The following is a 230,822-nucleotide window of genomic DNA, read 5'->3' as shown; positions in this document are numbered from 1 at the left end:
GAAACGCGTTAGGAATTTCATGGTTTTTCGTATCAAAGGATTATTAACTCTTTCATGTTCTAAAATACACCCGTACAGGGACGGCTCTATAGGGCTGTGCGACCCATGCGGCCGCAAAGGTCACCACGATAGGAGGAACACCAAATTAGAGGTAAAGGGAAAAAATAATTGCAGAAAAAAAATTGGGAAACAAATGTTTTGTGGGTAAAAAATTCAAATTACGATGCAAATTATGATTAGATGGAATTAGATTCGTAGAGAAAATTAATTTGTGATGCATTCCATCTAGCTGGGAACACAGCTGCGAGTTTTGGTGGTTGTTTTACTGGTGTGATTTATACACCAGAGGGGTGCTAAAAAAAATGGACCTCGAGCGGGTGAAAATTCTGTCTCGAGCCGTCATTGATCCCGTGGATTTATTTAATTAAAAACAAACATACCACTACTAAACCACATGTGCACCTCGTCCATATATTTTTTTCAATAAACTTCACAACGCCTCCTTAAGTTTTCTAACTTCGAACAGGCCTTTCCTTCAAAAAGTCTCTCAACAGAAAGCAGGTAGATCCGATAAGTACTAAAATTATTTCACTCGATATTCAATCGATTCATACACCTGCCACTTTCACTTCTGATTTGGAAGATGAATAGTTGCACTTCTCAAACACTTTACACGCCTCCGACACTCCAAAATAAGCATGCAATTTTAAAAATTAAAAAAAAAAAAGCCCTAGTAGATCATTGAAAAATTTCCAATCGCGGAAAATGTAGCACTGCTGCAAATTTCAGTAGGTTGAAATGAATTCCATGAGATAGAACGTTCAAACATGACAAATATGTGAGATGAATATTCTTATTTATAGTTGTAATAACCATAATTAAATTTATAAATGGGGAAGATAATTTTAATCCTTGATCTCAATAAAGAATAAAAATTCAAGTCAGCTTCGTTGAAAATACGTGTCGGATAGCTAAAATTTGGAGAAAATATGGGATGTATGGTCACCTCTGTTATGAAGATGTTTCGTTCAAAACGGGACTTGTGGTCAAACTGAAGCATGTATGATTGCAATCAGATATGCAAAACTCATCAGTAGGGCTCGGATTTCTATGTCTGCATATTTTTTAATTTTTTGCATATTTAGCTATTTTTACGCGATACATACAGCATATTTTAAAACTTTTAAGGCATATTTCATAATTTTCGATAAAAATTAAATTTTTTAGGACATATCTTTCGTTTTATAGGACATATCTTTCGTTTTATAGGACATATCTTTCGTTTTATAGGACATATCTTTCGTTTTATGGGGCATGTTTACTGTTTTTAAGGGCATAAATGCATTTTTTCTAGAGCATTTTTAGAAGTTTTTCGGGCATAAAAATCCTAGCCCTCCTTATCAGATAAAAACTTGATGCATTTCGACACACAGTGAGTGTCTTCTTCAGATGAAAACGATACAACCACTATTCATGCTGACGGAGGATCCCACTTAGGTTGGTTACCAAATCCTAACTCTCGATTGAAAAAAGTTCGTCTGTCGTTGAAAATACGTAATCATTGAAAAATTGCCAATCGCGGAAGACGATGAAAGTCACGTGAAATAACGGGACATTTTTACAAAAAAGTCAGGATGCCCAAAATTTCATAAAAAAGTCCGGGACGTATGGTCACTATAGTCATGAAAATGCTTGTTCAAATGGGTGACCGTACGTCCCGTATTTCCCGGTTTTGTCTGTTTTTTGGTTGTCCCGTCTTTTTGCAAAAATGTCCCGGTTGTTCACGTAAAGGCAACTTGACTTTTTATGCTTGATTGAAATTATCTTTCCAACTCAGAAATTACATTACGATAATTACGACCACAAATACGAATATTCATCTCACATATTTGTCATAATTTTTTAATTCATTGGAATCAGAAGTGGCGCTTCATTTCCCGCGATTGGAAACTTTTCTGTGATTTTAGCATGAGCTTCATTTTGGCACCATTTTTGGCGATGATTGGCATTATCCTGTATATCGAAGCCGCGCACCTCCGACACGCGCGTTCGAAGTTCTTTTTTAATATGAACGTGGACAGGGCCGCCACTGCGGGGGAGCAGGCGGGTCTTGTGCCCCGGGCGCTGGACGGAAGGGGGTCGCAGAATGCAACCTTTAACTGCTTCTTCTTTCATTTGATCATTTTTGTCGTACCACGGTCATTTTTTCTGCACACGAGGGCTAATTATACCGGGACCTACAATTTATTGCCGATTCCGAACGGCCGGCTTGTTTTTTATACTCATCGAGAGGTTGGTGCGCTAATCCCTCGATGGGTCGATGGTGGACTTCCTACGGTAGCAATTTTTTGCTGCGGTCAAGTCGCCGTTTTTTGTTGTACCCCTGTGTCACAGGAAAGTTTTCTGACAAGGACGAACCGGGTATCGAACTGCTTCTTCTATATTACATGTGGGCGCCAAAATGCGTTCTTGCCCCGGCTGAAAAAGTATCTAGTTGCGGAATGGCCCCCACATGGGGGGGGGGGAGTCAGGGGGGCCTGTGGAAAGGTCTTTTTGATTTTTTTTTCTTTCAGATATGTCCCATAGGAAAATAGACAGGACTCTTTAATATCAATCATATCAATTTGTACTCGTATGGATGGATATCTTGAACTACGTACCTTCTATTCTCATTGAAATTGTTTTTAACTATACACATGTACAAGTAAACGAAAAAAAAAACGGAAACGAAGAAAATAACATTGTACAAGGCCCCCCCCCCTCCCACTCTCGGATGGCAGTTGTTCTCCTAGGAAGGAAAAAAAGACATTGTGATGGTCATGACTACTGACGTCAAGGACACCAGCATTTTGTGTGTGTCCTCAGGGCTACCGCGCGACCCCTGCTGTTTCAGTTCATAGAAGGCCATAATGTCTGGATAGAATGAAAACAGACATCGTATTCCACAGTGAAATTGTCTTTGGGTGCCGATAAAGCACATGATTCCCCCCCCTCAACATCCTGGAATAGGGGCCCCCGTAGGCTGCGTTCTTCAGCGGACCCCCTCTATAGTGAACTAATAGTGTGAAAAAAAGACAAAAAATGACAAGAATGGTCCAGGCCCCAGGCCTGAAGCTCCACCAGCCCCACTCTCGTGGGCGGGTTATGATACTGAGACAGCTTTGCTGCAAGCCCTGCAAGCTTTTACAAAATACAGTGGATCCCGCATATAACGTTTTCCTCCTTAGTGCGACTTATTTTGCGCCTCTGTGGTGCCAACTCTTATTACTGATACTCATCGAGATTTCTCGTTTAAAGCGTTTTCCCGCAAAAAGTATTGTACGAAATGGCTGTAATGACGTGTGTACTGAATCACGTGATTTCGCTCACGGCCTCTCTAATAATTCCCTCCTTCTCCCACTCCGAACAAATCAAGGGGTTTTTTCCTTGCTTCTGAAAAAAAAGGCTACATTCCGCATCGGCCTTTTTTATTCGCTGTTTTGTCTTGAGGACACATCTCCCCTCAAAACTTCTATTCACAGACGACATTTTGTTGGAACGGTTGAACAGAAAAATATTTATGGTTCGCGTCTGCAAAAATACAGTTGTTCGAAATCTTTTAGTAAAATAGTTGAACGAGTTTGCGTACATAAAGAATTAAATTTTTTCCCACGTCGATGAATCCTACGGTTCTAGCCCAAAAGAACGGTAAGCAAAGCTAAAAATGTAAATTTTTGTTACATTTTTATTTTGAGCATTAAGAGTTAACTATAATAAATCTATGTCCGAAGAGTTTGGCCTTGCCTCGAGACCAGTTGCGATGTTTGTTGAATTGTGTTTCATAAAGTTTAAAAACGCTTATTTTTAATAGGGCATATCTACAAATTACAGAGTAACCTCGTTCATACGTCACTCAGTTATACAACTTTCATGTTTATACGATGTTTAACTTTGGTACCAATTGGTAACAATACAACAAATACATTTTAATGTTAAAATATTTCATTCATTTAGTTAACGTAAAACCTCAATTATTCGACGTTTTCACTTCGACTCAAACTCGGAAACTTTTGAAAAAAAGAAAAACGTAATTTATATCCATCAAATGTGCACAAAATTTTTGTATGCAGTGAAAAAGCGTTGCTCCAACAGTTCTTGCATATTGTCACCGCAAAAGACATAAATTTTAGGGTGATTGCTGACGTATACGAAAATTGCCACTGAGATGGCTGATGACCATTTAGAGTGGACACTTAGGTGATTTGTTTATTGCCTCTTTCTGAGAATACGTAGATGTGGAGAGTCCCGAAGAAATGGGTTTCAATTGTTTTGACGGCCATATGACCTTTCAGAATTTTTTCTCTCCCTATGTTTTCAACGTTATCCCGGGGAGGATGAGAATGTCTAATGTAAGCATTTGGGGGTTACAGGTCTGCCGAAAATAGACAGATACGGTACACATGCACAATAACTTCTTTCGATCATTTCCTGTAGAACTTTCTTTCGATGTGGTGCTTTGCTTGCTGACAGGGCCGTCTTAAGGGGCCCCCGGGCCAATTGATTTTTCCGCGACCCAACCTAGAGAATTCTCGAAAATTTCAATTAGTTCCCATTTTTGTGAGGCCCCCGGGCCGTGCTCGGGTGGGGACATGCGTTCAGACGGCACTGCTTGCTGACTGTGTCAAATCCGCCGTTCGCAATGTCGAAAAAACAAAAAAACGCTCTCTCTAAAAAAATTGGAAATTTTGGAAGAATTCAGCAAGAATTTTAAATTGATAACGAAAGTTCATCTTGCAAACCAGTTGAATATCGTCGTTTCAACTTTTTAAAACGATTATAAAGCAGAGGGAAAAAAACCAAAGAGCAAGCTCCTGATTGAAGTCCAATATGGCGAAATTTTCCCAAGTCGAGAAGAGATTTTGTTGCAATTCTGTACCCAATGTCGTGCCCCAAAGGTAATGTTGTGCTAAATTTTACTTCTTTAAATGATTTGAAATGTGATTTAATTTCCTCTCTCAAGTATGAAATGATATTTTTTAAAAGGTAATGTTGTGCTAAATTTTATTTCTTTAAATGATTTGAATTGTGATTTAATTTCCTCTCAAGTATGAAATGATATTTTTTAGAACAGAATTGGGATGCAATTAAACACATAAAATTTTATAACATTTTATATGTATGGGAGGGGGATAATTTTTTAAAAAGGCTCAGTTATATATATATATATATATTCACACTTCGACTTAAGCATAAAACGTTTTGACTCCATAGGCGTAAACTTATTGAAAATGTTGGGGGGGCTCAGGCTCTAATGGAACCTCGTTTATACGACGCGTCGTATAAATGCGAAAGCAGTACTGCAAAACGAACTTTTTCCGAAAATTACCCCCCCCCCCACCTTTTTTTTACAGACGTTTCCGAAAAAAAAATTTGTGAAAATCTGTCGTTTTGATTCAAAATCTTATGCTTGAGAAGAAATATACTTATAATACTATCATAACATTACTGTTGCTCAAGCAATTCTTCAATTCAATAAGTCTCAAGCAATTTTACGGTATTCATTTCAAGATTTAACCGAAAAAAAAAGTGTTATTTAAACGTTATATAAAACGTCCTTTACTTGACAGAGAACACCGTTACAAAATTATCGAATGTGGGGGCGACAAAAATCCCAGTTACAGCCCTGGCTATCAGCATACCGTAGCCCGTTCAATAATTATTTCAGTACATGTCAAAAGCCATTGAACACAGGGCCACAACTAGGGAGGAGCAGGCGGGTCTCGTGCCCCGGGCGCTAGACCGGATGGGGTGTAAATTTCATTCTAAAACCTCTCCTTCAACATTACAAGGGGGGTTACCCCGGGTAACCAAGCATCTAGTTGCAGCCCTGATTGAACCAGTCAATCATCTTAAATTTTATTACTTTTTCAGTAAAAAATATGCATGAGAAACTACAGTCGATCCCGCTTAGTTTTTCCGCTTACAACGTTTCTTCATGATGGGTTTTTGAAAACCGTAAAACACTGTATTTCAGTGACACGTTTTCACCAATTGAAAAATTATGTGATTCGATTGATAGAAAAGGTGTTTTCCAAAGACTTGGGAGTTCGAATCGAAGTGAAAACGTCGATTAATTGAAGTGTATACAGGCAGGGCCCTGGGTAAAGCAGGAATTAGGAGGCTCTTGCGACAAGAGTCAAAGATGTTAATTGGTCAGTGAATGTATGTTGTTTGAATTTCGGGGGTCAAAGTTATAAAGGCTTCATTTGCCCATGAAGAAATTAGGCCCTGTATACAGGGATAATGTATAGAAATGTATAGCAACTGAAGCAAAACCTCGTACAAATAAGTAAGGTCAGAAACGTAATAGGGAGATAAAGGAAAAAGATAAATAGGGAGACAAAGGGTTCCATTACATTTTCCTAAATACAGTAAAATCTCCACAAATGATCACCTGTACTCAAACACAAATATGCATCAGTGGCCGCCTCTATTCGGCGTAAAATTTCTATGGTGGAGCCCCGTACGCTCTCCTCTTATATTCATTTATCGAATTTACTGATTTATTTTCTTCGAGTGGGTGCGGAGCCCCCGGGAAGTGTACACGGAGCACCGGTTGAGAACCGCTGCTTCAGTGAAAAGTTTCCCAAACTTTTTGTGTTCCATAGCTCTTCTTTAAAAAAAATTTCTTTCTCATTTCTCCCAACTCAAGCCCACCCATAGGATCCTATACTAAACCCATAGCTTCTATCGACCCTTTGGACAATTGCATCGACCCCTTTCCCCAGGGGTCGATATTTCACACTTTGGAAAGCACAGCTTCAGTGGCCATTCTTGGTTATTATACAACTTAATTTAATGAAAGGTCACGGGAAATTGACCTTTTTATTTTTGATTTATTCATTTTTTTTTTTTTTGCACTATTTATAAATTTGTTATGATTAGTCCTGTTTGTAGCATTTATATAAATTAACCTCTTTTTAGCATTAATATGTGTATAAATGTATGTAATTGAAGAATTTTCAGAATAAGTGCAAATTTTCAAGTTGTGCGGAAGATTAATTAAATTTTTGTAATTTTTCAAATTAATATTGCTCATAAATACAATAAAAGTTCGTTATAACAACAGCTCACAACCACAAGAAAAGTTTTCGCTGTAACGTAGTTCTCATTATAAACGAATTTTCACGTTTCGCTCTGTAAGAACATAAAATTATTGAAAATTGCTGCTTTATCTGCATTGGGACGTCTTTGAGATCATTTCGTTCTAATATTAACGATTGAACGGAACTCTAGTCATGTGAAATTGATTTTTGATCTCAAATCAGTTGATTCTCTAAGAGTATAAGACGTTTTCCATAGAATTTCGTATCATCAAAGCGGTTTAGATGACCAACTGAACAATTAAAAGTCTGAACTTATTACATTCATGCTCACTTCCATGGATTTATGGATCAGGAAAATCGTCTATCGAATCGGAAATTCGACATTTTCAAATAGTTTGGTTGTTCAACTCCAAGGACCTTCTAGCTGCAATGGACCATACCCGAAGCCCGGGTGCTTTATTTGCTTGTCATTTCTTTTTTTTCAAGTAAAAAGAAGTAAAATCTCAGGAGAAAAATCCGCCCATTTTTGACATTATTCATGTTTTGTTACTTGTGTGCACGTGTAGTTTGCTTCTTTTTCGAGCAACTTTTTCTTTCTATTAGTGAGCAGCTACGGTACTAATAACTAGAAATTCCTAAATAAAATACATGTAGAAATCATTTGCATGAGAATGTTTTTGCAAATGAATATGCACCGAGATAAATAGAAAAGATGCATTTAAAAACGCATTTGCGTTTTTTGCTTGGTTATTTGTTCTTTAGCACATATTTTCTCAGTTTTAGTTCATATTTAGCCATTTTTTTTAAGTGGAAAATTCGGGCTCTAATTACAGGCGAATCCCGTTTTAACGAATACCGTTACAGCGAAAATATCGTTTTAACGAATGGTTTTCTAATCCCTCTAATAAGTATACATAGGAACAATGCAAACAATCTGAAATTTCTTTATAACGAAGTGTTTTCTCCGGTTTCTTGGACTTCGTTATAACAGGATATTCGACTGTATAACAATCATTTAATGTATTGTTACCAAAGTGAATGTGACAAGGGCGTAGCCAGAAATTTCGTTCGGCAGGGGGGACCAAAGTGATAGAACAATAGATTTGGTCATCTTTTCCCCTTTTTTCGGTCATTTTCTCACATTTCGGACGAGGGGACCAGACCCCCAAGTCTTCCTCTTCGCTACGCCCTTGGAATGGGACTACCCCTGAGCATGAGCGTACCCAAGAAAACCAATCTATTGGGGGGGGGGGGCACGGAATTTCTTCCAGAGAATTTTTGAGTTGGTGCCAATTTTCCAAAAGCATTTAATTAACAAAAATTTATTTGATTGTTGGGGGCGTAGCCTTTGCCCTTGAGCCCCATTCTAGTTTGATCACGGTCCAAGTAAAAATATACTTTCATTCTCTCTCTCTCATTGAAACGAGCACAACTCCGGTCTATCGCCATAGGCAATTTATTCAGATCTAGTCATGCCGTAAATCTGTGTATATCCTCCCAGGATCCCCCAGATCTCATGAATCCCGAAATCCCCTGGGCGGGGTCATGAAAATGACTATATACAAAAAATATATTCAGAACAGTATATGCATCTTTATTTATTCCAAGGTTGGACAAACCCCAAGTGCCAGGTCACCATGGTGACTGGAAAATCTGTATTCGCGCCTAAAATTTTGTATATGTGATTGCTAAATCAGAATCTAGTGATGGCTCAAAATTTTCCGATTTCATAATTGTCTTCCAACATAGAAAGGAGCAGAGCCACAACTAGAGAAAGCAGGTAGGTCTGGTGCTCCGGACGCTGGACCAGAATGTGAGTCGAATTCACCCTTTAACTGCTTCTTCTACATGCAAGGGGCGCCAAAATTCCGAATTGCCCCAGATGACAAAGTATCTAGTTGCGGCCCTGGGAAGGGGGTCATCAATTCCCAGAAAGGTTGAAAAAAGATTATTTAAGATACTTTTCTCGTGAAAAAACCATGCTTGGCTCTTACAAAATTTGGCTGGTGCCTAAATTTTTTAATGATTTTTGTCGAGCCCTGTATTTATTTATATTTTATGATACAGTGTATATTTCCCCCAAAATCAAATTACATGTCACTTATTTAAGATTTATTTTACTCTCATATATTGAGTCATATATCAGGTTTTAAATTAGAAAAATAATAATTTTTTTAGTTGCATAAATTTCTTATTAAAAACTCGATTCAAATATTGTCACTTTTACAAGTATGCAAGCCAAATGGAGTTTAAATTTTTCTTAAATAAATTTTAAATATGATTGAAAAAAATAAAACATGGTAAGTTTTATTAATTTATTGATATGTCTAACAGAAAAAAAATATTTTATACTACGCTTTATTGATTATAAGTATTAGAGGGCTGCAAAATCTAGATTGTTTTTGAAGATTCTGAATAAATTATCATTAAAGAAAATGTTTAAAATGCATGGATTTATCAAAAATGTGTAGCTATATTTAATATTGCTTACTTTTTCTGTCAGGAAACTGCGCGGAATCACGAGGAACTTTTCCGTTTTCTTGTAATACAACATGTTTTACTAACAGAAGGTTATACTGTACGTGCACAACCGAATGTGGTCCACACAAACCATCAAATACTGTGGAACTGTCCATCTCAACATTTGTGGGGGGGGGGTTCAGTGGAAAAACAAGGAGTTTACTTCAAGTGGCTCCAAACACAGCTATTCTTATATTCTTATTTTGCAGAATCACAAACTTCGTCTAGATTTTTCTTCACCACCGTAATTTCTTTATATTCCAATTAGGATCATCTATGTCGGCGTCCTTCACGGATGGCCATCCATTAAGCACAAAAGCTTTTAAAGCCTTGACCGGCGGCGTCAAGAAGAATGTAGTTTTCAGGATCAGAAGGGGGGTCCCCATATGGACGGATGCCTCCAGGTGACATATTCCCCACATAAGCGACACGCTATACACTCCCTGTCCTTCTAATTAGGAAATGGTGATTGTATTCAGTAAACCTGCATTGAAGCAGCCGAAACTGAACCCTATTGAAATGCTCTTTGTCAGCTGCAGAAGGTGCGGCCCCTTGATCATGAAAAAAAAAAAAAATACATGGAATAAAAAGCCTGCCAAAGATCCCAGGCTAGAAGCCCTTCTCCAGTATGTGGGAGTCCATGGCCGTGCTTATAGCTCGCTGAGTGCCCCCCCCCCCCCGGGAAACACGGCACTAGATGCCACGGACGGGCTGTAACTAGGAGTGAAGATCATTTTATTGTCGGGAAGGGGGGGGGGGGAAGCATCGAAATGCCTCCTTGAGATCGACTGTGATGCCGCAAGATATTTAAAATTTCTAACAGTGCTGCGAACGTAAACAGGGTATTTAAAACCCCCTCTTTGCGGTCACCGGCTGGACAAATAGAAATTCGTCCGTAAAAAAGAATTGATCGGGAAAGGAGGAACCCTATTAAAACCTTGAGAATAATTCTTCATTTTGAAATAAACACAATTTTTTGAATAACATAAGTAAGAAATACTACATCCTTTTTAGAAAAATTCCCCAATTTAATTTGCAATGGAACATAGAAAAAATTACAGTATTTTCCGATAAATAGAGGTCGCATCCTGTAAAATGGCCGGAAAAAAGTGTTTGTGGAAAAATCGCCACTTTTTTTTTTACATGTCACAGCTTCGTGTAAGGCCGAAACTCACTGTACTGACGTGACGTGATTATTCCGAGTCTAGGTGTGGAAAACGTATCCATGCGATTTTTTTGTGGGGAAGAGGGGAAGATTGAGCCAGCTCTCCAAAATTAATAAGAGGGGGGTGGGGGAGTCTCGATCCCATTGGCTTAAAACAAGTTACGATTTAATGCACTTAACATACGACTTAATACAAGTTACGCTTACGACAGGTCCAAGCACTTCCCTGTGAAAAATCGGGGTCCTCGCGAAAGATCTGTCCAAAAGCCCGGTCCAACGGAGACAGGATCATTTTAGTCGTGGAGGGAGGGAAGAGTATGTAATTTTTTCACCCTCTCCCCACTAAAAAAAACGATCGAAACGATATTTTTCGTTCTTCCACCCCCCCCCCCCCCAGAATTAGCAGTCCCCACAAGAATTCCGCCTGTGAAAACTGCCTTCTTCCCTAGTTCCGGCCCTGGCTACCTAAGTGTTGGAGTACTGGAAACAGGGCTGGGGGGAGGGGTCAAATGTCTAGGGTGCCGGACCAGAGGGGGGACGCAAATTTCACCTTTTAACCTCTCTTCAACATTTATTGAAATACCGTATTTAAAATTTCTATATAAGAGTGCTGCTAACGTAGATAGTTTGAGAATCCCTGATTTATAAGGAGGAAATTTCATATTCCTAGTATTAGAATGCAATGGTACCCGGCTCAGGGGGCTTTGAAATTTTCCATTCATTTCTTATTTTCTTTTTTTTTTGTGTGTTAATTTTATTTTACTATTATTTATTTGATTCCCCTCAAAGGCACCGGAACCTAGGAGTGGAGGATATTTGAGCCCAAAAAATTTTGTAAGGTGGTTGAGCCCCCCCCCCCCCCAATAGTTTTCAGAAGAACAATGCAGTGCGTCCTCTGTTTCCTGCGTATGTGCTTCATTTCAGTGCAAGCAAGAGAAAGGACCCCCCCCCCCCCAAGTTATCTACACTGGTGCCTTCAGGCACCACTCTGGGAGGACGCAATTTAGGATGAATGTATGCTGGATTGATTGGGAGATAAGACTACTATTGTCACAGAACAAGTGCGTTGAGATTCTGAAGAAAAGTAAAAAAATAAAATTTCGAGCAGATGGATTTCTACTATTTAAAGAAATTTTTTGTCAAAAAGTTTTTTCTGAGCCAAGTGTGAGAAACATATCCACGCGAATTTTTGGGGGGGCCGAGCCGGCTCTTCTAAAATGTTGGGGGGGGGGGCTCGGCTCGGGCCCACGGGCCGGATACAAGTTTACGCCTATGTTCTACCCCCACCCCCAATCAAATTTTGTTGTAAAGGGGCTCGAAAAATGTTTCGGCATCGATCCTCAAGATCTGTTATGAATGGGCATTTAGAATGTGCTTTTTTCCCCAATATTTTTCAAAAAAACATTGGGGGGGGGGGGGCCTAACTGTTATTGGTCCTCCCGCATATACGGAACTCATGCGTGTACGAAGGAGAGGGAGAATGCATTGCACAATGGTTTTTTTCAGTAATTACTGGGAGGCTCAGTCCCCTTACAAAATTTATTGCGGGGGGGGGGGGCTCAAATGGCCTCAGCCTCTAGGTTCTGGCACCTATTCTTTATAGAGTGTAATTTATTTCGGTTTCAATATCATTGCTTCCCAATTTTCAACCTTCCCCCTCCCCCCACCATGCATCTTTGGGCTTATTTTCATGTTGGCGCCATGGCCGTCCTCCGGTGCCTCCGGTCGCAGTGAACAAAAGAAGAGACACTCAGTTTTTGCCACAGGCAAAGAAGAAAGAGCCCCCTCAACACCTCAAAGAATCTTCCTCTCAGCCGTGCCTTCTGGCAGTAAGGATTGGAACCGATGGAGGGTGCAATTGGGGATTGAACGGCAGGGAAGAAATGAGATAAACGTATTGTCATGGAACAAGAAAGCCAAAGACCATCCAGATTTTTTAAAAGAACTAAAATTTTGAGCAGATTGTTTCCATTAACTAATTCATAATTAGGACAACTTTTGGTTAAAAAAAAATTTTTCATCATTGCAAAATGAATAAGCCATATTCATACGAATTTTTGGGGGGGCTGAGCCGCGTCTTCAAAAATGTTGGGGGGGCTCGGGCCCATGGGCCCTATAGAAGTTTACGCCTATGCGACTCGGCCTCTTGAACGTCGTATAAACGACTGTAACAGAATTGTGAAGTTGCTCAGTTGAATAGATAAAGTGAACATAAATATTTGCAGTATTTCAGTTCACACACACAATTTTTCAGGCCGGTACTTCAACCAAGGCCAATGAAAATGTTTTCAGTATTATTACTTTCATTAACTCTTTAATTCACTAAAAATTCATTTATTCTTTTTGGACGCCTGTAGTGAATCGCCTGGCATAACGGAATCGCTTCGTTTTGTCAAAAAAATCATTGCATGGAATAACTTCACGTTAGAGCAGGGGCGTCTTAAACTTTTTCCACCTGAGGCGCCATTTTCACCTATTAAATGGTTATTGAACGATAGGCTACTTTAAAGTTCGCCAGAGAAGGGCAGATGCCCAAAATGGACGAAAAACAGTCGGGCAACAATGGTTTCTGGGCATCAACAATCACTTTCGGAATGTTTACTTTGGTTACCGTGGTTCTCTAGTAATGCGTTTTACACGTGCATATGCCTTTACAATGGTTTGTCACTTCTTTAATCCTGCCAGTATTATATATTTATTCCTTTGTAATGGTTTTGTCACTTTTCCAATCCTCCCAATAAATGAAGAAAACACGGGCAGCACGGGTATTATAGCTAGTATTATGCATGATAAAACTCCAGTGAAATCTCGATATAACGATATTCTGCGGACGAAGCAAAATAACATAATAGAGGTATTATCGTTAATCGAGAGACTTTGACATTGAACACTAGCCATCAGGGCCGCAACTAAATGCTTGATAAGCTGAGGTAAGCACATATTTTGACATTCCCCCGCCCCCCCCCCCCGTAATTTTGAAGAAGAGTCTATAAAAGGTGAATTTTGCTCACACTTCTGGTCCTGGGCAAGATACCTGCTTGTCCCCTCCCCCCAGTTGCGGCCCTGCCGACCATGGATCACGATCACCATTGGCGTATGCAAAGGGGGTTTAGGGTTCTGACCCCTCCCCAGAGCTAAGATTATAGGGTTGTTTTGCAGGAAAAAAGAACGTAACCCCCCCCCCCCACCTCGTAAAAATTCTGTGTACGCCTATGCAATCACAAGTTTCTATGGGAAAACCATATCGCCTAACCAATTTGTTCTCTTAACTGGCCCATAGGGGAGCTCTATTGTATTGCGTAAAATTGTATACAAATCACATAATCATATCTCGAAATGTAATAATATTTATCACACACACAATTATATTTTATTATTTACTTTAAATATACAGTGAAACCTCGATATAGCAGTATTCTACGGACCAAAAAAAAAATATTGTGGTAGAAGGATTAAAGAAGTAACATTATCCTCACGTGTGATCAAATTTATGCTATTGTTGTCATTTTTTCTATATCGGCATTGTTAATATCATCGGAAAATGCGCTCTTATTTATTTATTCGTTACAAAAAATTTTGATTGATTAGTTTATAAAATTCACTTAGATGTGTATTGTGCGTGTAAAGAAGCTTACCGCATAGTGCTTTTGTGTCGTACACAGAGTGCAGCAATACAAATAACTTTAGCTTTCGGTGATCATTTAGTGCAAAATATTGATGTCATCAGACGCCTTCAGAAGAACGAGAACAAGTGGCGAAGTTAAAATTAAATTCAAAACGATTTTGAACAAAATATAAAAAAAAGTGTTGTAGCGATTTCAAAAAACTAAAAATATCGTGTTATAGAGGGGTTTATCATAGTAGATGATGTCGTTGTACCGAGAGTTTAGCATTAAGCCAGGCAATTCCAAACAAGATTTGAAAAAAATATCATTGTAGATGTATTTATTATCGATTGTCGTTGTAGCGATGTTTTGCTGCATATACAAATGCCGTATCGTATGCAATATTTTCTCATTTTATTCAAAATTTTTTTTCAATCCGAAAGGGGTTTCTTTTTTTTTTACTGGAAAAATGCACTATAATCTTTTCTCAAGGGAGGTGCATAAAATTTTTCGGGGGGGGGGGGGGGTAGGACGGGGCCACGAAAAATCCTGGCCTGGGGGCCCGGCACTAGCATGTGGGCGCCATGAGTTGCGGCCCTGAACGTGGAGGTGCGTCTGGTTTTTCTGTATATCGAAGCCCAATTTCCCGTATTTTTCTTGAGCAAATATGGTCAGTTTAGTTCAAAACGTTTCATTCAACATTGCAATCAGATATGCAAAATTCAATTCTAGTTTCCAAAATAATTTTGGCAACACCAAACTTATAAACAAGTGTAATGCGGTACATTTAAAGAAAGCCAAAAGCGATCCTTATGCCGATAACTTTTGATTAATTTCTTTTTCCTGGCTGGGAGATTTTTTAAACAATAATAATCATCAGCAATGGCGGATGATAACAACGCCACGGTCATAAAACCACCGAACATCTTGGTCTATACCGGCGAAGACGATTGTCAATGTCCTCATTACCTGAACGTCGTCAGCGGACTAAAATTCTGCCTGGACGCGGATTGTTACACGATCAACCTTCTGTCGAATTCCCAGGTCACCAGCGATCCTTGGCAAGAAAACTGCGTTGCTCTGGTCGTGTCCGGCGTCCGCCGGGATGGCCGTCTCCTCCCGAAAGGCGTCTCTGAAAAATTCCAGTCTTTCGCAACAGAAAAAGGAAGTGGCTCTTTCCTGTTGAATTTCTGTACGAATCTAGAGCTGCCATCTCTTGGCATTGGATGCGGCGTTCCGGCGAAGAACATCCGGGGACTCGTCCGCGTTAACTACAAGGAATGGAAAGACGTGGCCGTCATGAGGGAAGACTTGTCCTTCACTCTTGCTGGTATCAGCCAGGTTCTGGTGAGTGATGGTGGAGGGTCGCCAGTCGTTTACAAGTCCAACAACGTCCTTGTTTCTGAAGTCCATTTGGACCTCGATCCCGTCGTCGTCGTTAGTGGCGATGGAAGTGACTTTGAGTCGTTGAGCTCGACTAATAATGATAGACTGAGTATCCTGAGGGGTATACTTTCGGAATATTTTGGTTTAATCTGTGGTGCGAGTAAATTGCCAGAACTTAGTCCTTGTTTCACATTCACCAAAAATAAACTCCAAGAATCCCTTGACGACGTGTCTATTATGAACATTAAGAAGCCTGAATTGTATCTAGTGAAATATAACAAGTCTGGTAAATTACCCGAAGCGACCAGCAATTCATTACCCATATACATGGATGCTCCGGATGATGTGGTAAAGAAGCATTTCAATCGAGATAAGTTTTTTGAAGCTTTAAAAACGCAGCATTTTGGTCACCGTGTATTCTTTGTAGATGTTGTAACGTGCCGATGATCCCCCGGCGTAAAAGTCCGTAGTCACCGTCACGTTATCTTTGTCATAAATGTTACTAGTCTGCAGCTGTGATCGTATGGCGACGATCAAGGCCGATCGTGATGTTCGCCTGCGATCGCATGCAGATGAGGTGACCTTGAAGCCGATTGGCTTGATCAGACACGTGCGGTCGGATGTTTTTCCTTTAAATACCGGCCGTACGTTGTAACAGGTCTGATTCCGCGTTCGTCTAATCTTGTTCTGTTCAACTGAAGCCCTCTAGTAGGACGGTTCACCGTCTTACTACCGTATCTATTGGCCTTAGGCTGAATTGTTAAAATGCAATAATCTACATTATTTGAATCCGTTTTCCGGCAGGTCCGGAATCAAAATATAAAACAATCTTCACAGTCAAAGTTCTTCATTGCTGATCGAGGTGGTCCGGCCCTCAACCGAGAGGCCCCCGGAGCTGATCAAGGTGGTTCGGCCCTCAACCGAGAGGCCCCTGGAGCTGATCAAGGTGGTTCGGCCCTCAACCAAGAGGCCCCCCGGAGCTGAGCAAGGTGGTCCGGCCCTCAACCGAGAGGCCCCCAGGAACTGATCAAGGTGTTCCGGTTCTCAACTGAGAAAACTCCTCTGGTATTTACGGAAAAGCTAACAACATCGGATGTCCGATCGCTGCACAGGTTGACTGTTGTTGATCATCAATTGGTGAGCCAGTATCTTTACTGCTAACGTCAAATAGAGGGCTCCAAGATATACTAATCCATTGTTAAAATTAACTAACCCATATAATTGAATAAATAATAATATTTCATGCGAAAGTTTGTTTCTAATCATTTTCCACTTGTCGTTTGCCACTTTATTGCTGGATATTTCGAACCGGGCAAGCAACTCCCATAAGGGACGTTGCAATGTTGTTAGCACAACCATGGATGTACTCGACAATCTACAGAAATTTGAGGGTTCCATCATAATCGCCTCTTTGCAAACAAAGGGTAAAGGCCGCGGTAAAAATCAATGGCTCAGTCCACGTGGTTGTGCGATGTTTTCAATGTGTTTTTCTTTGTCATTGGCATCCAAACTTGGTCAGAGGCTTTCAGTCATGCAACAGATTATAACGCTAGCGAATGTACTTGCTGTACGTGGGCTAAGTGGGTATGAAAATATAGATATAAGACTGAAATGGCCTAATGATATATACTTCGGAAACAAATGTAAAATTGGCGGAGTCTTAGTTTCTTCATCGATCCAAGGCGACGAGGCTAAAGTATTCTTAGGATGTGGTGTCAACGTGTCTAATAATAAGCCGACGCTGTGTCTAAATGATATAATACAGTTTCATAATTCTACTTCGGGTTCAAATTTACCTGCGTTATCGAGAGAAGAGTTCATAGCAAGTTTTCTGAATGAGTTCGAGACTTTGGTCGATGATTTCCAGGCCAATGGTTCATGTCTGTTTGTGTCGCTGATGTATAAGTATTGGCTTCATTCCGATCAGAAAGTAACTGTGGATTTCTTGAAGGCAGATGCAACTATCACTGCCATTGACGATTATGGATTTCTTATTGTTGAAACTGAGAAAGGGGAAAAACTAAGGTTGCAACCTGATGGTAACAGTTTTGATCTTCTCAGAAATCTGATTTATTTAAAAAATTGATAGAGCAACTGAAATAGTTATTTTTTTAAATTGTTGCTGCATCACTGTGATAAGATGCGATGCCAATGAACATGTACCTTTGGACGATCTTGTGGTGAGTGTTTATAATGCATTTAAAAAAACTGAATTGCTGGTTCAGTTTGGTTATCTATTTCCTAATGCATGTGCTGTTATATCTCTATTTGGAAGCAAGAAGAGATAATGTTTCGCCTGAATTCTATGTAAATGATCCGTTATCACTGTGTTGAGATTTCTCCCACGAACTGTCTAAAGATTTGCAAGTAGCGTGTTTCCAAAGTTCCATTGCACAAAATAAGTGATGTGTATTATAACCATGCAGTTCAATTCATGCCTAGTGGGCAATTCAATTTTGTTTGATATTGTAGACATGCAGCGGGAAGAGTTGGCACTTCAAGAATGTTTTGAAATAGTGCCAATATGCCTTGTTGAAAATTTTTTTCATAAATGCTCGCATTGTAATAAGAGTGCTGCAATGACAATTATTGTAAAAACTGAACTTCTTTCTTAGTTTCCCCTCATTTACGAATGCTGGCTGTTTTTTGATTTTAAGTTGCACCTGATATTGTTATAGATATGTGATATTGTTAATGGTTTATTTGTTTTGTACAGTGCTACAATGGTTTATTTGTGTTGAAAAGCCAAAAAATATATAAATTTTATGTTTTCAGCCGAGACGAGTGTTCAGTTAATAAATTTTTTGCATTAATTTTTCTTGGATTAATTATTGATAGGTCTGAATATTTACAAGCGATATTGACAGCATTTGAAGTGACCAGAACTATTTCAAAATCAAATTAATTCTTTTTCATATATGTAAATTTTTAACTTGAGCACATCTAACTCTATGACCACCGTGTGGGGAAAGGCTGGCCTGGCTTATAAGGAGTACTGTGGTTTTTCTTTCATGGAATGAAAACGTCTTATACAGAGGCTTTCTTGAACTTTATATAATAAGTTTTCGTGATTTCACTGCCTCTTTTACTAAACTGGGAACTAAACGGGAAGATAATTTTAATCGTTGATTTCAATAAAAATTGAATTTGAAGTTGACTTCATTGAAAAAAAAGTTTCTTGTGAAAAGATATTACCTCAAGAAAAATACAAGATATATTAGGATATCAAATATGGGCGATAATTGGCCACCCAACCACAATTATTGTTAAAATTGAACAGAGTTGCCAACTATTATTAAAATCGCCAATGGCGGGAAATGAACTGCGAATCCCAGTAGAGATTACAATGCATACTATGAAATAAAGTATTTAACATGAAATTCAAAATATTACTTATTTGTAATTATCAAAATATTAGTTAAAAAATTTTTTGGTGAATCATTAATCAAGTGTTCGTTTAAAATACTTGAAAAAACTGCAATTTACAAAAAAAAATCGGTACGGCCAAAACTACATGAAAATACAGAAGTCTTCCTCCAAATACTGGACGTATGGTCGCCAATTATGAAATTTATTACATGTTACAACATACAATACAGACTCTATATATAAAAAACACATTCCCATTTATATATTAGCCCAAGGGATTACATAATCCGTCCAGGGCATATTGATAGTGTAGTATATATTGGGGTTGGCAACAGACCAATGGTGTATATAATTAAGATATAATATTCAGTCCTCACATTACATTCGTAAAGAGAGAAAAAAAGATGCATGTATAAAGGATTATTATTCAATTGTGTTGATTTTGTTTATGAGTAGTTTTTTGAATTAGTGTAGTGATTTTTCCGTTTTTATTTAGTTATTTAATCTATTATATACTTTAGGTGCTATGTATATGAAATGTTTTTGTATTATGGTTTTGTTTGGTTTGATTATGGCGTATTGAATTCCGTGTTGTCTTGTTTGTCTCTGCTGGTGTTTAATTTTGAACCAATCAGGATTTTTCTGAAACTTGGAGAATTTAAAGGAAGTTATTCGACTCCTGATGCGATTCAAGAAAGATCTTCGCAAAACATTAATGCATATGGCTGAAAGTAAGTGATTAAATAATACCATGGCCACCTGAGGGGGCAGGACGATTCGCGTATTATTTTTTTTCTTTTTATACTATAAATTCATTATTGGGGCCCACTAAAGATCCTAACCTAGGGTGCTCTGCTGCAGGAGGTGAGAGCCATGTATATTACATGACCATAAAGTTAAAGCAACCACGAAAGCGTGCTGTAATACGCGCGGATGGTGGTTTTAGAGCGCAACAATTTTTGTTTTTTGTCTGACGATAGGTGGAATAGGGAGCGGTAGGAACGACCCCCCATTCCCCCAAAAAATTGAATTAGCGTAGTCGGATGCGAGGTAGGCCGAGCCGTCTTAACGCATGGGCTTACCCGAACACGCCCTGAGGGCCTCGGAAAAACAAGGGGTAGAATTTTCCAGGTAGAGCCTCAGAGAGAGAGAGAGAAAAATCACTTTGCTCTGGAGGTGAGGTAGGTGGAAAATTGCCCTCCCGAAGAACCTGCAGATATATCCGCATATTAATGCTAAAATTCTTCACAAACTTCAGCTTCCGTCATTTGGGGGGTCGTTGCGCACCCCCCCCCCCCTCCTGTATTTTGAAAATACGCTAAAAGGGGTATTTTGCCCCCCTGGAAAAATTTGAAATGACGGCCCTGCCTGGCTTCAGTAAAAATTTGAATGATAAACTTGCAAATACAAGAAATAATCTGTTACATATTCTAATAGATGGCAGCAGTTATTATGAGAATACCTGGTTTTACCATTCTCTTTTCTATAGTTCGGGTTACCATCCGTCCTCTTTTTTGGTGTCAAAAGCGTCCTTTTGTCCTCCTTTTCAGGTTTCTAGAATCACTTTTTTTTCAGGGAAATTTTTTCTTTCACTCTGAAACTTATATCTCTTCATTGGCATGAGTGTTTGCGTGTGTATTTTTTCTCGCACAACATTTTTACACGCTTTGATCAATGTCCTCGAAATTTCCAGACAAATCCAAGTTGCCTCCAAGCAAGTCAGATGCTATTCTAACCATTAGACTGACAATATTTGCTCGAAAAAAATGCGTGAAGTTGGGCTTCTCTCGAAATGCGGGAAAATACGGGACATTGCTAATTATTGCCAAAATTGGCGATATACGTCAATAAAAACGTTTTTTGGCAAAGTTACTAACTGATGCTGAAATAACAGAAAATTCACCAATCTAGGGAAATGAAGTGCCACTTCAAATTGCAGTGAATTAAAAAAAAAATGTAAATATGTGAAATAAACATTCTTATTTGTAAGAATAATCATCTCATACATTTGTCATGGTTTTTTTTTTTAATTCACTGCAATTTGAAGTGAAGCTTCATTCATCGTGATGTATTTCATCATGAATTTGTGACTTGTGACATTTTTTACTTTTGGCATCATTTTTGGCGATAATTGTCCCGTATTTTTCAGCATTTCGAAGCCCAATTTCCTTTATTTTTCTCGAACGAATATGGTCAGTCAACCTATTTCATTCAGAAATAAAATATGATGCAAACAACACATGCTGCTCCCTCTGGCAAAAAAAAAAAAAAAAAAACCACTCCCAAAAGATTTAAAAAAGACTTCTGCGGGTATGGAAAGAAAACCCCCTCCTTGCTTTAAGTGAAGTAATAAAACTGACCAGAAAGTGAGCACAATTCATTAAATGCTAGGGGAGACGGACCGTTATTTTTTTCTATTTTGCTCGAACTCATAATGTGTGTGCTAGATACAGTTCAACCTCCCCTAACGGATACTCCCTGTTAACGGATACCTCCCCTTAGCGGACACTTTTCTGATACCCGGTCCCGTGGAATAGGGCTTTAATGTATTTCACTCCCCGTTAGTGGACACACTCGATAGCGGGCAGTAAAATCAAACTTCAATTTTTTCAAAACTCTAATTCATTATTTTTTTTTCCATTAATCGAGAATTTATCATATTCAACGGTGATAATGCATAATTCCAAGCTTGTATTGGTAAATATGATAATCCAGTAATCAATTACTTGATTAACGGAACATAACAGGAGTCCAGGATGGTGAATTCGAATGGTAATGTGTGTGTTGGTTTTGTTTGTTAATGCGTGTGAAGAAAACCAACATTACAAGTTTGATAATGTTGTTATGAATATGTTTTCATTTTCTCTTCACTTATTTTAATTTAATTCAATTTTTATTGTAAAATGCGTGTAGTGTACGTATGTACGGGTAAAAATAATTAATTGGTTTAATGAAGAAAGAATATAAATTTTTCCATATTTATCACATTTTCCATTTTTATTTGGGATTTATGCATAATCGCAGGTGAAGTGATAAATGTAGTGAAATTTCAAATCAAGCTTTCTTTATTGAGACAACTGGTGATTATGCATAACCACCGCACACACACCGATGTTCACTTTTACATACATACACACACAATGACATATACATTTTAACATTATAATTTATTGGAACTAATTGCGACCGAAGCCAAACGTCGTATAAATGTGAAAGTCGTATAAACGAGGTTCTACTGTACATCGTACCTCCCCATTAGCGAACACTCCCTGTTAGCGGACAAAATTTTTGTTCCCATGGGTGTCCGTTATCGAGAGGTTCTACTGTATATGTCAAAATGGGGAGACGTTTCAAGTCCAAGACTCAGGGCCTTAACTAGGTTGGGGCAACCCTGGGCCCCGAGTTGAATGTGGGGACCCCCAAAAGTTTACATTTGTTATTTTGTTTTGCGTAATAATTACCCTTTCAAGAGGGGCCCCAAGGAAAATCTGCCCCGGGGCCCTGAGAGGCACACTACGGCCCTGCCAAGACGATTGTATAGCTTTTAGGCCGTCATCGTCCTACTTCCCTTCCCCCTTTCAACCTGGTCTGAAATTCTAAAGGGGGGAAAAAATTAACCAATGGATGGTAATAAGCTCAATTATGCATAACTACCAATCGTTTCGGTAAGTTCGATACATTTTTCTAAATCTGTCACTTTTACCGGTAATTATGCATGATACCCGATTGAAGTTGGTAAGTATGAAGTATAATGTATAAATATGGAAGAAATCATGCGAAAATATCACTTAAATTCAACCACTAAGCAGTTCAAGGCCCCCCCCCCCGAAATGTGAGAAAATGACCGAAAAAAGGGGAAAAGATGGCCAAATCTATTGTTCTATCACTTTGGTCCCCCCAGGGCCGCAACTAGGGGCGGGGTGCAGGCGGGTCTGGTGCCCCGAGCACCGTACTAGAGGGGGCGCAAATTTCACTCTTTAATCTCTCCTTCAACATTATGAGGGGGCGCCAAAATGCATGCTTGCCCCGGCTGACCAAACATCTAGTTGCGGCCCTGGTCCTCCCCGAAGGAAATTTCTGGCTATGGGCCTGAATAAGTTAATGATGGGTACCTATATTTTGCCATAAAAACTAAATTGCAGTATTTTAACGTGTAAAAGGAACCCCTCGTATTTTTGAGACCCAATTTTCGGCAAAAAGGGTTCCTTATACACGTTAAAATACGGTAAATAAAAATAAATGTTATGAGAATAAGAAACATATAAATTATTATCAGCATTGTAATGTTAGCTTTCTCTACATTTATCAACATTCTTAAATATAAGTAACATCACTCATCGAATTTATCATCCTAGACTGAAATTTGAGCAAAATTCCTTGTAAATTTAAATAATTTATTGACGATTTATCATATTTACCAATTCGAGCTGGGGATTACACATATGTAATCACCGGTAAATGTGAAAAACAAAATTTATTAAACTTATAAAAATGCTTGGTAACTATGCATAATATCCGGTGATTATGCATAATATCCGGTGATTATGCATAATAGCCGGATTTATTAACCAATTTTTTTTCACCAGGTTTTCTAACCAATCCGTAACGGTGCCGATTTGCAGAATCAGAAACCAGCGTGCACTATGTTCGCACCCTAATACCAGACAAAGCCCGGGCTCTGTCCCGTTGAAGATATAAGCCCTTTACCCTGGTGGGTTGGGCCATGCTGGGGAGGATCGAGTAAGCTGGACCGAGTGCATATTTCGCAAGTGCACGGCGATTGTACGATTTTTTTCAGTGAAGAGCCCTATTCAGCCAATCACGAAGCTTCTTGGCTTAGGGTAATTCCCACTATCGTAATATCGAACGATCTGTTGCGCTTTCGGTCACAAAGCTTCGTTGTTAACATTATAACTTCGATTAACACGCTCATGGCCCCAAAAGGGTGGGCTGACAGGGTTCCAATCAGGGGACAAATACCATCATTTTTTGTTTTTTCATGCTATAAATTCACTATGGAAGGGCCCGTGAAAAGTCTGGCTTCTGGGCCTACCAAAGATCCCAGCCTAGGGGCCCTGTCCCAGGATGTGGCGGGGGGGGGGGTCAATCCGTAATCGGTGCAATGGTAAGAGCAAGACTTGCATAACGAAGGTTGTGGGTTCGATTTCCTCAAAGACGCGCTCTGTATTTTGTCCGAGTGGCGTGGTGGTAAGATGCCGTAAGATGGTGGTCTACCGCCGTGAAGGTTGCTGTCACGGTCCTGGGTTCGAACCCGAGGGAGGATATAGATAAGATATTTTCCCTAACGAACTTTAGGCGACCACCAATAGACAGCGCCTTCATTTATATCAAATACTGAAGCTTAGCTGCATCGCCATGTGCGAAGCATCTTAACCTTAAACATAACTATAATTGTTTCGACTTTCTGAGAAGCTTAGCTCTGCAGAAAGATGTTAAGTTTGGACAGAATATCAACCGATAGAATCCAATAACTTCCAAGCCAATAAAATAAAGCAGAACATCTTGACAACAACAACAAGGAATCTTGACAACTTAATGTAACCGAAAGCTTGAAAATACTTCTGTGATTGAAAAATTTAATTTAATCGGCGAGAGGAAGAACAGTGCTAATTCCAATTCCGCCTTCTTTATTTTTTTTTATCAATCGGTTCGATAAATTTAGATCTAAATATTGAATGTAAGAGCAGTACTATACCAGCCTCCCTTCATTGGTTGCAGGCATGTTAAGAACATTAAAGTTTCGAAACTTAAAACTTTATTATCTCAAATTGAAAATTTTGGATAAATACCGTTCTTCTAACCAATTTAGTTATACAGCTAGTGACCATTGTTCAAATTTTTGCCTTGCCCGAGAAGAGATTTGAAAAGATTCCCCCAATCGGTTAGCAACATGTGTTTAGCAAATTCTATAGCAATTTTAATTTTTTTTTTAAATTTTACCTACTTCTGTAACCATGACTTAAACGCTACTAAAAATGAATGAAAAAGAATGGAGGATTCCTTTAAACAGGGCAAACATTATTAGCTCTTAAAGTTTGATTTTTCTTGAGATTCACGGGGTTTCTAAAGCCCAAAGAAAAAAAAAACTTTTCAAAGATAAAAAGAAATCAAATGCTTTTACTATGCCTTCTTGATCATTTTGAGAGTTTTCCGTAACAGCTTATATAATTCCTTAGAAAATGAACGCAATGAAATAGCAAAACAGAAAAGACACTAATGCTGGATGACAGGTACAAATTGTAAAAGTCTCGGGAGAGGAACTTTTTCTGTTCATACTATCAACGGAGGAGAAGGAACTTTCAAAGAACATTGGTATATGTGCCTCTACTAACGGTACTGACAAATGTTCGAAGATAAGAAAGGACCAGAGGGAATCCCCAAGGATATAAAAAAGTCATTCCCCCTGATCGTTGTACAAGGGATTTGCTGTAGCTTAGTGATAATCTCCGGCATCCAACCAAGCTCTTTATAGAAGCAGTTGCGCTGAAAATAACTTCTGAGTCAACTTGGAATCTTGGACTGATCCGAAGTCACAAAATATCCCAACAAATAACCAAAATAAACAATCTTAGAAACCTAGCAATAGCTCAGAACACCTAACTATAGCCAAAAAACTGAACTCACATAAAAAAGATGAGATATGTATGCCATAAAAATATAGGGGTTAACATGGCATCACACTAACAATATAATACTTTGATTAAACCACTTAAAACGCCATTATTTCGTATGATGAGAGATTAAAGAGGATGCTATCATTTTAAACAAACACGGAAGTACTGTACTATATCACAGACAAAAACAGGGCCGCAACTATGGGGGAAGCAGGCGGGTCTGATGCTATGGATGCTGGACCAATGGGGGCGCCGAATTCACCCTTTAACTGCTCCTTCTGCATTATACGAGAGCTCCAAAATGCATACTTGCCCCGGCTGACAAAGTATCTAGTTGCGACCCTGATTGAAAATTTGCTGGATGAGAATATATTTACAAATTCTTCAAAATCCCGTTAACTAAAATTCACAGCTATGGCTTTAATCTGATAGAGAGAGAGAGCAAACAAAAATTTAAAAAATTGTTGAGATCTATTGATATACATCACGACTTTAAATTAAATTCTACAACTATTGTTTAAAATTTCAGTAGATGGAAAAATATTATAATTACAGGAATTATTTGATGCCATTAAGAGGAAGGTGAGAGACTTTTTCCATTTTATTTCAACTGTCTGTTTTAGTGCTGATTCCTCAATTGCTGAAGATTTTTTAAGCCTTTCAGCGTTCAAGTACCGCATAAAAAAACATTACCGGTATAGGCTTGCGTACGCCTCGAAATGCGCAAGAGTGTGCAATATTTTGCACTTTTTATAGCTTACTTTGCTCGTTATTTACCACCATTGCTGATTTTTTCCCCGCATACTTGGGAACTACTGTTCTGATGTTACAGTTGATCCGGGTGTTCTTTTTTGGAGTTCTGCGCTGAAATTTTTCATTGGTTATGTAATAAAAATTATCTGTATTTGAGAAATACACCTGTTAATTTGGATTCTGTGCCATCAAGTGTTTCGTACGGATAAAAAAGTTGGAAATTTCTGCTCCAGAAAGATAAGGAAGCAAACCCAAGACCATCTATTTTTTAAATTACTATTCAAGTAAAGAACTATGTATGTAACGTATACTTGAAGACTCGAGATGGTGGATATATTTAACAAGTACATAACCTAACACGTACGTCTTGCATGAAGATAATTGTTTTTGAAGTGTAAAATTTTTGTCGTTGTTTTTCTCGGCCCAGATGGAAACCATGGCAATCACTAAGAAAAACTAAATTCATGATAAAAGAGTCACACCGCAGCTAACGAAGATAATTAGTTTCGCAATCGCTTTCGTTAGCCCAAACGCGATTTCCCATAGATTTCTATGTAAAATCGCTTAATTCGTTCCAGGTACGGCACAAATTAGAAGATAAGTTATCATAAAGCATCACTTTAAAAAGGAAAAACTCACCAAAGGCTGAAATGCACAGCTGCAAAATGAATGATGAAGAAGAATTTACAAGAAGAGATGACAAACTGAAAATCTTTTTATTTTGCACCATGTTCACAACCCATTCGGGTCGGTACCCAGTCGTAGATGTCCTCTTATAAGTACAAGTACAACGCCACAACAGGCAAATTGCCCAACGAGGTGGCTGACTTAAGACCCTCATAGATCCCCGAGCCATTTCCCCCCCCCCCCCGGAACCCCCAATGAATCGGTACATGCGGGAATGTGCGTGTACGTGTAGTGCAACCTGACGTAAAGTTTTTTTTTGTTTCTGTGTAATGCTTGTGATGTGTAGTGCTGCCATCTGCCATCAGTTTTTCTAACTATGAGTGAAGTGTTATGATTGAATGATTTATCGTTGTAGGACTGTTGCTCTCTGTGGCGAGACTTTTTAACGGGGAGATCGGCTCGCATTTGCGCCTTGAAGTTGGGAACCACAGAAAACCAACTTCAGCCGACCGCCACTGTGGGGTTCGAAGCCGGATCCTCTCATCGCGAGTCCGTCACTATATGATGTATAGTGCCGTTTTAACGCATGGGCCCACCCGGGCACGGCCCGGGGGCCTCAAATAGAAGAGGGACCTCACAAAAACGAGATCTGGTTGAAAATTTATAGGATTTACCTGGTAGGGCCTCCGAAAAACCATTTGGCCCGGGGGCCTATGATACTCTTAAGACGGCCCTGATGATGTGATGTGGTCAGCTCATTTCTGTGTTTCAGATGCAGACGGGAAAAGATATACAGTGGAACTCCCATAACTGACACTCCCCGTTAACGCATCATCGGATACTTTTTTTTTTAATTACGTCGAACGAACGAACACCCTTCGTCAGCGGAAAAAAAGCTTCGGTCCCAAGGGCGTCTGTTATCGGGAGGTTCTACTGTAATAAAGACGTAAAAGATTTTGTACCAAAGTGTCCCGACCGATCAGTTTGATGCTAAGATTCTAGCACCGAAAGACCATGTGCAATGAAAACATTCAAGTCTAGGTTCTTATTTCTTAATACATTTTTTGTTCTGCTGAGTCATTTTTTTTCTCACACGAAATGAGAAATGACTCGATCAAAAGCTTTCTGGAGGAGAAATAGAGGCGGCATATATGGATGGAAAATGATTCTGAGGCGGACATAAATTAATCGGGCTTTAAAGACTGTAATTCATGAAATGATTATGCTCATATTCAGTTCACAACGCTGCTGTGTTATATGAGCGCGCGCGCATCCATGTAAACTAAAATGCCCGTTAGCCGAATCCGTATTCGGTTGAGGTAGATATTCGTTATATTTTCGTTAGCCGAGGTAAAAACATCGCGAAAAAAAATCTTCGTTAAACGAAAAATTCGTAAGCCGAGGTATGTCATTGTGCAAATTAACGTATGGTAAGTATTCTTAGAAGTTCGGATATAACACACTTGCGTATAACCCGTTTTATTCTTTTTTTCAAGCCAGCAGAATCACCGTTAGATGACACTCGTTCATGAAGTTTGCTTTAAAAATAAAGAAATCTGAAATCTCTGACTTTTTTTTTGGAAGCGAAACAACAGCTGTTCGGCTCGTTTTTTTAAATTTCTGTTCGGCTTCATTTTCCACGCTATTGCATATTGTTGCGCCATTTTTTTTTTCCGATTGATATGTCACAGAAGATCGCTGCAGTAACGAACTGCGTGTGTATGCCAGTGCATCCACGTGCTTCGCGCTCTAATTCTAAAGCGTGGGCGAAACGGAACCAGTCTGCAAGTCGTCGGCTCTAGAGAGACGGTAATAATTTTCCTTTCCTTTCATCCGAAGCATTACATATAATGCTGTGTGGTTCGTGTTTCTTTATTTTTCGTTTTCATGAGCAAGAATGACAGCATGAATGTCTGTGTGACGTCCTAAATAGAGTTTCGTACCAACGACAGAATGAAATGATCTCTTGTTACGTGATTAAACTCATAATGTAGCTTCCTCCAAATGAAATGAATTCTATGTCTCATAAGATATCACGTCTCTTATGTGAAATATAATCAAAAGAAAGCGATCTTTTTTTTTAAGAATCACTCATCGTCATACGAGGAATAATTTTGCTAATTCACTGAAAATTTTGTTCCTCGGTCATGGTTTTTAACTCCGTTAATGAAGTTTTAGTAGATGGGGTTGTAAATGCGAGAGATTCACTTTCATAAAAAATAAGGAAAAGACGCGGAATGATGTTAGCTACGAGATATTTTTACAAATAAAAGGAAAACCGCTCGCGCGTTCCACCGTATAAAGACAATTAGCTTTCTAAGAAAAAGCATGTTCATTCGTTGTTGGTGTTACTAGATCGAGTATAATGTTTCGAAAGCACATCCGACCATTAAAAATAATATAAGAAATACTTGAATCACAAAATGAAACATATAAATAATTAAATGGGTTTTCTTTCCAGTTTAAAACCAATCGCCGAAATTTAAACATATACATTTATACTTTCTTTCGAATATATATTATCACTGCGCAACACTGATTTTGCTGCCGGGGTTTTTTAACTGACTTTATGTGTATTTCATGTGCTGAAAACAAGTATGACATTAGTTTTCGCCCATCAGCTCTTGTTTGTGAGATATGAAAATATCGTTATTCACGTTAACACGTTAAATTAGGCTTTGGGTATATGTGTTAAATTTAAAAAAAATTATTAAATTAATTTTTATCATTTCAATTGATTGAAAAAACACAGCAACACTCCTGTAAATCTTAATAGCTCAATTGAAAATTAGAAATGAAAGGAATCAGTAAAAAAATAAATAAAAGTTATTCTTTTCCACTTCGAAGGCTTTTTTTGTTTGGAATTCTTAAGTGAACTTTGTTTACACGGTCTCTTTGCAGATTCCTCCCATCATATGAGTATCCCATCTGCCCTAGTATCAATTCTCCATCGTTTTTGTGTGCTGGTGAAATCGTTCAACTTGCTCCTCACTAGAATCGCCTGGATTTTCATGAAACGGTCTAAGACTGTGCAAGTAATTAGTCTTTATGCTCATATTACAACCAAGGCCTCTAAAGTTGTTGAGCATGCTGTTAACTAGTTCAACATAGTTTTCAGCCTTGGTGGTTGATAAGAGATTTCTTGACAACAAGGACAAATGAGATCCATACTGTCTCATTCATGGAATCTACGAAATGAGGATCATTTTATAAGCTGTCTGATTTGAGGACCATCAAAAATTCCAGCTTTAAGTTTTTATGTAATTATTCCATGCATGTTTTGTCCTATGTTTGCAAAGCAAGGACTGACGGCCACATACAATCAGCTGATAGCATTATGGAGAAGGAAGTAAAAAGCAGAGGGGAGAGAGAGAGAGAAAACGAATCCACATAACAAACTTTACTACTCAATGTTAAAATATTGCATGATTGAGCTACGCTGAATCTCAAAAACTAGAGCTGATAGAGAAAAACCGTTTTCATATTTGAAACCAGCGCACCAAATATAGTCAACATCAGTTAGAAAATTAAAGGCACAATTTTTTTTTTTTGTAAAAAAAAAAAAAAAAAAAAAAAAAAGCTATGTTATTATAATTTTTACGATTGGGAATGCACCAGAGCAATTTGAGTTGGCAAACTAACTCATCATCACTTTTGCTTTCGTATTTGTATTTACAACACTCATTAAATATTCCAGTAATGATAGTTATGTAAGGGAATGAATTCACACGTGTGACATAAATAGATAATATCACAGACTAAACAAAATTTTATTTTTAACGCCTAGCCTAGCGATTATAAAACTCTTGGGCATTGCTGTGGCAACAAGAACTACCCTAGATTTAAAAGTTGTTGCTACAGTGAGTACATGTGTATTAATTGATAAATTCTTTCTCGTATATACATATTTTGTATTTAATTATTTTAAAATACGATTGATTTCTTTTGAAATAACATGGACCATTTTCACAGATTAAAATTGAATTACAAGTTTTTATATAATTAAACACTTTGCAGTAAGTGAATCTGTCCTTTATACTCAGAAAATAGACATGGTTTGTCGCATTTTGTACCAGTTTTGAAATATACCTCCGTACAATTCAACAATTATGTAATAAGGTACTTCGTTCGGTTACAATATAGTTTGAAGCTACACCCCCAATAAAGCAAACAGAGAATTACTTATCACATAATTCATCTACTCCCATGCTTAAAAAGTGGGTGGTAGCGAAAACACATCGGAGAAAAAACACCAACTCTTCCTTATTATTTTAACCATTCGCCTCTTCAGTGTTGTTTAATGCTTTTATTGCTGTTTAAACCAACGAGACTTTGAGCATAGGCGTTGTCATTGATGAGATCAAACCACGGGTCGAAATCCTGCTCAAGCTGAAACACCTATAAAAGCACACAGTAGAAATTGTATTACTCCCCTCTCTCTTCTTTCTGTCCATTCCTCCTATACATAACCACGATGGACATTGACGTTATAACCGTATGTCGGCGTCGTTTGCACGTCCCACTGAAGTCATAAGAAAGATAGTTTGTGAGGTAAAAAACGTTTTCGCCTACGCGTGTTTCTAGACGAATTGGCTGCACGTGGGTCATACATTGTAACCAGTCCTCACCTGTTAACAAGTTATGAACAAATATGGTTTTATTTTCACCAGAGGATCCCAGAATAGAACGTACGTGACTTTATTTAGTGATAAAATTAATAATATACTATCTAGGCATCAACACTAAAATTATATTACGAGATCTGGAGAAAAAGTTTGCAGTTCAACGACTGGCAATGATTTATCGTGACATGCTATCTGGCTGGAAGCTACCGTATTTTCCTGCATATAACTACGGATTTTGTGTTAAGAAAACGGCAGAATTTCTTAGCGTGGATTGTACAGGGTGTCCTATAAGTCCTAATGAGACCTTTATCTCATCAACCGTTTGTCGTAGAGGTATGGTTCTAATTTAAAAAATTCACAAAATGTGTTCAGTAATTACTTTGTACCAGTTTCGAGAGTGAAGGTACAGTGCGTCATAAAATAAAAAATCCAAATTTTTATGCCGTCCCCCTTTCCTCTAGCATTCAATTAAGAAATTCTTGTCTTGTCTCTCCTGCGTCCAATAAAAAAATTCCATGTTTCTAAGTGCAATGTTAGCTGAGCTATTTGAACTCAAAAATCGGAGAAGAGTCGGGAAAGAACAGCAAAAAAAGGACAATGCTTCTTCCATTCGTTTATGCTCTTCTTTCCTTACTTTTCACCGATTTTGAATTGAAATATCTCAGTGAATATTGCACTTACAACAGTTATTTTCTGCGGAGAGATGGGGCAACAAATTTCTAATTGGAAGTTAGAGAACAGGGGCAACAGTATTAAAATTTGGATTTTTAATTTTGTGGCACACTGTATTTTTACTCTGAAAGCTGGTACAAGGTGATTTTCGAACACATATTGTGTTTTTTTTTTAAATTGAATCATACCTCTACGACAAACTGTTTATGAGATAGAGACCGAATTAGGACTTACAGGACATTTTTGTGATAGGATTTTTGTAAAAAAAGTCCCGTTTTTTTCATGAAGCTAACTTTCATTCACATCACCTTCACTAACTTGCATTCACATCACCTTCACTAAAATTGTAAAAAATTGAATTTTATATCATTATTATAAAATTAATTTTATGTAAATAAATACTTGAATGTGTTGATAATTTTTAATATAATATATTCTAATCCACTGGAGATATGCTCTGTTTTTTTGCTGCAGAAGGGTTCTGTTATTTTCTGCTCTGTTCTTGTTTCTTGCTGTTTTTTTCCTGCTTCAATTTAAATGAGAGTCGTCCCTTTAATTCCCACTCAGGCCGGGATTACACTAGAAAAGTCGTGTAAAAATTATTTTATAACACTTCAAAAATGCAACCGATAAAAGCTTATTGGTTTCTTTTTTCTAGTACTATAAAATTTTTATAAAAATTTTGTAGTGTAATTACACTCCCCTTATGGCAATTTTAGGACGGAACTAGGAGGGAGACATTTGCCTGGATGATAATCTTGGGAGGAGGGTAGGAAAAACTTTAGGAGGAACAAAAAAATGGTTATAAAATCATCAATGTTTACAGTGGAGAGGGCGCCAAAATAATTATTTTTCTACCCCTTCCTCTTCACCTTCAAAAGTGTCACTGACTCCTAGTTATGGCCCTGGCTATTGGACAACGAAAAGAGTGAACATCCTGTATAACGATGCAAAATTCAATTATGTTCATCCCGAAACACTTAAGATCCCTGAGATAAGCATTTGATCAATTTGTCGCATCACAATAATTTATGAGTACAGGATTCGAAGTAAAACATTGTATATACAGGTACATAGCTAACAGGGCGTATGATATTCTACTGGTGAACCGTTGATCCTAGAGTAGGCATCTTCAACTCGTTGATGGCGAGCACCACAGTGCTCCCTGAAGTACCCACAGAGTGCCCGATGCTCTTGTCCGATTTCATGCTCGCAAGCACTTGACCAACGTTCCAATTAAGCACCTTGTACAAATTGCATTTAAGGATTGAAACATCCTGAGATTGCATGTATTCGTATATCTTGCCGTAAGGGTTGCTCTTCTTTTGATGATGAGCACAGGCAGTGCTCGCGACTGCAAAAAGGTTGGAAACCTTTGTCCTAGAGGCATACTGATACTTCCAATTAGAAAAAGTATCCAAATAATGTGTGGTACTCAGATATGTCATCCATGTTGCATGATGTGTTTTTTTTGTCGAGTTATTAAAATAAAAATGTTAACTTTTTATGTGGACACCCTGTGCTCAAGAATCATATTATAAAGTTGTTACCCTGTCTTTCCTGATTCCAACAAAAAAAAGTTCCATGTTTCTAAGCGCAATATTCACTGAGATATTCGAATTCAAAAAACGGAGGAAGGTTAGAAAAAAATGGTTAAATGCGGATAAAACGGTTTACCCGTATTTAACACTGTTTTTTTCCCAAACTTTTCTCCGTTTTTCGAACTCAAATATCTCAGCGAACTGGGAAATGGTTTTCTTAGCAATTTATCTCAGCATATTTTCATTAGACTCAATAATGAATATGGAGCCAGTCCGCCTTAGGGGTGTGCGACAAGAATGTGGAATTTTCTGCACTTTCATCATTTTTGGAATTCTGAATACTCATCGATTTCTGGAATTATTTACGGTGCTAGAATTATTTCTTGCATTTATTCCGAATTTCAATGGACGCTGGAATTGTTTTTGCATTTATTTTGAATTTTAGAACGTTGGAATTAATTTTTGCATTTATTCTGAATTTCAATGAACGCGAACTATTTCTTACATTTATTTCTTGTATTCATTCTCTAAAGCTTTTCGTTTGTACATTCAGTAAAACTGATCAAATACTACAACGCCAAATCCTGTAATCGAATTGCTTTTCGTTTCTACTGATCGATGGGAATCACCCATGGTTTTAACCGATGAACTAGTTCAAATATTGGTGTAGCCTTAAACATGCCACCCTGACATCGCGTCGTTCTTCAAATACTGTACTTTCTTTTCTTTTCACCAAATGGCATCGTTATGAGAGGCATCGCAGACAATTCTTTCACTTTAGCGAAAGTTTAACACGCACTCAAAAAAATGTTTTTTACACATTTATGCTAAACTATGTTAATATGACGTAAACATTGAATACGGTGACGTAAAAATTATTTTCATTATCATTGTATGTGCTTACATCCATTGAAAAGATTTTCATCACTTGTCTGAGTTGCAGGACATTTTAACTGGTTAAGATTTCAGTAAGTTGTATGAAGAAAAAAGGAAAATTTAAAGATGCATTGACAAATGAGTTGGTGAAAGTCGACTATTTTCAGTCACACAAGTAACTGAACGCCAAAAATAACACCCTCTCTATCTCCTCAGAGAAACTGCACACTTTCTTATATCTTATATTTCTCTTCAAACAGCATAACTTTCGATGCAAGTAGCTAAAACTAAAATGACGCTATAAATACAAGAATGTTTAATCCATGTATCGAATTTATGGAATCAAACGAAATCATCATCGAGAGCAAAATTTGTGTTTGAGCATGTTTAAGGTTTTATTGTAATTGTTTTTGAAAATTATTTTTCAGCCATTATTTGCGGGAATTGATTTGTGACGGTTGCGAAAAATCCTCGTGTTCCTTACAGTTGACAGTCACTATATGGCCATTACAAGTGGCAGTTTTTGTTTGATCGTTATAAATGACAGTTGTTTGATCGTTATAAATGCCTGTTGTTTGACCGTCATAAATGTCAGTTGTTTGACCGTAATAAATGGCAGTTGTTTGACCGGCATAACTGACAATTGTTTGACCGTAATAAATGGCAGTTGTTTGACCGGCATAACTGACAATTGTTTGATCGCTATGAATGACTGTTGTTTGACCGTCACTCATAAACGTCAGTTGTTTGACCGCTATAAATGTCTGTTGTTTGATAGTTATAAATGTCTGTTGTTTGATAGTTATAAATGTCTGTTGTTTGATCGTTATAAATGGTAGTTAGTGCATTTGTTTTCCTAAGTAATGGTTATTAAGAAAACAATCATATATATCAAATAAATAAATCAAGTATCTCAAAGCATCGGATATTTGTCTCTTACGCACAATTATATTCTGCATATTCCGAATCTGTTGGTAGAATGTTTTTTCTCTAATTTCGATTCTGTGCACCATAGTAACCACGGAAAATGTTTGCCTGTATCCTTGAGTAGGAGGTCTCCCCGAGCAAAAAGGAATTTCTCACCACGAAGCAGATCACCGCCATAAAATATGCTGTCCTACCAAAAAAAAAAACTGTTTAAAAGAGATCGAGGAAAGGAGAGGAAAGAGAGAGAGAGTGTGTGTGTAGAGAGTTTTCTATTGTGCCCTGCTGACCCCTCCTCCTTTAGTAAACCCATCAATTCACCAACAGAGGCCTACACGAGGAGCCACACCAGCGAAAATTGGGAGTAGTCACGTTTCTCAAAATACTGTATTCCTCCCCACATCTTACTCCCTATTTACACCCGTTTGAGTTGACGCCAATGAAAAACTGTATAGGAAAAAAAAAATGAGTGTAAGGACATGTACATGAAGTTAGTGATTTCTAAGTCTAGTCTCCAAATTGTTTCTTGGAAAGTAAGTGAAGCAGTTCATAAGAATCCAAAATTTTATGTAGATCTCATTCTCCGCTGATCTACAAACGCTTTCGTATTAACATAAATTGTCATGTTAGCTGAAAGAAGAACCAGAAATTTTTCAATAAAAGTTCCATAATAAGAAAAAAAATCCGATTTCAGCTCCCAATAAGCTCCATAATTTCTACTTATTGAGCAGTATTCAGCTAAATGTCTGTCTTTAGTCGATTTCTCTCTACAATTTAAGGGTCACCTTAAATTGTAGAAATATATATACAGATGTTTTTAATCTATATTTTATCATATCTCCCAAAAAAAATCCAATAAATCGATAAATCTCCCAAATAGTCCAATCGAAATAATGTTACAGAAATATCCAGAAGTGTATTTACAGGAGGCCTTAGCGGGCGGCAAGTTCAGAGGGGCGGAAAATTTGAGGAATGAGAGGTCAAGAAAATTAATAAAATGGCAAAATTTGTATAGCCTACTTGTGGTAAAATAATGCATCCGTTTTTGCCTAAAGAACGAGTGACTAAGACAGTAAGTCACCTAGAGAGTTTGAACATTGAAGGGCAGGACACACACCCCGCTTAACGACCATATATCTAGAGAGTTTGCAACATGTGAGTGAAGAAAAGAATGGCCTAAAGAGTGAGGAACCAGGTCAACGTGTGATCAAAAGAGTGACCTGGAGAGGAAGGAACCAGGTCAGGGAAGTGACTGAAATATTGTGTAAGCTCGTGAATGGCAAAAGAGTGACCTAGAGAGTGAAGTAGAAGGTCGTTGAACAACCAAAATAGTGATCAAGATATTGTGTAAGTAAGGGGAGTGACCAAAACAATGTGCAAGCGCGTGAGTGACCAAAATATTAACCTGGAGAGCAAGGATGATTAGGTCATAGTGAATGACCTAAATAACTTGCAAGCATGTGAGCTTCCATAAAAATGTACAAGCACGTAAATTACGAAAAGTGACCTAGATATTTTAAGCATTGGAGTGACCAAAAGAGTGCGCAAGCATGTGAGTGGCCAAAAAATTTGCGCAAGCGAGTGACCAAAAGGGTGTGCAAGCGAGTCATGAAAAGGGTGATCTTAAGAGCAAGGGTCAGTAAGCGACTAAAAGAGCGACCTAAAGAGTTTTCAAGCATGTGAGTGACAAAAACAGCGTGCAAGCACGTGAATGACGAAAAAGTGACCTAGAGAGTGGGTGTGACCAAAAGAGTGACCTACAGAGCAAAGGACCGGGTAAGTGAGCGATTAAGAAAGTGTTCAAGCACGTGAGTCAACAAAACAGTAACTTAAAGACAGAGGCGTATTTTACAGGCCGACAAATTTGAGGAACGAGTGGTCAAGTAAATTAGACTAGAATGGGAGAAGAGTGGCAAATTAAATTATGTGTAGCGCTCCCACAGCCATAAATCCAATCAATTGCAAAGCCATAAATCCGCCCCTGGAAATATCAAAACCGTCGAATGGAAATTTTGTCATTAACTCTTTTTGTTGACATTTCACTAGAACTAAAAATAGTTAGTTCGGTATTTTTTTCAAGGAATCGACACTATATTTATGTTCTTTGTAGGAAGAAAATATTAATATCACGTTAAATCAAGTATTTATCATTCAATATTTACCAACATCTGTTTCTCTTATCCTAAAATCTCCCCGCCTTTCTACAATATCTATTGCCGCAAACGAAACCACATTTTTTCGGAATGTGTACACTTTTTTTTTTCTTTCTTTTAGTGTAAAAAATGAAACAAAAATTAATTACAAATCCGTGAAAAAAAAAAAAGGAATTGGCGTATTTGGCGCGTAGGCGGGCATGGAGCTCTTCCTTATAGAAAAGAAGAGTGAGTGTTTGTGATGGAGGGGGGTTTTTGGCGCCAACGCTAATTCTCAACAAGGAAAATGTGAGGATTCGGTTTTTTTGTCAGGTGTTGCGTATTCGCGGTTGCGTTAAGTTGTTGTTGGAGGAATGTCGAGAAGCCACCTGTGCCTCATCATGACTAGAATGTAGCACGTGCTGGTACGGAAACTACATCAGGTATTTATATGCTTGGTTTTAATGATGAATATTTTCGTTTACATTTATTATATTGCAGCTTGTGTGGTCGATAATGATAATTTTTTTTTCTAATGTCTCGTCTAAAAATATAATTTCAGATGTGAAAAATTGATTTAAAATGTAAAAACTAAATTAATTCAGAAAAAATTAAATTCGTAGTACATGCGTCGTATAAATTTAAAATTATTACGTGAATATATGTATAAATTTTCGAAAACATAAATAAGTTGTATTTTATTGATTAAAACTGGTACCCGGAGGAGTAGTAATTTGCAATTGCGAAATAAAAATTAATAACAAATGTTTAGATGCTTTTCGTCCGTGGCTGACAATGTTAGCAGTTAGATTTGGAGAGAACTGCCTTGTAATAGAGAAATCCAAAAAAAACTTATTTGATGCGATTAATCAATTCAATTACTGTTTTTAAAATTTTCCTTCAAGTTATTTTTTGTTTGCAATGTAGTTCGTACTATCTTTTAATCCAGTGGTTATGAAAGTGTGCGTCGAGGCTCCTAGGAGCACGTCGTGGTGAGTTGGCAATATTGCTGTGTGCACTATTTGGTGCTTAAGAGGGTTCTTTGTGAGAATATCTCGAGGAGCCGCGGTGACTATTGACCATGACAAGGGAGCCTCGGTTGACAAAAGTTTGAGAACCATTGTTTTAATCGATTAGAAGATAAATTCGATATGTTTCTGTCGTTCTGAGTTTGTTGTTTGTATAGTTTCATTGGTTGATCTTGTAATAATTTCATTCTGGAATATGGACATATCCAAAAAACTCATTGCAGAGAAAATATTTCTAGAATTTATCGCTCAAAAACAGAGCCTTGAACGAACTAAAAAAAACAACTGTAACTATGAGAAATTTCACTTGCCAAATGGGTTTGTTATTTAGAGGAAAACAATAACTTATCATCACCAGACACCTCATTTATCAGTCGCGTAATGAGAGATTTTCTAGAGAAGTGAATAATTCAACTAGCGGTACTTGCTTATTTATTGCTTTCCCTTCTCTCTCACTAGATTATGAAATGAGTTATTAGTGTGGTCGTTTGATTGACTTGGTGGTTTCCCGGAAGTCCCAAGAAGCTCGTTATTCTTAAATGCTCATAAATAAACCAATCAGTTTTGGTGGAAGTCGGAAATGGGAAAAGGTGTAGAACAAATACCAAAATTAGTTCCTCGTACTTTGATTGCGAAATTCATTGGTCTATGAATCTTGCTTATGAACGAAATAACCATCGGTCAAAAAAAAATGATGATTAAAGAAGTTCTATTATTTTCTACAAATTTGAATTTTCTTAAATGTATTCACAACGTTTCAATTTTTTTTTCTGTGTCAGAAATTTATTGCATTGTGTTGAGTTTTTTCTGAATATATTTGTTGAAAATATAGACCACCACGTAAAAGGAAAAAAACCATTCGACATAAATTAGTGCATCATATGATAAATTAAAAAAAAATGTTTTGAATCACTTCTACGGAAACGTCTAACCCATAGTCTCCCAAACCTTTTGTTCCATCGCCCCCTTCATCAGAAATTTTTTCCTCTTATCGCCCCCCAACTCAAGTAAACTTATAGGATCCTATGTTAAATCAGTATGTTCTATCGCCCCCTTGGACCATACCATCGCCCACCAGGGGGTGATATTGCCCACTTTGGGAAACACTGGTCTAACCCTACCTTTTTGATGGTCGACAAAATCCCAATTTCGAGAGTAAGATATTTGACAATGTACATAAGAAGAGAAGAAAATGGTATTGTTATGGCATTAAAAGGATTTTGTGACGTTCACGTTGACCCAAGAATGAATATTATCTAAATTCGTGAATTGCCTCTTCTCCATCAGAAACTTCGAAAACAGCTTCTTCATCTATACAGCCTCTTAAAGTTGTCTATTCAGTCAAGTTCCATAGTGACGGATACAAGAAAAGCAACGCGGATAAATATCACCGCTCTCAAACAACACATAACGAACATAAAAGTTTTTACTACTTGACTTCATAGATGATGAAAATTGAGCCCAGCATTGTTCCCGGGAAAAAAAAAGAAAGAAAAGAACGTGAAACTCCGTCAAAACTTAAAGTCGCAGAGTATAAAAGTTGGACTTTATGTCAAGGACGGGTGTCGAGTTGCAGTCGTTAACGGGAGTTATTTCTCTTCAAGACCCGAGCCTAGAGTGTTGAGCTCCAGGCCTTTCGATTCTATTTGTTCATTCTTATCTTTTCAAATATTCTTTGTGTTCGGGAACAAGTTACACCCGCACCATCTTTTTCATATGGTGGAGTTACAGAAATGCACTGCAGTGACAAATAATTCTCTTGGAGTACCTAATTCAATTTTCACCTAATTCGATTTTTTTGTCAGTTGGTGTTTACTTGAATTTCTTGTGAAACTCTTTTTTGGATATGGAACTTCATCAAAACAATCCATTGAATTTATTGGCTTTTCTTCATTCGGCAATACAGGTGAAACTATTCCATGCAATGCGCAGATATTATGTTTTTCAGGAAGCTATTCACGAAGATGAAACCACATTAAAAGTTCATTCCTGTAGATATACAGGATGTGCATAGCTAATAGGTCGTATGGCATTTTACTGTTGAACCGTTGATCCTGAAGCCATACTTCTAATTAGAAAAAGTATCCAAATAACGTGGGGACCTAAGATACGTCATTCATATTGCAAGGGGTTGTATAGTTATGAAAGGACATCCTGTGCTCAAAAACCCGATTAGAAAGTTATTGCCCTGTCTCTCCTGAGGTCAAAAAAGGAATTCCATGTTTTTTCGTTCCACGTTAACATGTTTTCCATTCGCTGAGATATTTGAATTTAAAAAGAATGGAGAAACATTGTGGGAAAAACAGCACAAACTAACGGAAAATGCTGTGCCCCTTATTTATGCTGCCCTCCCCCCAATTTTTCCATATTTAAGAATTCACACATCTCAGCGAATGGAAAACATGGAAACGTGGAAATTCTTTTGTTGACCTCAGAAGAGAGAGGGCAATAACTTTCTAATTGGGGTTTTCAGCACAGGGTGTCCATATAGAAAGTTAATATTTTTATTTTAATAATTGTACAACCCCTTACAATATAAATGACGTATCTGAGGTCGACACGTTACTTGGATATTTTTTCTAATTGAAAGTATGCCTAAAGGATGAATGTTTCGAAAGTAAATTGTTGTGCCAGCTGTTAGATATGGACACCCGAGAGGCGTGGTGGTAAGATGCTCGTCTACCACTGTGAAGGTTGCCGTGATTCAAACCCGAGGGAGGATATAGAAACGATATATTCCTTAGCGAGCTTGAGGCGACCACCGATAGATACCGCCTTCATTTCCAACGCATCTCATTAATAGCAGTAATTTGCATCTCATTAATGGCAATAATGGCGATATGGCCAGAGTTGGTGTTTGGTGAAGTAGTTTGTAGACCCAGTTTCACTGGGGTCAATCTCATTAGAGTTCGTGTGTCACCCTATCCATTTGTGATTTGGTCAGCTATTAGATATGAACCCTGTATAAGTTTACCGGAGTCTTGAGATGATAAAAGCACTTTTCGATTTGAAGCTGGCTAAATTTGTTTCCCTCCAATTTTTAAAATTTGGGGCCATTTGAGTATTACGTGAACAAAATTCTTGTCATTTAACGCTCCCCCCCTCACCGTCAGCAAAATTAAGTGGAGCTGACACGACCCCTTTCCCCCTCCAACGTTATTTGATGTGAAGCAAGTAAGAAAAGTTAGACTTCCCAGCATCATCACACTTTGCATGAAGTGGACAACCATTAATTGCACCCCACCTAACATCTAGCTAGCACAGACTAAAAATTTACTTTCTCGATTCTTCATCGACAGTAATGCCACGGTCACCCCAATAAGAGCCAAAGCGGTCATGAGGGAATACCAGACCAGTCATTTTCCGATTAGGGGCCGTTCAAGTAATACGTAAGCAAATTTTTAGCCATTTTTGACCCCCCTCCCCCCCTCTTGTCAGCAAAAGTCAGCAAAACGCTGACCCCCCTTCCCCCCCCCGTCAGCAAAATTTCGTCATCAGCTCTGCCTCCCTGAATCCTAACTCATATTATCCGTATTATCCATATATCTCGCATTATCCAAACCCCCCTCCCCCCCCCCCTTGTCATCAAGAGTCAGCAAATCGGAACCCCCCCCCCCCATCGATGATGACGTAATACTTGAACGGCCCCTTAGTGTGGAGCCATTCTGCACTACTCTGTTCACCACACTTCGTTTAGGAATGAATGATGCATCCAGATTATATATTTTTCAGTGTTGTATAACGAATGCCATTACCACAGTACAGAGACGTGATATTGAAAATATATTGGTTGAGCTTGAAAACAAAAAGCGCCATAAGCTTATTGTAGGAGTTTGCTATAACCCACCGAATCGGGATCCAAACTATATTTCCAAGCTTCAAGAAGAAATTTCGTACATGCTTAAACATAAGAGGGTAGTAATATTAGGGGATATTAATTATCCGGGCATCGATTGGGAGAGCCTATCGGCTAGGGATCAATATGAGAGAGATTTTCTTAAGTTGGTGCTTGATAATTTCTTGTATCAGCAGGCATCAGAAGCTACTATAGGGACACTTCTATTTTGGATTTTATTCTCACTAGTTCCGAGGATCTTGTTGAACATGTTTCGGTTGGCGACGACTTTTCTTCTAGTGATCATCGGGTTATTAACTTTTGTTTGAAGCTCCTTCGGGGATAAACCGCACAATAAAAGAATGGTTAATTTTTCCTGACACAGGGGTACAACAAAAAAAAAACGGCGACTTGACCGCAGCAAAAAATTGCTACCGCAGGGAGTTCCCCCGTCGAGGGGTTAGCGCACCAACCTCTCGATGAGTATAAAAAACGAGCCTGCCGTTCGGAATCGGCAAAAAATTGTAGGTCCCGGTCTGATTAGCCCTTGTGTGCAGAAAATGACCGTGGTGCGACAAAAATGATCAAAATGATCAAATGATCAAACTTTTGAAGGAAAGTTTAGGGTTAATTTTTTAAAAACGTGTTGGTATCAATGGGTGTGGTAGGTCAGTGGGAAGGATTCAGAACGAAACTCTCCTCTGTTTTCCATGTGTGGTCATACTTTTTTCTTAAAAAGCGGGTTTGTTCATCGCACCCCCTCTGGTTCACGGATAATCTTTATCTTGAAAAAAGAAAAGCGAATATAATGCTCGGTTTCGTTCTTAAAAAGGTTGTTCGCGTTCTTCTAAAGTCATTCTTTCACTTTTCTGAGACCTAGTTCGTCCTGGACTGGAGTATGTCAAAGTTTTGCATACCATACCTATATAGGGACATTGACTTGGTTGAAGGTGTGCAGAGAAGAACTGTGCGTTCTCTTATTGGTACACAAGGCTTGAGCTATGAAGAGAGACTTGAATTTGTTTACATTGGAAGAACGCAGGTGTCGGGGGGATATGATTGAAGTGTTCAAATTTTCAACAGGATGAATAAAATGGAGCATGAGTTATCAATACATCGTCAATCAACTGCTTAGACAAGGGGACACCATAGGATTGTGAATAAATGGAACAGCTTACCTCTGGGGGTCGTGAATTCTAACACAATTGATAGGTTTAAAAAGTAGTACGATAGACGCAGTGGGATAAATCTAGAAGCTATCCATACTTAGATAAGGCAACCATAATCTTTTTTATGGGCATTGAATTTTTTTATATTTGTGATATATGCTTTTATATTGGGTTGCTGTGTTTTGCTTATATTTGAAATTCATATTTTTTAATGGCACAATTTTTTCAGCCACCTCGTTCGGCAATTTGCCTTTTGCGGCCATTGTATTACTATCTGGTATCTTGGATTTTCGTTTGGTCTTCCACCAACTGTAATAATCATTGCGGGCTTAACCAACACCATCTATAGCAGAAAGCCTCCGCGCGAAGCTCGTGACGTCACTGAAGAAGGTCATCTCACCTATAGCCATTGGGTATAGCAGGCCGACCGCATGCACCATCTTTACCGGTTTTTTTTTGTATATCCAATAGCTGAAGGTGAGACGACCTTCTTCAGTGACGTCACGAGCTGCGCGGAGGCCTTCTGCTATAGATGGTGCTGGCTTAACCCACCTATGATGGGTTTTAGTTAATGATTGAAACTCTTAGAAATCGAGGAGTGTTTACAAGTCTTGAGCATGAGTATTTAAAGCAGATGAACTATATGTTTTTCACTTCCAATAACGATGAATGTCTACCAAGAAAATATAAAAACAGCTTGCAGATATCTTAGTGCAACTGGATCTGATTTAATATGTAAGAGCCTTTAATGAGGGAATCAATTTATGAGGCTTGGCAATAACCCAATCAAAATAAGACAATTTCATCGGTATTCCACGTGCATTAGCAAGGAAACTTGTTTACTTGCTGCTGTTAATAAAATAGGAACATGATTCTTATCATCTAGGGCAGGGATTCTCAAACATTTTCCACCCTTGGCGACACTGTAGAGAACCCCTGATCTAGAGATAGAAAAAGTATTTGATCTAATCCAATAGTATTGATGCTAGATTTTCCGAGTAACTAATCGATGCTGTATCGGAACGGCTGTCAGTATGATAATATGATGTCGGAGATCAGTCTATGCGAGAGTGAGATTAACAGTCTGATTTCCTTATTTGATATTTTCATACTGCTGTTGCTGACCCCCACCCCCACATGTCATCAGATATAAGCAAAGATGAAACATCCCCCCTCCACTTTCCCGTTAGATACTTACGCAGGGGGAGCTCTAGGGCTGTGCAACCTATGAGGCCGCACCATTAAAGGGGGGACGCCAAATTAGGGGTGAAGAAAATTGCAGAAAACGTTGGCACAGAAATGTTTTGTCTGTTTAATTTTTTAAATCATGGATGTACTGGATGGAATGATTCTCAGAAAAACGATATTTTTTTATGCATTTTATCTAGCTGGGAGCACAGTTGTGAGTTTTTTGGGCTCTTTTTATTGGCGTGGCTTATACACTGAACTGAAAAGAGGAACACCGAAACGAAATCTCGCACGGGTGGGAATTTTGTCTGCAGCTGCCCCTGTGATTACGTAATATTTGAATGACCCTTTTGTATAATGATCGTGAACTTGTTCTCATTCAAAAAAAAACTCTTGAGATTGAAAGACTCTTCTCAGACTATACACAACATAAACTCATATGTAAATCAAGAATATTGAAGTATAAAAAATATTTTTTTCGATGTTTTTAATTGTTACCAAAATATTTTTAATAAAATTAAATTTTAGGTTAATTTGGGGGGGGGGGAGAGCACAAGTTCCTTATGGCCTCTTCCCTGCGTACACCTCTGGTTTACGATAATCGTAGAATATTTTGGAATAATCAAGTTGAAGTGATACCATTTACCAAAGTCTTAAAGTTAAAGAAATGAAACAATGTGGATCGTAAAACTCTAATTTACAAAAAGGAATTACATTAATTTATAAGCAAAATCACCTTATATTGTCAGTTATCTGAATATAAGTGAAGTAAAATTGATATTTAGAGGGCTTCTTCTTTCTTCTTCTCTTGTATAAGATTTAAAAACATTTATGATTTTAATTCACATCATCAATTGCATCTTATGTGAAAGCAATTTACTTCAGATTCTGAGAACCTTGCGCATCACCTACCGATAAGCATGAAGTCTTCGCTATATAAAGGTTGCAGATAATAATTTCTCTTTGTTTAGTGATGATAAAATATTGATGAAATAACGATAAAGGTTTTTTTTTATCAGAAAAATTTCTTTTCATTTCTACATTCAAATCGGTATTACCGAAATACTGACGACGAACATGTAATGACAAATGTTCACATCCAGAGATAAGTAACGTTCAATTTTTGTGATATAATTTTCTTTCGTGCAAACATTACATTAATTTTATCTGATCGCCGTAAAAAAAAAAAAAAGTTATCAATGAGATTCGATTACGATCAGTTTCGTTATTTTGATGAAGATGAAAGATCGAAACAAAATTTTATGGGAAAACGCATGAATGAAAGCACGTCATCGTATCCAAATCTACTCGTTTCAAGGTGAGCAACTAATTGAACAATGTATAGGAAAAGTAACACGTATTTCTTTTTTTCTTGTATGTTATGTCTACTTGAGCCACGCCACTCGGGCACTAGCGAAAATGAGACAAAACTATATCGTATCCTCCGAAACTAATTTCAAAACAGGTTGAAAAGGGATTAACGTGCTTTTTTTCATTGAAAAATTACGTTTTATTTTTTGGGAACGAATGATGAGGCGTGGAGTTTTTTAAATATATTTTTTAATGTATTAGTTTTCGGTTTTTTTCCGCTTTTAGAATTGGGTGTCGATGCAGTCACTCAGTGGAAGATCCTCGAATTGCGTCGCTGAATATGCTCTCATTGTTCTTTGTTGTTGTTTTATTTCTCGATTTCTGAGACAGCCAGAGACAAGCGAAGAAACGTTTTCCACCGGGACGTCCTCATTCTTCTGTTCGAATCCCTAGAATAGAGTAGAAGCTATTTTTGAAGTTTACATTTTCCGTGCTACCAGGCATCCCATGAAATGTTTTTTTTTTATCCAGAAAGACTTATCTTTAGTTCGTCTGATGTATGTCTTTCACGAACTTGATAATTTAATCCATTTTTTTCTCACTTATTTTTCACATTTTTAATTCTCATGTATTCTACTAAAAATGAGTCAAGTTACAAAACTTTTTTTTTATCTGAAATTTTTTGAACCTCTTCCAGTCTCGATTTATCATGGGTTTGATGGTGAAATAATGTCAATTTCATTTAATTATTGTTTTTATACTCATATCAGCACAATTAACATGCATGGCTACCATCTTAAATTTATCTATGCCCAAGCTACATTCTTATTTGGCCGAAAAGGCGGATCACTCGTTCCTTTTGCCCGGGATGGGTTGAAATTAAAAAACATCATAATCATAACTCTAGCATATTTTCTTACCATTGCAATTTTTTTGTTATAATGTAGTTGCCCCGAATGAACGCCAGGAGCTCTGCCACGGACTTATCCCGTTGCCGAGATCTCTTCCAGCCCAGCTTCGTGTCAGAGTCTGGAACAAAGTGAATGCACCTAACAGTCTGAGTGTGTAGCTAGAGTTGTGTCTGATATTTCAGTGCTGCCAACTGTGAGTGAAGTGTAATTATTGAATATTTGTAACGTTGTAGGGGCCTGTTGCTCTCTGTGGCGAGACTTCTTAATGGGGAGATCGGCTCGCATTCGCTCCTTGAAGTTGGGAACCCCAGAATGTAGTTGCCCCTGTCAGTGAGCTTTTGAACATAAATGAGTTTCATACAAGTTATATATATATTAGTCAAATGTTACTATATTTGCGAGTAACACTGAATAAATAATAATGGTAATATCCATCCAATGACACTCATGTGATCAGATTAATGAATTAGTTATTATATATAGTTTACTTAAGATCATGTTAGTTTTTAAAAACAAGAATCGAAAATAGATTCGGCCAAAAATGGCAGTCACATCGGGAAACTTCCTGAGTGACCATCACTCGTAGTTTCTCTCCAATCATCCCCATGTGTGGATAACAAAATGAAACCTCTTCCTGTACTTTAAAGATTATATAGTTATGTTTTTACATTTTTATTTATAGTATGAATTTTCGCTCTTGTCATCCGCTACCATTTCCTTCTATGTGATGTGGAAAGGAGATCGAATGACCTCATGTACATGTGCAGTTAGTTCAGTTGGTTATTAGCTCTCTCCCATCCGATCTGAATGAATTTTTTTTTTCTTTCCTCTCCATACTAGTGAGTCATTTTTAATGTCTATATGGTGGCGGGTATTGAAGCGCATGCGTTACTCAAAGCACCATGTTTTTCTTTTCACCGATGTTTAGCTTCTGTTTGAATGATAAAAAGGAAAAAAAGATTTTATATTGCTCTTTCGTTGTTGTATCAATACTCAGAGTAATGCCCATAAGCACGGAAAACAATCACGAGCTCTTCAAATTATAATGACGTTAATGATGTTGATTTTCCAGCTGTTTTCCAAGAAGTTTCAACTTGATATTGAACATTAATGATTTCTTTCAAATTAAATGCTACTGTTGTGCAAGGGGAGACAACAAAATTGAGAACGAAATTTTCTATTTATTGAAAGACCACCTTATTTATTTATTTTTTTAACATTTTTATTCATTTATTTGTATTTGTAAATCTGTGTCTGCAGAGACGTTTTGTTTGAATGCCTTTGAATGAGATACTTTAAACGTATCCAAATATATAAATACAAAGGCCACAACAAGAAAAATGCCCAGCGAGGTGGCTGAAAAAAAATGCCCATGAAGATATGGATGTCAAATATATCTAAACTATATTAAAAAGTAAAGCATCACAATAAGCGAAATAAATGATTATGTTAAAAAAAGAAAAATACACTATAAAAAAAATTTATGTAGTTGTCTTATCTAAGTATGGTTGTCTTATCTTATCGATTTATCCCAATATACTTATCGTATTTCTTTTTAAACGTGACAATTAGGTTAGAATTCACGACCCCCGGAGATAAGCTATTCCATTTCATCAACCCTGTCAGAGAGAAATTCTCTGTGACACCACAACTTGGAATTGTCATCGCACTTGTTGAAGCAGTCGATTGACGGTGCATTAGGAACCCATGGTCCCCCTTACCCATCCCGTTGAAAATTTTGGACACTTCAATCACCTGACGTATATTCGATTTTTTGAAAACAGCACAGAAAACCTAAGCCGCTCGTCAAATTCCCAATCCTTGGAGAATTCCCAAATTGGTGACCCTAGTTGCATCCGGGATAATAATATCATTGAATTCGTTGCAAAATGTGTTTTTTTTTTTCGAATCAAAACGAGCGACCATGCACTTGTCAAAGCTGGGAAGTCATGCTTCAATCGTTAGTCCATGCTGCAATCATGTTCAAGTTCGTCTGGAGACTATATCGCTTAGATTCCCAACTACTCCCATAAGCTCACGTCCTCTGCGACTTTGCTGACAATCCTATCGATACCCTGATCGAACTTATCAATAAAAAGTGAAAAAAAAATTGGACCAAAGACACTTCCTTGAGAGACTCCATTTTTTACACCTGTCCAATCAGAAAAACTTCCGTTCATCATAACCTTCTGTGACCTATCTCGCAACCACGATTTTATTCACTTCAACCCACGTCTCGAACCAAAAAAACTATTTGTTGAAATATCGATCCGGTCGTCTAATAGAGTTAAGCACAATTACGTAAAGGATTCCCTGACATAGCATTGAAGAAATAAAATGCAGTACGTTCTGTTTTTTTCTTCCTAATTTTGAAGTCATATTATTAAATGTGGATTTACATATTGTACAAAACTCTTATTTTCAAAGTTATTTTCGTTAAGAGAAACAAAGTTCACGAATAACTTATATTAAAGCATCCATTACTGGGTGGAGTCGTCTAGTTCTAGTTTTGAGAGAAGTGCTTCATCTTCTTTGCGAGAGTTCTATTCCATTTCCAACTTTTTTTTTTGCAATTAGTATTTCTGGAATGGAAGTAAAGATCAACATACATTAACCTCTCTGATTGCACCCACCTGCAATGACTCTCCTTTCGTCATTTAATTCAAGAAAAGGGAAAGCCTTTAAGCATCTGAAAAAAAAATAACCACCAGATCTTTAATGGTAACTGAAAGGGGCCCATCAAAAGGATACCACTAGTTGTTCGGGCACTGACCTCAGCTCTTAAATTTAATCTCCACGAAACATTTTCGAAGTTCCCGCGCACTTCAATTTTTTTTTAAATACCTTACATATTAGACGTATGTTCAGTGCGATAAAATTGTTTATTTTGATGAAGATTTAATGAGATGTATCCGATTTTTTTTCCGATAGACAGACAATATGGAATCTCAAGGAGTCGAACTCAGACTTTTGCCATCTGGGCAAGATCGGAATAATCACATCATCAGAAATTCCTATCCGGCTGCTGGTCAGCCACCTAAATTGGAATCTGTTGTTCCTGTGTTTGATGTAAAAGAAAACGCCAATGATAGACCAACAATGCGACTGCATAGTGATGAAGAAAGTGATTGGGAAAAAAACAGTGCGTCTGGTACGAAATGGTGAGTGATTGAATACTAATGATGAATGGATACTGGTGAAAATATCTTACATTTCATTTGCATTACAACAGCAATGAGCAGCAATTATTCTAAAGTACTAAATATTGAATTTGAGTTTGAGAACCGAGTGAAAGAAGTTGAAGTAAAGATGTTTTATAGCCTTATTGCGAAACATCACCCAGGGAAGTTTCATATCAACTCAGGAAATGTAACAATGAACTTTTCATAATTACAAAGACTTTTTACGAATTCTGGATTTGCACAGTATAAAAAAAATTCTAAACAGTTGCAAAAATTTCCTAATCCTAAAGATTAGCGTTCTAATCTTCAGATCGAAGGATTATAGATTCAAGTCTATTTGAGAACATTTTTATTTTAAACACAGGCATAAGCTATAATCGTTCATTCTCTCTCATAGAAATATAGTTTGATTCTAAACATTCAGCTGTTTTCGATGTACATAACCATTTCATTTATCAGATTTCGGCTTAACTGAAAATTACTGGTTCTTCAAGAATTATTTTATATTTCTTGTATTAGTTAATAAATTCTATCATCAAATACGGTATACAATAATATATTTGATGACAATAATTGAATATTTCAGGTGTCATAACAGTGGAGCTTTTCACCTTCTCAGCAGTTACTACGCGAAGTTTCTGGTAGCCTTAGCTTCTGTTTTGATGTTTACTGAGCTTCTACATGACCCAGTACCACTTTTATTTTTTCATGTATGTATTCACTATAATGACATTACTTCATTAATGAATTACTCAAGTTCAGGGCCGTAACTAGGATTGTTGGGGGGGGGGGGGGGAGAAGCAAAATAATGTTTGCCCCCCCCCCACCACCACTGCAAAATTTTATCATTTTATAACGTTGCTGCCAGGGCAGTTGGCCCCTTTTAGTTCCGTCTCCGCTTAAGTTCACCATTTGATTCACTATTTTATCTGGAAACTGGGGGTTGCTTTTTCTATTCAACTGCAATAGTGCCATGGAACCTCTCGGTAACGGACACCCCTGGGACCAAACATTTTATCCGTCAACGAAGAGTGTCCGATAATGGATAGTAAAATACATTGAGACCCGTCGACATCATTCAAAAAAAGTCTACGTTAACAGGAGGTGTTCGCTAACGGGGAGAGTCCGTTATGGGAGATTCCACGGTATAGATAACGGAAAAACATTTTAAGGTCTATAATAAGCGAGATATTATCTGAAATGAAATTGTAAATTCAATCGGGAGCGATTTAATTTGTATTGCTTTGTTCTCTCTCAGGGTTATTTGTTCACATATCTAGTTGGAGGTGGCATAGTCTGTTTTATCGGCCTGTACGTCAGCATCCTGGCCGACAAGTGTTCACGCTACCCAAACGATTCTGAGAAGTCCGTAACGACAAAAAAATCTGATGGAAGTCATTTTTCATTACTTGAAGTCAGCTTTTATCTAAGGGTTGGAACCGCTGGTGAGCTCTGTTATCAAATTAAATTCCAAAATACAGTCGAACTTGGTTAATTGGAAGCTCAAGGGGGAGACAGCATAAATGTTAATTCATAAATATAAGATAACTATAATTTCAAAAAAAATCAAAAACCCACAATAATAATAAAAATGTAGTAAATGCTATGATTTACTATACGATCAAGAAAACTATTTAATTTGTAAATTTGTAATTTCAATTTTCTCTTTCTTTTAGACGCTCTTAAACAGTGCACAAATTCTTCAAGTTGATTTAAAGAATGAAAGCTGCGATTTTTTCAAGCTTCTCAACAGCTTTATTTTTTCTAATATGTCCGTAGCTTCTGAAAGTGTTGGAGTGAGGATCTCTCTGTTACTTTCTTATATTCGTTTTCATCCTCTTCATGAGAAGATTCAATACAAATACAAAGGCCACAACAGGTAAAATGCCCAACGAAGGGGGATCTAGATTGGGATTTAGATGGGTTCAGATGGATTTTGATTCCCATCAAAAAAATACGGATGTCAAATATAACTAAAATACAGCAAATCAAAACGAGAGCAATTATTACGAAAAAAAGAATACAATTTCATTTTTGTAACTTTATTCTCTCTACCTCTTCACCAATATCCGCATCCGTAAAGCAACCACACTTTTTTCCCCAGTTGAACAAGCGTATGTGTGAGCCTTGGTTAGGGGCCGTTCAAGTATTACGTCAGCAGATTTTTACCCATTTTTGACCCCTCCTGCCGTCAGCAAATGTCAGTAAAACTCTGACAACCCCCCCCCCCCCATCTTTGTCATCAAAATTTCGTCAGCTCTGCCCCCTAAAGAAGATGGTTGTGTGTTGGCTCGGCCCCTCCCCACCTTCTAATGCATATTGTGATCAGAGACGTACGGGCAGCATAGGGGGCTCGTGACCCCCCCCCCCCCAACGATGAAAAATTTATTTTTTTGATACAAAAAATATTTTTTTAATTAAAATTTCATAAGAAAATGCCTTTATATCTTATTATAATCAATTTCTGTTAATTTCAATGATATTTGTAGGCTAAGAACTCAAAATTTCTTTTCAAGAAATTCATTGTGACCCATCCTCTAAGCCACAATTTCCCAAACTCTTAACTCTTAGTTCCATCGCCCCCTTCACCAGAAATTTTTTTCTCCAATCACCCCCCAACTCAAGTAAGCCCATAGGATCCTATGTTAAATCCGTAGGTTCTCTCTCGCCCCCTTGGACCATTCCATCGCTCATCGGGGTGATATTACCACTTTGGGAAACACTGCTCTAAGCCATATATCCTAAACCCATGACCCGCGGACCAAATGTGGCCTTCACGGTTATCTGATGTGGCCCACCACCTCAAACCTAATTTTGTAAAAATGAACTAAGCGGCACATTTACAGATCGCTTAAGTGACTCGTGGCACATTTTCAGATCACTCAAGTGACCCATGGCAAATTTTCAGATCACTCAAGTAAGCCCTGGCACATTCACAGATAACTTAAGTGACCCCACGACACAGTTCCAGAACACTTGAGCAGTCCTGTGGCACATTTAGAGATCCCTTGAGTGACATGTGGCACAGTTTTAGAGCACTTAATAGGCCTCCAGTGCAGTTTTACATCACTCAAGTTACCCGCGGCACATTCCCAGATTATTTAAGTGATCCGCGGCATAATTACGAATCACTTGAGTGACGCGCGGCACAGTTCCAGAGCGTTCACGCGGCCCGCGACACATTTCCAGATCACTTGTAGGATCCGCGGAACATTTAGAGATCACTAAAGTGGCTCTGTAGAGGACTTATCAATAGAGAATGTTAGTTCAGGTGCCCACAAACTAGCGAAAGGTTTTTGGAACACCGAGTAAGAATATTTCATTTTTCCATTAAGAATATTTCATATTTTTATAAAGGGTGGTTGATGACGTAAGCATCGTCCAAACCCCCCCCCCCCCACTTCCCCCTTGTCATCAAAAGTCAGCAAATCCGAACCCACCTCCCCTATCGATGCTGACGTAACGCTTGAATGAACCCTTACACATGGCAAAAATTTTGCTAAGGTACATGGATATTTGAAAACAAGCAAACAATAACGTTACTACTGCTAAACTGCACATTCAGCTCGTCCATATTCCTCTACGGAATTTCTAACGAATGGGTACCTGTCAAAATGTGCATGTGTGTGTGTTGTGATCCTAACGTGAAGTTCCTTTATGTGGAATGCTTGTTATGTGTTGCTTGTCAACTGCTGTCACCTGCCTTCCGGAAATTCGGAAGCAGGCAAAATGGTTGGATGTTTTTTGCTTGTGTTATGCGTGAATTTTTTAAATGTTGTAAGCCTGATTGTTCTCTGTGGAGAAACTTTTTTAAATTGGAGATCAAATCGCATTCAAGCATCGAAGTCTGAAAACCACAGAAAAGCAACTTCGCCCAACCACCACTAAGCGAAGAATAACGGTAGAGAGGCATTAATTCTCCAACGCATTTTACCAGACGAGCGACTGGTATTTCAACACTTCAGCATTTAAACTTTCCGTCTGTGTAGAGATGGCCCATCTCACACACACACAAACTTTCATATTTCTTGAGTAGTGGCATTTGCATCTCGCTTGGTAGGTGTTAATGAAGTCATCCAACAACGGGGAAAACTCCAACTGCCCACGGAAAGACGAAGGATGGTGCGGGGAACTATTAATGAAAACATTGCTTTTTACTTATTGCTTAATAGCCACAACAAAAAAGTTTAGACTTGTTGGTTGTAATTTTTTTCAATGTTGGCTACGTGTTATATTCTGGAAACGATCAGTAAACCATGGAATAAAGAAATGAATGACCAAATTTAGCCAGAAGTTCTGAGAAAATAAACATACATATCTGTATCAAACTTCGAATTTTCCGAAACATGAGGAAAAAGATCGAATTAAACAGGTAATTTCGAATTTTCCGAAACATGAGGAAAAAAGATCGAATTAAACAGGTAATTTCGAATTTTCCGAAACATGAGGAAAAAAGATCGAATTAAACAGGTAATTTTTAACATCAAATTGAATAGGACACTAAAATTCGAATAAAGCAAGTTCGAATTAGCCAAGTTCACCTGTATGTACTTTACATATTTTATTTAATTTTTTTTCCTATATTTGAACTAGAATATGATTATCAGGTTCCTAGTTAGCGCGACGAAGGTTCCTCTTTTTAACCTTCTATATAAATTTAAAAGAAATAATTTTTCAATTCTATAATTTTTTGTTATTTTTTTTTAAGTTCTTGGAGTCGTGGTATTGATTGGCAATGCATTTGAAATCGCTTCAATATTCACTATGCCACATAATTGCATGGACGAATTGAATTTGGCCCAGCCAGTACTTCACGGTCTCTTCTCGTTGCTCCAACTTCACTTCTTATTCATGGATGTTAGAGTAAGTAACGTTTCATTTTCTAGAAATCTAGACTATCAGATTCAAATTTTTCTTTTACTGCACGCAGATTAATCGTAATTTTAACCACATAGAGAGACATAAGATATTTTACTTTACTTTAAGATAATTTTTATCGATTATTTTACAAATACAAATACAACGCCACAACAGGCAAAATGCCCAACGAGGTGGCTGATAAAAAGATGCCCATAAAAATATGGATGTCATATATTTCAAAAATACAGCAACCCAATTAAAAATGCAATTAACACAAATTATAAATTTACGCATGAGAGAGATAATTAAAACGGAGCCCACGGTTTAAAAAGACAGATCCGAATGGCTATGCTTCCATGCAAAGACGCCTTTAGGAACTGTGGTCTCTTCGGGCCCCGCACGTAGGGTAACAATAATTTTTTTCATAAATTTTGAATTTTCATGAATTCTGGAATTCTCGCCTTTTTTTTCATAAATTCTGAATTTTCATGAATTCTGGAATTCCCGCCAATTCTAGAATTGTTTTTCAAATAAATTTTAGAATTTGCATCTTTTTTTAAATTCTTAATTTCCATCACTTTCTGGAATTCTGAATTATTTCTTTCATGAATTCTGAAATTATTATTTTTTCATTTATTCTGAAATTATTATTTTTTCATTTATTCTGAAATTATTATTTTTTCATTTATTCTGAAATTATTATTTTTTCATTTATTCTGAAATTATTATTTTTTCATTTATTCTGAAATTATTATTTTTTCATTTATTCTGAAATTATTATTTTTTCATTTATTCTGAAATTATTATTTTTTCATTTATTCTGAATTTTCATCAATTGCGATATTATTTCTTTCATTTTTTCTGAATTTTCATGATTTTCATTTTCTGAATTTTCATGATTTTCATTTTCTGAATTTTCATGATTTTCATTTTCTGAATTTTTGATTCTCCTCTCCCACCGAATATAATAAAATCGGAGATAAGGGGCACCGAAATTATTAAGATGCTTCCGGCACCGCTATTATTTTCTCACCGGGCTCCTCGTCAGGTAAGGACGGCGCTTCTGCTTCCATGCCTACACGTCGGTATACAATCTTTATCTTACGCCTCCGTATGATGGGCGGAGATGTGGGGGGAAAGGGGACATTGCCCCCCAGCATCAAAGGTGGAGTCGACTGATCTAATGTATACATGTATATATGAATTGACATCATCATCATCATCATCGTGCCCCCCCCCCAGCAATAATGACCGCCCCCCCCCCCAGACTTCCAAGTCTATCTCCGCCTATGCTCCGTATACAGAGTGATTCAAAATAATAGGCCAAACAGGATGGCCTACACCAAACTAAACATTTATCGTCGTAGTTTACCATGTCAGAAACTAAACGTAAAGGCACTCTACAGCAGTGTTTTTCAACCTTTCCTTTGTTGAACCTGCAGTTGAACTTTCGCGGCACACTTGAATTGAGATTTTGAAAAGTACGGTTTTAATGATTTAATTACTAACCCAACAAAAACAGTTTATTGCTATTGTAATAAAAAGGCAACTAAGATTCCGAAAAAAAACTCAGGTTATGAAATTATGTTTGGACTTCTTAAATTGTTTAAACAAAAAAAATTTGTTTTAAAATTTTTCACGGTATACCTACGATCCTCTCGCGGAGGATCGTAGGGATCCGTGAGCATCCATACAAGACGCTTATGATTCGTTGGGAAGTGACTACTTTACAAACTTAAGGGGTGTCACTACCATTGAAGTCGAATTTTCAAAAATGACTTCAAAAAATATTTCATTCCATTGCAAATGAAACTAAAAATTTTGTGTCAATTGGTTTAATTTCGTGTTAATTTGTTCTTTCATAATTAAAGAGAAAGAAATACTGAATATTATAGTGTAAACATATACTAGAAAAAACACTTTGAACGCGATTTTCTCAGATTGCAGTTTTTGAGCTCATCCGTAAGATTTAAAGAAAATTACTGCCCCAAAAATTCTGAAGTTTTGCAGAAAAGTTTAGTCGATATGTGTTAGTGAAATAGACTTCAGATTTAGCAATTGACTAATGGAAGGATTTTTAAAAAATGTGAAATTTAGATTTTTAAAATTTATATATATTTTTTTTTCAAACTTTAAAAATTCATAAAATTCTAACGAATGGTCAGATATCAAAGTCCGAAATCTATTTTACTAACACATATCGACTAAACTTTTCTGCAAAAATTCAGAATTTTTGAGGCAGTAGTTTTCTTTAAATCTTACGGATGAGCTCAAAAACTACAATCTGTGAAAATCGCGTTCGAAGTGTTTTTTCTCTCTCTAGTATACGTTTACACTATAATTCATATTTCTTTCTCTTTAATTATGAAAGAAGCCGATTATTAGGATTATTAACCAATTGACACGAAATTTTTAGTATTTTATTTTCAATCGAATGAAACATTTTTGAAGTCATTTTTGAAAATTCGACTTAAAGGGTCATGACACCCCTTAAAAGTATCATTCTTGTTGTGAGTGTGGGGTTGAAGAAAACAACCACGTATGCAAATTTCAAAAAGTGAAACAAGAAGAACCCTGATGCAAATTTTTGTAACGAAATACTATTGTATATTATATACTATATATTTATACTATTTTACTAATGTAAGGCCTTTATTTCCACATTGTTGGGCAATTCGCCTATTGTGGCTTCAGATTTTGTTTGTGTATATGTTACTGCCAAAGCCCGAAGTTGTCCAGTTTGCGAACTAGCCAGCCCAGTTGATCCAGTCAATGTCCGAATTTCGAGCTTCCGCTGGGCTTTGGTCGGTTCCTTTAAATCCCTAGATCATTAGGGCTGCCATAACTAACCATAATAATTATGGTTAGCTACGGCTGATTATAAATGGCCCTAATTATCACAAAAAATACGCCAAAGTAGCGATGACCCCGAATCATAGGGATCGATATATAGGGCCGGCCATAGCCTGTCGAAAGCCCGAATTTCGGACATTGGCCGGGTGAACTGGCCAACTTTGGGCTTTGGCAGTGCTCATTAGAAAAAAGTCTCGTTCAGTGTTTCAGAGAGGGGCATTTCGCCAATCCTTCCATTGCTTCTGTGAGATGTATACTCAGGTTGGCGGTCGGTATTTTGAGCCATTCCTGTAAATATTGTTTATTAATGCCATTTTATAACTTCTAAGTATTATTTGGTTGGGTGTGTACTACCACGTCGTAAGTTTGGCCTATCTTTTTTGAATCACATTGTAGAGATACTTTTTTAAGTAGTACGGTCATATTTTTATTACAGAGTGACCTCAAGTATAAAATGATGCTTACAATTCAAATGCAAATGTAAACCGTACTTGACAGCCACACCAACTTCTTCGGCAACTAGTTGTATATGCATTTGAAATAGGCTATGTAGTAAAAATATGTTAGTATCAAAAAAAAGTTGCTGGTTATAAAACTATTTTAATTTTTCAGAACGTTTCTCACTATCTTGGAATATTTCGTCACGCTGCTCTCATGCACCTCTTAGCTACAAATATCATAATTGCATTAAGGCTAATACTATGGAAATCTACTGAAGATTGGTTGGATGCTGTTCACGTAAAGCACAACTCAAGCCAAGTATGGCCATCGAAAGAGTTCTCTTTGAGCATGCATACTTTAGAATCTGACCCCGACTCACCAGACATCAGCAAACATGGACCTATGCACAAAGTATATTGTATGTATAAAAATCCTTTTATCAATAAAATTTATGTTGCATATTTTTATTTAAAAAAACAAAAATATTAATTTTTTCTAGAGGATCAATCAGCTATCCATTTTTATGACTCGGGGATCTATTCCTACTTTAGGAATATTCTCATTTGATTTTTATGCACAGATGTTTGAGCTAAACAAAAATTTGCGTCTTCCTAAAAGAATTCCCAAAAAAATTAAATAAGCAAACAGATCAACGCAAAAACTAATTTTTCTGTAACTATAACAGATATTTCTACACTGTTCAAAACTGAAGTCTGAAAGCTATTTTGAATCTAAAAAAGAAACATACAGTACTTACTAGAACAGGAAAAAAACATATGCAGAATAAGTGCAGCAGTGAATCCTGCCCTGATCCGCCTCTACCATACGTGGTGCAGTACCCCTTGGTTGCGGCCCTGATACCCACAGGCTCATAGGAAACACATAGGAATGCAGAATCTCGTGTCAATAGCTCATATAGCAGTGATCCTTAAACCATATTCCGTAGGTCCCCAGTCAGGGCCGTACCCAGGAATTTATTTTGAGAGGACTACTGGCATTTCCGTGGTGGAGGCAAAGTGATAGGACAGTAGACTTGAACATGTTAATCCACATACAGGGTGAATCCGACCAGGGTTGGTCTTAGACCTAGTGGCGCCCCCTCTCCCTCAGGCGCGGACCCAGAGTGATGTGTCGGAAGAGGCGATTTATTTCTATAGTCTGTTTCAGGTTAACTTTGCAGTGAAGAGAAAGGTAGAGAGTGTATTCCTTCGCCGCAAAATATAGTTCTCATATATCGGAGGTATAAGATGAGCATTTATACAGAATATTTCAATTTTTTCTATGATTTTGAAAAAAATACTGAAAAAACATCGTTTTGAACCGATGTTTACTTGTTTAAAATTTTTAAATTATAAAAAATATTGGTTACCATTATCAAAAATCCATAGCAACGGCAACGACACTCTGGCGCGATATCCTAGAAATTTTCCCCGCCAATATCACTCGTGTTTTTTCCATTGCGCAATTGTATACTGTATATATTTTTTTCCGTTATTTGGTTTAATTTTCCATAACGATACAATTTTTCATTGTTTTACATGCAGTTATAGGCTTACATAAAAACGAATATTCAATCAGTTTTATTTTCTCCCAAAAATAGGCTTCAGTGAGTTCAGATATTCACTCATAGATTACAAGAAGTGTTTTTCTTCCACGAGAGCACCGATATTGTTATGAGAGGCCCTCTATGGGTGCAGAAGTTTTGGTTTTATGTCCTCCTTTTTTTTAATTATTTATTTTTTGCCATGTTTATGAGATAGTTTTAGTTTCCGATCACGGAGAGTGTTGACAGAGTCGCGACTTACACTCACACGAACGGAAGCCATCTTCCACCCACCTGTTTCTCTCGATGCCCCTCGCTTTTAGTGTCTCTTCAGATAAAATAAATGAGAGTTGGGGGGGGGGGGTCCACAGTGGTTTGGGCTTTCATCTTTTATGTGACAGTTGTGTCTTTATTTTCACCAGAGATAGCCACGCACCACATCAACCGTAACAAAAGACTAAAGCTGTCGTGAAAATAAGTGGCATCGACGTATACCGTTCGGGGAAGGGGGGAGGTCGAGCGACGAAAATTTCGGCAAGAAAAGTGAGTAGAAAATAATGATACGGAAAAGTTTAGAATTTATTATTTGGTGCTATTCCTGCATTTACACGTGAAAACAGAGTTAATCTGCTTCTTCTTATTTTTTTTTTTTTTTTGATTGGCTTCAAAAATTTTATTTAACATTAATTTTTTCCATATGAATTGAAGAAAAAATTAAAAATCCCCAAGTTTTTGAGAGCCATGGTTAATATACAGTATTTTAAAATTATACGTTGCTTTCATAATATTTCGTTTGGATTTTTTTTTGTAAATAAATTTCAGCTAAGGGAAGGGAAATATTGCAGAAACATATGGCTGTTTTTTGAAATTTTTAGTGTTACTTACGGCACATCAATGAAGAGTAAGTGACACGCTGATAGAAGATAATTATTTTTTCTAAATTTCAAAACACTTTCTAATCAAAAAACAAAACAAATGATTTCAAAAACCTCACTTTAATTTCTGCAAGTATCGGCAATGGTTTTCTTTTAATTATATAATTATTACTAATTTAACTGCGCAATTACGTTACACGTAAAAAATATTTTTCTCAGTGAGATTGGCGAGAATCGGCCATACTTTACCGAGGCCGCGCATCGATACATTGGTTAAGAGGCTTTCGTTCCCATAGCAACGAGTGATGCGGTTCCCTCGTAGCTTCCCCTTCACTGCAAAGTTAACCTGAAACGGACTATAGTCATATTACTGTACCGTAAAATACGGGACAGATTCATTCTCCCATATCATCAAGCTCTTGGTGGGGTGATCGTCCCCATTGCGCCCGCACCTGCACCCTCGACCTCCTGCTTGGATATAAAGGGACGAAGAAGTCAGAAAAACTTCCTAGAATGGGGTTACTGTTATTAAACTTGTTAACAAGCATAAAAACCAATTTGTTTGATTTAATTAAGAGATTTTAAAAACATTTAAAAAAAACATCACACATTTACGCAGGATACTCATCACAAAAAGAGAAGAGGATCTATCTTCTTCACTTATTTTAATTTCATTTGTATGGTAAAATACGTGTAGTGCAAGGATCACGTAAGGGCTAAACTGATAATAAAAGTAGTTAAAGTGATATATTTCCCTATATATATGATTTTTTTCATATTTATAAAACTTATGAACTTCATTTGAAATTATCCCTTTTAGACCCAGTACTGTGAATCGGACGGGGCAGGCTCATGGGCGGAGATATGGGGGGTGCATTGCCCCCCCCCCCGCCAGCGTCAAAGGTGGAGTTGGCTGATCTAATGTATATATGTATATATGAATTGACATCATCATCATCATCATCGTGCCCCCCCAGACTTCCAAGTCTATCTCCGCCCATGGGCAGGCCCGTAACCAGGCTGAGGCAACTTGCGGTGCATCAGGCCCCCGAGCCGAATGAGAGCCCTTATAACTCCATTGTTTTTTCTCTCTCTAGATTTTTTGAACCTCGGGAACTTCGGCTTTAATTCCAACAATAACGCACAATTCTTGAAGTTTGGGCTGAACATCCCTGAGGTTAAAAAAAGAATATCTATAAAGTGAAAATAGCAACCCGCACGTTTGTGCATATAGGGTCCAAAAGGATTATGCATAATCACCGGTAAAAGTGATAAATGTTGAGAAATTTATCAAACTTACCGAGACGATTGGTGCATTACCGATATGCTTTACCGATTCAACACACACAAATTTACCGTAACATACATTTAATTTTCTTTATTTCATCAGCTTCAAAAAACCTCATTTCAAATATACAAAGATACATATCCGAAATTTTTCTTATTCTAATTCAATTTGGCACGCCCCCTCTTTGTTTTGGATATGTGAGGTGTGCTACTTTATTTCCTTATTTTTCTATGTATATAGAAATCCCAATTTACTTACCCTATTGCGTGTAATCCGTGGATTATACGTTTAAAAAAAATTACGTTGAAATAAAAGCAAAACGTTGGAAATGTGTTTCTTAGTGTGGATCAAAGTTGCATGAAGAGTTTTAACTTTGAAGCGGCTTTAGATAGTGTAGATAAACCACCGTGAGCGCGGTAGCCCAGGTCGACAAGATACTCGCCTAAAGTACCAAAGGATGTTTAGAGGTGTCACGAGTTCGATACCCGGTTCGTGCTTATCAGAAAACTTTCCTGACACAGGGGTACAACAGAAACGGCGACATGACCGCAGAAAAAATTGCTACCGCAGGGAGACCCCCATCGAGAGGTTAGCACACCAACCTCTCAATGAGTATAAAAAAAACAAGTCCGCCGTTCGGAATCGGCAATAAATTGTGGGTCCCGGTCTTAAAAAAAATTAGCCCTCGTGTGTAGAAAATGATCGCGGTGCGACGAAAAGTATCAAATGATAAACCACCTCGTCTTATCTACAGCTTTTTTTTCTTAGAGAGGTTTGATTAGTTATAATTATGTTAAAAATTTTATTTACAAAAAACAAATTATTTTAAATTTATAGATGGGTTAGATAATAATACAAAAATGTATGGGTTACATACTAGTACATTTTCTCCTCAAAACCGTGTTTAACAGCCCCCCCCCCCTCCTTGAGAGATTGATAAATGAAATTTTCTCATGCGGGTTATACACCGCTGCGGACTATATCAACACCTTCTAGAGCAGCTTTAAATGATGTTGACTATACATATGGTGCCTTTTTTCTCAAACTAGCGAAGTTTGCATCTGTGGATTATAAGCAGGAAAATTCGATAGGTTTTGTTTAATTCTTATTCAAGATTCACATCAAGAACAGAGAAAACCAGAATGAAATGACTTATACCCCTTCAAAATGACTTTCTTTTAAGATGATTAAAATTCTTAAAACTTATAGAAAACGAATATAACAAAAATTAAAATTGAACAGAAGGATCAAAATTTCACTAGGATCACCAGATTTTCATTTCGATCAAATTTATATTGAGGTTTTTGATTCTTGAAAGTCGGTTTGCATATGTTGTCAAGCAAGCTATCTCGACATTGATTTGTGATTACGACCTTCCTGCAACCTTCATTGACTGACCGACCGAAGAAAGTCTGTCACCAAAATATCCCCTCGACCATGGTCCCTTACCAAGGTGCAAAAGATGTCTTTTTAGAGTCCCGTTGTAGCCACACCTTACCAAGGCCTCTTAGATAGAGATACTGTCTAGGAGCCTCATAGGACGCTTTACCATTGCTCACCGAGTATCTGGAACAAGATCCATGAAACTCCGAAAAGATGTTCAGTTGTGTATGTGTATGGTTTGTTACAATTTTTGTCTACGCACATACGTTGCACTCAGGGGCGGCTCGAGACAAAATCTCTACCCGAGCGGGACCTATTTTTGGTCCACCTCCTCCCCCCACCAATTAAAAAAAAAATTGTTTCAGTCGCTTCGTTTTGATGCGTTCAAAGAAACAGCAATATTTTATGTCATAGCATATCATGTCGAATTTTTTTTGTCCTTTTACCCTGGATTTTTCGCTCCTCCTAGAGCGTGCAGAAATCATTTTCCCATTTTTTCGCCCTTTTACCTCGGACTTGACGCCCCATCCTATCCTATATATGGAGAGGGCACAAATATATTTATTTAATATACATATTTTTTGAAAAATACTGTAGTGTTGGCGATTCGATTCCGCATTTTTAATACAAGTCAGGAAAAAAGAGGCATGAAAGGCCCCTGTCTCATAATCTCGCCCACATAAAACAAAAAAAAACCACATTAAATTTCTGTAATGCTCTCCACAACCCAGGAAAACACTCGTTAGCAGAAAAATCAAGTGACAGAGGGAGATTCCTTCCTTTTTATTTTTTACAGCACAACAAAAGAGAAAGAAGGTTGTCTTCCCCCAAAATCTCCAGCAGGGGTAAACGAAAAGAAAAGAGCTCAAAGGCGCGTATACATTAGCGCGCGGATCATGCAATGAAAACATTCGCAATTGGTTGTTCAGTAATTTGTACGGTATTGTAAACGATTCTTGAGCTGTTTTCACTGGACCTACCTGGAATCCGTTTTTTTCAACGAACACAAAGGAAAGAACGCAACAAAAAGGAAATTTGTGTACCGACGAGCAGATTAGAACCGCTGCAGGGGGTCGTGGGTTGCAAGATCGGCGTGCTAGTGTATACGTGCCTTAATATTACGTACACTCAAACCCAGTGCCATCATAACGCATGGGCCCAGCCAGGCACGGCCCGGGGGCCTCAGAAATACGAGAAGTAGGTGAATTTTTCGAGAATTGGCCAGGTAGGGCCTCAGAAAAATCACCTGGCCCGGGGGCCCATTGTGCTCTTAAGACGGCCCTTCTTAAACTTTCAATTTTTTTCTCATCTCGGTCATTTTTCATGTATATTGTACAGTTATTTTTCTAGTAATGTATATCTAACGTGTTTCGGCGCCCCTCATCACTTTGCGTCCTGTGGAATTGCACTGGTCGCATCACCATAAGACCGCCCCTGAATCCGACCTATTCTGCCATATGAAAGGGGTGATAGACGAGCCCAAGTGGATCATGAAACACCACCCTGTCCTATATCGAACCGTTTTCGAGTTATGGTGGATAATCGATTATAGGAAAAAAATGCGTGAAGTCTAAAAAAACCCGGATTTCTGAAGTTTCTGAGAGACCTACGCGCAAACTAAGCACATACTTGGAAAGTAGGGGAAAAATCCTATAAGGTCACACCAATTTCATTGAAATATTTGGATTTAATCAGCGCCTACAAGTGCTAAAAGATTGGCGAAGTTCAAAATCGAATTGTCGCCAAAATTTTTAATTGAAAATTTCGCAAACACCCTTCCAGCTACAATCGGTCAAATTTGCAAAAAAATTGTCCATTGCACCAGTTTTCGAAAGAGGCTAGAATAAACCATATTGGTCATCTAGTTCAGGAGAAATTTAGTTTGTTCGCAAAACATTACTAAAATCTGCGTTCGTCGAAGTAATTTTAGTAGGTTTTGGCGACAATTCCCCATTTTTCACTTCACCGCGCGATCTCTCTCAACGATTGTAACTCACCATTAAATACGTATATCCTGTAGATAGAGGTAATGTCACCTCATAGGATTTTTTGTGCTAAATCAAATTGTTGCCAAAATCTGTAACCGCCAATTCCGAATTTTCGTTGAATATTTACTTCGACAAACGCTGATTTCAGTGATGTATATATATATATTTTGCGAACAAAAAACTAACGGCCGTATTCACCAACACAGTTTCAACTGCAATCGCAAGTGAAAGGATTGAAGATCAAAACGGATTGGTTAAATGAAGGATTTTAACCAATCCGTGTCGATCGCTGATCGTTTAACCTGCGTTGCAGTTGGAACTGTGTTGGTGAATACGGCCGTAAATATCTCCTGAACCAGGAAACCGATATGGTTTATTGTAAGTTCTTTCGGAAGCTGGTGGAGTGGACAAGTTGTTGGCAAATTTGACCGATTGTAGCTAGAAGGGTGCTTGGAGAATTGGCGATTAAAAATTTTAGCGACAATGCAATTTTGAACTTTGCCAATCTTTCAGCGGTTGTAGCTCACCATTAAAACCAGATATTTCGATGAAATTGGTGTCACCTTATAGCATTTTTATGCTCTTTTCAAGTGTGTGCTTAGTTTTCATATAGGTGTTTCAAAAACTTCACAAATTCTGGTTTTTTCAGACTTGACGCATTTTTTTCTTCTAAAATCGATTATTCACCATAACTCGAGAACGGTTTGAGATTGGACAGGGTTGGTGGGGTGTTTCATGATCCACTTTGGCTCGTCTATCACCCCCTTTCGTTTGGCAGAATAGGTCGGATCCACCCTGTATATCAGTCATTTTCTAACATTTCGGGGGAGGGGAAACGGACCCTTTCGCCCCCAGTGGTCTTCGAAGTCATTCTTGGGTTGAATGAGGTCTTGTATTCAATGTTATGAAGAATATGAACCACTAATACGTCTTCTTTTTTGCGCCGATTAACGTAAATGCATTCATTATCAGTGGAGAAGGTTCAAAATAAAAGTTTGCCAACGAAGAGGGACGGGTGTAAACATCCTGTTTCAAGCAATCATAGGCTAGCCATAGGATAACCATCGGGATAGGAGGAAACTATCGTAAGCAGGACATTGTAAAGGCTCGCAGTGGTGTCGGAGCCAGGGTGCTCAAGCACCTACGGTAATTTACGGCATGGATCTAAGCATCAACTGAATTAATTCACAAATTGCGTAAGTAAAGATTAAGAGGAGCCCCCGCCCCCTAGTTCTAAACACTTTTGAAGCTCCTGCAGGCTCGTCTACACTGCGTATGATGTACCTTTAAGTGATTTGCTCAACTTCCAATTGAAGTGTGCGGGATGTGTCGGTACGATTTATTTATTACAATCAACGGGCATCAGACGAACGAAAAGATTGTAGGTATCCGATCGGTGTCGATCATCCCCCCCCCCCAACTAAAAAAAGTGAAGGTGAACTATCGCCCTCACCCCCCCCCCCCCCCTTTCGAAGAACTTGTATCTGCATTGACAGATACGTGCTCTTTGAAAAGGAGGGGTGCTTCCGTCTTACAAGGCTGGGGCGATGCACTTGCAACTGGTTTATGTGTGGGTGAGGGAAAAAAAAAACAAAAGTCAGGAGTATTTATTTATTAGCTCCAGAAAAACTGAACTACTCGCTGTGCTGCCGCTCTTTCAGGCAGGGCCGTCTTAAGAGCATCACGGGCCCCCAGGCCGCCAAGTGAATTTTCTGAGGCCCTACCAGACAAATTCTTTAAAATTTCCCACCAGATGTCTTTTTTGTGAGGCCCTCTCTTCTCTTGCGGCCCCCCGGTGGGCCCATGCCTTAAGACGACACTGCTTTCAGGCATATGTGGTATGTACAGGTGAGAGGAATGGACAGATAGGTATTGTGCCCCCCACACACAGAATGACAATTAATAGTCTCTTTAGATATCAAAAAGAAATACATGTTGTTATGTACTTTTGTGACAGGAGAAGAGTACAGCAATGCCCACACTTTTATGTAAAAAATGCTCAGCCATATGAATTAAAGCATGGGTAAGTGAGGCGTATTTATGAGGACGAGTTTATGATGAGGACAAGTATGGCGATGTAACACCATACGGTGACCTTGTAAAGTTACTTGAGTAAGGGGGAAGGTCATGCAACCTAACCCCCACGTTTCCATGGGGTGCTATTATTTTAATGACGTTTTTATTTAAAACAAATTCAAATTTAAAAAAATTTCAAGTGATCATATTGAACTTTGTTGTCCAGACGAGGACCCACCCTCCATTAGGTAAAGCTCAACTTTCACCACTACTGGGAGGTTTCATGCCAATGTTGGCATGTCTGTATAATAAATACTTAATTACTTTTTCAATTTACAGTTACTACTAATTGCTGGTGGCGAAGACCTCAAGATGAGAAGACAGAAGATCTTTTGCAACTCCAGTTATGCCTTCAGAACTCAACAGTTGGTTCTTTATGGAAGCTAGCAACACCATATTTTTATCCATTTGTTGTACAATATTGCATCGCTGCTGCTGCAATTATAAGTGCCATGTGGTCAACTCTTAAATATTCTCATTTAAAAACAAATCATATTCGTAATCCTGCCATCCTATCTGAAGACATAAAGGATTCCTTTCACAAAGACTCATCTTGTTGTCATCGTTCCATCAAAGGACTTTCCCTGGGTTTTATATTAGTTTTTTCTAGCATCATTATTGTGATTCTATCCTTAATCTCACCAGAAAAATACAGTACAGTTTTTAATATATCAACACTACACTGTATTATCTTAGGGACATCCGTTTTATCTCCAATTATGGGTTTATTGCAGATAAAGAATGTAAAATGTAAAATCTTCCACCTCAGCAAACTTACAGAAACATTGCAAAATATAGGAATGTGTGCAATCTATCTTTATGGTGGTTTTACCATAGTAGTTGGTGCAATGGGAGTTGACACATCAGAGCATCTTTTACTTTTTCTAGATGGCTCCTTGATGGTTCTTCAGGCTTGTTTGCAGTCACTCTTTATACATCAGGTAGCTAAAAAATGCTTGAAATTGTCTATCCAAGATGAAAACCCTGGCAGAAATGTTGTTGTGTTTCTTGCATGCAGCTGCTTATCTTTGTGGCTATTGGAGTCAATGACTGTGCAGCAAGGTTCTAACAGCGGTTTGCAGAGGAGATTTTATGGCGATATTGTGTGGTCTATAATAAGCAGAATTTTTGTGCCACTTATTACATTCTATAGGTTTCACTCTGCTATTTCATTAATGGAAATATGGAACAGATCTTACAGAATCCGTAAAAATTGAAAATTTAATCAGCAGTGTATAAAAAGTAGGAACACATACAAAAGACATGCATACACATACAACACTATTTGTGAATTACTATTGAATGTACAACCTTTAATTTATATTGTTTAATAATACTAAGAAAAACAGAACATGAAAAAAAAATTGACAAATGTTTCATTTCTTGAAGATGGACTTGGTTCTCTTTTTTATTGTATAAAAAAGATATACCCCTTTCTCTTACTGAGTAAAAAATTTGAACAAATATTGAGAAAAAAAGTCATGTTCGGCAGTCGTAATGTTTTCTTTGTCATACCTCAAGGAGTCATTAAGTTTCAAAAAAAAAACTGAAACATTGTTACTCATGTGTAAAAAAAAGCTATCCCCTGAATCCTTGGAAATCTATATCAGTACTAAATTCTAGAAAAGTGAGATGCTTAATTGATGTTTTTGTTATTTCATGTTCCTGCTATGTCAGAGGCTTAATAAGCAATTACCATTTTATTACCACTCTTATTGTGTACTTCGAATAAAATTCGTGTGAATAAGATTTTCTTTTGAAAACCTAGTAATTTTTTTTGTTCAATTGTATTAAATCCACCAGAATAATGGAATTGTTTTTTATTGATCTCACGATGTTGATACCTTCATTGTTCAATGTGGAATTTATCATTAATATTTTTTAGTGATATATTTGCAGGATTCTTAATAATTTATACATATATTTTGATTATGTGTACATTAAAACAACTGCAGTCAAAGATGTTTTTTTCTTTTGGTAAACTACAATTACCTGTATATTTTAATTTTTGTGTAAAAAGTTTTTTCAGACTGGCTGAAAGATGTGATTAGTTTCTTAAGAAAACAACTTTTAGCCTGAAGTAGGAGAAATTTACTAGATCATAATGATCTCATACACATACTTATGAAAAATGTCTATTTAAAGTTTTTTATTTGAAAACAAAAGTAATTCATTACATATTAAATGCCCTCTTTCTATAGGCTGGGAATATGACATACAATAATCAAATACATTTCCACATGTGCTTTCATGTTTCCACGTGTTCTTGATGAAACCTGTATATGTATATATAATGATTCATGTGCCTTGTCTCACTTATGTTAATAAGTATGTCCCAGCATGCTGGTTCATATGCTGTTATGTAATTTTAGTTGATATGATGTTGCATTTTTTTCAATAAATCATTGTGCAATTTCTATTATTTTTTGTGAATGCAATGAAAGATGTTATTTCTGGGATTTATATAAGTCCAATGTATGAAGGAAAGAGACTTTTTCCTGGATATTGGAAAAGCCTTCTGGTCTCTGCCAGGAATCGAACTCGGGTCTCTAGTGGTATACATTGTAGCACATTTATCTCGATTGTAAGAAAACCAGTGTTTGATTCCCAGCAGGGACCAGAAGACTTTTCTGAGTTCACCTCTGCATAATATCAAGAAACTAGTCTCTTTCTTTGGTATATTGGGCTGAGAAAAACCATAGTGCTCTCTCTACTGTCCCACCTGGGGGGTCTACTAAGTCTCAACTTCAGCATGTCACACCAAAGTGTGTGAAATAAGGAAAGCAAGGTCGGGTCTCTGGTGATGTATATGGATTGAATGGTCCGAAGCTTACAGGAATTCCTCTCTTGAAACTGAAATAGATAAGTTGTGTATATGGGAGCACACTTGCCTGGATTGCAAGAGGACTGGGGTTCGATTCCTGGCAGAGACAAGAAGACTTTTCTTTCTGAGTTGACCTCAGCTTAATATCTAGAAAAAAGTATCTTTTCTTTCGTTAGAGGATATTTAGTATCTAAATTAAAAATAAACATAAATTTTTTGATAAATTTGGAATAAAACAAAAATATTTGAATTTTTGAGTTGGGTTTTAACAAGATTCGAAAGAAACAAAATTACATTTGTGTTTGAGTAGGCTATCTACTAGATGTAGCAGTTTAGCAATAACATTCCCAGACTTCGACAACATATATTGTGTTCCAAGAAAGACATCAAAATGTTTAAATTGATAGAACAAAAGAATTGTATGAACACTGGAACATTTCACTTGACAAAGTGTATATGCAGGTTTTCAAATGGGAATAACAAAACAGCACAATTTCCCACAGGCAAACAAGGTGGCAAATGTACATGTGACATAGTACAAGGCGATGGGTGTCCATCCGTAACTTCTGTTCACATACAAAGTTTTCTAACAACTGCAGCCGGTCATCATACTACAAGTTGACTTCATAGGAGTAATACTAATGATTATGTGTTTCATGAATTTTCTACTATGCATCAACATACAGTGCAGTAGGGGAAAGTGATTAGACAGCTGTATGAGGAATGACACCCTAACCACTGAATACAGCAACATCAAACATTTGCTTGTATATATTGACAACAGTGCAAAACGATCATTTGCCAGTAATAATGAGAACACAAATTACATTTGACTTTCCACTTGCTTCTACTGTATCCTTTTCTTCACATTCTGGGTATACTTTGCCCTTCTACATGATGTTTGTGACCATACTTACCATCCTCAAAGCAGAATGTTTTGCATTGTTCAGCAACAAGCCCTTGGCTGACTGGAAATGTTCTGTGGTAAAAATCCCCATAATAACATTTTCTGCACTTTCTCTTAAAATTCTTCCAGATTGTTCTGCAGTAGCACTAATTTGTTTACGATATACGTCACAGATTTTGGCATATTCTGCTTTGGGGGCTTACCATGTGAAATTGTGTTTGTTTGCTATATTCTCTACCTCCCCACCAATCTGAACGATCAATTCTGAATCCCACCACAATTACACAAACTGTTTCCCATCAATAAAGAAATTGAAGATAACTTTTAAAAAAGGCATGAGTGAATTCTTTATAAATCTTACAGTATTTAACCTATATTTTAAAATCGAAAGTAATATGACATGAGATAAAAATCAGATGAAAAGCTGATATATCAGCATCTACCAGAGGGGCCAATATAAAGAAAACATTGGGGGGGGGGCACTGAAAGCTGCTACTTGTCTCGTATATGTGGGACTCAAGCACGTACGCAGGAGAGAAGGGTGTGTTGCATTGTATATTCATGTATTCCCCACCTAATGGTGGGGGAGCTTAGTCCCCCTCACAAAATTTATTGGGGGTTCAAATAGCTTCAGCCCTTCCCCCCAGGTTCCAACACCCATAACATCTTCATTTATATACTGTAGTTGTGTTTGGACGAAGTCCCATCACTACATACTCATATTGGCAAATATGAGTATTCAGTGTTCATTGTAGATCTTGACGATCCTTAGCTAGATATTATGATTGTAAAATATATTGATACATAGTTTTTAACGCCTATAAACCACAAAAAGAATCAGTTATCTAGCCACAACTGACCCTTTTCTAATCTGCTTCAAACCCTCCAGCATTAAATTTTCTTTTCTTTTTCTTTGGCCAATCAAAATCTAAGATTAAATTATTTATATCCTTCTAAATTTCTATGTGGTCGTATGATCTTGATCCATAATGTGAAAAACAGTACCATCCTTTAAATTTCTGTAGCATAACATAGATAGAGATACACAGATAGTCTTATCAACACATATTCAAATTTGGGAAACACAATTACTTTATTTTATATGAATTTCATATTTCCATCAAAATGTAAAACAAGATAAAAAGAAAAGAATTCGTTTAATTTGGCACACCACATGAAAATAAGCATTTATAAAGCACTAAACTTTTATTGTAGATATCTTCATTATGAACAAACAATAAAAAAATCTAACACAAGAAAGAATTTAAAAACACTTGGAAAGCATAAAACCTTGTTCTTACAATCAGATACATAAGACATTTGGAAATGTTTTTAAAATAAAAATTAGCATCAGGAAAGTTTTTGGCATTTACTCATAATCTGGATAGATCTTCACTCCACTCAGTAATGGTGTCTCTATGTTTCTCAATGCTTTTTGATAACTTGTAGCAAAACAAAATATACAAAATGTCCAATAAGTGTTCACACCTACAAATGTTGATGCTGCATAAAATCCATTTTTCAAAGAATATTCTGAATTAATAAAGAAATTTTATAAAAAAAGATATGAGTAATAAAATTTACATAAGAAAAAAAACTGATTTGCAAATTTGTGTTAAACACAAATGCATATTAAAAATTATGTATTTCCCAATAGTTTATTTCAGTGATTTTCAAAGTGGAGTCACCAACCTCTGTTAGGGTTTTTGCAAGTGACAGCCATATTACAGCAGTGTATTTGCAATTTCTTTAACAAAAAATGGTTTGGAGGCATTTTTTGAAGTAAGCAAGTGGATTTTAGGGGTTTTTTTTTTTTTAAATGTAATTTAACTGCTAAGATATGTCTTGATAAAATATAGCACACTGAAACTACATTTTTTCTGAGGAGTTTACAGTCAGTTGAAGTAAAAAAATCCCAATTAGTTCAAACCACCTGATCTTTTAGCCCAGTCAGCTTTTTTGAACATCTTGGTAGACTTTACATTAATATTGATCTCTCCAAGAAGTACGGGCATCCCTCGCTTTATGTGATTAATTGGTTCCACAAAATAGTCACATAAGGTGAGTTGAATTTAACATGGGAAAAATAGGGATAAGGGGTTTCTTCAGAAGGATTAAAAAATTTAACTCAACAGCAAAGAAACTTTGGCTAAATCCCATGAATTTAGCCAATATGAATGAATTAATACTTTTTCTGTCTTCACTACTTCTGATTGATTCTAGTGAGTGTGGATGTTTTCTTTCCTGAAGAGCCTGGTATGATAGGCTGATAACGTTTTTTTAATGAGACAGTAGAGATTCAACTGACAAGCAGCATTTTTCATTTCCTTATAAAAGCTTTAGTAGCAAAGACATGAAAACTCTAGTTTCACTGAAACAGTTTTTTTCAATTAAATTTCTCATGGCATTACCAATGTGTTATGAAACATTGTTCATCAGTGAGATCTAATGCAAGATCGGATCTTGAATCCTATGAACTATGCGGTCGCAGAAGGCATCAACCGAAGATGGGCAATTTTTTATCACCAAAATATTATTCACTTGCACTTGAAAAATGTCCAGAACTGGCCCTGATCGGGTGAGTTGTATCTGAGAATTTCTCTCATATTTGTTTTAGCCACATCATCAAATCCAGTATATTTCATCCTCAAAGGAAAATATGTTCTATATATCTTCAATTCACATGTCCATTTCCAGAACTAAAATCAACTTTTAAAAACCATGTTATAGCGAAATCGCGTAAAGCGATGGATACCTGTATAGCTAAAGAGAAAAGCAATAACTAAACACAGACGGAATATTTTTATAGGGTCTTTTTGTTTTCTATTAAAGAGATTCAACTGTATTGATATTTAGCCTGTAAAAATTCTTTACATAAGCAGAATGGTGACTCTACTCTGGGCCCAGGAATTGAATTCTTTCTCTTTCTATGCTAGAAATTTAGTAGAAAATCAATGTATGGTTGCCAATCCGCAATATTAGCCTAGAAATTATGGGCATACAAATTAGTAGCAATTTAAAATTTAAATTTCTTCAGAGATATTACAAAACGCACTTTTAGTAGTAACTTGACTTATATCTTTCATGACTAAGTTTGAATGGTGTTATGAAGCAATACCATTCATAAGACTAATATTGCTTAACCTTATCAGACAGGTTCCGGCGTCCTTGCAACTATGAAACAACTTTGTATTCTTTCATCAAGCCTAACCGATATTTTAAAATTCATACTTATACTGCAAACCAACTCTGGCCATTTATTGCCATATAGCAATTTCCAACCAGTGGAATTTGGTGGGAAATGTAGGAGCAGGGCCGGATCTTGAATCCTGAGAACTATGCTGCCGCAGAAGATGCCAACTGAAAGGGGGTAATTTTTTAGGGCACCAACTGAAAGGAGGCGATTTTTCAGGGCGCCAACTGAAGGAGAGGGGCAATTTTTTATCACCAAAATATCATTCGCTTACTCTTGAAAAATGTCCAGAACCGGCCCTGTGTAGGCACCATCTATTGGTGGTCACCCCAGGCTCAGTAGGTAAAGAACTTGTTTCTGATGTTCTATGCCCAGATTCAAACCTGTGGACTTTGACAGTAATCTTCATGGTTAAGATGAGCATCTTACCACTGCACCACTCGGGCACATAAAATTCATATTGGAAGAGATAGAAATAACTGTTTTTATTAGTAAAAGCTTACCTTCTTTTTTTACTATTGCTAATGATAGATATATTCCCAATGCAACAATAGATGCCAAAAATACAACTAAGCTAAATGACTTGATCCCTTCTAAATTCTTTATGCTGTACCAGTTCTTCAACTTCTTCACGAGATACAAAATGTTGAGATGTAAACAACAGGCTGCAAATATAGCTGAAATAAAATAAATAAGAAAAATATGTATAATTATACATAAATAAAAGGTGTCAAGGCTAAAGTTCCAAAAACTAATGGCTTTTACGATAGAACCCCACATACTTAGTTATGAAAGTACTGCGCCATTGATAGTGGATTCCTCCGAGATTTTTATCAAAAATTTCTACCAAGGTTGAGAATGTGCACTGTCAACAGCTACTTGAGATGTTTTCAAAAGCAGTCAGCGTGTGGTTCTCCCATTTAAAAAAAATCTCTCAGCAGAGAGCAGGCAGATACTTTAACACAATACTTACACAATATGAAAATACAGGCATCTACCATTTTTACTTCAAAATATGGAAGACAGATGATGGCACTGCTAAAACACAAACCATACATAACTCAGACAATATAAATAAACAGAGCCACCCATACACTCAGATTCATATTCTCTAGCATGAACCAATTTGTAAAATATTCAGCAGAGGAATGTGTATGAAATACATGTGCAAGTAAGTAGCACTAAGGAGAGGGGACTAGTAGCACTAGTTGGCATGCAGATGCTACAACGTAAGTTTAGGAGTGTGCTTTGGCTAGCTGAATTTAAATCAGTGACTCTGTTAAACGTTGTGTACAAACAGAGTGGAATGTGGAGCCTGCATTAACCGTATTAACAGTGCAGGAGTTGATTTAATAACACCTCAAATGTTGCTAAATGCTTGAAAAGAGATTGAATACCATTTGAGTATCTCTAAAACCACTAATAGTGCACACACTGAATTTTATTGACCTACAAATAAAAACGAGGCAAAAAAATTCCCCACTTTATTGCCACTAAAGTTTATTAAATCATGGGTGGTTTTCTCACTATCAGCAAGGGCTAGACAAATCAAAAAAAAAAAATTAAGCACCAACAAAATTTCTTAGGAGCCAAGCTTGGTTTTTTTCACCCAAAGAAAAACAGTCCTAAATAATGTAGTTTTTTTTCTTCTTTCAACTTTTTTTTCTTAATGACGCCTTGACAATGTTAGAAGACGCATTACAATGAAATCAGAAAAATTTTATGTCATCCTCACACTCCAATTTAGCAATCATACATAGAAAATTTTGGGCACCAATACCGATTTTCTCATCGCCATACCAATCTGGGATTTATCAAATCCTGAAATAAGCCATTACTTTAGAAAACCTTCAGCCTGAACGGACACCCTGTCTAAGGATATAGAAAAGAAATGTATGCGGGTATACCTTTCAACAAGCGAAATCAAATTGTTTATCAAATTACTTAAAAAAATAAGAAGGAATGAAGGTTACACTTGCCTGAAAGTAGGCTCCAAACACCGGCATTGTAATTCGAATAAACAAATATCGCTAGAAAAAACCCAGCGAGTCCCCCACTTACACAACCAACTGCAAGAACTGAATTCAAAAAATTAAAAAAACTGTTACGACACATGGTTCTTTGAAGCTATTGTTCATAATGCATTTCATTATACTCAAAAAGAATAAGAATCACATTGAATGCATTAATTAAAATTTAACGGACATAATAAAAATTGATGTCCGCTTTTAATGGGGCATATATATATATATATAACACACTTGACATTAATTTTATTACTAATCTTATCTAGCGCACAACTGATTGTAACCATGGAGATACAGTACTCAAAAACTTCATTTGTTTGTTGATAAACAAAGAATCACGTGCAACAATTTTAGTGATGCCAAATAAGCAAGATCATTTTGTTATTCAATCTCATTTCAAATTATACAGTGTTCTCAGCAGTCAAGATCTTTTTAGACACACATTTGAAATCCAATTCCCACTTACGTATTCAGAGCTGTCGGCTGCAGTGACTATTTCCTGCACACTTATTTGAACTTATTGCGAAATTCGTTCAGTCAAGTCGAGTCGTTGTTTATACCGGTCGGTTTTCTTTATTTAAAATCACTCATACGTATCCTGGCTTGAAAAATGGACAGACAGAATATCGCTCAGGTGCATATGCGTGTTTTTTATACACAATTCGCCAATAATGTATTTTTATATGATATCATTATCTTGCCATTTGTCTACATTTATGCAAATACATGTTTGTTGATACTGTTGCTATAGCAACTGGGATTTGTTGTTTCCCTTATAATGTAATTGGTGATACACGGTTTTCACACTGCTTAATAGAAAGAACACCGAGATTGAACATCATGAATTTAAAACGAAAAAAATTCTTAAATTTTTTTTTTTATTTAAATTAATTTGATACCATGGTTTGGTTTAGAAAAACTATTGTACACTAACATATGATCATGTCCCCCTATTTGGGAATGTGGTCTCAGATAATTGATATAAAGGTTTTTTATTGAAATATTGATTGATAATGTCATTCATATAATACATGAAAACACAAGATGCAGAATTTTTTTTTTACACCAAAACAAAAAATGGAACACAACCACAGAAAAATTTGTCTCAAACATATTTTTCTAATTAAAAAAAGAAATGGAATAGATAAATACAGATCTATATATATATAAACCATTATTTTTTCATTAAACCAGATTTTTTTCTGCTATTTTAAAATATGTGATATCACATCATATATGAATATTTGATATTTATATACACATGAATATCAAATATTGATTATTCCATAGAAATCTAACTTGAAAGTGCTTTAAACAGCAGTTATATTTCTCTTTTGTAAGCGATTAAAGTGGTCTTCATTATCATTTGCAAATTCATTGTATATTTTTCAATCATTTTCATTGATAAAATCGCTCCTAACATCACTCACAACTTGAGGGGGAGGAAAGCAAACAGATCTGGTGCCCAGCCCCAGTGCCGTCTTAACGCATGGGTCCACCCGGGCACAGCCTGGGGGCCTCAAGAGAAAAAGGGCCCCACAAAAATGAGATCCGGTAAAACTTTTCAAGAATTTATCAGGTAGGGCCTCAGAAAAACCACTTGGCCCAGGCCCATGATGCTCTTAAGATGGCCCCAAGAAGGGGTGCTGAATTCAACCTTTAACTGCTCCTTCTATGTTACATGGGGTGCCAAAATGCTTTCTTGCCTGTGGCTGATATCTAAAAATATCTAGTTGCGGCCCTGATTATCAAGTTTTTGATTTGCTGCTGCTAATGTAAATCATACAGATTGATGTATGATCTCTTTTCTTTCAAGATTCTTCATTGGTAACTGTGAGCAGGAAATGTTTTTTCTCTTCACTTCAGCATTTTTTTTTTCTTTTAGAAAAATGGTGTTACTGTTGTATCATTCAGTATACCGTATCATCATTTGCGATTATCTATAAATTTGCATGCAGCAAATGACTGACAGTTAGGCCTATGTGTTCTGGAGAAGTGTTACTTCTACAGCAGAGCAAATGACGACAGAAGTGAGGACTTGTGCTTGTTGGACAGGTTTCCAGTTTTCGTTTTTCTGAAATTCTGAGTAGATTGTGGCCATAGGTTCCTTTTTAAATATTGTTCATTTTAATGGGTACTATCATTTCTCTAATTTTTTAAAGTTTTTTTATTGGTTTTCTTAACGAGTTAAGAATTTATGCATTTTCCATTTAGCATTTATTTTATTATATTATATACATCACTACATCATTCATTATATTATCATAATTTACTCTCAGAATCATAGTCAGGTTTCATTTTAGGCACAAGTGCTCTATAACTGTAGAGAAGGATTTTACCATGCTATGCAACTTTCAGCAATTGATGGGTTAAAAAACAGTCCTGGTGATGGAGTTTATAGATTCTACTACGGTTTGTCTTTGATTTTAGAAGGTAAAAATAGTTTTATAAGTTGTATTATCCGCCTTCTTGGGCTATATAGTTCACAGGATTTAACATTTGGTCCTGCTAGGGAGAGAGACATTAAAATTTGTCTATAGCTCCCACTTTAAGAAATATCAGCTTGTAAAATGTGTGTACTCTCTATTATACTGAAAGATATTTTGCCCATAATATTTAGATGAAAATTTTACAAAATATCAGCTATTGAAATTCTTGAATTTTGCTGTTTTTAAAGTGTTAAAATAACAAAATCTTTAAAAAAAATATGGAAATAGTTTTAAAAAGTGTCAAAATTGAAAATTTTAGTCATCAATATCTCTGTGAATTTAATGAGGAAAATATACTTTATTGTCATTAAACTTTTAAAAAAGGGAAATTAATTGTCTGAATAACTGGTTAATATTGATTAGTGCTTCGTATTGATGAACAAACAAGCCTATTTTTGCTAGTTTTTTCTTTTAACTCTGAAAGTACTTTTTTCAGGTCGTATTGAAGCAGGCATGCGAGAGTTACATACTGTTGAGGACCATCCTGATGTATCTATAGGAAGCATATTGGCTTTGACATATGCTTATAAGAAAGAGAAGCAGCAAAGTAAGAAAATAGATGTCATTAACTTACTCATCAAACTACTCAGATTTATATTAATTACATAAGCATATTAGAATTTTAGACAATATAATTCTCTTCTGTAAATATTGCTTTTATTTTTTAATTTTGCTTTTATTTTCTGAATGAAATTTTACTTCAGATCAGGAAGCATTGAAAGATTTGGAAGTAAAACTGTCACAGCACAGTAAAAATGTTACGGATAAGGTATGCTTCTCTTTCACCTTTTTTTTTCATTTCCTACAAAATTTATTTGATACATAAATTTATTCAATATATTTATTTGTTGATATCAAAAAGTATATGTTCTCAATAATTTAGAGAATGAATTTTCAGCACAAAATTGAAAGCAAGGAAGAGGCTGAGGCCCTAAAGCAGAATATGCCAAAATCTGCTGTGTTCGTCGCAGAAGAATCTGGAAAAATGTATAAAACACTATTGTGAAAATATTTACTGCAGAACATTTCCAGTCAGCCGAGGACTCATTGCAGACCAGTGCAAAATATTCTGCTTTGAGGGGTAGAGGATCGAAAAATATTTAAGAAAAATTTATGCGGGAATACAATTTTTTTAAATATTTAGCAGTGTTTTTTAAACTGTATAGGTACACACTTAAAATACTCCAGCGCACACAAATCTCAATATGCATGCACCATTAATGTATATAATGTCACCTCACCATATTGTCTGACCATTCAGCTAAACAACAAGTCTGTGCAGGTGAGAAAAAATTGAATGGAACCACTTGCTTATGGATAATTTTAAAATAGGTGTGAATTCATATTATTAGAAAGTGTTATCTTTTGTAAAAATAAATAAAGGGTGATAAGGAATTCTTCACTTTTCCCTGCACACAAATAAAATCAAATAGCTAAAAAGAAAATGAATACCAATCACATTATAAAATTTACATTTAATAAACTCAGCAGCACCACTTGAAAAAATAGTAAAATTTAAATTCTAAAAGAAAGTTAGCCTTGTGAATCTTTCTGCCTCATTTCTGTGATGTAGAATTTGTTTGCGAATGTTTTCATTGATTCAAAAGAGACGTAGGGGTAAAAAGGTGATAAAACATACTGGTGACTCAAAACAAACCACATTAAACTTCTTTCTTATATTTAAAAACACTGCAAGAGGATACTAGTGCTTTGACTAGTAAAGGTTAAATATCCCTGAACATTATCCTGCTAACTTGTAATGTGATCATATGGATATAACACAGAAGTAAATCAAATGCATATATTTCTTATTTATGAGTTCAAACTTGACCACAATGCAGCATAGCCAGCCAGGAGTAAGTACAGTGGAATTTCGGTTAACAAGCTTGATTCATTTCGCCAATGTACTTGTTATTCGAATCGCTCGTATATTGAATCAAATTTACTCATAGGATATAATGGAAAACTGGAATTTGGTCCACAGTTATTCATTCACATAAAAATTACTAATAAAACCCTTCAATCACCACAATACAACACAATAATAATGTAATAAATAATACAACAAAATACAGTCGAACCCAGATTTAACACCACCGTCCATCCCTAAGAATTTTGGCGCTATAACAAGTTTGGCATTATATTGGATTATGGTTGGAATAGTGTTTCAGAGAAGCACCATTACATAAATTCACATGTTTATTACAAACTACTGTATCTCTCACTGTCTTATTAATGTTACTCAATGAATGAAATAATCTATTTATACCCATTCAATTTTAAGTTGAGAAAATTGGTAAAACTGTAAACACTGTACAATTACTTGAAGGGCAAAAACAAAATAAACAAAGGGAAATAATGGTGGTATTACTATTAGTCCATATTGGTTTTGTAATAAAAAATTTCCTGTTTTTCAGATATTTAAAGAACAACTCCTTTCAACATGATTGAATGGAGCAAATCAAGGGAGATGATTTCTGAATGACCAGGGTCGCAACTGGGGGCAAGCAGGCGAGTGTGGGTCTCTGGATCAAATGGGGGGATGCAAATTTCAACCTTTAACCTCTCTTTCAACATTACAAGGGTGAACCAAGATGCGTGCTTGCCCCGGCCAAAGCCACTTGGAAGTTAACTCTCAATGCAGCTTTGGCCCTGGCTAAAAAAGCATCTAGTTGTGACCCTGTTAATGACTACCACTTGAAATGTAATGACCAAAAAATAGAAAACATGGGTTGTTAAAAATGCTCAAAGTACACTTTCCCTTATCAATAAATCTGTTTCTTGGAATAGGTTGGTTATTTAGCTTTAAGGTCCCTATACACATTCAGGTATTCATGAGAAATGTGCTTTCTATACCCCCCCCCCTCCCTGACCACACCATTCTTTATTTTTCAAGTAATTTGCTCTAAACGGTTATGTTAATCAATAATAACAGTGGAATGAAAAAGATAAATCCCCTCAACTCCTTTTGAGAAAAAGAGCAAAATTTTGGGAGAAGAAATGTTGTGGAAATTCTCAGAAAATGACACATAGACTTTGTATACCTTGAAACAATAATTGGTGTTATAACGAGTTGGTGTTAAAACAGGTTTTTATATTATTATCCCTATATGGAAGATTTGTTCGCTACAATACGATAATGTATGCCAATTAAGTTACTCTAAATGGCAGGAAAGAGAAGACTATTTTTAGGATGATTTATACAGACTCTGTCATTTGCAAACATTCCTTTTCGTGTGACTTTGAAAAAGAATATATCAAATGACACACACTTTGGTCTCCTTTTTAGGATTTCTCAGAAATTGTAAATTCAGGACTGTAGCGTGCCTTCTCAGAGCCCTGGGGCAGACTTTTTCCTGGAGGCCTCCTTAAAAGGGTTATTATTATGCAAAATAAGTGTATATTTTTTTGTAGGCCCCCATTTGGCTCGGAGCCCTATGGCAGTGCCCCAGCCTAGTTACGGCCCTGGGTAAATTGTATTATCATTAGACAAATTTATTACTTGCTTTGCTAGTTTTATTTGATTGGTTCTTTTCTACAAAATTTTTCACAGCAAATTTCCCACATTCTATACATCTGTCTAATCTTATTTGAGAAGCGAGAGAGGGACTTCTCTCTTTCTCAGATGAGATGCCATCCATAAATTCTTACTGTTGTGTGCAAAGGAGATTCATCAGTTCATCTACGGTCAACTCCTGGCTATGTGTTCTACCACTAGTTATTGAATATCATCCTCATGCACCTCCAGTCAACTAGTTTCATCCGTGTGTGTGTGTGTGTGTGTGTGTGTGGACACAATCTCTTCAACAAATGTTGGCTCCTCTTCATGAGCTAGCCCCCTCAAAGTCATGTTCAATAAGGTAATCAGCCCACAGTTTTCTCCAAGCAAAATTTAAAAAAACCTCAGGAGCACATACACGTGTTAACAATGCTATAACTATTTTTGTATTGTAAACAGGCACACTCGCACGTGTGTTAATTTTTTGAATGAGGCATGCTGACCGGAAACTGTAGGAGTGAATATTACCCACAATTCCACAGTACGTGTGTGAACGAAAGCAAAAAAACCAACTCAATTGTGATAACATGAAAATAAATAAGCAAAACGTAAAATTTTTGCTCATAATGCGCATCATTGCTCATTAACAGACTCAAAATTCTTGCTCGTTATGCGAATTGCTCAATAGCCAAAGTTCCACTGTATTTGGAAATGACACAGTGAATGAGCAAACTATTCAGTGATGGTACGGAAAATTCCAATTCAAACTCTTGAAAATGGATTGCTTGAACTCAGAACAAGCCATCTCTAAAGTTTTGCAAAGCATGTGATGTTATTTTGTTATTTATGAAAAGAATTTCATTAACAATGTTTGGTCTAGCAAAGATAGCATTAACTTAAGAAGTTGTTCTTTATAAATGAAATAAAAAAATTTCTCAGCAATCAATTCTTCTATATTCATCTCCGTTGCTTTATTTCATTGAGACAAATGTATGCTAGAGCATTTTGTGGATCACTTTTAAAATTTTTTGAATTTTTTTTAAATTTGAATAGATCTTTTATGATATTACACTGGGATATTTTAAAATAATTCCACAACTTCATAATATTATTGTATTCAGAAAATTGTTTTTTTATAAAATTCATTCTTCCATTTCTATTTTCATCACACACATTTGTTGGAACTTTTGCCATTTGATTTTAGGCACTTTATTCAGCGGGACTTTTCTACTTCTTTGTGAAAAACATTGATAAAACAAAGGAGTATACAGATAAATTGATGAAAATGTCACCACATAATAGAGAAGTATATTTTAATTACTTTTTTTTCTATATGGAAGGATTTGTTAGTGTGCATGAGCATTTAGTTACTACAGTACCAGTGCCATCTTAACACATGGGCCCCACTTGGGCCTCAAAAAAAAGGGGCCTTACAAAAATGAAATGTGGTTGAAATTTCCGAGAATTCCCCACGTAGGGCTTCAGAAAAATCATTTGGCCCGGAGGCAAACCATGCTCTTAAGACGGCCCTGGTTACTACTCATTTTCTTTTAGATTTTTTTCTATAGAAAACAAACTGATAATAATAGAAGATTAATTTATAATGTGACATATTTTTTGTTTCTTTTTTCATCAATAGAACGCATGTTCTAACAGGAAAGAATCTATAATTATAATTTTTATTATTTAATATTCTTCAATCTTTTTCTCTAGCTAGAGGCATTTAGAAATTTTCTTTGTGTTTTTTAAAGTTAAAAAAATGTTTTTTTGAGTAACTTTTGAGCTATAAGTAATTTTTTTTTAATTTAATTTTTGAAAAAAAAATTTTTTTCATGATGTGAGAAAAAAGACAATTAATTTAGATCAGACTTTATATAATAATTTTTATTATTTTCAAAATTTTTGTGAATTTTTTAATGCATGTAAAATGATTGAAGCTGAGCTTGTATTACCATAGTGCTTCTTAGAGATGTGAGTCGAGAATATTCTCTTTTATGTAAAAATTTTGGAGAATAATCGGGAATATTCAGTTTTCTTTTAAATAATTTAAAAAATTTACTAATTTTGTTTATATTATGAAACATAATTCAGGTTTTATACAAATACAAGGCCACAACATGCAAAACACCCAATGAGTTGGCTGAGAAAAAGATGCCCATAACAAATATGGATGTCATACATTTGGAAAATACAGCCAGCCAATTAAAAATGCAATCATAAAAACTAAAAACTATGTATACTTGATAAAATATTATGCGATGCCCATATATAAAAAATATTTAGGGTTGTCTTATTCTAAGAATGGATAGCTTCTCGATTTACATCAACATGTTTATGATATTTTTTTTAAACTTGTCAATTGTGTTTGAATTTACTACCTCTGGGTGTAAGCTATTCCATTTACTAACAATCCTATTCAGGTTTCCCTTTGACTTTTTATCAATTGTAGCAATTTGGCTAAACAACTTATACCAAGTTCAAGATGGAAAAATAAATTGAAATGCAAATCATGGGCAAATAAAAATTTTTTAAATATAAAATACAAATTCCTGTACAAACAGTATTTTAATTCTCAAAAATTCATCGGCATTTTTTTGCTGCCCACAATTCAAAATCATTTTCAAAATTGAATTGTTACCTGCTGGGTCAATTAACAGAAACAGAAATACTGCTATTTGTATTTCATACATCCATTCTCTGTTCCGGGATGGTGTTTTAATAAGGTTCATGATACTGAAGCAAAGATGCTGCAGTACTCTGATTTACCTGGGTCATGGATTATAATGAGAGTGAAAGTGGGTCCCTCTCGAAAAAAAGTTGAAGTATGGTCTTCCTCCCCTCATCATTCAGTGCTATACCTGTGAATCAAAGTTTGATTCAAATATGTCCAATTCAAAGGTTCATTGAAAAAAAAGGTTAATTTACCAGCTTATATAACAAAGTTCTTTTACTTTCACTGTCTACTAGTAAAGAAAGCTTGCAAAGAAACCCATAAACACTGAGAATTTAACATATGGAATTTAACACGTGTAATATAAATCTAAAACAAATATAATTAAATTAGGCACATATATTTACTTATAAAAATCTATTTATGAATTTTTTTCTGATTGATTTTCCAATTCAAAAAAACTTAGCCCTTTCAATAATATATTCTGATTGAATTTAAAGCAAATGAGGTTCTGAAAATAGGTTTTCTTGATTCTCTAATCATATAAATATTTTCGAAGCAGTTTCTTGGTGGAATAATTTTCTTTTCTCTCCTTGATGGTTAACAACTCTGATCTACCACCATTTAACTCTCACAATATTTTCACACCTAAATATAGGGAGCTATGTCAGTTTTCTGTTGGTGAAAATTAACTGTGTGCTAGTGTGTGTGCGTCCAGCGTTTGACATGTTTTGTGCTCAGTAAGGTGCCATCTATCCCCCAAATCGCTAATGTGTGGATTTGAAATGTAATATATACATATTTGTGTTGTAGGTCTATGTGATCGTTGTGGCAACAGAGCTTTTTTTTCAAAGGGATGGCTAACTCAAGCTTGGAAAACCTTAGAAAATCGTATTTAGCCAATTACCAATGTGCAGTCACAGGTTGCAATCCCGGATTTTGCCGAAGTCTAAATCCGAGGAGGGCATGGGGGCCCGTACTCACCCCCAAGGAGATTGAAAATTGAAAATATAAATATTTTTGCAGAAAATTAAAATATTTAACAAATATATACATTCTTATGCAATCTCTTAATTTGAAATTCTTTTTGAGGGTTGGTGACCTAAAATTTTTGTGGAAGAAATCCTTGTGCCCGTCCAAGGAATGATTCTGCATATACACCTTGGATTTCCACGATGCAAAATGGTGATGACCACATATCGGCTAGGTGACAAAACTGTAGATATTCAATGTAGAGTTTTTACAGATTTGGTCCCCCCTCAATAACAATCACTGAAAAATTTTTACAATTTGAATGGGTGTTCAAAAACTTTACGAATTTTCAAAAAACATGCATCCACAATTTTGTAGGAACAAAGCGAACAGATATAGGAAATTTTGTCATGAAGATTGCCAATGTAGCTTGGATCCCTATTTGGTGGATTAAAACAAGCCCCTACAGTAAGTTTATGACACCTTTTGTTTTCGAGCTCAACCCATATAGTTTCAATATCACTTCTATGCACGTCACACTCTCTAGCCTTCAAACATGATTTCAAATATATCAATACTCCACCCCCTTTCCTATGTAAATGGTAAGTAGCTGTTCAGTTGAGTTGAGACATTTTTTAGTTTTGACATATTTTTACTCGCATTGCAAAAAATGAATTTCTTATTCAGACATTTTCATTTAGGAGAATCTCTCGTGATCCCCCCCTACCCCGGCTGGTCATGACCCACACTGTGGGGACCACTGTCATAGAGGCACATCACAATTGATATTGATTGTAAACAGCACCAAACCTCAGGAAAATTTGTAAAGCCATATCCATTTTTACCCCAACAGTGCCATTGCAGCTTATTTTGTGAAGTGAATCAACAATGGCGCTAACTAGTTAACTGACTTTCTTCCATGTAGATAAAAAATTCAATAACAGCTATTTATCCAGTTTTTTCTCATATTTGCTTAGTTGTTGAGCCATGCCTCAAGGCACGTGGATTCTTCTTCAGCAATTTTCCACCAGTAGACAAAAAAAATCCCAAAAAAAGTCTTCCACATTTTTAATTCTACAACCCAATGCCAGATACATACATTGAACTTTAGGATATTGCTCTTCAGTAACTTTTGTGTTTCAACCAAATCTGGATATTTACTGAATGCCTCCCATATCAGGACTATTTTCGAAATACCATAACATTATTTGATTTCTTTGTCTCTCAGGCTTCAGTTTTGAAGGGATGGGTGGAGCTAATGCTGAACAAGGATAAAAGCAGTGGAGATGTTTTGAAATATTTTGAATCTTCTGACAAGTAATTGAATTTTTTAGGTTCTGTAATTTTTTCTTATTTGGAATTGAACATTTTCTGTATTTTTGAGGAAATAAGAAGAGCTCGCAATCACTGGAAAAACTCATTATAACAGGCTTCTAGTTTCTAGCAAATTTTAATTTTTTGCTCTCTAAAGAAATAAATTCCATAACATTCTTACTTTATCTGCATTATAATCATGTTTTAGATTGTCTAGTTTCAATATTTGTGAATAACATTATTTGAATCAAGAAATTGTTTTTTTTTCTCACAGCTAAAAGTTATTTTGATAGGATTTTGTGTTCTCGAAACAATCTACCCACCAGACTGAAAAGTGGTCGGCTGAAGTTGGTTTTCTGTGGTTCCCAACTTCAAAGCGCGAATGCGAGCCGATCTCCCCGTTAAAAAGTCTCGCCACAGAGAGCAACAGGCCTACACCGTTACAAATATTCAATCATTACACTTCACTCACAGTTTGAAGTATAGATGGCAGCACTGAAATATCATACACAACACTAGCTACGCACTCAGACTGTTAGGTGCACTCACTTTGTTCCAGACTCTGTCACAAAGCTGGGCTGGAAGAGATCTCGGCAACGGGATAAGACCCTGGCATTCATTCATTCATTCATTCAGCAGACTGAAAAATCGAAATTCTCAATTGTTATCTCATTGCTCAATTTCATGGTTTTATGAGCTTGCACCATCTCTTTCTGCTAATCAGAACATTTTTTTCAGCATGATTTGTTCATCCAATGATAAACTGTTTTAATTTGTACTTTAATCTGTAAATTGTGGTTGAATAAAAAGTGAAAAATGGCAGTTGTCTTTACAGGGCCGTCTTAAGAGCATCATGGGTCCCTGGGCCAAGTGATTTTTCTGAGGCCTTACCAGGCGAATTCTTGGAAAATTCAACCACTTCTCATTTTTCTGAGGCCCTCTTCTGTTGAGGCTCCCGTGCCATGCCCAGGTGGGCCCATGCATTAAGACAGCGCTGGTTGTCTGCCAGTCACTGGAAATGACAAAGTCATGTGATGCCATCATTATCCTTTATGTATATTGAAAAAGCCCAAGAATAGGAAGATGCTATAAAAACTTTGGGGTTAGATAAGATATTTCTTCCTTGCTGCTGTAAGGGTTAAAATAACATAAAAGAAATCAAGTTTCAGAAATTAAGTACTTATTTCATGTATAATGCTATTTTTGTATTTGACCTGCTTATGATTGTTTGAATAATATAGTGTGTGATTAATGAAATTTCGTAACTATGTTAAACACATAATATGTGTAAATATAATACAGTAACTAAATATGTGGTGGTCAAAGAAAAACTCGCATACCTTCAGAGTAAGAGTTATCTCCAAAAATTCTTATGATTAATTCTGATCAGCCATCATGGCCAACATGAACCCACCATCCACCCACATGGGGGGGGGGGGCTGGTGGTGGCTGACAAGCTGTTAGCCTGGGGGCACAGTATCTTTATTTTTATTTCTTTACACTGTGTAAATTTACGAGATATGACTCTGGAAAACCCTGACTTAGGGACAAAATTTGATTTGGAGACTGTTGACAATAATTGTGATACTGATTGACCAAAATTTTGGTTGGTCAATCGCTTATGTACACTGTCCTGCTCTCGTTTCTCCTTTTTCTGGGCAAAGTGCTGTTTGTTCCTCAGCTGACAAGAACAGTTAAAGTGTGAGAGGTTTTTTGTTGACCATTTGGCATACATTCACCCCAGCTCATGATGTGGCATTTTCTAAAAATAAGTGATTTAGGACGAGAAAAAAAACTTTTACGCTTTTTCCTGTTTGAATTGCACTGCCTCAGCAAGATTGATCAGCTAAACAGAAGTTTTTAATCAACTGATATTGTTACCATGAAATCTGAACAGAATGGAGATGTTGTCTCAGATTATTTATTACTGGTGATTAGCATTACCCGAAAAAATAATTCTGAGGAGTAATTTCACTCCTGTGTAAAATTTCAAGGGGTAATTTTATAAAATGAAGGATATTGTGAGAAATAACTTGATTTAAAAAAATTACCTCAAATTCAGGGGAGTATTTTCACTCCTCAACAAAATTTGGAGGAGTAAAATTGAATTTTGATACATGAATCATGCATCTAGATTCATATTGGTGAAAACTACTGGTGACCAAACACTGCTGATTCTCATTCTATCTTCTTTTCTTATTGAAACAGTTTTTATGTTTTTGTATTTCAATTGCTTCCCTGAAAATATATTGCTAGTGTTTGTCGTCACCGGATAATGTTTGATTGTTGCTTAAGATAGCATGATCCTTGATCCAGGCATGCTCTGCTCTGGCTGATTTGTCAACTTAATTCCATGGGCGGAGATATGCGGGGCAGAGATGGGCATCAGTGACGGAGTCGACTGATATAATGTATATGCATGTAATGAATTCGCATCAGCATCATACCCCTCCCCACTTTCATTATCATGCCCCCATAGCCTTTCATGTCTATCTCCACCTATGCTTAGCTCTGTCTATAAATTATTTTGTACTCATGTAATCTGACAGATACTGATCTTTTTGTAGTGCCCATATAAACTTTTCCATAACTGCATAGAATCCTACATACCACAGCTGTTTTTGAACTGTTGCCATTTGTGCTAATGAAATGTGAAATAAGAAAACTTTCATCCATGTTGACCTAATATCTTGAAAGCTATGAATTGTTCATTAAATAATGACCACAAAAGGCTTGTTTGTTTCGATTGGCAATGTTTTGATTACCTGATTCAATACTTAATTTTATACATGATTTCAAACTATGTAAAGTGCTTTTTCATATTTTTCAGTTCTGATCCTGAGGCTGTTTTTGGACGTGCAAAATATTATGAACTAAAAGGAAATTATACCAAAGCATCTGAAATTTTGAATCAAGCTGTTGTTTTATTTCCCCATTATGCACCTGCTTTCATTGAAAAAGCCAAAATGCAGCTTGCTCAAAATGACTGGGGTCCTGCCTTAGATACTTGTCAAAGGTAAATTATCACTCTTGACTTCTTTCAATGCATGTCTGACTGAGAGCCTTTTAAAAAAGGGGGATAGATTGAAATATAATGCAAGATAAAAATATAACTTTTATTTTTAAAACATAATAAGCCAAAGACTTCCAACAAAAACAAAAATTACTCAAAAGTTTAACTGCTTGCACACACACACACAGCATGACTCTATATTTAAAAAAATCACTTAAAGACAAAATGATGTTGAAGAAAATATCAAATTCTGTATATAGTTATTTATTCTCTTACTAATATAGGTTTAGCACATATGACGACAGTGAAATTTCTGGTGTCTTGAACAAGTGTCAATTTCCTTGAATATATTCATATTTAAATGAAAGAAAATAAATTTTCAAGGATTATTAGAATCATCTCAAGAATAATACAAGGTAACGAGCGACATTAGTTCACCCAAAATTGCAAAAAGGAACCACGGCTATACATGTTTTGGAACTATATGAAGTTCCTTCACCAGTAGCAGAAATAGTGAAAAAGAACTCCTTATAGTGGGAGTTACTTGCTGTTGTAGACAAAAGAGTCAAAATGAACCGGCAACAAGAGCAAAGGAGGACAGAAAAAAGAAAAATGGTGGAGCCAATCACAAATGAGAAAGTGATAGTGATGCTGATTAGAGAAAAATAATTATTGTAGAAACTGTTGCCAGATTTTTGAGAAGGGTGGTGTGCTAGTTAGGTTGTTGACCAACTGGTTTGAGTTTTGTTGATGTGGAATGATTCGAAGTCCAAGTCAGACGCCAAGGGGCATTTTTGAATGATTTTGGCAGAAGACAAGTCAAATTTATGACCAAAGGACCAGCAGTGTTGGGCTATGGATGAGCGGTTAAAGTTTTGGTTGGTTACATATCTTCTATGCTCATTTAAACAGTATTTTAGGGCACGTTTAGTTTGACCTATATATGATAATCCGCATTGAAATGCTGTAGATACCCCAGTTGTTGAGTGGGTCAATGGGACCTTTTAGTTTATAGAAGCTCTTACCCCATCGGTTGTGTTTTGCTCCAGGTTTTACACACTGCCCAAAGTCCACAAACCCGACATTCTACACCGACCCATAGTCTCAAATATCGGCACTGTCTCATACAAGCTTGCAAACCACCTCGTCTCAATATTTTCACCACTCTCTTGCAATAACACACACACTATGAAAAATTCAGTTGAATTCGCACAGAAACTCCATGCCTTCAACCCCCTCAACACAAAAATGGCCTCTTTTGACGTAAAATCTTTTTTCATGAATGTCCCTGTAGAAGGCCCTCTTCAAGGTCTGGAGACTAGACTAACCAAATTTCATTTTTCCCAATTTGAAATCTCTGAACTGTTAGACCTTACTCAGGTTTGTCTCAACCAAAATATGTTCTCTTTCAACAAACAATTCTATCACATAACTGAAGGTTTTGCCATGAGAAATCCTCTCATCCCTGTACTTAGTGACATCTATATGCACTATTTTGAAACAAAACTGTGAAATTTGTTTTCCTTTTTACGTCAGATATGTTGATGATTGCTTCGTCCTTCTCGACCGTAACGCTAACATTGACCATATTCTAAATTCCATTCTAAATTCCATATTCCCCCAATTCCATTGACCCCTGCATCCAATTCACTATTGAGAAAGAAAACAATAACCTAGCTTACATTCCTGGACGTATTGGTCACTCCCCACGAACAAACTGTCTCTACCACTGCCTTTCGCAAACCATTTGCTGTTTCTCTACCCCCACACAACCTCTCTGCGCATCCTCCGGCACAAAATTATGCCTCTTTCTATACATATGTGAAAAGCGAGCGATTAATATCTGCTCTTCACCGATGCTACTTGTAGCTGAACTCAATATCCAAAAAGCAATAGCAGTCTATCGTGGCTACCACAGTTCTTTCATTGATAATCTACACAGCAAACTTATTAAAAATACTTCCACAACCAAGCCTAAACCTGAACACAAAACTTCATCATTTTGCCTTTCTTCCCAAAAACCAGCCAACGCATCGCTAAAATCCTTCGAAAATATAATTTTTCTGTAGTTTTCACCCCCATCAATAAACTTTTCTTCTCTAAACTAAAAGATCCTATTGACCCACTCAACAACTGGGGTACCTACAGCATTTCATGCCAATGCGGATTATCATATAGGTCAAACTAAACGTGCCCTAAAATACTGTTTAAATGAGCATAGAAGATATGTAACCAACCAAAACTTTAACCGCTCATCCATAGCCCAACACTGCTGGTCCTTTGGTCATAAATTTGACTTCTCTTCTGCCAAAATCATTCAAAAATGCCCCTCAGCATCTGACTTGGAATTCTTCGAATCATTCCACATCAACAAAAACTCAAATCAGTTGGTCAATGACCTAACTAGCACACCACCCTTCTCAAAAATGTGGCAACAGTTTCTACAATAATTATTCTTCTCCATCAGCATCACTATCACGTTCCCATTTGTGATTGGTTCCATCATTTTTCTTTTTTCTGTCCTCCTCCTTTGCTCTTGTTGCCGGTTCATTTTGAATTTGACTCTTTTGTTTACAACAGCAAGTTACTCCGCTATAAAGAGTATTTTACAGTATTTTTCACTATTTCTGCTACCGATGAAGGAACTTCATATAGTTCCAAAACATTTATAGCTGTGGTTCCTTTTTGCAATTTTAGGGTCAACTAACGTTGGTTATTACCTTGTATTATCTAACCCAAAAATTAATTCATTTCCATCTCAAGAATGTTTCATAAAGAAAAAACAGTGGCAGCATTTGATGTTCTTTATTACCAATATTTTCAGTCAACTTATATATATAGGCTGTAGTAAAAATGCTTATGGTACAGTTTATGAAGAATTGAAGGATAAAAATGATAAATGCTGTAATTGCCAAAAAAATTCCAACACCTTTTTTTACGTTAGTGTCAAACAAACAATTTTTCTTTATAAGGTTGTGAACATGAAAAGTGCCTAGTAGTCCTCTAAGTGGTTCAAAAGAGCATGTAAAGAGGTTGCAAAGAGCTGTAAGTGCCAAAAAAATTCAAACACTGTTTTTCACATTAAAGTGTCAAATAAGCAATGTTTTATAATGTTGTCAACGTGAAAAATGCCTGGTAGTCGTCTAAGTGGTTCAAAAGAGGTAGCAAATGTGAACGTCACTACATGCTGCAAAAACAGTTTTTTGCAATTTCCCAACATTTTCCTTTTTGGTACTTGCAGCGTTTTCCAATTTTACCTTTCAATTTTAGTAATGTTCTTTATCTGATATGGTCTATTATGAAATAATCCATTTACAAATTCATTTCATTCTCTCTTACAACCATTCATTACTCTGCTTACAATTTTCAACACTCTGCAATTTCCACTCTGCAATTTCTTAAATGCTGTGTATAACTATCAGCACAATATAAATTATTCCAAATACAATGAAAGGGTTTGAGAAAAAAAATGTCTTGTAAGTATAGTCAATGTGATACTTAGAATGTGTGCCATGAAAGATAATATGTTAAAGCTGTGCAACTTGTCCTCACTCATGCACATGGTATTTGTATGTTCTTTTGTCTGAATTTTGTTGAAGTTTTTATCTATTATACTAGTATCAGCCTTACCTGCAAATGTTTTGAAACTCAAATATATTTTTGAATTTTTCAAGTTTTTATGTATGAATTTATTTTCTTTTATTTCAATGTTTTATAGAGCCCTCATTGTTGATAAGAACTGTTTAGAAGCTCAAAGAATTATGATATTGAATTTATTATGCAAAGAAGGAGACTATATGAAGGTATAGATTTCTGATTGTAATTTATGAATTTAACTTTGCCGATAAATAATCAATATTTTTATATCAAAAGTTTCACATTTTAAAACATATATCCTTTTGTATGTTGCATGCTGAATATAGCCTAATTATTTCTTGTACAATAGAGTCTCTATTACTGCAAACTTCTATTACTGAATTTTTCTGTATAGCAAATTGTTCACACAAATTGTTCACTGATATTTTTGTAAAGTTACTCAAAATTAAAAATTTCTGATTATTATTATTACTATAATTAAAAATTCTCTATAAAGAATTTTGAGATGCAAGGATTGTTCCAGGACCCCAACAAATTCACCAAAAGCACACTTTTTGTTTTGTTCCAAAAACACAGGTGCCATTATCATGGGCAGAGATATGGGCTGGGGGGGGGGGCCCATACGTCAAAGTTAAAGCCAACTGATCTAATGTATTTGCATATATATAAATTAATATCATCATCATCATGCCCCCCCCCCAAGTCTATCTCCGCCTATGGCCATGATCATTTGAAATTAGGTTGGTGTGAATTTTATTTATTTGTGTTATAACAGAATTTTCAAATAATGAGAATACTTAAAATTATTTACATCAATGTTCCCTGTCATATAAGCGAATGATAATAAAATAGAGCAGCGGTTCTCAACCTTTTTTTGACTAACGGAGTCCTGTTTAATAAAACATTTCTTTGCCGGAGCCCAGTAGGCCTATTTTTTATTTATTCATCAAAGCTACTGATTTATTTTTATTATTTAAAAATATTTATGTATATTTTTAAAATTTACTGTTGTTTTTTATTTTCCTCGAGCGGCCACAGAGCCCCTGGAGAGTGCACACGGGGTCCCAAGGGCTCTGTGGAGCACCGGTTGAGAACCGCTGCAACAGAGCAATCGTATTTACATGACCAAAGGACCAGTTGAAATTGCTGCAAATGCCTGACTTGGTTTTATTTGTGATTCTTTTTTTATCGCCAAACAGACCATACTTTTGAAATGTCCCTTTTAATAGATAACTGCAGTCAAGCCTTCATAACACAAAGTTGCTTTGTTGCATCAAAAAAATTCATAATAGGGGAAATTCGTTATAGAGAAGGAAATTTTCTGTACAAATTTTTGTAAGCGTAAACATAGAGAAAGAATTATTGATGTAATATGAATTATATACGAAAGAATTATGTAAGTTAACTGAAAAATAAGTGTTTAAGCTTACAAAAATTTGTATAGAAAATTTATTGTATCAAAGTTTGTTATATACCGAGTATTTTTTCAAAATTCATGGTAAAAATGTTAGGAACCGATAGAACAAAACCAGACACACACAATACAATGCCTGCTGGGAATTCAAACCCTGAAGCGTTAGAGGGCACTTCCCAGCAAATATCATAAATGCACTGTTGGCAGCAGCCTTCATCATTTTTTGCTGTCAATTACTGATGAGTGGATGTGCACATAAATCAGGAGAAGATGGATATGAATTAGGTCCACATGTACAGAGTTGCAGATGAAAATGAAACCCAACGGCAACAGCACTAGCAACTCTGCAAAAGGAGCCTTTGCTAGGGGGAGGTGCAATGATGGGGAATGTAAAAGGAGTATAATGATTCTATATGTAATGGAAGACGTTTTGCAAAAAATCAGAAATAACTCTGAATGGTAGTAAATAACCAAAATCTTATATGTTTCCTATGACAGTATAGCCAATGTATGGCAGTGACTACATCCATGGTGTGAAGCCTACATCACCTGTTGTCAGTCACACTTTTGAGCAGTTGCTGTAATAATCGTTTCATGACACAGCAAGTATATCCCCCTCTGGTACTTGAATTTTTAGCATGTATTGTAGGAAGATTTTTGCTGGTTTAGTTATGTTATATCACCACCTAATGCTTATACCATGAATTCTGAAACACTCTGTGTAGAGACTTTATTGTACATGGCTTTATTTCTGCATAGTAATATTCTATAATTTTTTACTCAAATAATGAATAATGTATAAATTTTAAGTAACAGTTTTTTTTATTTCTATTAAATCATTATAAAAAATGAATGAAGTACAAATTTATTTATTTTAATAATTATCATAAGTTAAAACCCTTTCTATTACTAGCATTCATTTAAATGCTATTAATTTATGATTATCACACATTGTTTTATTCTGTTGTAGCAATATCTTATACTGTTCCTTTTCTACACTCTATTTAGGGGCACAATTATGTTGTTGACTTTATAAAATTATTACATGATGCAGAGCCAAGAAATGCTTATCTGTATTATCAAACTTCCCAGCTTCTTGCTCGTGTGGTATGAGTTTTTTTAATTGGAAATAAATATGGAGACTATATCAAACTGATTAAAATATAATTTTTTTTTCTGGCAATCAAGAATAAAGAAGTGACAGTGATACAAACTTTTCACTTTTAAATTCCTTGTTATCTTATAAGTTGTATTTTTATGATGCCAAAAATATTTAGACTATTTTCCAAGCATACAAAAATAGACAAACTTGAATAAGTGCATGAAGATGCATAATTATAAGCTTTTTTTACATTAAGGACAAAATATAAATGAATGACACATTGACACATGCATGGAAAATAACACTAGCTCAGTTGCAGTTAAGAATCACATATATAATTATTACTGTTAAGAATTCCATACAGACTCGCTGAATGAAAACACCCCCCTCCCTTCCCCCTTTTCTGCCTATGTTGGGATGTCAAACTTGAAATTTTCAAAGAAGTATGATTGTAAGATGTGCTACTTGTGAACACACAGCCTTTTTAGTATAATTTCTGGTTTACCATGCATCATGATAACAACTGTGGTAGATGTCATTTGAAGATGAAAGGCTGATGACACTACTACAGCAAAACCTTAACTTAGAAAGCTGCAGAAAAAAATAAAAGATCAAAAGATCAGAATAAGGGATGCTTAGTGAAAGGTGTGAAGGAAAACCATTTTTGTACCTCAACATAGGCTTCATAGGTATCCTTAGCCACAGGAGCTGATATATGTTGCCTTATAATTTATAGCAGTGTTTCTCAACTGCTGGGACCACAACCCAGTACTGGGCCTTAACAATAGTCACACCAGGCCTTGAGTGATTCACAGTTTCATTTTTCTCATTAGTTTTTTGTTAGTTGTGTGTGACCGGGCCTTTCACTTACACAAAAGAAATTAACTGTACAACGGGCTTCTGAAGGTAGAGAACCACTGATTTATATAGATCTTTTTTATATAAGATAGCATAGCAAATTTTTAGAATATTTTCAATAAATTAGCTGCAAGCATACAAGTTTTCACATTGTACAGATTAATGTCCAAAAGAGACTGCATGGGGTTTAAAGTTTTAGAAGTGTCTCTCGACAGTAAATCATCTGTCTGAATGCACATTAGTATGAGGTTGCTTTGAATGTCGATAGACATCTGGTAACTGTCAATTGGTGACAACATTTTTGTTGCCAATCAGAAAATATTTAACAATTGATATATTTAATCATGACTAAAACTGGTGTTTGTGGTGGGTGCAGAGGTTAACGTGTGGGACTCTCTCTGTGAAGGTTGATTTGCAATTCCCTCTCATGCATTGAAGTTTTTTCTCCCTTCCATCTTTGTTTCTTGATGATTTTAAATTTATTTTCTTCACTTTAATTCTTTTTTTAACTTTCGTACAAATTAAATGCAGTTCATTCTTAATGCTAACACATTACCAAGTTTAGATTCACTTGTTCCCAAATTTAAGCAGAACGTAGGATTTTCAATTTAAAAGTTGATGGTTTGTATCCCACTCATAACGGTAGTTATTTTTATTTTTTACCTTATATTAAAAACTTTTCAAAAGAATTACAAGCTGTTTTTAATATACTCTATTATATTTCATCAATCACGAGGTGTACAGAGTTAAGGGCTTGTTCCCCACACTGTGAACATGATGAGACACAGGGTATGGCCCTTGTAGGGAGCAGACCCATTTCGTGGTTATAGATTCATAATGAAAATAGATTCACTAGGAAAATAAATATATAATTTTTGTTGCTGAAAGCAACTACATTTATTCCATGTCAGTATCATTATTTGCACTAATGAGCAAACCGTCATGACAAAATAAAAGCGAAATCATTAATCTCTTGTGAATTCTTGGCTTCAAACTTAAAAAAACCAACAAACTGAATATTTGGCAATAAGTCACTATTTTTCATTTGAAGAAATAGCCTCTTCAACTTTGCACATGCCCATTGTCACAGACATGGGCGGAGATACAGAGTATCCTTACAGGGACGGGGCTGACTGATCTAATGTATTTGCGTATATATGAATTGACATCATCATCGTCATGCCGCCTCACCCCAAGACTCTGAAGTCTATCTCTGCCTATGGTCACAGATGAGTTACTGTTGTGAAACTCTTGTAAAATTTTATTCTTGCATCAAAATTTAATCAATCCAAAAATGTTTAAGTTCATGCAAAGAATTTTTATCCAGAAAATAGTTGTCAGACTTTAGAAAGCAAATCACCAGACACATATTTCTCTGAGAGCTGTGAAGGGAAAAGAAGGAAATAGGAGAGAAAGAAAAAGGTTATCTGTAGAGATGAGCAATCATATAGGCGGAGATAGACTTGAAAGTCTGGGGGCACGATGATTGCTGGGGGGGGGGGTGGGTTATGATGATAATGATAATGTCAATTTATATATAGACATATACATTAGATTATATATATATAGTCAGCTTTACCTTTGATGCTGGGGGCAAGAGCATCTTCCCCCTCCCCGTATCTTCGCCCATGTGAACAATGCTTCAAACTTTCTTGTTGGTTGGATAGGCCCATGAGTATTATAGCATTTATGGGCAGAGAATTTTATCCAGGATTTTCTGTTCCAACTTATAAATTTGGAAAGGGTTTTTTGAGATTGTGGGCATGTTTCTTGCAGAAAAAACTGTGTTTTTCAATCATTTGTTTTGCTATGAGCTCTCAAGGGTGACTAAACTTTTGGATGATTGCATTCTTCCAAGTAGTGGTGCTTCAGAACTGACCCTTATTTTTTCCACCATGATGTCACTCAAGGATATACTTTGAAACCGGTTTAGGCTTGGTTTAAAGAAAAAGGCAAACAAAACATGTATTTGTCGGTTCACATTATTTACCTCAATCCAATTGAGCAGTTGTTGAATGATCTGGAACAGTCTTCCAAACTTGTTTGTTTTGTCGCCTCCTTCAGAAATTTTTTTCCCATCACTTTCCTTGCTAAGCTAATCCATGGGATTCTATGTTGTATCTGTAGCCTTTATTGCCCTTTTGGTGTGCAATATTACCCACTTTGAGAAACACTGATCTAGAATGCAGAATTTCCGTCTCACTGGAAACACCCTCTCATGACAGTTCTCTGGCATAGACTTGAATCAAAGAATGGCAAATCTCAGCGGATATGTAACCCGAATTGGTTGAATAAGCATAAATAGAATTAGTCTTTTAAGCCAAAGTTGACTCAACTGCATATTGATACTTTTTTAAATAAATACACTTGGCTTTTGATCTGTGTGTCCAATTACTTTTGACAATGCAATTTACATAGACAAAAAAAGGTTTCATGCAAATCAGTGTTTTCAAAAGTTGGCAATATTGCCTCTGGGGGGCAATGGAAAAGTCCAGCGGGTGATAGAAGCTATGGGTATAACATAGAATCCTATGTGTTTGCTTGAGTTGGGGGGTGGGGGAAAATTTTTTTTGAGAACGAGGTGAGATGGAACAAAAATTTTGGGAAACTGACGTAAATTAATATGTGGCCCGGGTGATTGCATGCTGAAATTACAGAAAATCATCTGTGCTTTTCTGCTTTTTTAGCTACCATACAAACGCTGTTGCAAATACATATTGTTTTTTTCATTTACCCATTGTCATTCTTTATGAACAGATTCTTGTTGTACTGTTGTATTGCTGTTCTGTTCTAATTGAAAAATTAGTGAAATGAAATTGTGCAATGACTCTCCGTATTTACCTGTTTTGGCTTTTTAAGACACAAAATATGAAAATGAAATTAGTTTTTGTTGAAATATTTTTTTTCAAAAGAAGTAATGTAATTTTTCTAAGTTTCAGCTGTTTACATTAGCAACTTCAAAACAGTTAAAATAGTTAACTAATAAGGTAACTAACAGCTTATATTTGCTACAGTTAGTTGTATTCGTCGTTTATATTAATTATTATCATCATTAATTTTTAGTTTTATGACTATATAGAATAGAAAGTTATTTTTTTCTAATAACATTAAAAGAAAGACATTGCATGGTGTTATGCATATGAAATCCTTTCAGTGTGGACGAGATACCAATCTTCTGCAGTCAGCTTATTCTTTGGCCCAAGAAGCAGCTGGCTTAGAACCAACAGAAGTGAAGTTCATAAATGAGATAGGATATCAATGTCTCTTACAAGGTAACTTAAAAGAAGCCGTAAGATACTATAGGAAAGCTGCAAAAACTGATGAAAGCAGTGTTGAAGCTCTTGCTGGTAAGTCTATTTTCTACTGTAACTTTTGAAAAAATCATCAATTCTCATGCACAGTTAATCCTTGCTACAATGGTACTTGATATAATGATAAATTTCTACTATACAGTATTTTTTCTTATCTTGTGTTGAATTGTCTTTTACCCTCAGCATGCTCAATCATCCAGGCAAGATTATAATTTTTTCTTTAAAGATGAAATTCTTTAAATGGCGTACACACATATACTAGTTTTTTATTATTATTTCTCTATTTTCTGACAGGTTTGCTTGCACCATATCGGATGCATGGGCGGAGATATGAGGGGCGTGGGGGGCATTGCCCCCCTCAGCATTAAAGGTGGAATTGACTGATCTAATGTATATATGTATATAATGAATTGACATCATCATCGTGCCCCCAGACTTCCAAGTCTATCTCCGCCTATGATTGGATGGGTGTGCATTGTTGAGCAGTGGTAGAGTGTTTGCCTACCCCAATAGCTATTCTGTCAGTGATTGTGGGGTTTGAATTCAGATTCTCTGTTTTAAGAACCACACTGTTTTTTTTTTATTATATTCAATTTACAAGTTCAAGTTTGATTGTCATTTTGTCTTTCACAGTGCACCAATATATACGGAGACAGCAAGGTTTTAATTATAATATAAAAGGTTTATTTATATTTAGCCGTGAGCAAAAGAGCAACTGGCTCGAGCCAATTCAAACAAACAACTGCATCAAAAGACAGGAAAATTAACATAGATAATATTTGAGACAGCAGTGCCATATCTAGTGACAATAACAGAGAAATAAAGGATATAATATGAAATTTACATACTCAAACATACTCCCACTCTGTTATCACTGTAAATATGGTTGGTAACACTTCCATATGAACAAAATCATTGAAGAGCTGCAATAAATGCTCTGTATATAAGATCACTTACAACTTCGATATGAGCAGCCTTTGGGACAAAACATACAAAAAACAGTGATATATCCCTTTGTCGAACAAGATCCGCAACCTCTGTGTTGTTTTATGTTGGCAGGCTCTATAAAGTTAACTTCACAAGCTGAAAGAGAACGATTCGAAGAGGAATGTTGCAAACATCCTCCCATCCTTAAGATACCATCACCACAACTTTCAACAGATGCATTTTCAGAAGAGACGTCCCAAGAAATATGTTCACTTGGTTCCGATGAATTAGAATGCCACTTCATCAAATGAAAGCCACGCTCTTTGAAAAGATCAATAAGATGTGACTGCAAACAACCATTTATAGTGCTTTCAAATCATCACAATCAGATAATATATCAACATACATGTTGTTCATAATGCCGTCAGCAACAGCTGATAAGCTCTTCTCACAGTTCAAGGCCTTCTGATGCTATGATCTAGTAGCAAGGAAGGGGGCCGATGATGTCCCATAAGTTACCGTGCACAGTTGATATTCCCTTGTCTTTGCACTCTTATAACCTCTCCAAACTATTCAGTGATACCTTTGGTCAGCAGGATCAACTAGGATTTGATGATATATTTTTTTATGTTCAATGCATAAGCAATTTTGTGAATAAGAAAATTGAGAAGAATAGAGAAAATTTCACGTTGCATAATGCTTCCTACTCCGAGAATAGCCTTCAAAGATACCGATGTGGATGACTGACAAGAGTTATCAAAGACTACTCTTAATTTAGTAGTTGTGCTGGAAGGTTTCACACAGGGCATCATGGAGATGCAGGTAAAATACCTTTGTACCATCCGCAGCAAGATTTCTCAACGATACCTTCACCCAAAAGCTTCATATTCCTCCATGAAATACTTATTTTGAATACCCCTTTCTGGATTTTTCTCACAATACATTTCCTTACTGTACATTAAAAATATATAATTTTTCTACAACAAATTTTTGTTGGAATGAACCAATTTTGTTATTTGAAAACAACGTTATTAACATTTTTTTCAAATTGTTCAATGCATGTTTGTCATATTTTTTGAAAATATGTGAAGAAAGAGGTGAAGTCACATTTTATGTTTCTCTCACTATCAGTAATCTTTTGAAGCATATGAACGTGGATCCTCTACTATATGTGAGCTCATTCTTGTCCTTGAGTGATTTGCTGATCTCTTGATTATGTAGACAGGATGACAAATTATGAGATGACAATGATTCAGTGACTTGAGAGGATCCATCCAATGTTGCTACTACATCAAAGAGACATTCCCCACACTTCCTGAATCATGTATGATGACACAAAAGCTGTCATGCTGTGCTCATGACCAGTTAGGATGCTGGTGAAGAAGAAAAAGCCAGACATGTTCCCTGATGAATGCAAACCTGGGAAGCTAGAGTCCAGAGCAGGTGTAGTGTGGACCCACCATGAAAGTTTCACACAATACCTAGACATAAATATCAGGTATCATCATTTGCATGGGGGGTGGGAATCTAAGATTATAGTGGTATTTTTTCAGTGAAAAACTAAAAAGAACTCTTGAGAGAATATAAAAATAATGACCCCCCTTCGCCTAGAATATCCAGTGCACACTATTGAACATCATACATATTTTTCTATGTTGTTAAAAAAAATACTTCTACTAGTCTTTCTTGCAATTTGTTTATTCACGCACACATATATATATTTTAAAATATAGGTATTATATTCTGCCAAATTCTGGAAGGTGATTTGGAATCAGCACAGCAACAGTTAGAACTATTTCAGGAGCTTAATAACCACAGTGATATGTCATCTGTAAGTAATTTTAATCTCAGTATTTTAAAAGTTATACTTTCATACATTTGTTTTTTGTATAAAAATACATAGTTGTGACGAAAATGTAAAATTGATGCTGTTATGTGAAGATATGCGTGCAAAATCTGGTTTAACTGTTTTCAGTGCTTTGCGTAGTTGTAGAAATTTAATAATAAATGGGTGTTTACGTATAAGTATCTTATGCAATAAGTGATCACAGGAAAACTTTGAAGCTGAAGAAAACAAAATAGTGTGGCTAGCAGGGGAATGGTGAATCTTATTTGCTTTAAATACTAAATTTACACATGTGGCATTTACAGATGATGGCATTTGTAACATGTTCATGATCTGAGATAAATTTAGAACCAATAAATCATGTTCCAAATTCATGCTGTGAGAGTATCCTTGCTCTACTGTCCAACTTGCTGATAACGAAGGCAGATAAAACAGCAAAACTGTTTGTTATATGTGAACTTTGTTATATCCATACCAGCTTAATCACACATTTGAGAAAAATGAAACATAATTTAAATTCACAATAACATTTTCGAATAATCTGAGCATTCTTAAAAGAAATACAGATTAAGCTAATCAAAAAGTGGTTAAAATTTTAATTAAAAGATTTTTTTAATTTATCTAAAGATTGGCAAATGCACACTAAAATTGTTTTGAAGGCTAGATTGTTGGGAATATAACCTTAGTTTTTCTTCCCAATAAGATTTTGTTAACAGCATAGAATTTAACAGACAAAAATAAAAAAAAGTAAAGCAAAAGAGGATTTCACAGTGCTTAAGAGATCCATATTTTAATCTCTTAACTCACCATACTCTTTTTGAGTCTTTCAGAGAAATAAAGGGGGGCATTATTAATTGTACCTACACATTGCAGAAAGGTAAATATACAGATAAGAAAATTTAGGTAAGATTACAAAGGAATTTGTGTTTGAAAACCGGTTGAAATACTTTATAGGCATACTTTGCTGAAATCGGTGTTCATTATAAGCAATCAAAATAGCATAAATAAGCAATAAAAAATTCATGGGATATAGGAAAACTTTGTTATATGTAAAAATTCATTATATCCATGTTTGTTTCAGCAAACCTGACTGTATTTTTAAAAATAATTTATGGGAAGCAAAACATATATTTATGAAACATCATGAATTGACACAAATTTTTTTCAGGAAATGCTTTATCTTTATGCTTTACTGGGACAAAAGCAAGGACAAAGCCCTCATTTATCAGTGAATTATTTGAACAAATGTACAGCAGAACATTTTTCCAACTTAGAGGTATTTTTTTGTTTTTATATTTCATAAAATTAAATGTCACATATTCATTGATATTTTGCAATAAAGTAAAAGCTGAATAAAATAGTGACAACTGTTTAGAGTTTGAGTACTACGAGTTGGAAACCTTGTTGAAAACCAATAGATCATATTGTAGTCTGAATGGAGATAATGATTTTTGTTTTCTTAAATCTAGAGTTGAATTGATTGGAATTGGCTAGTGAATGAATGGGTGATTCACAAAACTCCATCTTAGAAATGTAATTTTGTCTGATTAGCTCTAAAGAGCACAAAATTATAAAGCTGCAAAATAAAATGAAATTAAACTTTTTTTTAACCGGACTACTAAGAAATTTTTTATTGAATATCAATTTGCAATGACTCCAACACAGGAATGCAAATTTCAAATTACAAAAAGTTGTCTGGAATCTAGTAACTGTTTTTGATGTATTTTTCACCACTGATCTCAAATATCATTTCTATTCTCCTCTATATCGTGAAGATTTTTCACAGAAATGGATTCCAGTTTTATAGGAAAATAACTTGTTGTTAAGAACCATCGAGTCGACACAGAGTCTCTATAGATCATGGCTCTCTGACCCGGTCTGTCATTCACAGCATGTCTGAGTTGTGCTAGCTTCATTCCGATGCTTTGCAACACCTCCTCTATCCATCTGGTGCTTGGTCTGCCTCTTCTTTTTTCCTTCCATTCTTTCAAGCATTTTCAGGGAACAACTTTCATCGAGAACTTTCAGGGGGTTTTTAAGATGGCTTCCGGTGGGGGGGAAAGAGAAAGTGTCTCCAGGAAAAGTGTGATTTATTACATAAAATTTAGCAATAAAATTCTGGGAAAAATTGTATGTGAAGATGAATATGCCCTGCATCATCTTGGCTGAAAAAATTTAAAAAAAGTGAATTATTTCTTTGCAAAAAAAAAATTATAAAAAATTACAAATAAAAAAATAAAGAAAAAAAGATTTATTGATATTTATGTTTTAATGCATTTTTTTTTTTAGTATCAAAAATGCAAAAATATTTTGAGAATTCCAAAAAACTAATACTCGGGTCTGAAATGGCTAAAGATTACTATTACTTATTGTTATTATTGCAAGCTTGTGTCATTTATAAAAACAAATCTGCTGTGTGATGTAGGGGATTAAACTCATTCAAACAAAAAATTCACAAAAAGAGAGAGAGAAAAAAACATCTTTCAATTATATATTAAGAGAGCAACAATCTGAAAAGTTTTTTTTACCAATGAAGTGAATCTGTATGACATGAAGGAATTCAATGTTAGTGTTTTTATACATCTTGTTACCAATATTTAGTTTAACTGATCATATGCTTTTATTGCTGAGCAATCAAACAATAAGATATTTCTAATTAAATTGAAATTGTTCATCAGAATAATACTTATATACAATCTGAATTAAAATGAAAAATGTGTGGTAAATATATAAATTTTTTTCTTATTTTACAGGGAAATCCAGATTATACGCCACATGCTGTAAATTATTACATACTATTGAATCCAGACTTTTTACTGTTAGTGTGTAAACTCTTCATGCACTATGTCCCTGATCAAGTAAGTATGCATGACGGTGCGACAAAAATGATCAAATATTCATGAGCGAGTATGTTTTATATATATGATAAGATACTGTACATAAGACAATTCTAAATTCATGAGACAAACTTTAAGAGGCAATAAAATACACCACATAAGCAGGCACCTGTGATCATAGAACATGTAGTCAAATTACAATTGCAAAAGTTTTAGTGTGTGCGGATGACCCCGTTGTTTTATTCCCTTTATTGTTGTCAATTTATTGATGCGACAACTTCTCTGAAACTTGAAACTCTATCAAATTGATTTTTCTTGATCAGTATATTTTACTGTGCCAAATATTGCAAAATATAACCATTTGGTGGTTTCAGTTTATTCAAATAATTGATCACTCATTTTTAGCCCATTGCTGCTGGACAACCATTTCCTCCTGGATTGAGTAAATGCCAAGTTATTGCCAAGACTCTCACTCGAGCTTGCCCAGGCCTTTTAGAAGCCATGTTCTTGATGGCAAAGTTGAAATATCTCATTGGTATCCATGATTTTCTTTTGAAATGCTGTTTATATTTTATTTTATGTGATGAAATAGAATACTAATTATGATACTCTTTCGATGTGTTCTTGAAATTTAAAATTTACATTTGTATAGATGACAGCTCTTTTTGTTTATTTGTTTGATGTACGTAAAATATTCTTCCTGTATTAAAATTTATCAAAAATTTGTTTATTCATTTCAAAGGAGAAGCAGCTGAAGCAAAATCAATGTTAGAGTATTGTTTAGAGCGAGATGTTGCTTATGCTGATGCACGTCTATTATTGGCAAGAATATTGTTTGATGAAGAAAACCATCGTGCAGCAAGTCAAGCTTTAGAAGTTGCTCTCAGCTATGATTTCAAAGTATAGTTTTATATCTTTACAAAAGACAGTTTTTCAAATGCCTTACGTTTGTAAAATATAGCAAGAGAATTATACTGCTAGTTTTATACCTTATAGTTTTGAATAAAACTTACACAAATGTCTTATGTTTGCCTAGAAAAATAGTGATGTTTAATTAAATTGCATCTTTGTTAAGGTACTCAAGTAATAAGCGTTAGAATAGATTGCCCTCAAAATACTTTTTTTTGCCAATAAAGTTAGTTGGCTGGAAATATGTTTGTTGGTATGCCCATTTACCTTACTGCAAATCTTCTGCATGCCACTTTGCTTAAAAAGCATTCAGCCAGAGAGTGTGTTCTACCAGCAGAGAATATTATGAATCTGGGACATGAACACTTACGAATTAAACCATAAAAAGACTAGAGGAAGCATTGAAAGTTGAGCATAACAATATTTTTCTATTCAAATCTGTATTGCCATAAACATAACTATTTAATCCTCAACAATTGTGTGAACATAAATTTTAATCAAATGGTAATTACATATTAAATAAGTCTTTTACATATTAATAAGTATAGAAAAGAAACACTTTTCCTTCATTAACTCCATATGAAGAAAATTATTTCATTCAGGTTCGAGAAAGACCTCTGTTTCAACTTCTTAAAGCCAAGATACAAAAACACCATGGACTGATAGAAGAATGCATAAAAACTTTACAAACAGGCATGAACTTAGCTGGTTTAAATATGTCAGGTGAGTGTGAAAAACAATTGTTTGTTCTTTTTTGTTATTCTCTCTTCTCTATTTCAAATTTTTTTTGCTTCTGTTTGCATATCTTTCTTGAATGAATTGTTCAGACAAAGTTAAAAAATAAGAAAAACATAAAAAGTAAAGATTTTCCAAAGATCAAATAATTTATTTCATTAACTTAATGTAAGAAATGATATCACCTACCTAGTTCAAAACAGCAACAACCTAAAAATTCCCTGTTTTGAGATATCTGCATTTTAAAGATTCACTTTCTGTGGAGCTCAATGGGAGTCGGCTCAGATTTAATTGCAGTAAGGAGCGTATAAGCAGAGTTCAGTGTCTGGAGAATACGTAGAGATGTTTTCCACCATTCTCATGGTGTCCATTACTGGAAAAATGTAATTTTTTTGAGTTTTTGCCATTGTGAACTAAGCCGTTGATATGTGTATGCATATTAATGCATCAAAGAGACTCAACTTTATTCTTATCTTTTGCTTTACAGAGTATTCTAAATTGAAAGGTCATTTATCTGCTCATGATCAACTTTCATTATTTCTGGAACTTGCTGACTGTTATAGAGCATCAGATAAACAGGTTCTTACATTTATTTTTCCCACACATATCTTGTATAGCCTAAATGCTGCTGTCACCATGCATATTTATACATTTACATATCTATTACCATCAGGATGAATATGATCTTTCTTTTCAGTCAGAGGCATTAAAGCTCCTCCATGATGCAGCTGAAATGTTTAAAGGTAATCCAGAGGAAGGTCGAATTACTGTTTACAGTGCAGAAATGGAACTGGCTAAAGGAGACATAGATGAAGCTTTGAATATTTTGAGATCTATTGGACCAGAGCAACCATATTATCTTCAAGCTCGTGACAAGATGGCCAACATATATTTGAATTATCGGAAGAATAAGAAATTTTTTGCCAGTTGTTACAAGTAATCTTTCTATTTTCCTGCTTTCCTTTTCTTTCCTTCAGTAAAAGACCATTTTAATCTTTATAAACAAAGAGGAATTTGCTGGATTCAGTAAGCTAATGACACAACTTCCAACAGTTGTATGTAACTTATTGCCTGAGCTATAGGAAATTTATGCAAAAAAAATTTAGACCATGTTAGCTGGGTTGCAATCTTGTAAGACAATGCCCTCAGCATTTCTTATATCTGTACAACTAGGGAAAAAAGATTTTCCATCAATTTTTATTGTCCAAAGAAAAAATATTATCAAGACCTATGTTCACTGATAAATTGCTTAGAAGTTGCAGGACTTCTTCAATTTGAATTTCATGGAATTCTATATCATTCTGTGATTTCCCCTCCACACCCACAAGGAATATTGTTACCTTTGTTAAAAAATGATGTTGAAAAAGGTCATTTGAATGCTTTGCATGTTTTTCTTGCACTTCACATCAAACCTTTCAATAAATGGAGGGCCTATAGTAACCTTGCATCAATCGTTGACGTACAAGAAAAAAAAGCAATATTATATAGAATAAACTTTTTTTTCCAAAGGAAATTGCTTTCTCCAGCTTCCATCTTATTCTATCAAATACTAACATATTACTCTCTTCCCCCATTTATAATATCTCTAAATGCCCTTTTCTGATGCATACAATTCTGAGAATAACAGGTTTCGTATTTGTGAATAAAATGTACTGAATGTATTTGTTTCATCTCAATAAAGGTTATGCCTTATAATACACCATACATGGTAAAGCAGGAAAAACTTCTGTCTCAACTCCTTTGTGTTGGTTGAGAGACAATCCTAATTGATTCTAACCAGTCTTTGAAAGTAACTGTTATGGTTAATTGAAAAGTTCAAAATTGCTTTGAAAACATGGAACTAGTCTTTTAATTATCAGACTTATCAGTATAACAGTTACAAACTAACAACAGGATAATTAGTTAAAGAAAAATTATCTCCTGCCATAATGTTTTGTACAAATAACCAGAATTTGCAAGCATCAAATATAATTTTCAACTACCTCTAGCAGTTTGCAAAACAATTTCACAGGGGAAATCCAATTCCTTTTTTGATCTACAGCTGAAAAAGTTCTCCCAGCTATACCCTGATAACTGAGCTCTCTTAAGATGATACAACTTGCTTAAGCTTATTGGAAATTTCGTATAAAATTTAAGAACATAATTTTGATTCTCCTTTTTGGGATGGTAAAACAAACACCTGTAATAAGTTTGTTATTTTTTTCATCTTCCAGTTTAATCTACATGTCTCCAAATAATTAGTTAGGATATTATATTCTAGTATTTTAGTATGATGATGACCGCTTTCCGTTCTTTTTAGGCAGTTCAAAATTTCTGTCATTTTAGTGGTAATTCCTTTTGCAATACAGTCGAATCCCATTATAACGAACTCCAAGAGACTGGAGAAATCACTTCATTATAAAGGAATTATAAATAATTATTATAAAGGAAGCCATAAATCTTTTTTGTAGTGATACTTGTGTTCAGCAGGTCAAAACCATTCAGAATTGTATGTTTTTATGTCGGACAAGATTTTTCATTGTTGTCGAGTGTAATTAATGAACATATAGACATACATATATTAAAGTATATTTAACTTTTATTAGGGAAGTTGTTGAGCAGTATCCTACCCCACGATCTTATATTTTACTTGGTGATGCATATATGCGTATTCAAGAGGTGAGTTCAAGTTTTAAGTAATTTATTTTGTTATGAGACAATTTACAGAAATACAGTCGACACTCATTTATATGAACTTGAATGGTCTTGAATAATAGTTTTCTGAAATAGAAAGAGAGAGAGAGAAAGTTTGAAATGAGGAAGACACTAAAATGAAAATTACAGAGTAAAAATGGGTGATTAACTTATTTTTATTGATGGGTTTTAATCACTTCTTTTGTTTATTTGATTGTGGCATTTTGGTATAGACAATTATCCATAGGATTAATGATGAAAAAAATTTCAACAATGTTATATAGTTCAACAAATTATAATATCATAATATTACTGTTATTAACAGGCATGCAGTTGCCTATCTTGGCTTAGATCTACTGATGCTCTCTTGGGACTGACTATTTTTCTCTTCACATAATTGAATGGATTGATGAATGCTTTCTTAATCCATAGCTCAACAAGACTTTTCTGTACATTATTCAATTGATAATTTTATTGTAAGCTCTGCAACGCCAGTTATATGGGAGTCTCAAAAATTTATTCATTTAGGGACTTCTTGAAAATAATTTCTTAAAGAACAAAATAAGTTCATAAATATAGATTGAATGGACAGAATGGTTCATAACATGGAACATATTTAAACATTAGTTCTCTATAACATGGAACATATTTAAACATTAGTTCTCTATAACATGGAACATATTTAAACATTAGTTCTATAACATGGAACATATTTAAACATTAGTTCTATAACATGGAACATATTTAAACATTAGTTCTATAACATGCTGTTTGGACTAGAGGACTAGTACGTAAAAATGTGTTGATTCACAAAATCAAGCTGCGACTATACTTTCATTATATGACTTATTTCATAAAGAAATTGGAATCTTGCCTGATACTAACAGAAAAATACTATACTATACAGAAAAATCAATCGGCTTTTTGTCAGGATTTTCATGCTTTCATAAATTTATTTCAGACTGAAAAAGCAATAGAAGTTTATGAAGAGGCTTTAAAAAGAAACCCTAGGGATAGTATCTTGGCAAGAAAAATTGGGCTAGCTCTTATTAGGACTCACAGTTTCGAACGGGTATGCATTTAATATACATATCAATAACAGTTTCTGTTAATTTTTTTTTGGAAAAAAGAAAACTAAAACTGTTTACTTAGTTTAGAGATCAGTGGTTCTTAACCAGAGGTGCAAGAAGGCACTTTTAGCTGTTCAAACGAAAAGATTCCATGATTCAAGTTATTGATTCTGTGCCTGTTCACCAAAGCAGAGTATATCAAAAACTGTGATGTAAATCACTGAAAAATTTCCAGAGAAAATTGGATAAAAACTCTTTGGTGTAAAAAAACTATTGTGATAATTTTTACTGCAGAACATTTTCTACCAACTGAGGGCTTGTTGCTGAACAATGCAAACCATTCTGCTTTGGGTTATATATAATTGATGGGAGTTGCAGAATTAGAATTGAAGTTCATTGGGTAGGGGGGTGACCTAGTTAAAAAAATGATTTAACAACCACTGTTTTAGATTATTAGAATTGAGAAAATATTCAGAAACAGAATGACTGCTTACTAGCCAGGGATAATTTACAATGATAATACAGTAAATTTTCACATTTCTACTACCTTCCAGATAAGGTTAAATGATTCGCATTACTACATTTTTGGTCAAACTAGTATTTTTGCATCATCATTGATTGATCAATAATCATTCTTCCAGTTAGCCAAAGTGATAAAATCTGCATTAGAAAAAATCTGATGCCACAATTCGACAAAATATTTGTTGTGCATGCAATGAAAGTATTCTATAATGTTGCCAGTCAAATTGACCAGTCATGGTCCTTTTTAGTTGGAACTAAAAATATCTGGATCGATTTTTTTTAAGAATTGATGATAGTTGGATAGTATAATGTTTCAGTATTTTTAGGAAAAGTAATTAAATTTCAACATTCTAAACAATTTGGTTCATTATAAAAATGAAGTGAGAAGATCGAAAATGGTCAAAATGACCAACAAGGTCCTTCTAGTATTAAGACTTCATATGATTTCCAATAAGAAAATCACATGTAAGAGATGACTTTGCCAATTGAAGGATTTGTCACTTCCTCTCGTAGTTCTGTCTTTTACCCATTACTTGTATTTCTTGTTAATCAAAAAGTAAACTCCTATTGATTTTGTGGGAGCCAAAAAGGCTGTTTACTCAATCAAAAGTAGGGATTCTTAACCAGGGTTCTTTAGAGAGACTTCAGGATGTTGGTGAGCTTTGTTGAGGAAACAACGCATATCATTTTTATTTTTCTTCATTTTATTGTCACTGGAATCCATGGACTTCACCTTACCAAGCATCTCTCTGAAAGAAAACACCGAAAAAAAAGAAAAGAAACTAGTCATCAAGAAATTGTTTGAGAAATATAAATATAAAATTTAATGGGAGTTCTGAAGAGTTCCAAGCCTTAATAGAAAAACTCATTCTAAAATTGTTCCCCTTAAAAATTGAATTGCCCTCTTGTGAAACATGGGCCTCATGTTAGGAATCACTGCTCTAGATGAAGAGAAACAGAAATGAATATTTTGAGTGAAAATTTTGTATTTTATTTTATAAATTATTTTATTTGGTGTTCCAGCAATAGCAGCAAAGGTGTAGTGTTTTTATTTCTTCCATAAACACCTGCCAACATATGGTACATTGAAAATAGCTGAGAGGTTTTGATAGATGATTAAATTTAGTTTTTTTTAATGTATCATAAAACTGTCTAATATTATAACTTTCTAATTTTGATATGCATATTTTAGCCTGGCAATGATGTCTGATTCTGAAAGTTGCAACTTATCATTGTTATAGTGGATTTGCTGTGTTATCATAAATGAGGGAATTGGTCTCGCAACTTATCTTGTTGCTACTTATGCATTAAAAAAAAAAAATCAAGTTTTTTACACTCTGAATATTATTAGAATTGAGCTATTAAACTCCATGATTTACTTATCCATCATAGATCATTATTTGGCTTAAATTATTTTTAAGATTGTTTTGTTTTTTGTTTAAAAGCAATATGTTATAGACAGGAATGGTTATGCTTATATTAATGGATAACCATTTATAAATTTTTACTCATGCTTACAAGAGTTACATACCATGCATGCTTGTATATAAGCCGACAACTTTACTTAAGCCAAAAATGGCTAAACATTTGGAACCAAATTAGACACATTTAAAAATTGTAGATTTCTCTAAGATGTAGGCCTAGAAGTAATAATGAAAAATAATCAAAACATTCAGAAATTTTTCTTCTACCATTTATTCAGATGGCAATTTACAATATAGCAATAGTATGTTTTTCCATCAGATCAATGGCTACCATGTTGGTAAGAAGGCATGGTGTGGCATATTTCAGTCTGTGCTGATCAGATATGTGAGATTAATATAGTTCACTGGCCACAAACGGGTGTAGTTATCATGTTGTGGGAATTGATACTTTTTTTTGTAACTCCTTTCATACGTAGTGTTATCTTAATGCATGGGCCCACCTAGCTACTGCTCCAAGGCCTCTTCGTGCATGAGGGCCTTCGATGACCTCTTACATGGCAATTAACATACTACCATCAATTGTTACTAAATTGTAGGGGGGGTCTCAGAATATTTGCTAGGCCCAGGGACCCCTATGTGCTACAAAGATGGCTTTGTTTTTATGGGCTGGTTGGGGTCCAGTTTGCTGGTCAGAAGTAGTGCATTCATGTTATAGAAAGAGGGAGGTGTTTTAAATCTTAGGTTAAATTTTTTCTTCTCAAAACCTGACTCATGTATAAAATCTGATTCCCCTCAATATAGGAACAAATTTTTGGACAAAAAAAATTGCTGTATGCCCAGTAATTAATACTATTGTATTGCTATATCAAATATATTTGTCAATTGAGGATTTAAAATGGAAAATCATGCGAGTGCCAAAAATAACATTTTTCACTAAAAGAGGGAAAATTATTTATCCAAAAAGCCAAATTTTGGCAATTACATGGTTTTCTATTTTCTATCCCTTCAATGTCATTTATCTCTGCAGGCTGTAACTTACTATAAAGCTGCAATAAGAACTGGTGGGCAGCTTGCTTTAAGGTAAGTACTTTTTTTTCATAATTTATATATCTTTTCCTCATGTATATACACCCACAAAAACAAACCAATGAACAAAAAATCAGCAGTGTTCAACTAGATCCATTCTCTAGATCCATTCATTTCCATTCAACCAGTCAGTACTGATTTTATAGAAATGGTGTCAACATGAAGATTTGATGGGTTACGGCATAAAAAAATATTGTGCTCAGCACAATGGAAGAGCAGTTTCAACATTATTGGATTAACAAGTATTAGGAAAATTGACAAAAACGATGAAATCATGTAAGCAGCAGAATTATACCAGCTTTTGAACTTTATGAGTGAAATTTATTCAAGTAAAGTTGAGTTTGTTCCTTTACACTGATATTAATTGATTATATGAAAATTTTTGTAAAAATTTTTTAAAACTTTCTTTGATAATTTTTTTTATCACACTCAAAAATTTCCTGTAAACTGTTTTGTATATGACAAGACTAGCAGATCCACCATTGTTATACAGTATATTTGTGAATTATGCTGGAAATTAATTATTTTTTGCCAAATTGATGCATTTATGTCCAAACTTATTTTATTGTGTTTCAAGATTTTTTTTAGGTTTTGAGATTTTGTGGCTACTCCAGCCTTATTGCATTGTTTAAATTAGCATGTATAATAGCTTTGTTTTGCTATCTCTTTATATTGTATCTAGGCAATTTTAGTTTGTATAATTAGCAGAAAAGTTCATCTTTTCGTTGTATGCCACCATCTGGGAACTAATGTTCTTATGAGCTGTTGCTAAGTTATGAGGCTGTCTACAGTGCAGTCCCATTCAGCTTAAACATAGGTTCTGAGGGTAGAAAATGCCTGCCTTCTGTAGCTTAATTTTAGAGTACTTGCCCAGACAGTGAGAGGTTGGGGGTTCGATTCCCCTCAAAGGAATGTGAATTTTCTTTCAAAAACTCATCTTCGCTTGGAATCCAGGCAATTATACTTAGTAAGGTTTCATCTGTTTATAGACAACATTAAAATCAAGACAAACTATATATTTAAATAAATAATGTGATCCTTATGTATTCCCAAGAGATGATCCATATGATCTATCCAGGGAACTTGTTAGTAAGTAGACATCAATGCCCGAACTGGTATTCAAACCCAGACCTACACAGCCAGAAGCTAGTTCCCTAACCAAAATATTGTTTTATCTCTAGGCCTATACAAGAAAATGCGATTGAACGAGACAGATATTTTTGATATTGTGCAAAAAACTAGTGACAGTGGGGAAGTTGACAATAAAACTGGGGAGTTTGTTCCATTCACCAATGGTATGAGAAAAGAAGCTGTATTCAAAACAGTCAGTGGAAGTGAAAATTGGTTTTATTTTAAGGGAATTGTCAAGTCTTCTGGAGATGTAGGATGGTTTGGCTAGAATACCGGAAGTATCTAAGTTAAGATGACCATAATAGATCTTATAAAACAGGGTTAATCAAGAAATAAGACAAAGAGTAGCATGGGGGAGGAGATTGAGTACATTTTTAAGTTTGGACACGGAGACAAAGGATGACCAGCAGTCATGGATGAAAAGGGTGGATTTATTTTGGATTGATTCAAGTTTTTCTATGTTAGTGGAGGCATAGGGATCCCAGATTTCAGTGGTGTAGGAGAGTACAGGAAAGATGTAAGTTTGGTAGCAGAGTAGTCTGATATCCTGAGTGGAATGTTTGAGGTTGCAGCAGAGGAAGAAAAGTTTGTTGAGACATTTCTAGAAGATGTAATCAGCATGTTTGTTCCAACGTAGGTCAGCTGAGATCATGACACCAAGGTATTTAATTTCAGAAACTTGGAATGTGGTTAAATTATTGATTGAGTAAAAGTATTCAAGAGGAAGTAATTTATGGATAACTCTCTGGAAAACTGTTTTTGAAATATTGATAGGCATCTGCCATAGTGAACACCAGTCAGAGATAGAAGCCAGATTATTTTGGAGAAGTTCTCGATCAAACTGTTGGTGATTAATGCAGTAGATAATGCAGTCATCAGCAAAGAATCTAGTGGTGCAGTTGAGGGTTTGAGGGAGGTCATTAATGTATACCAAGAATAATAACGGGGAGAAAGAGGACTGATCCCTGAGGGGTACCAGACATTATGGAGACTGATGGGGAGTTATGATGTTTAAATGGACTTGAGAGTTTAAGAAGTTTGTCATGGGAAACTTTATCGTAAGCTTTAGAGAAATCAAAGAAAATCGCATCAGTTGGAAGTTTTTTATCGATGGCTCCCAAGAGGTCATGGAGGAAGAGGGCCAGTTGAGAGTTAGTAGAAAGGGCTTTTCTGAAGCCGTGTTGATTGGGGAAAAGAAAGTTGATAGAGTCTAAGTGGGTACAGATTTCTTTTGATATAGTGAGTTCAAAAATTTGAACTCACTATAAGTGAGAACCTAGAGAGGTCACCTCAGAAGAGGTGATTGCTATTGGCCCTTAATTACCTACTAAACATTGATTAAATATTTTAGGTAATTAAAAATGCAAAAATTCTAACTAATTAAATTGCTGTGTTGATTGTATTGTTTCAATTAAAAACTAACCACCAATTTATATCTGTATTTGTAAAAAAAAAATGCAATACTTTTTGATAGGGGTGAAGTAGAGGGTTAAATGATTGAATCAGAGCAATGCAGCAATTGTACACAAGCAAACAATACATAACAGGAACGGGTGCTTAATGGCAGATGATTGCTGTCTCAATGTGTGACTAATACTAAAATGATTACTTAGACAACATTAGTAGAGAAGACCAAGAATTTTTAGTGTAATTAGTGGGCAACATTTATTATGCTGCCTGAGCAGAACACATCTTTACAGTGATTGCAGTGGTGTAGAGCCTGATCAATAAAGAAATGGCAGAATCAGGGTAGATTCACATCTACAGATGCTCACAGTGTCGTGTCAGTCATGGCAAACATTCTTTAGGATAAAACCAATGAACATATTCATGTCTATCGTATGGGATGGCTGCACAGGTAGAGACAGAGATTTTTATGTTAAAGAATGTTTGCTGTGTGTCTGACAAAACACTCTGATGTCTGCAGATGTAAATCCGCCCTTCCTCCATCCCCTCTGAGTCTCCTTGTTTGTGTAGTTTTACAGCTGTTCATTTGCTTCTGTTGACAAATCTAGGTCAGTAGCAGTAAAATGATCTCCAGATATATACATAAAGCAACACATTCTAGCTTCTATTTGTTGTTTAAATTATTTTAATGTTGCATATACCAGTTGAAAACAAAATGAGAAGAAAAACCTTGTCTCTTATGTTAGAGCTTCCAAATTAATATTGGATCTTGATATTGATATTAAATGCTTATGATGATCAAAGAGGATTGTACAGTTTGACTACACAAAGTTGGTATGTGCTTACATCACACCATATTACACTGAACAATTTAATTCATCTGTTTTGGGTAACACAATTGTAAGATGTCAATCTCTGCATGTGCAGTATCACATTCATCGTTGATGTCTTTAGCACTATTTTGACGATTTTGCTTTGCTTGTTTGCATTTGTAAAATGTCTTGGTGAAAATGAATTGGCACCAAATCATATGCTAAGGCAGCATGCCAGCAACCCTGAAGGATTTTTTCTTTTTTTTCCTGGTTTCTCCCCAGTGAAGAATCAACCATCTCTTTAATTGATGACGTCATGTGCCATTTCTCCCGTTTTCAGACAATATCAAGTATTGCAACTCTTTGATGCAGCCATCTCAAACATTGGTATAGCACTGCCATTTTTAAAGTAAGATTCAGAGTTTTGTATGATTTTATCAAGGGAGCAAATTACACATATTTTCCACCCATTTGCAGTTAGGAAATGGGCTTTTACATATTATACAAGGAGATTATTCCATGCTTAGTGATAAGGGGCTCTCACCATTTGCAAGCTATTTTGTTTATGGATGTGAATGGGTTAAAAAGTTTTGATTTATATATTTTCAGGTATGACTTATCTGATCTGCTTTTTCGGATGAAGCGTTACAGAGAAGCTGAAGATGTGATTGCTTCTGCTTTGGATTCAGAAAAACAAGGTGATTTTATTATCATTTTTATATTTTCAATTAATCACAGGCGCATGATTTAAAGTTGATTTTTTTTCATTACAGTGTTTCTGTATTGGTCACAGTATGTCAGGGTTGTATCCCAGCCACTTGGGGCTGGTCAGCTGAAGTTAGTTATTTGTGGTTCCCAATTATGATCCTTGAATATTAGCCATTCTCCTTGGAAAACTCAAACAACGAGCAAACAACATTACAAACATTTATTGATTTCAAAATTACATTCACTCACGGCTTATTCAATAATTTGAAAGTGGGTAGCACACACATTTCCAAACATGCCCTTCTAGGTAGCATCCATTAATATAGCATGATGCAATTCCTTTCAGGCTAAAATTGAAGTGAATTGTCCTATCCTAAACCAGGATTATGCCCAGTTCATAAACATTGATTGATAACCTGTGTCAACTAAAATAGTATTCTGGGAAGATAACCTCTGTCAACCAAGATATTATTCTGGGAAGATAACCTCTGTCAACCAAGATATTATTCTGGGAAGATAACCTCTGTCAACCAAGATATTATTCTGGGAGAATAACCTCTGCCAATTCTATAATACTATTCTGAAAAGAGCATGGAAAGCATTAGCTGCTTTGGTTTTCCTATGAACTGGTGATAGAATAACTATGCCTCCTGTACTCAAAAAATGGCCTGTGCAAAAAGAAAAGGGTTGATCAATTGAATGTTTTGGCATTTTGGCACATAAGAATAATTTTTTATTCCCTTTCTTCTTTACTCAGCAAATGACTTAACTTGGCTTCAATGGGAATCAAAATTACTTCTTCTGTTGTCAAAAGTTTACAGATGTATGCAAGAAGAAGACAGAGCTAGCATATATCTTCGCAAAGCATGGGACGTACAAACCAGGTTATAAACTTTGAATTAACATGCATCCGAATTGAACATAAAAGTGTTTTATGTTTGAAAATTTAGAAGGGGAAAGAGACTTGTTAAGATATTTTTTTTATTTTCAGAGTAATGAGAAGAGTTCATTTAGAAGAGCCTGATTCATTTCCTGAACAAAGAAAAATTGCTATAAGGTGAGTATAATTTTAATGGCCTCAAAAAACAAAGAAAATGATAAGAATTTTAGCTTTTAGCAAATGCTATCCATTTGTATTTGTTCAACTATTTATTTTAGCCGGCAAAATATTTTTTTCCATGTTCGTAAAAGTGATTAGAATCAAGTTTACGATAAGTGAATAAGAAATAAATGTAAGTTTAAGTTGGATTTATATTAACTACTGAATAGTTATTCACACTGATGACTGAAAAAATGACTAGAGAAAAATTTATAACATTAATAGAGTTTGAATAACTTCTTTTTTTACATTTCTTAGCATCTGCAGACAACTTGCAGAACATGCTTCAAGCAAAAAAGATTATGGCCCAGCTATACAGTTTTATAAGGAATCTCTTACATTTGATGATAACAATCCAGAGGTGCGCAGATTCTTATGATTTCACATTATTTTTTCTCAATATGCATTATCATTGTAACACTCATTTTTAATTTTTCCATCTACAATGAATTTGTACTACTAAATTTATATGATTAACAAGTAACACTTATACGCTTTCTAGTTAACACACTTTTCCTACCTGATTTTCAAAATTTTTAGCTGAAAAAATGAACTACTAATCAATCAACTATATTAGCGCTATTTCGTAGTTGTTGAGATTCTTTGATATCAAAATATTGCAAAATTAGAAGAGCGTTTTATTATTCTCGTTTAAAAAGCATTTTGGTTAGTTTCAACTAAGACTTTCAGATCATAGGCGGAGATAGACTTGAAAGTCTGGGGGGCGGGGGGCATGATGATGATGTCAATTCATATATGCATGTATACATTAGATCAGTGAACTTCACTTTTGATGCTGGGGGCAATGCCCCCTATGCCCCCTCCCGTATCTCTGCCCATGTTTCAGATCTGCCAGAGATTTCTGAATAATTTCATTTGTTTTTAAAACTTGTATGCACAAATAAGTGGTTTTATTGTTAGTGAATTTTTGCTGCCAACACTCACCCCTTACATTAATCGCACTTTGTGCTCTGCTGTCTGTGCAGGCTTAACAGCCAACCATTATGAAAATCTGATTATCGCTTGTTTATCTGCACCAGTAATGCAAGCTGATTTCCCCCATTAAAATGTCTCACCACAGAAAGCAACAGACCTACAATGGTACAAATATTCAATCATTACACTTCACTCTTAGTTTGAAAAATATATGGCAGTACATTATAATTCACGTACACTAAAATTTCACGTACAACACTGGACACTCACTCAGACTGTTAGGTGCATATGTACACTTTTGACACATTTCATTCGGCAGTAAATTGCCCCTAGCAATAGACCGGAGTGGTGCTCAGATTGAATGAATGTGACAGTAATGACTGATGGATTTTCAAATGCTTTCATCTCTCTTAATGTTTGTACCAAATCAGCTAGTGACTCTTGTTTATTTCATTAGCTGCATGCAGTTGACATAAAAACACAGCAGGCTTTTACAACAATTTGATAATACAGTCTAATCCCGTTATAACGAATACCGTTATAGCGAAAATCTCGTTTTAACGAACACTTTTCTAATCCCCAAAATAAGTTTACATAGGGACAATGCTAGGTAACCTGGAATTCCTTTATAACGAAATTTCGTTTTAACGTAGTGATTCCTCCGGTCTCTTGGAGTTTGTTATAACAGGATTCAACTGTAGTGCAGGGGAAAAAAAATTTGTAAGACTTTTAGGTTAGGTATTTGTGTACAGAAAATGTAGAACACACTTCTGAAATATGAATTTAAGATAGGATAAGAAAACCTGCTTGAAATTCCAAGAAATAAAAGAAAAAATTCCAGAAAAGTATCACTATATTTAAGGTCATTGCATTTTTGTTGATATCAAAAATTGGGTTCCTTGATATTATTTTCCATGGAAATTTGCCAGGACCATTGCTTATGTATAACTGTGAAAACCAAGTTTGACTGTATTTTTATCTTTTCAGAAGACACGACAATTTTTGATTTATCCACCTTAGATGTTTTTTAAATTAAAATTATGGAAAATTTATTCTTCTCCCTTTAATCAGATATTATTAGCTCTTGCAAAGTTGGAGACTGAGGCAAATAACTTGGATGCTGCACGCCAGTACTGCCAAACTGTTTTGAAGTCAGACAGTGAAAATGATTCTGCTACTTTGGTAATATGTAATTTTTTTAATTCACATTATTTTATAAATATTTATTTTTATTTAATTCTTAATTTTTCTGTTAATTTTTTTGTACCATCATTTTAAATATTATATTTCATAAAATAGCATTAAGTTTAAAAGTTTTCAGGTTTTTTGGCCGACATGAAGTACAGTTTTTGTCTTTCGACATTTTGTTTGCAAGAGTGGCGAACATTTTCAAGAAATTTATGTAACGGCAGGCAAAAGGCTAATACTTACGCCGATGTGTATCCGATGCAACTGATACTTCATCAGATGAACTGGCTCATTAAATCATCCTCTCTTATAGAAGACATCAAGAAGACTGTGTGTAAATCAGAGGCAGTTCCGCCATGCATTTATGGATTGCCAAAAGTGCACAAGCCAGAAGTTCTTCTACGGCCTATAGTGAGCAGCATTGGATCTCCTACCTATTCGCTTGCAAAACACCTGGCAACGATGCTGAGGACACACATCGGTGGAGCGAAAAACTTCATCAGGGGACTCCAACATTTTATAGAAAAGATTAGTGATATAGTGCTTCAGCCCAATGAAATATTGGTCAGTTTTGATGTCACATTACTCTTCACAAATGTACGGCTAAGAGATGTCATGGATTAGATCAGCCAACTGTTCATGAAAAATATTGTGGACGTTTTCCACGCCTGTCTCACAACTACATATTTCAGTTGGAATGGTGAATATTATGAACAAACTGAAGGGGTGGCGATGGGCAGCCTAATCAGCCCGATCATGGCCAACTTTTATATGGAAAGATTTGAGGCCCAAGCTTTGGCGACAGCACAATACCAGCCCTCAACCTAGTTTCAGTATGTGGACGACACATTTGTTATATGGGGTCATGGAGAGGAAAAACTTTAAGAGTTCCTAGTTCATCTGAGCAGTATACATCATAACATCAAATTCACAATGGAGAAAGAAGAGGGGACCCTTCCATTTCTAGATGTTCTGGTCACGAGGAAATGTAACAGACTGGGCCATACGATTTACCGTAAAAAGACGCACGCGGACAGATACCTGGACGGGAAGTCTAATCGCCATCCTTCCCAGAAGCAAGATATGATCAAAGCTCTGGTGGAAAGGGCAAGAAGAATCTGTGAGCCAGAACATTTTGATGAAGAAAAATTACACCTGATTGAAACTTTCCAGGCCAATGGATACTCTATGGGGATGTAACACAACCATAAGTATTCTTTATGGGCATTGTATAATATTTTACCATGTGTATATATTGATTATAATTTTTGTTAATTGCATTTTTAATTGGGTTGCTATATTTTTGAAATATATGACATCCATATTTTTATGGGCATCTTTTTCTCAGCCACCTCATTGGGCATTTTGCCTGTTGTGGCGTTGTATTTGTATTTGTAATGAGGGCCATACATCCAAAAAACGCCTCATGGAAAGAACCAATGACCAGAAAAGCATTTCTCCCTTATAATTCCTCGAGTTATTGACAGAATTGGACAACACCTGAGAAAATTTTTCATCAAGACCATCTTCAAGCCAACCAAAAAAGCTAAGTGAATGCCTCAGGTTGGCCAAAGATCAACGGGATGAACTAAAAACAGCTGGGGTTTACTGTATCTTGTGCAGTTGTGGAGAAGTGTATATAAGCACTACAAAAAGATCGATATCGACCAGATTAGTCGAGCAGAAATGAAAGTAGACTGGGTCAGGTTGAAAAGTCAGCCATAGCAGAGCATGTCCTGACCAAGGGCCACAAAATTCTCTTCACAAACACCCAGGTGTTATCCAACGACATGAGATATTTTCCACGTATTTTTAGAAAAGCAATCGAAATTCAAAAACACAAGAACTGCTTCAACAGGAAGGAAGAGAGGATGAAAATCAACAGTGCTTGGTTTCCCGATTTAAAAATTATGAGATTGAAACCCAAGCATTATCCAGAGCCCTTAGGAACAACTTCGGTCAATGCGGAAAAACAGACTTTCTCAACAGACCAATCCCGACGAGGCAGTGTGACTCAAGCAGAGAAAAGGCGTAAGTAGTAGCCTTTTGCCCGCTGTTACATAGATTTCTTGAAAATGTTCGCCACTCCTGTGAACGAAACGCCAAAAGATGAAAACTGTACTTCATGTCGGCCAAAAAAAATCCGTAAAACTTTTAAGCTTAATTCTAATTTATACGATGGCCACAAAAGTCTTTTTTGTTTCATTACATCTCATATTTAACAGTTAATATGTGAATAAAAATATATGTACGCACACACATACTTTATGTTGCTTTTGCATTCATCCATTGCAGAAATTTGAAAATGAAAACTTATCAGCAGTCTCTTCTACGTATATTCAATAAAAACTGAGCTTCCAAGGGATATTAGCAGACTTTTAACATGATACAAATAAAAATCATATAATGAATAGTTATTAAGGTTATTGAATATTAAGGAAATGAAACTTTTTAAAAATTAAAATTAATTATTTCAGTTAGAAGCTGTATTGGTACAAGAAGACTTCACACAATTAACCCTTTAAGTGCCCAAATTGTCAAAAATATTCCTTTGTATACACAAGGAAATTAAAAATATATATCTTTTTCTGTATCGCAAATCATCAGAGAGTGAGTGATTCAGCTGTCCACGATGCTCATCATCTGTTTATAATGAGAGTGGTTCAGGAGCGAGGGTGAAAGGGGTGTAGTGTGTCTTTGTTGCAGACCTGGCTTTTGTTAGATACTTAATTTTTTTTAAATTTCCAATAATAAAAGTTTACATGATATCACATGTGTTCACTCTTTTGACAACAAAGTTTGCTTAGAAAACTTGAGAGAACAAACAAAGCCTGGGTCATAATACCAGGAAAGAAGAATGTACTCTTATTGCATAGAACAAGTGTGTATTTTGGTATCCCCACGCAGTAATTTTTACAAGTGGTCAATAAAGGCAAAGGAAAACTTCAGCTTCTTACTTGTCCAGTTCCTGGGGCACAAGAATCACTCATCCTTTTCTAGTTTCTGCTTTGGGAATCTTGGAGTAGGTATTTTGTACATCTTCTATTGTCTATAATCACCCTTCCAAGCTGAAATTAGATGGGGACAACTTCTTTTGCCAATAAAATCATAGCCCCTCCCCCAGGGTGTACAATAGCTGTGATCACACAGGACCAAGAAGCAGGTTTATAGCTTTTGTTATATAGATCAGGGGTTTTTGAACTTTTTGCTTTTATATGGGATTAGATTTTTATATATCTCTTGCGCTAAACCTGCCCGATCTCTCGGCCCTCTTCTGTAGCATCCCAAGAGCTTATGCATTAGTTTGAAATGGTTATAACACTCAATAAAATATTATCTACAAAATATCTCGTGACATCCTAATCAATCTCAAGGCACTTAATAGTTTATATTTGAATGCCTTTGAAAAAATTTCTTTATAAATGTCACCTCTATGTACTTGCTATTATAGTATAAGTGAAGATGGCTCATCATTAACAACTTTAATCTATACCAAGTTATCTGGATGACAAGGACAAAATAATTCTGGATCAAAAAATGGGCCGATTTCTTTTAAAGTGGAACGTATGGAAAGTCATATACACTTTGCACTGTAAACACTGGTGACATGCAGCTTTGGACTAAAAAAAACAGGTTTATCCCAGGGTCCCATAGAAAAAAAAGATGTCAAAAAAAGAGAGGCGATAGCCCTTTCTACCTCCCTCTAAGGCCATCTTTAGTGGCAACCGTGAGGCTTTGCACTTGGGCAGTAAGTAAGCTCAAGCCAGCCCTGGATCAGTTTAAAGAATATCTTTCAACTGACTGTTTATTTATTTCAATGAGTAACAATGCATGTGCCAAAAATTTGGATTTAAACATTTGTGGATTTATAACAGCTTTACTTTTTACAATAAAAAATAATAGCTACCAAAAAATTAAACACAATTTAACCCTCCAACCATGGATGGTTTCTGAACTTTTATGTACAAAATTGTGGGGTATTTTTTATCCGCTATGTAAATGGAATGCGATAGTAATATACCCTGCAAAACTTTGTAGCATACGTGAAACACAATATTTGCATTGCCCATGGTTAGAGGGTTAAAGCCACATCTTGAAATGGAATCCCTTGATTGGGGACTCTAAATAGCTCCCACACCGGAGTTTTTCATGGGGGGGCTCTTTCCAATGAATTTATAGTGTAAAAAATTTAAAATAATGAGGGTGATCTGGAAATAAATCCTTGTCAGTCCTGATGAGCCCCATGTTTGAAGCAATTTTCATACAACAGTTACTATGAAAAATTAAGGGATACATTTCTTTAAATTATATTTTGTGTGATTTTTATAGATGATGGCTGATATAATGTTCAGAAAGACAGATTTAGAATCTGCCGTTTTCCACTTCCAACACCTTTTGGCACGAAAACCTGGTATGTGTGAAATGTATCCTGTGTGTTGCTATGCTTTAGCTAAGCCTAAAAAAAAAAGAGCCCATTGGAATTTTTTGCCATAGTTTTAAATACTTTGAGAAAATTAAAAAAAATTAATTTTCATATGGGCAATGTGCAGAAATAATTAATAATATAGAATAATTATGATGTAGAACTGAATTATGAAAACACATAGATGAAAACATATTGCATAATATAATACAGTGTTCCCTGAAAATAATCCCTCGCATGATTTTTCAGGATTCTCCAAATATAAGTCGTAGCTGAAATCGTCAATGAGACGCATTTAGTATGTTGGTGCAACACATGGCAGATGTATTGAACCATACAAAATGATTATGGTTTTATTATTATTTATTTTCAAATAAAAATATAATTTAAATTTATACTTGATATTTAAATTTAGATATCATTTAAATTTATACTTGATATTTAAATTTAAATATCATTTAAATTTATACTTGATATTTAAATTTAAATATCATTTAAATTTATAATTGAAATAAGTTATGAACAAAAATTAAATTTTTGTTAACAGCCAAGTAGACTAGTCTCCTTGGATGAGAGGTGAATGCCTCTCAAACTTTTTATTAAAATTTTTATCAAAGAAAACGAAGATAATTGCTACTCACAGCATTTCTGATGATAAATAAAAAACAGCATATGGCCAGTATTACACTATAAAAATTTTAGAAACGTTCTTTTATAAAACTTGAAAATGCAACCAATAAGCATATTGGTTACATTAGACCAAGTGTAACTGAATAGGCTTATTAGTTGTTTTTTCAAGCATTATAAAAGAACTTCTCGGAAACTTTTATAGTGTTATCCCAGCCTATATGACATATTCTGGCTACCCAATGAATGTCGTCATAGACTGGGACACTATAAAAGTTTTGTTAAAGCTCTTTAACTTCAAAAATCGGTTACATTCAAGTGAATGTGATCAATAGCCTTATTGGTTGTTTTTTCAAGTTGTGTAAAATATCTTTTATCAAACTTTTATAGTGTAATCCCGGCCATAAGTAAACAACCTATACGGTCTGATGCTGAGGACTGATTGAAGCGACGAGTATTTCCGGTGGGGGCATGGACACATTGCCTAGCCATGATCATTTCACATTGGTTGATAACATTGTTTGCTCATGAAAATCTAAACCAAACTTTCTGCTTACTTTAAACGATGACAGCCAGAAAAAAATGTTTTATGAAGTTGCAGTTTTTTTGTTGATTTTTGGTGTAACCGTCATTCAAAAATTTCTTCAAAAACATAGTTATTGTACCAAAAAATAAGCTTTAGCATGATTTTTCAAAATGCTTTTAATCTAAGCCCTACTCTGAAAATAAGCCCTAATGTATTTTTTAAGTAAAAATTAATATAAGACTGGGTCTTATTTTCGGGGAAACACTGTAATAATTTTTTCAATATGTTAGATTCTTTGTAGGTTTATATTGCTACAATGCAAAATGAATTTGGAAATTAAGTATTAATGTACGGAAAATATCAGTAGAATGAAGTTAATTTTCATAGTTTTAAAAATTATTTAACTATAATTTTATTTTTCATTCTGTGCATAAAAACTTGTAGTATTTATTATTGATATAAAAATATTTATTTGTCCATTATTACCCATAAAGATTTGGCACACTAATGTTTTGAAAACCTATTTTTCAAGTTGCAATCCGGTGATCTCATCTTTTGTTATGATTTCTGGCTCCATTGTTTAGTACAGTGGTTCTTAACCTTTTTTCCATCCCGCACCCCCACTGCAATATGACTTAACTGTCGCACTGTGTTGGACGATGCATTTTTTATTTGTTAGAAAATTTAGTTTTTCTGTAATTACATTAATTATCCATTAATTAATTTAAACTGTTTTATTTATTATTTAATGTCATTTTCAGCTATGGTTGGTGCTTAATTTTGGTTTTTTTAAAATTAATTCAACAAAACTAAACCAGAAAAAAATTACTATTTCCACTTTTTGAAACTGGGGAAAAAGATTCAATGAATAAATAGTTCTTTGCTTATTGATTCCAGCTGGAAAAACAACACAGAAGTGTTTATTTAAAACTTGATTAAATTTTTTGACATTTTTTTTTCAGTCATGCTCACGCAATATCAAATCTAAGTGCAGAATGCTAATAATATGAAAATACAAATGTGTGTAAACAAACCACAAAATATTTTATTTATTGATGGCATTGTTTTTTTAATCAAAACAGAAAATAAATATGATTGCATATGGAAAAATAAACTTTTTCAATGCAAATTTCATGTGACACATTTTTTTTTTAAAACAAAAGCTAAAATATAAGGTGTCAAAATGTTAGTATGGCTCATATTAAAGAATAGAAAAATTCAATTTTTTTTTTGTCATCATTTTAATTTTCCTCAATCAGTCAACATGTTGTAATTTTTTTTAAATCTCACACCCCCCAAAAATGCTCTCCTGCACCCCTGGTCAAGAACCACTGGTTTAGTATAAAGAACACATACACACACAATGATTTTCAGCCTTTTTCATCTCATTTATACACAGAAACATATTGCTAAAATTCTTCAACGTACCTAATAATCTACCTTTTACATATTTTATACTTTTTATATTTAAATTATGATTACAGATAATTACTCAGTTACCAGGTAGCTTTGCATATTGATTGAGTATAATTAAAGTATATCGTGGATAGAAATTGTCTATTCGGGTTCGAAGTCCGTCATCTGTTTGAGGACTAGTTCAAATGAACAATGGTCTTTGAACCCAAATACACAATTTTGATCAAATAATGGCCATAAAAACCTTATCAATTATTTGTATCTTGGATTTTAATAATAAATTTGAAATATTATGTGCTTTATAGAAAGTTTTTTTTACTATAGATTATTTTGGAGCTCTTGCTCGATTCATTGAAGCTTCCCGTCGCTTAGGTAAATTGGATGATGTTCCACCCTATCTTCAGCGAGCTGAAGAACAATCTTTAAGAACTTCTGTGGAAGCAGGTTATAATTACTGCAAAGGCCTTTACGAGTGGTAATTTACCAGATATAACTTAAACTACATACTTAACACAATTTCTCAAAACTGTTATATGTATCTAAGCTAGTGTATTTTGATAAGTATTCAACTGAGGGTCCCTCTGCATCTATTGCAGAATGTACCAAGAACTTTTTACACTATAAAATGGGTCCTTTTGAGTGTGGCATGTTTATAGATAGATTTGTTTTATAAATTTCTTTTGATTTACTCTCTGTTCTAAACCATATCCCCTGGACTAGCAACCTCTTGCAAACTACTTGGTTAAGCATTCAATCTTTAGGAAAGAAACAACCCTTCATATAATATTAGGTGGTGCACTGGTGAAGATGTTATTGGAAAACTACCTATGCCTTTTAATAAGAATTGAAAAAGTATACAGAAAATAATGTATATATAGGGTGTCTTTGTCCAATGGCTATTTCCTTAACCCAGCGGTTCTCAACCTTTTCTGACTAGCGGAGCTCTTTTCAGTGTATAATTTCTATGGCAGAGCCCTCGAGGAGCCCTTTTTAGTATATTATTTTTTATGGCGGTACCCTTTTGGTTTGTTTATCAAATTTATTGATTTATTTTATTATCCTGGAGTGGCCGCAAAGCTCCTGGGAAGTGCACACAGAGCACCGGTTGAGAACCGCTGCCTTAACCATTGGTTTTAGAGACAACTTTCAATTAGAAAGAATGTTTCAAATGATGTAGCCTATTATCCCTCTTAAATGCTGTTGTAGGCACACCCTGTAAGACAAGAAATTTATTTACACAAAAAATAAAAATTACATCGTAGAGGAAACAGCGTCTACAACACAATACACACTCAAACTCCACTGGACATGAGAGCCAATCTTGGCTACCACATTTTTCTTGGGTGCCACATATGTTCGAAAAAATATGTTAATTAATCTCTGGTTTTTGTTTCCTTCATTAAAAAAGGGTATTCTTATATTATTGATATTATTGCAGCTAACATTCAATTATTAATATCTTTATTTCCTTGGTTTCCAGGTATACTGGTAACACCAGTGGAGCTATGAAATGTTTCAACAAGGCCCGTAGTGATGCTGAATGGGGACAGATTGCAACTTATCATATGATTGAGATATGTGTGAATCCTGATAATGAAGCAGTGAGCTCAGAAACTTTTGATACAAATGGTGATGTCATGTATGTTAGCAGAATTTTTTTTCTTTGGGTACATACAGGGCTGCAACTAGATGCTTGGCCACCCGGGGCAAGCGTGCATTTTGACGCCCCCTTGTAATGTTGAAGGAAAGGTTTCAGAATGAAATTCACGCCCCCTTGGGTCTAGCGCCACCTGCTCCTCCCCTAGTTGCAGCCCTGGATACATATTACAAAAGGCACCAATCCTATGCTTGCAATAATAAATTTTGTTCATTTTAGTACCAACTTTTAAATTACACTATGATCACAGAGTAAAGACATAAAAGTCCATAAAATTCTAAATGTTTAGTGAGCGGAAAAGATGAAATGTATATTTTGGAAATTTCACACTTTCTTATAATCAGTGATTTCCAAATTAATTCAAATTAAAACAAACAAACTGAGACCTAACAAATAAAATGTTAATTCTTGTTATTCCTGAATTTTCACTACTCATAGATATCTTTTGAAAGTGATAAATGCTATGACACTGTAAAACATGCATTTTTGATGCTAAGAGATATTTAGAGATATACAAATATATATATATATATATAGAAAAGACTCAATAATCTGGTTGTACACTAGTCCAGCCCATCCAGTAATCTGGCGTTTTTCAGGTAGGTTCTCTTAGAGCATAGAAGAGGAAAATATGTCCCTGGATGTCTTTGCACAGAAGTTTATACTATTTAGTTTGATTTTTCAATTGACTTCCAGTAATCTGGTACCTCTGGTCTGATATGCGCTGGATTAGCAAGAATATACCGTATTTAATGAAATTTTTCATTGTTTATAGTCTTTTTTTGGCTTCTTATATCGATGTAAATTCAAAATTTTTTGGCTTTTAAGCATGAGAATACTATAATGTAGCATAAATGAGAAGTACTGCATATAAAATTGTTGAAAGTACAGTATCTTGAAAATTCTTGCGTATCCTTTACTAGATTTGAAAAACAACCTTTGTTTTTTAGTGAGAGAAGGCATAGATTACAATAATTTATCTTTTTGAAGGAGTTTTTTACAGTAATTTAAGTCAGACTTCTGTATAACTTCACCCCTGGAAACCAAATAAAAATTCCTTCATAAGCGGGCTGACTTTATAACAAGTGGACCAAGTATGCTATTTATGTTGAAAGGAAGCTTTGAAAACTGATGTTTTTTTGGGGCTGGGGAATGATGTTAAAAGTGATCAACATTATATCAAGGTCTCTTACTGTGTGAATTTAAAATAGCATAAAATATGAAGATTTTTGACAGTTGGCTGATGTAAAGATATATTTAGGAAAGAAAATTCAACTGCCCTTGCGGGGAATTGAATGTAGTCCTCTCATATGGACGGTCAGATCTAATTCAGGCCAAAGCTCACAATTGCTTACACTGCCACCAGATGGCCAAAATTCAGAGAGCTGAATTTTCTCGCTTTCCTAAATATATCTTCACATCAGCTAGTTGTTAAAAGCCTTCATTTGGATAACAGAGTGACATCATCCTCAGATGAGTCGCTATCTGGTGGCAATGTCAGCAATTGTGAGCTTTGGCCTGAATTAGGTCTGACTGTCCATGTATGGTCCCATTCGGTGCAATTGTCCTGTAAGAAAAGATTAAGATACTCTTTGCCTTTGTTATCTAAGGTGCTCACCCGGCAAGTGAGAGGATGTGGGTTCGATTCCCCACAAGGGCAATTGAATTTTCTTTTTCCTAAATATATCTTTGTATCAGCCAGCTGTTAGAAACCTTCATACTAACCTCATACCACACATTTTTGTGAATTTTGCATATCCCTTCTCATTTGCCTCATATAATGCAAATATTTAGGAGGGTGCAGTATTTTTACAATGTGTGTTTTCTACATTCCAAAGTTATTAGTTAACATTGTGAGTTTTCTGGATACTAAAGTTGAAATTAGCTTTTTGTACCAAAATAATTAAATGTTTGGGCTTTTTTATAGTTTAAATGAATTTTTCCATTTGTTTAAATGTCTTTCATTTATGAATCATAATTTTATGAATGATTTCAAAGCACAATCAGTGTCAGATTCCACTTTCTGCCTTGAGGAGGCTGTGTTACACAAAAATTATGTATAAAACAATGTGTACAAACTACATGAGATTACCTCACATTTGTTTGTAATGATCTAAACCATTATTTTTATGAAATCAACTCATCTTATTAATTTTCAGTTCCAGTGAAAGAGCTCATTCTCAAGAATCTGCTGTCCGAACTGCAGAAAAACTTTTGAGTGTAAGTCAGATTTTAGCAATGAAATATTGTTATGTGTGAATTAGCAATGTTCAGGTACGTTTTTAATATTTGCATCTTAATTTTCAACAATGTATGATATAGGCATATCAGCAGTTATGCAATTTCATATCCGATGATGTGAGAAATAAAATTTTGATTAATTTTTTAATACCATGAACATATTTTTCTAGTTTTAAAAGCATGATATCATTGAAGTGTCTTCAAGAAAAATTTAAATCATAAATACTTCACTAAAAATCAAAGAGATATATTTTACCTTGAGTAATATTGTTACAATTCCAAACAGGAGTAACATCAACACTTAACTAAGTGAATCAAAATATAAAAGTACAGTAGACTTTCAATAATCTGGCTGTGTGTTAATTCAGCCCGTTCAGCAATCTGACAGTTTCTTGCCAGTTCTTTTGTCTTCTCGCAGTACCACTTTTTTTTACAGGAAAAACATGCACATAAACATGTTCCACAAGTGTGGTGACAAGATAAAGAGGCGAAGTCAAACAACAAATAAAAAGAAACCAGCATAGCTGTTGTGTGCGTGTGTAGCCTCAAGGGAACTCAATAGGCTACTATATGCCCCTATAAAGATCTTATCTATGAAGGGTGGCTTCTTGTGGATGTGGAGAAATGAAAAATGTCACCATACGTCTCTGCATGTGTCTGCTGTTTAAAGGAAAATAATACCAAACAATGTTTTGTATTGTAACCCGCCCACCGTGTCTATACAGTTCAGTCTTTTCTTTGATTTGATTCTCTGTCTCCTTCATTTGTGATAGTGTCTTGTCTGCATCTCTGTAGTTTCTCTTGTGTGTGCAGTGTGGTTGCTGTTGGAATGAAAGCATAAAACATTAACTCTTGCTCAAAAAATGTGATTATTAAAAGCTTGAGAAGGGGGGGGGGGGGGAGTCGGTTTTCCTTGCCAAAGAATATGCCCCTCGTGCAACCCCATTTTTTTACTCTAATGGAATAATACACTTACCAGATGTAGTTGTTTTTTTTTCTTACAAAGAAAGAAAATTTACTGATTCATTATGCAAACTTATTTCCATAAAATATACAATATTCTGAATTCATATTTAAAGTTGAATTCATTTTTGGCTTCATACAGTGTTTTATTAATAAGAATCTTGTGTGCGCGCGCGTATACATTAGCTTAAATAATTTGAATGCATTATTTTTTCAAAGACCTTCCAGTACAATCTGGTGTATCCCTGATCTGATATGTGCCAGATTACTGACAGTATGAAACATTAAGGTAATTCTACATTATAAAAGTCTCAATGGACAATATATTAAAAACTATTGTGAGAAGAATATTATACTCAATAAAAAAATTAATTAGTAAGTTTATTTTTTCTGCAAATTTGTCTTCTTAAGTAAGCAAAGAAATTCAATGCAAAGGAAACATATATGTTTTGTATTTATAATAAATAAGAGCCTTCTCTCTCTCTATTAGAATTTCAAAGACAAACATTTTAATATGAATTTTTATTAATTTGTTGTAGCTTCAATTGTGAAGTAGCAACCTAATAATTCTTAAAAATAACTCCTGCTAATTTATTTTGTCTTCAATTAATCTTTTGGATGTTAAGTGATTTTTAATGAGTAATGGACAACATCCAGTTTATCACATTTTCCAAAAGAGTCTCCTTTCTCATCTCTCTCTGCAAAAAAATGAATTCCAAAACAAAGCAAAAAAAAATCCCAACAGCTCCTCACTGATAAATTTCTTGAGTACAATAGGCAGTCGTGATCTATGCTGACAAAAAAATGAGTATAAAATTAAAAGTTCCATTCTTAACAAGTTTTCACTATCAGTTTATTTTTATTCTCTCTCAATATATAGAGTATATATTGGAGCATAGCATTGAAAAGTTAAGAACTCACAGAGGAAGTTTGATTTTTTGATAATTTTGCTCTTCTATTCTTCGAAGGAGTTGAAATCTAAAGTAGGCCCTGACTTGGACATGAGGATAATGGGAAATTTTATTCTTCTGGCAAAGCAGAGTAAAACTGATGCAGAAGATGCGCTGACAGATTTTTTACAAATTGTATCTGATGAGCGTCATGTGAGTATCAAAAGTTTTTGTTTATTTTATGGAATCTAATAAGCTAATTAGACCAGGACTCACAGCAGTGGTAGAGTAACTTTACCTTAGTGTCATCGACTCTAATGTGTTTCAAAATTTTGCACCTGGTCTAAGGTTTTTTTCATTGGTGATCAGCTGAAAGAGATGGGGGAATGCTGAACATCAGCTAAACTGTGATTGTTTTATTAAAAAAAGGTGTCAACTTATCATTGCAAGGTTTTCAAGAGTGGGAAAATTCACTCACCAGAATCAGTCTATTTATCATTCGATTGAGAATAGACAAGAGTATAAAATATTAATTAAATTCATGTTCATATAACAGAAATTCTTGAGATTTATTTATAAGTTTGAACAAAATTTATTCATTCACAAAAATGAAATATGTTTCTAAAGTCAACAGTTGTACAGAGAGATAGTCCACTTGACAAGCAATTTAGAACAGTTTATGTAATATGTAAACAATAAATATGAGCATTGATTTCATATGCAAATGAACAAATATTTTTTTTTGTTTTATGCTTTCAGAAAGACCATGTTGGTGTGATTCTTGGAATTGCGACTGCTTATATGGTTTTGAAGCAAACACCAAGAGCTAGAAACCAGTTAAAGAAAATAGCAAACAGTACTTGGAATTTCTGTGTTAGTTTTTTTTAAATATCAAACTATTTTATTACATCATCACTAATTTAAAAAAAATCTTGCTATTATTAAATGCCCATCATCCTATTTACCTTAGTAATTCAGTAATTTGAAACGATCAGTTTTGATTAACTGTAATTCCTTTATTATTTTACATCATCATCAACCATTTTCAATCGACTGCCAGATGTAGGTTTCCTCTAAAAAAAATTTCCATTTTACTCCATCTGATGGTTTTGCCATCCAGTTGAATCCAGCCCACCTTTCGGATCTCATCACTCCATCTTGTTTGGGGATGCCTTCTTGGACATTTAATACCGCAGGGTACTAAACCAGAACACTTGTGGGTCATCTGCTATACAAATGCAGAAACCAAAACATGCAAATTGCCCATCAAGGTGGCTGGAAAAAAGAAGAAAATAAAAATATATAAAAATAAATGCAATTTATTAAACAGGACTGTTGTCTTGTCTTGTAATATGTCCAGCCCATTTTCATTTTAAACATTTTTAAATCTTGTATTTATTATTATTATTAATTTTTTCACAATTATAACATCATTAAAAAAATTTGTAAAACTATTATATCTTCTCAACTTTCTCGTATTAAAAATATAATTTTGTAATTTTTATAATTTGTAATGACACAAACGATTATTTAAATGAATTATTAAATCTTAAAAAAATTTTAGTTGGCAACAATTTCCTTGCAACCTTTATGCATTTGTTGGTAGGCCACATGCATGGCTCCCTAAGCTGGAATCTTCGGCATGCCCCCAGGTCAGACTTTTCACGGGCTCTTCAATAGTGAATTTAGAGTGTGAAGAAACAAAAAAAATGACAAGAATTTTCCCAGGCCCCAGGGTTAGTCAGCCCCACCCTTGTGAGGGCCATGCTCACATGGTTTTTGCTTTTTGCATCTCTTTATTATTTTGAATGCATTGCATAATTTTGATAATTGTTTATTTGCTTTATGTGAAGTGTCTGAATTTTTTGTGTTGGACTTCTGTATGGCAGAACATAGGGCGTTCAAGAACTTTGTTTGTTTGGGTATTGCCCAAGTACTCTCAGAAATGTTTCGACTCTAACATCATCTGGGTGTACCCTCCTGATGGAGAGCCCAAGCTCTATCTTTGATTATCTTAAATTTTGAAAATTCTTGCTTAAAATTTTTGCTTCAATTTCTTGTTTCTAAATTTTGTATACACTCAGTAGCCAAAAAATTAGTAACACTTCTCTTTTAAACTTCTACTCATCTGTTCAGCACATGTGCTGACATAATGAACCAGATTTGCTGCTAAAAAGCTTTCTCCTGGTCAGAAGCACCAGTTAACATTGCAATTTGCTTGTTCATGGGTAAAACAAGAGATTTGAGTGACTTTGAATGCATCATGACTGTGGGTGTCAGAAGGGGGCTCTAGTATATCGGAAACTGCTAACCTTCTTGGCTTTTCTGGCACAACAGTATCTGGAGTCTTCGAAGAATAGCAGCTAAGCCAAAACAGTTCGAGTGAAAAGTGGAATAGTGGGCGGAAATTGCTTGTGAATGAAAGAGATACCAGGAAACACTCACACGCATTGCATGCAGCAGCAGAAGAGCTACAGTGCAATAAATTACACTGCAATACAACTGAGGATCATTGCAAAGCATATCCGTAGGCTCTACAAGACAGATCTTAAAACGAGTTGGTTTCAATATCCATCGACCAATAAGACTTCCTTTGATTTCGCTGCAAAACCAAAGAAAACTTTTGTGGGGTAGAGAATGCCAAAACTGGACACTCTTAATGAATGGAAGAAGGTTGTCTGGTCTGATGAATCAAGATTTCTTCTTCATGACATTGATGGTAGGATAAGTGTGGCGCAAGCAGCACAAAGCCATGGGTCCAGCATGCGACATGACAACTGTTCAAGCAGGTGGTGGCGTAATCACAGTCTGCGGAGCATTTTCCTGGTATACTCTTGGTCCCTTATTTCCATTAGAAACACCAGTCAATGCTAGCGTCTACCTCCACATCATTGCTGACCACGTGCGCCCATTTATTGCAATAATGTTTTCCGATGATGATGGCTGTTTCCAGCAGGGACAATGCACCCTCCCATGGGACTGGAATTATATCATATTGGTTTGAGGAACATGATTTAGAGTTTTCATTGCTTCAATGGCCCTCTTAGTCACCCAAACTCAATCCAATTGAGTATGTGTGGGAAGAGGTTGAAAGGTCTGTTAAAAGCTCTGAAACACCACCTTCTAATCTGAGGCAATTAAGAGCTGCCATTTCGTTATCATGGGTTAATATTTTTCCTCAATGGTTTCAGTAACTTGTAGAGTCCATGCCTAGAAGAATATCTGCTGTCATCAAAGCCAGAGGAGGTTTTACACAATATCAGTGGTAAGTAGCAGGGTGTTCCCAATTTTTACGCCACCATTTGTATATATCACATAAGAAGGTGGTGTCTAAGCTTTGTTCTCTAGCAATTTTTTTTGAAACACTATGAAAATTAGAATGAGCATGATTCTCGCTGGATCAGCGGCTTTTAAAATGTGGTTGCTGTCAAAGTGTGAAACCCCTAAAATATAGTGAGTGGTTATGGCATAGCACTGGGGGTCTCTGGTTTCTTCTGTATTTTACCGGGAAGGGGCATCCTTGAATAAGTGTGAAAACACTGCTCTATATAACAAACGAACAATAGCTGGATGTATCTGAGGATGAGTACTGTCTCCTGAAGTATGCAAGTGGAAACAAGGATGGTAGTATTGTAGTTGTTCATGACATTGTCATGTTTTTTGCCAAGACAAGTTGCGTTTCATATCTATTAGCTTTGTCTACTCTTTCTAATGAATTTAAAATGTTTTCCGTGTTTAAATGGCACGTATGCTAAAAAATTATTTTTTTAAATTAATGACAACATGGATCATAATTTTTTATACTGAATGACATAATAATAATTTTGCATGTAATAAACACCTTCACCTTGCATGTTAGGACAATAAATATAAATACCAATGTACTCTTTTTAGATCTAAATACTGCAAATGGAAAATTTTTAATCGGAAATTGGAAGATATTGATGGGTAATGGAGATTTTTTTAATGGTTTTTCCTAAACTTCAACACCTAAAAATTTATAAGAACAAAGTGTTACTGCTCAAGCAACTTTTCCATCGGAGGCCTGTGTAATTAGTAGTAATAGCCAACAGTATAGACATATGTTTAATACCTATTATGCAATGACTATATTTGTTTTATGTGATTCAATATAGTTATATATTATGCTTTTAATTGAAATGGTTTTTCCCAAACAGGATGCTGAATACTTGGAAAGATCTTGGTTGTTACTGGCTGACATATGCATAAAAGTAATTAAATTTGTCTTCCCTCAACTCTAATAGATAATACATCTATTACAGTAATATATCTCAATTCACACTACCCCAAATTGTACAATTTCAGAGTTATGTGATTTTATGTGAAAAATGCACATTTTTGAAATTAAAGCACAATCACAAGATTATTGTTGAAATAGTAGAGCTTATTAAGTGATAATCAAATGAATTTTTTTATTTGACTGGAGCATCATATGTAGTGAACTATATACTGACTTTTGATAGGCTACTGCTTATAAAGAAGAAAACTATGTCCTGATTTAGAAATGAAATCTCAAAGCTTGAATGGTATTTGACCTTTTTTAAAGAGAAGGACACAATTTCATAACTTGAAGTCCAACATTGATTCCTGTTTTAGAAAAAATTGTCTAATCTGATGCTCTCTCTCTTTGATGACAATGCACTTAGCCTGCAACTCTCAATTAATTTCAACCCAGTGGGTAAAAGTTTTTTCTTGTTTCCAAACACAAGCATCTCATTTTTTTTATGAACTAATTTTTGTTATCAAAATATTCAGAGCGTTTAACGTGAGACTTAGGTTTAAGGGAATACAGCCTTTTTGACTGGACCGGATTGCAGTCACAAGAAGTGTGAAGTTACAGGAAAGTACTATAGTAGTGTAAAGAGAGAACATAAATATTAAAAAGGGGGAAAAATGTGTTTTTCCTAAATTTTGATCCCAACTAACTTATATCTATATGTATTTGTGTTCAAAATTATACCCCAACATTTACACGTCTGTACCACCTATCACATAACTTCAAGGTATTGCTACATTTATTTATTAGTCATTGTATTTATTAGTCATTGTATTTATGGAAATCATTATATTTATTCATTGTATTATTATTTCTGTTGCCCTTATTTTGATGATTTCCTAACTAGCAGTAAGACAAAAAATTTTCATGGTATCATAGAAATCTGTATTTTATGAAATTGAAAATGAAATATATTTAAAAAATTTCCAGAATGTCATATACTTCGGAGATTGGATAGCTCATTCATATGGAATTTTTGATAAATTGATAAAAAAACAAAAATTTAATGTTTGAACTAGAGTTTAGTTAATAAAATTTTTACATAAGTGTGTATAATTTATGTATAGACTTATGTATAATCTTATGTATAAATAATAATTGGTTTTTGTAGTTTATTAAATTTATGTAAAAGTTTTGTTGTTTCATTGTTATATAAATTCATCAAATGTATATTTTATGTATTTTCTAAAATGTACTCACTGTTAACTAAATTTAGTTTTTTTTGTATTTAATTAAAACTATGAAGCTCTGCTAAGATATTTGATGGCTAAATTTAAGATTTTAATTTTATTATGGTAATTATTAAACAAAATTGTTTAATTTTTAGCTGCAATATGAATATATATACATTTTTATTTTTGTAATTTGTTAAATGAGTACATTTCATATTACAATATGAATTGCATTTTAAATTTTGTGAAAATGGACATATTTTTAAAAATTTTAAAAATAAAATTAAAATGTAAAAATACTTTGATTTAATTTGCTTTTTCACAATTTATGAACCATGCCTTCAGTCATTTGTGATAAATGCCCTAAACTGTAAAGTTGAACCAAAAAACATGATTAGCATTTAAAAATATTGAATTTTTAAATTTCTGTATATAAGTTTCTGCGAATTAGTATTTAAATTTCTCTAAAATCACTTGGAGAAATAAGTAAACAAATTTTTTGTGAATACGTTGCACTCAGAAAAATGACCAATTTTTTTTTTTTTTTGTAGAAATGTTGTGGTTTTTTACATGCCACAGTTTTGTATGTAATTTGTAATTTTTATTCAAGAACTGAAACCAACACTAAAACAATTTAATAAAATTAAATGTTGTACTTTCACATGCCTTTCATGTGTTTTTTGAGACATAATAATATTGATTAAATCAACATTAGCCCTGTAAAAAAAATTGAATAAAATTTTAAATTTCAATTGAGATTAAAAAGAAATGATTGAAAATGAATGATGAGAATAGATTGATAAAAATTCATTAGCTTCCTTCAAAGTGAGAATGTCAGAAAAAAAATTAAAAGCCCTCTGCTTTAAATTAACTGTTACAATGGAAAACTAACTTTTAGTATTATGTAAGGTGTTACTTTACGGGGGAAAAAAATTACAATCCTTTTAAAGATATTTGAATGCCAGTAAATGTCTGAGTTTTATGAATGTTTATGACTGCTTTTGTATGTGAATAATAAGTTTCTATACAGATTGTGCTGTTTTTTGCTTTAAACATGCAAATGCTTTGGTTTTGATGAAAATAAGATCATGCTACAGCATTGTTGCAGCAGATAGGTTTTAATTTAGATTAATTTTTAATTTAATTCTGATTTTTTTTGTGGAACCTCTCTACACGTGTACTCATCCAAATATTTCAAAGTTGAACCGTAAAAAACAAATAAGAAATGATAAGAAAATTGTAGAGAAGTGTTGAGTACCCATGTTTAAGCATCAAATTAATTTTTTCCCCTTTTCTTTCAGTCTGGAAAATTTGATATGGCCTCAGAACTTCTTAAGAATGTATTGCAACATAACAAGGCAAGAATATAAATGATATATATTTAATTTTAGTTTCATTAAAATTTTTGTTGATAATAACTGTAGGATCGATTGCTTTCTTTCATGGCAATCTGATTTTGTTACAGTGAAACCTGTGTGTGATGGAACGTCATAGAACTGAAATAATTTTCTGTTTTATGCAGGTTTTTATTTTATAAAGGTAAATATTGATTCCGTTCAAGACAGGTTTCAGTCTCATAAAGTGTTTGTCCCAGACAGGTTTCACTGTATAAGTCAAAGAACAAAGCTGCAGATGATAGCACAGCGGTAAATAATATGCAATTAGGAATGCAGATGTTTCTTAAACATATAATCAGTGGACTATCACTTATCTGGCACATATTGGATTAATCTGTGCCTGATTATAAAAATTGGTAAATTACTGGAAGGCAGTTGGAAAAAGCCCATTTTTATAATACAGTAGAGTCTCGTTTATTTGACCTTCGCTTACCCGACGTTATGTATTATCCGACGTTCCACAGCAAAAAAAAAGATCAAGCACCAACTGTCAAGCCTATCAGAATTTCACATAATGACGGAGTTAAGGCTCTAGAAACTGCAATTAAATATATTGAGTAACAAGAAGAAGCTACAGGAATTGACATAATGTTGCTGCAGAGATTGCAAGACTTTGCAGTGAAGAAACAACATTTGTCAGGAAACAGACTACGATCAAAAGTTTCTTTAAATCATCACAAGATTGAACTTTTTAAGCACTGTATTTCACTTCAGAATATTCTGTAACTCCAAGTTAATCTTTTCTATTGTTTTCTTGTAAAACATGATTATTAAGTTTGTAATGTGTAAAATTATAACATAGTTTGACGTTTAATAGGCTTTTTCTTACACCTCCCTATTATCTAACATTTTCGATTATCTGACGTTCTGCTGGCCTGTTTATGTTGGATAAGCGAGACTCTACTATGTACAGTTTTTCACTCGAACATGCAATAACATTTTTTCCTCTTCTATGCTGAAAGGAAGCCTGCCTAAAAACACTGGATTATGAAGAATCTACTGTATACTCAAGTATGAACAATAATATGAGTTTTGATTGTTAATACATCAATAAAATTTCACTGCACAGTTGAATTTTGTTCTGATGTCTAAAAAGGCTGATTGATACTGAAATTCTTCGTAAAATACTATCTTTATTTATATCCTCTTAAATGAGCGAATTGATCTATTTGTTTATTTCTATTGCATCACAGTAATTTTATTCACACAAAAGCTTACTGGGTCCTAGAGTCTATATCCGGTCTATTGCTATTTTACGGATAGCTTTTCCTACTTGTCTCTCACAGAATGGTCAGCATGCTAACTACTTGTGTGGTGACTTCTTGCGGTAGCCATGTGATTATGCTTTTTGCTCTGTGTTATGAGATGTGAAGTGGGGTGTGTTTGTTCCTTCAGTGTTCAATGTCTGCTTTGTGCCATCTCTCTTCCACAAGTGTATGGAAGGGAAATCTCTGTATCAAAGATTCTATCATGGACTGAGCTGGTATTAAACTCATGAAACCTCAAAATATCCTTTGTTGCTTTTGACATAACTAATGACAAATGTCTTATTGATGTAGGTTATCATGCCTGGTATTGATTTATTCAGTTGAATGTTACATAGATGTATGCTTTACTATTTCTTAATATTTGACTATTTGTATTTATATGTATGCTCTCACTTTTATGAAAATGGTCTTTATTACAAGTATTTCTGCTCTCATTTAGTCTTGCACAAAAGCTTATGACTATATGGGTCACATCATGGAAAAAGAACAGAATCACAAGGATGCTGCCACATTTTACGAACTTGCATGGAAACAGACAAACAGAACAAATCCTGTGATAGGTATGACTATAGACATATATTAGAGAAAGGGAGAAAATGCAAATGTTTTTTCTTCACATAACTGACCAACAAAAAGTTGAATCAATCCAAACACCAGCAAAATAGTCTGTAGATCAGAGTGAAAAAAATTGCTGCTAAATTCATTACCAAGTCAAATGAATAAGATATAAAACAAAATGTTCAGCTAAATGAGCAGTGATTAATGAATAATTAATCATGTCTTAGCAGATATTGTTTAAAAGACTGCTGTTGTTAGAAAAGAATATGAGTGAATCTGATAATTAAACCATTGATGTTCAGATCACCCCTCTTGAATCAGACTGTAAAAGAGGATATTCTCAAGTAGTCTGTGAACTGCAGGAAGAAACGAATAAACAAATAAATACATGTTACAGATATTCTACTATTCAATAATGATTTCATATGGTGTATGTTGACAGTAATATTTACTTAAATTAATATTTTTTCAAGAAATAATCCTTTACCAAGATAATGCTTATCATTGATTTGGTTGTTTGATTGGATTCAATTGGTGTGTTTGTGAAGATAGTTGATTAACATCAACCTTTGACTGTTGGCGAAAGAAAATGACCAAATCTCAGTGACAGCAGGGATATCTACGTATTTACCCAAAATTTCCTTCCAGATTTTGAGTACATGAAATGGCACTGATACGGCAAAATATAGAAAAGAGCAAATTACTGATTCAAGAAGAAGAATATAAATTTTCTATGTTTTACATGAAATGTATGGTATAACTTATATTAAATTAGTAATATATTAGTTTTAAAATAATTTAAATGCTTTTTGTTTTTTTTTCAAATTATTTATTCAAAATAGGATTCAAGCTTGCATTTAATTACATGAAAGCAAAAAGATATGTTGACGCAATTGATGTATGTCATGTGGTAAGCAAATTATTCTGTAATATAGTGGTTTTCTTATAAACACTGTTCCTCTAAGCTGCCTAGCTGCATACAGTGAAAGTGCTTGCAAAATCAAGGAATACATCATAGGTAGATATGGCATGAAGCTATTCCACGTATGTAAAGTTAAAATTAGAGGGAACCTAGCTCATAAATACACTTATCATTCACAATACCAAGAAATTATTGAAAAATATCGAAACAATTAAGGAACATGGGAATAATTGTAGAAAATGTCCCTCCCCCCCTGCTTCATGTCAGAAGCATGAATTTGCAATGTCCTTGGCATAAAACAACAGGGGAAATAAAGTTTGAATTGTTACTCTATGGGAAGTTATTTTCCCAAAATATTTTGTAACGTGTTTCAATAGGGATACACATTCACATTTCAGGCAAAACTTAGATAGCAAAATAAGGTATCAAACCAGCTGATTCAAAAAAAAAAAAAATTTACACATTCATGCTGCTGCCATGCTGGGGAACATTGTCTTATCGGTAGCAATTACTGGGACTTTCAAACCACAAGTGGTATGTATTTTCATTTTGAAAGTATCCCCACTTATCTCTTCTAAAAAACACCAGACATTTTTGATCATGCTTCCTGGTAATTTTGTTTTAGTTTTTCTGTTCAAAAAATTAAAAAAAACCCTCATTTTTTTATTCTCTTTTCCTCCTTTTTATTTATGATCAATATTAATATTTATGTAGTAATTTTACAAATTACAAATATTTATTGCTATTAAAAATGTGTAGAGGGTTGTGTCTACCAACATTTATACATTTAATGACAATTCGTCATTTTTTTTTTGAATAAAAGTTATTCAAAAAACGTAGTCCTAAAAAAAGTAGTCTATTCAGTCGAAAAAACTTAGATAACTTTTATTATCAAAAGAACAGTATTTTCAGTTTCCTAATTAAAGTGATTTCCAAACATTGTGCTGTAGCACTCTAGAGTGACATGAGGTCAGTCTGAAGAGATGTGTTAAAATCATATTCAAAGTTTCATTAAGGCTGCAATTTCACACCAGTATAACAGAAGTACCTCAAAAGCAGGCATGGATGTTGTAAAATATTTAAGGTTCTAATTCCAAGGGCACCACTAACAAAAAGCTTAAGAATCTTTGATCTATTATATTGATCTAATTTTTAGCAAGCATTTTTAGCCTTAGTGCGAAGCTAAAACCATTTGTTTTTCAAATTTTACGCATTGAATTAATCTTATTTAATTGCAGAAGAAATTGTTGAATGATAAATATTTTTAGAAATCTTATTGGAGAGAATTTTTTTTGCTATTGTTTAGATTGTTATGATCTTCACTATTTTGTTCTTGATTTACATTCCTTGTAAATGATTATTACATTGTTGATGTTGTTTGAGGCTATGAATGATTAGAGAATTTTTTCACACTAGTAATATATCTGATAAAACTTATTTTTCTTATATACAGGTGATGAACAAGTGCCCAAATTATCCAAAGATCAGGAAAGAAATATTAGACAAATCTAGATCCAACTTAAGGACGTGACAGGATATAATAGGTTAAAGAATAGGTTGTATAGTAGGTTAAAGATAATGCATAATGTGGTTCATTGTAAATATATGTTAAATACTTCAAAGTAACTTTTCTGAATGTATGATATAAGTTATACACAAAAAACACAAAATGGTCATGATGGAAGTCGATATAGTCAGAGTTCTCTGCAGTTTTCAGTAATAAGGTGATTGATATTAAAGTTTGTGAATAGAGTATTCAAAAGATACAGAAAATGATTTTCTAAATAAATACAAAGAATGTTAATAAATAGTAATAAGCTCTGAAAAATTTAAATTTCTCAAGTATGTTACAAAACAGTTTCACTAGCAAAGAATATTTTTGTACAATAATGGCCAATGCCAGTTGATAAGAAGTAAACTTAATTTTTCTTATCATGGGATTGCTAAAAAAAAATTGTGTTTATGTGCAGTAGATCACACATTTTCATTTTTTTTAGCATTGAAATGGTTTTTACACTGTATGTACTGTATTTGTACTAATATATTATAGCAGTTTTTGAAAAATGAGACTAATCTTTCTAGGATCTATAAGATACATGGAATCTGATCTATCACTACTTGTCTTTGGGAAGACTGGCAACCTTCCACCATGGCAAGCCACTGTTTTAGAGAAACCCTTGACTTCCCATAAGGAGAAATAGACTTGCCCAACACAGATATATGTGCTTGGGTGTACTTAACAGGGCTTCCAGTGAACATTCTGCCATGGACGAGCCACATTTTTGGAGATTTTCAGTCCCTCCCTGGTGTGGAAAAGCCCTGAACACACTTTCCATTAGTTTTGTATGTTTGCAGTAGAGGTTAGACTTCCACACAGATGCGAGTCTAGTGATACCATAGGTTGCATACTCAGATAGTTCCATCACAGTTTATGGCTTCACAGTATGTATTCCATGTGTGCCAACTGCTTGCATTGTGAGAGGGTATAGGTTGGACTGAACATCTCTCAATGGTGATCTCCCCCCACTTCATACTATCACACCACCACTATACCACCACATCTATTGGAAGATGATAGCGATCAAAGAAACACAAACAGCAAAGAAACCGTCCCACAAAACTATGCAGAAGTAAATACTCCTCCTAATACCATACTAAACCTATGTTATTGAAGGGCTCGATCTACACACATCACATTATTTTACACCATCTTGGTGCATATGTTATGGTAAATGTGATAAATCAGAGATTATGCTGATCTTCAGATTTTTATCACATTTACTGTAACATATATTTTATTTATTTTGATTTGTAATATTCTGTTTCTTTGAAGAATGGCCATGTTGAAAAAAATAGTGATTAAAAATTATTTTGACTAAATAAGCCAGACTTTTATAAGCCAGTAAGAATGTAATTAAGTTTCTTTATATTAAATGAATATTTTTGTAAATTCCTTCCCTTTGCTTTTATTATAAATGAGCCTGTTTGTAACATGGTTATTTTATTCACCCCTAAATCTAATAAAATTAGGAGCTAAAAATTTGATACTTATTCAAAGCTGAGATTCGAAATAAAGCTTCAAATTACTTGGAGATATGCAAGCTTTATTTCCAATGGGAACATTTTTAACACCATTGTTATTACTTGTACTTTTACAACTTATTACTTGTGCTTTTACAATTCCAAATAATATGATAAGGTTATTAACCCAAGAAAATAAGGGAAGGAAAAATGTAGGCATAATGTAGGCATTATTGCATATAAACAGTATTTAATTGAAAAAATAACATATTGTGTATAATGGATTATAAGCAACATGGCTTTTTTAAGTATGTGTAATTTATTTTGTATGCATATAGTTTTTTCATTCATATGAAACACCATTAGTACTTGAAATTTTCTTGTAAATAGTATTACTATATATCTACTTATGTGTATGTATGAAAACCTGAGTTTTAATGTGAAAAATTTCTATATTTTTGTTGTAGTATTGTGTTTGAAAGGTAATAAAATTGAAACACACACAAGGTAAAACATTGATACTTAGTCCATTTAATATAAATAAAATCTACACAACACACAAATGTAGACAGTTATAAACAGAGATATTTTTTAACCTTTATCATGTAAAATTAGAAACATCTGAAGATCACAAAATCTAAAAGTTTTCATTATGTGCACTCAAATAAATGATAGGCCTGTAAAGGCCTCTAGCATTCATGCTAGATTTTTATTTTGGAAAATCAATCTACAGTAAAAAGTTGAGAATCAGTGAATCAGTCACACTCAGTTTGCTTGAGTGTGTGTGTCTGATTTTCTGTTTCTCTTATATAATTTGGATTCAGTGCATATTTATATTCAGTAATAATTGAATATGAAGGCATTTCCATATTATATCGCTATGGGTGATTTTAGTTCACAAGGTTCAATTTAAATTTTTTATTTTTGTCTTTTTTTGTTTGATTTTATTTTTTTGTCTCCGTTATTCTGATTTCCTACAAATTTCAAACCTCAGCTTAGTTTTGATTTTTGTGAAGGAAAAAAAATACATGTAAATAATGTAGATTCTTGGTCACATGGGGAGGGGGGGGGGGTCTTCAATCTTTGAGTTTTCAACTCTGACAGCATGCGGTCAGAGTTTTCAACTCTGACAGCATGCGGTCAAACTCAAATTAGCATAATGCTTATTTTTAAGTGCAATTTGAATGGCATATTTAATATTTCTTCATGAGTATGATACATAATACTTCAATGAGGTTGAACACATAAGCATCAAACACTCTTGGATGCTTTGGTGAGCATCATGGTGGTCATGTGCAACAAAAGGTTAAAAGATGCCTGATCTACAATGTTGCAATCAGCTTCATTCTTTAATTACGACCTTAACATCTTTGGTATTCTTATTGGAAGTCATTTATGTTGATGAAAACAGAATTCACTAAGCAGTAATGAAGGATATAGCCTCATAGTTGTTTTTGATTTCAAAGTACTTCACAAAATTCTGATGCTGCTTCTATTATGAGTGTGTTTGTTTCATGTGAGATTTAGTGTGTTTTTAGTTAATGAAATAAAGTAACATTAGAGGAGGGGGGGGGGAAAGAGAATGTGTAGAAAACTTTAAAATTTTTTCCCATGTTTCTCTTAATAGTAATACTTACATATTTTTTGAGTAATATATTTTAGTGTTTAAGAAAGACCCAAAATGATGTTTTTATGAATATTTATTTATAACAGTTAACATCATCTATATGCATGCCGAGATGATTAAATTACGATCAACCAATTATCATGAACAATTCATCTAGTCATCACTCTAATATTTTTTTCTGTGATTTTTTGTATTTTGCGAGTTTTGTAGTAAAATTTGACTGCAACTTAAAAAAAAAAGAATTAGTCAAATATATGTATGTCAAAATCGAAGCAGTTGTAACCTACTCTTTTGAGCTTGGGTGGGGTTTTTGCTTTTTACATGCTGTTTCGAGTACCTCAACGCTTCTTTCAATAAACTTAGCTTTGAAGCCATAGAGATACGAAACATTGTAATAATTTAAACAAAAAAGAGAAGAAATCATCCGACTCGACAAAATCTGGCACTTCGCATCACTCAGAATGGCGCACAGAAACAGTGAAGCAATCTAACACTGAATAAGAATTCTCATTTGATTTGTTATTATATCTGTGGTAGTTGATGATGCAACACATAATTGAATTTAGACCTCTGAGCTGTAACAACCCAGAAAAAGGATCATGTGTGCCTAATATAATGAGTCTTTTTTTCTTTTAATGTATGTTTATATATGATTTTAACCAAACAGCCCGAAATCCTTCCACCATAATTATTTATAATGTTTACTGTTCTTAATTTTTCTTGCTTGGGTCTTGGTATTATGATCAGTGAGGATAGTCTTAAAACCAATTTAAACAATAAAATATATTAGTTTGGCTAAGCTATACATAATCATATATGGTAACCCTAAAATTTAAATGACTTTAATGAATGAGTTCTTGTAGAACTCATTCATTAAAGCCATTGTGAATTGGTGTTGTTAAAAATTAAAAACAATAAAGGGGTCTAAATTATATTTAGCAAGCATAATCCTCTGTACGAAAAATATTCTTTATGCAACTGTTTTGCATATGGTCAACAAGTATGCATATAAGACTTGACTAAATGATTAATGACTGAACTCAGTATGCTTATTATTCATTCAAACGTGTTTGGTTCAAAATTTTTTCTTATTTATAAACAACGTTGAAAATACAAGATTGTCTTCGAGCTTTTTAATCATTTTATACAGTAAATACTTGTCTATTCAAATATAAAAATAATATCCTTGTAATGCTTTTCGAGATGATCTGATTTTCATTTTCAAAATTGTGATATATAGGTAAGATGTAACTGCTGAAATATCTGTGAAATTTCATGAAAGCGATGATTGAATAAAGTTCATATAGTTTTATGTGTAAATTACCATTTAGGCTCCTGATTTTGATTTCAAACATCAAAGTATTTCAAATATTACAGGTGATGTGGTGAAAATTTGTTTTTCTAACAAATTGTCCTTAATGCATCCAGAATATGCAATATATACAAATACCAAACTGCATTAGAAATTCATATATGTTTATTTCCATTTTCATAGTTACATTCATATGCACATTGTGCATTTAAGGAGTTTGACAATATATATTATTATTTTTTTTTTGATGTAGTACTGCTTTTAGAGGGAATTAAAGTGGTATGTTGAAGGGGTTTTATAGACAGTGGTGCAGCCAACTTTGTGATCTCTATATCAGTGTGCAGAAATTATGGAAGCTCTTTGAAAGGAAATTTTGTCATAAATTTCTTATGATTTTCATAACTTTTTACTTTTACATGAATGTTATCAATTCATTTTTGTGAGTATTCAATTCATGTGTTGTGTTTAGGAGTATCAGTTGGTCTTCTCTACATCATCCTGATGAGCAGGATGTTGTTAGTCATTGAAATCATTGTTGTAAATTAATTTATCATGTCTCTGAGGACCATGATTCTGATTCACTTTAGTATTGTTGGCTTTTATAGCATTCTTGTTGAAGTTAGCTTTAACCAAACTGTCTGAAAGTATAACTACTTTTCCTGCCCTCAGTTGTCGTTCCATTTTGTGTTGTAATTGAGGATCTGATTCTAGTTGATTAGGAAATGAAACCTGATCAAAGTGAAAATTTCCCATATTTGCAGTTGCTTTATTCTCTTGAATTGTATTCCATAGTCTATTTTGGTTATTCTTTTTCATTACCTTATCTTCCAAATTAGATTCATCATTAACTGATCTTGGTAGAGGTCGAAAATTTCCTTGCTCTTCAAGAGTAATTGACTGTTGCTTGAGGGCATTGGGTTGTGGGTGAGTGTGTTGATTAGAAGAAATTGCAGTTGATTCAGAAACTGTGATATTGTGGGTTTTTATGCCAGTTTTACTGTCATAAACATCCATAATATTTTTTTGGGGGCTTAAATGTAAAAGGAGAGCATTATGCCCATGGTTTGTAAGCAACATTTTTTGCAGCACAGGATGTCTGGCTTTGTTCTGGGAGTTGTCTGATATTTTGCTAAAATCTTTCTGTGATGGGTATTGTTGAAACATGTTTTTTTTCTGGAATCTATCAACTTGTTTAAGTGTTTGTGTATCAACAAGCTTATCAGTATTGGAATAGTACAAGTAATTTTTATGTGGAAATTGATTTTTGACAGACTTCAATGTTTGACCATTTGATCCTTCTGAGAGGTTGTTTACTGTTGGTGATTGATACCAGCTTGACTGAGTAGGCAAACTTGTTTTTGGTTTTTTGTTATTTTTTTCAGAGTTTCCAAAGCTTTCTTTGAAGTTTTCAGGTTTCATTTTCAGTTGTGACTGATCACTTGAATCATGCTCCTTTGCTGATACTATAGCACCTCTGAAGTAAAATCCTGGCATATTTTCTTCACCAAGGCTTTTCTTTTCATTTTCTTTTCTTAGCTGGTCACGGATTTCAAATTCGTTCTTTCCTTGTCTTTGCTTTTTCTGAGAAGGCTGCTCATCAGACAAATCTATCATAAAAATAAAAAAAATGTTGGTTTTGGAACATATTTTTGCTGAAAATGATCTATATACATATAGTTTATTCATATAGTTAGTTATCCAATTGTTGATTTAATCATTAAGGGAACTTCCAAACCAAAAAAGTTTAAAATTCTGTCAACCATCATCATAGAAGCTGTTCAAGTGAATAAAACTATTTGTTGAAAGTTACAAAATTTAAATGTTTATATGCTCCCTTTGTATAAATTATACTTAATAAGTCAAGTTTCAAGTCATTTTTTCAAGTTATATTCAATTCTTTATGCCCTGATTGACATGTTAAAAAAATAAAATGATAAATAATTTTACAACACAAAATATACTCTATAAATTTACTACAGAGATGCCTGTGAAAAACCTGACCTGTGGTGTTCTGCCGATTTTACTTAAAGAAAAAAATGACCTTTTTTCAGTTAAATCATTTATACAAGTGTTCACCTTTATCATTCTTCAACATCTAATTCCTTAAACATTAGTCTTGGAGAAAGTCCAACTAAAAAAATGTTCAATCAAAAAGTCATTCTGGAAGCCATTTTACCAAAAAAAAAGAAGCTGAAAAAAAGTTACAAAATTACATTCCCATCCCCGGTCATATGGTGTAAAAAAATATTTCATCCACTGACGTGATGTGTTGAGAAAAATAAAAAACCAAAACTGACCAAGTTATGAATGTTGAATCTTTTTAATTTTAGGTATATTTCTTATCAGAAAATGAATAATTCCATCCAAGCTTTTGGGGCCCTCTAAAAATTTATATCTAATAACCAATATAATTTTCCTTAAATTTCATGGAATAAAATAATATAAAAAGTTGTTATATGATAATCCTGATGAATAAATGAAATTGATCAAAATCAATTGAAGTAAGTAAATAATTAGTTTCTGAAATAATTTTGTGTATGTATGTGTAATGTATAATTTTTTGTGTTGTGTGTGTATGCAAGGGCGTAGCAAAGGGGGGGGGGAGACTTGGGGGTTTGGTCCCCCTGAAATGTGAGAAAATGACCGAAAAAATGGAAAAAGATGGCCAAATCTATTGTTCTATCACTTTGGTCTCCCTGAACGAAATTTCTGGCTACGCCCTTGTGTATATAAGTACCCTTGTGTACACCCCAACCCTTCCCGCTCACTTCTCAGCAATAAAAAAAAAGCTTCAACATTAACCAGCTTTAATTTGGCCAGTTTTGATTGTGGAAGAAAATGTTTTTCTTTTACATGTCAGTGCATGGACATGTATTATTTCACTAAATACTATTTATAGACCCCCAGGGATGGTATAAAAAATTAAATTTCGAATTGAATCTTTTTATGACCATTTAACTAACACTTGAAATAAAATTCACGTTTTTTTTTTCAAACGTCACATATAAAAGCATAAAATCACAGTTGGTGAATGTATGCAGACATAGTGGACGCCACTCATTGAAATCATGGATAATGTTATTATTCGGGTATTGCTGCCACTTTCACAAAGTACAGAGGGATCCATACATTATGGGAAAAGTTTCATTTTTAGTTATCAGTATTTCAATTTATATTATCGATTTTTTTGTCCAAAGTATTTTTTTACGTATTCTGAAGCTAAGGTTGAACTATACTTTCTTGGAAAGTTATCATTATCAACCGATACGAGACGATGTTGGAAGATGTATCCTTCCCTCAATCCTTGTTGACAAAAATTTCTGTATTCAATTTGTAATGTCAAACATCTTTTGACAACAATAAATTTGTCTGCAAATTTCTTATTTGAATTTTTTAATGAAATCTATCCTATGAAATACAAACGCTTAGCCTTATTACAAACTATTATGGTAAAAAAACTGGTTATCCACACTTTGTAAAATCAGAAAAAAATTTAATCACTTATATGGTGAGTCAAAAGTCTTTTGACACAAATGAAAAAGAAAGCAAACAACTAATAAATAATAACATCTGTAATTTCATGAGCATTATAATAAATAAACTCTTCATTGAAAAACCTTAGGATTGTATAAAACTATTTGGCAAGTTTTTGTCACGTACTCAGCTTGCCCCATGGTTTAGTGGGTATGTTATCTCATTCTTTTCTCACACAATTGAAAAAAAATCATCACATTTACATAATTTCTGGCTCTGACTCATCTATCAAACTCAGTCCATAAATGCTTGATGGTTTTCAAGTTATTGATCTGACTTCACCGTTCTTGTTTTTTTTTGTTGCCTTTCAGGTAATGTCTAATAACTTTTGAACTATATTTATGGTCATTATTGTGCTGGGATATCAGTAAGAGTGGCATTGTGGTTATGAAATAATATTTTTGCAACGAAATTTGTCCCATATGTTTTTTCAGAAGGTAAAGAGTACCCACACCGTTAGCAGAAAAAAATCCCCACTTTCGTCTTCGTGTTTAACAGTAAGAACCCCTGTAATACCTTAATAATTTCTTTATAATTTACCTTATAACTAATTATTAGAATCCAATACTTCATAATTTTGATGCTGATTAGAAAAGATGAAAATAAAATTATTCGTATTGTTGAGAAATTTTATAATATTCTGCACAAATGTGAAGAAAATGATCGGGACAGAGAAAAGGGAACAGAAAGAAAATAAAATGGAGCAGAATTTGTGTACAAATAGCACTTGTGTTGAAAGAAGAAGTCGACAAGGCTATAAGATGTATGAAAAAGGGAAATGCCCAGGTGAAGATAGGATTTCAATATTTATTGTTAAAGAAGCAGGAGCAGAATTTGCTAGTATGCTAACTGCTTTACTTCACAAATTGCCTCATTAAATTGAATGTGCCGGAAGATTGAAATAACGCAATGATGGTTCTTTATGAAAAGGGTGAAAAAGAAGATATCAAGAGTTATAAACCAATCAGTCTCCTATCAGTAATTTATAAAAGCTTCACCAAAGTGCTGACATATTGGTTTTGATCCACATTGGAAGCAGCCCAACCAAAAGAACAAGCAGGTTTTCGAAGTGGATTTAGTACAATGGATCATATTCAAGCAATCAGGGAACTCATAGAAAGACACAAAGAATATGAATTACCATTGTGTATGGTCTTCATTGATTTTGAGAAAGCGTTTCTCTGTCTTCACATCTGCTGTTGTTGAAGCTCTAGATGAAATTGGAGTAGGGAAGACTTACATCAGTATCATTAAGAAAATATATGACAAAGCAACTGCAACCATTCGTTTGGATAAAGGAAAAGCAAAGATTAAACTTGGGAAAAAGGAGTTTGAAAGGGTGATATATAGGATCCCACCAAAGCTCTTTACTGCTGTTTTAGAAGAGGTATTCAAAAACCTGGATTGGGATGAGAAATGAAATTAAAATAGAAAATTTTTCAACCAGTGCTTTTACCAGACGATGCTGTTATTATCAGCTGTAATCCAGACAAACTAGAATAAATGATACAAAACTGGTGAAGGCTAACATTCAGGTTGGTTTGAAAACGAATCTTCAAAAGAGAGTTAAAGTTATGTTCAACTACTGTACTTTGAAGATCTTGCTCAACAACACAAAAATAGAAGAAGTAGAAAGCTATGTATACCTGGGACAAGAAATTACCATGGACAACAGAATCATTAATGAAATAAAAAGAAAAATCAGGATCTCGGATGGAGCAATTTTGGCAAAAACTGTGTAATTCTGAATAGTCACATGACATTATTCCTGAAAAGCAAAATGTTTAACCATTGTGTTCTACTAGCACTGATTTATGGAGCTGAAACATGGACACTCACAAGCAAGACGATACAAATGCTACAGACACCACAAAGGAACATGGAAAGATGTATGTTAGGCATCACAAGGAGAGACAGAAAACAAATCACTTGGATAAGAAGCCACACAAAGGTATATGATATCATGGAAAGAATTAAACCTTTAAAATGTAAATGGGCTGGATATATTGCAAGAAGACAGAACTACAGATGGTCCACAAGTATTCTGGATTGGTACCCCCCGTGGGGGTAAATGTCTAAGAAGGAATCCCTAAACAAGATGGATTGACAAGATCCAAAAAGTGGCAGGGGTTAACTTTATGGCAAAAGCATCAGACAGAGTAAAATTGGAAAATTTAGAGGAGACCTTCATCCAGCAGGGGATTGAAAATGGTTGATGATAATCACTACCTCATATGAGCGATCTTTCATAATAAAATCGATCTTCTCATAAATTAAATAACCATTAATTTTTTTGATTCAGGCCAAATTTTTTAAATGAATCTTGTGCCAAAAATAGAGTTCTCAATTATTGCATTTCAGATCATGTTTCTATAATATGAACCACTATTTTTCCGATTTTTGCGTGCACCAGCATGTGCAGCCAGGAAGGGTGTGGGAGGGGGACCCCTAATCATCATGCAGATCTTCTTAGAAGCAAATATCTTTTGAAGAATGTTTTCTGGAAACATCAGGAGTGTTTCTCTAAACCTCCACAGTGGTTTCTGGATGAGGCCCCAAAATCAACAGTTGTAGTTTAACCTTCCAGAGCGCGCATGTGTGTAGGAGATACACGTTTTCCTTTATTTTGTGTATTTCTTCACATATGTGCGTCCGCAGAAAGGTTACTAATTTTTGCCTACTACTAACCTTTCTTTCAAGCCGAGCACAACTCTGGTCTACTGCCATGGACAATTTACTACTAAGTGAGTTGTGCTGGAAGTGTGAGTACCTAACGGTCCGAGTGCGTATCTAGTGCTGTGTCTGATTTTTCAGTGCTGCCATCTGTACTTCAGAAATGAAGTGTAATTATTGAATATTTGTACCATTTGTAGGCCTGTTGCTCTTTGTGATGAGACTTTTTAATGGGGAGATTAGTTTGCATTTGCACCACGAATTTGGGAACCACAAAAAAACAACTTCAGCCAATCGCCACTGTGGCAACAGTGGGGTTTGAACCCGGGTCCTCCCGATGCGAGTCCATCACTATGGCCACTCGACCACCACAGCAGCTACTACTGCTTTACTGTACATTTACCTTGTACCCATTCCTCTGCGGAATTTCTATCGAATCAGTACATGCCGGAATGTATGTTCTGAGTTTATGACCCTAACGTATTTATGTTGTCATAACTGTGCTTGTTTTGTGTTCTTTCTTGTGCTGCTATCTGCCTTCCATATTTTGAAGTATAGATAGGAAATGCTTTAATTTTCATGTTATGTCAGTATTGTGTTGTAGGTATGACTACTCTCTGCGGAAAGAATTTTTTTGAATGGGAGACCAGCTCGTATTCATGCAATAAGGTTTGATTGCAGATCTAATTGTTTTGTCTTGTTTTTGCACCCTTTTAGTGGTATATCACTATTCTAAATAATAACATATTTACGAAAATAAATTACAATTATTCTGAACGACTTTCTTTTAGTAGACCAGTCATGATGTCTTTGGGCCAGTGAATTTTATTTTTAAATTCCAATGCCGCTTATTTTACTGTATGTAGTGTTCAGTTTTTTATTTTTTAACCTATTAATAGGCGTCATCTTTTTATGTATTTTCCCCTTTGTTTGCATTTCTTGAGTGTAATCTTTTTATTTACTGATATTGCTGCTTTTCCTCACCAGATCTATTGATTATTTTTATTTGAAATGACATGCAATGTTTTTTTTTATAGTTTTTTTTATTTTATCATATATTGCATTTTATTTGTGTATACATGTGTATTTTATTGTTTTTGTTTATGTATTCAGGGATTTTTGTTAGCATATTTATTAGTGTCACCTTTTATGCATTTTCCCTTCTACACATGTTCGTATGTCTGATTAATTTATTGTTTTTACTGATATCTTCTGCTTTTTCCTTCCAATTTAATTGATTGTTTGTATCGTGCACCTAGAGGCCTTTCATTTGGCCTTTCGCAGGTTTGTATACTAACTTAATAAATAAGAAACTGTCCTATTTCTCACTTGGAACAGGATAAATGGTCATAGGTTTTCTAGATTTGTTTTGGATATAGTTGTGTGTGTGAATTGGTTATGGAACCCTGAGTTATTAAGTAGCATGCACTGTATTTGCTATTTTTAAATAATAAAATAAATTATTTTAAATAATATTTTGACGAATTGGTATAAAATCAAAGGAACCTTTTAGCAACATGGGCGTTTCTATTATAATGTGGTTTTTTGTGTACTTCATGTTATACAGTAACTGATACCCGATTTTGCTTCACTCTTAATAAAAGTGTCCCAGTCTGTTCAATGGTGCATTCGATTTTCTTCTAATGCATTCAAAATACTACTTAAAAAGAAACAAAATGATACAAGCAACTGTGTGTGTGTGTGGGGCATAAGCAGGGGTTCAAACCCCTTTGCAAAAAAAGTGCATATATCCCCACTTGAGCCAAGATTTTAGTAGTTTTTTTTTTCAGTAGAAAATGTGGAACCCCTTGGGAATAAATAAAACTGATGGAGTTTCTTTCCCCAGTCACTTGAGAAAATCCTGCATAAGCTACTGAATACTAACACATACAATTTACTTATTCTTCGAGAAGGTTTTTTTTTTTATAATATATCATATTCTGTATAAATTCTATAACAGTGGAGCAGAGAATATGAAACTGAAATATTTCTGTTTAAAGCCTAAAGTAGTTTCTACAAAATTCGGTAACCTCTTGTTAATCTCAGCCGAAATCACTGTAATTACAACCAGCACAATCACTAGTTTATGCATTTTCCAAATGCACCATTTGATTTTGATTCAGATATAGTGCCCCCTATCCTGGTTTTACCATACTTTCCCCTAGAGAGAGTGGTAAGGATTTCATAAGCTCTGTAAAAAGTGTCCAAAGAAACATAGACGTCTATGATCCATAGCTTTTGTGGAAAACATTGAAAAAAATTAATACATCACATCTGGTGGGCGAAAAAAAAAGCTTTATTGAAGACATGAGAAATTTTGGTGCATGCATGTGTCATTTTTTACATAAAAAAGTGTGTGTCATAATGTTTTCTGTGCATATAAAATGATATTCATGTATGCTATGGAAGGGTTGAGTGAACATGGCTCAAAAGTATGATAGTAAAAGTGAACAGAACTTGACAAGCAACTAAGTCTATTTCTGCAGTGAAAGGGATTTGATACACAATTGCTCCAGATAGTCCCATAAAATGAAATCTGAAAGTCACTTGTGGTGACCATGGTGGTCACTAAAAAGGCTTCATTGTGAATGTGTTTCACTTTTTATTTTGAAATTATGTGGTCGTAGAGATACGGTTCTATGAACACTCACTACAGGGTGATCCAAAAGTCAGTTAACATTCGAAAATTCAATTATTCAAGGAACAATATGTAATAGAGGGATAAAAATTGACACACATGCTGGAAACAGTATGGAGGTTTTTATTGAAACCTTAAAAATAATTACAAAAATGATCAAAACAGATGGCGTTGAACAGATTTTTAATATGTCTGATTAATATATCAATTAATCTCATGAACCCCATAAGGGTAAGGTTGACAGGACTCCAGCCTGGGAGGCCCAAGACAATTATTATCAGTTCTGTTTTTTTAACACTATAAATTCACTATAGAGGGATCCATTAAGAACTCTGCCTAGGGGCCTTGCTGCAGGATGTGGGGGCAAAAATTAATCTTTGCTAACATTGTGATGCTAATTCTCACATTTGTGTTATAAGATGAGCCATTTGTTGGCCATGTTTGTAATTATTTTATGACGTTTCAATGAAACTCCATGTTGTTTCTAGCATTTGTAACAATTTTTATCCCTTTATGTACATTATTCCATGAATTGTTGAAGTTTAAAATTTTAACTGACTTTTGGATCACCCTGTACTCTGCAGAGCTTAAGCTGTCTTTACCGGACACTCTGTATGGTATCGACTACTTTGTTTCAATGTTAACACTTACATGTTTTGGTTTCATTTCAGTTATAGGTTCCCAATATTTTCTGATTCTGAATTTTTACATTAATATGGTATTTTGCCGTGCTCTACCATGATATCACAAAGTTTTATGAAGTGTATTAGTTAAATGAAAAAAACTTTCAATTTTTAAAAATGAAAATGAGAACATTTATAAAAGTTAAAAAAATTCTCTTAAGAACTTTATGGAAAACATTTAAAAAAAATATTGCACTCAAAAGCACTCGCCACTGTGGTGGTCGAGTGGTTATAGTGACGGACTCGCGATGCGAGGATCCAGGTTCGAACCCCACAGTGGTGGTTGGCTGAAGTTGGTTTTCTGTGGTTCCCAACTTCAAGGCGCAAATGCGAGCCGATCTCCCCGTTAAAAAGTCTCGCCACAGAGAGCAACAGTCCTACAACGATAAATCATTCAATCATAACACTTCACTCATAGTTTGAAAAACTGCTGGCAGATGGCAGCACTACACATAACAAGCATTACAGAGAAACAAAAAAAACTTCACGTCAGGTTTCACTACACGTACATTCCGCATGTACCGATTTGTTGGGGGTTCCGCGGCGGGGGGGGGGGGAGGTGTGGGCGGGGTGCATGTGTGGTGTAGCAGTAGTAGGTAGGGCCTCCAAAAAATGGCTCGGGGATCCATGATGTTCTTAAATCAGCCACCTCGTTGGGCAATTTGCCTGTTGTGGCATTGTATTTGTGTTTGTATAAAAATAATGGAAAACGATGAAAAATAATAATGATAAACAAAGAAGAAAAATAATAAAAAGTCCGTGAAAAATGAGTACATGCATGCATGTGTCATTGCTTACACAAAAAGTTCTCAAAATGTCTACTGTGCATATTGAAGGATGCTTATGTAAGCTGCGGGATGGGTTAAATAAACACAACCCAAATACGTCAGCTTTTTTTGGTTGTGATATCAACTTGAGTGTTTCTGTTGCTTACCTGCAGCGTTATGGTTGTCTTTCAGACTTTGTTCTTCTACATCTAAGTCAGATAACTCATTCAGCTATAAAACAAAAGGAAAAAATTAACATTTGATGAAATAAATTTATTTGGTCTACGTATTTCAGGTTGGGTTCTTGGAGTCTAAAATATTAAAAGAAAGAAAATACTATAACAATAAAACAATTGGTTGCGTTTCAACTGTGAAAATATTTCAGAATATTCTAAAAATAACAATGCATTCGCAAAAGTTATTCATCTGAAGGAAACATGATTATTTTTTCTCATTGGCCCCGTGGCTAGTATAAGGTTGGCTTTGAATAAAATTGTCTAAATTGTCCTACATTAGAGTATGAATTAGGAATTCCCCCATGATTTTCATATGGGTGGGACTGATAGAGCTCGAGCTCTTTTGTTTTTATTACTCTATAAATTTACTATAGACGGGCCCGCCAAAGATGCTAGCCTGGGTGCCCTTCTGCCAGATGTGGGGCCATGGAATCCCCCAAACTTTAACGTTCGGGACAACATTGAGACTAATTGCTTTATTTCATAATCGAAATAACTCGTGGGAACCCTGGTTATCTTGAGACCCCCTAATGTGCTGCATCATAATAGAGAGGAATGCCTTATAAATAATACTTCACTGGTGAAACCCCTACCACCGGGTTGATGGTTTTTATAACTATCTCAACCATAACCATATTTAGTCATGGGCGACAAGTTTTTGGATGATAATTTAAAAAAAACCATATTTTTTGACTCTATACAGTTAAAGTTGGGTTCTGGCAGTATACAATATTTCACTGCACAAGGATGTGAGAGACCCAGTACAGGCTTGTGTGAACCATTTCTTATTAATGGAGAGTCGCAACATACACATAGAAATTCAATAGTGACGAAGTGTTTGGGTGGAATACGATGAGAGAAGGTACCATATTTTCCTATGTATAATCTGTTGATTATCTGTTGAAAAAAGTGGTTAAAAATTTGAAAAAAAGCAGATTGTTTACTTCTGCGGACAATCTGCAGAAAATTATGTTATCAGCCTGATGGGTATTCTGATGAGTCTGAATTTGAAGGTTTATGATTCAACTGTAAATTATGTTTTGTTTGTGAATAATGTTATTGTTTTGTAAATAAATTTCATTAATTAGTATATCAATGGATTGATTATTGAAACACAAGGCAAGTTTTTATTATTTTTTAAATCCTGCGGATTATACGTGGTTTTTTTCTTCAAATTTCACATGCGGATTATGCACCACCATGGATTATAGGCAGGAAAATGATAATAAAATATATATGATATTTGGAGCAATTATCTCCAACGTGTACGCAATACTTTTTTACTTATATATTTACCACTTGCTGTCGAAAGGCCTTACCAGGCTCTTACTCCACAAAATACTCAACCCATTTGCATCAAAAAACTTCACTCACAAAATACTTAAATCATTTTCATCTACAAACTGAATATTCGATTTGTGAAAATCATCACTTACGCTGAATATGGAGCAATCTGTGATTGTTTCTGAAGGTATAAGGTACATATTTTTAATTCAATATAATTCGATGGGGTTTGAATATCGTAACAATTGAAAAAAGTTCACATGCTGTAGTTTTGCCAGTTTCTTCGTCAAACTTTGCCAGAATCGGTATTGTACTGGCGCGTAAAAACTAGTTTTTTAATCTATGAGTCTATGAATGTGGTTAGGAGTGAGCTGAGGACTTGGAGCCCCTTCATTTAGGGTTTTCCCCGTTATCATACATGCTATAAAAAACATGGGAAAGAGATACACAAAGGAAACAGTAGTTGAAATCATCACAGAGAGAAACATTGCGCAGTAAAGTTATTGCTGCATTTGGGCATATGAAACGGTATAAGCTGACTTTATCCAGGCCCCCTTTTTTTCCAAGGAGGTAACACCTGCATGTTTTGCAGGGTTCACATTTATGAGCAGATGTTATAGTCAACTCTTTGAACAGAAAATTGTGCCAGCATTATGAGAACACGACTGTTTTAATGCTATCGTCTCAATGTAATATAAAGCAATAGATCTTATGGGATCACTGCACATGCTTAGAGAATTATTGGCACACACTTCACAGACAAATGTGTCGTCTCTTAGGAATTTCCTGATTTTCATGTCTTCCTCGATTTTAGATCTGAACCCCCGGGACTTCTGGCTCTGGGGTTTGTATCACATTTATCAGTACAGTATTTGAATTGAGTGCACTCGAGTTTGAGTTGGAAACCAGCATAGTGCTTGCTCAACATGCCATTCTCATTAGAGATGAATGAATGTGGGATTCTTAGTTATAACTTTCTTTTTAAATTGGTAGATGGCACTGTGGGCGCAGAAAATAAATAGGATTATGAAGATGAAGCAATTAGTTTTGGCAACAGTGAGTTGGCATTAAAGGCCATGTTTTTCTGTGTCTGCGATTGTCTTGTATTTTTTGGACATGTAATAAATGTTTAGAAAATGAATGCTGTGTTTTTTTTCTCTGTGAAGAGCCCAAATGAATAATGATTTGACCGAATACCAAATATTTGGCAGCCGGATATAAATATTCTTAAAATTTATCACAATTATAAATATATAAAGTAGCATGTCCTGACTAACTGATGCATTGGCTGATTCACTGCCTAACTTATTCATCATCGCCGAGCCGCAACCACTGAAGCTAAGAATATGAAATTTGATCAGTAGTTTTATTTCATGACATGAAAACTCGCTAGGAAGGGGTTTTTCAAAATTCGACCCATAAGGGGGGTTCAAAGGTTACATAGATAAATCACGCCGAGCCAAAACAACTGAAGCTACCAAGGCCATAGCTGGGGGAACTTGGGGGTATGTCCACCCAAAATGTGAGAAAACGACCGAAAAAAGGGAAAAAGATGGTCAAATCTATTATTCTATCATTTTGGTTCCCCCTACGGGCCTGGAAGATAAATATGAAATTTGGTCAGTAGTTCCATTTTATGATACAAAAACTCACTAAAGAACATTTTTTTTTTTGAAATTACACATCTAAAAGGGTGTGACAAGGGGGTTTAAAGGTTATATAGAGGCATCATGCCGAGCCGAAACCGTTGAAGTAAAAAACACAAAATTTGATCAGTATTTTTATTTTGTAATGAAGAGACTCGCTGAAAAGGGATTTTCAAAATTCAACCCCTAAGGGCAGGGTCACAACTAGATGCTTGGTCACCCGGGACAAGCGCGCATTTTGACGACCCCTTGTAATGTTGCAGGAGAGGTTTCAGAATAAAATTTGCGTCCCCTCGGGTCTAGCACCCCTAGTTGCGGCCCTGCCTAAGGGGATTCAAAGGTTATATGGAGCAATCATCACTGAGCCAAAATTGCTGAAGCTATAAATATGGAATTTAGTCAGTTTTATTTTAGGATCTGAAGACTCACTAAGGAGACACTTTTAAAATTTCGACCTCTAAGGGAGTCATAAGGTGGTTCACAATCGTGACGCCAAGCTGATACCACTGAAGCTATAAATATGAAATTTGATCATTAGTATATTTCATAATGTAGATTTCCACTCTAAGATGGGATTTCTGAAAATTCAACCCCCAAGAGGATCATGATAGGTTCAAATGCTATACGGATTTAATATATAGCCGTGAGTAACAACTAGTTACAAATAAAATTAGTGTTTTCAATTGAAAATGAAAATACTAGTTATTTCCAGGGCCATAACTAGGCTGAGGCAACCGGGGTACCGCCCCGAGCTGAATGGAGCCCCTCGCAAAAGTTTACACTTGTTTACATAAAAATAACCCTTTCAAGTGGGGCCTCAAGGAAAAGTCTGCTGGTCACAAATAAACTAGTTACAAATAAAATTAGTGTTTTCAACTGAAAATGAAAATACTAGTTATTTCCAGGGCCATAACTAGGCTGAGGCAACCGGGGTACCGCCCCGAGCTGAATGGAGCCCCTCGCAAAAGTTTACACTTGTTTACATAAAAATAACCCTTTCAAGTGGGGTCTCAAGGAAAAGTCTGCCCTTGGGCCCCAAGTAGGCACACTAATGCCCTGGTTATTTCAAATGATTGATATTGAATTTTAATTATGCAATTTATTATTTAAATAAATATTAAAAAACTGGTAACTAAGGGATTTTTATTGCCATGATATACTGACAATCAAATTTAACAATGATATATTGTAATTTGCTCTCTCTCTCTCTCTCTATTACTTACAGAATCAATTTTTTTCAACACTTGTTACAATTTTACATCTAATTAAGAAAAAATGTCAACCAATATTTATTCTCAACTAGTAATGCATCATTTAAAACTTATTTTCACATTTTTCCCTCTTTAGATGTTCGTTGCCCCTTTTGCCTTTTTTTCAGCAGCTCTATACATATCTTGTCTAGGTACATTCATCAGTTGGTGAACTTGTCTAATTCATGCTCACATCCACCTTTTACTGCAGTAGGATTCTATTTTCAGTTTCATGTTTTCACTGTCCTAAAAATTCCCCCATGACAAAACCCTTTTCACAGGAAAGGATGTTCACCGCACAAATCTGAATCACCCTGTATATAGTCTTTAGTTCTTATGATTATATTTTTAATTGGTTGCTGCATTTTAGAAATATATGACATCCATATTTGTAATGGGCATCTTTTTATCAGCCACCTCATTCGGCATTATGCCGGTGTAGCATTGTATTTGTGTGTTAGATTTTACTTAACCAGATTCGGTGGTCAGTTTATCTCTGTACACTACTTCCTGCGTTTAATTCGCAGATGCAAAATTCGATACGTTGAGGAAAAAAAATATCATCGGATAGTCTTGCAGTGGCGTATAATCCGCATGTAGGAATTTCATACGCCACATCTCAAGGAATGGTAGGGTCATTTGTCACGTTTTTGTAGAAAAAAATGTTTAGTTTTCCCTGTCACAGTCTTCAAAAATAATTTTTTACAAATTAATTTTTAAAATATTTATTTCTGTTCCGTCTCTGGAAAAAAAAACCAGCGGATAATACTCAGCATTATAAACTGAAGAGCCAAAAAAACTGGTACAGGCATGCGTATGCAAATGAAGAGATATAGAACCAATCAGAGTACGGCGCTGCGGTCGGCAACGCCTATATAACACAACAAGTGTCTGGCATAGTTGTTAGATCGGTTACTACTGCTATAATGGCAGGTTATCGAGATTTAAGTGAGTTTGAACGTGGTGTTATAGTCGGCGCACGAGAGATGGGACATAGTATCTCCGAGGTAGCGATGAAATTTGGATTTTCACGTACGACCATTTCACGAGCGTACCATGAATATCGGGAATCCGGTAAAAAATTAAATCTACGACATCGCTGCGGCCGGAAAAAGATCATGCAAGAACGGGACCAACGACGACTGACGAGAATCATTAAACGTGACAAACGTGCAACCCTTCCGCAAATTGCTGCAGATTTCAATGCTGGGCCATCAACAAGTGTCAGCGTGCGAACCATTCAACGAAACATCATCGATATGGGCTTTCGGAGCCGAAGGCCCACTAGCGTACCCTTGATGACTGCACGACACAAAGCTTTACGCCTCACCTGGGCCCGACAACACCGACATTGAACTGTTGAGGACTGGAAATACGTTGCCTTTTCTGACGAGTCTCGGTTCCAATTGCTTCGAGCTGATGGACGTGTACGGGTATGGAGACAACCTCATGAATCCATGGACCCTTCATGTCAACAGAGGACTGTTCAAGCTGGTGGAGGCTCTGTGATGGTATAGGGCGTGTGCAGTTGGCGTGATATGGGACCCCTGATACGTCTAGATACGACTTTGACAGGTGACAGGTACGTAAGCATCCTGTCTGATCACCTGCACCCATTCATGTCCATTGTGCATTCCGACGGATTTGGACAATTTCAGCAGGACAATGCGACACCCCACACGTCCAGAATTGCTACAAAGTGGCTCCAGGAACACTCTTCTGACTTTAGACACTTCCGCTGGCCACCAAAATCCCCAGACATGAACATTATTGAACATATCTGGGATGCCTTGAAACGTGCTGTTCAGAAGAGATCTCCATCCTCTCTTACTCCTACGGATTTATGGACAGCCCTGCAGGATTCATGGTGTCAATTACCTCCAGCACTACTTCAGACATTAGTCGAGTCTATGCCACGTCGTGTTGCGGCACTTCTGCGGGCTCGCGGGGGCCCTACACGATATTAGGCAGAGGGAACCAGTTTTTTTGGCTCTTCAGTATATATCCGTACTAAGAAATTTAGACCTTCTTAGAAAATACTGTATATCTGTTCTTTCTTATTCCTAAAATTTGTTTCTTATTCCTCTGAATTAACGTTAAAAAAGAATCGTTAGCATAAAATTTTATTTTATTAGCTTTTGGTTGTCATGATTCACTTTTTAATTAAATTAATAAATATATTTACACGTGTTGGGCCGATATACTCCGTTCTTTTCATCTTTCTTTCAGGCCAAAAGAAATGAGAAGATATATGTGCGTCAGAGCCGTCTCAAGAGCATCATGGGCCCCGGGCTAAGTGGTTTTTTTTGAGGCCCTACCAGGTATAAATTCTAGAAAATTTAACCACTTCTTGTTTTTGTGAGGCCCCTCTACTTTTGAGGCCCCCGGATGGGCCCATGCTTTAAGACGGCACTGATGCGTGTCACTGACAGAGGTATCGTCATAGGGTCGAGGGTATTTTTTATTAGCTTTTAGCTACTACTCTATTCCCTGCCCCAGCTTTCTTCACATTATGAATTAAAACCGTGTCCATTAGAATATAATATTTTCTTTCTCTGTATTTTTTTGCAAATATTGTAAAATATGTAATTTATTTGTAAACTAATTTCTATAGCAGAGATCCTAAATCTTTTTCTAGTCGTGAGCACTGCCTGCTTCCATCATCAGAAGAGCACCCTTACAGTATGTTTGACATACAAATGCACGAAATCAGGATGATTTCATTCCTTGAATGCAATTTGTACAAGGTATTTAATTGGAATGTTGATCAAGTGTTCGCGAACACAAAATCGGACACGAGCATCGAGCACTCTTGGTGCTTTAGGGAGCACCATGGTGCTCGCAAGCAACGGGTTTAAGATGAATGTTCTATAGTTATATAATTGACCGGGGACAAATTATGTTATGTTAAAGGGTGTTAAATATATATTTTAACTACACTCCAACTCCACAACTACTTTCGTTTAATAATGGAAATATTGAGGGGTTGACTTGACAAGGGTAAAATTCAAGTAAAGCTGTTTTCTCAACTCGAATGTAATTATAATGACGACAACGTTCCAGGGTTGTCTTTTAAGAGCATCATGAGCTCCCCGTGCAAATATTTCCGATGCCTAATACCTGGTTAGAAATTGACTGCATACCGATTTACATGTTTATTCTTGAAAATTTTAACTAGATTTCATTTTCTTGAGGTCCCTCTACACTTGAAGTTCCCAGGCCATGTACTGCAAGGTATGATGGTACTGCAAGGTTCGTAGAATTTGAGCTACTTATTTAACCTTTCTACTACTATCGTCGAGTAGATGATATCACTATTATTGTAGCGAGTGCAATTAAGGAATGAAGGTTAAATATAGGGAAGAGAATACAGATTATCCCACTATATAGAAAATTGTCCGTCTTGTAACAAATTGTTCTCTCATATCCACAATAGAAGTTCTTGGGGGCGGGGATGGTCGGGGGGTCTCCCTTCGCGGGACGTGTTGGGGCGCTGTGGGCTTGTCGGTGGCCTTGTCGCGGGTGTCGGGACGGAGGGGGGAATCGCACTCGCGACGCTCCTGAATTTGTCGAGCGGTGATGTGCCTGGGGATTGGGGGGTTTGGGTGTGGTTGTGCTGCTTGGGGGGGTTGGCCCGAACCGGGTGTGCTTTCTCGGCCGGCTTGCCGGTTGAGTTTTCTCCGGCACGTCCACGATCTCACGATCAATGAGCTTATATCGCAAAAGCGACAGAGCCCGGGCGTGATCGGTTCTAAACTAACCTATAGAAAATTGTCAAAATCAAAAATATATATTCCTACACCGATTTTATAAACATGGTGTATTGAAGCAGACAAATTTTTTTAATTATTGGTGAGAAAACAACAATGAGGTTGAGAGTGAAAATACAGGGTGGGGGGTGAAAAGTTTCTAAGTATATTAAAAACATAGGCGGAGATCGACTTGAAAGTCGGGGGGGGGGCACGGCAATGATGATGTCAATTCATATATATACATAAGATCAGAAGACTCCACCTTTGACGACGCTGGGGGGGGGGGGGGGACCACAAATCGATTTGAAACAGCGTGGTTTACACGGCAATACTTCTCATGGCGTGGTTTTTTTCCTTAAATGCCAAAAAATAGTTTAAAATTTCACTCACAGTTGGCACTGTATCATAAAAAATTCTACATAACAAGTAAAAAGTGATATAAATAGTGTAGGGGATGCAACAGATACCAACGACATCTGCAAACCTTTTTTTCGAGATCCAGAAATGAGCTGTTCTGAATAGGTAGTTTGTAGAATAGAAGTTCTGAATAAGCCGTTATGAATTTTAGCATGCTTAAGTACGAAAGCCTGGATAACATACGAAGACTTTCGTACTTCGTATGAAAAGCGGAGAGTGACATCGTTTCTCTCTATATTTAGCATGCTTGTTTGCAGCTAATTGCTAAGCGCAATAGAATGCAATCTGAAAATATGCCGGTAGCTTGAGCTTCAAAGTGCTTTCATATTGAAATGTGGTAGTTTTATGTAAAGCAAATCGTAATAAACATTAGCTATGACCCGTTGTGTTACATTTTATGTGTTATATTGATATGTTTTTCGTAATACAGCCTCCATCTGTGAGTGAAATTTTGAATTTTTTTGAAAAAAACAAAACTCAATGCCATGATAAATACTTTAATGTAAACCACACTTTTTAAAGTCAATTAGTTGATTTTTTAAAATTATTTTTTGAAATGTGTGATGGACTTTTCGTCCACCCTATGCATTTTTATTTTTCCTTTGCAAATTTACACTCGGGCACTAACATATTCACAAGCGATAAAATTGGAGTAGGCTGTGCCATAGACACTTCCGCAAGTTTTGACGTGAATGTTCTTTGGGCCTACCTTTGCGTGATTGATACTGACATAATGAAATTGGTATCACCGGATTTGTCCTTGGAATAGCTAACAAACGATAATGTTGTCTATTTATGTTGCGAACTTCTTGAGATATAGCGTAAAGCAATTTCGTTACGAATTCAGGCCGCGTAGCTAGTATCCAGACCGGAAGACGTATTAAATTTCGTAGGGTATCATCGGATTCGTCTATGGAATATCAACAGATGATACCATTGTCTTTTATTTGCGTTGCGAACCTCCTGAGATATAGCGTAAAACGATTTCGTTACGAATATGGGCAGCAAGTCTGGTGTACCCAGACTAGAAGACCTAGAAATGTCTATCCGACGACACCACTGACTTGTCTTAAAAGTGCCTATCAGACGACACCATCGGATTCTATTTGCGTTGTGAACCTCTCGAGATATAGCGTGAAACAATTTTGTTACGAAAGCGGGCCATGAGCCTGGTGCCCAGACCATGAGAGGTATTAAAACCGGAATGGTACCATCCGATTTGTCTCAAGCCAATCTATCCTCAAACATAGAAAACATTCTTAAAAGTTCTTGAGATATGAGCGTTTAAATTATTTCGTTATGCAACTTTTTTACGAATACACCCAGTATCGTCAGATGATTTGAAAGACGTATTCACGTCAAAAATATGTTAGGGCTGTGTGTGTGAGAAAGAGAGAGAGAGAGAGAGGGTTATTCTCTCTTTATTCTTGCTATTAAAGCTGCACTCATTGTTGAAAATTTTAGTACTCGAGCAAGTTTTTCAGATATGAAATTCAGTTGCAGGTTAGAAATCTAACCTATGTATTCGGAAACAAGTTCTCAAAAACCAACAAGAATGTCACCAAGTGTTGTCGAAAAATATCTGTGAGGACTAATTCACTTACCTCTTTAGCCAAATCCATCAACAATTGTTTTTCATCATCCTAAAAAATTAATTTTTGAGTATGAATATGACATCAATACAAATATGATTAGAACAGAGTTATTGCTAATGTTATTTTTTTAATTTGCAACAGACTAGGAACAAACAAATACTTTGGCAACTAGGTTGTTGATGTCGCTTTGGATGGACATAGGTAACTGAGATGCTTCTGCAGAAGAGTCAGAGGCTTTCATATTCTTCTCCGCGTCGTCTCTTCTGATGCGTTCCTGATCATGAAGCTGTCGAACTAGCTCATCTTCTTCTAAAGCATTATCTGCGAAGCCCGGTCTGGTAACGACTTGACGGTCAAGTATCGCTTCATTCGACGGCAGAACATTATTCAGTTGAGTTGAAGTAACCTGACTTTCTAAAACCTTTCTAATGGGTTTCATGGGTGTCACTTTTACCCGCACTGGCTGAGGCGTTGGTAGAACTTCTGATGGAGTAGTAGAACTTGTTGCCTGAAGAAGTTGGTTAAAAAATGCACGAAGTGAAAAATGAGCGAAAAGAATTTTTTTAATACTTCAAATATTTCTTTATTTACATTTCTGACGCGCGGTTCTGACAGAAAAAGAACTGTCCGAATTGACGATGCGTTTACCTTTCTTTGATGGTGTTTTCCTCCTAGTTCTACTGCAAGCTCACCCATTTTATAAATGAAAGCCTCTAACCATCGTCGACTGCGACCATCTTTAACTCGGGCCAACATATCCAGAGCTTCGGTAAGTAGATCATCAGTCCGTTGCATCAATAGGTACCGATAACTATCTGCAGCAACTGCTGCAGCTGATTCAGCTGCATCAACTGTCCATTCCATTGGATGGTTATCCAATGGCTGAAAACGAATAGTGAACATTAAAAGAAAAAGATTTTATATGCTCACATACAATTCTTACACTGGGCTAATTTCTAAAAATTTCTGTAAATTAAAACGGAACTTGATTAAAGAGGCATTAAAACGATAAATTTGTGACAATTATTATAAATTTTTGACTCTGTTGTAGACACTGGCGGGTAAAAAAAAAATTTTTTTTTGAAGCCTTCAAAATAAAACTTAATTATTTGCTGTAATTAATTTGACTGTAAAAGACGGGTGACCGTTAAGAGGAGTTTCACTGTATTTTTTTTCTAAAACAACCTAAGCAAAGAAACAATGGATTTTTCTTTAAGTAGAACGTTTCTAATCATTCTATTTCAAAATACGAATTTAATTTGCTTTTAAGGGTCGTAAATATGTATTTATCATGAATTCGAACTTGTGTGCGGAATTTTTGTTCGTTTTCAGTCGGATTTCTGTGTGCTGAAATTTTTTTTTCGATAGGCGAAAAACTAATATGAAATCGAAGCTTAGTCGAATGTTTCCTCCGTTTGCCACGTGCCTTTTCATAATGTAAAAAAACCATCTGCTGTAGAAACTGATGAAAAAATACGGGAATCTGTTAATGCATTTCTTCACAGAATTTCGTGGAAAAGAAATATATCTTCAAAAAAAGTTTGAGGTTCGTTCTCATTTTTCCGATATGGAATAGCGAAAAATATCATTTCAAGACTCAAGTGAATAGACGTTTTCTTATTTATTTTGTATTTTTAAAGAAAACAGAAAAAAAAAAACTTGGTGCATTAACACAGTTCTGGTAGACGCCGTTCCAAAAACTGCTATTTCCTTTTGTGCTAATAATATCTTTGATGTACTCGTGTAAACATACTCGATATTTCCTAGAGTTGTTGGCAAATAGATTCCTTTTTACTGATCCAACACGATGGGTTTTCTTTTATCAGAAATACTTTACACTTCCAGAAAGCAAATTAATCAAAATTTAGCAAGAAACTATGGCCCTCAAGAATGATTATTAAGGTTGGTTGAAAATAATTTTTCAGATATGCTAGATGTAAAAATTCCAGCTTACAATTTGGTGTATAGGTTTTGGTGGACGTGAAGTTTAATCTGAAAAAAAAAATTATTTACTTACCTGGACCATTTCTGGTTGGCCTTTATCTCCATCGGCTACAAATATTGAAGGAGAAATTAATTACTTTCTTGGAAAATAAAGTTCAAGAATAATCAGGAAACGGAATTCTACATAATCGATATGGTACACAAAGGCCTTAGGCCGGTTTTTTCACAAAACGTGAAAAAAAAACCCCACCAATAAGCCTTTTGGTTCCATTCACTTGAATATAACCGATATGCTTATTGGTCGAATTTTTCAAGTTTTATAAAAGAATTTTTGAAAAACTTTTATAGTGTAATCCTGACTTTATAAACATTTAATTGATGCTTCAAGTTTGCATCACTAAAAACGTATGTTTAGTAACCACATGTGTTAAACATTTCCTCGTGAATATGATATAGAGTATATTCGTATATAGAAGTTCTTTAACAAGTCATTCTAAAAAATTTGCTATATATATACCTCAGATTTACCTTCTCACAATCACAGCAAAAGTACAGATTTACTCCCAAACATAAATTTTTATGCTACTTACGCATGACGCATTTCAATGCAATATTGCTGTTTTACATATTGTAGTTTTGTTCAAGGTAGTCATTTCAACTTTTTCTAGTCCGGGGGGGGGGTAAGGCAAAGAACATGTACTGACTATACGTATGTATATACAGTCAAACCTCGTTAGTGCGTCACCCAGGTAATGCGTCACTCCACTTACCGGGTCACTTTTTTGGATATCCCAATTATCCTTTATGGGGTTATAATGTTAGTAAACTCCTGATAATGCGTCACCCTACTCCGCTTAAGAAGTCACTTTTTGTGAAAGCACTCTTTGGAAAATTGCCATTCGAATTTCCGATCGGAAACTCTTCGTACAAAGTGATTGTACAAGTTGAGTTCAACGTTCAATCTTATCACGTCAAAGATTTACCTATCATTTCAAGCAGATACTGAACAAGCAGATACAGAAGCCACTGAAGCCTCCATTTCCTCCCCCCCTCCCTTTCACTGCCGGTTTGTTGACAGATCTTTCAACATTGCGCTATTTCTTATTTGGGAATGGTTGAGCTGGAATTTTTTTTTCTTTGCGAGGTGTGGCTTTTGGTCAGCTTTAGCTAAGATCTGTGTGCGCCCATGGCAGATATATTTGCCGTTTATTTATTTTTATTTAGGTGGGAGAATAAAAACGTTTAGTTTAGCTGCTCAATATTTTTATCGGGTTTTGACGTTTTAAACAAATCTTAGCTGGACGGTTGTCGAGCATCTGTAACCCTGTGTTCATCTTACTGCCAGAATGTTCTCAAACTTAAAAAAAGTTCATTTCGTTCACCTTATAAGACAAAGCAGCGTTATACTGGAGGAATGTGGAAAATCGACCTACTAAGAAAATTTGTATCGGGACTGCAAAGCACAACAGACAGGGACTTCCAATTTCTATGTTCTTTGGAGAAAAGAATCTCTTTAACTACCGATTCCACACAACAAAACTCCTCAGTTTTTTCAGTGAAAAAAGAACAATTATTTTTCGAACTCATAAATAATATTTTATTTTCATTTATTATGTGCAAAAGAATTAAACTCCAATACAAGACGACAGCACTTTAGTTTCCGTAAACAGGCGGGAATATTAGTGAATTTTTAAAAATCGAGAAAAGTAATATTTTGTGTTTTTCAAATGCGTAATTATGTAGCAAATAAACATTAATTGATTCAGAAAAACTCGTGTAATCAATTTTCATGATCGAACTCGTTTGGATAACTAAAATTCGGTTTTTTTCTGCATGGATGCATCAATAGGAAGACAGGAATCAGTGCGGCCATGGACTCCGCTTAACGCGTCACTCCGTTTACGAGGTCATATTTTTGGTCTTTCAAGAGTGACTTATTAACGAGGTTTGACTGTTATATACATATATTTCACCTTGTTTGTCTATTTCTATTGTATTTTTAAAGAGGGGGGGGGCGATTGCCTTCTTCCCTCAGTTTAGTTACAATATTTTCTCAACCTTCGGTAGGGTGCAATATTAACCTAACATGTTCGAGCGCAGCTCATCTGTGAGATTGAAAATTAAATTTTTGCTTAGGCTTAAGGCAGGGATTCCCAACGCATCGCCGCGGGCCACATTTGGCCCTCGGAGCTTTTGTCATGGCCTGCCAATCATTTTCAGAAAATGGTTGAAACCATTGAAAATCAATAAATGAAAGAAATAATTCTAGAATAAATGAAAGAAATAATTCTAGAATAAATGAAAGAAATAATTCTAGAATAAATGAAAGAAATAATTCTAGAATAAATGAAAGAAATAATTCTAGAATAAATGAAAGAAATAATTCTAGAATAAATGAAAGAAATAATTCTAGAATAAATGAAAGAAATAATTCTAGAATAAATGAAAGAAATAATTCTAGAATTGATGAAAATTCAGAATCACTGAAAGAAATTATTTTTAAATTTTCGAAACAATTAAAAAAAAAAATAATTGGTGAAAAATAATTTATAAAGAGAAATAGTTTTAGAAATAATTTATAGAGAATATATATTTTTTGCATTGTGGGCTCCGGCCTATGCACAATAAAGATATTATTATTATAGAGAATATTATAATCAAAGAAATAATTTCGTAATTTGTGATAGAAATAATTTCACAATTAATGAAAAAATAATTTCATAATTATTAAAAGAAATGATTTCACGATATATAATAAGGAAACTTTTTTCAGAGAATTACCGAAATAAATGATTAAAGAATCATTTTAGTGATTTTAGATTTATATTAACCTCAGGATTAATTAATTCAGTCAGTAATTAATCAAAATACTTTTTCAGAATTGGGGAAAAGATTTCAGAACTAATCAAAATTGATAATTTATAAAAGAAATATAATTTCAGAATAAATAAAAATCTTCAAATATTTTTGTCCATGTATATAACTCGGACCCCTCATTGACCCCCTTCAATTAAGATGTCACTAAATTACATGAGTTGCTGTCCCGCGGGCTTCGTAGGAAGTTTTAATTTGGCCCGTCGTGTCTGAAAGGGTGAAGATCACTGGCTTAAGGGAAAGCTTATCAAAGTAAACTCTTTACTCAAATAAGATTTTATCTGCGTTTATATATATAACTTTTTTCATATTTTATATTTGAACAGAACTTCAAGTTGTCTCGGTAAACCTCACCCTTTGGCACAAAAAATATGGGTGTTTCACCTCGACGATCAGATGCGCAACATGCGCCCGACCGAAGGTTAACAACATACTCATATTTCATACAAAAATTTGTTTATTATGGAGCGAGCATTCGCTATTTTTCTGATTTTTTATTGGTTTATGAAAAACAGTGTACGAATTGTAATAATCTGATAATGAGTTATTAAATTAACATAAAGTATTCAAATTATTTAAGAGCTTTAAATTCTGATTCTTGTATTCAAATCAATCATTCCGCTGTTCAAAGAATTTGAGTTAATCGATATAAGCGCCGTTTACTCGTTTTTATACTGAATTTAATTTACAAATGTTTCCGAGAGTAGGAGAAAAATTGTCAAGTCTTCGGATGACAAATCCGAATTCTGATTGTTTAATGACTTGATTAGTTTTCTCTTGTTTCATATATCTTTACGTTGTTTCAAATAGCCGCGCATTAATGAAGCCCGTACAAACTAAATATCACCTAAAGTCGAAAGTTTAGGTGTATTTTTCTTTCAGTGGATATTTTGCCGAAGAAATTGATTTTCTAACTGCCTAGAGGAAAGTGAAATTGAAAACGCTTTTGTTAAGTCGAAGAATTTTGATGACATGTAATTACCGAGAGCTCAAATTATCATAAGTGAGGGTTTAGTTTCCGCAAGAAAGTATAGTTTCGGATGAAGAAAGTACATTAATTGAACATTTATTTGGACGAAGTACAAATATTTATTTTCTGATTTTTATTTGATTTTTTTTTGTTCATAGAGAATTATTTTTATAGAATCTAATATATATACCTAATACCATACTTTATACCCATTAAGGGGTTAGTAAAATATAATTAACAAAACTTTTCGTGAAGATAAAACTGACTAAAAGTGACTAAGAGTGATAACTGATAAGTAACTGTACAGAACAATTATGAAATTGCTCAATATCAATTGAGCTATTTTTCTTTGGTCATTTTATGTAATACTTTCTTTCTTTCAAACTGAGCACAACTCAGGTCCATCGCCATTTACTACCTAGTGAGTTGTGCCGGAAGTGTGTGTACCTAACAGTCTGAGTGCGTATCTAGTGTTGTGTATGATTTTTCAGTGAATGCCATCTATTTTCCAGAAATGAAGTGAGTGAAGTGTAATAACTGAATAATTGTACTGTTTGTAGGCCTGTTGCTCTCTGTGGCGAGTCTTTTTAACGGGGAGATCGGCTCGCATTTGCGCCTTGAAGTTGGGAACCGCAGAAAACCAATGTAATAAAGACTAAAATAAAGACCGATATCTGAAATCAAGCTGACTCCGAAAAATTGCTTAAATGCTTACATGCACAAAACAAAAGTTAATGCTTCTAACCGTACTGTTACCAAGCGGTAGAACTGTTTAATCCAAATAAATACATACTGTAACATTTACTACATTAAAAAAGTACGCCTAAAAATAATCAATGAAAACCGCAGAGTAGCTTTATTGAAAGAAAAACAAATTTAGACGGAATAACAGAATAACACAAACGCCATTTCATATTTGAATGTATAAAAAATGGAATGATGAGCAAATATCCGAGAAAAGTAATTTTCTTTCCCAAATATTTTCAGCGTTACGATCATTGACCCTGAAATACACAGAAAATTTGATGGGTTTCTTTACGTGCAAAGAAAATACAGTTGGTTCTGCGTTCTAAAGGTGTAAAAACACTTTTGCAAGCAACATTTTAGATGAGGGAATCCATTAGATATGATATACAGTATACCCCTCGGTAAATGATATTGTTAAAAAATTCTCGCGAATTTCATATACGATAAAAAATATTTCTTGCTTATATATGTTTTAGCTTTATAGTTTATATCAGTTTATATTTTAATATTGTTATATAAAAAACTTCACACATAAACTGATATGCAAGAAAGTCAAAGCCTTTACGTCAAGTAATTTGAAGAGATTAAGACTCGCAATTAATTAGCGGTTATTTTGAAAAAAAATCACTAATTAATAAAGCATACGTTTTTGAAATACCTATTCATCATTTTTTTTTTTTTTTAGAAATAAAAGCAAAATATTTTATAAATTTAATTAAGAAAGCTCTAGTACAAAAGGTGGGGAAAACTATTGGAAAATTGCTTTTTGAAAAATAATCAGAATATTTTTTAGAGAGTTTAAAAGAAAAATTCGTAATTGATTGAATATTTTGTTGTAATCAACAAACTTCAGCGAACTAAAAGATGGTTTGAGATGGTATCAAATTTAAATGTTCTTTCTGTAAATATTTTGCAAATAAAATGATGTATTCATCCGGCCGTTAGAGTTGAAGGAATAAGGAAAAAGGATCTATTTCGAAAATAGTTTTTTTTTTAAATTTGTTTTTATTCTTTTACGACGACTACACTCTTTTGTATTTAAGATGACAGTTTGACGTCAACGGGTTTCACTGGATCACCGCCGGGGGTACGATCGTTGCCTGGCACATATCCAATGGATAAAATAAATAAATAAATAAAAGAAATATCTGAAAAGGTGATCGCTTTTCTTAGAAATCTATTACAGAGGAAGCCAGAATTTTTCATAAATGTATATGTGTGACATCAAAAAAAGATAACAAGTTCCTTTTACCGTGATATTTAGAATTTAATAGAAGTAACTGTTTTGAAAAGTAAATTTTTTGGTTAATCACGTGCTTATACGTCGTGTCCTGTAAGTCCTAACTCGACCTTTATTTCATCAACCGTTCATTGCAGAGATAAGGTGTCAATTTAAAAAATGCTCACAAAATGTGTTTGTAAATCACTCTGTACCACTTTTGAGAGTGAAAATACAGTGCGTCATAAAATAAAATAAAAATCTAAATTTTTATACGGTCCCCCGTCATCTAACTGCCAATTAAAAAGCTGTTGCCCTGTCTCTCCCGAGGCCAACAAAAAGAGTTCCACGTTTCTAAAGTGCAATATTCGCTGAGATATTTTTTTGAATACAAAAATAATAGAAAAGTTAAGAAAGAACAGCATAAAAGCGAGGGAAAAATGCGTTGTCCGTTAGTTTATACTGTTCTTTCCCACCGGAATTTGAATTCAAATATACTTATAAAGCATGTGACTTTTTCTTGTTGGCCTCAGGAGAGACAGGGCAAACAACTTTCTAATTAAAATTTAGAGGACAGGGGGGACCGTGTGAAAATTTATATTTTTTATTTTACGATACGCTATATTTTCACTCTCGAAACCGATACCGAGTGATTTTTTAATTCTCTTTGAGCATTGCTTAAATTACAACCATACCTTTACGACAAATGGTTGATGAGATAGAGACCGAATTAGGACTTAAAGGACACACTGTATATGTTCATCATCATCATCCGTTTTCAATCCACTGCTGGTTGAAGGTCTCCTCTAAATTTTTCCATTCTGCTGTCTGATGCTTTAGCCATCCAGTTCACTCCAGCCACTTTCTGATCTCGTCGATCCATCTTGCGTGGGGACGCCTTCTCGGACGTTGAGCACCACGGGGGGTACCAACCCACAATACTTGTGGTCCATCTGTTGTCCAGTCTTCTTGAAATATGTCCAGCCGATTTCCATTTTAGACGTTTAATTCTTTCCATGATATCGTATACCTTTGTGTTGTTCCTTATCCAAGTGATTCGTTTTCTGTCTCTCCTTGTGTGGCCTAACATACATCTTTCCATGCTCCTTTGTGGTGTCTGTAGCCTTTGTATCCATGTTTAGCTCCATTTTTGTGTCCATGTTTTAGCTCCATAAGTCAGTGCTAGTAGAACACACTGGTTAAACACTTTTCTTTTCAGGCATAATGGCATGTGGCTCTTCAGAATTACACAGTTTTTGCCAAAATGCTACATTCGATCCTGATCCTTCTGTTTATTTCATTAACGATTCCGCTGGCAATGATAATTTCTTGTCCCAGGTATACATAGCTTTCTACTTCTGTGTTGTTGAGCAGGATCGTCTTCTTCAAAGCAAAGGAGTTGAACATAAGTTTGGTCTTCTGCAGATCAATTTTCAAACCCACATGAATACTTGCCTTTGCCAGTTCTTGTATCACTTGTATATGTTGCATCAGTCAAATACAAATATTAGTCATCATTTTTAATGATTTTTTTATGGCATTTAATGTAAAAATTATTCACATACAACTTCGAACCTACTAAAGATGGTGAATTTCAGACATGTATCGATCATTAATATACGTATGCGTCAATTTGGAGTATGTGATATACGTTTATCCTTTTTTGTCAATGGTTGTTACCAATCGATTTATATCATTTCTGGAAATTCGATGCATAAAGTTTATTCTTCACTTAGCCTGCTCTGAAGTTTTATTCGTGAAACATCAACACGATAACAAAAATTAACTGTATTTTAATATTAAAATTTTTACCTAATTTTTGCCATTTGAAATCATTTATTTCAGAAGGTTAAAGTCAGAGTGGTGTAAGCCTCATTTTCAACAATTCTGAATTGGGTCTAGAAGTGCTAACTGCTGCAAGAAAAACTGAACAAAGTCGCAGCTAAAATAGTTCACCTCTAGATTGCGAAATCACAAAATTTTTAACATGGGAATCTGACATCACTAGTAAAACCTTCTTTTTCTCAAAATGATGATTAATCTACTTACACCACTCTGAATTTAAACCCTCAGTCATTGGTAAAATTCTTCCTTATAGTACACATTGAATTGAATACAGATTGAATACAGACACAGATTTATTTCAATATCATCAACGTTCATGCCTATTATATTGACATTAGTATCTCAACTAACATCTGAACTCGTGCCTTGAAATATTGGAGGACGAGCCATTCAGGAAAAACACCAGTATATGATTTTGAGCATTGATTATTAAGTTTTGGTCGAGATTATTCATAAACCCATGGTAGCAAATAGGCTCATAATCATTATTAACAAGTATTTTTTGATCACCAAATTTTATAACTTATCTTTCACTAAAATACTTTGAGATAAATAGAACCCATTTTTTAACAGCTATAACCAACTTTGAAAAATATTCGAAATAATTCATTTTATATCACACTATATTTCGCTCCAACCATTTCTTTTTCGCACATGAGACTGCGAAAAAGTTCATGCAATCGGAAAATTCCATAGGACAGGAAATTGAAAATTTTGATCCATCAAAATGTTAAAATGGACAGATATCTATCCATTCCGTAAAAATAACAAATATAGAGGAATCACCACAAAGAACGTATTTTGAATATCATCTTCACGAAGAATTTTTTTCTTGACATTCATCGAGAAATATGACAATCGTGAAAAATTCTGAATATACATGTTTTCTGACTCGTGTTTCGGTTTATTTTGCCTTGATGTGTTGCAGCGGCGAATTTATTTTTTAAGAAAGCTGACATTTCACAATATAAGAATAATTTTTTTTTTCTACAGAAAAACACATTTCAAGTCTTGATATTTTTTTGAATGAATAGCATACATTGTCTTTCATTTCGTTTTCACTGGCCAGATCTGCGCTTTCCCATTAACAATGGGAGTAGTGCTATCTCGAATGACACTGCTGTCATAATGGAGTCACAGATTTCACTTTATCATCGGGACGTTGTGACAGAAATCTGTAGTCGCATTGTTCGAAAAGAGAACAACGTCGCGTCTTGTTTTCAGGAGCGAAATGTTATTCTGTGTTTCACAAAATAGGAAACGGCACACAAAAGAAAGGAAGTGAAAGTCACCATCTTCCGGAACAAAAGAAACAAAAAACTTAATTCAACATACGACAAAAAAATTTTCCCGGAGAAAAGAATTTGAAAAATACTTATATTGTTGTCGAATAATAATTTTTTAAATAAGTTTATGAACAAATAAAAACATTTGCAAGTTGAATTTAAATCAATGGAAAGTTTCCGGAAGGCATTTCGCTCTTGAATTACATTTCTTCCACCCGTCACGAATATGTGGAAAAATATTTGAATATTAGCTATTAGCATAGTTAACAGCACTCACTGCATTTTACTGGCGAACCGTTGATTCTAGAGGCATGCTTCCAATGAGAAAAAATATCAAAATAACGCGTGAACCTCAGATTGGTCATTCATATTGCAAGGGGTTGTAGAGTTAAAATACAAAATTAACTCCTTTATGCGGACAGCCTGTGTTCGAAAACCCAATTAGAAAGAGTTGTTGCCCTGTCTCTCCTTATGCCAAAAAAAAAATATATATCCACGTTTCCGAGTGCAATATTCACTGAGATATTTGAATTCAAAAAAGAAGAAAGTTAGGGAAAAACCGCGTAAATGAGCATAAAAAGCGTTTTCCGTTAGTATTTGATATTTTTCTCCAACTTTTCTCCATTTTTCGAAATCAAATATCTCAGTGAATATCGTATTTAAAAACGTGGAATTTTTTGTTGTCATAAGGAGAGACGGTGCAGCAACTTTCTAATTGGTTATTTGAGTACAGAGTGTTAAAAAGTTAATTTTTATATTTTAATAACTATACAACCCCTTGCAACATGGATGACGTATCTGAGTTTTATACGTCATTTGGATGCTTTTCTAATCTCAAGTAGGCCTCTAAGATCTACGGTTCGTCAGTATGATGCGGTTCGTGCTGTTAGCTATACACCCTGTATATCTCAAATATGAAATTTTACAACATTATTGCATTAAAATCTAAATGTAGTTTGGTAGGTAAATCCTTGTTTTGAGTAAATGTTCGTAAATTTATTGTGTTGAATAGTCTTATAGAGATGTCACTAAAATTTTTTATTTATTTCACATCAAAAGTTTACATAAATGTACTTTTTTTGGTATGTTCCACAGTCATACTTATTTATCAATGGTCATGACATAATATAAATGCTGATAATATAATTCATTGGCCGCGGACCTTATCCAGTTAAAGTTTATTCTGTTGCTACTGAATGGAAAATTTATGCCAATGTGTTCATATGCTTTAACAAAATTGTGTTTGAGTTGTTACTGACCATTATTTCAAACGAACAACATTAGTTTTTCCATTTGTGCGTTATGCTAATTTTTTCTTTTATTCTAATAATGGAAGCTAGCTTATCTATGGCATTATCGTTGCGACGTTTAGATATCGGAGAAAGCCTACATTAGTTTTTGCCTAGAGCAAATATCTTCAACGGTTTTTGAAAAGTACAGTGATACCTCTTCTAACGAAGATGATTCGTTTCGGAATCACGTTCGATTACCGAAACGTGATTTTCCATAGCTTCTATGAAAAATCATTTGATTTCTTCCAGATCTGCCCAAAATTTAAAGGTAAGTTTTTAAAACACCAAAGAACGCTATAAAAAAGAGAAAAACTGATTGAAGGCTAAAATAAACAAGCTTCGAAATTGAATGAATGGGAATCTACAGGAAGATGAGAGAGAGAGAGATATTTTTATTTTAAACTAAAATGCACGACCAACACCAATAAAGGTTGTGGCAACACAGCTTTAGTCTACTAAAGCTGTTGTTGCCACAACCCAGTCGAGGTTGTAGGTGTCCCCAGTCATTTGTAATTTGGTCATCTCATTTTTGTGCCTGATACATGCAGGTGGAAAAAATAAGCTCCTAGAATGTCCAGACCGTTCAATTTGATGGTAAGAGTCTTCCACTAAAAGAACGCGTACTCTGGAAACATAGTAGGTTACTTTTCCTTCAATGCATTTTCAGAGGATGATGTCACTCTCCACTATCCATTGCGATATTCGTTGCCTCTGTAGTTTAGTGGTCTAGGGTGTTGGTTCGATTCTCCGCTGGGGCAGTTGAATTTTCTCTTTCCAAAATATATCTTCGCATCAGCCAGCTGTTACAAACCTTTGAATGCATTTTCTCTATTAGCTAAATCTTTCATTTTATATGAAACATTTCAAAAACTCTCAGAAGGTACACCTAAAAAAAAAAATTCCATGGTGGTATGAGTTAATTGTAATTCTGATTATGATTGGCGTAAAAAATTCAGCTCACAACGTGACTGTCTTATATTTTAGCATGTATATATATTAACGAAAATGTTCGTTAGCCGAATTCATATTCGTTAGCCGAGGCAGAAAAATTACGAATAAATTCGTCACACTAAAATTCGTAAACTGATGTATATCTCACCTATATATTATATTTTACCTACATTAATCCCAGCATCAGAAAAAGAGCACCAATATGGCAATTCTAACATATTCTCCAACTTTGACCACTAGTGTGAATTTTGAAAAAGGCCGGGATTACACTATAAAAGTTTGATAAAATCCCTTTTATAAAACTTGAAAAATCTAACCAATAAGGTTATTGGTTACATTCTAGAAAAAGCAACCGGTGATCTTATTGGCTGCATTTTTCAAGTTTTATAAAAGGACTTTTATCAAACTTTTATAGTGTTACCGGCCTAACACGAGTGTTCACAGGGAACAGGTTGAAGTTGTCTAGTTTAAAGTATACGTATTCGATATGGTATTTCTTAATCTAAATAACTATCGATAGAAAATGTGAATATTCTAACAGAACCGTGGGAGATCGAATGTTCTAGTGTTTTTCAAAGTTTTCCTCTTCTTGAAATTGCAAATCTAAAACTTCTCATGTTCTTGGAACATCAGTTTAAATTACAGATCGAATGATATCTTGCGTTCAATCGTTATTTCTAACCTAGATTTTAGAGGTTCTTTGTGAAACTATTGCATTAAAGTCTCAAAATGATTGTCTGAAATTTTAATTATGATATTCAGAACGAAGCAATTCAAAATTTCGAATATTTTAATTTCACTGTGGACGTCATCTCAGGTTTCGTTACCAAATTACTCTAACGGCACTCGTGCTTTAAAAGGTTAAGCACCTCTGTACACTATTTTAGCTTACAAGTGCTCTTTGAAGCCGTTGACGGCTGATATGTTGCAGAAAAGCGATTGAATTCAGTTGTTACGTCCGTGACTATAGCTAAGAATACAAAGTATGAGAAACCATTAAAATGTTATGTCTGTTGGGTGAATGAGGTCATTCAGGTATTACGCCAGCGTCGAGGGGGGGGGGAAGAAAAGGGATTTCCGATTTGCTGACTTTTAATGACAAGGGGAGGGGCGGTTTGGACGATGCTTACGTCATCAACCATCCTTTATAAAAATATGAAATATTCTTAATGGCATCTTACTCGGTGCGCAAAAAAACGAGAAAAACCTTTCGCTAGATTGTGGGCACCTGAATTAACATTCTACTTATTGAAAATTCCCCTATAGAGCCACTTTGGTGATCCTTAAATGATGATTAATCTACTGGATCCCTAATCCAAGTGATCTGGAAATGCCTCCGAGCCGCTTAAGTGCTCTGGAACTGTGCCGCTCGTCACTCAAGCAATCCGTAATTATGCCGCGGATCACTTAAGTAATCTGGGAATGTGCCGCGGGTAACTTGAGTGATGTAGAGCTGCACTTAAGTGCTCTAAAACTGTGCCACATGTCACTCAAGGGATCTCTAAATGTGTCGCGGATCGCTTAAGTGTTCTGGAACTGTGTCGCGGATCACTTGAATAATCTGTGAATGTGCCACGGGCGTTCTTGAGTGATCTGAAAATGTGCTACGGGCCGCTTAAATGAACCGGAACTGTGTCATGGATCACCTAAGTGATCTGTAAATTTGTCGCCTAGTTTATTTTTACTGTATTGGGTTTGAGGTGGCGTGCCTTATCAGGTAACCCCCAGGACCACATTTCGTCCACGGGCCAAGGGCATATATGGCTTAGAGGGTGGGTCTCAATGAATTTCTTAAAAAAGAAATTTTCAGTTCTTAGCTTTCAAATAGCATTGAAATTGACAGAAATCGATTATATTAACATGAAAAGGTATTTTCTTTCGAAATTTTAATTCTTTTTAAAAAATATCTTTCGCATTAAAAAAATAAATTTTTGATCGTCTGGCAAAAAAAAGGGGGAAGGGCGAGCCCCCTATGCGCCTCCCCCCCCCGCGTACGTCTCTGATCCCACCAATATGTGTTAGGAAGTAGTAGGCAGAGATGACAAAATTTTGCTGACAAGGAGGGGGGTCAAAAATGGCTAAAAATTTGCTGGCGTAAATACTTGAACGGCCCCAATCACACAACTTTTACAAAAATAATCATCCCTTAAACTTCAGCAAAAAATTTTTGAAATGCGCATCATGTTGCACTTTATCGCGTTGACATATGAAAACTGCTGCAGTTGCGAATATCTCATTGGACAAAAATAATACAAAACAGAACTGTATATGAAAAATGTGTGATAAATCAAAGTATTTCATTTGAGAAACACAGAAAAACAATGCATTTTACCGTTACTCTTAATTTTTTTTTTTAAATTCGAAAACTTAAAAGTAAATTAAGAATAACAATAAACATACGTTGATCACACCATTAAGCTTTTTTTATGGTTTTGACAACAATGTTAGATTGATAAATAATGAATAGGTAGTGTGATATATCATTTTACTAAAGAAAGTAAAAAATTTAAGTTTTTTAATTTATTTAAGCTTTGGGTTTCGCATTGATTTAATGAAAAAGATGTAAATACATGTTTAAAAAAGGTTAATCAATTATTTGAACAAAAATGGTTCCATGTTCATTTCTTACGCATGAGATAGATTAGTCAAAGAATAATGATAGGGAGAAAGCTTTTTTCCCAGGAAATACGTATATCTAGTTGCATAAAGCAATTAATTCCGTTTTTTTTTTTGTATTTCCCTGGAAAATAATCTATTATGCAGTAAATTGATTTAAGAGATAATTAACCTTTTTTCGGTGTTTTTCGTTTAATTAAATTACTCGGAAAATGATGGTTCATTTAAGCCAATGTGTATTTGTAATGTAATTTTTTCTTTACGCCCATTTATTTTAAAGAAGTCTATAAAAAGTATTTTCAACTAAAAATATTGATGATTGAATTTGACGGTTGTAAATATCAAATACATATAATGTATCATTGACAGAATTGATCAGATATACGAATGTTAATTAACTATATGATTTTATGAATGATTGTTTTACACCGGCACTTTTAATATCCGTAAAGTTGTGTATGTAATTAAGAAATAAATAATTCTATTATGAAATACTTAAAATTTCGATTGATTGGATTTCATAAAGTTATTGATTTGAGGTACGGAGCTAATTGCTTTAGACATTCTGTCCAATTTAATCTTCCCTAAGGCCGAAATTGAGTAATCAACGATGGCTTGAAATTACAGAGTCGTACATTTTAAGCGCAGGATTTACCCGATAGGAAATAATGGAATTCTCTGTTCAAAGATGACACTAGAGACAAGTTCCGTTCGTGAGTTCGATGCATTTAGTCTCAAGCTTGAGTAATTAATGTACTGTCACGTCGCAATGCCCAAAGGAAAAGTTTAGATGGCGATTTCATGTAACTGGAGTAACTAAAGGGACAGTGGATGACAAAGTCTGGGTTCCCTTAATCAAGGTCCCTGATAGAATCTATAACGTTTGCAATTTAATCCACTTATTGGTACCATTTCCTCATAAATTAATACCGTTCTTTACGGATATACGCTTGACCTTGATTCCTATCAAAGAACCAAGTTTGTGTAACATTCACTGCATCATCAACTTTGACATATGCTTCTACGAATGAGCTGTGGTTGGCGTGTTAAGCTAAATAGAGAAGCTTGATCACGGAATATGTTATCTACGGGAAATTAGATTTGGTTAATACTTGTTTTTCCATTTTTTTAAGCAATCATGTTTGCTAGAAAGTTGTTGTAACTTGTTTTAGATGATTGATGAAACCACCCAAAGAAAAGGACAGCTAGCCTTGTCTTTAGACCTTTTACTTCATTGTATGAATTTATTTCGAAAACACCAAAACATGAACAAAAATAATATAAAATAACGCCTCTTCTCATTTCTCAAGTGAGACTCTTCTTTTACAATTATTATCACGTAAAGTTTTTGTGTTTAAAAACTCAGAAAAGTCACCTTTCAAACATGCCGATAGAAAAATCACCTGTAAAATTAAAAACCATAAAAGAAGCATATTTCGACTAAATCTACAAAATTTGGTAACAAAAATGTGAAACGTTTAAAGAAAAGAAAAACAACAAAAAAAACTGAAATATTCTTTTCTAATGGGATATTAATTAAAAGGAGTAAAATGTAATGTCACATAAGTACAGTATTTTATTTGTTGCCTGGTAGTTTGTGAGAGCTCCGCTGAAAATATTCATCCCAAAATGGTTTTACAATATACAGATATAATTAGAAGAATACATCATTTGTAATGCACAAAAAAAAAAAATAAAAATAAAGTAAAAAATAAATAAAAATTGGTGTGAATAATCAAATGTGATAATCGTTTAAAATTCAAATAAATGGGATCTTTAAGATTGATTTAAGATCGTTTATACACTACAAACAGGGCCTCCACATCCAGGAACGTTTCCTTAGACCAAGATTTCCTGTCGTCTTCTAGACCAGCCACCTTTATCTGGATTTTCTTATTAACTTTAAACGTAAGAAATTGGAAAAAAGTTGATTTTCCTAGGCTTTCAAGCTAGAGCCCTGTCGGCTTCTCTTTGCGGGTGCCATGACAGTAATGATGCCATAATGTTTGCATTGTTCTTCAATAAACTTTGTTCCAATAAATTTCGGCGAAGCAAAAACTCAACCTACAAGGTTTTAAGCGAAAGAAAACATTTCATATATTTTTCTATACTTGATAAATGACGCCAGCAAATTATTCTTCACCTGCCGATGTTACAAAACGACTGATTCGGATGAAATCAAAACAAAATAAAAACAACATCATTACATTTATATGCTACCAAACGATTTTCTTTAGTGAAATAAAACAATATAAATGCATAGTTTTTGGATTATATTTAATTTTTGATGATTAATTAATGAAAATGAAACATAAATATAGTCATAAAATAGATGAAACAACAGTCTTTAAATATACAAGAATTCTTTTGTTAATTAAAACGAAAAAACCTTTGAATCAGTGAAAATATGTAAACATACAGATTACTTGATTCTCCTTGCCGCATTTTACCAGCGAAATGTTGATCGTAGAGAGAAGCATATTTTCAATAACAGAAATTATCCAAACAACGTGTACAATTCAGATACCTGATTTATGTTGCAAGGACTTGTATAATTATTTTGTTTCTTTCCCAACTTTACTCGATTTTTGAATTCTAATATCTCTGCAGATATTTTACTTGGAAACGTGGGATTTTCTTTTCTGGCCTCAGGAGAGACGGGACAACAACTTTGTAATTGGGTTTTTCAGGATAGTGTATCTGTATAAAAAGTTCGATTTTATATTTTGATAACTATACAAGTCCTTGCAACATGAATGACGTATCTGAGTTCTATATATACACGTTATTTAGATAATTTTTCTAATTGGAAGTATGCATCTAGGATCAACGGTTTGCCAGTAAATGCTGCAAGGGGAATTAAGTAATCACCCTGTGATTATATATATGATAAAATAAAATAAAATCAACAGACTTTCATTTTGATTTTGAGACACGTGATACTCATTGCAGTTTAATGAAAGGTAGTGAGATGAACCAGCTTACATAAACTAGTAATAAAGATTAACTCATTGCTCTTGAAAGAACGAATGAACCTAAAATAATTATATTAAAGAAATGATTTACGCATTATAGTGCCATACGCTTATAAAAAGTGTATGGACAAAAATATAACGAAGTTTTAAATTGATAAAAATTCAGTTGTAATATATAAAGCTAATGAGTCTTGAAATTTTGTTGGAAAAGATAATAAAAGTCATTTGACCATATGCGTTACACGACCACGTGGTTTCGGTTCAGTTACACGTTTCGCCATTATATAAAGAAGAAAATGTGTGTAAATGGAGAAACGTGCCGGTTATGATGAACACATTTTTTTGTTCATTTCAAATTCACTACTAATTAAACTTAAAAAAAAAAGTGAAAAACCAAAAAAAAAACTTTTCTATAACGCAAAATGACTTTTTATTTTTTAAATCTTGATAAAACTCACTCGAAACTTACATCATGTTTCTCAGAAAAAAATAACTAAAACAATCGTTATTTATGTGATAACAATAACAATAACAATTTATAATGTGAAAATATAAGTGTATTAAATATTCAAATTTATTTTAAGAATTATATATTGCAGTATATCAATTAACTTCACCGAAAGAAAATTTTCCGATTTATGTAAGTTACGGGATGCATTGGAATGAAATCAAGTTTTCCAGCGAAACTTTGCTAAACTCCTGAAAGATTAATTTATTTCACGTAAACAAAAGTTCCGAAAAGTTTTTATGTTACACGCTAAGGTGGTCGGCGACGGGCAAACCGAAAGAAAATAAATGAAATGGGAGTTTTCCCATTAAATAATAGCGCGGGTATCGTTTGTGATTAAAGTCTAATTATTGCCCTACTCCCGTTTCCGTTTTAAATCGCGGCCGGTAACAAAAGAAAAGATAGAGTAGAAGTTTTGATACACCGTTATTTACGCTTACCTTTAAGTGAAGCACAAAACACCTGATCGATAGCTGGCACCACCAGCAGCAGAATTAAACTAAAAGCTTTTCGACAACGAGAATTATCTCTCATATTTTTCAAACTTTTACGACCCTTAAGTATAAGTTAAGGATAAAGACACTAGGAAAAAAAAGACAAGAAGCGAACTTCTAAGAGAGATAGGCTGTTATAGAGAGAGAGCGAGAGATGCGGCGTTGAAATGAAACTTCAAGACGCACAGAACGTCTAGAAATGACCGGTTGGAAACGTCGATGGGATTTATATAAGTTATCCACACCTCCTGGTTCCCGGCCAAACACAGACACACTTCATCAGTCCGCGCAGTCGCTTTTCCGATTCTTTGTAATGTGACGTTGGCTGTTGGGCTATGACGTCGAGATTTCTCCATTGATTAAGCTCGGAGCCACTCCTCAGCAACCAAGAGTTTTCGCCTATTTTATTTATTATTTTATTTTCACCCCTGTTCCCCGGGACCGTCCATCAACTCTTGACTATCCGAAAGGTAAGGTAAGGTATACTTTGAGTTGCCTGAGCAAAAGGGGGAAAAAGACATATAAGACTTTTATTTTAACATTTAATAAACTTTGAAACTTTCATATAACTTTGAGAAACAATATCTAGTGAAGGTTTGATGCATATATATTATATATATATATATATATATATACGCTTTTGTCTTTCAAAGACATTTTCTTCCATTCAATTGAAAAAAAAAATTCATTAAAATTTAACTTCAACCCTCTATGGTGTCGTGTATGTTTGAATATACTGTACATAGCAAACACGTGGCCATATAAAAATCCATTATACAAATTTCTTTTCTCAATCTTTTGATAATTTACAAAGCACATCTTTCTAAAATTGTATGCGACCAAGATTTTTGAAATGTTTATTAATTGATAATATTCATCAATATATAAGAAAAAATGATATTCGAAAGAATAACTTTTGTGTCCTGATACGGATTCTAATCCAATGGAATGAATGATGGAGTTGGTATCCATGACCGTATCTGAGGATGATCGCTAAGCAGGGATTCTTAACTCTTTATGCGACGGTGACGAGATATCTCGCCTCCATAAAAGCCTTTTATTTTAGCACTGACAAGCCCAGATATTTTGTAAAAATAATTTCTCAATGGAAAACTTTTCACTATACCCCTTAGCATCCTAATTCTATCACCTGTTGAAAATCTGAATAAAACCTACTTAATAAAAAAAACCTTAATTAAAAAAAGATATGACATTTTGAAGAGGAATTTAGTGATTTCCAATTGTTGTCTAAACGGTTAATGCATTACACAGGTTTCTTTCCCGAGATATTTTATTTGGACTGTTTGAGTGACCGTTAAGAATGGTTTCACTCTATATACACTCAGTCCAAAACATTCACCTACATTTTTCGAAAATTCCTCGTTGGACCAATTTTTCTTCTTATGAATGGGACATTTTTTTTCCGTTTATATTCTTGAATCCTTTTTCACTTCCTGTACTATTTTTATATTTATTTTCAAGGCTGCTATTTAATGTGAAATTTAACCTTTCCGTGTATATTTAAACATACATGGCGAATACATGGTCAAAAACCCATTGTACCAAACTTTCCTCCAAATTTTTTGGTATTTTAAAAAGCACATATTTTAGGCCGGGATTACAATATAAAAGTTTGATAAAAGTACTTTTATAAAAGTTGAAATATGCAACCAATAAGAGCATTGGTAAAAACATTCTAGCAAATGCAATCGACCACCTAATTGGTTGTATTTTTCGAGTTTTACAAATGAACTTTTATAAAACTTTTATAGTGTAATCCCCAGCCTTAGTGTCATTTCAGTACAAAATACACAAGTACAATAATTTCTTTATCTAGAGAGAGTTTATTCCTTTGTGGTGTCATTGTGTGTGTGTGTGTGTGTGTGAGAGAGAACTACTGAAATTTCACATCTTCAAAGATTTATAAAATAGCACCAAATTGAGGAAATAAAATTACAGGTAAAAACTATTCAAATTTGCTGAGCGAAATTTTATACGTTTATAGATAACACTACTGTAAAATCAAGGCAAACTGTATATTTTACCCTTAATTAAACGTTTTAGTTAATTAAAATAATCACTCTAATTAATTGAATTCCTGTGCTGATGTATTGCTTCAATCAAAAATATGCTAACAGCACCAATTTGCATCCATTTTTGTAAAAAAAAAGTTTTCAATACGTTTTATGGAGATGAACCATAGAGGAATAATGTATTAAGCTCAATTAGAATTTAAAATCGGACTCCCTATATTTATGAATTTTTGAATTTTATATCAAGAGTCAACTCCTAATAATAAATTAAAGGTTTTCATAAATAGCTTTTAGATTTAAAATAACGTTACGTTTTCATTTTAATCTTTTTAAGGGGTATATTGTTTGTTTTTCTCAATGTTTTAAGAGGCGCATATTGAATATCAATTTGAAGTAAAATATTTTTGCTTTTAATATGTTCCACTTTTACTTATTGAATGAACAGATGGAACAAGTAAATTTCTTCTCAATTAATTCCTTCATAATTATCATTCACGTTCTCTCAATACTTTACTCTTGCCACTTTTTTTGTACAGGAATTCAACCCTTTAAACAGGAAAGGAAAAAATCGTTCTATTAAATATCAATATATTTTAATGTGAAAAAAAACTTTTCCCAACATTTATTTTTGTTCTATGCATTTTTTTTTCCTAAAATTATTATAACAGTAGTAGTTCCCCAGTCCCTCCCCGAATACTAAACAGCTACATTCACCCATTTAATCTGCAGTAAGAACTACTTAAAAATGCGTGCTTAACTCTTCAATAAAAAGAAATTTATATAATTATCTTATAAATTAAACCACTTAATTTGATATTTTAAGAGTAAGGAAGAATAATTTTAATACCAAGTTTGTATTATGTTTAAGAAAAATTATCTAAAAACGGATTATATATAAAACCTGATTTTTTCCCGTTAGAAACATAATAACCAGCTAATAATGATTTTAGACAAAGAAAAACTTTATTGGTAAACAGATTAACTCTACTTCAACTTGCGTAACAATGAAAACGAATTACGTAACAAAATACTTGATCATATATATAGTTGTGGTAACTGCACAACCATAATACCTGAAGAATGTTTAGTTGGATCGGTAGAAAACATATAACTTGAATAAACTATTATTTCAATTGAATGCTACTTGTTTACTTAGGCAATTTTTAGTTTACTGAGGGGCTTAGATCTAAAAATATCCTTATTCAACATGCTATTATCTGAGTAAGTATTGATGTTTGTAGAATAATGATGGGACAAGTTATTTTTGATAGAAATAGAGTTAAATGCCTGAATTCTATTGCGAAAAGGACAAGTTTTTCCTCTATTCATTTTTTCTAAACTCCCTTTTTCCAGTTTCTCCTATTCAGATAACAACTTGTCTTTTTCCATCCCATAACTACCTCTTTTTTTCCTTAACAGCTACTTCTTAGCAACCAATACCTTTCAGCAGCGAAAACAACTTCGCGTGGGATAGATTCGAATCTCGAAAGAAAATCGGTCCATTTCTAAAAGCAGATGATCGCTCTTTGTGCAAGGAACCCTCCTGTTTCAATTTGTAGAGCTTAGTAAAATTGGATTTTTTGTGCCGTAAGAAGGGAAATCGGCATAGAACGATTCCACTGACTGTTTTTCCAGCTCTGATATATTTTTTTGTCTGTTTCCATTATTCTTTGCTAAACTTAAGTGACTCGGTTCGATGAACACAAAAGCTGCGCGCCTGTATTGGGAAAAACTATAAATTGAAATAACAGATTTTCCAAAATTTTTCATGAAATTTCTAGACGATGATAAGTTTTTAAATTACTTGGTTATTTCAATCTCGCTTTATAGTGAATAATAATTGTGAGGACTAACTAACATTAACTAAATTATGAAGAAACATCATTGTAATTAATCATTTTTTATAAGTATTTTTCAATAGTTCACGCCGGTTTTGATAAGTTAGCTCTAGGCTGTGAAAAATCTCACTAGTATTAAAAAAAGCTGATAATAACCACGTATTTTTGTCTTTTAACATCAAGTCTCTCTCTCTCTCACACACACACACACTCACAGTTTTAATTCTTCAAGATTGGACCACAAACAACAGAAGCGAATAACACTACATGATTGATCATCTCCATATAAACTCGTCATTAATCACAGGCCGAGATAATTATTCAAAAAACAAAATTGAAATTTTTAATTTCTTATTGCAGATATGCTTTAATAAAAACTATTGGAGTTTTCTCCATACAGAAGCATAAATTCATAAAAAGAACTAAAAATTTTCAGTAAATACCAAAATTAAATAATCAGTCAGTATTTTTTTAATTTTAAATGTTATCGGAAAAAAATATAGGATGGTTTTGGGGAATTAAATGTCTGTATAGACCAAGTGATAGACGCAAATAAATGAGAAAGATGCAAAATTAAAAGAAAATACGTAAAAGAAATACAATTACAATGAATGAGAGTAATGCTAAGATTACCAGAAACGCGTGAAATATTCATAACATGATAAGATAATGCCACTGGAATTGTTTCCTCTCCATTTCAAGAGATTTTCATGATTCTCGTTAACTATCGAATCGAATGAAAATCAGGGAGGAATTCGGGAATAGAAAAGTTTTTCTTGTTATTTTTTATTCAATGCAATTCTGTTAAGTTTCGAAATAAATTTCAAAGACATGATATAAGAATTCCTTGACTATATTAAGGTACTTATTTGATGAATTATGTTCTGATATCCGATTAGGTTGTGGGGTATTTTGTTATTCATTTGCTATCATTTCCTTGTAAATATTTAAATGTCTGTATGCACGAGAGACATCGATTACTTCTAGAAATTTATTTATTTGTGTGGTTATACAGTGCCCACCGCTTATTAAAATCACTTTTATTTTCACGATTTTGATTTTATTAAGTGGCTGATTTTTAGAGCTGGCGAATAAAAAACAAAAATTTAAAAACATATATTTTCGAAGGGAAATAATGTGAAGGAAAAATATGATGTATTCTATATATTGATAGATAAGAATAGTTAAATCAATAAGTAGTTAGTTGCTAATTTAATAACTAAAATAGCACATATGCATTAATCTACCTGAATAGCTCTTATACAGAACACAGTAAACTGTATGTGCAAAAGATAGATGTTCTAAATGAAAATTATGCTTACATTTATTGAAGTATTGACATAGATGGTAGATTAGAGTCTGTGTGTGTGTTTTGTAGAGACCACTATTATTTTCTCAATACCATTTGGAAATTTATAGAAAGTTCCTTTGCTCCAACATTTGTCTAATAATAAGCAAAGCTTCTACAGAATCAGCTGCGGATGTCTTAGGTGCTTTTTTGATAAATTTTTAAACTTCTTCAATGAATCTAGAATTTGATGTCTTTATTTCGAAATATTTATTGAACAGCTCTGTCTGTGATACACCTAATTGTGAGGTAGATTCTCGCATGACTACACTTTTGCAGCTCTCATCATACTTTTTAAGAATGTTTGGTGTGCGCATCTCTCACATTTAAATTTTCCAGTTAGACATGAAGCTTGCTCTCGAACGTTGTGTTAAGGGGGGGGGGGTCTCGTACCTTTTAACATGGTGGAAAAACTATGCTCTAGTAGAAATATCATTAAAACTACTACTTAACCATTGATTTATTTCATAACTTTTACACGTGTTTTTTATTGTATATGCTATCCTATGAAGTTTTACATATTATCTCTAATATACAGCACTTAATTTTTTCAAAATTTTCGAAATAATACATTACATACATACATTAAAAACAGCTTGCACGCATGAAAATTGATTTCAAATAAAGGAAATAGAGGAAACAGTTCAGTTCATGAAATGAAGCGAAAGATTGAGATTTCATTGAAAAAGTACCATTTAAAATTTAATTTTAATTTTGAAATTTTGAAACTAAAAAAATTGTAAATTATAAATTTAATTTTAAACAAGTTGAAGTGCATGAAATCTCAATATTTTACTTCATTTTAACTGTTCAGTTCGTGAATAATATTCTTTGAATAAAAATTGACTCTAAATATATATAGTTACATTGATGTCATGCTATTTTATCATGCGCATAAGCTGGTTTTAATTCATTTTTTTTTAAATCAGCTAAAACTAAGTATTACAGATATGTAAAACTTTATACTGGCAGATCATATGTAATCAGAAATAGTTCTAAAAAAAATTAAAACAAATATCAATGGTTAAATAGCACTTTTAATGATATTTCTACTAGAGTATAGTTCTTCACCATGTTAAAAAGGCACGAGGCCCCTTTAATGAATCACCATTTACTTATAGAAATTTTAGTTTCCAACCCCTCGTCGAATATAGTTGTGACTATATCTGAACTTCAACTAATCCTTACACAAATCCGACTCCACCCTTCTGTTCAAGCTCTTTCGTCTTTCTTCTGTTTCTTTTGTCACTTCTCCCACTTGACTCCTTCTTTGTTTCCTTTGTTTAAAATTGAAACAATGAAAACACTTCTAAAAACGAAGTGTCCAGATGCTAAAATTAAGACAATATTTTAAAAGGTCAAAATTTTCTTTTCAGTTTGACGCAGTTTCTTAGTAGATAAAATTAATTTTAAATTTTTTTTTGATTTTTTTAAACTGGTGAGGCTAATTTTATTAAGCGGAGATGTTATAATGTATTTTGGTACTGATTTGATTCCACTTAAAAAATTTGCTTTTATAAAGCGGCTGACATTATGAACCGGTGGTTTTATTAGCGGCGGGTCTGTAGAATTTTTCTGGAAACAATCATTATTTCCATCATCATTCCAATCATCATTTACATCTGTATGTGAAATTGATTTTTTTTAATACATTAAAATGTTTGATAAATGTGACCACTTTTTTGATGTTTTCAATTGTTACTAAAAATATCAAGTTACATTTAGATATTTACAAGTTCTATTTTTTTATGTTTAAATTATATTTGTCAACAATTTCGGGATACAATTTTACAAAAATCTTTTCGGACTAGAGGCAGCAACTTACCTTGTAGACGATAGATTTCTAAGACTAAGAGGAAATTTCATACCATATGGCAACCACAACAGTACCCACAGCGAGCGATCACCTCATAAACCTACCCACGACAGACATACGTGAAAAAAAAAAGGCGTTCGTAAGTGCCTACAATCTTTAAATCCGAGACTAATAGCTTTCATGCGCATAAAATTACCAAATGCTCATTCTACTATAGCTTTTAGTCGTAGGCAATTTTTATATTCATAAAATAATCTTAATAAAATCGTAAATCGAATTTTGGATCATAAAAGCAAATTTTCCATATATTGTGCTAGAGAATGTTCCATTAAAAAGGCTTTCGATAGGAATTTCCTCGACCAAAAACACTTCCGCCACTTTAAGGTTTTCAACATGAATCACAGATCCTATTTTACTCCTGATCTCACCCTAAAAATAGCTAATGAATAAAAAAAAAAGAAAAAACCAAATCAGGGAAACCTTTTAAAGCTTAAGTTCTCAAAATCAAGGCATTATTGTTAAAAGTGCTTTAAAATAAATTTAGCAGAAATTTTCGAACTTTTTTTTTCACCTCGGTTGTTTTTGATTTCAGGAAATCCGAAGCCCTTTTAAGAGAACAATTCTCAGGTTCGAGGATTTCTTGAAAAAAAAAATACACTAAAAACCGTGAAAACAAAGGAAAGATAATAACAAGGGAATACCATTTCCTAACAATTTCGAAATAATACCTTAGAAAATCTTCTAAATGTCTCATGAGCAGCTGTTTTTGAAAAGAAACGAAATTGTAAGAACTAATTTTGCAATTTTCGACCGATAAATGGATTTTACTTTTCACTTATTACATATTGTAACAGTTTAAATAAGATCATTGAGCAGTTTTTGATGGTTTTCTGGAACTAGATTTGAAAAAAAAAGAAGTCCGATTTCATATTACATTGATATGAAAAAGCCTTCGTTTCATTATACCCACGGAAAATAGGGTAATAACTCTTCTACTTTTGCAATGCCCATGAATATTTGATTAGAAATAGCAGTAAGAAAGAACAGTTTCAAATGCTGAAATGAGATAATGGTTGTTTTTGTAATGTTTGTCCCGGAAGTCACAAGCGTATATCTTTTTTTTATTTATCATTGTGATCTCATGTTTTTATTACATATTTTTAATATATTTTCACTTCTCATTGTTTACTGCTCCGAATTCAGTTCATTGTCGATGAATGCATTTTTCTGTTTCCTAACAGAAAAATACTGTGTATACATTTTTTTTATTGCTAGCAAGATCCTTTATTTCGATTGAAAAAACAAAACAAAACATGAGCTATCTAGTATTATAGATAGGCATTTAAAATATTTTAAATTATATATAGTCGAGTTTCCATATAATGGAGTCGTTTCGTTCCATCAAAGAATTCATAATACACTTTAGAGCGAAATTTTTCTATGCAGAGTAAATTAATGGCAATCTGAGCGTTTTGTAGAAATTTCGTTATATAGAGACTCTACTGTGTCTCTATATACGTAAAGTACGCCCGGGTAGTTTGTATTCGGTTATACTGTATATATATATTTTTTTCAATATTAAGAAATATTTATATTGGGAATAATGTATTTGTGCGAAACTTCTATTATCAAAGGTAGGCACTCTATTTTAGTTTCGTGATAGGGTATTTTACCGTATTTCTCATTAGGATATAAGAGATTTCTATTCAAATAACAATCAATTAAATTCTCATTTAGTTTTTTTAAACTAATGGAGCACTATTTCTAAATTAAAAAGTACAATTTTAATATACAGGGTGCATATAGCAAACAGGGGGTATGACATTTCACTTTACTGGAAAAACCGTTGCTTCTAGAAGTATATTTCCACAATTCGAAAAAGTTTCCAAATGACGTGTAGTATTTTCAGATACGTCATTCACGTTTCAAGGGGCCGAATATTTATTAAAATAAAAAAAATAACTTTTTATAGTCCCCGTGTGCCTCAAAACCCAGTTATAATGTTGTTGCCTTGTCTCTCCTGATGCCAACAAACATTTCCATGTTTATAAGTGCAATATTCACTGAGATATTCAAATTCGAAAAACCGAGGGAAGTTGTGAAAAAAACAGCGTTAAATGCGGGTATAACGGGTTTTCCGCATTTAGAGCTTTTTCCCCCCCCTAACTTTACTCCGTTTTTCGAATTTGAATATCTTAGTGAATATTGCACTTATAAACATGTAATTTTTTTTGTAGGCATGAAGAAAGACAGGACAACAACTTTCTAATTGGGTGCGGGGCACACGGAGACTGTGTAAAAAGTTAATTTTCTTATGTTAATAACTATACATACCCTTGAAATATAAATGAATGACATATCTGAGCAGTATACGTTATTTGGAAACTTTTTCCAATTGAAAGTATACCTCTAGAATCAACAGTTCACCAGTAAAATGTCATACCCCCTGTTTGATATGCTCCCTGCATAATGAAACCATTTTACTAAAATTACACCTACTTTACGTTCTTTGCAGACGCAGAGAACGCATTTTCTTTAAAAATAGCTGTGAAAAACCGATGCGTTCTATATGAAGGTGCTAAGCACAGTATTTGTCTTGAAAGTCAAAAGCACTAAATTATTTTATTTATGTGATTTCATATCAGTGTTACCAACCTTTAACATATTTTTGCTTCTAATTATTTACTGTTCCAAAATCACTTCATTGTCGATGCACTTTTCTGTTTCTTGAACGGAATCTTTTTGGCAAGATTCCTTTATTTCAAATTTTGTAAAAGAATACCGTAAATGTTATTGATAGGCATTAAAATATTCTACATAATTTTTAGTAATTATTTATGATTTTTACTCAATTATTTCGATTTTTCTTCCCTTGTCCTTAGCATATTTAGAAAAAATTATATGTAGTTAAAAAAATAATAATCATACGTATAAAAACTTCGTATAAGATAAAACGATAGTTTCTGTATTCATGCATTCACAGCTTTTTCTTGGAAAAATGCACAACATTGTAATATTTTTCTATGGTATTTATAATTAGTGGGATATAAGAATTTTCTACTCAATACGTCGTCAGTTGAACTGAAACTAGTGGGGTGTAGTTTCTTATTGAGAAGTACAATTTAAAATACACAATGACATTATTAAACTAGAATTACATATCGTATTAGCCAGCGTATAAAAAGCATTTGCCTCCGGTAAAAGATAAGTATGAAAAATAGGTGCGTCCTATATGGAGGAAGTTCACAAAATATGAAAAGAAAAATTGAAGTTCGTCGAATACAAAAGGAAATTCAAAATGTTTGAATTTTCTAAGAATCTATTATGTGAATCATTTTATCTCAATACATCTGTGATACGGTACTTGAATCTAAACTAATAGAGACTGTGCAAAATGCTTTCGCCAGCTATTCGGCAAGCGTATAGCAAATTTCAACTTGAATCACTTAACTACATGTGATGCGTGATAAAGATAGGATAGCTCTTTCAGTGGAAAGCAAAATGGAAGCCTTATATGTTCAATGTGATCATTTCCAAGAGCGTTCAGAATAGAACACAGAAATGATTTCCCCAGAGCAATTTCACGCATCGTCTCGACATATCCTGTCATAGAATAAAGTCGAGAGATGTCTCCTCTGAACCAATTCGTGAACAAAGGATCCATGATCGGAATTCAAAAGACTTCCAATAAATCTACTCCTATCCGGACAAAAGTCGTTTGTTTAACTAGCCAGTTCCCAAACGAGCAGATATGTGATCACTGAAACGAGAGCTTAATTCAATAAATAGCAGCCTGGAAGCCATCTTGTTGATTTAGCGGTGTAAAAGAGCGGCCAGCTATTTTTGTGAGCAACGCTAAGGTAGCTACAGTTATGAGGGTAATTTCTAAAAGAGAGAGAGAGAGAGAGAGAGAGAGAGAGAGAGAGAGAGAGAGAGAGAGAGAGAGAGAGAGACACGCATACACCCAGTGGCCAAAAAATTAAGAACACCCTGCTACTCACCACTAATATCGTGTGGGACCTCCGCTGGCTTTGATAACAGCAGATGTTTTTCTAGGCATGGACTCTAAAAGTTGCTGAAACCATTGAGGACGAATATTAGCTCATGCTAACGAAATTTCAGTTCTCAATTTCCTCAGATTAGAAGGTGGTGTTTCGGAGATTTTAACAGACTTTTCAAACTCGTCCCATAAATGCTCAATTGGGTTGAGATCAGATCACTGAAGGGGCCATTGAAGCAATTAAAAATCTGAATCTTGTTCCTCAAACCAATCTGAGATAATTCCAGCCCCGTGGGAGGATGCATTGTCTTGCTGGAAATAGCCATCATCATCATCATCAGGAAGCATTATGGGCATAAACGAGTGCACGTGGTCAGCAACGATGTTGAGGTAGGCGCTGGCATTGACGGATGTTTCCAATGCAAATAAGGGACCAAGATTATACAAGGAAAATGCTCCCCACACCGTGATTCCACCGCCACCAGCTTCAACAGTTGTCATGTGGCGTGCCGGATACATGGCTTCCTGCTGCTTGCACCACACACGGATCTTGCCATCAACCTCATGGAGAAGAAATCTTAACGCGCCAGACCAGACAACTTTCTTCCATTCATCAAGTGTCCAATTTTGGCGTTCTCTAACCCACAAAAGCCGTTTTCTTCGGTTTTGCAGTCTAATTCGTTTCAAGATCTGTCTTGTAGAGCATACGGATATGCTTTGTGATGATCCTAAGTTGTATTGCATTGCAATTTGTTGCATAGTAACTCTTCTGTTGCTGCACACAATGCGTGTCAGTTGCCTGTTACCTCTTTCGTTCACAAGCGATTTCAGCCTAATATTCCGATTTCCATTCGAAGTTTTTTGGCTTTGCTGCCATTCTTTTCGAAGACTCGAGATACGAGTAAGAGTACAAGTACGAGAAAAGCCAAGAAGGTTAGCGGCTTCAGAGATACGGGAACCACCCCTTCTGGTGCCCACAATCATGCAGCATGCAACGTCACTCAAATATCTTGTGTTCCCCATGAACAGGCAAATTGCAACGTTAACTGGTGCTTCTGAACAGGAGAAAGATAGATTTCTATCAGCAAATCCAGTTTATTACGTCAGCGCACTGCTGCATGGACGATCGAAGTTTGAGGGGTATCAATTTTTTGGCCACTGAGTGCACTTTCAAAAGCTTAGTGGGCTGTTGTCAACTAAGCCTCTTAACGGATTATAAAAATCAAAATTCCATTCTATTTCTCGGAAATGGAATTGTATTTACATTAAGAACGCATCTTCATACGAAATTGTATCTAAAAGCCATATTGATGGCTTATTTAGAAACGTTTAGCTCTTATGTTAGAAACGTTCAAATACTATATAATGCATTTAAATTAATCCCATTGGGAGGCAGGGAAACACATCACTGTTCAGAAATATCTACAAAATGTAGGCTCCGGTCTATAATTAGTCCACGTGTACATTAAATGAACGCTTTGCGACAAAAATGAACGAATGGGATTCAGTTAAATTAATATATTTTACTCTGTGTATCTATTAGAATGTCATGTAGTCCTTCAACGAATTTAAAACATTTTTTTTAATTCGTGGAAAGAATTTAACACAGAAATTAGAAGAAAAATTTAACAAAATTTCTCTTCTAATTTCGATTAAAATTTAAACATCTAGTAATTATTCAAAAAGTATAATTGTGTGTGTGTGTGTGAAATCGTAGTCATTGGATTTCGTGAAAAAATCAGTTTTTTTTTTCCAAAAAAAATTGAATCGCAGATAAAAAAATTAGTGATTTCTTTATCCGATATTTCCAAATTTTCTTGAAAAGCTTGTTCAGCATTTCAAAATGAAACCATGATTCATTTATTTAAGTGCAATTTATATACCTTATCATACATACAAATATGTGCGCCAAAGTCTTTGTGGACAAGTACTTTGATGAATGATACCGAATTTCATCAGTATTTCGAAGTGGACTCTATAAATTATTATTTTCACAATTAGAAACTTCAAATATGATGTCAGTTTAGTTCTTTTGAAAATTTTGTAAATAGTTTTAGTCAAGGAAATGTGGTACACAAGCTGAAATCTACACTTAAAAATAAAAGAGCTGTGGTCCAGAGGAAATGTTTCTGTCAAACTTGTCACCTACAACCACGACGGTCATCTTCAAGATATACTAGAGTGAAGCCGACACGATCTTCTCTTCCGTCCGACAACGACTGAAAAGAATTTCTAACTTTAATGCGAAAAATATTTCTTTCTTATAATGTAAAAACTACTTTATGTTCAGGGATAATGTTACTAGTTGAAACGTAAAAATGAAGTAACAAATAATGAGTGGAATGAAATCTATACCATATCCATGCAAAGATACAAATAAAAATTAACAAAAAGTATTTTTTTCCCAGGTCGTTATACTACATTGAAAATTAAGAAACTTTATATACATTTTAGCGACTGAAAAAATATTAAATCCCTAACGGTCATTCTTGATTTACGTCCAAATAAAATTTTTCTGGGAAGAAACCTATTTAATGCATTAGAAATTCCTGATTAACGACCATCCTCAGATACGGTCATGGATACTATTTTCGTCATTCATTTGATTAGGTGAGAATCCCTGGTTATAGGACATAAAAGTTGTTTGTTCGAATACCACTTTCTCTTATATTGATGATATCAATTAACAGATTTCAAAACTCTTGGTCGCACAGACTGTTAGAAAGAGGGTGCGCGCGTAAACGTTTAATACTTGATTTCACTTGTTGAGTGCCGTCGAGCTTGTATGTTTGACAATGCGTTTTTCGATATGACCAGCTCTATAGGCATCGTCGAGCATCATCACTAACAGAAAATAAAAGCACTATGACTCCATTAGAATGAAATAATAAATGTTATGTGGTAATCAATTACAAGCCGTTTAAGAAATTAAAAAGAAAACGAAATGAAAATACAGTAAGACCCAAATTATCCAATATAATAATGTGAACTGGATTACCGAAAACTCGGATAATACGAACCTTATTAGATTTACAGGTTGAATAAAATAACGACGCAAGTGATTAGATTGCGTTTGCGTAAAGATTATTTCAAATTACTTTTCAACAAACATATAAAATGGTGAGCAGTATAACATTACATTTTGTAAAGTCCTACACCGTAGTAACAATTTATATTTTGAAGATAATATAAATTGATTTACTTTAGATCAACTTTCAATTTCATCTTAACCTCCGTCTTTACATAACGCATGGAGCTCTAGCCATACAGTGTGATAGTTGGGAGGTTCTCAGAAGGGGGGCCATTAGTGTAAGCCAATAAAATTAAAAATGAGATAAAAGGATCTTAAAAAATGAGAGGTAAAGAAACAAATTTTTCAGGTGCCACCTGCTGTTGAAATATAAGGACAGCGACATGAATGCTTTGGCAGCTGAAAATTTTAACAATATAAAGGCACTTACAATACGCAAATCATTTTCAGAAAGAAGTGACTCACGCTGATTGGCCTCTGAGTCAACCCACCGGTTGTTGAACCGAGTTGCTGTTTTAGTCATTTTACTACCTATATACTCATCTACTTTTTTTAAAATCAATTTATGAAAACCATCTTGGACAAACCAAAACTCCATTAATTTAGTCGAGTGTAATCAAGGTCTTACTATACGATGGGGAAAAGAAGTCAAAGAAAAGCAAACGCTGATTAGCACAAATTTATTCATTTGATTAAACAAGTATTTTGAGAGAGAGAGAGAGAGACCGATCAATTATTTACTATAAAATTTCATTAACCAGCTTCTTGCCAGGATGCAGGCATATGTACATACACATTAAATACATATGTAACCAAAGCAATAGGAGGTAAATAAAATGAGGCAATGTTGTGGAACCAAACGTTTTCTAAGCAAGCAAAATTCTGGTTCAACAAACATAGGATTTATCAAGAGAGAGAGAGCGAATTGATGGCTAATTATTAAAATCTAGAACATTTAAATACGGGAATTTCAGCCACGATCTGTCTTTAGAGTTTAAGTTCTTTTGGAAAATATACACGTGATACTTTTGAAATCTACAAGTTGCGGAGAAATTCAGCAAGTTATCTTCTTAGCAGTAATTGACACGTGAAACTCGGAAAATTGTTTTCCTTACAGTAGTTTCTTAAACGAAAACGCCTAATGGGTAACAAGATACGTTCATTTTGTGGTAATAAAATACCATCCATACCACAAAACCGCGCATTATTTCTCTTAAAACCAATCTTCAAGAGTGTTTATGAACATTTTAAAGATTACACGTTCATGTCCGAATAGTAATCAAATGCAAATGCAACTAATCGTAGATTAAATGAATATAAAAGTGAGGAGAGAACACGAATTTAAATTAGGGACACACACATTATATGAAAAGACAGACGCAAAAATACACATTCCGCGACGAAAATTCTAAATATAAACGAGAATAAAAATGACACCTAAAGAATTTCCTTCAACGAGAAGTGTCACGTCTATGAAACCCAATATCAATTCTAATTAAATTTCTCAAAAAAAAAAAAAAAATTAAATTTCCAAATACATTTTCTAGCAACTTAAATGCTAGGGAGAATGTTGAGTGTATGTGAAATACCGTAAATACAATAAAATTCAAATGCTTTTTCTTTTCTTTAAATTGTTATTGCCTCTTTGCTTTATTGCTCGAGTCTCCCCAAATGCTTTAGCAAGCGGTAGTTGACAGCCACAGCTGGTTAATTTGCATATTCCGGCGGGAGCTTTAAAGAATCACTAACAGAATCCGACTTTCGTATACTGAAATATATATTTTATTTTTTCCAATAGAACCACCTCTATACTAAAAATGCAAATTAAGTATCTCGGATTAACAAATTGTATTTGCCTACTTTGTGTTAATGACAGTGGTTAATCTTGAACGAGAAAAACACTGGAACCTTTTATTTATTGTGTACAAAAATTTTGTTCAGTTTTCACCAATATTTATTTTGAAATGATCATAAATTTATTCTTTCATGCACACACGTGTAGTCAGAAATAGGATTTGAGCATAATTTTGGTCAGCATGAGATCGAGATTTGACTAAGTGGTAAAACACACGGTGGGTGAAAAGTCCTGAACACATTTACAAAAATTAGTAAAAGATCAACCAATTGAGATAAAACTGCGCGGGTCTGCACTAAAATAGTATCATGACCTAGAGTTTTTTTTTTGAAAAACTAAAAAATAATTCAAAAATTCAATCACATATGGTACTGTTTCACGAAAATCTCGACGTAACACGTAAAAAGCGACGAATAGTTGTTGCGATGAGAACCAAAATATTTCTGAAGAAGAGGGAAGTAAAACAACACAACAGAGTGTGAGAAACTAGTTCGGATTCAACATGAACTACAAAGGGTGCCCATATTGAAATGTGATAGATTTATGCAACGCAAATCGAAAGAAATATTAAATTATGCACTGTTTGAACGCCATGACTCTACCACCGGACTTATCAAGTTGCCAAGATCTCTTCCAGTCCAGCTTCGTTGCAGAGTCTGGAACACTGCACTGCTTATGCTACATTTTATGTGTTATGTCGAGTTCAGAATAGTACAGCGTCATCTGTGAGTGAAATTGTGAACTAAAAAAACCTCTAGACCATGATAAGCATTTTAGTGAAACCTATTTATGACAATCGGTTTATTTTTTTATTAATTTTTAAAATGTGTCCAGGACTTTTTGCCCACCCTGTACTTTCGACAGTAAACACTGTAGATGTATAACGATTCTTTTAAATAAATCCAGCGTTAATATAAATACACCAACCACTCAGCTCACTACTTCACTATGCATCACACACACGCACACACATATCTCAGGAGGTATTAAGAATATATCAGTATTTTGATGTCTGCGGGTAGAACTCACGTTAAGGCAAATTCAATGACACTGATTTTAATACCTGTTCCAGTCTGGCAACCAGGCTAGCGGCCCGCTTTCATAACGAAATTGTTTTCAACTATATCTTGAGAGGTCCGCAACACAAATAGAAGCCAATATGATGTCGTCTGATAAACACGTTTGAGACAAATCTAATGATGCTACTCCGTTTTAATACTTCATCCGGTCTAGGCACCTTGCTCGAGTACTAAAATTTTCAACAATGAGTGCAGCTTTAATAGCAAGAATAAAGAGAGAATAACTCTGTCTTTCTCTCTTTCTCACACACACCTCTAACATATTTTTGACGTGAATATGTCTTTCAAATCATCTGACGATACTGGGTGTATTCGTAAAAATGTTGCATAACGAAATAATTTAAACGCTCATATCTCAAGAACTTTTAAGAATGTTTTCTATGTTTGATGATAGATTGGCTTGAGACAAATCGGATGGTACTATTCCGGTTTTAATACCTCTCATGGTCTGGGCACCAGGCTCACGGCCCGCTTTCGTAACGAAATTGTTTCGTGAGGTTTCCAACGCAAACAGAAGCTAATGGTGTCGTCGGATAGGCATTTCTAGGACAAATCTAATGATGCCTTTCTGGTTTTAAAAACTTTTCTAGTCCCGGCACCAGGTTCATGGCCCGCTTTCGTAACAAAATTGTTTCACGCTATATCTCGAGACGTTCGCAACGCAAATAGAATCCGATGACGTCGTCTGATAGGCATTTCTAAGACAAATCCAATGATGCTACTCCGGATTTAATACCTCTTTCAATCTGGGCACCAGGCTCATAGCCCGTTTTCGTAACAAAATTGTTTTGAGCTGTATCTCGAGGGGTTCGAAACGCAAATAGAAGCCAATGACGTCGTCTGATAGGCATTTCTAAGACAAATCCAATGATAGTACAGTATAGCCTCGAAAATCTGAGCCACTAAAGTTCGAGTTTCTGGATAACCCGAGGCACTACTACTACTACTAAACCAAACTACTAAATCCGAAAATTATTTCTCTATTAGACTCTCCCAACAAAACCCACAGAGTAATGTATCTCAATATTAAGCTATTGCATCCACTACGGAATTATTAGCATATTCATGGGGCCGGTTCTATAAGAATCACCCAGTATAATATTTTAAAACATGAGTCCAAGTTTTGCCAATTATTTTTATCTGAATATTCTCAATTTTTTATTATAATTCCAAACATTCGAACGCTTGGTTATATTTCCTCATTCACCTTTCTTTTTCGTAGTTTTCGGTTGCAAGTGCATTCTTCTACTGTTACATGCACTTATGTAGAATGTAATAGCATATACTAGTAACGAGTAACCGTAAGCTCGACCAATCCATCTCAGTATGACAACGAGGAGAATGGCTATTTTATTTCTATCGTAGAGACACAGTAATTGGATGTTAGAGGAGCTGGAAGGAAAAACATCTTATTTGCTAGAGGATGGAATAATACCGTTCTTTTAAGTAATAATATGAATTGAAAGATGAGTATATTGAGTATATTTAATGCTGTTATACTTTTTGTTCAAGGTATTATACAAGGAAACGATACTTATACTTTCTGTAATTTGGTAATTTGATGATTCAGAAGTGATTGTTCATTGTGTGGAGTTCATTCATTTCTATAAAAAAAGTAACGATATCATATTCTTATAGTTTCGTATAATTTGAGACCGCATATTTTTGAAATTGTAGTAGAACTAATTCATTGTAGTATGTATGTTGAATCAATCTAAAATTTATGTTTGTTCAAATTTCAAGCCATCGTGGAAAGAAAATTTTCCTGTAATTACTTAAAATTTCTTTTTTTATCAATTATAGAACTGAGCACTTTTTTGCTCTCTTTTTGCCTATCCACGGCTTGCCTTTATTTCGTACACAAATACAAATACAAAGGCCACTACAAGCAAATTTCCCAACGAGATGGCTGAAAAAAGATATGAATGTCGAATATAACCAAAATACCCAATACAAAAGCATATATCACCAAAAAAATATATATGTAATACACTGCCTATAAAAAAGATTATAGTTATCTTAGCTAAGTATGGGTAGCTTCTCGATTTATCCCACACACACTATGTTTATCGTATTTATTTTTTAAACGTGTCAATTACGTTAGAATTCACAAACCCCGGAGGTAAATTATTCCATTTATTGACAACCCTATCCGAGAAAAGTCCCTGCGACAATAACCTGGAATTATTTTCGCTTACTAAACGATACCACTAAACCATACATGCACCTCGCCTTATTCCTCTGCGGAACTTCTAACGAATTGGTACATGTTGGAATGTGCATGTGTGTTGTCAACCTAACGCGAAGTTTGTTTCTGTGTAATGCTTGTTATGTGTAGTGTGTGCTGTCAACTGCCATCAATTTTTCTAACTATGATTGATTGAATAATTGTATCGTTGCAGGCCTGTTGCTCTCTATGGTAAGACTTTTTAACGGGGAAATCAGCTCGCATTTGCACCTCGAAGTTGGGAACCACAGAAAACTAACTTCAGCCAACCACCACTGTGGCGACGGTGGAGTTCGAACTCGGCATCGCTCTTCCACCACGGCTCAAACCCCGTGGGTGACCAGCTTATATCCTCTATGGGGGACAGAGCGGGGGTCGTGGTTGGTTTCGGGCCTTCGCAATGCGAGTCCGTCACTGTGACTACTCGACCACCACATTATTATTACGCTGTGATCACCATTTTCTCCTGTAAAATATTTAAACTTCTGAAATCGCATAGGTAGAATTATTTCCATTTTAATCATAGAGAAATACAATTTTCTTCGCTTTCACATCGTCTCTTGCTTACCACTTTTTCATGTGCATCATTAAAACTGGTGCGCCGCGATTTTTGTGAACACTGATGGCACCCAAACATTAAAAGATAAATGTAGATATCACTCCATTCCCACACTTTAATTAACCAATCAAATTACAGCTTCTTCTCTTAACGTAGAAGTAATTCTCAGTTACTCTCACTTTCTTTGCGGCAGTTTTGCGTGTAAGGTTCGCGTATTACGTTTTGCGCGTAGGCTTCCCCTTTCAGGTAGTTCCCTGGGGTGTTCATAATTCGTGAGCAAGGGATCCCTTAAAAATATTGAAAATGTGGTATTTAGTGCCTGTTGGCTGTCCCTGGCCACAAGGAGGATCGTGATGGCCATTCTTTGGTGAGGAGTCAAATTTGTGTTTGTGTGTGTGTGTGACATTCTAAGTGGCATTACAACAGTTCATATACCGATAATATATTCTTTTATACATCTGTCAAACGTTTTTTTTTAATATTAATTGATTTAATTTAAATACCGCTCAAACGCAAATTGAATATCCGTTTAAAACTTTTGTTTAATTGTATTTGATTAATGATCTTGAACACATATTAATTAATTTTGAGTCAGTGAATGAATTAAAATGAATTGCGGAACAACGTAATATCTGATTAGTAATTTCAACGTGTATGATATTTTTATTTAATTTTCATATGTTTATGTCCCCATGGAACGACATCATCTATCTTATTTTACTAGATTTAAAATATTAGACTAAATCTTGTTTCATTTCATAAACTGAATAGTTTCCTTTATTTTGAATCAATTTTTATTCAATTACAATGATATGTTATTTTTTTTTATCATGCGCGCAAGCTGTTTTCAATGCATTTTTTGAAAATTTACAAAAAGTCAAGTGTTTAAGCTTTACAAATCTTATGATATCATATGCAATGAAAAATATGTGTAAAGATTTGAAATAAATCAACGGTTAAGAGTAGTATTTTTAATGAGCAGAGTTTTTTTTACCATGTTAAAAATGGCGTATCGAGGACGGGATCTTATAAAAGTGGGAAGCTATTGGATGATTTCCATTTAAAGAAAAATTCCTGAAGTCACGGCATATTGTGTACGATGAAATCATTACTACTTCATATGACATCAAAAAGAAAGGCTGTAAAAGGCATTGCAATTGTTTTAAGCAGTTCGAAGTGCGATGTTTATTGTGTATTGACTCAACGTGTGTCCCGAAATCCGAAACTTCACTGCCGTAAGCAGCGTGGCACAAATTTACGCGAAGGCAAAACTGTTCGAAGATTGACTTCACCGTAAAAAATGACCTTACGTGAAATTATAAAAGATCCTAGAGTGAAAATTTCATTAGATACAGTTCATAAACCGATCAAAGAAGCTTGATATTTGATTCGTAAAAGAATGGTCACGAAACCGCCTCTAAAACAAGGAAGCACAAAAGGGAGGTGGAGAAGAAAGACTAAAACGGGCATGAAATCATGTGTTACGGGGACTGTGTTACGATAGCTCAGTATCATATTTAGTAGTGCCAAAAAAAAAGAAAAAATGGAACTTACATGTCTCAGACGGATAGTCTTCCTCCTGGTTCAAAGTAAGAATAGAATCAAACACTTTTTTCACCGGATAGCAAGAGGGATAATGGTATGGGCAGCTTTTCGAGGTCAGGCTTCCTTAACTTTTGAAATTGGTTGTCAAAAGTCTCTGATGCCAACGAGACCCTCGAGAACAACTTGCTATCGATTAGAGAAGATTTAGGTTGACCAAACTGGACATTTCAACATTATAACGTGTCCATTCAAAGATCAGCTGTCACAAAAAAGCTTTTAATCGCGGAAATGTATCGATTTTAGACTGGCCTGCGATGAGTCCTGACTTGAATCTTATTAGAAATGTATGGGGTATACTTAGAATAAAAGTGTATGCAAGTGAAATACAGTATTCCACTGTTGATAATTTAAAGTGCTCTATCGAGGAAGCATGCTGCAGTTGTCAGATTGAAACCCTGCAGAATTTAATAAGACCCATGGAGGATCGTGCGCATGAGATTATTAGAGAAAATGAAAAGTCTATTAGCTATTTAAAAGCCTGTACGTTTTGTGAATTAGAATTTTCTCTAAACTTTTGAGACGGCCATTTTTTTTGGATTTGTAATATTATAAATATTCTAAATATTTTTTCTACACATGTAGAAATGCTTCAGATATTATCTATTAAAATACGCCAATTTTACTCGTCATATTTTTCTTGTTATTTTAAGAAAAGTGCATTATATCTAAACTTTTGAGACGGACTGTAAAAACATTCCAACACAACTCCTACTTTCGATGGCGAAACAATACGTTTCTCAATGACGATAGACCAAAGGTTTTGTGTGTGTGTTATAACAAATATAACCGAACAGATTCGATGATTGAATAATTACCGCTCGGTAACAAGTCCACGAAGTATGCGAAAATGTTATAACTCTCTTATTTACAGTTAGTGAATTCAACTATTAAATATAAAAATACAAAGTGTTCCATAAATTTGTAGATGGTTTAAAAGTTCATAAAAATTGAAAGAATTGGTTTATTTGAATGCGGTTAGCGAAAAGCTGTTCTCACGAAGGGAGATTTATTTTTGACGTGAATACGTCTTTTAAATTATCTGACGATACAGTGCATTCGCAAAATATTTCATAACGAAATTATTTAAACGTTCATATCTCAGGAAGCATTCAGAATATACAGTAAAACCTATCTTCAACGGTATCGTTAACGGACCGGAATTTTTTCCGGTTAAACACAGGTTTTCACTTAATAAAGGTTCGATTGATATAATATGTAAAATTATATAACAATCAAGTGTGTGATTGGAGTAAAATAAAAATAAATTAATTGAAGATAAAGTAACTAATTTAAAAAAGATTAAGCAAATAATTTAAAAATAGATTAAGTAAATAAATAAATAATTAGTCTATAATTACTAAATACTATATAAAATTCCGACCCAAACTGTTTTTCTTCTAAAATGATAGCACACTGCTATCCCCCCATAACGACATTTACTTTCTTTTCAACTTCCTCAAAAATTTTCAGTTAGTGTGTCAATATCTGTCGTGTCAGGTTCAGAGAGAATTTGTACATTATCGCCTATGTTTATGTAATCCTCAGCATCAGGGCGGTAACTAGGAATTTTGTGAAGGAAAGAGCAACATGATTTTGTCACCCCTACCATTGTAAAATTCAATGACTTTATAACGGTGTTTTTGTGACTTATAACGGCTGCCAGGGCAGCTGCCCCCCTTTGCCTCTCTATCTAATTAATTCCTGCCCTGCTCGGTCTTGCGATCACGGAATGCATACAGCTTGCATACAATTTTGTAAGTCTTGCATACCATTTGGAAATTTAACCCTTACAATGATTTCTCCCGTAGAAAAGCATACTTTTCCGAAAAAATTTGTTACAATTTGAGAAAGCAACTGCTTCATTGCATATGGCTTATCAAAACTACAGCATCAAGTACAGAAACGGTTTTTGCTAATCTAAGGGAGGACGGTGTAGCATTTGCAAGCATAGATTGTGTAGAAACATTTGGTGGAGTACTTTAACATTTCGTATGATCCTTTGGTCGCCAAACACTCAGTGTTTATGTGAAATTTTCCGTTAAAGAGTACAGTTTTCCTTTCCGTTTCCGCGTTAGACAGGTTCCGTTTAATCCAGGTTTCTTATTTTGTAATTTGGCATTGAAATCACGGGACCACTTTTTTTTCCCGTTAAAAACAGGTTTTACTGTATTAATGTTTTGTGCGTCATCGGGGTAGATCTCGTTAAAACAAATCCATGGTACTACTCTGGTTTTTAATACCTCTCTCTCGGTCTGGTCACCAGACACGCAGCTCGCTTTCGTAACGAATTTGTTTTACGCTATACCTCGAGAGGTTCACAACGCAAGCAGAAGCTAATGGTGTCGTCTGATAGATACTTCTCAGAAAAATCTAATGATGCTATTCCGTTTTTAATACTTCTTTCGGTCTGGGCACCAGGTACGCTATATCTCGAGAAGTTCGCAACGCAAACAGACAACATTGGTATCGTCTGTTAGCTATTCCAACGACAAGTATGATCATATCAATTTCATTGTATCAGTGCCTACCACTCAAAGGTAGGTCCAAATAACGTATTTACGTTGACTTACGGTCGTGCAGGGCCGTCGTAAGAGCACCATGGGCCCCCGGGCCAAATGATTTTTCGGAGGCCCTACCAGGCAAATTTACATGTATGTTCCTCGAAAATTTCAATTGTATTTAATTTTTGGGAGGCTCTTCTTCCCTTGAGGACCACTGGCCGTGCCCGGGTGGGCCCATGCGTTAAGACGGCACTACGGTCGTGCCTATGACACAGCCTGCACCAATTTTTTTTGATACGAAAAAAATTTTCTTTCTAGTTTGCGTCCATAGAGCATGGATGCTATTGCGCTGCATGAAAGCAAATCACTGGACATATGCATATCAGAGTCCTATAAAAAATGCAAGGTGTACGATTAACAGCTCATTTCTGAATTTTTTTATTACTGGCGCTTACATAAGGTTTTTGTTGGGATGTTGGCATTGTGATAAAGCAATGTGAAGTTGTGTGAAGTCGTTTTACCTTAGCCACGAATCGCCGGGTGAAGCTTCACGGAAGTTTCGGACACAGAAGAGATTGAAGAAAGGTTTCAGTTCAGAATTCGGTGGGGTTTCTTTCCCGCAGTGCCCTCTATCAACAAAAATTTGAATTTTTTTTTTCTGAACCAAAAAAAAATCCCTTTTCGTTAGAATAAATTTTCGCGCACCAATTCTTTAAATTTTTATGAATTTTTAAACTATTTTCGAATTTATGAAACACCCAGTCATTTTAGTGTTTGTGTTTATGGACAGCAATTTAAAGACATTTGATAACTGGTTTTCAATTATTATCACAGCATACTTCCGTCGCCTCTCCAACATGACATTGAAGCAAAAAATTATTCCAATATTAAACTATTCCTACGAAATTTTGCGAATTACCATTTCGTCAAGTTAGCAATGTACTGGTGGTATTTTGCTCCGGCTGAATAATAAATTAGAGATGATTTACATTATCCACAAGAACACCCACCATCAAGTCTTCAACATTCTTTTTTATCGCAATTAGGTGTTAATTAGAGTTTTTTTTATTTCTTATTTCTTTCTCTCTACTCTCATAATTAATCAACGAATAATTTAATGCGTGGGGGGCCTTAACCAAAAATCCACGAAGACAGCGTAAATTATTATTTACTCGCGTGTTTTAACGTTGAATGAAAGAAAAATACACACGGCAATTTTTCTCGAAATAAGATTTTATATTTTTACTCGAAGTTTTATTTAACGACAACTATGACTTTAAACACCAAGACTTTTCCATTGGGATCCATTAAAACAACGTCACGTTTTTTTTTTCTTCTTATATGTCTAGCATTCACGACTACAAGAACACAATGGTGATCAATCATCGAATCCTAAGTGCGTGAAACTTTGGTTCGAATCTTAGGTTTTCAGACCAAAGGTGTATTATAAATCAATTTTTAATTAGTGGTCTAGAGAGTTTTTTTTTCTGAACCCAAAAAACGACACGTACCATTTTCCCGACAGCAATTATTAACTGTATATAGATTTTGTTGTCAAAACTAAAAGTTGACTTGGATTCTTAGGAAAAAAAACCTCTTCTTTTTAAATAAAAGCATCAGAACAAAAAAATTTTAATAAGAAATTAAACTTGAAAACGCAGTTTTTCGAAAACAACTTTCACTTTCCACGAAGAGAAGCTTTTATATTCTTTCTTTCAGTGAAAGACTATCGCTGATTACCACTGGCGTCCCAGTAACGAGTATTTTCGTCATGATTGCTATGGCTTCTTAATGTATATAGCGTTTAAGAAAGGAAAAAGAAAAACCGCATTCTCTTTGATCAAACACCATTGGAAAACTTCATGATTGTTAAGAAAAAAACAAATCGTTAATAAATTCTTTTGGTTCAGTACATTTGAAGATATAATATACTGTATATAAAATGAAATGACACTTCAAATTGTAGTGATAAGATTTATATGGTAGGCAGTGGCGTAGCCAGGTGGGTAGCAGGGGGAGTCATCAAAATTTTGCCTACATTCGCGCCTATTCTTCTAAGTAGTCTTTGTGTGATCTCCAAAAAAATATTGAATTCTTCGTTTTTTGCCTTCGTCGACTAAAAGAATGAATACCTAAGTAAGAAAAATAAAATACTGCATTAACAAGTTCCTCTTGTAATTTCACAGTGATTGGGTTCTCGCTATTCATTTGAGAGAGAAAAGCTGAAAAATTCCTGTTTTTCAAAATTTCTTTCAAGTTGTTTCTGAGAGTACGTGCTATCTAAATGCATGCTTGCCCCGACCCATAATGTATGTAGAGGCGGCCCTGCTCTTATCTAGATCAGTGTTTTTCAATAGCACTTATCTGAGGACCCTTACGTCAAATAACGAGGAAACCAAGAACTCCTTAGTCTATGTCTATATATGAAATTCATCTCTCTCTCGCTTGTTTTTTGATTTATTCTGAAAAACAACCTGCGGATTTATATCACTAAAAATAAATGTACTGTACTACGCAGAATGCTTGCTTAATTTTTCGAATTTCAAGCAGACCCCCCACCCCCTTTAAAAAAATCTCTCTCTAGAAAATAGGTAGAGCAACAAATAGAATATTATTTCAATCGATTCATACAGCTGCCGATTTCACTTCAATTTGGAAGATGGATGATTTCACTTCGTGCATTTGAAACGCCTCGGATAATCTTGAATACATTTATAGTGATACATACGAAACTTTTCGGCACACACCGATTCGTTTGAGCTTCCTGAATAGCGTTGCCAGGCTTTTTCGGCTCATAATGGGCCTTTTCCGTGTGTCTGCAATCTCGTAGTGTAAGATATTTGTTTACGATAAGAGAGCAACAAAATGAAAGTAAAGAATAATAATTGGATTAAAGTATGAAATTTTAACTATACGTTCATATCTTTTTTTAATTGTATATTTTTACTTTTTTATTGCTTTTGTGTGTGTGTGTGTGTGTGTGTGATGCTATTTTAATCTTATTCTTCTAGTCATGTTGTGTTGTTGAGTAATTTTCCGGTTGGGGCCTTGGAGTTTGTATTTATTTAAAAATGTCCAAAGAGTATATATACTAAAATATCATTTAAGTTTTTAAAATCAATTAAAAAACGTAAAAAATAATTTAATCAAAAATAATTTATACAAAGAGTAATCAATATTTAAAGACCAACTCTAACAATAGAGAATAAATTTGATTTTTTATTGAAATTTGAAATACTTTCCAAATTTGAGCGTAAATTAGAAACAGAACAAACACGCCTTTTCCGATTTCACTCCCCCATTGGCAGAAAACCCTGGTGGGTTGATAAAACTGAATAAAATTTCGGTCTTTTTTGATTTGTTTGAAATTCACATTTATATTTGAATTAATTAGATTTATAATTAAAACTCTAGGGATTTTCGTAAGTTTGTTAAATAAAATTCAAAAATGGAGAAATGGAATTCTTAAAATTTATGATAACGTTAATTGAAGGGTAAAAAGGGATAAAAGATTTTTATATTCAGCTGTTAGTTATACATAGCATTTGAGAGAGAATATTTTAAGAAAAAATTGCAGAGTACAAATAAACATAGTGCGTAAGAGTGACTGAATGAAATTTGTAAATGGGTTCTTTGATAAGGGACCGTAAGAGATAAAAGTAGGATGACCAGATAATGTGCTTGTGAAATCGGGACAAATCCCGGAAATCGTTGTCAAAAAACCGGGACATCCATTAATAATAACAGGGACATTTTTGAAACTCTCATTTGACTGGCATTACAGTTTAAAATTGAAAACTATCAATGTATTACGAAAATATTATCACACTACTTCTACACAGAAGCGCAAAAACGAGTAAAACGTAGGGATGGGAGCCACGGTTGTCAGAGGTCCTTTATATACGTGATTGAAGGGCGTATGCCACGAGGCAAGAAATAGGTAGTGGCGGGGGGGGGGAGGGGGGAATCGGATATCTGGTCCCCCTGAAATGTAATAAAATGCTTAAAAAGAGAGGAAAAGATGGCAAGACGGCCAAATATATTGTTATATCGGTTTGGTTCCCCCCCCCCCCCCGAAATGCAAGTATTCCCTCCTCGGAACGAAATTTCTTTCTACGGGCCTGCCATGAGGGGTGAGATGAGGGGGGCATTCAAATATTACGTAAGCAGATTTTTAGAACTTTTTGGCCCCTCCCCCTCTTGTCAGCAAAATTTCGTCAGCAGCTTAGAATATTTCACATCTTCAAAATGGGTGGTTGATGACGTAAGCAACCTTCAAACCCCCCCTCCCCCCCTCGATGCTGACGTAATACTTGAATGACCCCTGGGTTGCATTAGATACTCACAAATTACTGTGGGGGGAGACTTAAGTACTCTCTTAGTCTCATATTATAACGTTTAAGCTTCTACGACCCTCGGTTTACGAACTTACTACATGTAATTCGTTCCGGAAGTTCGTTCGTAAAAACCGAACTGTTCAGAAACCGCAATAGTTCCCCCATAGGAATCAATGTAAAATCTATTAATTCGTTGTAAGGGCTGCGAATATTTTTAGTGTGAACTTTCCCAGCAGTTCTTTGCGCTCAAGTGCATAACATAAAACCGATTGAAATCATTAGATTAACACTGAAAACGCTTTTCCCTAGAAGACACAAACTGAATCTTACGAAAGAACGACCTTATATTCCCATATTGGAGCAAAAGCGGGGACCATGTCTGGTTTCTTTAATACAGTAAAACCTCTCTTTTGTGGACACCGGTTTTACAAAAAAAATTCGTCCGTTAAGAGGGATTTATTGTATCATCTATAATCTCAGTGTCAAAGTTCTCGACATTTCTGCGTCCAAAGCAATCTGGACACAATTCCTCCAAAACTGAATTAATATTTCTCTAAGTCATTTGCTGCCAATCAGTATAATCAATATAATTAATAAGTATATTGCCATATCAATAAGAACTATCAGCATGTAATACATATTAACATAGCAAAAATATTACAGTAAAATAACAAATTCTTAGCATAATGTAGCTAGAAGTTTAAATTGGATAAAATATTGAAAATAATTCTATTTCACTGCGCAAGAAAAAACCGGGACTGTCCCAGAAAATCAGGACATCTGGCCACCTTAGATAAAGGACATTACTACAATTGAAGGGTAAAATTGGTAAACGCTGTAAGTGCCAAAAAAAAAAAAAATGCTGAGAAATCACAAAAAAAAAGCTGTCTTTGCAGCCCGTAGGGACGTTCACATTTGCGACCTCTTTACACACTCTTTTGAACCACTTAAAGGATAACCAGGCAATTTTCACGTTGACGACTTTATAAAGCATTTCTCATTTGACACTTTGATGTAAAAACGATGTTTGACCTTTTTTTGGCCCTTGCAGTGTTTATTTTTTTACCCTTCAATTATAGACCATTTTTCGATATCATAGTAGATATCTGAGAAGTGTTGTGCTTAATTGGTTTAACCCTTTATATATCACATTATGAAAAAATGAGACAATTATCATGCAAATTTTTTGGCAGGCCATTTTAGTTCTAATTAAAGCCTAAAAACAAAAACAAAAAAAAAAATTTTTCAGAAAATTATTTTGTATACAGCAAATTAATTATCATGGTACTTTAAAGTACCCCGTTAGCACAATACGCTTGCAAAAAAAACCCATTCGAATATGCTGGATAATACAGTTGCATAAATATTTATTTGTTCTACCGCAAGAGGAGAACCATAATTTGTTTTATATATTATTTTGTTAGGGACCGCTTTCTGGAGTGCAGTATTTTACTTCATTACACAAAAAATAATAATAAGGGGGTTAAAAAGAAAGTGGTACTTGAAAGTACACCGTCTGTATTCAAAGGATTAAAGCTTCTTTTTTTTCAAACCGAGCATAACTCAGGTCTGTCGCCATGGACAATTTACTACTTGTGCCAGAAGTGTGAGCGTGTATACCTAACAGTCTGAGTGCGTATCTAGTGCAGTGTATGGTTTTTCAGTGCTGTCATCTATATTTCAGAAGTGAAGTGTAATGATTGAATATTTGTACCTTTGTAGGCCTGTTGCTGTCTGTGACGAGACATTTTAACGGGAAGATCAGCTCGCATTCGCTCCTCAAAGTTGTGAGCCACACAAAACCAACTTCAGCAGATCATCACTATGGCACCGGTGGGGCTCGAACCCGGGTCCTCGCAATGCGAGTCTGTCACTATGACCACTCGAACACCACAACGGTGTTTGTTTTTAACAAGTTTTTAACAAAAACCAAAGTATTAAAAACTGGAACGAAATAAACAATTTTGTTCGAATTAAAACTGGCACATAAGGGCCTTACCTTGTTTTAAATACGTATGTGCTAATCATCTGAATTATCTTCAGTTTCAAATCAATTTTATTCATGCAAACATAGGGTAAATAAAACAATACATTGTTTTTGATGAACTGAAAACTACCAAGGAAGCACCAAAGGTGCAACACTGGTTGTTACAATGAATAAATTCAAAATAATAATACGATTCGTAATAAAATATAAAATGTAATCATTTATAGACGCGTCTTGGCCAGTTATGCTGATGATGATGTTTTGAACTACTCTGAAGAAAATTACGATAAAATCCATCTTTAATGATGAAAAGTGGAGTAGTTCGAATTTAGCTTCTAATTCTAGGACTTGGTTTAACAAGCCCTTGTCTGAATAAATTATGCTGCATTTTATTTTAAAGATATATTTATGACACAATATAAATATCTATTTATGTCATTTCTCTTCTACTAGGAGTCTTATATGCACTGAGATACAAAATTTAATTCTTCATACGGTCCCTCTGTCCTCCAATAAAGGATTCCCTTACTTCTAATAAAAAGTTATTGTATTCTCTTTCCTGAGCCAACAATCCCTAAAGAAGAGCGCTTTCTTTAGGGGGTGTTACGTGAGCCCAACAAAAAATATTCATGCTTTTGAATGCAATATCAGTCGAGTTATTCAAGTTAGAAAATCTGAAAATGAGGAAAAGAACAGCATATATTAAGAAACAAAACTTTGAAATATTCTTTTGCAGTTGCAGTTTTTTGAAACTTTTCTAAATTCTGAGATATTGTTTCAGAATTTAAAACAATATCTGAGTTTTTCAATCAGCAATATCCCACCGAATATTGCACTTAAAAGCAGAAAAAGTTTTGTATTGGGCTCAGGAGAGACAGGACAACTTTATAATTGAAAATTATTGGATAAAAGAAATGTAAAAAAAATTTAATTTTGTATCTAAGTGCATATACAGTCTCTAGTAAAATGAATAACATATCTAAAACGAATGCGTTATTTTGAATAGTTTTTCTAATTAAAAGTATGTTTCTATCACCAATGGTTCAAAAGATAAAGGGTATATATAAGGAAAAGACTTCATACGCTGTATAATTAATTTGTTAATGTTAAATTAAAAAAAAAAGAAACAATTTTTTTAATAGTTTGATGACCAGCTTAACTGATTATACACTGAAAACTGAATTAAAATCGTAATTTCTCAAAGATATAAATTTCCTAACATACAAAACATTTAAATAACAAAACTTTTCGTACATCTCAAAAAATGTTAACTTTCAGAAAATAGCGCCAAAACTATTTTTTGCACATTATAAAAAGTACATTAATAACAAACTTTATACATCTTAAGAAAATATTGACTTCCGCGAAAATTGTACTAAAAATAGTTTTTCAAAATAGAAATAGAACTTCCATCGTGGATTTATAATCCGTTTATGAGTATTTGCGTGGAAAATTTTAAGTAAATAAAAGTCCATTTCATTTTGAAGCTTAATTTAATTTTTATTCAAAATGCCATTTCCTGATATCCAATCACTAATTTAGATATTATTTAACATGAAAGAAAGGTTAAACAACACTCAAGCGGGCATACTGAAATGGTATTTTTGAGTTAATAATATTCTTATTTCTTGAAATTTGAAAAATGGTCAAAGGAATTAATTTTGAGATCGGTAAATATATAAGATTAAACTAGAATATAAAAAGCTTTTTTTTGATAATCTCCCGCTAATTGACTTGAATTACGTATGGACTTAACTATTGGAGACGTTAAAGAACAAAAACGAAAGCTTATTCATACAGTCATATAAATTTCTTTTGAAGTAAAAATTTCCAATTAAATCGAGAATACATATTCATTGTATAGTTCGATAATAAATATATGTATATGAATTAATTTTTCCAAAGTCAATTAATTATTTTAAGAATTTAACCATTTTTTGTTATTATTTTTCTGGATAATTAACTCTAACAAGTGTTTGCAGAGTTTCGGAAGAGGAATTAAAAAATGGTAGAGACGCAATTTATAAATAGTAATTACTCATTTCATTAAATACGATTAATTACGGTAAGTGTTATTGTGGAGTATCAAGGAAAAAAAACAGATATTTTCTTTATTTTATGTCGACGTGAAAAGAAGTCATCTGGTCTCCGCCAGGACTCGAATCCAGGTCCTAATGCATTCCAGGAGAGCATGCCACCGTCTCCACCACTGGAGAAACGATCCGGCTTTGATTATTTTACGCACTGTGGCGCGAGGCGCTGAAATAGAGGCAGTAGTAGCCACAACTTCAGCAAAAAAATCCAGAAAATATCTGTGTTTCCTTGATATATTGGGCTGAGATAAAGCCGTCTGTTTCTATGTCTACCGTCCCACCTGGAAAGGGGGCATTTGATGAAGTTAAAGAGAGGCTAATATTGTCTCTACTTGAACGCCTCTCGCCACAGTGCGTGAAACAAGGAAGGCAGGGTCGTGTCTCCAGTGGTGTAGGTGGTAGCATGTTTACCCAGAATGCAAGAGGGCCCTGAGTTCGAGTCCCGGCGGAGACCAGATGCCTTTTCTTTCGGAGTTTACCTCGTCATGAAATCCAGAGAATATCCGTTTCTTTGATATATTGGGCTGAGAAAAAGCCGTCTATCTCTGTCGTTACTGTGGGTTACCGTTTTACCGTTACCCATTGACACCCCGGTTGGTATAAACATTTCAATTTTTTTCCCTGCCAATAAATGGTGGGAGTGGTCCACTCAGCGTTTTTTTTCTTTCTAAGAATCAAAGTCGTCTTTTATGGGTTAAGTGATTTACTCCATAAATGCAAAAGCATATGCTGTTCGTTAAAAAAAAGAGCGTGCCATATTTTATTTATTCTTCATCATCAATTACGATATGGTTATCCGTCTGAATATTTCCAATACGGATGCCTTAAAAGGGGCAACTGTTGGAGTATTTATGGTTTAATGTCTAATGGGCAGCACGAATTCTCATCATGATTACACTATAGTATACAAGGTATTTCTAACATAGTAAAATTGAGCTGTGCTTAATTTATTTATGCGTGTTGATTCCTGATCTGACCTTAAAAAACGGCCATCACGTTTAGTTTTTTTGTTATATGGTATTTACATTGAATATCTTTCAAAATTTACATGCTTGGGCTACACACGTAAAATGGTACTAGATGATCATGTTTCTATTTTTTGCAGTCTAAAACTTGGAGAATGGCAACACTGATTTGATCTCTAATTGCAACCGGATTATCAATTTTTTTAATTAAAAGAGGCATACGCTTTATGTTTATGTACAACCCTTTAGTCAAAAAATGGAGCTAAGTCGCAGATTAATGTTCCAAATATGTTTTACTCCCACCACTTTAAATTGGGGGCGGATCAGGGATGTACGTAGGGGGAGCATAGGGCTTTTGATCTTCCTAAGACCATCAGAAATTAAAAATATATATTTTTTCATAATATGATCATCACGTATTCCCAAAAGATCTTTATGATCTGTCCAGGAAATTTGTTAGTGTGTCAGTAGACATTCATGCTCGAACCGGGATTCGAACCCAGACCTGCACAGTCAGAAGCTAGCTACCTAACTACTGGACTGTCAGGCGGAAATAGTTAAGATTAATATTTTTGTAAAAAATAAAATATCTCGAAAGACTAATAGAATATCAGTTATTTCAATCAATTTCTGTTAACTTAAACTTTTTTAAAAGTTAATAACTAAAAATGTATCTGGAAGAAAATTCTTGTGGATCCCCGCCCTTCTCAAAATAAACCTTCTGTGACCTTTCCTACGTTGATCCTACATACGCCCCTGGGGCGGATGGGAAACATTATGAAGGCTATGGACAAATCTGGCCCAGGTTTTTCGCACCTGAAAGAAAAAAATATTCCTTTACATCCTGACGGTACTTTGAAGAGTATCAGTTTAGATAATTTGTTTTGAAGTACTAAATAATTGTTTTAAAAACATTGTTTTTGTTTTTTTGCCTTTAATTAGAACTAAAATGGCCTACCAAAAAATTTACCTCACAACTATTTATTATTATCATTACATTTATACTTTTATTTCAATTCATTATAATTTTCTTCTTATTCTACTTTTCACAATGTCGGATATAGAGAGTTGAATTAGATAAAACTAAAAAAAGGAATATTTGTGTAGGTTCTCAAAAAGGAAACTATCGAGTGATTTTGTTTTCACATGGAACTCGCAGCATGTCAATCATTCACATCTGCAATGAAGGGGTTTTTAGGGAACCACAAAGAGGAAAATTACCATCAGCTTATTTACAACCTGCTCTGTTCGTACAAAAATCTTGGATATTGAATGACTGCAAAAATCCATTTTGATTTTCTCCATGATTCATCACTAACTGCTCTGTGGGAGCAGTTAGTGATGAACAAGCAGAAAGTTGCCACCTAGACATTAAAACTATGGAGGAGGCCAGTGGGTGATATCAAGGCAGGTGGGATCCTTGAATAGTGAGTGATTACGGGTTTTTTTTTTTTGCAGAAAGAAGGCAACACAATACAGAAGAGAAGAAATGAATTATTTTTATAAATATTGGAGAATTATAAATATGGAAAATTCCATTTTTTGTGTATACACATGTGTACTCCATAAATATTATACGTATGTGTGCGAAGAAAAAAAATTCTTTCTTCTATTTTATGTGTAACGATAGATGAATATGATAAATAACTATCGTAACAAATTTATTATAATATGATAGTAAGAATATGGCAATTATTTCCATTTTCAAGATGTGTACGTTTTTTATAGTGTATGCCTATATGCATCTCAAAAAATGACCATCATGCATACAGAAAAAACTGTACGTGATGAAGAATTTTTACATTCATATTTGAATTCAGTACCCCGAAATTAGTCTAAAAAACGTATTTCACTCATGTTAATAAAAAAAGGTTAAAAATTGTTGGCCAGTGTTAGCTTAAAATAAGCTAAACTGAAATGGACTATTCGTGTAAGAGAAAAAGCGCAGTAAAACACATTTGCCGCTGCTAGCAAAAATAGCATAGTTTGAATTTTATAAGATTATTGGCTTTGCAAAGAGAGACGGGATCTGTTTACGGAAATAATTGTAATCTCGTTAAAGCTATTTTTGAGTGCGTTAATTTCCTGGGAAAAAACTTCAAATGCAATCAATTTCACCCCATAGCGATGTTTTTACATTTCTCGCTCACATTAACAATAATAATAATAATTAGAGCCCGGAAGTTCAGGCAAAATGCCATAAATGCCTATTTTTGCCTATTTTCGAACTTTTTTTTTTGTAAAAACGACTTTTTTGAGTTTTTCCTGCCGTAAATGCTTTAGTTTCGTAAATTTCAGAGGCCATATTCTGTCGAACTTGGATATTTTGAGCATGAAGAACTGAAAAGAGAGATAGAAAATTTGGCGTTGCTCTTCATTAACTTTGCTTTGGCCAGATGGTGTTAGACATGAATGCTTTTATTTCAGATAAACTCAGCTATGCATGATAGAAGCTGAGGAAAAAAAAAAATTAGAAGTTTGTTTTTTTTCCCTTATAACATACCTCGCCCATGCATTAGACTGCAATGTATATGCGCAGCTAACCGATCACTGTACCAAGAGGCCATCAGTTTACGTCTCGGCTCTCCCAGGCCGTGCAAGAGTTGAGAGGGCTCTGTCCCTTTGTCCATATTGTATTGGGGCCCATTTTTTTCCACCATAAATGTACTGCAAACAACCATGGCAAGTTGTTTTAGGTATTCAGTATTGCATTGAATTGACTAGAGATGCCCTAAGGGCTGTGTAACAGGTGCGGCCATACTGGGCCCTGCCCTAAAAGTATATGTCCACATATGTGGTAATATGAATAAAAAAAAAGTTTATTTTTTTACAACAGTAAAACATGGTAGCTGTGTTTCAATCATGAAAATGATTATGAGTTTTCCAATAATAATTCCACTTAATTAATTTTAATTTAATAATTTTTCCAAATAATTCAACAAATAAATGAGAATCACTCGTAGATCAAAGGAGCCCCATAATCATTTTTTTACGGGCTCCGCGTCTGGTAATGATGGCCCTCGAATTAACATAATCTTGTGAGGGACCACAAACACTTTATTTTGACATGAAATCAATTTAATTTCGAAAATAATGCAGTTAATATGAGCCATAATTGAATCAGTAGACGCAGTAAACACAACCAATCTTTTTCCAGTTTTCGAACACTTGATATCTAGGCATTTAATTATTTGTCCTTTCTTCCGTTAATTATAAATGCTTTTTTAGTGCCTATTTTAAGCATTTTTCGAGTCTTTTTGCCTGCCTATTTTGACCATTTTTAGCACCTAAACTTCCGGGCTCTAATAATAATATTTTTTTGGCTAACTGAATAACATCCTATAGCTTTGCACTTCAAAGTGTTTTTGTTACCTTATTTTAATTATGTGAGAATTATTTCAACATCTTAATTAATAATCGAGAAGACGTGTACGTAATTAATTTTCTTGTCTTAACTCAGTGGTTCCCAACCCGTGGTACGCGTACCCCCGGGTGTAGGTGACGGGACATTCAGTGGTGCGAGGAAAATAATCAGCAATGGAAGGATAAAATACATACAAAGTAATAAAAAAGTGCAAAACAATAGATTTGGCATAATATGTAAAACACAAACTTCATACGCATTTCCAGGGATACGCTATCCTCCTACGCATTTCAAGAAGTACGAACAAACAAAAACTTCTACGCACATTCCAAACGTTTTTCTCGCGTTTCAAGGAGTGCGCACGCCTTCCACGTATTTCTAAATGTGTACAAGCCTCTCGTAGGGTAGCCTTTTTCCAGGGATGGGAAGCGTAGGAAGCCTACACATTTCACACAAGGTGTATGCACATCTTACACGTAAATTTAGGGGCAAACAAGACTCCTACGCATTTATAGGTGTGTATAAGTACTCGCATTTCTGAAGGTATACAAGCCTCCGCATTTCTGAAGGTATAATAAGCCTATGCAGACCTTAGGTGAAAGAGTAGGTAAACATTGCCAATAATACTCAGAAAAATCACCAACGAAAAAGGCAAATACAAAGGCAATATAACCTCCACGAATTTCTAGGGATAAGCATTGCTAGAGTGTGCGAAAGCATTCTTCACATTTCCATCTAGTTCTTGAAGCTAGAGAGAGAGAGAGAGAAAGGTTGGAAACCATTAGCTTAAATGCATCTTATTTGTGGAGCCGTAAACCTTTATTTCGAAAGATATATATTTAGCTTGATTTTACCGGATCTGATATTTACAGATTGAAGCGATTATTGGCTGTGAAACTGCGAGTGCTGTAAATAAGTCAACATTAATCACCATCTTATTGGTCTGCTGTGAATATATACAGGCTGTCCCAAATTGTTTGCACAGGGGATATATCTGCAACCGTTGACTTTAGAAACATACTTTCAATTACAAACAGTTTTCAAATTACGTGTAACTACTTAAAATGTCTTAAATTCCCCAAGGAAAGGGGGGGGAGGGAACACATAAAAAATCGAAAAATTAACTTTTTATGTTGATCTTGTGTGCTAAAACTTCTAATTAGTGAAATGTAAATGCGGTCTGAGAAGCCATTCACAAAAAATTACATATTTAGAAATGCAATATTAACGGAGACATCTGAATTTTAAGTTTCCAACATTTGTTGGCAATGATTGAGTGTGTAGTTCACAAATTGCGAAACGTAAATTAAATTCAGACTTGTGTATTTTCTGTAATTGTCAAAAGAATTATCAAAAGTGTAATTGTTATTTATTGTGAATAAAGAAAATAAAATGTATGTGCTCAGTTCATCCTATATCTGTGTACAGTCCCTAAATATGACAACTTTTGAGACAATGAAAACTAACCAATAAAGTTGCCAAAACATAGTGATTTTATATATTTAATATCTCGATATGTATTGCATTTAAAAATATGGAATTTTTTTGCAAATAACTTTTCAGAGCAGAATCTGAAGCGTTACAATAATTGGAAGCTTTAGCGCACGAGGACTGTATAAAAATTTAATTTCTTTATTTTTTTATGCATACAAACCTTCCAAGAAATTTTGAGATTTTAAATAACTGTTCGTCATTCGAAACCTTTTTTTAACTGAAAATATGTTTCTAAAGTCAAAGTTTCCGAGAGATATTTGATGTACAAACAATTTGGGACCGCCTGTACAACTCACCCATGTATTTTGTAATGAGATTAGATGCGATCTGATTAAAATTTCTTAATTATATTAAACGTCTTAGTTGTAAGTTGAAAATCTGACATTTATATAAACACGTAAGTAGTAAAGCTCCGTAAATTCAACGAATTAAATGGATGAAAATGACTGAAAATATGAAGAGCTGTCTGAAAGGATAATTCAACCGTAATATGTTTAGGGTTTACATGTTCGCTGCTTCTCGTGTTCCATCATTTCAATGATAACAGTTATGGTTGGTTAGACAAAGATTAATAAAGCATAGATGTAACAATGGCCAGAGCAAATCTAAGAAATTAAAAATGACATCCGAAAAAGATTAAAACTAATTGCTGTCACCCGAAATATAATTACTACTCACTGGTTAATGAATGTGTTCTGTACGGACATATTGTAGGTGGGAAAATGGATTCTACGCCGGAAATGCTTGAAATGAAATCACGATGATTGCATATTTAATTTAAGAAGTGACAGATTCTGCTTTGATTGTTAAGGTCTATGGGTAAGATTGAATTTTCTAATTATTTCACATAGATGTCACGCATATTTCAAACTAGGAAGATAACAAAATGGATATACTGTATTCATTTGTGAACTTTACGGAAAAAGTTCCTTACATTTCTTTTGTGTGTGTGTGTGTGTCATCATTTTTAGCCAAGGACGTAGCGAGGGAGGGACTTGGGGGTCTGGTCCCCTCCTGAAATGTGAGAAAATGACCGGAAAAAGGAAAAAGATGGCCAAATCTATTGTTCTATCACTTTGGTCCCCCCGAACGAAATTTCTGGTTATGCCCCTGTTTTTAACTAGAGCAGTGATTCTCAAACTTTTTAAAGAGCGACCCCCCTTTTGACGAAAACTCTTTCGGCCACCTCCCTACATAGATCCCTTTTTGACGTGAATACGTCTTTTAAATTGTTGTGTGACAAAATTATTTAAACGCTGTTATCTCAAGAAGTGCCCAACGCAAGTCAAAAGCGATAATATAGTCAGACGCACATTGCAAAGGTAGACTCAAAGATATCACTCCAGTGTCAATATCTCTTCTCGTCTGGGCACCGGGTCCGCTGCCCTGATTCGTAACAAATCATTTTTCGCTATATCTCAAAAAGTACGCAACGCACGTCAAAAGCAACGATATAGTCAAATGCACATTGCAAACGTGCATTCAATGATATCACTCAGGTTTTAATATCTCTTCCCGTCTGGGCATCAAGGCCGCTGCCCTGATTCGTAACAAATTGTTTTCCGCTATATTCGTTTGTTAGTTATTACAACGACAAAGCCGATGATAATGACATATTTTCATTATATAAGTACAGAAAACGTATTCATGCCAAAACTTGCGGCCATGTCTATGATACAACCTACCCCAATTTTTTGTTAATAAATATGCTTTAATTTCCGCAAGCAATGCTGAGTGAAATATTTTTTTTTTAGTATTTAGTTGCAATGAAATCGAATGATTCTTTCTGAATCCCTCTGGATAAATATTGACTTGATCCACTGATTATTA

The 230,822-nt window shown here is 34.8% G+C and overlaps 7 protein-coding genes across 10 annotated transcripts; 4 read left to right on the top strand and 3 right to left on the bottom strand.

Moving 5' to 3' along the window:
* Positions 1-15,257: 15,257 nt before the first annotated feature.
* Positions 15,258-16,208, top strand: LOC149079937 (biotin--protein ligase-like). Its single transcript, XM_089238566.1, has one exon. It carries the CDS (start codon positions 15,258-15,260, stop codon positions 16,206-16,208), a length of 951 nt encoding a protein of 316 aa, XP_089094692.1.
* A 910-nt stretch (positions 16,209-17,118) lies between these two features.
* On the top strand, positions 17,119-17,847 carry LOC149079936 (biotin--protein ligase-like). The gene has a single exon (XM_089238564.1). The coding sequence runs from the start codon at positions 17,119-17,121 to the stop codon at positions 17,845-17,847; it is 729 nt and encodes a 242-aa protein (XP_089094690.1).
* A 20,357-nt stretch (positions 17,848-38,204) lies between these two features.
* LOC149079935 (proton channel OtopLc-like) lies at positions 38,205-70,263 on the top strand. Of its 2 annotated transcripts, none has more exons than XM_089238822.1 (7): positions 38,205-38,358; positions 50,289-50,518; positions 51,126-51,249; positions 51,798-51,984; positions 55,248-55,402; positions 58,865-59,111; positions 68,126-70,263. In XM_089238822.1, exons 2-7 carry the CDS (start codon positions 50,298-50,300, stop codon positions 69,061-69,063), a joined length of 1,872 nt encoding a protein of 623 aa, XP_089094948.1. In that variant the 5' UTR covers positions 38,205-38,358; positions 50,289-50,297; the 3' UTR covers positions 69,064-70,263. The 2 variants fall into 2 exon arrangements, with proteins under 2 accessions (XP_089094948.1, XP_089094950.1); XM_089238824.1 differs by having other exon boundaries at positions 38,233-38,358; positions 50,293-50,518.
* Positions 70,264-72,758: 2,495 nt separating this feature from the next.
* On the bottom strand, positions 72,759-77,174 carry LOC149079934 (uncharacterized). Of its 2 annotated transcripts, XM_089238821.1 has the most exons (4): positions 77,098-77,174; positions 76,750-76,848; positions 75,274-75,447; positions 72,759-73,110 (listed from the first exon to the last, which is right to left on the bottom strand). In XM_089238821.1, exons 1-4 carry the CDS (start codon positions 77,108-77,110, stop codon positions 72,947-72,949), a joined length of 450 nt encoding a protein of 149 aa, XP_089094947.1. In that variant the 5' UTR covers positions 77,111-77,174; the 3' UTR covers positions 72,759-72,946. The 2 variants fall into 2 exon arrangements, with proteins under 2 accessions (XP_089094947.1, XP_089094946.1); XM_089238820.1 differs by lacking the exon at positions 77,098-77,174 and having other exon boundaries at positions 76,750-77,028.
* A 154-nt stretch (positions 77,175-77,328) lies between these two features.
* On the top strand, positions 77,329-148,234 carry LOC149079933 (tetratricopeptide repeat protein 21B-like). Of its 2 annotated transcripts, XM_089238817.1 has the most exons (37): positions 77,329-77,431; positions 79,101-79,230; positions 79,723-79,833; positions 79,991-80,055; positions 83,990-84,091; positions 87,657-87,745; positions 90,573-90,758; positions 94,474-94,558; positions 96,775-96,873; positions 100,881-101,073; positions 103,698-103,795; positions 104,979-105,086; positions 106,564-106,668; positions 107,053-107,182; positions 107,390-107,547; positions 108,159-108,279; positions 108,779-108,870; positions 108,989-109,227; positions 110,877-110,949; positions 111,926-112,036; positions 115,008-115,060; positions 119,026-119,114; positions 119,882-120,008; positions 120,116-120,181; positions 120,482-120,584; positions 122,231-122,341; positions 126,677-126,758; positions 129,664-129,814; positions 130,820-130,978; positions 133,156-133,216; positions 135,169-135,303; positions 135,850-135,963; positions 139,269-139,322; positions 141,861-141,917; positions 143,664-143,784; positions 144,625-144,692; positions 146,158-148,234. In XM_089238817.1, the coding sequence occupies exons 1-37, from the start codon at positions 77,408-77,410 to the stop codon at positions 146,233-146,235; spliced, it is 3,948 nt and encodes a 1,315-aa protein (XP_089094943.1). In that variant the 5' UTR covers positions 77,329-77,407; the 3' UTR covers positions 146,236-148,234. The 2 variants fall into 2 exon arrangements, with proteins under 2 accessions (XP_089094943.1, XP_089094944.1); XM_089238818.1 differs by lacking the exon at positions 144,625-144,692.
* Positions 148,235-150,807: 2,573 nt separating this feature from the next.
* LOC149079932 (uncharacterized) lies at positions 150,808-191,133 on the bottom strand. Its single transcript, XM_089238819.1, has 7 exons — positions 190,807-191,133; positions 173,157-173,191; positions 171,788-172,021; positions 171,300-171,647; positions 171,149-171,187; positions 161,127-161,190; positions 150,808-152,271 (listed from the first exon to the last, which is right to left on the bottom strand). The coding sequence occupies exons 1-7, from the start codon at positions 190,898-190,900 to the stop codon at positions 151,181-151,183; spliced, it is 1,905 nt and encodes a 634-aa protein (XP_089094945.1). The 5' UTR covers positions 190,901-191,133; the 3' UTR covers positions 150,808-151,180.
* A 2,248-nt stretch (positions 191,134-193,381) lies between these two features.
* On the bottom strand, positions 193,382-202,918 carry LOC149079931 (uncharacterized). The gene is made up of 2 exons (XM_089238563.1): positions 202,164-202,918; positions 193,382-193,439 (listed from the first exon to the last, which is right to left on the bottom strand). The coding sequence occupies exons 1-2, from the start codon at positions 202,916-202,918 to the stop codon at positions 193,382-193,384; spliced, it is 813 nt and encodes a 270-aa protein (XP_089094689.1).
* Positions 202,919-230,822: the final 27,904 nt, after the last annotated feature.

This window comes from Pholcus phalangioides, unplaced genomic scaffold (genome assembly GCF_987345545.1).
Source record: "Pholcus phalangioides strain wild (caught in Gottingen) unplaced genomic scaffold, Ppha-v1.0 ptg000011l_1, whole genome shotgun sequence".
NCBI lineage: Eukaryota > Metazoa > Arthropoda > Arachnida > Araneae > Pholcidae > Pholcus > Pholcus phalangioides.
The sequence above is the reverse complement of the archived record's forward strand: the minus strand, read 5'-3'. Positions and strand labels throughout refer to the sequence as shown.

Excerpts from the sequence above, each read along its gene's own strand:
- LOC149079937 (XM_089238566.1), top strand. The coding sequence starts at position 15,258 with ATGGCGGATGATAACAACGCCACGGTCATAAAACCACCGAACATCTTG.
- LOC149079936 (XM_089238564.1), top strand. The coding sequence starts at position 17,119 with ATGGATGTACTCGACAATCTACAGAAATTTGAGGGTTCCATCATAATC.
- LOC149079935 (XM_089238822.1), top strand. The coding sequence starts at position 50,298 with ATGGAATCTCAAGGAGTCGAACTCAGACTTTTGCCATCTGGGCAAGAT. Across the intron at positions 51,985-55,247 it reads TCTAAGGGTTGGAACCGCTG|TTCTTGGAGTCGTGGTATTG; the intron begins GTGAGCTCTGTT and ends TTTTTTTTTAAG. Across the intron at positions 59,112-68,125 it reads ACCTATGCACAAAGTATATT|TTACTACTAATTGCTGGTGG; the intron begins GTATGTATAAAA and ends TTCAATTTACAG.
- LOC149079934 (XM_089238820.1), bottom strand. The coding sequence starts at position 76,885 with ATGTGTCGTAACAGTTTTTTTAATTTTTTGAATTCAGTTCTTGCAGTT. Across the intron at positions 75,448-76,749 it reads TGTTTGGAGCCTACTTTCAG|CTATATTTGCAGCCTGTTGT; the intron begins GCAAGTGTAACC and ends ATTTTATTTCAG. Across the intron at positions 73,111-75,273 it reads AGCAATAGTAAAAAAAGAAG|AATATTCTTTGAAAAATGGA; the intron begins GTAAGCTTTTAC and ends TTATTAATTCAG.
- LOC149079933 (XM_089238817.1), top strand. The coding sequence starts at position 77,408 with ATGGACAGACAGAATATCGCTCAG. Across the intron at positions 108,280-108,778 it reads AGCTGGTTTAAATATGTCAG|AGTATTCTAAATTGAAAGGT; the intron begins GTGAGTGTGAAA and ends TTTGCTTTACAG. Across the intron at positions 139,323-141,860 it reads TGGCTGACATATGCATAAAA|TCTGGAAAATTTGATATGGC; the intron begins GTAATTAAATTT and ends CTTTTCTTTCAG.
- LOC149079932 (XM_089238819.1), bottom strand. The coding sequence starts at position 190,900 with ATGAGAGATAATTCTCGTTGTCGAAAAGCTTTTAGTTTAATTCTGCTG. Across the intron at positions 173,192-190,806 it reads GTTTTGTGCTTCACTTAAAG|CCGATGGAGATAAAGGCCAA; the intron begins GTAAGCGTAAAT and ends CAATATTTGTAG. Across the intron at positions 172,022-173,156 it reads GCCAACCAGAAATGGTCCAG|CCATTGGATAACCATCCAAT; the intron begins GTAAGTAAATAA and ends ATTCGTTTTCAG.
- LOC149079931 (XM_089238563.1), bottom strand. The coding sequence starts at position 202,918 with ATGGGGAACACAAGATATTTGAGTGACGTTGCATGCTGCATGATTGTG. Across the intron at positions 193,440-202,163 it reads GCTGGAATTATCTCAGATTG|GGTTGAATTCCTGTACAAAA; the intron begins GTTTGAGGAACA and ends TCCTGTTTAAAG.